A 288,358-nucleotide genomic window follows, 5' to 3' on the forward strand; every position below is an offset into this window, starting at 1 on the left:
CCCCACAGTGCCCCATATATGACTGGCACATATGGCCCCTATGTCCGCATGGTCCTTCTCTGACAAGTATATTTTGTATTTTTTGTTTTTTATTTTCTTGTATACTATCCCGGTATACTTATTTCTGATTAATATGTATATAACAATTTATATTCTTTGTAAAAATTTTGAAATGTATATTCATTATGTATTTATGTATTTTGTTCTTTTTTAATCTTTAAGAGTGTTTTTATTCGCGCCCCAGAAGAAGCGTTCTCCCAATAACGCGAAACATGTCGGGCAAGTTTTGTGGACGCTACATCAGCTCATCACCATAGCATTTATATACACCAATCTATATGTTCTTGGGTGATAAGATCTCCTGTATAGATTTTGAATTATACTATTTGATTTGTGATGTGAATGCTGAGGTAGATCCTTATATGCGTCGATACACTTTCTGTGTCAAAAAATCTTTTAACTATTCTATTATGTATTTCTTTTCTAAACTTGAATAAATTTATACAAAAAATATTAAACTATTACTTCTTAAATTTTTTTAATTTATTTGGTGCCTTTAAAATCCCAAAGTCCCTACCTATCCTTGTTTTAAATTCTATTCATTAACCACTTGCTTACTGGGCACTTAAACACCCTTCCTGACCAGACCAATTTTCAGCTTTTGGTGCTCTCACACTTTGAATGACAATTACTCAGTCATGCAACACTGTACCCAAATGAATTTTGTGTCCTTTTTTTCCCACAAATAGAGCTTTCTTTTGGTGGTATTTGATCACCTCTGGGGTTTTTATTTTTTGCGCCATAAATGAAAAAAGACCGAAAATGTTGAAAAAACGCATATTTCTTTGTTTCTGTGACAAAATTTTGCAAATTATAATTTTTTTTTCATAAATTTTGGCCACAATTTATACTGCTACATATCTTTGGTAAAAATAACCCAAATTAGTGGATATTATTTGGTCTTTGTTAAAGTTAGAGAGTCTACAAGCTGTGGTGCGAATCGCACAAAATTGATCACACCTGATGTACTGGCGGCCTATCTCATTTCTTGCGACCCGAAAAAGTCAGGAAAGTACAAATACCCCCCAAATGACCCCTTTTTTGAAAGTAGACATTCCAAGGTATTTAGTAAGATGCATGGTGAGGTTTTTGATGTTGTAATCTTTTTCCCACAATTCTTTGCAAAATGAAGATTTTTTTTTCTCACAAAATTTTCAATGTAATAGGTTATTTCTCTCACATGGCATGTGTATACCACAAATGACACCCCAAAATACGTTCTGCTACTCCTTCTGACTATTACGATACCAAATGTGTGAGACTTTTACACAGCCTGGCCACATACAGAGGCCCAATATTGAAATAGCACCATCGGGCGTTCTAGGAGCATAAATTACACATTTCATTTCTCAACCACCTATTGCATTTTTGAAGGCCCTGGAGCACCAGAACAATGGAAATGCCCACAAAGTGACCCCATTTTGGAAAGCTAACACCCCAACGTATAATCTATGAGGCATAATGAGTCGTTTGAATGGTTCATTTTTTTTCCAGAAGTTTTGGGAAAATGTGGAAAAAAAATGAAAACGCATTTTTTTTACGCAAAGTTGTCCATTTATAAGATATTTCCAACACATAGCATGTACATAGCAAAAATGACACCCCAAAATACGTTCTACTACTCCTCCTGAGTATAACTATACCAAATGTGTGAGACTTTTACACAGCCTGGCCACATACAGAGGCCCAATATTGAAATAGCACCATCAGGCGTTCTAGGAGCATAAATTACACATCTTATTTCTCAACCACCTATTACAGTTTTGAAGGCCCTGGAGCACCAGGACAATGGAAATGCCCACAAAGTGACCCCACGTGGCACTGACAACACGTGGCACTGACGACACGTGGCACTGACAGATGGCACTGGAGGCAGATGGCACTGGAGGCAGATGGCGCTGACAGATGGGGCTGACAGATGGGGTGACAGATGGGGTTGGCAGATGGGGCTGGCAGATGGGGCTGGCAGATGGGGCTGACAGATGGGGCTGGCAGATGGGGCTGACAGATGGGGCTGGCAGATGGCACTGGCAGATGGTGCTGGCTATTTGCTCTGGCTAATTGCTCTGGCAAATGGGGCTGGCAGGTGGCACTGGTGCTGGCAGGTGGCACTGGCAGGTGGCGCTGGCAGGTGGCACTGACGCTGGCAGGTGGCACTGGCAGGTGGCACTGGGGCTGACGGCACTGGGGCTGACAGATGGCACTGGCGCTGGCAGGTGGCACTGGCGCTGGCAGGTGGCACTGGCAGGTGGCACTGGAGCTGGCACTGGCAGGTGGCACTGGCACGTGGCACTGGCACGTGGCACTGGCGGCACTGGCGCTGGCAGGTGGCACTGGTGCTGGCAGGTGGCACTGGCAGGTGGCACTGGCAGGTGGCACTGGCGGCACTGGCACTGGCGGCACTGGTGGTGGCAGGTGGCACTGGCGGCACTGGCACTGGCGGCACTGGCACTGGCGGCACTGGGGCTGACGGATGGCACTGGCGCTGGCAGGTGGCACTGGCACTGGCAGGTGGCACTGGCGCTCGCAGGTGGCACTGGCACTGGCGGCACTGACGGCACTGGGGCTGACGGCACTGGGGCTGACAGATGGCACTGGGGCTGGCAGGTGGCACTGGGGCTGGCAGGTGGCACTGGCGGCACTGGGGCTGACGGCACTAGCGGCACTGGGGCTGACGGCACTGGCGGCACTGGGGCTGATGGCACTGGGGCAGACGGATGGCACTGGGGCTGACGGATGGCGCTGGCAGGTGGCACTGGCACTGGCGGCACTCACGGCACTGGGGCTGACGGCACTGGGACTGGCAGGTGGCACTGGTGCTGGCAGGGGGCACTGGCGCTGGCAGGTGGCACTGGCGGCACTGGGGCTGACGGCACTGGCGGCACTGGGGCTGACGGCACTGGGACTGGCGGCACTGGGGCTGACGGCACTGGGGGCTGACGGATGGCACTGGCACTGGCAGGTGGCATTGGCGCTGGCGGCACTGGGGCTGACGGCACTGGGGCTGACGGCAGGCACTGGCGCTGGCAGGTGGCACTGGCGGCACTGGCACTGGGCTGACAGATGGCACTGGGCTGACAGATGGCACTGGCACTGGCGCTGGCAGGTGGCACTGGCACTGGCGGCACTGACGGCACTGGGGCTGACGGCACTGGGGCTGACAGATGGCACTGGGGCTGGCAGGTGGCACTGGCACTGGCAGGTGGCACTGGCGCTGGCAGGTGGCACTGGCACTGGCGGCACTGACGGCACTGGGGCTGACGGCACTGGGGCTGACAGATGGCACTGGGGCTGGCAGGTGGCACTGGGGCTGGCAGGTGGCACTGGCGGCACTGGCGGCACTGGGGCTGACGGCACTGGCGGCACTGGGGCTGATGGCACTGGGGCTGACGGATGGCACTGGGGCTGACGGATGGCGCTGGCAGGTGGCACTGGCACTGGCGGCACTGACGGCACTGGGGCTGACGGCACTGGGACTGGCAGGTGGCACTGGGGCTGGCAGGTGGCACTGGTGCTGGCAGGTGGCACTGGTGCTGGCAGGTGGCACTGGCAGCACTGGGGCTGACGGCACTGGTGGCACTGGGGCTGACGGCACTGGGACTGGCGGCACTGGGGCTGACGGCACTGGGGGCTGACGGATGGCACTGGGGCTGACGGATGGCACTGGCGCTGGCAGGTGGCACTGGCAGGTGGCACTGGCGCTGGCGGCACTGGGGCTGACGGCACTGGGGCTGACGGCAGGCACTGGTGCTGGCAGGTGGCACTGGCGGCACTGGCACTGGGCTGACAGATGGCACTGGGCTGACAGATGGCACTGGCACTGGGGCTGACAGATGGCACTGGGGCTGACAGATGGCACTGGGCTGACAGATGGCACTGGCACTGGGGCTGAAAGATGGCACTGGGGCTGACAGATGGCACTGGGGCTGACAGTTGGCACTGGGGCTGACAGTGTAACAATTCATCACTTACAGATCGCTCTCCCTCCTCACGCGCTGTCTCTGTGTGAGGAGGGAGAGACACGGTAATGGGAGATGATCTCATATGTTTACATATGAGATCATCTCCCATTGGCAGCTGCGATCGCGCTGTGAACGGCCGCTTTGATTGGCCGTTCATGGCGATCTGTATTTGCCTGTCTCCGGGAGACACGGCGAATACAAAACTTCCGCGATGCGCGCCCCCGGCGGCGCGCATTGCGGAAGTAAACATGAGGCCGTCCAGGGACGGCCAGGTGAAGGAACCCGCCTGCTCTAAGGCCGTCATTCGGCCATAGGGCGGGCGGGAAGTGGTTAAGGATGATGGCACCTCCTTACAATGATATATTTGAGATATCCACTATTCAGCCACGAAGTGCTTTCTGATATCTCTTTTATCTCCATACTTCTATACCTATGATGACAATTACAGGCCTCTCTCATCTTTTTAAGTGGGAGAACTTGCACAATTGGTGGCTGACTAAATAAAGGTCGGCCTCTCTTGTATCTCCAACCCAGGTCCCCGCTGAGAGTGGAACAGAGGGAACCAAGGGACAAGAGGAACATGAGTGCCTTCAGATGTAGACCCGGAAACTTGTAGCAGAGGATGCGACCTTGGGAAGGCAGGAGAACCATCAGATTAGGAAGCGCAGCCCTGAACCATGGGTCAGCTGAGTTTAAAGAAGCACTCTGCTTGGACTGTGGAACTGGGACATCAGGCGATGTAGAGTTTCTGGCAGGCTTGTAGTAGGAAGTCGCAACTGGTTGCAGGACCATAGTTGCAGGCACTCGGATGGCAGTGTTGAGCCAAGCAGGGAACAGGAGCGAGGTCACTAGAATAGCCGGGTTCAGTAGCAGGCAGGCAGCAAGGTACCAAGGCATCAGGCAGAAGCAAAGTCAAATGGGAAGCCGGGATCAGGAACCAGGAGTATATCAGAGTCCAGAAACAGGGTCAAGGAAAGCCAAGTTCAGCAACAGGTATCAAGCAGGATAACAGCAGGATTCAGGGTATCATGGAACAGCTGAAGACTAGTCAGCATTGATCAAGGGTCAGGGCATCCTTTAAATAGGCCGTCTGGCGCCAATTGGCACTAGGGAGATGCTCCTGCACGTGCATGCAGTCAGCCGCGCAAGCGCATTGGTGCCTATGGGCATTTGCAGTCGCCCATGAGTGTGCGAATGCACACCAGACATTTTATAATGGTTTTCTTACATTGGCACTCCAGATAATTCTCAAGCTTCACCCCACTGGCCTGCTCGGTCCCTGGCTTGACACACAAGGCTGCTCTCCAAGCGTCACCTGCGCTGGCTGGGTCCCTGGCTTGATCACCGCCTGAAGTTTCCTGATTCTCCACCGTGCCTGTTCAGTGAGAATACTGCTCCAGTACTTGCTTCAGTTTACTCACTGTGGTCCCTGTTTTTTTTATAGTGCATTATAGTGCATCATTTTTTATTGTGCATTAAGAAAAGTAAAAAAAAAAAAAATTAGACACGCTATCTGCAAATAGAACCAAAAAATGCATTCTATACATCCAAAAATAGAGAAAATATACCAAATTAAAAAAAAATCATTTTTCAACCAAAAAATATAATAAAAGCCTCATGCATGTGCCCTGCTTCTTAATATAGGGGGTCAACAATGGCAAGAGTTGGTGAAAGCAGGGGTCCGTCACCTGGAGATAATTCCGAACATCATCCGGATTATTTTCCTGGAGCTCCCGCAGCAAAGGCATATGACATAATTGGTCACAATTAATAAAGCAACCAATTTTTGGTCCAAGAATTCTGCTTCCTCCTGTTCCGTACAATAATAAATAATATTTTATCTCCTCAGATTCCGCAACATGTCTGGTTGAGGAACGGCTGTTCAGAAACGAACTGAAAAGCACAAAATGAAAAGCGTGAATCAACACTCACCAAACTTCCACTAACACAAAATTAGCATAAGGAGCCCAAAGGGTGGTGCCTGACAATTGAGCTTCCTTTTTATCGGCTCGTAGTACGTCTAGTACGTCACTATGTTTGTCTTTGTTGGCCAACAATTGTGTACTGTTTGTATGCAAGACAAGTTCCTGGCCAATGCCCTTTGGACAAAAGTCTGACGTTTTTTCTGTGGAAAATCCAATCGTGTGTACGAGGCTTTAGGTTTGACCTCCTATTATATGGTTTTGATAAATCTGAAGACAAAAATCTGCAGAAAATAATAGTGTGTATGAGTCCTAAAGCTTAGTTCCTCTTTCTGTGTTTGTCAAAAGACTGCATATATTGATGTCTCCACCTGAAACAAAGTTTCCTTGACATGTTTGGGTCCTTTCACACGGGGCGAATCAGTGATGATCCGCCCCGTCGACATCCGCTTGCTCAGCGGGGATCGCTCTGTCAATCCCCGCTGAGCAGGAAGATGACAGGTCAGTCTGTGCACACTGCACTGGGATGGACCTGTGAGACCTTAGACCTCTATGGAGCATCCGTTCAGGTCCACCTGGAAAACTGACAGGCGGACCTGAACGGATCGGTAGTGTGAAAGAGGCCTTTCACTACTGCTAGCTTGCTATCCTTGTGAGTAAGCCAGCAGTGATTAAACTCGTTAAGGAAGGTTGGTTTCAGGTGGAGACGTCAATGTATGCATTTTTTTTGTTCCCAAATTAAACACAGAAAGAAGAGCTAAGGTTTGGAACCTGACTTATATTTTTTATACTGCTGTTTATAGTTACATTTAAGCTGGCCATAGATGCATACATTATTATTTTTTTGATCAACCAGAGGGATGATCAAAACATGCAAACCGTGTTCAAACCACACGTGAGACTTTTCCAAAGGCTCTCCAATCCTATGGAATGCCTTACCCCAATCTGTCCGCTTATCTCCTACTTTATTAGCTTTTAGACAATCCCTGAAAACCCTTGTCGTTTGCACAAACTCAAACTGTTGGTGCTATATAAATCCTGTATAATAATAATAAACACTGAGTCTGAAAAATAGGCCCGGTTTCTCAAGTGGTTAAGGTAAAAAACCTTCTGGGTGCTGCTCAATAGTTTTACAGAAAGGTCCTGAGTGCAACATTATCTGCTAAATACTTAAAAGGGAACTGAACTGTGGAAGCTATGTCTAGTCATCAGTATTGCCTGTGGTCTCCCTGCAGCAATTTTTCCCCGCCATTGACTTACCATGACTTGTTCTACAATGTCTCTATGTCTGTAGAGGTAATCATTTTGGCAAAGGTATGGTCTTGTACAGGCTATGTGAGGCCTTAGGCAAATCTTAGACATGAGGCCCAACTCACACCCAAAATGGGAAAAATAATTCAAGCGATAAAAACATAACTGTTTAAATTGCATATATTAAGAGCCTTAAATCCTATGAACTGTGAATTCACAGTTTCTAGAATTTTGTCTAACCAATTATGCTTACAATTACCGGTGCAGGGGGATGAAGCTAACAGGGGGTGGGGTGGTGGGAAGCTGGCAGATGGGTGCAGGGGGATGAAGATGACAGGGGGTGGGGTGGTGGGAGGCTGCCAGACGGGTGCAGGGGGATGAAGGTGACAGGGGGTGGGGTGGTGGGAGGCTGGCAGATGGGTGCAGGGGGATGAAGCTCACAGGGGGTGGGGTGGTGGGAGGCTGTCAGATGGGTGCAGGGAGATGAAGATGACAGGGGGTGGAGTGGTGGGAGTCTGGCAGACGGGTGCAGGGGGATGAAGATAACAGGGATGGGGTGGTGGGAGGCTGGCAAACGGGTGTAGGGGGATGGGGTGGTGGGAAGCTGGCAGACGGGTGTGGGGGGCTGAAGATGACAGGGGGTGGGGTGGTGGGAGGCTGGCAGGGGGGATGAAGATGACAGGGTGATGGGAGGCTGGCAGATGGGTGCATGGGGATGAAGATGACAGGGGGTGGGGTGGTGGGAGGCTGGCAGATGGGTGCAGGGGGATGAAGATGACAGGAGGTGGGGTGGTGGGAGGCTGGCAGACGGGTGCATGGGGATGAAGATGACAGGGGCTGGGGGTTTGGGAGGCTGGCAGATGGGTCCAGGAGGGTAAATATGATGGATGGGGTGGTGGGAGGCAGGCAGATGGGTGCAGGGGGATAAGGATGACAGAGATGGGGTGGTGGGGGGCTGGCAGGCAGGTACAGGGGGATGGGGTGGTGGGAAGCTGGCAGACGGGCACAGGGGGATGAAGATGATGGGGTGGTGGAAGGCTGGCAGACAGGTGCAGAGGGATGAAGATGACAGGGCTGGGGTGGTGGGAAGCTGGAAGACGAGTGCAGGGGGATGAAGATGACAGGGGGTAGGGTGGTGAGATGTCAGGCACAGGGAGATGATTAGGAGGATAATGGTGGGATGGGGTCAGTAGGTGCCATCATATGCCAGATGGCATACATATCATTAGGGCTGTGTGTGGAGTGGCTGGCAGCAGTGATTATCAGAGTCCCCTCGGTCAGGGGTGACGTCACAGGATGTGTCCATATCGGGCAGGACGATCATCATTCTGTACATGGAAGCTCTGGCAGCGAACAGTCTCCCTGATGGTCTGGCAGTGGCAGGTCCTCCATTACAGACGTCCATCCCAGAGAGTGGAGCAGAGTGAGAGCTGCTCGGCCGCTGCTGGCATTATCCAGGCTTTGCACATGGCAGGAGATCTGCAGAGCCCAGCAGATGGGGAGGAGTCGGGGAGGGGGAGTACATGGAGCCACCCACTGACCCTGGGACGTCACCTCCGGCAGTAGTAGCAGCAGAGAGATGGCCCTGGGGACACTGACTAGGGGACATTCCCTCTAACTCCTACATACTGCCTATATTGCCTAATTAGAGAGCCACATCTGGTCTTGTATAGACATGTGCAGAACGGAAAAATTTGTTTTGTTTCATTTCAGATAGATTCGTTATGTTTAATTTGGTTTCAGAATTTGTTCTGTTTTCTGAAAATTTTGTTTTGTTTTCGTAAAATTCGTTTAATTTCTAAACTTTCGAACAAATTAAAATACAGGTATTTGCTCCCACTTCTGATGAAAGATTGCAGCAGAATCCGTGGCGATCTATGCCATTTCCAGGCCCCTCCTCCCCCCCACTGTCTTCCCGGAGACACACAGGTCCCAGAAGGCAGCAGGGACCAGTCAGATTGCACAACACGACTCGCACATGTGCAGTAGGGAACTAGGCTGTGAAGCCACAAGGCTTCACTTCCTGATTCCCTTACTGAAGATGCCAGCGCCTGCACCTGGAGCCAAGGGACAGGTTCGGCTTCGGGTGCGGAAATAGAGATGGCCCTGGGGACACTGACTAGGGGACATTCCCTCTAACTCCTACATACTGCCTATATTGCCTAATTAGAGAGCCACATCTGGTCTTGTATAGACATGTGCAGAACGGAAAAATTTGTTTTGTTTCATTTCAGATAGATTCGTTATGTTTAATTTGGTTTTAGAATTTGTTCTGTTTTCTGAAAATGTTGTTTTGTTTTCGTAAAATTTGTTTAATTTCTAAACTTTCGAACAAATTAAAATACAGGTATTTGCTCCCACTTCTGATGAAAGATTGCAGCAGAATCCGTGGCGATCTATGCCATGTCCAGGCCCCTCCTCCCCCCCCCACTGTCTTCCCAGAGACACACAGGTCCCAGAAGGCAGCAGGGACCAGTCAGGTTGCACAACACGACTCGCACATGTGCAGTAGGGAACCAGGCTGTGAAGCCACAAGGCTTCACTTCCTGATTCCCTTACTGAAGATGCCAGCGCCTGCACCTGGAGCCAAGGGACAGGTCGGCTTCGGGTGCGGACATCGCAGGCAAGCGTCCTTATTTTAAAAGTCAACAGCTGCAGTATTTGCAGTATTTGTTTGCAGAATTTAGGACTCCGCTTTAACAACCATGAGCCATCATCTGTCAGCAGGCTTCCCCACTGAGAGATGACTGTAGAGATAAAGAATTGAAACCATGAATCAGACTGAGACAGATGTACAGTTAAATCACACTTGTTTAACTGCTTCACGCAGATATACTGCGGCAGAAGGGCATGTACAGGTAGATTAACATACCTGTACGTTGCCCTTTAAGAGGTGGCTTGTGGGCGTGCACGCGCCCGCCGCGAGCTAGGTGACCATGATCACGGATCCTGCTGACTCAATGTCTGTGGGCATACCCACGATTGTCTCACGGTGAGAAAGACGGGGAGATGCTAATGTAAACAAGCATAGTGACACTGTCACTAATCTGCGTTCCCTGTAATCGGGAGCAGTGATCAGTGACGTGTCACACACAGCCACTCCCCCCACAGTTAGAATCACTCCCTAGGACACACTTAACCCCTACAGTGCCACCTAGTGGTTAACCCCTTCACTGCCAGTGATATTTTTACAGTAATCAATGCAATTTTTTAGCATTTGTATTTGCATTAATACCAATGGTCCCAAAAATGTGTCAAAATTGTCCGCTGTGTCCGCCATAATGTTGCAGTCATGATAAAAATCGCTGATCGCCACCAGTACTAAAAAAAATATCAATAAAAATGGCATAAAACTATTCCGTATGTTGTAGACGCTATAACTTTCGCGCAAACCATCAATAAATGCTCATTGCGATTTTTTTTACCAAAAATATGTAGAAGAATACATATCGGCCTAAACTGAGGAAAAAAACATTTTTTTTAAAAAAAAATTTGGGGATATTTATTATAGCAAAAAGTAAAAGAATAATGCGTTTTTTTTCAAAATTGGCATATATAGCACAAAAAATAAAAACTGTAGAGGTTATCAAATACCACCAAAAGAAAGCTCTATTTGTGGGAAAAAAGGACATCAATTTTGTTTGAGAGCCACGTCACACGACCGCGCAATTGTCAGTTAAAGTGACGCAGTGTCGAATTGCAAAAAGTGCTCTGGTCAGGAAGGGGATAAATTCTTCCGGGGCTAAAGTGCTTAATAATAATAATAAAAGGTAAGTAGAGCAAAGGTAGTCAAAACATAGCCAGAGTTCAGGAACAGGAACGGATGGTCAGACAAGCCAAAACGTCAAGGAGCCAGAGAACAGCGTAGTAGAACAGCAAGCAGGATCTGGAGCCAGAAGGAATGTCAGCCAAGCAAGTCTTTAACAGGAACACAGGAGAGTGTATCTAGAGATGTGACCAAGGCGAAGGCAGAGATCATCTGGACTGGACAGCTTAAAGCGGAGGTCCAACTATTTTTTTTAAAAGTCAGCAGCTACAAACACTGCAGCTTTTAAAATAAGGACACTTACCTGTCCAGGGCGCCCGTGATGTTAGCACCCAGAGCCGATCTATCCCTCAGCTGTCGGGTACTGCCACTGCCATCTTCGGTAAGGGAATCAGGAAGTGAATCTGCTCCCCCCTCCCCCCTGAAAGGTACCAAATGTGACACATGGGGGGGAGGAACCGGAAAAACGGAAGTTCAATTTTTGGGTGGAACTCCGCTTTAAGTAGAGAGGACTGAAAATCAGGATACCATCAACAGGTGAGTCACTGTGGAGAGATAGGAGCTGGCAATTAGCCGGCAGATGAGTAGCCAGCTCAGAGAAGGAAGGGCTTAAATGTTTTCTGCAGAATTAAATTACAAAAATAACTTTATCAGTGCCCCTCAGCACAGCTTCACCAGTGCCCATCAAAACAACGTGACAAGTGCCCATCAATACAGCGTGGCCAGTGCCTGTCAAAACAGTCCCAACTGTGCCTGTCAGTAGACTTGTGCACAATGGAAAATTTCGTTTAGTTTCGGTTCGTTGTCATTCGTAAAATACATAATTTCGTTCTGTTATATTCGTTATGTTACGTTAATACGTTTTCGGATAATTCGTTATTATTCGTAGAGTGTCGAATTCATTCGTTCGTATTCGTTGAAATTCGCTATTTATGTATGTATGGACATTCGTGATAATGATTCATAGTTTGGAAAGTCGTTTGTTTATTGAATCTTTTAACACACACAATGACAACGTCTCTTCTCCTCGGCTCAAATACAATACAACACCCTTCTAACTCAGTTCTCAGGAATGCACTTTGCCAGTAATCCAACCCCCGGCACAAAATTAATTAGCTGATTGGACTATAAGATTTACTTTGAGCTGACCTTTTGTTTCATTAGATCTTTAAAGAATTACTAAATTCATTCGAATTCATTCGTTATATTTCTTTCGTATTCGTTGTTATTCGTTATTTTTTTATTCGGACATTCGGATGCATCGATTCGTAGTTCGGAAAGTCGTTTTTGTTTACTGAATCTTTTAACACACACAATGACAACGTCTCTTCTCCTCGGCTCAAATACAATACAACACCCTTCTAACTCAGTTCTCAGGAATGCACTTTGCCAGTAATCCAACCTCTGACACAAAATTAATTAGCTGATTGGACTATAAGATTTACTTTGAGCTGACCTTTTGTTTCTTTAGATCTTTAAAGAATTACCAAATTCATTTGAATTCATTTGAATTCATTCGAATTCATTCGTTATATTTCTTTCGTATTCGTTGTTGTTCGTTATTTTTTTATTCGGACATTCGGATGCATCCGAATGTCCAAAAGATGCAAAATTCGGCCGAATTTAGATTCGTTACGAAACGAATTGCACAAGCCTACCTGTCAGTACAGTCTCACCCATGCCCATCAATACAGCCTCACCTGTGCCCATCAATAGAGTCTCACCTCTGCCCATCAATACAATCTTACCTGTGCCCGTCAATATAGTCTCACCTGTAATTATAAAAAGAAAAATTTGCGCTAGGTGAAAATATAAATATGATTGAGTTGAAAAATAAACATGTGAGGGAGGAGGCGGAGCCGAGCCGAGAGGTAATGCTGGCTTAGAGCTCCATTCTCAGCAGGACAATGAAGCCATATAAAGGCGGAGGTAACTTGTCCCTCCGCACATATATCATACCAAAGGTAGATAAATATCCCTACCTTACATAGGTGACATTCGGGGGGGGTCAGAGGAGACTCATGAGGCAGAAAATTAACAAGAAAGCGCCGCCTCACACACACAGCAGTATGGCACTGAAACCCTCCCCCTCTGAGGGGAGACACAGTGAGGAGAACAAACAGACAGCCCCTTCTGCTGCTTTACATAAAGATGTTCTCTCATTAAAGGCACATAGTCTCTCTAACCAAATAACTGAGAAAAATATGTCAGTTCTGGAGAATTTAGAACTTTACACACAAAAAGACTTATCCCCTCCTGTAACGCTGAAACAAATAGAAAATCTGCTTCAAAAATCACTCAAATCCACTGCAGATACCATCACCACAAAACTTATTAAAGAAATTAGAGAGCTTGGTCAGCGTACATCAGCACTGGAAATTAGAGCAGACGATCTGGAAAATTATACATCTAACATTGCCTCAGAAATTGATTTTCTTAAAGTGGAGCTCCACCCTCTTTTTCAAGTTCCCTGCATCCCCTTCTTCTCTGGCCCCTTAAACACATTTGGCATATCATTTTTTTTTTTTTTTTAAACTCACATTGTTATCTTTAAAAGTTATCTTGCTTCCTGTTTCCGGCCGCGGCCTGAACTCGTCTTCCCCCGTCCGCTATGCCTCCTGGGAGATGTTTTTTATCAATCCCAGAAGGCACTAGGGGCTGCTGGGCTGTAGTATCGCGTGATTTCCAAACAGGAAATGATGCAATACAAGGCGGCGCCGGCCGGCGCCATTTTAAATAAGGGCAACGTGGCCTTTGTTGCCAGTGTAGTGTCACAGTTTGCTGCCTATCACAGGATGGTGCGGAAGTGACGTTGTTGCGTACTGCGCATGCGCGATGCGTTCCAAACGCTCGCGCCGTGCGTTCCAACATAGTTTCGGCAATACAGTTCAGCGAAACCATCACATAATGTTACGGAAGTGATGTTACACACAACACAAACACGGGCCACGTTGTTGCGTACTGCGCATGCGCGATGCGTTCCAAACACTTGCGCCGTGCGTTCCAACATAGTTTCGGCAATACAGTTCAGCGTAACCATCACATAATGTTACGGAAGTGTTCGTTACAACACTAATACTTCCCTTGTTACCTAGTAGGTTTTGCATTGCTGGGACTTGTAGTGCCTATCCCGAGCTACATGCTTCAATGTTCAGTGTCCTCATCCCTATCCCCATGCTTCAATGTTCAGTGTCCATCCTTATCCCCGTGCTTCAATGTTCAGTGTCCTCATCCTTATCCCAGAGCTTCAATGTTCAGTGTCCATCCTTATCCCCGTGCTTCAATGTTCAGTGTCCTCATCCCTATCCGCGAGCTTCAATGTTCAGTGTCCTCATCCTTATCCCTGTGCTTCAATGTTCAGTGTCCTCATCCCTATCCCCATGCTTCAATGTTCAGTGTCCTCATCCCTATCCGCGAGCTTCAATGTTCAGTGTCCTCATCCTTATCCCTGTGCTTCAATGTTCAGTGTCCTCATCCCTATCCCCATGCTTCAATGTTCAGTGTCCTCATCCCTATCCGCAAGCTTCAATGTTCAGTGTCCTCATCCTTATCCCTGTGCTTCAATGTTCAGTGTCCTCATCCCTATCCGCAAGCTTTAAATGTTCAGTGTCCTCATCCTTATCCCTGTGCTTCAATGTTCAGTGTCCTCATCCTTATCCCTGAGCTTCAATGTTCAGTGTCCTCATCCCTATCCCCCTGCTTCAATGTTCAGTGTCCTCATCCCTATCCGCGAGCTTCAATGTTCAGTGTCCTCATCCTTATCCCCCTGCTTCTCTCTCTCTCTTGCCCCTCTCTCTCTCTCTCTCTCTTGCCCCTCTCTCTCTCTCTCTCTCTCTTGCCCCTCTCTCTCTCTCTCTCTCTTGCCCCTCTCTCTCTCTCTCTCTCTTGCCCCTCTCTCTCTCTTGCCCCTCTCTCTCTCTTGCCCCTCTCTCTCTCTCTCGCCCCTCTCTCTCTCTCTCGCCCCTCTCTCGCTCTCTCGCGCCTCTCTCTCTCTCTCGCCCCTCTCTCTCTCTCTCTCTCGCCCCTCTCTCTCTCGCCCCTCTCTCTCTCTCTCTCGCCCCTCTCTCTCTCTCTCTCGCCCCTCTCTCGCCCCTCTCTCTCTCTCTCTCGCCCCTCTCTCTCTCTCTCGCCTCTCTCTCTCTCTCTCTCGCCCCTCTCTCTCTCTCGCCTCTCTCTCTCTCTCGTGCCCCCCTCGCTCTCTCTCTCTCTCGTGCCCCCCTCGCTCTCTCTCTCTCGTGCCCCCCTCGCTCTCTCTCTCTCTCTCGTGCCCCCCTCGCTCTCTCTCTCTCTCGTGCCCCCCTCGCTCTCTCTCTCTCTCTCGTGCCCCCCTCGCTCCCCCCCCCATTGTAAAAAAAAGCCTTTTTATAAATATTGTTAAATTTATTAAATATGCAAATGTACAGAATAAAATTATACAAATAAAATTCTATAGTCTCATACTTTTGTGTGTGTGGTTTTTTTTATTTGTAAGATATGGTTATAGGTCAGATTATATCTAAGGTCTGTATCTCACACTCATGTTACTATAAGAATATATACATTTATTATTTCTATATCACACGAGAAAGCAAACAAAAATCTCTTGAGAGTGGAGATGATATAGATATAGATGTAGATGTGTAAATTCATTAGTCTTAGTGTGACCAGGTGCACAATTTGTCGCAGAAGTGTGTGGCAACAACTGATGAATAATTAATAGACATGGGTGCCGTTCCGTTACGGTTCGTATTTCGTGTCCGAAATTCCGTTTCGTACGAAATACCAATTGTCGTTAGGTTCGTTAACTTGTACGAACGTTCGTTACGGTGAATTTAAAGGCAAAAATATACCTCAATATGACAGTCGATGCTGATGGAAGTTTGGTTTTTATACAAAATACGATATTCCGTTGAAGAATTTACGATCCGAAATATGAATTTTCATTAGATGAGAAAGCCATGCACCGCTGGTCCAGTTTTCGCCTGCTCCTCCTGGGGATGCTTATGAGGGGCTCCCATCATCCCTGTGCTATGTTGACTTCCTCCTGGGCCTGTACCTCTGCTGTGCATATTATGAGGGGCTCCCACCATCCCTGTGCTGTGCTGACTTCCTCCTGGGGCTGCTTATTATGAGGGGCTCCCACCATCCCTGTGCTATGCTGACTTCCTCCTGGGGCTGCTTATTATGAGGGGCTCACACCATCCCTGTGCTGACTTCCTCCTGGGGCTGTACCTCTGCTGTGCTCATTATGAGGGGTTTCCACCATTCCTGTGCTGTACTGACATACTGAGCACAGCAGGGGTACAGCCCCAGGAGGAAGTCAGCATAGCACAGGGATGGTGGGAGCCCCTCATAATGAAGAAAAAATAATAATGTAGAAGAATACGTATAAGCCTAAACTGAGCGAAAAAAAAAACATTTTTTTCTATATATATTTTGAGGGATATTTATTATAACAAAAAAAAATGCATTTTTAAAAAAAATTGTCGCTCTATTTTTGTTTGACGCAAAAAAAACGCACGGTTGATCAAATACCACCAAAAAGCTCTATTTGTGGGGAAAAAAAAGGATGTCAATTTTGTTTGGGAGCCACGTCGCACGACCGCGCAATTGTCAGTTAAAGCGACGCAGTGCCGAATCGCAAAAAGTCGTCTGGTCTTTGACCAGCAAAATGGTCTGGGGCTGAAGTGAGATATATAGATATAATTTTTTTTTTTTTTTTTTTTTTTTTTTTACACATAAGCTCAATGACCTAATCGAGGGGTGCCCAACTGCTGGCCCTCTGATGTGGCCCGCCATGTCTTGCTCTGAGATGGCGGGTCAGCATGCCCAGATTGTGGGTTCCCGACCCGCCATCTCCGAGCATCAGCGTAAAGAACGGAGCTGTTGCTAGAGGAAGCAGAGCCGATGCTTCCTGTATAGCGCCAGCTCTTTCACAGGCGGAGTGATACCAAATGTACTCCCGCCTGTGACAGGAAGCATCCGCTCTGCTCTACAGCAGCCGCATGCTTCTGTTTTCTGCCACACTAATGCATGGGAACCCGCGATTTGGACGCCAGTACCAGAGCCAACCAGCAGTAACTGCCACCAGTAAGACCCCTTTCACACCGCCCTTTGCGTCGGCGGTAAAACACCGCTATTTTTAGCGCCGTTTTACCGCCAGATTTCGGCCGCTAGCGGGGAGCTTTTACCCCCGCTAGCGGCCGCGAAAGGGTTAAAACAGTCAGCAATACGCCGCAATAGACAAACACACCGCTCCAAAGAAGCTGCTGGCAGGACTTTTTTCTGACGTCCTGCCAGCGCAACGCTGTAGTTTGAAAGCCCTCGGGGCTTTCACACTACACACAATGATGCAGCTTCTTTAGGGCGGATTGCAGGCGCTATTTCTAACGCTATAGCGCCTGCAAAACGCCCTGGTGTGAAAGGGGTGTTACAGCCAGTAGTACAAGTACCAGTCAGTATTATCCGTCGGCAGTACAAGTAAATTAATTTTGTTGCTGAGATTATTATTATTTATTTTTTTTTTTAAATTGAAAAGCTGTACAGAAAAAAGTAGCCGCTGGACACACACACACGATGCATATATAACAAGAGATATATCGAGATATATATATATATATACACACACACACACACAACAAGATACATATATAACAAGCTATATATCTCTTGTGTTCTAGATATATCTGCACAGAAGCAAATGATTTCATTTACAATTAGTATATTTATAAGCCTCCTTCCTTTGGTTCCTTGTTTTTTGTTGTTGTTATAAATGCAGTATATTTCCTGGTTTCTGGGGGGAGGAGGGGAGGAGAGGTTTGCATAGCTAAGGGGCGGCAACTTCCTCTGGCACTGCTGTTGCTATGGAAACCTGACCTGAAACCTATTTCACTGCTTGTGTAGCACTGAGCATGTGCGAGATTTGCAAGGCTGAGATCCAGGAAGAAATACAGTCTGGCTTCAGATGCCCAAACCTAAGATGGCCACGGTCTGCTGCAAGTTTATAAAGTTACAAAATGCTGTAATAACCTAACAAAACGGACCTTTGTTTACAGACTAACTTTACTAGAATGCATTAAGCTTGTGTATGATAGGTTATTTTTATTTAAAAAGTCAAATTTTGGCCGGAACACCACTTTAAAGAGGAAAATGACATATTACAATCCAAATTGGAGGATTTCGAAAATCGTGCAAGACGCTCCAATATACGTATTAGAGGAATACCCGAATCTGTGACTGATTTAAATGGTGCTATTACTGCACTTTTTCAAGAATTACAACCAGCTATCCCACTAGAGCGTCTTGAAATGGACCGGGTTCATAGAGCTCTAGCACCAGAAAATAGATAGTCCTCCCCGTGACATTATCGCAAAATTGCATTTCTACCGCACTAAGGAACTACTGCTAAATACAGCTAGAAATAAAGATCCCCTAATTTTCCAGGGTCATAAATATCAATTATTCACAGACCTCTCACAAATTGCAATCAACAAAAGAAGAACCCTGAAACCACTACTGCAAATATTACAGCGAAATGACATAATCTATCAATGGGGCTTTCCTTTCTCAGTGCATTTTACTTTCCAAAGTCGCAAATATATGTGCCGAACAGCTAAGGACCTGCAAACTACTTTACAGAAACTGGGGATGATAAACACATCAATAGATGCTGCGGACACTCGCCAAAAATCATCCTCATATGCTGATAATCCCTCCTCTGCTTCCAGAAGAGAAGAAGACTACAATCCACAGAAAAGAAGTTGCATACAATCTCCACCTCCGGATTCAGATCTGGCTGACACTATGGACTGATAAACACTTGTACTGAGGCTACTATCTTGCCTTTTCAACAGAATGGCTACTGCCGAGTTTTTTCTCTGACTTCCAATCAATATTTTTATCATAATCTTATTTAAGCAATGTTCCTAATAATTTAGGCACCTTATTATAACTGTTTTTTTCTCTCTCTTCTCTACTTTGTCTCTGAGGTTGCCTTAATCTTACATTTTTATTTTTTGCTTGAAAAATGAGATTATATGATTGGCTCTTGGTGTTCTGCAGGGAAGTTACTTGCACCCTCTCTTGCTACCCTCAGCAGCTCGGTGTACACCGGGCAGTTGACAGTGGCTCATGTACCCTTGGAGGGAGAGTTTTTCTCCTCCCAACGGACACATTAAGAACATAGATATGTTAAGATATATTTCAATATTGTATATTAATTGTATTTTCTTTTTCAGTCATTATCTCCTTTCCCCTCCCTCCCTCCACCCCTATACTCTGGAGACAAATCATTTCTTATATGACACACGTTCTAACATAAACACCAACATATATTTACTTTTCCCAACTCCATGGCCCCATTAAACATCATATCATTAAATACTCAGGGACTAAACGTTCCACACAAACGCACAAAAAGCCTTCAATATTCAAAAATCTTCAGCATTAAACATTTCACTTGTCGAGAAATATATGTAATTTTTGCTCTATGATAAGTCTCATTATTTTGGGCAAATTTAGACCATCATATGCTTATGGACACGTTTGGTTCATCTTTATGATTTTGAATATTTATGGACACATTTGATTCACTTTTATGGTTCTGAATATTTATTTCTATTTTGCAATGGCATCACTTTTGTGTTTGTAAATATCACATTTATATTTATTTTTCCAGCGCTGCAATTTTTTCTTTATATAGTCTCACCTGTGCCCCTCACCTGTGCCCGTCAGTACAGTCTCACCTGTGCAGAGGAAGAGTCGAGCTGGCCAAACACCAGAAAGCGGGGATTGGCCACTGTAACAGCTTTCATTTGAACTGCTGGGTTCCTGTCGTCGCATACAGCCCTGCCTTCTCGCCCGGCGCTGCTCACGTCACACAGTCCAGCCTCTTGGCTCGTTGCTGCTCGTCACACATTCCTACCTCGCCCGACGCATTTGAAAGACAGAACACTAGTCCAATGCCAGGAGGTGCCGAGCGAGGAGGCGGGACTGTGTGAAGTGAGCAGCGGTGGGCGAGGAGGCAAGGCTGTATGTAACAGTGAGTGGTGCCGGGAACCCAGTAATTCAAATGAAAACTGTTACAGCAGGCAATCCCTGCTCTCTGATGATCGGCCAGTTCGACTTTTACTCTTCTCTCTTCCCTTGGCTGGGAGAACGGCTCCCATTCAACCCCGCCTGCCGACGGTGCTCTCCCCCCATCCTCCGAGGCAGCCCACGCTCGCCAGTCGCCATTTTACACTTGCAAAATGGGCTAATGGAAAATTTGAGGGCTGCCTCTATCCATTCACCAAAAAAAGTGTCAAAAAGTAAGAAAAACAGGGGAAAAAAAAGTGTTCCTCAATGCCCATCACAACGCCCGCAAACCCGAAAAATAGAAGAAAGTCAAAAAACGCTTCGCCTCCTCAGAGACCACCTGCCGTCTGGCCTCTCTTCGGCTTTGACAGCTCTTATATAGGCAAGGGGCAGGGCCACTCGGTTATGTTACCTTTTGGCGCTGCCCCTTCTGATGTCAGGTGACATCAGAAGGGGTGGTGCCACCGGGTGATGTAACCAGGAGGCCCTACCCCTTGCCTATATAGGAGCTGTCAAAGGGAAAGAGAGGGAAGACGGTGGGTAGCCTCTTAGGAGGCAAAGTGCTTTTTGACATTTTTCTATTTTTTGGGTTGGCGGGTGCCGTGGTGGACATTAAGGGACACTCTTTTTTGAATCTTTTAAAAAAAAGGATTTTTAAAAAACGATTTCCTGTGTTTCTTGCTTTTTGATGAATGGGTACATTGTACCCGATACCCATTCAGATCTGGGGGCCCCCTTGTTAAAGAGGGTTTCCAGATTCCAATAAGCCCCCCTACTCACAGACCCCGACAATCACAGCCCAGGGTTGTCAGGAAGAGGCCCTTGTCCCCATCAACATGGGGTCAAGGTGCTTTGGGATAGGGGACAATTGCCAGCATTCTTTATCTTTATATTCATCTGTCAGAAGGTAAGCCTTACTTACTACTTCATTCCGGATCTCCAAATAACCAAAAATTTTCCTGAATCTTGTATGCTGATGCCAAAGCTTCCAGCAAAAATAGGATCCATGTTCACCTAACTTATGACCTAAGAACTTCTTTTTTTGGGGCGTTGATGTTAACCAGAATTTATATGTAACACATATCACAGTGTTGGGGACAGAATCCAGGAATGTTGCAATATTGATAAAAGACATTTCAAACACCTAAAGCCCTGTACACATGATTGGAAATCCTGCCAGCAAAAGTCTGATGACAGCTTATGGTTGGAAATTCCGACCGTGTGTATGCTCCATCGAACTTTTGCTGGCATAATTTCCGCCAGCAAAACATTGAGAGCAGGTTCTCTATTTTTCTGATGGAAAAGGTTCCGATCGGAAAGTCCGATCGTCTGTAGAAATTCCGACTCGCACAAAACACAGAAACAATTTGATGCATGCCCGGAAGCATTGAACTTAATTTTCTCAGCTCGTCGTAGTGTTGTACGTCACCGCGTTCTTGATGGTCAAAAGTTCAGAGAACTTTTGTGTGACCTTGTGTATGCAAGCGAAGCTTGAGCGTAATTCCATCAGAAGAACCATCCAAGATTTTTCCAACAAAAACTCTGATTGTGTGTACACTGCATAAGAGATTGAGCAGTGTCACACTGTTGGGGACAGGTTCTAGGGATGTTACATCTGTAGCGCTGATACTCCTAAGGCCTCATGCACACGAGATGCTGTTAAGCCTCATGCACACGAGACGCAGTTAAACGCGCGTTCAGATGCAGTTGGACAGTTTTTTCAACTGCCCCTGAACTCATTCAATGTTATCCTATGTGTCCATGCACACAGTCTCGTTTTTTTCCGTTTTTATGCAGTTGCGTTTAACCTAGTTTTTCCAGAAGCAAAAAAATGCGTTCAGAAGCAAAAATTTCCACGTTTCAGACGCAAAACGCGGCTAAACGCGGCACCCGCGTTTAGCCGTATTTGCGTTTATATGCGTTTTTAAAGGTGACCTTTTTTTTTACATTAAAAATCTCAAAAATGATTGCAAATGATGAAAAAACCATTAGAAAAATATTTTAAAGAATTGCAATTGCAAGTGGACAATCCACAACTTGTGGCAAGTGACATGGCAGGTGGCAAGTGACGTGGCAAGTGGACAATCCACAACTTGTGGCAAGTGACATGGCAGGTGGCAAGTGATGTGGCAAGTGGACAATCCACAACTTGTGACAGGTGACGTGGCAAGTGATGTGGCAGGTGATGTGGCAAGTCACGTGGCAAGTGGAAATCCACAACTTGTGGCAGGTGATGTGGCTAGTGACGTGGCAAGTGGACAATCCACAACTTGTGGCAGGTGGCATGGCAAGTGATGTGGCAGGTGATGTGACAAGTGGACAATCCACATCTTGTGGCAAGTGACGTGGCAGCTGACGTGGCAAGTGACGTGGCAAGTGAACAATCCAAAACTTGTGGCAAGTGACGTGGCAGGTGACGTGGCAAGTGACGTGGCAAGTGGACAATCCACAGCTTGTGGCAAGCGACATGGCAGGTGGCAAGTGATGTGGCAAGTGGACAATCCACAACTTGTGACAGGTGACGTGGCAGGTGATGTGGCTGGTGACGTGGCAAGTGGACAATCCACAACTTGTGGCAGGTGGCATGGCAGGTGACATGGAAAGTGGACAATCCACATCTTGTGGTAAGTGACGTGGCAGGTGATGTGGCAAGTGACGTGGCAAGTGGACAATCCACAACTTGTGGCAGGTGATGTGGCAAGTGACATGGCAGGTGATGTGGACAATCCCCAACTTGTGGCAGGTGACGTGGCAAGTGACGTGGCAAGTGGACAATCCACAACTTGTGGCAGGTGACGTGGCAAGTGGACAATCCACAACTTGTGGCAGGTGACGTGGCAAGTGACGTGGCAGGTGATGTGGCAAGTGACGTGGCAAGTAGACAATCCACAACTTGTGGCAGGTGATGTGGCAAGTGACGTGGCAGGTGATGTGGCAAGTCACGTGGCAAGTGGACAATCCACAACTTGTGGCAGGTGACGTGGCAGGTGATGTGGCAAGTGGACAATCCCAACTTGTGGCAAGTGACGTGACAAGTGACGTGGCAAGTGGACAATCCAAAACTTGTGGCAGGTGACGTGGCAAGTGACGTGGCAGGTAATGTGGCAAGTCATGTGGCAAGTGGACAATCCACAACTTGTGGCAGGTGACGTGGCAGTTGGACAATCCACAACTTGTGGCAGGTGATGTGGCAAGTGACGTGGCAGGTGATGTGGCAAGTCATGTGGCAAGTGGACAATCCACAACTTGTGGCAGGTGATGTGGCTGGTGACGTGGCAAGTGGACAATCCACAACTTGTGGCAGGTGGCATGGCAGGTGACATGGAAAGTGGACAATCCACATCTTGTGGCAAGTGATGTGGCAGGTGATGTGGCAAGTGACGTGGCAAGTGGACAATCCACAACTTGTGGCAGGTGATGTGGCAAGTGACGTGGCAGGTGATGTGGACAATCCCCAACTTGTGGCAGGTGACGGGGCAAGTGACGTGGCAAGTGGACAATCCACAACTTGTGGCAGGTGACGTGGCAGGTGGCAAGTGATGTGGCAAGTGGACAATCCACAACTTGTGACAGGTGACGTGGCAAGTGATGTGGCAGGTGATGTGGCAAGTCACGTGGCAAGTGGAAATCCACAACTTGTGGCAGGTGATGTGGCTGGTGACGTGGCAAGTGGACAATCCACAACTTGTGGCAGGTGGCATGGCAGGTGACATGGAAAGTGGACAATCCACATCTTGTGGTAAGTGATGTGGCAGGTGATGTGGCAAGTGACGTGGCAAGTGGACAATCCACAACTTGTGGCAGGTGATGTGGCAAGTGACGTGGCAGGTGATGTGGACAATCCCCAACTTGTGGCAGGTGACGGGGCAAGTGACGTGGCAAGTGGACAATCCACAACTTGTGGCAGGTGACGTGGCAGGTGGCAAGTGATGTGGCAAGTGGACAATCCACAACTTGTGACAGGTGACGTGGCAAGTGATGTGGCAGGTGATGTGGCAAGTCACGTGGCAAGTGGAAATCCACAACTTGTGGCAGGTGATGTGGCTGGTGACGTGGCAAGTGGACAATCCACAACTTGTGGCAGGTGGCATGGCAGGTGACATGGAAAGTGGACAATCCACATCTTGTGGTAAGTGACCTGGCAGGTGATGTGGCAAGTGACGTGGCAAGTGGACAATCCACAACTTGTGGCAGGTGATGTGGCAAGTGACATGGCAGGTGATGTGGACAATCCCCAACTTGTGGCAGGTGACGTGGCAAGTGACGTGGCAAGTGGACAATCCACAACTTGTGGCAGGTGACGTGGCAAGTGGACAATCCACAACTTGTGGCAGGTGACGTGGCAAGTGGACAATCCACAACTTGTGGCAGGTGACGTGGCAAGTGACGTGGCAGGTGATGTGGCAAGTGACGTGGCAAGTAGACAATCCACAACTTGTGGCAGGTGATGTGGCAAGTGACGTGGCAGGTGATGTGGCAAGTCACGTGGCAAGGGGACAATCCACAACTTGTGGCAGGTGACGTGGCAGGTGATGTGGCAAGTGGACAATCCCCAACTTGTGGCAAGTGACGTGACAAGTGACGTGGCAAGTGGACAATCCAAAACTTGTGGTAGGTGACGTGGCAAGTGACGTGGCAGGTAATGTGGCAAGTCATGTGGCAAGTGGACAATCCACAACTTGTGGCAGGTGACGTGGCAGTTGGACAATCCACAACTTGTGGCAGGGGATGTGGCAAGTGACGTGGCAGGTGATGTGGCAAGTCACGTGGCAAGTGGACAATCCACAACTTGTGGCAGGTGATGTGGCTGGTGACGTGGCAAGTGGACAATCCACAACTTGTGGCAGGTGGCATGGCAGGTGACATGGAAAGTGGACAATCCACATCTTGTGGCAAGTGATGTGGCAGGTGATGTGGCAAGTGACGTGGCAAGTGGACAATCCACAACTTGTGGCAGGTGATGTGGCAAGTGACGTGGCAGGTGATGTGGACAATCCCCAACTTGTGGCAGGTGACGGGGCAAGTGACGTGGCAAGTGGACAATCCACAACTTGTGGCAGGTGACGTGGCAGGTGGCAAGTGATGTGGCAAGTGGACAATCCACAACTTGTGACAGGTGACGTGGCAAGTGATGTGGCAGGTGATGTGGCAAGTCACGTGGCAAGTGGAAATCCACAACTTGTGGCAGGTGATGTGGCTGGTGACGTGGCAAGTGGACAATCCACAACTTGTGGCAGCTGATGTGGCAAGTGACGTGGCAGGTGATGTGGACAATCCCCAAATTGTGGCAGGTGACGTGGCAAGTGATGTGACAAGTGGACAATCCACAACTTGTGGCAGGTGACGTGGCAAGTGACGTAGCAGGTGATGTGGCAAGTCACGTGGCAAGTGGACAATCCACAACTTGTGGCAGGTGACGTGGCAGGTGAACAACCCACAACTTGTGGCAGGTGACGTGGCAAGTGACGTGGCAGGTGATGTGGCAAGTCACGTGGCAAGTGGACAATCTGCAACTTGTGGCAGGTGCCGTGGCAAGTGACACGCTAAATACAAGTACACTGCAGCTCTCACAGCTGCTGCTACTCACTCTGGTCTCACCAAATTGCTGAAATAGTTAATAATACTGTTTTTTGAGCTGGGGAGGGTCTATGATGTTAGCTTAACTAAACGCTTCTAGACGCAAACGCGGTAAAACACGGTAAAACGGCGCTAAATCGCGGTAAAAATCGCGGCAAAACACGCGTTTCTAAACGCCGGTTTCCGCTTTTAAAAACATGTGTCCAGCAGAGTTTGCATCTGCGTCTCGTGTGCATGAAGCCTTACGAGTACGCGCTATATGTTTAAATTTAGTTTTTGCCTAAAACTGTAAAGAGTTTTGGGACTAATTGTGCTAAATTGTACTTTGGCATCAGTTTGGCTGGGCTGTATAGAAGTTCTGCCTGGTCATAGGTGGGGTTGTACACCTGTGGGAGACTATAGAACACAGTCTGGTTGGACGAATTGGGTACCAACCTCTGTCTCGGAATCAATCAGTGGGTGCGTTTGTCTCACTGCGTAATCCGGGAAAGGGTACTTAAGGTGCCGAAGTCACGTGCTTCGGGGTTCCGGTACAGAAGTTGTTGCTGACTCCGTGGTTCTGGTCCTCCTGACCAGCCCCCAGGGGCTCTCATGGCCTGGGGTGCGAATCCATCCGTTTCCTAGCCTCAGAACTGGCTAGTTTGAGGCACAGTAACTGGAAGGAGGATTCTAAGGTGTTCCGTGCCGTTTTGGGTTTTGGAGAGGCCCAGCAACTCTGCACGTGACCAGGGGACCAGTTGTAACTAAGTTCCAAGTTTCCAACCAAGTCTGCGTGAGAGACTTTGAAAAGCTAGAATTACCTGTTGGCTGCTAAACCCAAAACTTAAGGATTTATCCAACAGTTAAAGAGTCCAGTTGCGAGCGGCTGTTCCCTGGATTGTGAACATAGAGAGAGACTTTTATTGAAGTCAGCAGTTCCAAGCACCTGAGCTAAACTCTACCCTGATACCCTCTATTCCCAACTTAGAGACTGAGTTTGTTCAACTATTTTATGCAAAATAAAAATCCTGACAAGGAATTCAAGTGTCGGTCTCTACAGTTACTGGGTTATCAACCCTGGGAACCCCTAGACAAGGACAACGAGTACGAGCTGGAGGAGGTACCGTATATACTCGAGTATAAGCCGAGATTTTCAGCCTCTTTTTTGAGGCTGAAAGTGCCCCCCTCGGCTTATACTCGAGTCATCGCCGTCTGCCTGCCCGATCAGCGCGTCGAGCAGACAGACGGCGGCCATTCTACTATTCAAAAGCCGCGCCTCCGTCTGTGATAGGCGGAACACTCTATTTCCCAGCAGTCAGTGGTCCGCCTATCACGGACATCCGCTCATCCTCATACTACGGACGAGGATGAGAGGATGTCCGTGATAGGCGGAACATAGACTGCTGGGAAATTGAGTGTTCCGCCTATCACAGACGGAGGCGCGGCTTTTGAACAGTGGAATGGCCGCCGAGGCGCCGACGAAGAGCGGCGATCCTGGCATGGCAGAAGGACGGAGGCTCGGGATGGGACGGAGGCTCGGGACGGGACGGAGGCTCGGGACACAGGTAGGCTGGACACACAAGGCTGCACGGACACACACACAGGGATGGATGGGCACACACACAGGCATGGATGGACACACACACAGGGATGGATGGACACACACACACAGGGATGGATGGACACACACACACAGGGATGGATGGACACACACACAGAGATGGATGGACACACACACAGGGATGGATGGACACACACACAGGGATGGATGGACACACACACAGGGATGGATGGACACACACACAGGCATGGATGGACACACACACAGGCATGGATGGACACACACACAGGGATGGATGGACACACACACAGGGATGGATGGACGGACACACACAGGGATGGACGGACACACAGGGATGGACGGACACACAGGGATGGACAGGCATGTCTCACCCTTGGCTTATACACGAGTCAATAAGTTTCCCAGTTTTTTGGGGGTAAATTGGGGGCCTCGGCTTATATTCGGGTCGGCCTATACTCGAGTATATACGGTAATCAGTAAGCCCAGAAAAATTCAGAAGCTCCTTCAGGGGTTAGTGCTACACACCTATGAGACAAAAATGACCCGATCGGTACTGTACTGTGAAAAATAAAACATAATAAAGGTTTAAATCCCAGGAAAATAAAAAAATCCACTCTTGCAGTAGGGCCCCCCACAGGGCATGGGTTAAATGCTCATTTAGTCTAGGGGCAGAGGATTAAGGTATAAATACTTAGACCCCTTTCACACTGGGGCGTTTTTCAGGTGCTTTAGCGTTAAAAAAAGAGCCTGTAAGGCGCCTGAAAGAAGCCTCATTCTCAATCCCAATTTTAAAGCCTGAGTGCTTTCACACTGAGGTGCTGCACTGGCAGGGCTGCAAAGAAGCTGCTTGCAGGACTTTTTGACGCCCTGCCAGCGCAGCGTTTCGCAGGGACTTTTTTTTTTACCCTGCACTGGAATCGGATCGCAGGGGTGTTAAAAATGGTGGGCGGCGGAGACACTGTCAAAAAAAACGGAAATTCAATTTCCCGGGGCAAACCGAATTTCCCGGGACATTTTCTGAGATCAAAAATAATTTGGGACAAATGTCCTAATCCCGGGAATGTCCCGGGAAATTCGGGACAGTTGGCAACTATGATAATACAGTTCCCATAATACATAGAGGAGGAAGGGAAGTGGCAGAATAGCTTTTTCCAGACTGCACTGGAAACCTCTTCCTCTTTGCAGTGCTGGAGCTGAGATGTGCACATCAGTCCTGGTGCTCACAGATCATCAACAAGGCAAGAGCCCATAGTCAAAGACTGAGACCTGGGGGGTGGAGATACCCGGGGCAGCGCAGCACAGACCACAGCAATCACATCTGCACTGCTGCTACATGGAGAATAGAGCATCATTTTACCCTCTATTGTACACCACTAATCACTGGAACCATTCTGTGGTGAGTTCACAGATGCACCACAGGGACTGGGGAGAAGGCTCACTGCCCATTGTTCACATTGCTAGTAGGGAGTTAGTTACTGGAGGCAGAACATTTAGTATGCATCTTTACTGCATCTTTATCACACTTATACTGTATGCTGTTTTACTAAAACTGTTGTTAAGTGCACCAACATTTCTTTAAGGGCCCCAACAATGGCCGGCAGAAGAACATAAAGGACTGCCCCTCCTGTAAAATCATCCTGTAAATCCCCTTTTTTCCTTTCTTCCATTTCTATAATTTCTATGGACAGTGACTACCCGGACAGTTTAGGCCTAGCATAGTCACTATTAGTGCACACTGGCAGCATAGTCTCAGCAATTTGTTAGATCAGGATTTACAGTATTGCTGCTCATTGTTGCACTTCAGGTGGTGCTGCTACTGTTTATGCTGACCCGGGCGTTATGTATTTGTTTTTAGTCGGTTATTAACTTTACTGGGTGATAATACATTAACCACGTCAGCTTCAGAAGATTGTATCTACTTTATTGAACAGGCAATTTTTTTGCTTTTCAGCATTGTGCTACTTTAACTGGTGGTTGTGCAGTCATGCAACATTGTACCCAAAGTAATTTTTTTTTTTTTTTTTTTACACAAATAGAGCTTTCCTTTAATGATATTTGATTGCCACTGGGTTTTTAATTTTTTGCGATATAAATGAAAAAATACTGAAAATATTAAAAAATTATATATTTTTTACATTCTGCTATAAAACATTTCCAATAATAAAAAAAAAAAACATTCTTCATAAATGTTGGCCAATATGTATTTTGCTTCATGTTTTTGATGAAAAAAGTCCCAACAAGTATATACAGTGGAACCTTGGATTACGAGCATAATCCCTTCCAGGCTAATGCTTGTAATCTAAAGCAATCGCATATCAAAGCAAGTTTCCCCATAGAAGTCAATGGAAACAAAGATAATTCATTCCACATTGACTTCTATTGCATGCAATACCGCATGTGGCCAGAGGTGGGGTGCCAGAGAGCCTCAGAAATACTTGGGGACAGCTCGGCTGAACTTGGAAACCCTCGGAAAGGCTAGGAAACACTCTGGAGCGGAGTATTTCCAAGTGTTTATGAGTATTTCCGAACGGCTCCAAACCGTTCCAAGTGTCACCACCGCCCCCACACCTCTGTCCAAAGCGGTACTGCACACCCCATTGGCTTGAATCCTACTTGTTTTGCGAGACAACACTCGCAAACCAAGTCAGGATTTTTTTTAAAAAGTAACCAAGGTTCCACTGTATTGATTGGCTTATAAAGTTATAATGTGTACAAACTATGGTGTATATGTATGTAATGGTGGCAATTAATGACTTATAATGGGTGCAGGCGGGAATCTGATGCCGGGGGGAACTGACCAACTGCCACTGACATCACTAGTGACCTTAATACAGTGATAATGCTATGCACTATCACTGTACGAATGACACTGTCTGTGAAGGGGTTAACATCTAGAGTGATCAAGGGGTTAAATAAGTGCCTATGTGTAATGTGTGTACAGTGTGCTGCTTTTACTAACTGATATCAAGTTTCTCATTCCTACAAAGAAACACAGACATTGTTCCCAGTGTACAGAGCTCTGTGTTGAATGTCAACACAGAGCTGTGGGCTGTAATGTACACAGCTGATCAGCAGGTCCTGGCTTAAGTCATTGACCTGCTGACAGGCTCCCGTAGTAGGTTAAACACATCTGTTAATGAACTATGAATGATCTCAGAAGTTTCTCCGACTGATCTCAATTGCAAGTAGTATACACCAGAAAGCAAGATGCGTTTGTTCATTCAGCTGTAGGACTCATGGGAGTCAGGTGGATGTTGCACCAGAAAAGTGTAGCTAGAAAAAGGCTCATCCCTCCCCAGAAGACAAACTGCTGCACAATCAGTGAGAGTGTGGACAGACAGAGAGACGTGGGTGGATTTACTAAAGACAAATAGAGATTAGTAAAGGAGGGTAGGCTCTGCTGAATGTTTTTTTTTTTTTTTTTTCATTTTTCTTGCATTTAATTGGGTATTCTTTGCGAAGTGAAGCTTCATCTCATTTACTAAGCTCTAGAGCAACTGCACTCGCAGAGTGCACAGTCTGTTTGCCTTTAGTAAATCCACCCCATAGAGTCCTTAAAGCTCTAACTTTGAAGCAAAATGTCGACAAAACAAACAAAGATTTCACCGCTCCAAATCAAAACCACTGACAGGCTACTAGCTCTCCAAATGGGGTTCCAGGTGCAGGCTGATTGCATAAGCCAAATGTGTAGAAACAGAACGAAACTCTGGATAGCCGCACTCCGGATTGTGTAAAAATTAGATGCCTTTATTTCTTCAAAATGCAAGTGCAAAACTTAATTGAACAAAACGTCACAGCAAAAAGCGAACAAAAAAGGATTTTTGAATAAAATAGCTAACGCGTTTCACGCTACAAAAAAGTTTTTTTTAGCGTGAAACGCGTTAGCTATTTTATTCAAAAATCCTTTTTTGTTCCCTTTTTTCTGTGACGTTTTGTTCAATGAAGTTTTGCACTTGCATTTTGAAGAAATAAAGGCATCTAATTTTTACACAATCCGGAGTGCGGCTATCCAGAGTTTCGTTCTGTTTCTACACATTTGAAGCAAAATGCTCACACAGGTTTAAGGGGACTTACCCTTTAATAGCTACATCTAGTTTTTCCATGGTCAAATAAGAAACATGAAACAAATCTGATTATTTGCTATGGGCTACATTTTAATTTCTCATAAACAAAATAAACTTCCAGTGTTATTCTCCTATTTTATAAGGCTACTCAGTCATTAAATAAGTGCATATGTGTAATGTGTGTACAGTGTGCTGCTTTTACTAACTGATATCAAGTTTCTCATTCCTGCAAAGAAACACAGACATTGTTCCCAGTGTACAGAGCTCTGTGTTGAATGTCAACACAGAGCTGTGGGCTGTAATGTACACAGCTGATCAGCAGGTCCTGGCTGTAAGTCATTGACCTGCTGACAGGCTACCGTAGTACATTGTGAGCGGGTGGGCGGTCGTTAAGTGGTTAAGATTACTATTGATAACTGGTTTGGTGCCTACTTTTGATGTAGCACTATTATTGGGTGATAGGAATTATTTGCTGTGCTTTACTGTATTACTTGCTTCTAAGCTCATCCTAGTGTGTCAGAGAAAGCTGAGATCCTTGTGAAGGTCAAGGTAAAAAAAACAGAGGACCCATCTTATTCAGCAGCTTCTTCGGGGTTAATACTATACCAGTAATCTAATCAAAGTAAGTGATAGCAGAAGAACTACTGCAATCAGCATAGGACATAAACTGTAAGCATATAGCTGCATGACAATATATAAACAATACAAGCTTTATATAGGAAGAGATTAATAACATTACAAACATCCAATGTATGTGCAGGTATTATCAGCAAAGGGCCCGATAGGAGTCCTGGTGGAATTTTGCACATATACCCCTGTATATATACTGTAGTTAAAAATAGAGATATCTCCAGATGAATGTTGCAGCAAAGTCTACTTAGAGGGGCCCCTGAGGATGATGCGGCATCTGTCTTTGTGTTGAAGTCCTGAAGACAAGATGAAGATGTGCGGACATGGTGAGATGCTCCAACTGTTGTCCAACCAGCCTGGAATAGAGCTTACCACCAGCAGGAACTGTGGTGTGTCCCTTGAACTATTACACTGAAACTCAGATCATAGGAATACTTCTGTAATAGCCCCTTCTCTCTTAGGGTTTGCCAGCATGAAAGGGACATGTGGCTGAGACCTTCCTCGTCTCTCCACTTCCTTCTTCTAGGGTTTCAAAGCTAGCAACCCGGGGACAGAAAGTACATATTGCACTTAATATGTTTACAGGGATTTACAAATTCAGACAGTAAAAGGCAGCAGATCCCTACAATTGTATGCTTACTATTGGCCCACCATGTATTTTTTGGTGTTCCACAGGGGACAGTTCTCTCTCCCTTTCTCTTCACTGTCTATACAACTGACTTCGGGGTCTTGACATCTTCCAAAGTTTTCTGATAACTCTGCAGAAGTGGGATGTACTATATCAGAGATTGGGAAGAGACTAAATATAGGACTGTGGTGGAGAAATGTGTCATATGGTGTAAGGATAATCATCTGTACCTAATTGTGACTAAGACAGCTGGGTATGAACTTGAGAAGGAGGAAGACATCAGTGACTCCTGTCTCCGTCCCAGGAGTGGGTGTATTTGTAGGTTTATTGGTATCTGGGGATACAAATAGATAATAAACTGGACTGGAGTAAGAACACTGAGATGCTTTGTAGGAATTGCCAGAGCCACCTCTATTCTTTTAGGAGACATTGTGGATGATTTACTAAAGTTGGAGCGTGCAAAATCTAAAGTTAGAAGCTGATTGGTTTCTATGCAGAAGTGGGCCTGATTTTGCACGCTCCAGTTTTAGTAAATCAACCCTATTGTCATTATGGGGTATTGCTTTTATACATTTGAGGAAAATAATCAATTTAATCCATTTTGGAATAAGGCTGTAACATAATAAAATGTGGAAAAATGTCCAGATGCACTATATTTAGGGGAAGTGGTGCAATATTTACACTTTTGTAATTCGTTTTTTTTCTGCTGTTTGTTCAATGGTGCAATTTATACAATATTGTGTTTTAATATGATGGCATGTTTATTACAGCACAGTATTTAATTTGTTTTATTTCAATTTATGTTATTGCATATATTATATTTATTGCAGAGTATTGGCAGAGTATTGGTGAGTATTGGCGAGTAGTGGCAGAGTATTTCAGAGTATTGCAGTGTTGCAGAGTATTGGCAGAGTATTACACAGTGTTGCAGAGTATTGGCAGAGTATTGCACAGTGTTGCAGAGTATTGGCAGAGTAGTGCACAGTATGGGCAGAGTACTGCAGAGTATTGTCACAGAGCAGCGCTGTGGGCTCTACACATCCAGCCCACAGTGCTGCTGCAATCTCTCTCCCCGCACTGTACAGAGAGGGGACGGAGGAACCGGCGCCATGACATGATGCTGGTTTGTTTACAAGTGATCGCTCCGTCATTAGATGGAGCGTTCACGTGGTAAACTGCCGCTAACAGTAGCCGTTTACTGTGATCCGTGATGTGCCAGGTCTTCCGGCCCCTGCGGTCATGGATGTTTGCGGAAGCGTGCTACAGGGGGTGCATAAGAGCAAGATTCTGGGAGGACGTCCATAGACACCCTCCCAGAAAAACCTGACCGCACTGTAGCCGTCTTTTGGCTATGGCCCGGTCAGCAAGTGGTTAATTTGATGTTAGTGGTGACTTATATTTTGTTTTTTATTGTATTTTGTAGTTTTGTTTATTCTTGTGCTTTTGTTTTGTTCTTCGTTGAGTATGATTGTATCTTAATAATTTTTTGGGGGATTAAAAAAGTATTCTAAATCTGAATCTGATTCCTAGATCCAATATGAAATTACATTTTGTTAAATCTTGTACAGGGGAAGGTATACTCACTTTTCACTGATGCTGAAAGGGTCAGTTTTAGTGTATCAGCAGGTTTTTATTCATGTTAGAAGAAGGTCAACTGCAGATTGCAGGTTAAACACATCTGCTAATGAACTATGAATGATCTCAGAAGTTTCTCCAACTGATCTCAATTGTAAGTGGAATACACCAGAAAGCAAGATGCATTTGTTCATTCAGCTGTAGGACTCATGGGAGTCAGGTGGATGTTGCCCCAGAAAAGTGTAGCTAGAAAAAGGCTCATCCCTCCCCAGAAGACAAACTGCTGCACAATCAGTGAGAGTGTGGACAGATAGAGAGACATGGGTGGATTTACTAAAGACAAATAGAGATTAGTAAAGGAGGGTAGGCTCTGCTGAATGTTTTTTTATTTTTTTTCATTTTTCTTGCATTTAATTGGGTATTCTTTGCAAAGTGAAACCTCATCTCATTTACTAAGCTCTAGAGCAACTGCACTCGCAGAGTGCACAGTCTATTTGCCTTTAGTAAATCCACTGCTCACACAGGTTTAAGGGGACTTAATAGCTTTTAATAGCTACATCTAGTTTTTCCATGGTCAAGTAAGAAACATGAAACAAATCTGATTATTTGCTATGGGCTACATTTTAATTTCTCATAAACAAAATAAACTTCCAGTGTTATTCTCCTATTTTATAAGGCTACCCAGTCATATTTCAATATAATATTATATGAAAATTATGATTCTGGGCAGCTTTAAAATGTAAAGTGGAAATTAAGTCATAATCTAACTATGGCTAAACCTACTCCCACCCTCATTTGCGTCCCAACTCCAGCTTCAGTGTAGAGGAGGTGTAGCTTATAAATGATGTCACTGAACAGGTATTTGCAGCCACTGCTGGCGATTTCTTTACTGAAGCCAACGCTGGAGACATCATGCGACTGGACCGGAACGGCTTCAGAATACGTAAGTATAAGCATCTTTTCTTTCACAGGGTAGATAGAAAAGTCTTAGAATTGGGTGCTAGTAAGTTTAGGGCCATACTAAACCCAAAAACATAATTTCGGAATGTTGCAGCTTAGTTCTCTTTTTTTAGACTTTTGGTCAGGAGCTAATGAAAACTAAAGATTTTGGGAAGATTATATGTTCCTACACTCAGCTGATTCCTTGCCACTGAAAAACTTAGATGTCTTAAAAGTTGTGGCCATGTGGGCTTACTCTTACACAAATTTTTAGTTTGCTGCCCAGTGCCTAAAACTCCTGGGATAGCCTTGCTGAATAGCAAGCCGGTCAGATGCTCTAAGTGCCTTCAGAAACTCATTCCTTTTATACTGCTGTGCACTAAGATGATCTTAGCCCAAGCATGCAACTGATGGTGTCATATGCTGCAGCACAATGAAAAATTTTTTGGATAATGGACCAGGAGAAGATGGCCAGCAGCCTTATGGCCACCTCTAATACATTTGAGGCAGTTTGAGAACCGTGGAGTGTTTACATACTGTACATCAGCCCATGTGAACCATAGTGTTGATTCATACTCTCCAATGAACTCTGGTGCTTGATTCCTCCCTAAGCTGTGCGCTTCTTTTCTTTTGCTTCTTTTAGGTCTCACATTACCTTCTCTTCCTTTCTACTTTCTCAATATGTGGATATTTGATCTATGATAATTTTACATTGGGACATGCTTATTGGAATTTCTAGCAGGTTACTTCCAGTTTGTGATGGTTCCCCAGGGGATTGTAGTAGTGACTCCCCTGGGGGGGAGGGGGGGTATTCTAAGGCCCCAATAAAATTACCATTAGCTTCCTAATTTATTTGTGTTGTTATGTTCAATTAACGCCTAGGTTGGCAATTATGTAGGAGGATTTCTCCTATACTAGTAAGGTTCATCTACCTGTTAAACCTCTATTTTGGTTTATTTTGTTTCTGATGCCAATGGTGTTGTTTATGATTGAATGTCACTTTTTTTTGTAATTATATCTGGTTACCTCAATAAAAAATATTGAAACTAAAAACACAGATGTCAATCTGTTCTTAGTTTGAAAGATGAAATAGGCTACTTACAACTAGACAAAAAGGGGTTGACTTACTAATAGCAAATAGGCTGTTTAATTTGCAATTGAAATTGTACTTTGCAAGGGGATTTTCCCTAGAGCTTAGTATATATGGTGAAATTTCATTTAGCAAAGAATACCCAGTCTCTTTGCCTTTAGGAAATCAACCCCAGAATGTCAATTTAACATAAAATCCATCACATTTGGTAAAATAGTGGAGAATTTGCAATATACATTTCTGCGTGTGTAATTTGAAATTTTTATGAGATAAAAGTAAAAGTGTCAGGAGAAATGTCTGTGCTGCCCGTAACAACTCATTATATAAAAAGCGATAATTTTTTTTCTATTGAACGTTAGAAATAAATGCTAAAGCTGGTTTGTTGCCAGAAGTGACCATTTCATTTTTCCCTTTTCCTGTGACTTTTAAAACTCTTGGCATAGTCCCCTCCACAATTGTAAAAAAAATGTTTTAATTTCTAGTAATATTGTCACTACCAGTGCTGGCTTTTCCATATGCAGTATGTATATTCTATCAGGCTGCAGATGCAAGGAGGCACTTTCCACGTGTGACATAAGAACAAGCATTTCAATTTTCAGCATATGTTCCTGTTGTTAGAGACACTGATTAAACAATGCAGGGATGCAAAATCTGTATCCACGCACTTTTTAATTACTGTCTAGCTGTCAGGAAAGGCTGAGACTTTTAGCAGACAGGGTTTGAAATTTGGGGACTATGTTTAATGGCAGAATTACAGACTGGGGCAACTGTCTAATGCCATTAGGGGTACAGTGAGTAGGAACAGCTCTGGATAGGTTAAACATATTACACAGAATAAAGGTGAGTTAGCCCTTGTACACACGGTCGGAGAATCTGTCGGAATGAGTCTTATCGGACCGTGTCGTCGGATAATCCGACTGTGTGTGGTATGCATCGGACTGATTCCGTCCGAATCTCCGTCCAACCCAATTTTCCAACATATTGGAAATATTTCCCGACCAACTGGGCCGGACGGACCTAATCCGATCATGTGTAGAGCATTTTCATCGGACCAAGTGCCACGCATGCTCAGATCAAATTCCTACATCAAAGCTATTGGCTACTAGCCTGAATCTAGTCCCATCGTAACTAAATTACGTCATCACGTTCTGAAAGATCGGATTTTTCGCCAACTTGGCCCGACTGTGTGTATGCGACAGTTTCGGACACAATCAGTCGGACTAAATCCGACGGGCAAAATCCGACGGATTTGGTTGGCAAAATCTCCGACCGCGTGTATGTGGGCTTAGACATTAGGTCTGCAGTAGGATACATGTTTGAATATCAATGAGAGCATATTTTCTCCTTGATCCCAAATTGTTTGCACTAAGAAACATTTCAACAAAAGTGTTTTTATGGAGCCCCATCAGAAACCCTCAGCAAAACCATATTACTTTCACACAAAGCATCACTCGGACATGGAATTACCCTCATTTTACTTAGCAAGAAAAGTCATGCAAAACATACTGTAGTCAAAATAGCAGAAACTGAATGGTCAACCTTGGTGAACCTACATCTTTTTACAACCTAATAACTAAATGCCTGTATAAATATAGGTTGCCAGAAAGTTTAGACATAAAGACAGGACATATTTCTGAGACCCAGCATTTAATTCAGCAGTGAACAGGTTAAATATCATATTCACCCCACTCCTCCCCCTTCCCCCTGTGAACTAAACAAATCCAACGCTGACCATATTAAATACGAAATAAATAATAATACCATAAATAATTGTTTAAAAAAATAAAAATTAAAATGAAAACATTGCACACAATATATTTATATTTATATATACTCTTTGAGAATAGGCTAATTTATACCGTTAATAAGAGGATCAGTGTTCCCCCCACACACACACATACGTAAAGAAGAGCAGTACAATTTCATCTCCTGCTGTATTGCAATGGAAAGCTGCAGTCTAAAAAAGCAGCATATTCTTCTTTATTCTTTGTAGAAGTGTTTTGGAGTTATTTTAGGTATCACTTGGAACCAAACTGGATTCTAATGAAAATGTCTATCAAGACAATCAAGTTGTTTCATGATTTTAGTTGTTTTAATTTTCCCAGAGTCCTTTGATGAAATTTAAATCCTGAAATAAGTTGTCTTCAAGAATTGCTTGATTGTGTCATCTACGTAAAATAATTTTTTTGGTCTTGCCCTCATTACGAGCATTTTCTGTTTTCTGATACCGTGTGAAGGACTTTTTAAATGACAGTAAGAACAATTCTGAGTGTACTGCAGTTCTGCATAGTGAGCAAGTAAGACCTCTTTTTATAGAACCATATCCCGTAATGTTTTGGAAAGGTCTGAAAGACAAGTTTTTTGGCTTTTGGATCCTCTTCAACAAAATCAGAGTATGTCCCATTTCCCTCTTCTGTGATTAAACATTTGTTTCTGCTAACTACCTTTCAAAAACCCAGTTCTAGAGTACAACAGACTTATGATAAACTGGAATTTTATCTACAAATATAGGAAGCACGCAGCTGCTAATTGGATGACTAAAAGGCATATCTTCAGCTTCACGGCTTAGTTCTTTGTTTCTTCAGACAGTTGCAATTCTTCATTATGTCTTTCGTTTTCTATCAACATCTAAATCTACCAAATTTTAATACAGGTCCTGCTGACTAAGGTACTTTCTATATATTGCTAGGAAACTAGAATCCGCTGCTCTCTCAAAATAGTAATAAGTAAAAACATTTGGTGTTTGTGAGAGCATTATCTAGAACATCAGACTTTAACAACGATCCAGCTGTTAACTGCCTTACGGTATCTTTCATTTCAGTTTGTAGTCCAAAGGTATTCCATTGATGGTTTCTTGCAGAAAAATTGTTTGCAGTCGCTGAGTAATGCAAACATTTGCCAGATGCAAACTGGGAGCAGAACTGACTAAACACAATCATTTGCCTTGAAATAAACATAGATTTCCTGTTGAATTATTTCACAATGTGCCTTTAAAATGTAATTATCAGCCAATAATTATATTTAATTAACTACCATGGCACTTTCAAATAGACAATGAAATATATTTTATCTGAACTGCAATTAACTGTTGGGTAAAATTATTTATCACCGCTTATATCTAAGAACCCCTAAGAAGTTAATTTTTCCTAATTTTCTGAAAGTACACTTTAGCTTCTCTTCAATCGCGGTCAACAAACCCATTTACCAACCTGAAGCATTCGTAGGATGAACATCAGTGGGCAGTGGAGGACAGGTTAGGCTACCTAGAAGTCTTTGCTCCCATGAATCCAGCATGGTGTTTTTCTGCATGTCCATTGTTCTTAAATCTTTTGCTTGTAAGAAAGTTGATAGTTTCCTACAACCAGGAGGGATGTGTGTGGATGGGGGGCAGAGGTGGTTTCGGTTACAGAAGTGGTTCAGAACTGGCTTCCCAGAAGCCCAGACTCTTATTGACGGAATAAAGGTAACTGGTGGAGAGACTTTCCCAGAAGTCTCTGCTCTCACAGACAGAAATTGACAGACAGGAGACATAGGCCTTTCCAGAAGCCTCTGTTTTTACAAACAGAAAGTGACCATTGCTGAATATTAAGAAGGCTTTCCCAGAAGCCTTTACTTTCATGGTCAAAATACGACTGAAGTGGATTCGTGACAGGCTTGCCCGGAAGCCTTAACTTTCACAAAGGGTTACAGATGCAGGGATCTTCCCAGAAGCCCCTACTTCCACTGGACAGAAAGTGACAGAACTTTTCTTTTTTTTCCCAGGAAGCCTTTGATGTTGTAGTAACCAGTCTTGATAACCTTTTTCATAGTAATCCATAATATGAATAGATAGAAAGTGGCATAGACACATAATGGCTTTTACTAGAAGTCTTTGCTGTTACTAAGTGGGAATGGCATAAGGTGGTTTGCCGACAAGGCTTCAATATGTGTTGCTCTCCCAGGAAAAGAAAATATACTGCTAAAACATGAAAAGGAGACATCCCTGGAATGTTTTAATCCCATATGTTATAAATGGTACTGGCATCACGGTGTGAGCTAGGGCTTTCCCCCACTGAAGGAGGTACTTATGAATTATAAGCAAAGGAACAAAGGGTGCAATGTGGGGAGGAGGGGGTGTGGACTGGCTGCAGTGGTCTTCTGTTAAATAGTGGAAGGTGATCGGGGGGTCTCCTAACTTTTACTCGCTCGGCTGTGCTGTAAATTAAGCTGGTTCATCTGAGCTTCTTCTAGACCATTGAGCTTTTTAAGACGCAGCTCATCTAGTTTTTTCCAAAGCTCCTGGCGATCTTTTTCTCGCTTCATCTCCCTAATAGGAAAGAATTAACATACATAAATCAAGGGGAATACTCAGCTTAAATAAAACACAACCTAAAGTATTTAAATTGCTATCTATGATGCATTTGCAAGAATCTCAACTTCCTCTACAGTTTTTTTTCTTCAAAAGCCAAAGGCAAAGATGGTTGTAATGTCTTGTTTAAAGTTTAGTATTCTAAATGCTGTCTATCTAATGTATAATTCAAGCATAATTTAAACAATGAGAATCCAGTTTGATCAGAAAACTAACTATGAATACTTCCTGCATGTACAAACATTAAGAATGCTTAGATCTATAGTAATCTGTGTAATTGGCACATAAGATGTGGGCAGTGGGAGTTGTCACCAGGCCCCCTTAACTCAGTACTACATAAAATGTATGGAGTTAAAATTTGTTCACCCGTAGTACTGTATGTGGTTAAAAAATTAGAAATTAGACTTCTTCATCCTGAAATGTGATATTACTTTTGTAGGGTGTGCCAACATTAATCAAACATTAACTAAGGGTTAGGAACCACTGCACTATACTAATGCAAAAATGAAAAACAAAATGCGTGCATGAAGGCTATTCTCAGTATATTGATTTTAATGCGTTATTTTAAATTTTAAACAAAGTGTACCTTTTAGGTTCATACATGGCCTGTATTCTACCTTTGCTTTTTGAAGCTGAATATCAATCTGCTTTCTCTAATCCCTACAGGTCTTTAACTTTTATCACACTTTCTCCATCCTTGATTGGGTTGGAGCACCTTTGATCCACTCAGCTCCTTTCCATGAAAGCTATTACATGGCATAATATTTAAAGATTATACATGCTGCCATATTTATGGTCATGCATTCACACGTAGATAGGTAATGGTTACCTCGCATACAATATTCAATGTGGGATAAAAGCCCAACTATAACTGTTCCTAAAAATGTCCACTCCCCTTCTCCTCCTTATCCTGCCTAACCTGTAAAAATAAGGTCTGTATACCTAACTATATTTAATCTGGTCTCGTCACATGATCCCGCAGCTCTGGCTCCCTTGTGTCGGTGAGTGGCTGCTGCAGGGGAGAGGAGGAGACAGCGACACCACACCTGAGCCATTGGAGCCAATGGGTGACATCACGGCTTCCAGAATTTGGAGTGGTTGTTGAGCATTTCCATATACCAAGCTGCAGTATGATGTGACCAAACTGTGAGGTAAGTATACAGATTCTATTTTATATGGGTTGGGCAGGATAGGTAGGACGAGGTTGGGGGGAAGAAATGGTTTAAGAATAGATATAGTTAGACTTTTCTTCCACTTTAAAGCTGAACTCAGGCTTTTTCCTGGGTTTGAGAACTTCCTGTCTTATACCTTCCTGTCTTATACTCAGAACACAATAGAGTCTATATGATCGGTGCTCAGCCATTAAGAGAAAGCAATGTGTTCTAGCAATAAATAAAAAGCTTCCTCTGATTGGCTGAATCAGGGAGGCTAGCTGATGCTCTGACTCAGCAGATGTGTTCTGAGTATGAGACAGGAAGTCTCGGCTTGAACCCAGGACATTGCGGTATGCTGTATATAGTCTCAGCTACATACTGTAAAGTTTATACAGCACATCCAGTGGCCTCACATCATAGTGAGGGACATAGTTTGTTTGGGCCAACTTAGTTCAGCTTTAAGCTCAGTAAAATATCTGGTGATATCCAGTGGTCACATCAGTCAAGATACTAAATTACTTGTAAGCTAGTATGTAATATTGAATATTCCAAAATCTAGCATTTCACCTTGCTTAAAGCGGAGTTCTGTTAAAAAAAAAAAAATTAAAAATCAGCAGCTACAAATACTGCAGCTGCTGACTTTTAATAATCGGACACTTACCTGTCCTAGAGTCCTGCGATGTGGGCGCACAAAGCCCCACTCTTCTCCCCCTCCTCTCTACGGCACCGGCATTGTAACTGTGGGCGCCCAGCTGTGGTTCATGCGCGAGCTGTGCCATTCGCCGTGACTGTCCACGCAATCATCTGGGACCTGTGACGTTTCCCAGATGATTACTGAGAGGGAGGGGGGAGAGGTGATCTCCCTTCTGCTGCCGTGGTGCACCGGGAGGAAGTGGGAGCTGGGACCCTCTGAAAAGAGGGTACCGGCTCCCCCCCAAAAAAAATTACCTGCCAAATGGGGCATGTCAGGGGGTCACCTCCCTTAAAGCGGAAGTTCCATTATTGTGTGGAACGCCGCTTTAAGCATAAAGTTTTTGTAGCACGACTTACTGTTGCCTGTCAAGTTTATAGGATGCGGTGAGTTCATCAAAGAGTTTCCCATTCATTTCCATAAATGTCTTCAGGACATTATAAATCAAGGAGACGATTGTCCTAAAAAAGAAATAGAAGGACTCATCAGCAGTTGAAAAGAATTTGCAAAGTACAAAGGATATAAAGGCATGAGGCTATGGTATCTCAAACATCAGGTGCAAGAATATATTGTTGGATGATAAGTAGAGATTGCTTAAAGTATAGCTATAGGCAAAACTTTTTTCTGTTTCAGATAGAGTGATGTGGGATTAGAACACCTGTCAAGTTTTTATTTCCATCTGTGTCCCTGTTAGAAAAATTCCCTCTTTCAATGTGTCCTATTTACTGTTCTCACTGAGAATAAAAGTGCAAGAAAACCCCAAGTTTTTGGTTGTGATCAGAGCAGGATTAGAGGGGAAATCTTCCACTGGGGTGAACCTGGTGACAAAAATTAATTTTCTCACTTTGGAGGAATTTGCTCTCACTTTATGTTTTGGCTATGGGACAGGAAGCAAAGTAAAATCTACCCAATGGGACACAGATGGCTAAACAAATAAACTGACAGGAGTTATAACCCTCCCTTATTCTAGCCAATATGAAAAAATAGGATTTTTATATACAGCTTACCTGTAAAATCATTTTCTTGAGAAGTACATCATGGGACACAGCAGCTTCATTACATAGTGGGTTATATAGGCACCTCTGGTGATTGGACACTGGTTTACCCTCAATTAAGGAGAGTTCCTCCCCTATATAACCCCTCCCATATGGGAGGCACCTCAGTTTTGTAGAAAAGCAATAAGAAACCATGTAAAACCCAAGAGGGGCGGGAGCCCTGTGTCCCGTGATGTACTTCTCAAGAAAAGGATTTTACATTTAAGCTGTATATAAAAATCCTATTTTCTTGATCATACATCACGAGACACAGGAGCTTCATTACATAGTGGGATGTCCCAAAGCAATGCTCAGTTTGAAGGGAGGGAGATACAGATCAGAAATATAGACAGCCAAGGACCGGAGGATCTAAACTGCAGCCTGCAGTACACTGCGCCCAAAGGCGATATCCTCTTGCCCTCTGACATCCACCTGATAGAATCTGGTGAATGTGTGGACTGATGACCAAGTTGCAGCCTTACAGATCTGAGCCAGGGAGGCCTGGTGATGCACTGCCCAAGAAGCACCTACAGCCCTGGTTGAGTGCGCTTTCACTTGAAAAGGAGGAATCTTCCCCTTTACACTATAGGCCTGAGAAACAACCTGTCTAATCCACCTTGAGAGAGTGGATTTTGATGCCGCTTGGCCCTTCCTAGGGCCTTCCGGCAAAATAAATAAGCAATCAGTCTTTCTTATCTGAGCAGTTGCCTGAAGATAGGTACTGATTGCCCTTACCACATCTAAAGTGTGCACAGATTCTTCTTCTGCGGACTGTGGATCCAGAAAAAAGGATGGTAGGATTACATCTTGATTCAAATGGAATCCCGAAACCACCTTACGCAGAAAGGACCTGTTGGGACGCATTACGACCCGGTCCTTATGAATGATTAAATATGGTTCCTTGCTGGAGAGAGCTGCTAGCTCTGACACTCTCCTAGCCGAGGACATGGCTACCAAGAAAACCAATTTTTTAGTCAAAAGAACTAATGAAGCCAGATGCAAAGGTTCAAATGGTTGCCCCTGCAAAGCTGAGAGAACCAAATTCAGATCCCATGGGCATACCGGAGGTTCGACTGGCGGTCTTATCCGCATGGCCCCCTGGATGAAAGCCTGCACCAGGGAATGTGATGCAAGTGGCTTCTGAAAAAACACTGACAAGGCCGAAATCTGCACCTTGATAGTGCTTTCGGCCAAATTCATTTCTAGACCTGACTGGAGAAAGGCCAAGATCCTGCTAATGACATACTTTCTAGCATGCCATTCCCTGAGTTCACACCAGGAAACATATGCCTTCCAGATTTTGTAGTAAATAAGCCTGGAGGCCGGCTTTCTGGCATTGACCAGAGTAGAAAGGACTGGCCCCCGAAAGCCCACGATCCCTCAGAATGTGGGTCTCAGCAGCCAAACCGTCAAATTCAGACTGTAAAGCAGGATGGTAAATTGGACCTTGTGAGAGCAGATCTGGCCGGAGAGGAAGGATCCATGGCCTGCCTACTGCATGATCTCTGCGTACCAAGGTCGCCTGGGCCAAGCCGGGGCTACCAAAAGCACCGACTTTGTTTCCCTCTTGATTCTTCCCAGGAACCGTGACAGAAGCGGGCACGGGGGGAAGGCATACATTAGATTGTACTGATCCCAGAGCATCCGACCCTTGAGCAAGAACATCTCTTGTCCTTGACACAAATTTGTCCAGCTTTCTGTTGAATCTGGACGCAAACAGATCTACGTCTGGAGTACCCCACCTGCGACATATGTTCTGAAACACGTCGGGGTGCAGAGCCCATTCTCCTGGGCACAAATGCTGGCGGCTCAGAAAATCCACCTGCCAATTTTCCACTCCTGGAATGAAGACTGCAGAAAGGGATGGAACATGCCTTTCTGCCCAGGCAAGTATGCGATTCACCTCTTTTTGTGCAACCAGACTCCTGGTACCACCCTGGTGATTGATATAGGCCACTGCTGTGGCATTGTCGGACTGAACCCGAACAGGGAGACCCCGTAGTCTGTAAGACCACTTTATGAGAGCCATATAAACTGCCCGGATCTCCAAGACATTTATGGGCAATAGCTTCTCGATCACAGACCATTTCCCCTGCGAGCACGTCTCCTCCAACACTGCTCCCCAGCCTGTCAGGCTGGCATCTGTCGTAGTAATCTTCCATAGAAGAGGAAGAAAAGTTTTGCCTTTCAGCAAATTCTCGGTTTGTAACCACCGAACGAGACTCTTGCGTGTCCCTGGGGACAGACACATAGGAAGATCCAAGGCCTGGGGCTTCCTGTTCCACGCCGCAAGGATGCATCTTTGCAGAGGCCTTGAGTGGAACTGGGCGAATGGAACTGCCTCGAAGGAGGCGACCATTTTCCCTAACAGTCTCATGCACAACCGAATGGGGGAAGATCTTCTGCCCAGAATTAGGTGCACCAGACCCCCAATGGCCAAGGCTTTTGGCCTTGGTAGAAACACCCCGCCTTGAGCGGTGTCGATGACCATACCCAGGTACTCCAACCTGGTAGCAGGCTGTAGGGACGATTTTTCTAGGTTTATAATCCAACCTAGGCGTTCCAGGTGGTCTAGTGTTCTGGTAACACTGTGGTTCAGGAGCGCTACTGTTTTCTCTATGAGAAGCAAATCGTCTAGATAAGCCATGATGGCTATACCCTGAGCTCTTAGGTTTGCCAAGAGAGGGTCCAGAATCTTTGTGAAGACTCGAGGAGCCGTAGCGAGCCCGAACGGCAAAGCCACAAATTGAAAATGGCGCCGCTCTACCGCGAACCTTAGATACTTTTGGTGTGCGGAAAACATTGGCACATGAAGATATGCATCCTTGATATCTATTGATGCCATAAACTCTCCCCCTTGCAGGGAGGAGACCACAGCACGTATTAACTGCATTCGGAAGGACCGGATGCGTAAAAAACCGGGTCAGATCCTTCAGATCCAGGATAGGTCTGACACCTCCATTTGGCTTTGGAACGGTGAAGAGATTCGAGTAAAACCCTGAACCCTGTTCTTTTGGGTCCACTTCCACTATCACCCCCTGGGATAGTAAGTGATCTAAGGCCAGGAATAGCGGTCTTTGCATTACTGGATCCCTGAAGACTTGACCTTAGAAAGCGAGAAGGTGGAATCTCCTAAAACTCTAGCTTGTAGCCCAGAGATACCAAGGAGACTACCCACCTGTCCTGGATCTCTTCCCGCCAGGCTTCTGCAAACTGCAGGAGCCTTCCCCCCACTCGGCCGAGCGGGGGCGCCCCTTCACAAGGAAGCTTTTGGGCTCTGCTTGGCAGGCTTTCGCCCCCAAGTCTTTTTCTGCCCCTGGGCCCGGCCTTGAGCCTTTCCTGTAGAGGGAGGTTGGGAAGGCCGTCGCCACTGCTTAGAGCTTGATGCTCTGGGAGAGAGAGAACGCCTAAATGATGGACGTTTGCTCCTTTTGATTGGAAGGAGAGTAGATTTACCCCCTGAAATTCTTTGGGCGAACTTGTCTAATTCTTCTCCAAATAAACGTTCCCCCTTAAACGGGAACCCAATCAAATGCTTCTTGCATGATAGCTCAGCTGCCCAATTTTTTAGCCATAGGGCCCCTCGCATGTGTACCAAAAGGAGAGACAAACAAGATGCTTGTTAGACAGAATCCAAAATCGCATCAATCATAAAACACAGAATTTGAGGTATTTCTGCATAGTTCTCCACCTCCTCACTGGGAAGGAGGCCAAGCATCTGCTTAACTTGTTCCTTGAGGAACTGACACAACCCCACGGCTGCGACTGTAGGTTGCACTACTGCACCAGTCATGGAAAGGAGGCTTTCAATAAGGTTTCCAGCTTCTTATCAGTTGGATCCTTAAATACCTGAGCATTATCCAAAGGACAGGTCAGGTTTCTATTCACGCAAGAAACAGCCGCATCGACAGATGGGACCCCCCATTTCTTGGCAAAACTTTCCTCCAGAGGATAAAGCATAGAAAACCTTTTAGGAGGAGCAAACAGTTTATCGGGATGTCCCCAATCCTCATACAACAATTTATCCATTAAGGGATGAATTGGAAAGGGAAAGGCAGTCTGTGGGATTTTCCTGACTCCCAGGGAAGAAACAGAGGAAGTAGCGACTTCAGCAGCAGGCATTTTGAATGTGGTACGCACCAACTCAGTATAATATTGCACCTGTTTTCTGAGTGCCTGGGAGGAGGGACTCTCTCCTCTTCCTCTGATTCATCCGACTGCTCATGATCCCTGTCCCAAGATAGGGATCTCTCCTCATTGTCAGAAGTGTCATCTGAAAGAGGAATCTCAGCAGAGGGAGGGGATCTACCCCTTTTCCTGCTATCTTTAAGGGAAGCTGAAATAAAATTCATGATTCTCCCTTCAAAACCCTCCAATGTAGCCCTAAGGGAGTCCTCAGTGATATATACCGGGGCTGAAATATTAGGAGAGGCTGCAAAGCCTGACAGGGGCACTGACCCATCCTGTGAGGCTGGCTCCAGTCTTGCAGGGGGGGATGGTAACCTACAGGCATTTGGAACCCCTAGACCTAGGCGGTGATTTACCAGTGCCTTTGTTACCTCCCCCTGAGATCCTCTTACGGGGAGACATAGTCCTAAGCTGCAAAGCAGAGGTACTAGTACAAAGTGCAATCACTGTTGTGCTCAAAGTCTCACAATAAATATATATGCTTAAACTGCACAACCTGATGCTGAGTAGGTGTCTTAGGTTTGCCTGGATCCAATCCCTTAGGATGCTTACTGCCCACAGCTCCTGTGTCTCCACTTACAGCCCCCTGGCGCTCTGGGCTTTTTAAAATCGCCGCCTGGCGCCTACGCAGTACAGCGCCGTGCACGTCCCCCCTCCATTAGCACGGGAGTGCGCTTAGCGCGCGTGCACGCGGACCACCGGACTTCCAGGGCCTAAGGGGACCACCATCAGAGCTGCGCGGGACCCCCAGACTACGTGGGACCCCTGTATTACCTTTATTGTGACAGAGAGTGCAGTGGAAACGTGAGTCATCTGGAGGAACCAGGCTTCACTGAGCGTGTGTATCTGAAAGGCATGTAAATATGCATCAGGCTGCTCTTACTCCCTCTAGTGGTGGAAACCAGGTAAGACATACAACTACTCAATGAAGAAATCCATAATATACATTTATATAGGATTAACTTCCCTTACCTGTCCTCGTTGCAGGAATTGCTGAAAACAGACAGATTCCAGCCTTCACCCATCATGGCGAGCAGAGTTGTGCCAACCTTCAGGATTTTTTGGGGTTCCTTCTCAGAGGAACCTCCTTCCTGGACCTTGTAAAAGACTCTCCCAGAAACTTTCGTGCCACTATGTAAATAGTACACCAAGTCTGGTTTTCCCAGAGCCCAGTCTTCCAATAGGAGAGGACTTACAGGCAAAACCTCGTTTCTTCGGATGACGAGGCCCAGGTACCATACCATCTTGGGAGTCAAAATATCGGCCCGAGATATGGATCCGGTTTGTTGTAGACCTTAGGCCCCCGCAGGGACCTGCACAGAGCTTTCTTCGTAGCACATGTTTTATGTGACCAACCACCATAGACACCGGCGAAAAAACTGAGGTGCCTCCCATATGGGAGGGGTTATATAGGGGAGGAATTCTCCTTAATTGAGGGTTAACCAGTGTCCAATCATCAGAGGTGTCTATATAACCCACTATGTAATGAAGCTCCTGTGTCCCGTGATGTATGATCAAGAAAATACCTTTAGTTTAGCTATAGGTGTATCAGTGTTCTGTAGCCTCAATGAGTTTGGAAGGGGACTGCCAGGCTTGCATTGTGGGCATCTTTTTTTCAATTGAATTTAGATAAGTGACAGATGATTGGTGCATCCAGCATTACATTATAGGAGGAAAGGAACAGGTAACAAAAGGTTCCAACATTTGGTTCACACTGATGCGATTTCAGATGCGATTTCATATGCTTTCCAGAACTCTTTTATTAGCATGACAAGTGAAATACCATGTGTTTGACATCTATGCAGTCCATGCGCAATGCGATTTTTAAAAGGGTCCTGTGTGTGTCTGGTGGGATGAAGTGCAATTGTTAGCCCATATTGTATATTTGAATAGAAACTGATTGAAAAATGCATAGGTGTTAAAATTCAATGCGATTTCAGTAAATTTTCTAGAACTCTGTGCTGTGTTTCTCAGGGGAGAGAGAGAGAGACCAGGCCATAAATTAAAATCGCAGCTGTATCAAAATCGCAATGCAAACACAGTGGAATCACAGATAAATGTGCGTGAAGTCACACTGGCTTTAGTCCTTCAAATCTCACTATCAAACTCATTCAAATTGCACCGTATCAGTGTGATCCTAGCCCTAATTTGGTTGGTGCTAGGATTATAAAAGACTAAGGCCACCTTTAGTGAAATCCAGTAGGCACGCTTAGAAAATTGTGCCAGTGGTCACATATCATTAGCAGTGGGAGGGCTTAAAGAAGTGTGGTTAAACAAAAGCTTTCTTGTACCTATAAAATATGCTTAGATTGCTGTGTCAGTAGGTTGAGCAAGAAAAACCCAGCAGATTCCTCTATCCACACAAATTTGGTGAATGGAGGAATCCCTCCCATCGGACATTGCCTGTCCCAAGTACAATCCTTTTAGTATTTAGTATTTTCTCCAGTAAAATTCTGTCCTCTGTTATCCCAGATAGCAAGTGATTGAGCGGCAAGTTTGAAAATGACTTGCTAAGCTATTGCTAGACTTGCCAGGCTTTACACATCTGTTGCACAATTTGCATTGCTTGACTCCAGATCAACTTTCTTTGCAAACATTCTGCAAGTCTGTTGCAAGTTCTGTATCAGTTATGTTGTTCAATAGTCATTCCTCCACAGGGGTCACTGTGACTTGCAGAGCTCTTGCTGTAGACTCACCACTGCAACTTTGCTCTTGCTAGAGACTTGCCACACAAATTTGCTACAAATTGGAAAAATTTCAACTAGTGCTTTAAGTGTTCTGCAAGTGTACAACTTGCCAGTAAAAATGTGCAGCAAGTTAACAAGACTTACAATTCAACACTGTCACAAATTTGTGGCAAGTTATCCTTGCTATTTGGGATTCTGTCCCCTGGTGTAACCCCTTAGATTGGTCTGTGCCCAGGACAATTCCCCCCCAGATTTTTCTGGACTCCAGTCTAATCCCCCCCTGCAGTCTGTGCCCACTACAACCCTACAAGCCCCCACTTTCTCAAGCTAGTCTGAGTTGGGGGGGGGGGGGGGGGGTAGAACAAGGCACATACAAACCTTGGGTGTGGTTGTACTGGGGTACAGACTCAATCTGTCACGGTTACATCTGCACAATCCGCCCCCCCCCCAAAAAAAAAAAATGATCACAGATCTAAGGTCAGAGAGAGACCAGCATGGGCTCCAGATGACATCAGTGACCCACCCCCATCAGAGATACTGATCCCACTAATCCAGCAATAGGATCTGTGTGTGGCTGCAAATGGAGTCACACAGGATCATCTGTGACAGGAGCCGCACAGCTGGCAGTGACAGGAGGCGGAGCCACACAGCCAACAGTGACAGAAGCAGTGTTGCCAACCTACCAGATTGAAATTTACTGACACGACACCCAAAATTTCCTGGCACAACCAAGTTTTTACTGGCATTTCCAGAAGTTACAAAATTACAGTTTTAAGTGCAAATTTTAGTATTTAGGCTACAAATAGGTACAATATGCAATTAGCAATGTGATTTAAGGTAGATATTAGGGCAAAAAATATATTTCTTATATTTTTTTTTATATATAGTAAGAAAGTAGCTGAGGGACAGGACAGGAGGTCAAGAAATTAGAATAGGAAGGCACACAAACATGAAGTTGACTCTTGGTCACTTCAGTCTACTTCAGTCTAAACAGCACTGACAGTTCCGCTCCCAACCTGCCCTGCTCCTGTCCTACAGACCCAAAAACGAGGCTCTGGCCACTCTGATTGGCTCCCTTGCACCATGACATCACACGATATGCTCGGGCACTGCTTCCCCTAGTGCCGTGTGATCACACTATAGCAGGAACTCAGATGGTCTCGGCCACCTCTGGACCGACCCTAACATCACAGACATATTTTTTACTGGCAACTTTTTCCCTTTACTGGCATTTACTGGCAGGTGAAAATTGCCTGTTTTTTACTGGCTGCCAGTAAAAATACTGACGGTTGGCAACACTGGACGGAAGGCAGAGCCACATAGCCAACAGTGACAGGAGCCAACATAGTGGGCAGTGACAGAAGGCAGAGCCAAATAGCCAACAGTGACAGGAGCCAACATAGTGAGCATTGACAGAAGGCAGAGCCACACAGCCAACAGTGACAGGAGCCAACATAGGTGGCAGTGACAGAAGGCAGAGCCACATAGCCAACAGTGGCAGGAGCCACATAGTGGGCAGTGACAGAAGGCAGAGCCACATAGCCAACAGTGACAGGAGCCAACATAGTGGGCAGTGACAGAAGACAGAGCCACATAGCCAACAGTGACAGGAGCCAACATAGTGGGCAGTGACAGAAGGAGGCAGCGGCACACAATGGGCAGTGTTAGAAGCCACATAGGAGACAGCGACAGAAGGTAGAGGCACACAATGGGCAGTGTTAGGAGCCACAAAGCAGGCAGTGACAGGAAGTGGAGCCACACAGTGTCCAACGACAGGAGCCAACATAGCAGCGGGAAGTGACAGGTACTGCACAGAGGGGAATGACAGGTGCTGTTGCAACACATCAAACTTGTCCTATCCATGGGTGCAGTGTGGGTCAGAACACAGTGGGCCCCATTCCCATGATGCACTACTGTTTGACTGTATACATTTGTATTTGGTGTTATGCATGCTTTCACACACAGAACCAGCAATATAATTGGCTTTTCAGCAGCCCATATCAAGTGAAATGCTAAAGTGATCACTTTAGCTTTTCATTTGAGACAAGCTCAGTTTCAGCTTTCCATCTTGTGTGAATGAGGTGTTAAAATCACAACAGAAAATATGTTCCCTTCTTTAATGAGCCCAAAAATTTGATGATATTGAGCAATGTGCCACTTATAGCATGTGATAAGTGATTCTGCAGCTTGATGAGTCAGTCTGTGTTTGTGTTTCCTTGTAGAATTAAAACCAATGACCGAAGGCAATATCCTTAGTCATGAGAGTCACCTCATACAATAGATCTATTACAGGCCTCCCATTATTGACATATTACAGCATGCTTCCTTCCTGGGACAGCACTTACTGGTTCCAGTGCTCCTTGGAGACTTGGTAGAGTGTGCCGAATATAAGGGGGAGGATGGTGTGACAGTTTTCCTCTATCAGACTTAGGATGTACTCATTGTTCCAGAAATAAAGTGCTCGCTCTGCAACCTGAAACAAGATATAAAGACAAATTATGTAATTAAAATGGTATTAAACCCCAAACCAGAAATGTAAAACATTGCAGCTTACCAATCCTTGGATGTGGTGGCCACATTAGTTTTTTTTTTTTTTTTTTTTTTTTAGGCTTTTTCCCCTCTGTTTTCACCTGATGATCTTGCCTGTAGCACACCTCCTGTATTATGGCTCATGCACACCACAGCCCAAAGAAGCTCAAAGAAGCTGCTCGTTTGGGTTTTTATTTCTGCCTGTAAGCTCATATGCCTGTAAACTCCTGAAAATGCCTATAATGTGCATGGCCACATTGCCTAACATGGAGGGGAGTTTCCAGGCAGAAGAAAAAAAAAAAACCTCAAACGCTTGTAGGAACAGCTTCTTTGAGACGCAGTGTGCATTAGCCCTTATGCCACGTACGCACGGTCAGATTTTCCAATGGGAAATGTTGGATGTGAGCTTGTTGCCGGAAAGTCCGATCATGTATATGCTCCATCAAACATTTGCTGTCGGAATTTCCGCCCACAAATGTTTGATAGCAGGTTCTCAAATTTTCTGCCAACAAAACTTGTTGTCGGAAAGTCGGATCGTGTGTACACAAGTCTGTTGCACAAAAGTTCATGCATGCTCTGAATCAAGCAGAAGGGGGCGCACTGACTATTGCACTTCCTTTTTCTCGGCTTGTGGTACGTCTTGTACTTCACCGCGTTCTTGACGTTTGGAATTTTGGGCCAACATCTGTGTGACCACGTGTATGCAAGACAAGTTTGAGCCAACATCCTTTTGAAAAAATTCACGGTTTTGTTGTCAGAAAATCCGATCGTGTGTACAGGGCATTAGAGTGTCCCCTCTCTAGATAAAGGAGCACAGGGGCACCTTTGGACAGCAGCATTTTCAGTCTGGGGGAAGGGGAGTGTTAGGTGTACTAGCAGATTTAGATACACTAACAAATTGAAGCCAAACTCCAGCTCACGCTGCAGTTACAGCAGCAGTTTTTTTGGGGAGGTAAAGGTTTTACATGACTAAATACAAGCTGATCATTGCAAGCACTCTGTCGATACTAAATGGTTTGTCTCAACACCCTTAGCTGATACATTTGCAGGACAGCTTGTTCTGACTTACTGGTCAGATCACCAAGTAGAAATAAAGGAAAGCTTAAAAATAAGATATAAATGCAGCCATCACATCTAAGAATTGGTAAGCTGCAATATAATGCATTTCTGCTTATGGGTTTAATACTGCTTTAAGGCTGAAAACAAAAGCTGGTGAATTTAAAGTATCAAGTAACAGATATACACATGTGCAATATTTTTTTTTGTAACAATATGACATTTATATACCTGAAAGTGAGGACTGGAAATACAGCGAGCGATCTGTTTAAATAGAGGCTCTTGAATCTTCACAAACTGGGAGGGTTCAATGACATCTAGAATTTCCTCTAACTCTCCAAGGAACATTACCTGCCAGAAGACACACACATTTACCTACATGACAGGAGTATTACTCGGGGGTTTTAAGGTTATTAAAGTGTATAAGTGCAGCATTATCTACTTTTTTCATGTACTATCATCTTCTATATTCACTTCTTTGCCAACAAACATGCTCATAATGCTATATAATTCTCTTTGTGCTGTCTCCCAAGAGATCTGCTCTGAGCACAGAGCGCAGACTGTCACCACCGCTCTGTGCTCTGCCCCTCCAGCACTCACTGGAGGACTGGGCTGTGGAGAAGATAGGAGCAGCTGGCTCAGGCTCTTAGTAGTGCATGGATAGGCTGAGTCAGCTGCCAGTCAAGCATCTGGGTGGATCCCAACATGATTGTTGGGATTCCCACAGAGCCTGGACCGGCTCTGTGACATTAGCTGACAATGGGCTTTATCCTTTATCTGGGTCAGAGGAGTGCTGAACTAAGTGCACTCCCGTGACCCGCAGGAAAAGTATGGTCATAATAGCTTTGGCCGCACTTCTCCTTTTATTTGTTTGTATGTTTTTTGGATACAGGTGTAATATGAAGAATGATGTAACCATACTGCAAAATAGATCAAATAGATATTAAAGAGGAAGCAAAGCTTGCTGTATTCTTTGTACCTATAGGTAAGCCTAGAATAAGGCTTACCTATAGTTACTGTAAATATCTGCTAAACGTGTGCCGTTCAGGAGATATTTGCTGTATACTGCACCAATTATGTAACCGGCGCATGCGTTCTGAAGGAGCAGCCGCCCATGCTGTTTCTTCAGAAGCCAGTGCCGTGACTGGCAGCTCCCCTGCGCATGAGTGGAAATTACATCCCGCGGCCCTGGCCAGTCACACAGCCGGAGTCCGCAGGCCCAGAAGAAAGACGGGTGAAGATAGATGTGGCCTCGAGCAGTGATGACGAGGGCTTCGTTTGCAGGTAAGTGTCACATAATGTGCTAGTATGCCATGCATACTAGCACATTATGCCTTTACTTTGCAGGTAACAAAAAAGAAGAAAAAAACTCCAGGTTTACTTTCTCTTTAAAATCGCAACTTTGTTGGAAGCATTCACAAGTATAAATAATGTATTTACATAAAAATCTGTTTACAAAGGCTAATATTCTTGCAGATGCTACGAGGGTGCACTTGGCAAGGGTTTTCAGGGCCTGCCAAATTTACCCTGAATGCTGGCTAGAAAAGGGTCAATTCTGAGCCACTGACACTGGCATCCTCCATATTCCTGTCATGACAGGTTTACTTTAAGAGGTGGCTTTATTAGTGGTGATTGGTAGACTTGTGCACAACAGAACATTTTGTTTAGTTTCTTTTCATTTTCATTCATAATATACATACCTTCATTCTGTTATATTCGTTATGTTAATTTGTTTTCGGATAATTTGTTATTTCTACAGAGTGTCAATATTCATTATACTGAATCTCGAATCATGTTGAATTCATTCGTTATATTCACTGTAATCTCTTTCGTATTCGTTGAAATTTGAATATTAACCACTTTGCGCCGGAGGACCATCCTGGGACATCTTTGACTTTCCGGGGTTATATCTGAATGATGCCTGCAGCTACAGACATCATTCAGACATCGGCTTTTTCAGCCAGCGATTCCCTATACCATAAGAATGATCATAGCGACTGTTACACCGCTTCATCGATCTTACGGGCGGCGGAAGGGGAGACCCCCCATCCCGCCGCCCTCTGCTGTTTCTACCGACTCACCGCTTCCATCGGTGAGTCGGACAGAGGATCTGCCAGCCCCAGATGGTGATCATAGAGATTTCCGGTGGACCAGATGGTTGCCAGAGTCTCTATGGTCCTTCCAAGGGCGGGCGCTATGTAATGACGTCACGCCCGGCCTCTGCATTCAAAAAAACGGCGCCGCCTCGGCTGGGAAGCCGTGATCTTTTTTTTGAAGAAGTCACGTTGTATGACGTATCGCGTAGGGAGTGGCCGTAGGACGTACCAGAAGTAGAGTAAGACTGGCGGAAGACGCCACGCCACCATCTTTATTCATCTTGCTGTGCTGTTTTATCTTAGTTTTAGTTTTAATGTGAGAGTCTCTTGTTTATATTAATAAATTGATCCTTTAACGTTTTATACTACACCATTGGAGCCTCCTCTCTCTCTCCCTTCCCCTCTCCCCTCTTGTTTTGAGCCATATACTACGGAATACATCCTTGGATTAACAGTATAAGCATCCATGCTAATAATGGCCCTCTAGTGGCCGAATGAGGTATTTACATCTTTTATCTGGATTTCCCTGATGGCTGTTTATGAGGAATGAAATTGGAGACCCCCTGTGTTTTTTGATGAGCCTGTTTTCTCTGTCTTAAGGTGAGAGTTCTGGGAGCCCTGACTGTCCACTTCATTATTTTTTCATCATCATTTTTCAACATTTCTTGGTGCTTATTATTATATGGACTATTTATTTATTTTTTATTTGATCTTTTCACATGATGTTTTTGCACTTAGCTAATTTTGATTTATTTATTTATATATATATATATATAGTATTGGCATCATTTGCGCAGGACTCTTTTCTTCGTTATCACTTTTTTGATAGTTTTGTGTTCACTATTCCGTCTTGCTGCATTTTTTGCACTATATATTTGCACGTGCACTTTGTGATTTTATATATTTTTATATATACATTTTATATACTTTCATCATCAGCTGTTTAGATTTATATTCACTTCAGTTGCACTTTTTCCATAGTAGCGTGAAGGCTCACTTTTTCATTGTATGCTATATACCTTCTTTTTGTCAAAAAATATAACAGCAACTTTATAAACTTGAGTCCAAGTACATGTAACATATTTCCCATGTTTGTGAATCAACAGACAGTGCTTCCAGCGTATATTGTAAAGATACCTCAATTTTACCAATTCATTTATATATAATATTTAGATGATTCTGTGTTCATTATAACTGTGGTTTACCTCCTTTTGAGTGCAGGTTTTGGGCCAGTACTTTAACAAACCTCGAATTACCTGTAAAGATAAACATTGTTACTTATTTCAAATACTTTTGACAATGTCACAAGAATTATAAAGTGCATTTATTGTAACTGCAATTGATGGCAGTTTTCTAGTAAAGTCATTATACTAATATTCCCAGCAGGACACATTTGGCCAATTTCTAAAAAACAAAACAGATGTGTGGTGTTATCATTAGTAACCTATCATGTTCCAGCTCTCTTTCTTAAATCGAATAAAAGATTAGGTATCCATCGGGGTTCATTTACTAAAACTGGAGAGTGCAAAATTTGCTACAGCTGTGCACGGTAGCCAATCAGCTTCTAACTGAAGCTTGTTTTACTGCTGCAGTGCGGGCTGGCTGCACAGATTTACGTATACACTATATTACTAAAAGTATTGGTAGGTCTGCCTTTACATGCACATGTACTCTAATGGCATCCCAGTCTTAGTCCGTAGGGTTCAATATTGAGTTGGCCCACCCTATGCTGCTATAACAGCTTCAACTCTTCTGGGAAGGCTGTCCACAGGGTTTAGGGGTGTGTCTATGGGAATGTTTGCCCATTCTTCCAGAAGCGCATTTGTGAGCTTAGGCACTGATGTGGATGAGAAGGTCTGGCTTGCAGTCTCCACTCTAATTTACTCAAAAGGTGTTCTATTGGTGTTCTATGGTCAGTTAGGGGTCAGACATTAACCACTTGCTTACTGGGCACTTAAACCCCCCTCCTATCCAGACCAATTTTCAGCTTTCAGCGCTGATGCACTTTGAATGACAATTGCGCGGTCATACAACACTGTACCCAAATCAAATTTTTATCATTTTCCCCCCCAAATAGAGCTTTCTTTTGGTGGTATTTGATCACCTGTGTAATTTTTATTTTTTGTTAAAAAAATTTAAAATGACCGAATTTTTTTTTAACCTTTTGTTTTATTTTTTTATTTTGTTATCAAATTTTAAAACGGGTAATTTTTGTCTGTCATTGATGTACGCTGATGAGGCGGCACTGATGGGCACCGATAGGTGGCAGTGATGGGCACTGATGGGTTACACTGATAGGCAGCACTTCTAGGTGGCACTGATTGGCACCACTGGTGGGCATTGATAGGTGGCACTTGTGGGCATTGATATGTGGCACTTGTGGGCACTTTCAGATGGTATAAATGAGGCATAATTGCCTCTTCTGTTTTGGGACCGATGTCCCTTTAAGATGAGCCGGTGATCGGCTTTTTTTTCTCCTCTGCTGTCTGCGTGAGGAGAAAAAAACGACCGCAGAGCTTTTGTTTTGATCATTGGTTACTCGGATCAGTGATCACCCGAGTCTTAGTGACTTGGTGATCTCCGCATGCGCCCTGTAGGGCACGCACAGGGAGCGTGCCCAGGGGATGCCGTCATATGATGGCCTCCCGGGAATTCATATCCGCCCTGTGGCCGTCATTCGGCTATAAAACGGATGTCAAGTGGTTAATGGAGGGTGGAATGGGGATAGATGGGGGAGGATTATGGCAGGTGACAAGAAAAGTTCCCATGTTGCAAACAACCATTAGAAATGATAGTGCCATTTGTACTACTAAAAAAGATATGCAAAACACAAGAGCAAAATGTAATAATGCATTAAAGTGTTTGTTCACCAATGCCAGAAGTCTGCCAAGCAAAATAGGTGAGTTGGACGCTCTTGTGCACGAGAAGAGCTATGATGTAATCGGTATTGCTGAAACTTGCCACAATTCCCACATGACTGGGCTATTAATATTCCTGGCAATGCACTCTTTCGGAGAGAAAGGAAAAAAAGAAAAGGTGGCGGGGTCTGTCTCTATGTGAGAAGGGATCTTAAAGCGAGTGTGAATGAGGACCTAATTGATGGAGAATGTGATGTGGCTGAAGCATTATGGGTGGAACTGCACATAGACGTGCATAGTTTAAAGTTAATCATTGGAGTTTGTTATAGACCACCCAATGTTAGTGAGGTGGAGACTCAGTTCCTTGCATAGATGGAAAGGGCTGCAAGGGCTGGGAAGGTGATAATAATGGGGGATTTTAACTACCCGAACTGGAGTAATGACACTGCTAGGACAGTTAAAGCGGAGGTCCACCCTAAAGTGGACCTTCCGCTCATTGGAATCCTCCCCCCCTCCGGCGCCACAATTGGCACCTTTCAGGGGGGTGCAGGTACCTGTACAGTACAGGTATCTGCACCCACTTCCGGGATAGCTCTCTGCGGAAAGGGGCGTAGATTCTGCAGAATCTACGCCTCTTTCCGAAAGTCCCCCGCTGCCTGCTGGGAAACACACAGATCCCAGAGGCAGCGGGTCCATCCTTATTGCGCAGTAGGGAACCGGGAAATGAAGCCGAAAGGCTCCACTTCCTGATTCCCATACCCAAGATGGCGGCGGCAGCACCCGAGAGATCGGCTTCGAGTGCCGACATCGCGGGCGCGCTGGGCGGGTAAGTGTCCTTATTTTAAAAGTCAGCAGCTGCAGTATTTGTAGCTGCTGTCTTTTAAAAAAAAAAAACGGCGGAACTCCCGGCGGACTCCCGCTTTAAAGGGCAAAAAATTATAAAGCTATTACAGGACAATTTTATGGTCCAGTTTACTGAGGCCCGAACTAGTAATGATGCTCTGTTGGACCTGGTAATCTCAAACCATGCAGAGCTTATTACAAATGTTCATATAAAGGAACATCTTGGTAGTAGTGACCAGAACATGATTTCATTTGATGTTAGCTGTGAGCAAAAAACACATACAGGAAAGATAAAAACACTTAACTTTAAGAGAGCAAATTTCCAAGGATAAGGGGTGCTCTCCAGAACTTAGACTGGGAGGGAATATTGGCATCAATGGACACAGAACAGAAATGGGAATTCTTCAAAAAGACTGTTTGGGACCTCACTGCAAAGTATATTCCCATGGGCAATAAGTTTAATAGACTAAAAATAAAACCTATGTGGCTCACGTCCAAAGTTAAAAAAGCTATAAACAATAAGAAAAGAGCTTTTAAAAAATATAAAAATGAAGGAACACTATTGTCATTTAAATGTTTCAAATAATATAACAGAATATGTAAAAAGGAAATCAAGGATTCAAAAATTCTAAACAAACGACAAATTGCAAAAAATAGTAGGACAAACTCCAAAAAGTTCTTCAGATATATTAATAGTAAAAAGGTCAGGCCTGAGCATGTAGGCCCTTTACAAAATAATCTAGTGGGTGACTGGGGACAAAGAGAATGCAAAATTATTAAATACATTCTTCAGTTCTGTGTATAAAAAGGAGCATGGGGGAGCTCATGTCCAGAATGGGGGTGGTAGTGATACAGCCCCAAATGATCTACAATGGCTCAAAAGTGATATGGTCCAAAAATATTTAGACAGAATAAAGGTGGATAAAGCACCTGGACCATATGGCATCCACCCATGGATCCTAAAATAATTGATCTCTGTCATTTCAAAGCCATTGTATCTCATTTTTAGGGACTCATTAATGACAGGAAAAGTACCACTGGATTAGCGTAGAGCCAATGTGGTGCATATATTTAAAAAGGGAACAAAGTCTTCATCAAGTAACTATAGACCTGTTAGTTTAACTTCTATAGTCAGGAAGATATTGGAGAGTTTAATAAAAGACCACATAGATGAGTTCTTGCTGGAAAAAAAAAAATAGTTTTAAGCAACAGACAGCATGGCCAGATGCAGCCCTTTGCTTGATTTTATCTGGCCCTTGGGACAATGTTTCGTCTTCTGACACCAAAAATGGGGCATAGTTCCCCCCCAAGGACACCAACAAAAGGGGCACAATTTCTCCTAATGACACCAACAATTGGGGGACAGTTCCTCCCTATGACACCAAAGGTGGGGCACAAATCCTCAAATACTATATGTATATCCTTGTATGTTGCGGTCATTCAGGTGGTTATCTAATAGTTGCTTGAAACTATCAATGCCCCCTGCTGAGACCACTGCCTGTGGAAGGGAATTCCACATCCTTCCCGCTCTTACAGTAAAGAACCCTCTATGTAGTTTAAGGTTAAACCTCTTTTCTTCAAATTTTAATGAGTGGCCACGAGTCTTGTTAAACTCCTTTTTGCGAAAAAGTTTTATCCCTATTGTGGGGTCACCAGTATGATATTTGTATATTGAAATCATATCCCCTCTTAAGCGTCTCTTCTCCAGAGAGAATAAGTTCAGTGCTTGCAACCTTTCTTCATAACTAATATCCTCCAGACCCTTTATTAGCTCTCTCTCTCACTGATGCCAGGACATTTTTCTACTTCCAGTGGCCACAGTCCGGCCCCCGTAAAAGTCTGAAGGACAGACAAATGGCCCTTCGTTTGGAAAGTTTGGAGACCCCTGGTCTAAGGTTATCAGTGGTGTACCCCAAGTTTCAGTGCTGGGACCCTTACTTTTTAATATCTTTATAAATGATATAGGGTCTGGGATTAAATGTATAATTTCAGTCTTTGCACATGAGAAGAGAAACAGTAAACATTTTAATGAAATATGCAGATGAAACTAAGCTATGCAGTGGAATATTGTCCTTACAGGATGTCTCCAATTTACATGCCAACCTCAATGCACTGTCTAATTGGGCAACTATGTGGCAGATGAGGTTTAATGTTGATAAATGTAAAGTTGGGGGCTAAGAATATGCATGCATCATACATGCTAGGGGGAGTAGAACTGGGGGAATCCATAGTGGAGAAGGATCAAAGTCCTTTCTTGTATTAAGAGAGGTAAGGACTCCAGAGAGAGAGATATCATTTTGCCCCTGTACAAATCAATAGTAAGACCTCATCTGGAATATGCAGTTCAGTTTTTGGCACCAGTTCTCAAAAAGGATATAGGAGAACTGGAGAAAGTGTAGAAAAGGGCAATCAAACTAAAAAGAGGCATGGAGGAGCTCAGCTATGAGGAAAGATTAGAGGAACTGAATTTATTCACTCTTGAGAAGAGGAGATTAAGGAGGATATGCTGAACATGTTCAAACATATAAGGGGTCCATATAGTGAACTTTAATGTTGAGTTATTCACTTTACGGTCAACACAGAGGACAAGGGGTCAGGCTTTACACCTATAGGAAAAGAGATTTCATCTCCAAATACGGAAAGGTTTCTTCACAGTAAGAGCTGTGAAAATGTGGCATGGGCTCCCTCCAGAGGTGGTTCTGGTCAGCTCAGTAGATTGCTGTAAGAAAGGCCTGGATTCTTTCCTAAATGTACATAATATAACTGGGTACTAACATTTATAGGTAAGGTTGATTGCCTCTCTGGGATCAGGACATTTTTTTTCCCTGCTGTAGCAAATTGGATCATGCTTTGCTGGGGTTTTTCACCTTCTTCTGGATCAACTGTGGGATTGTGTATATGGGATTGTATGATATTATTATTTATTTATTTGAACTAGATGGACTTGTGTCTTTTTTTCAACCTGATTAACTATGTAACTATATATTGGGTTGAGGTCAGGACTTTGCAGGCCAGTCAAGTTCCTCCACCCCAAACTTGCTCATCAATGTCTCTATGGACCTTGCTTTGTACACTGGTGCGCAGTCATATTGGAACACTAAGGGGCCATCCCCAAACTGTTCCCACAAAGTTGGGAGCATGAAATTGTCCGAAATGTCTTGGTATGCTGACGCTTTAAGAGTTCCCTTCACTGGAATTAAGGTGTCAAGCCCAACCCCTGAAAAACAACCCCACATCATAATCCCCCCTCCACCAAATGATTTGGAATGTTAAGCGTTGACCATAAAACCTAGAAACTGGTTTCTATGTAGAGCTGCACCACATTTTGCACTCTCTAGTAATTGACCCCACTAGTAATTAATGGATAAATCTTAATTTTTATGCATGTTGTAAAAATCAAACCATAGTATTGGTGGAGCTGAGTAGGAAAATTAATTTAAACAGTGGGAATTAGAAGCAATAGGATGATGGCTATTGCATACGTAACCACGTCATAAGTGTAAAGGCAATGCTGGGGCTAGAAATTAGGTTGAATACACTTCTTTCATCTAAATTATGGTAATATTAATGTAGTATTAGTTTTAATCTGCCAGAGGCTATCTCAGTGGTGACATAAGAGATGTGTTAAAATATATATTTTCTCCAGTACAATGCAAACAATAAAAAACTTCCTTGTACATTTGATATTGACCATTTAAAGAGGAAGTAAACCCTGATGGGTTTACTTCCTCTTTGATTCCCTGCAAAGGTAAAGCATAATGGACTACTATGCATCGCATAGTAGTCCATTATTTGTCACTTACCTGACACAGGAGCCAGCGAAGTCACCGCTGTCCCCTGTAGTTCTGAGCATCCATCTTCTTGGTGGGTCTCCGTGGGTCTCGCTGCTCCGGCCATCACTACCGCGCACTTCCGGGAGCCGACACTCGCGGCATATCGCCACGATCTGCGGCTTACCCAGTACGCCTGCGTGCCGCTGTCTACGGCGCATGCACCGTAGACAGCGATGGCTCTCTTCAGGTAACGATCTCCTAAACTGTATAGGTTTAGGAGATATTTCTTGGACCCACAGGTAAGCCTTAATCTAGGTGGGTTTACAACCACTTTAACTGATAGCCAATGTATGGAGAGCTATTATTAATAAATATGAAGCGCAGAGCTCCACCTATTGAGCAGTATACATTTAGCACTGCATCTTTTTTTATAAGCGTTCACCACTTATGATATTATGTATTAAGAATATGAGCTTATTTGGTAAGACAAAGTGCAATGAGCTGCAATTCATTGAAAGCAATCAACAATCATCTTTCATTGATCTGAGTCTAGGGAAAGTAGATTGCTTTGAGTCACAGCATGTAGCACCTCATTACTGTTCTTTGTATTCCCTTTTTAGGAAACTTGTTCACAAAGATGTGCAAACCCAAGTTTGACTTACAGGAACCCATTGATATTTGCATATACATTCAGCGGTCTATATCTAGGATCTACAGATTATTTGGACATTACAGAGAGTGTGTTGTAATTAAAAAAAATTATTTCTACTACTTGCACTCTCCAGCCTATTCTTTTACTCATTACCCATATCGTATGACCATAAATTAGGAAGGGGCTATATACTGATCAATATTGTGAGTCTTGGTTAGAAAACACACCCATGTTTCTCAGCATAGCCTTGTACAGAATCTGTAAAAATGCAACCTGGACCCAATACATTTCTTTTACTTCTCAATCATGCATTCTTTCTTGCCTCTTCTCAGTGATAGAATTTTGAGAACTAATTTACAGAATGCAATTTTTCTCCATAAGACTGAAGGGAACACTCCAGTGCTTTTTAAAGTGGAAGTAAACCCTCCTATCAGGTTCAGCCAAGGAAGCTGCCATCTTTGCCTCTGTTTAATCTGCAACTGCCATGATGCTGCACATGTGATCAGTTATGACACCAGCCATCGGATGGTGTGAAAGTTTGGTTGAGAGCACAACCAATGTGACAGCTAGCATTCGGGCAAGCCGGGAATGTTAACTGTTTTTTAAACTATCAAATCAATGGGTTTACTTCCGCTTTAAAGCCTGCTGTAACCTTGCCCTTTGGGGCTGTTAGTCTACATACTTCTACAGCATACTTAGCTGATGCTTATAATTGACTTTCAGCAGAGAGAAAGAGAGTCAGTCAACAGTAGGTGGATTCAAACATGCTTGGGACAAACCTAGAGCTATACTTTTATACATTTTTAACTGATCAGTAGTGACATGTATTTCTTAACTTGTTGAAGCTAAAAGACATCACCTGCAAATAATATAATTTATTATCCATGCACGAAAATCATAAACAAGTGTTAATTCAGGCTAATAAAATTATTACCCAAAGTAGTAAGAATGTACACAGAACAGCAAGGTTGTGTTCACAGCAGTGATGAGTAATGCCCCATACACACGGTTGTACATTCCGACCACAAAATCCATTGGATTTTGGCCGAAACTTGTGTTGCATACACACGGTCGCACAAAGTTATCGGAAAATCCGATCGTTCGGAACGAGGTCATGTACAAAACGTACAACGGGACTACGTAGAGGCCAGTAGCCAATAGCTTTTGTCTCCAAATTTTTTCTGAGCTTGCGTGGCCCTTTGTGTGTCGGAATTCTCTACACATGATTGGAAAAAGTCTGATCGGATTTTGTTGTCATAAAATTTTAGATCCAGCTCTCAAACTTTTTCCCCTCGGAAATTCTGATGGAAAAAGTCCGATAGAGCCCACACACTATCAGATTTTACGACAACATAATCTGATCTGACTTTTTCCGTTGGAATTTCCAACCATGTGTATGGGACATAAGAGTAAGGACAAGACAATATGTGTGTTCTACAGTCGTACTTCTGGGGGAAGCCACCTTATAAGCAGCAGAAACAACTGACAGCCCTGCTATATGTGATCCACATAGATGATATCATGACCACAAACTCTACACCAATTGTATCACCTTGAACTGAGGAAGTGGCAATTTAAAGCCATGAAACACATTTTATTCTGTGAAATATTCTGTGAAATAAAGTAATTGGATGTTTTATTAAGGCAAAGCACTCATACCCATCCTTTGAATAACCACTTTGGGTGCCTCTGGCAATCAAACCACTGATGGGTGTTATTTTTTGCACTGACTTCTCTTACCAATTCGTCATCCATCTGAGAACCCCACAGAGCACTCAGGATGGGAAATGGGAATACTGGGAGCATAGAGAGCGATCATATTGACCCCGTGTGGAGACAAGTCTCCTCCACCCACACACAAGGTAAAAAAGTTTCCCCCCTTTGCTGGATGACCGCAGTCTCAACAATTGTAAATCTATTTTGACCTTTTTCCTTCTATTGTGGAAGCATCTTATCCTTATGTCTGAATGAACCTAATAAACTATTAGGGCATTCCCACCTCCCTATCTTTTCTTTTTCGGTGGACACTATGAACTTTACCAGAGAACCCTGGTCAGCTCCTCAGGATCCCCAGTCTAAAAAGGCAAAAAATGGGGTGCTGCTCTCTAAGCGGCATGCACTCCCTCACTATTATCTTCCTGTTCTCATCCTCTCTGCTTTGTAAAAAACATATACTGTATTACCACTATATGAACTTACTTAACAGTAAATTGACTTCTCTTACTGCAGTGCAGAATGAAACATTTCTTGCAACATCTGATGTGCACTGTACAATGACAAATCCAGAAATGTCATTGCTTGAATTTAATGAGAAGCTAAAAGTGAACAGTACGCATTTCAATTTGTGACAGATGCTTCACCATGTAGGAAGGCGAAGAAATTTTGACAGAGACTCACCATTGCTTTAGAGTCTTCCTTGAAAGTGATTTAACTTTTAAAATTCACAGAAGATCATGGAGGAATTCAGGCAGCAAGTACATCAATGAGAATAATAGTGATGTACTGCAAGTACTGATACAATAGCTTTCAATACTGAGAGACTGGTGTTAGTACTATCAGAAGAGAGGCCCCATCACATTATCCCTTCCTATAACATTAACACTTGCACAAACCCTCTCTGTCACCCTAATGCCCTGTACACACAATAGGATTTTCAGACAACAAATGTTGGATATGAGCTTGTTGTCGGAAAGTCTGACCGTATGTATGCTCCATAGAAATTCCGTCAACAAATGTTTGAGAGCAGGTTCTCAAATTCCGAGCGTGTGTACATAAGTCGTACACGCATACTCGGAATAATCATGCAGAAGAGCTGCACTATTGAACTTCATTTTTCTCGGCTCATTGTTGTATGTCACCGCGTTCTTGACGTTCGGAATTTCCGACATTTGTGTGACCGTGTGTATGCAAGACTAGTTTGAGCCAACATCCACGGTTTTGTTGTTGTAAAATCCTATCGTGTGTGCAGGGCAAAACACTAACTTTTCCTGTGACCCAAACTTAACCCTCATTGTAACTCTAAATCTAGCCCTCCCCTTAAATTCTACACTAACCTTCCCTGTAACGATAGGCACGCGCAGCCCTTTGCATTAGGGTGTGCACCCCAAAGCTCAAACACACATGCCTGTATATATTACACTATATTACAAAAAGTATTGGGGCGCCTGCCTTTATACGCACATGACCATCCTTTCAGAAGCGCATTTGTGAGGTCAGACAATAATGGATGAGAAGGCCTGGCTCGCATTCTCCACTCTAATGTGAAGGCCAGTCAAGTTCCTCCACCCCAAACTCGCTCATCCATGTCTTTACGGACCTTACTTTGTACATGGGTCCAAATCATTTAGTAGAGAGGGGATTATGGCGTGGGTTTGTTTTTCAGGGGTGGGCTCTTAGTTCAGTGAAGGGGACTCTATGCCGCATACACACGTTCGGACTATCCCGCCTTTTCGAACAAGCGGACCTGCCTGCACACAACCAGACTTTTCCAGTGGACAATCCACCAGACTATGGCGGGAGTCCGCCGGACTTTTGAAATGAATGGACTTGCCCACACAAGGAGTAAAGTCCGTTCATTTTGAAGGTAGCCGGGACTAGTGAAGGAAGTGAATGTTGCCGCCTCCATCGGCGAGATTGATACCTCGCTAGCCCCAAAATGAACAGAATTTTCTCCGTGTTTGGGCAAGTCCGTTCATTTCAAAAGTCCGGCAGACTAGCACACAGACAATCGATTGTCGGCAGTCCGGCGGACAATTTTGAGTCAAAACTTCTTTCTAAGTCTGCCGGACTTTTGGAAAGAAAAAGCCCACCAGAGCCCACACGCGGGCGGATTGTCCGGCGGACTCTGGTCTGCCGGACCAAATCCGGCGGATAGCCTGTGTACGCGGCATTAAGGTGTCAACATACCAAGACATTTTGGAGAATTTCATGCTGCCAACTTTGTGGGAACAGTTTGGGGATGACCCCTTCCTGTTCCAATATGACTGCGCACCAATGCACTAAGCAAGGTCCATAAAGACATGGACTTAGCAAGGGTGGTGGAAAATTTACTTCAAGTGCAAAAATTCACATTATAATAATTACTAAAACATACAGAATTAAGTGTAACAATCTAAAAAAATTTAAATTCCAAGGTGCTACAAGGGTGCGAACCTCCCAACTAAAAAGTTGTTGCACTTGAAGTTAATTTGTATTGCAATTAGTTTCAGTTTGATGTGTATTATATGCAAAGTTACATATCACCGGTATTGTGGTAATAGTAAAGTTTATTGAGATTTCCATACATCTAGTAGTGTGGTGATTACCTTTTAAACTAAAGATTGGCATGTGGCATTAATAAACATCAACAAATTTCAGTTGTGCCCCACCAGTACGGTCCCCCATGGAAAATGTGCCTGTATGCTGAGTTCATCTCCCCATCCCTGCAGTTTACTGATGGGCACTGATTGGCAGCACTGATAGGCAGCACTGATGGGCACTAATAGGCACTGATAGGTGACACTGATTGGCAGCACTGATGGGCACTGATAGGTACCAATTGCCAATGATTGGCAGCACTGATGGCCACTGATTGGCAGCACTGATGGCCCATGATAGCCTGTACTGGTTGACAGCACCGTTTGGCACTGGTTGGTAGCACTGATGGGCAACACTGATTGGCAGCACTAAGGTAGCACTGATTGACACTAATTGGAAGCACTGATTGGAAGCACTGATGGGCAGCACTGATAATCAGCACTGAATGGCACTGAAAGGCAACACTGATTGGCAGCACCGATGAGCACTGATTGGCAGCACTGATGGGCGGCACTGATAGGCAGCATTTAGTGCCACTGATTGGAAGCACTGATAATCAGCACTGAATGGCACTGATAGGCAACACTGATTGGCAGCACTGATGAGCACTGATTGGCACTGATAGGCAACACTGATTGGCAGCACTGATGGGCACTGATAGGTGGCACTGATAGGCAACACTGATGGGCATTGATAGGCAGCACTGATGGGCACTGAGTGGAAGCACTGATTGGCACTGATAGGCAGCACTGATACGTGGCAATGGCTGGCACTGATAGGCAGCACTGATGGGCACTGATAGGTGGTATTGATTGGAAGCACTGACTGGCACTGAGAGGTAGCATTGGTTGGCACTGATTGGCACTGACAGGTGGTATTAGTTGGCACTGACAGGTGGCACTGATTGGCACTGACAGGTGGCATTGGTTGGCACCGACAGATGGCACTGATTAGCACTGATAGTTGGCATTGCTTGGCACTGATTGGCACTGACAGGTGGAGCTGATAGGTGGCATTGGTTGACACAGATTGGCACTGATAGATGACATTGGTTGGCACTGATTTGCACTGACAAGTGGCATTAATTGGTACTAATAGAGGAGAGGGGGAGTTTCAGATTGAGCAGATCACCAGGCTTGTAAGAGCCACTCAGTGCCTTAAACTGTCATGTAATGTCCCTGCTTGCAGAGACTGTCAAAACTCAGTGGTGATGTCAAGGGTGGGCGTGGCCAAACAGCTATCATGCACCAGCCAATGGGATAGGGGCTGGACGGGCCACTCTGTGTATGTGGCTCCACCCCTTTCTATCAGCTATCATACACCAGCCAATGATTGAACTGCTTAAAAAGGGGCAGAGTCACATGCACGGAGCGCCCTGCCCACCCCTGACATCACTGCCAATTTTTAACAGATGGTCTCTGTAAATAGGGACATTACATGAAAGTTGAATGCATTGAGTAGCTGTTACTAGCTTGGTGATCTGCTCAATGTGAAAGCGCTATACACTCTTGCAGAATTTCACTGGGGAACTTGGGAGACAGCCAGCATGCAGCTACACTAACAGGGGGTGCTTAGGGTGTGCCCAGGCACACCCGGCACACCCTGTGTGCATGCCTATGCCTGTAACCCTAACAATAATACTTGTACTATGCCACTTTGTAACTCTGATACTAACCTTCTTACCACCCCTAACAGATACCCCCTCTAATAGTAACTTTAACACTTATACTCCACCTAATGCAATCCTCAAATTAAGTCTCCTTAATGTAAACTTAAAGCTAAAGCTTAGGTATGGCAATATTTACAAAGCCTCTCCAATCCTATGGAATGCCCTACCCCAATCTGTCCGCCTATCTCCTACTTTATTAGCTTTTAGACGATCCCTGAAAACACTTCTCTTCAGAGAAGCCTACCCCACCCACACCTAACTGTATTTTCATTTTCTCCTTCAGCTCATCCCCCACAGTTAATACCTTTTGTTTCAACTTGACCCTCCCTTCTAGATTGTAAGCTCTAACGAGCAGAGCCCTCTGATCCCTCCTGTATTGATTTGTATTGTAAGTGTACTGTCTGCCCTCATATTGTAAAGCGCTGCGCAAACTGTTGGCGCTATATAAATCCTGAATAATAATAATAGTTACATTGGTCTAGCTTGGGCCAATATAAGTATCTTGTGCCATACCTGTGGAAATCTAGTAGGCACCGCTACAACAATAATCTCCACTAGCTTCCAGGTCCTGTAATGAGCAGCTGCTCTGCTGTGTGCTGAACACTGCAGGCTCAACGCAGGTACCAATCTGGGAACACTTTGCATTTTTCTCAGAGAATACAAAACAAATCTCTAATTGGGCAAGGTGGAGAAGCAGGGAATTTATGTCACAATCTCTACAATGCCCGATGTTAGAATATTATTCCAAATTCATAATTCATAATTCGGGACTTATAGGTGTTATATTATATTTATGGCAAGCTTACAAAACATATTTGGTTTTATGATTAGTCATAATAAATATATGTGTGAATGATCTTGATCAAATGTTCAGTAAAATAGATCTTCATCTAAAGCTGTGTATTGCTAGAAGTTTCTCGTGTATGAGAATGACATATAAGGTATCTTGATGTAGAATGTCATGAGAAGACAAAAATGGACACGTATTTATGTAGAGGAATAATACATATTTGTTTATATCCTGTTAAGTTAGATTAGTGTAGTCTCAGTCATATAATAATATTAGTATATAGTTACTTAATGTAGTTAAAGTTGGTAATATGTAACACCTCCAACGCCCAAAAGACGAGGGAGGGCTTGCCCCTCCCAAACCCCTGGCTGTACTATATTGCTGCACAGTTACAGCAACTGATAGGCACATTTCACACAAGTATAGACAAAGAGGGGGGGACCTATGACTCCTCCGAACTAGTGAAGTTACACACAGTAAAAAGGGACTCTGTACAGACAGCTCTGGAGTCACTGGCATTCGGGAAACCTAATAAACTTTACCCGGCCTATAACCTCATCCAAAAAATTTGGAATAAAACTAGATATCTACAAGGCGTGATGGGATACACAGACTATAGTCCTATCTGGACTAATGAGGCATACCCAGAACTGGCCAAACTACAACACGGTACACTATGTAAAAGATATGGGGTGGTCTACCTTAGTCAGATATTTCACAATGGGAAACTGCACACATTCCAAACCCTGCAGGGTCTTTTTGGTTTACCACAATCCATGAGATATTACTATGTACAATTAAAGCATGCTATAACGGTCCAAGGTAGGTCAGAGGAGTGGATTTCATGCCCAACTCCATTGTTCAATCTGATTGCAAGAGCTACTAACACTAAAGGGTTTATATCAACATGCTATAACATGCTACTACGGAATATTTTGAATAAACACCCTCTTCGGATGCTGGCCAAGTGGGAGGGGGAGGTGGGCATGCTTGATGGGGATCACTGGGAAGAAGCCCTGTGGGCGGTACCCTCATGCTCCCTAAATATATCACATAGAGTGTCACAACTACTGTATATCTATTGTTAAGAGTCTACTATACCCCCCACAGACTGTTTGTCATGGGTCTGCGACCTACCCCACTGTGTACTAGGTGTAAGAGGGACCATGGGGACTTGATCCACCTTCTGTGGAGGTGCCCAAAACTCCACCCCTACTGGACGGCATAAACAGGATATTTTAAGTCTCGCTACCCGCAGACCCAAAACACTGCCTACTCAACGTGCTAGAGGAATTGGAATGGGAAGAATGCACATGGGCGGCTGTTATTAGATCTCTATTTTTAGCACGTAAGCTAATAATGACCCACTGGATATCGGAAGATCCCCCTAATCTTAAAGAGTGGATCAACACAATGGGAGATATGCTCCTGAAGGAAAAGACAATTTTACAACATAGGGGCTGCGAGCAGAAATTCAAGAAGCTATGGGGACCGTGGATGGATGTACCGGGGCTTGCCCCCCAGTGGATCTAGTCATGGGCAGACTATTTACCTGAACAGGAGGTTTGGGAGGCCATTTGCTCCGTGACTTGGGCAGGGATAACTCTGGCTGAGGCAAGACTTGGGGTAAGATCAAGCAGTCAAGGAATGTCTAACTCGATCTGTGGACCATGTATACTAACTGTTAATGATGGCTGTAAAAGTGTAGAAATGCATATGTAACCTTGGTGTACGTTTACCATGTGCTCTTCAATAAACTTTTTTTTGTGGATAAAAAAAAAAAGTTGGTAATATGTGTTCATATTAGTACATGTTTGGTTATATGACATTACATAATCAGCACATTACTACAAGTGTTACATATGTGATTGTCAATCAAACTCTATATATGACTCTCTGAGTTAGTATCTCCTTTTGTATAGCATATTTCTAACGTTAGCAGAAATAAATGTGTGCCATACAAGGTTCTACGTTTTTGTGAGGTTATGACATTCACATGTAACATATAAAACCAATGCTTCCATATTGAAGGTCAGACAGACACATCCACCCACTAGGAGAGATGACACAGACATATTCACACGAAGACACTTTGACAAGTTGGAACAGCAGAATTCTCCCAGAAGTCTAAGAACGCCATTTCCTGCTTCTTTTTGGTTACACAAGACAGCATGGAGACAGAAGGCAGCAGTCATGAAGCACACATGCTTTTATAAGCTTATTACAGCTTTATAACTATTTATTCTATTTCATATATTTTTACCTACACTGAACTGAACTATTATACCTTTTACATTGTATTTATGATGCCAACTGTGTGACAATAAACTCACACTTTGTTTTAAGTCAGTCTGACTATCAATGCTATTCATCCAGAAATGCCCTTGAGATACAAGTATATTAGATATTATTTCTATTCTTCATCCGATCAGAAAACTCTTTATATTCATTGAGAAAATGCAAAGTGTTTCCTGAATGGCTCCTGTGCAGAATGGTAGACCTTCTGTGTTCACTAAGCAGCAGGGAAGCTGCTCAGCATGGGACCTGAAAGTTAGACCATTGACTGTAGAAGTGGAGTCTACTACCGTACAATGATTTCCTGCTTCCATAGGGGATCCCAAAGAAACATGCACAGTTACATTGGTCCAAGCTGGAACACTGGAACTATGTAAAAATTTCCATACCTACACTTCAGTTTTAATCACTGATTTGCCTATTTACCTCTTCTGCACCAGAATCCTCTGCTCCAAAAAATATCCCCTTTGCATCAGACTCTAGATATCAGAACCAGATAATTTAATTGGATATTTTTTCTTCGCTTATTTTCTTTATTTTGTAGAGCTTTCCTTCAATTGTCGGTCTGTCTTATTCCCCTGAGGAAGCCAATGGTTTGGCGAAACATGTAGGGAAGACCTGACCTGTATACTATACCATAGGCCGTGTACCAACTAGGCTCTTTATTGTCTGTATATCGCTCCCTGAAACTTTATGGTTTTTAGTATCCTTATGTTGTAATTATTTTTGTTGTAATAAATAAATTATATTTTTTTAATATGGTGCATATGTAATCTTCTTGGCACCATAATCATCCCTTCCTCTATTACCACTTTTTGTTCTGATATTTTGGGATGAGGTGGCTTATCCAAAAAGGACCCTACTGCCACTTTTTCTCCAGAACAAGAATCTACAGTTTAAATAAAATATACATACTCTATATAATTATTTTAAACAAATAGTTAAATAACACAATTGTGCAAATAGTAAAAACTAGAAATGACATAACACTATCTGAATATTCGTTTTTTTTTTTTTTTTATTAAATCTAAAGACAAAATAAATATATCTTTTGTAAAATAATACTTGTCCTGCAGAGAGAAAACACTGTATACCTCATACAAACAATGCTATACTTACATGCTCTGTTAGTGAGGAGTCTTTTTCCAGGAACTGAACTGCACAATAAGCCAGCTGCAGGGGACAAAATTACCATTTTAAGCACTTGCTGAGAGCATACGGGTTGGTAATTTACTCTATTGAAAGACCAATTAACATTAAGACACATTTTATTATGCAGTGTGGAAAAAAATAAGTATGAGTTAAGCTATTTACTTTGCTGACAAAAACATAATATATATTTTACTTCTTTCACATATATACTTTTGTAATCAGAGCAAGAGAATCTGGGAATGACAGGGGTGTCTCCCGACAACAAAACAAGATACAAAGATGGGCATCTTTACAGGATAATTATACATTATAAGTGAGAATACAGTTTAAATTATTAGTGTGAAATTTAAAGTATGTACTTTATGTTACTTTTACATTTACTTGCTTACTAGGCTCATAGCTCTAAACAACAAGGTTCGTTTTTGCCATAATGGCCTTTATTCTCAACATGTAATGAGAGTAGAAAATAAGTTGCTTTGGTGAAAATAGCAATTGTTATAGCAAACTAAGCCTATTATAACTGAAGTCGCGTACACACGATTGGACTTTCCGACGGGAATTGTGTGATGGCAGGCTGTTGGAGGAAAATCTGACCGTTTGTATGCTCCATCGGACAGTTGTTGTCGGATTTTCCGCGGACAAATGTTGGATGGCAGGTTTAAGAAGTTTCTGTGGCCAAATGTCTGTTGTCGGATTTTCCAAGCGTGTGTACGCAAGTCCGTCGCACAAAAGTCTGAAGTACAAACACGCATGCTCGGAAGCAAGGATGAGCCAGAAGCGGTCGATGTTGTAAACTAGCATTCGTAATGGAGAATTAACATTCGTGATGTGGAAAATTATGAAATCTCGAAATGCAGTGCACATTCTCTTTTTGTTTAATGGGATAATAATGAAGCTGCTTTGCTGGTGATACTGATGGGAGTTATTGCAAATGAATTTTAAAAGGCTTTTTTTTTCTAGTGATATCAAGAATAATATCATTATGCTTTTTTTTTTTTTTTGGGCAAGTTACCACAACACCATTTTTCCGTAGTTTTTAAGATCAAAGATACAACTAAGTTGGTGTTCCTTGTAAATTTTACATTGTATTTTTTTAAATGTAACTGCCTACTCCCAAACTGTCATTTGAAGTAAAACACATAGCCAAGTATTAGTCGCCACAATTTTTTTTATTGTGCATTAAAAAAAGAAAACAAATAAAATTAGACATGCTATCTGCCAATAGAACTTAGAAAATATAACAAATCAAATCATTATTATTCCACCAAAAAATAAAATAAAAGCCTCATGTATGTGTCCTGCTTCTTAAACCCCCTGGCGGTATTCCCGAGTCTGGCTCAGGATGAAAATTCAGAACCATTTGCGGTAACCCCGAGCCAGGGATCGCATCGCAGGATCCAGGATGAGTTTACTTACCTTGTCCCCTGGATCCAGCAATGTCCCCCCGCTGTGCGAGTGGCTCGTCCTCTGCTCGATCTATCACAGAGCAGATCTCCGTTCCCTGCGAGCGTTGCGATGCACGGGGAAGGAGAACGGCGCCAAATTCAAAAAGTAAAACACACACATTACATACAATATAATGTAATCTTACAGATTACATTGCTGTATGTAATTATTTCACATCCCCTTTTTCCCTAGTGTTCTGTCCAGTGCCCTGCATGCAGTTTTATATTATATATACTGTTCTTTCTGCCTGGAAACTGGAGATTGTCCATAGCAACCAAAACTGTCCCTTTACGTCAAAAGCAGTTTTAGACCAGCTAGAAAACAGCGATAATAAATTAGAATCACTCGCAGAATTGAGTGATATCGATTTGTGAGGAGATCCGTCATCAAATACTGAAAAGTAATGACAGTGACAATTCTGCAACTGAGCAAATTTCTGTGTTTTTGATTTGATTACATTATTGAATAATGTTTATTATTATTATATTATTATTTGGTATAATTATTTATAGTTATTTATTATATTATAATTTATGATTTCATTTTTCAAACTTTATCATACCTGGGATGTCTACTACACTCTGGTTTGAACAGATTTAAGTGAGTTATTCCTAAGAATTACAGGCCTACAATATAAAACGCCAAATTTCCGTGCAAAATAATTGTACCACTTTCAGCACCTAAAATCTGAAATAATCATACCGCCAGGAAGTTAATATAGGGGGTCAACAATGTCAAGAGTTGGTGAAAGCAGGGATCCGTCATCCAGAGAAAATTCCGAAAAATATTTGGATTATTCTCCTGGTGCTCCCGCAGCAAAGGCATCTGACATAATTTTTTACGATTAATAAAGCAACCCATTTTTGGTCCAAGAACTCCTCCTCCTCCTGTTCCTGGACTGGACTTGGGTCAAAGCAATAACTCCGAGGCCAATAATAAATAACACTTTATCTCCTCCGATTCCAAAACATGTCTGGTTGGCGAACAGCTTTTCAGAAACAAACTGAAAAGCTCTAAATGAAAAGTGCGAATCAACACTCACCGAACTTCTACTAACACGAAATTAGCAGAAGGAGCCCAAAGGGTGGCGCTAAAGAGCTGAAAAAACACATAGTACATCAATATGTTCGTGTTTGTTGGCCGACAATTCCTTGCCATTTGTATGCAAGACAAAATCCAGGTGCACGCCTTGTCCGAGGTTTTGTCTGCGGAAAATCCGATCATGTGTACAAGACTTTAGTCAGTTGAGCCTATTATGATACCTTTTCCTGATCATTTTTCAAATATAAATACACTATATTAGCAAAAGTATTGGGGCACCTGCCATTACACGCTCATGAATTGTAATGGAGTGTGTCTATGGGAATGTTTGATCATTCTTCCAGAAGTGAATTGTGAAGTTAGGCACTGATGTGGATGAGAATGCCTGGCTCACAGTCTCTGCTCTAATTCATCCCATAGGTGTTCTATCGGGTTGAGGTCAGGACTCTGTCCTGGCCAGTCAAATTCCTCCACCCCAAACTCTCTCATCCATGTCTTTATGGACCTTGATTTGTGCACTGGTCCAAATCATTTGGTGGAGAGGAATTATGGTGGGGGGGGGGGGGGGGTTTCTTCAGAGGTTGGGCTTCGCCCCTTATTTCCATTGAAGGGAACTCTTAAGCGATCAGCATACCAAAACATTTTGAACACTTTCATGCTCCCAATTTTGTAGGAACAGTTTGGGGATGGCCCCTTCCTGCTTCAACATGACTGTTCACCGATGCACATAGCAATGTCCATAAAGACATGGATAAGCAAGTTTAGGGTGGAGGAACTTGACTGGCCTGCACAGAGTCCTGACTGCAACCCGTAGAACACCTTTGGGATAACTCAGAGCAGAGACCTAACCTCACATTTTGCTTCTAGAAGAATGGTCAAACGTTCCCATAGACACACTGCTAAACTTTGTGGACATCCTTCCCAGAAGAGCTGCAGCTGTTATAGCTGCAAAGGGTGGGCAACTCAATAATTGAACCCTACAGACTAAGACTGGGATGCCATTAAAGTTCATGTGCATGTAATGGGTGTCCCAATACTTGTGGTAATATATTGTATGTAGATGCAAGGAAAAGTAAAAAATTCACTCAATTGCTGTTCCCCTGTGCCCCACCCAAAGCTGCGCTCAACTTCTCTTCCCTGTTCAGAGCTCCATTTGTCCTCAGGAGCAATTCATATAAGCTCAAAGCCACTCCGGTTGGAGTTTTTAATAAGGATAATGTCTAATAGTAACCAATATTATCTTCACAGCAGGCAACAATTCAGCTTTATACTTCCCCTTTCTGCCTTCTGCATTCTCACTGGCCAGTGAATCAATGTTATCACCCCTATATCCGGTGAGCAAGAAGCTGACCTAAATGGCATTAATAAACCAGCAGAGCAGTATTTGTCACAAGATTGGCTGGCTGAAGTTGCAAATCATTTGGTATATGATATAATAACAGGCACCACCAAGTGTCCAAATAAAGCCTACATTATTGTCTTTTAAAAACCAAGCTCTGGGCTAAAACTGTTTTTCATATGTGCAGCTAATCTTTTACCACTCAATCTTTGTCATTGAATTACAAATGTTCTGCTTCTTTCTGCTGTAATCTTGAAGCCGCGTACACACGTAGCCGTCTGTCCGACGTACTTAGTCTGGCGGACTTCCCGCCAGACTGTCCGTCGGACTTTCCGAACGGGCTACTTGCCCACACACGGCACTTTTTCAGCGGACTAATACGGCGCACTAAGTCCGCCGTACTATCCGCCCTACTTTTGAAATGAACGGACTCACCCACACACGTGGAGGAAAGTCCGCTCATTTCGAGCGCGTCTCCAGGTAGGCGGGGCTCACGAAGGATACGTCGCTGGCCCCGCCGCCTGGTATGGACTTAAAGGGGAACCCCAACACCGAAAAAAATCGGCGTGGGGGTCCCCCCAGGTCCACATCAGACCCTTGTCCGAGCACGCTACCCGGCCGGCCACGAGCCGTACCAGGCCGCGTGCCCTCAACATGGGGGGTGCCTTGGGGAAGGGGGGGCCGCGCGGCCCCCCCACCCCAAAGCACCTTGTCCTCATGTTGATGAGGACAAGGGCCTCTTCCCGACAACCCTGGCCGTTGGTTGTCGGGGTCTGCGGGCGGGGGGCTTATCGGAATCCGGGAGCCCCCTTTAATAAGGGGGCCCCCGGATACTGGCCCCCACCCTATGTGAATGAGTATGGGGTACAATGTACCCCTACCCATTCACCTGTAAAATAAAGTACAAAAAAAAAAACACAACACACAAGGGTTAAAATCGTTTATTGCACAGCTCCTCCGCTATCTTCTTGTAGCTCTTTTACTAGCGGATGAGCCCGGCTTTCTTCCTCGCCGCCGCCCTTCTTCCGACTTCGGGGGTCTTGTCCTCCTCTTCGGTTCTTCTGCCGGGCCACTGCGTCTTCTTCTAGCTCTTTTACAGGCGGTGGCCCGGTCTTCTGCCGCCGCCGCCGCCTTCCGTTCTTCTGTCCTCTTCTTCTTCTTCTTCTTCTTCTTCAGATGTTGCCTCGCCGAGTCCTCCGCTCACAATGACGGGGACCGGGCACGCGGCGACTTATATAGGGACAAGGGACGGGGTCTTCGGTTGATGTCACATGGGTTGATGTCACATGGTGACCCCACCCCCTTACGATGTCACAGTCCCGGAGGATGCTGGGACTGTCGCCATGTGACATCAACCCATGTGATATCAACCGAAGACCCCGCCCCTTGTCCCTATATAAGTCGCCGCGTGCCCGGTCCCCGTCATTGTGAGCGGAGGACTCGGCGAGGCAACATCTGAAGAAGAAGAAGAAGAAGAGAAGGACAGAAGAACGGAAGGCGGCGGCGGCAGAAGACCGGGCCACCGCCTGTAAAAGAGCTAGAAGAAGGCGCGATGGCCCAGCAGAAGAACCGAAGAGGGGGACAAGACCCCCGAAGTCGGAAGAAGGGCAGCGGCGAGGAAGAAAGCCGGGCTCCTCCGCTAGTAAAAGAGCTACAAGAAGATAGCGGAGGAGTCCGGCGAGAAGACCCCCGAAGACGGAAGACCCCCGGAGCTGTGCAATAAACTATTTTAACCCTTGTGTGTTGTGTTTTTTTTGTACTTTATTTTACAGGTGAATGGGTAGGGGTACATTGTACCCCATACTCATTCACATAGGGTGGGGGGCCGGTATCCCGGATTCCGATAAGCCCCCCTGCCCACAGACCCCGACAACCAACCGCCAGGGTTGTCGGGAAGAGGCCCTTGTCCTCATCAACATGGGGACAAGGTGCTTTGCGGTGGGGGGGCCCCGCGCGGCCCCCCCTTCCCCAAGGCACCCCCCATGTTGAGGGCACGCGGCCTGGTATGGCTCAGGAGGGGGGGCGCTCGCTCGCCCCCCCTTTCCTGGCCGGCCAGGTAACGTGCTCGGACAAGGGTCTGATGTGGACCTGGGGGGATTTTTTTCGGCGTTGGGGTTCCTCTTTAAGTCCATACCAGGCGGCGGGGGCCAGCGACGTATCCTTCGCGGGCCCCGCCTACCTGGAGACCCGCTCGAAATGAGCTGACTTTTCTCCGGGCGGGAAAAGTCCGTTCATTTCAAAAGTACGGCGGACTGGCATACACACGGCCGGATTGTCCGCCGAAATGCGAGTCCGGCGGTAAGATTGGAGTGTAAAACTACTTTCTAAGTCCGCCGTACTTTTGGGTCAAAAAAGTATGCCGGAGGCTACACACGGGGGGATTGTCCGGCGGACTTGAGTTTGCCGGACTTTTCCACCCGCTTGTTTGATCGTGTGCACGCGGCATTACACAAACTCAGATTTCAGAGACTGTCAGACCAGCATTTCTGGTTCTGGAGACCAGACATTTCTGGCTGCAATTACATAGCTCCCAACTGTCCCAGATTTTGAGGAACTGTCCCTGATTTGGAGAATTGACCCCCTGTCCCTTATTCCTCCTCATTTGTCCCTCATTTTGATCTAGATGTATACAGTAGGGTGACCAGATGTCCCCAGTTTCAGGGGACGGTCCTCAGATTGAGGACACTTTCGCCGGACCAAGTCTGTCCCCGGTTTTGTCCCTGGATTTGACTTCAACAGGAGCTGGGGCAATTTTCAAAGACAGTTAGTGCAGAATAAAAAAAAAATCTGATTTACACCCCCCCATTCCTACTAGCTTAGGGGGGTGTATTTGTTCCATTCTCTGTGTCCCTTTTTGATTATATGTGCTGATCAGAGCGGATGGACTATTTCCTCCATTTCCGGCACATGCCCATTCAGCTCCGCTCACGTGTTCTTCTGCCTTGGCTCAAATCCCAGCCAGCCACCTGCCTGCGCTACCCACCCAGTAGTAGCCGTGGCCTGGAAAGTGAGACCTGAGAGGCTGTGAGGTAGGCAGAGGCAGCAACGGGCAAAGAGAGGCAGCTGAGCTCAGCTGATGATGTCCAGCAGCAGGAATAGAGGGGAAGCAGATCCAATCGTGGGGCTGCCAGTGCCTTCAAGGCTTCAACACAGGCGTGCTTTGGGGTTGTCTGTGAATAGACTACATTTCACTGTGTCTGTCTCTCTGGCATAATGGATGGTATCAGAACTCACAGGCAGCGGGCACTTATTGGTCATAAGTTAACAAAATCAGCACCCAGCAGTCATGTTATGTGACACACTGTGAAAGAGCCAGCCAGAGCCATGATAGAGTGCCTGCTGCCTGTGAGTTATCATAATGCTGATGATCTTAACCAGTTTCTGATCGCCTGATAGCAGATTTACTGCTACAGTGCGGTCGCGCTGCGCAGGATCACTTATATATGTGATCCTGCATTTCTGGGTATCGGAACCAATCATCGGATCCGGCGGACTTGCCTAGTGGTCTGCCTATGTAAACAAGGCAGTTTGCCATTCTGTCAGTATGGAAGACATTGATCCTTTGTTCCTGCAGAGCAAGTACAGGGATCTATATCTTCCCTTAGTGAAATCACCTCCCCCCACAGTGATAAAACACTTGTTAGGCACACATTTAACCCATTGATGGTCCTAGATGTTATCCTTTTCCCAGCCAGTGTCATTAGTACAGTTACAGTACATATTTTTAGCACTGATCATTGTATTAGTGTCACTGGTTCCCACAAAGTGTCAAAAGTGTCACTAATACCGCGTACACACGAGTGGAATGTCCGACAGAAAAAGTCAGACGGAATCTTTTCATCGGATATTTCGATCGTGTGTGGGCCTCATCAGCCTTTTTTATTTGAAAATTCTGACTGACCTAGAAATAGAACATGTTTTATATATTTCCGACGGAATCAATTCCTATTGGAAAAAACGCTCGTCTGTATGCTGTTCCGACGGATCAAAAATTACGCATGCTCTGAAGCAAGTACGAGACGGCAGCTATTGGCTACTGGCTATTGAACTTCCCTTTTCTAGTCCCGTCATACGCGTTGTACGTGACCGCGTTACAGACGGTCAGACTTTGGTTCGTATGTAGGCAAGACCGTTTCAGCGGGACTCCGTCGGGACTCCGTCTGAAAAACCTTAGGAGTTTATTCCAATGGGAAAACCAGTCGTGTGTACGCAGCATTAGTGTCCGATTTGTCCACCGCAATATCACAGTCCCGCTATGAGTCGCTGATTGCTGCCATTCCTAGTAAAAATATATATATATATGTCCCCGGATTTAATTAAAAAAATCTGGTCACCTTAGTATACAGGGCTTTTGTTTCTCAGAGAATAGGTGCAGGAACTCAACCACGCCTGCCACACTCACATACCTGACAAATGGCATCAAATAGTAGCTCTTCCCTCTGCATACAACCCCCTCCCTCTACTGCCCCCATCTTCTCCCCCCTCCTTAAAAGCTCCACCATCTGTCATATGTCTTACCTTTGTTGCAATATTAAGCTGAAACACCTATATGGTTGTAGTACCTCCCAGCATACTATACTATACTACACTCACTTGCAAAGGAGATTATGCAGTAGGAGCATCAACAACTGGTCACCAGGGAAAAAATGGAGACCACAGAGGGTGCAACCTACCACGCACCCTCTCCTGCCCAGGACTGTACTGAAACATGTGCACCTGTTCTGTATCTCCCTTGTGCCTGTCCAGCACTCAGTGGGATCTGACCTGTGGGAGCTACTGGGAGATAAGCTATCACTTGTAAACTCAGAAGCTGGACTTCAGTGTTACCAAGTGATAATGGTGAGCAGGGAGCAGAAGACCTGAGCCAGAGGTGGTGGAACTGAGTTCCCCCTGGAAAAAAGCCCTGGATGTATATAAAATGCACTTTTTATCTATCAAAAAGTGTTTTTCAGCACTAAACCTTTCATCTGATTTCTAAACTGCTGCATTTGTAAATTCCAAATGCCAATATAAAGGAACAGTAGTGGTAAAAAAAAAAAAAAAAGCACTTGTGGGTTTAACCAATCTTGTTTTTTTTGTACAATTCTCCTTTAAGGGGGCATGGCCAGAGGTGTGTCTTGCCTGCATACTTTTGCTCATAGGTGTCCCTCATTGCCTTCTCAAAAAGTTGGTAGGTATGCAATTATGTGCAGCAGTGTGACTGGTCAGCACTCTACTCTGGCCAGCTTCAACTCTCCCCACTCAAGCCTGGGATGTTTGCTGATACATTGTGAGAGAGGCAGTGCTGTGGGTAGTGACATAGGAGATCACCTTGTTCTTGCTGAAATGTACTATTCCACAGTGTCACTGTATGCAGCTGTTCGACTTGCCTGTGTACACAACTGTGTTGCGGATTAGTAAGCATCAGCAAGGACTTGAGAGTTCTGCCCTCCCCTATCACTACCTCTCTCTTTCTGTTTAAGCCCACTTCTGTTCTGCTTTAAATCAACACTTTTACTGCGTAGTTCAGTGTTTCTCAATTCCAGTCCTCATGGCCCAGTAACAGGTCATGTTTTCAGGATTTCCCTCAGATGAAACAGCTGGGGTAATTACTAAGGCAGTGAAACTGATCAAATCACCTGTGTAAAATAATGGAAAGCCTGAAAACATGACCTGTTAGTGGGCCATGAGGACTGGAATTGAGAAACACTGGCGTAGTTGGTCTGCATTCCACACAGACACTTACACTGCACTTAAGCTGGCCAAAGCATTCAATAAGCCAGATTACCGTATATACTCGAGTATAAGCCGAGATTTTCAGCCTCTTTTTTGAGGCTGAAAGTGCCCCCCTCGGCTTATACTCGAGTCATCGCTGTCTGCCCGCTCGATCAGCGTGTCGAGCAGACAGACAGCGGCCATTCTAGAATTCAAAAGCCGCGCCTCCGGCTCCGCCTGTGATAGGCGGAACACTGAATTTCCCAGCAGCCTGTGTTCCGCCTATCACGGGCATCGTCTCATCCTCGTACTACGGACGAGGATGAGACGATGCCCGTGATAGGCGGAACACAGGCTGCTGGGAAATTGAGTGTTCCGCCTATCACGGACATCCGATAGGCGGAACAGCAGTCAGTGGGAAATTGAGTGTTCCGCCTATCACCGACGGAGGCGCGGCTTTTGAATCCTAGAATGGCCGCCGACGAAGACGGAGAAGGCTGAAGGACGGAGGCTCGGCTCGGGACGGGACGGGCCGGGCCGGGCCGGGACGGGACGCAGGCTGGACGGGACGCAGGCTGGACGGGACGCACTCTGGACGGGACGCAGGCTGGACGGGACGCAGGCTGGACGGGACGCAGGCTGGACGGACACAGGTAGGCTGCACGGACACACACACACACACACACACACACACACGGATGCATGGACACACACACACACACACACACACACACACACGGATGCATGGACACACACACACACACACACGGATGCATGGACACACACACATGGATGGATGGACCCACAGGGATGGACGGACACACAGGGATGGACAGGCATGTCTCACCCTCGGCTTATACACGAGTCAATAATTTTTTCCAGTTTTTTGGGGGTAAATTGGGGGCCTCGGCTTATATTCGGTTCGGCCTATACTCGAGTATATACGGTATTTGACTTTAGAAACATGATTTGGCGCATGTAGATTCTCAAAATGCTAAGTTTTATGCCAAAAAAAAAAAGACCCATCATGTTACAATTTTGTTGTGTAGTTGAACAATTTTCTAAACATTAGTAGGGAAATCAATTGTAAATAGTTTAAAAAAAATGTACAACCCATGTGCATTGATCGACAAACAGTTTACCATTTATGTTGTTTATGATTAATAATATGTGGAAGACAATTTAATACAATGATGCCATTAACACACAGTCCTGCAACTGATCTTTATCAAAAAAACTAAAGTTTTTTTTGAACGATTTTCTATCCATGTATGGCCAGCTTTACATTAAATGGATCCACAAAGCAGGTAAATAAGTTGTACTAGAGGGTTGTGAAAATATATATTTTATTTTGTTTATTCTTATCAGTTTACAAAATGCAAAGTGAGTGAAACAGAAGAAAAATCTAAAACAAATCAATATTTGGTGTGACTACCCTTTGGCTTCAAACCAACATCAATTCTTACACTTGCACTAAATCAGGAATTTCTAGGATTACAGTCAGGTGTATGATTAACCAATTAGACCAAGCAGGTGCTAATGATTACAAATTTCATATGTAGGTTGAAACACAGTCATTAACTGAAACAAAAACAGCTGTGTAGGAGGCTTAAAAAAGAAGGAAAGGCCTGGTGGAACAGCCAAACTCTGCTACTAAGGTGAGATTGTAAAAGACGGTTTCATGTAGTTAGTTATATTGCATCAACAATGTCTCTCCCAGACAAAGATTTCAAAACAGACTTGGGGACATGCTGTTCAAGCTCTTTTGAAGAAGCACAAAGAAATGGGCAATGTTGAGGATTGTAGACTCAGTGGTCAGCCAAGGACACTTAAAGGGGTTGTAAACCCTCGCCGTTTTTCACCTTAATGTATTCTATGTATTAAGATGAAAAACATTTTTTAATGCAGCAGCATCCCCCAGACCCCCTTATACCTACCTGAGCCCCGAAATTTGCACGAAGGGAACGAGAACACCAGCTCCGGCCAGTGTCTCGTGTCCTGATTGGATAGATTGATAGCAGTGCAGCCATTGGCTCCTGCTGCTGTCAATCTAATCCAATGATGTAGGTGCCGGGGAGCGGGGCCAAGTCATACATTTGGTGGCTATGGACGCCCTGTAATGATATGGAGACAGGCAGGGGCCATCTTCCCATCACTCATCTCCATATCAAGCCAGGAGGAGGATCCGATTGCCTCCGGCGCTACTGACGGCTCTGGTAATCGCGGAGGGCACCAAAGCAAGGGGGGGGGTGACCATCTCCCTCCGCCGATAAAAGTGATCTTGCGGCGAATCTGCTGCAGAGACCACTTTTATCTGAAAGCGGACCACCCACTGAAGGAGAGGATACTGAGGTTATGGCAGCTAGCTGCTGCCATACCAATGATATTCCTCTTCAAATTACCGACTTAAAACTGCGGTGGGCGGTCCGTAAGTGGTTAATATCCCTCTGATATTGTCTACCAGGCTGCGGCTTCTTTAGCTTCAGGTATGATGTTTAAGCTTTTGTGGTGAGACCTGTTTTCTTAGTCCTCCATTTTGAACATGAGGGATCTAAGAATGGTGATAGCATGTTGGTTTTTGTTACTACTGGATTGCCTGAAAATCTTTTGAACATTTTAAAACCGTATACCACAAGCAGTCTTTATATAAATCTTATTTTAAACTTTCTTGCACTTTCTTAAACTAGGCCAGAGAGTAGACAGTGTATTTTTTGATGGTTTTAATTTGAATTGTACCTTGGTGTCCTGTACATTTCCACCACAGCCTTGTTTCGTGCCGATCCTTGCACGTAACTTGACCACAGTTTCATGGATCAGCAGTCAGGATTACCATGGTCAGCACACACAGGGGTACACAGGAACAGGCAGGATCAACCAGGTATTTTAGATCAAAGAAAAGGAAATATTACACCGCAACAGCACTAAGCTACTAATCACCTTTTTTTAGCGTTACAACCACTTTAAAGCAGCAGATGAAAGGCACATCATGCCTACTTCTTTTCACCATCAGAAGATGTCCAGTAGTGCCATCAACACAAAGCTGTCAGAAACCAGGAACCAGGTACAACCATCTACTGTCCGAAGAGGTCTGGCCAGAGGTCGTCTTTCTGGACAAATTGCAGCCAAAAAACCATACCTCCAATGTGGAAACGAGGTTAAGCAACTCAACTATGCAGAAAAAAGGCAGCAGGTGATTTGGACCTATGAATCAAAATTTGAAATATGTGGCTATAGCAGGAGGCAGTTTGTTCACTGAAGGCCTGGAGGGTGGTACAAGAATGAGTGTCTGCAGGCAACAGTGAAGCATGGTGGAGGTTCCTTGCAAGTTTGGGGCTGTATTTCTGGAAATGCAGTTAGAGATTTGGTCAAAATCAATGGTGCCCTCAACATGGGCGTAGCATGAAGGGTTGCAGGGTCACAATTGCAACCCCACCCCTATCTCCAGGGGGGCCCTGCAGCCTCCCTGTCATATATCCTCCACAAAGTCCAGCTCTAATCTGCCCTAGGGCCCCACAGCCATGCTCCAATACTGGGCTTCCACTTTGCCTTCCACAGTTCACACCCCTCTGGTGAGGTAAGACACCGCTCAGTGTCTCTTAGTCACTATCTGGGATTCTTGTACCCCCCCACCCAGAGATGTCCGCTTACCCCTCTTCCCTGACAACTGGGAAAAAGACACACACTCTGGGAGGTGACCTTTCCCCAATACCTGTTAACACTGACAAAGAAACCTTCAGAAATTGCTAAACCAAATCCCTTAACACCTGCAGGCTCCAGATTTTGTGTCACAAGGCTTTGCCCCCCCCCCCCCCCCCCCCAGATGTAAGTTTGACCCCCCCCTAGCCCTGTGTAGTGTGTGTGTGTGTGTGTGTGTGTGGGGGGGGGGGGGGTTATACAGTGCTGGGATGGAAAAGGAGCTCTGCCAAGTGACCTGCTAGGGGTCCCTATCCTCTAATTCCCCAGCTGTGATCCCTGTCCTGTGATGTAAGGAGGAACTCTGGGAACGCAAAACTCTCAAGTCACTTTGAGTATCTTGGCATGCGGTGGATGTATCTGCAAGCACGCTGGAAGTGGAGGAAGAAATAGAGGCAGATACTTATCCATCATGCCATACCACCAGGGAAGCATAAGGCTGGCCTCAAATGTATTCTGCAGCAGGACAACGATCCCAAACATACAGCCAAAGTCATTAAGAGCTATCTTTAGAATAAAGAAGAACAAGGAGTCCTGGATGTGATGGTTTGACCCCCAAAAGTCTGTCTGGGATTACATGAAGAAAGATGTTTGGAACAACCTACCTGCCAAGTTCCTTTAAAAACTGTGAGCTAGTGTACCTAGAATAATTGATGTTGTTTTAAAGGCAAAGGTTGATCACGCCAAATATTGATTTGAATTGGATTTCACTTCTGTTCAGTTACTTTCCATTTTGTTAATAAATAAACTATTAACACTTCTATTTATGAAGGCATTCCTAATTTACAGCATTTTTTCCACACCTGCCTAAAACTTTTGCACAGTAATGTATATTTACACACACACACACACTATGTGAAAAAAGCTTACAAAGACTACAGATAATATGTATTAACAAAAATATGTATTGAGGTACAAGAGAAGATAGCAAAGTGGGATGGTCATATTCTCGCATGGTTATGGGTAGTTACAGCTTTTTAGGCTGCTTGACTATTCAAACTTATCATCACATACACTATACTGTACATTCTAACTAGAAGCCTCTCTGTCTGGGCACTAGAGATGTTATGGAACAGAGAAGAAACACTTAATACATAGTTAGGCCCCTTTCACATGGGGCACTTGCTCAGCAAGGATTGCTGCGATGAGCAGGTGGATGACAGGTCCGTTGCTGTTCACTGTGCAGACATGGACCTGTCAGAGTCCTACTCTCCTCTATGGGGAGATCGGAAGAAAATGGACAGCCTGTTCACTTTCATCAGATCCCATCTGATTCGGCATACTGGACGGACAGCCGATCACCATCCGTCTGTTTTTAGCAGTTTGTTGGATCGGATGCCAGGCGGGTGTCAGTGAACACATGTCAGCAGGACATCCTCCTCCCCACAGAGGACCTTGGGTGGCCCAATCAGGTTCATCTGAAAAACGGACAGGCGGACCCGATCGGTCCAATCGGTCCGATTACGTGAAAGGGGCCTTAAGACTCAATTTATTATGCAAACATTTCTGTATATTCTACAGCCAAGATCTAACTGACTAATTGCAACAGTTCCACCCAGACATAATTGTATACGCTAGAATTTTGTTCAGATGGGCAACTTGAAACCACCTAGGAAAAAATCTGTTCTCTATTTCCACTACCACCATCTTAACATTTTTGTATCCCATCCCCACTTATGGCAGTGTGGTCAATTTACATCGCTTACCTGGGCGTGGAATATAGAAAGTGATTTTGCAGAGTGCAGTGGTATCAGTACACGGACAAGAAACTGTTTGTGTTCTGATTTCAGTGGTAAAGCAAAGCCATTGATGATACTGCAGAAAAAAAAGCAACACAACTTCAGACTGTGTAAGCACATGATAAACTTAAAGGCTAAGTTCACCTTTTTTTCTAAATTCCAGCTCCCTATATGTACCAATATAGCATTGATGTACTTTTTTGCAGAAATAAAATAGCTTTCCATTTATTCTTCACATGCTTACCTCACTCTCTTCATGGCTGTTTGAGAGCAGTGCTCCATTACTTCTGCCTTACTTCCTGGACAGACTTTAGGTCATGATACAGGAAGCAGTTGACTTGTGTCTTTTTTCAACCTGACTAACCTTGTGACTATAGAGTCACCCATTTTATATATACTTGGTTGATCCTGTTGCTCTCTATCTCCACCGTCTGTTCCTGTCCCCAATTCAGCTAGTGATTTTGCAGCTGTAATGGCACTTCTGCACATGCTCATTTTCAGGGAGTTTATATGCTAAACATTTCCTCCCTATCATATCTGAGCAGCTCATGTGTCTATTAATCCAGGGAATATCAGATTGCCTCTCAGGGGATCAGGAGGGAGTTTTTACCCCAGCTGTAGCAAATTGGATCATGTTTTGCTGGGGTTTTTCATCTTCCTCTGGATGAACTGTGGGTATAGGATTGCGTATATGGGATTGCATGATTTTTTTTTTATTGGTTGAACTAGATGGATTTACGTCTTTTTTTTTCAACCTGGCTAACCATATAACTATGTAACTATAGTCACCCATGTGGGTGTATACAGAGTGGTAAATGACAGCCCACTCCCTCCCTCCTCCTTGATGCCCACTAACCAGCTAAACACAATAGGGGTGGGATATAATTAATATAGATTAATGGAGCAATCACCTCTCTCTAATTCTAAGAAATAGGCTGGAGGGGCATGACACAGTCTGACTGGCAGAAATCCACCCCCACACCATGCTACTTCCACAAAATAATAAATATTTGATTTCAAATATATATTTGTATGCCAATTTAAAACAGTTTAATGATATGATTTATTTTTACTCTGTATTCCAAAGGCTGTGTTTAAACTTCCAATATGCGTCCCAATTGGCTCACACAGCGGTATGACTGACAGCTCCTCTTACTACTCCAGCTGGACACAACATCTTTGGGCGGACATCTGATTTTTGGATATAAAATCAAGGCCACACAGGGCAGCCTGATGCCGGTCTCCCTGCACAGACTCCGGCTCCCCACCACAGCCGGCTTTCTTCTCCACCAAGGACTACCACACAGCTCCCAGCTCATTACAATCCACTGCGGACTGTCATCCTCTCTCACCCCCTCACCTGCTTGTGAGTTCTATTTTTTTACATGATATTTTACTTAAAAAATTGTGATACACTATGCCGGTTTGGCGCTTTCTTCCCTTCCTATTTTACAGATTGTGGATTTCCAGCCTACAAATGAAAGTAGCCTTGTCAGCACCACAGAGTCAGCCATTTTCTATTGACATTTAGATTCCTATACTAATAAGTGTCTGAGAATAAGTATCTTTTAATACCTCTTTTTTACCTGGTATACGACATTTTGTCCATATAGGATGGGCACAGTGTCAGTGCTGTAGTCTTTTTTGATTATGTCTCAGGATAGCATGTGAGTATATCCAAAGGTCACAATCAGGAATGGAGCCAATTACCAAAACCAGAGCAAACAATCAGGACACACTGCAGGAGTTAAGGTGGGTGGAGTCCAAGTAAGGAAAGGACAAGAGAGGGCAGAAATGAATTTCAATATGAAACATGGGAAGAAGTATAACCAAGAGTTAACAAACTCTTAAATAATTAAAAAGGGGGATGAACACATCAAGCTGAGAACCAGAAACACGTGTGCATATTTTGTCATGCTCTTGCACATGAACAGGAAAGCTGGTTATTGCATGTAGACACTAAAAATGTATCTAGAGTGTGATGCATTAGGATGACTTATCAGTGGTAATCGGAGAGCAGGATGACAATTACAGTGCAACAGAGATAAAAAAAAAAAAATAGGGAGCGAAAGGAAAGTGTTAACAAGATGAGCCAGCAAGGATCGTTGCCAGTCAAATGCTTTCCCAATAGTGAGCAACCATTTGGATGAACTAATGCAGACCTGGTAATTTTACTGGCAGTTCTCCATTCATGTTTTTCAAGGTAAAAGGAAAAATAAACCAGCTGACCCTATGCATAACAGACAGATCCACCAAAGGAAGATAGAACTTACTGTTAAAACCAAAATGGTAGCAACTTGGACAACTGTAAATCTGCTGCCAAACTATGACGAATGAAAAGATGCCTAAAAGGGAGATATGGCACCAATGATGGGCATCTGTTGATGTGTAAGATGTTGGCAGTAGATGAGTGATTTTAAAAGGGATCTTACTGGAACAGCTTCAGAATATCTGTTTATCACACACTCATGAAGTTATTCTCTTCCAAAAGAGAATTTAATGACAGTGTTGCAAAAGGCAGTTTTGTCTCATTTTTGAGGCTTCAAAACATTATAGTGGATTAAGTATTGAGTATATAAAAGCAGTCTGCCTGAGAATAAATTGCACAGTATAATTCCTACTTAGTTCCATTGGCATGGTAATAAAATCTGCAATCATGAGTTTAAAGAACCAATTGCCTCATGACAGAAAAAATAGCTACTTTACCACTGTAGTACCTTCCAAGGTAGAATGCGAGGATGATAGGTAAATTTAGTTATTTGGGGCTCGTCTGTAATCATTGGAGCAGCTGTTGAATTATTTGGGCTAGTCTGGATCTCACAGCCTGCAGATTTGATTGCTCCCTCCTGCCTTCTAAAGGCTTCTAGAACATAGGGGGCTGAGAGAGTCAAATGGGCAGCTTGAATACTTATTGTGCTGCAGCCAATCACTGAAGAGGTGTGTCCAGTAGATGGCCGGGGAGAACATACATTGTATGATGTCTGAAACAGCCATGTTCTTCTGCTGCTGGAGAAGTTCCCAGCCTCAGGGGAGGGGGCCTTGGCAGTTCTGTTGAAGTCTGCAGATGTCCATTGAGGTCCCAGCTATAGCAGAGCTGGGGGCTTTTCACAATATTCCTAGAGCAAAAGATCTGGTTTGGAGGGCCCACTGAACAGTGCCTGATGGGAGCTGGGATGTGTGCAGCTACTATGAGAAATTGTGAGTACTGTTCCAAGCTCATTGAGTGTGTGCTGTGCTATGTGACCAGTGGCAACTCTTTCTCTGAAACTACTTCTACAAGGTCTCAGTTCTGACCTTTCCCTGGGTTATTGGTTTAAAGACTGCTCAAGGAAGTTGCAACTAGTGAAGTGTGTCCTCCTGTTACAAGTCAACATTTCTTGAGTATCCCATACCACCCCAACCCTTATCCTGTTACAAGTTCTACAAGCAAAAATCTTAAAAAGCCATCCCCTAGACTGTTTAATGGAGCCAAAGCAAATGGACTGTTGCCTGTGTGATTGGTAGCCTCCACACCGTTTGTTAAGAATCAGTTAAAATCATCTTCTCATATGAGTGTAGCGCTACATCACCTTTAGATGCAATTGCTGTATTTAAATATTTCTCTTAACTGTTGAGTTTCACTTTGATGTTTAGGAATTCTGGACCAACATAATTAAACAAAGTTTCAAAACTACAATTACAAGGTGATAAACCCACTTTAATAAAGTTGCATATATATATACGGAAAAGCAGTGCTTCAGAGGCCAGTGGTACCTTTCCCAATGAAGAGCTCATGATGCCATCTTGTTGGGGGGAACAATGGTTAGCAAACAAGCCTAAATTGTTATTGTCTTATCCTGTGAGACAGTACAGAGCTCTGTCATGGTATGAAAAAAGTTTTGTCACCCAATTAGGTTGAGGAGTTCTGAGGTGCTTCTAGGGGAAACTAGATTTTCAGTTTCTTTAGAAACTGATAAAACCTGGTATGTGTCCTGTAGTCTTGAGGCTTGGTAGAGACTTGGGAGGAATGAAGTCTCCAATTCTGGGCCCATGTTTTGCTAACTGTGCAAAGGGTATTAGGATAAGTTTTGGCAAATGTTCATAGCTCCACCTGGGGAAGAGAGGAGGCCTCGCTCTGTCCAAAAGTTAGAGTGTGGGCCAGTGCAGCATGGAAATTTGAGGTATACTGAGTGTGTATGTGAGCACAGAGCTTGTGTGGAAAGACAGTCTGGAGGATAAAGACAAGGGCCTGATGATTGAGGCCAAAGCAGCGGCACCATAAATGAAAGCTGGAATGCTGATGAATGTTTTGTGGCATTGGAAGTGGAGTGCTGAATAACTTCTGTGAGGGTAACCCATGTGTTTTGGAACTTTGTTTTAATAAAAGTGTGCAAGACAGGCCCTTAAAAGATATTTAGCAAGTGGACTGCATCCTTGGAAGTGAAACCCTAGAGTACATTTCCACACCTGATATAAGTGATGTCTTAAGCTCTGTAAGCATTTTTTTTCTACTTCCCTTAAAATATACATTAATATTTCTAATTACTAACTCACTATCTGATCATGCAGGCTGAGCTTCTGACTGGTCTGTGAGCATCCTAAGACATGCCATTGTGTCTGTCAGTTACCTGCCAAGGATCTCCAGAAGCTCTGCTACACCATTAAACCGCTCTGTCTCATAGATAAATCTGCAAGAAGAAATAAAAGCAATAAGTCGAAGTTGAAGTTTTTCAACGTGTGGAGGTCCTTCTTATAGATTCAGGTTCCTATTCAAAACAACCTGTATTAGATATTTTTGGTTGGTTGAAATGAACCGTTAATCCAAAAGTTATATTTCAATTAATCACCCACTAGCTTCTTATATCTCTTGGGCACTGCAGTGGTGTGATCTTCACATCATAGGTCCTATCTCTATTTTCTTCTACTTGTTTCAGATGTTCCTGACCACCTTTAGCTGTCCCCACACCTCATATTACATTCTCTTTATTATATTCCAACATGGACAGTGGGAACCTTTTATAATGCCCAGTTGAACAGACCAAGGAACTTTTCAGGTTTTAGACTAAAAGATTTTGACAGAAAAAGCTGGTTATTTTCAAACTTTGTACAACTGGGTTCTACCAACACAACACATACAGTAGTAAACTTACGAAATTCAGGGGACCTCAGGGGTGGCCTAACGTCCCCACACAACGTTTCAGTACATCTTATGGTAAAGAAGACTGTCAGAGATAGTCAGAGATGGTGGACCTGCTTGAAAAGATGGTCAGAACATGTAGACATACTACAGAAGACATTCAGAGACTGGGGGCATGGTATGTAAGACTGTTAGCAATCATTGTGAACTGGCTGCTACTGTGAATACAAAATGAAAAATCCTTAGGATTCCAAAGTCTTTATTGTTCAGCTGGTTACAACAAGCAGGGCAAAAGACATCCCACCCGTTTCGGGTGCCACACAATCCCCCTTCATCAGTGCTGAGTGAAATGACAGAATATTAACACTACTAGAGTGAACATCAGCAAGATTGTTGTTTAAAACAACCTTTTAGGAATACTTTTGAGTCCATTTAAAATTATTCCCTTTCACCCAGCCATGATCAATGGGGATTGTGTGGCACCAAAAGACATTGGCTGTCTTTTGCCCTGCTAGTTGTAATCAGTTAAACAATAAAGAATTTGAACTCCTAAGAATTTTGCTTTTGGCACTCTTTTGACCTGAGAATGTCCTCTCCTTGGGCTCAAGTAATGACTTTGTCTACATTTTGATAACCTGTAAAAATCTATGTCCAGCTCCCCTCTTGCATTACCTCTAGAACTGACTGTTAGTGACTGCTAGGGTTAAGTACCCAAGGACCACATGCGTCCCTGGCAGAGCAGCCTGTACACTAGGTCTTTACAGTGTTCAAATTGTATTATTAAGTACTATAGTTCCATCCGCCTACACTGCTAGCATCCAGATAAAGTGTTGTCTTCTTCAATATATCAAAAATAACATGTATGCCTTTATCTTCCTGTAGCACTGGTAGGTAACAATGGAGTTAACAAATGTGCCTACAACACAGTTCTTTACAGAATTCTTGAGCCTTCCAGTGAGCCATCTATAATAAATCCCATATTTTGGGAAAATCTGGCATAAGGGATTGCTTAAAAAGCACTACCATGTATTTAGAGGGCATGGGTAAAACAATGGACACACTTTAGGGTAGATAAACTGATATGCAAATATTGTTAAAAGCTGAAATAAAATTGCTAATGACAAGTATAAAACTCAATTATATACATGAAATCAGCATAATATAAAATAATTCTCAAATATCAAATGAATAACAAACATACAATTCATAAAAATCAAAACCATACAAAAGATAAACAAATGTAAAAAAAACTAATAATAAAGACTGTCCACTTTCATGTGCAAGTTGTGACAAGCGTTTAAGGCTAGGTTAACAACTGTGAGTTTTAAATCGGAGTTCCACTCAGAAGTGGAACATCCGCTTATATGCTTCCTTCCCCCCTCCAGTGCCACATTTGGCACCATTCAGGGGGGAGGGGGGAACGGGTTCCTGTTTTTGATAGGTAGCCTTTTCCACTTCCGGGAGACTGCGCTGCGGCACTGTCCCTCAGAATTTCGGTCCCCATCCTCATTCCTCTGCCGCCGGGCCAGTAAGAAAGCGCAGCGTGCTTCACACATACGCAGTAGGGAACCGGCTGTGAAGACAAAAGGCTTCACTGCTGGTTTCTAATGCGATAAAGGGTAACATAGTAACATCAAGCTGGCAAACTCGGAGTCCATAAAATCCAAATCTTCAGTGGCTACAAACTAAAACACAGTAGTAACAAGCTAACGAGCTTCAGCTGTGACCATCACAGCCGAAACACATTAGCTTGTTACCAGTGTGTTTTATTATGTAGCCAATAAAGATTCAGATTTTATGGACTACACCGAGTTGCCGGCTTGATGTTACTATGTATTTTTTGATTTAAGTGGTTATAAAGCCTAAGCTTTTTTTATCAGTCCTTGCATTAAGGTAAGAAATGTTTAGGCAGCGGTTTTGGCCTCTCACCCCCCCCCCCCCTTTACTTACCTGAGCCCTCATTCGATCCAGCGCTGTGCACGAATGCAACATGTTTCTTCTCTCACTTCTAAGCAATTGTTTCTCTGTGCTGTCAATCAAAACCAGTGATGAGGGGGCGGAGCCAAGTCCCGCTGTCTGTGACAGGTAAGTGCACCATCATGCAGGGAATGGAAAAGTTTTAACTTTAGATCCACTTTAGCCAGTTCAATTTCATTACAGCTATGGGCCTAATGATTTGGCAAGCACTATGACAAACGTCAATCTTTTTTACCATCACTAACACAAACACTAAAAAAACACAGACCATTAAAAAACACCCATTCTTGTAAATTGTACCTGAGGAAAATATTGTTGCACTGTTTTCTGATATATGCTCTAAGTCCCAGAAATTTTCCATATACACGGTGCAGAATGGTCTTCAAATATTCCCTCTCACGAGGATCTTCACTATCAAACAGTTCCAGGAGCTAAATAGGCAGAGAAAGTGTTACCAAGTTGAATTTCAAGTTTTCCCACATTCATGAAATACAAATAATATAGATTGGTAAACAGAAATAATTGGAGGGTGACAGGTGCTCTTTTTATGTATGTGTGATCTTTGGGCTATAGAGGGCTTCAATATTCTTCAAAAATCCAAGGCCACAGAAAGCATAAGGCTCACTAAGATTTGACACAGAGTACAGCCAGATAAGGGGCAGCACAGTGGTTTAGTGGTCTCTGCCTTTTAGCACTGGGTTTCCCAGTTCAAATCGGATTCAGGACACTATCTGTATAGAGTTAGATGTTTTTCCCATGCATGTGTGTGTTTCTTCCTAAACTCTAAAGACACAGGCCAGTAGGCTAGGTCTGCGACACCAGCAGTAGTGCAAAAGACCTTTATGCATGATGTATATCTTTCCATGGGCAGTGTGCCTCACAGTCAGTATCTCAACACTCTAAGCCCTTGTACACACGGGCGGAAATTCCGATGGAAAATGTCCTATCGGACCGTGTTGTCGGATATTCCGACTGTGTGTGGGCTCCATCGGACTTTTTTCGTGGGAATGTCCGACCAACAAAGTTTGAGAGCTGGATATAAAATTTTCCGACAACATGATCCGATGTTTGTAGAGAATTCCGATCGGACAAAGTGCCACGCATGCTCAGATCAAATTACGAGACCAAAGCTATTGGCTACTAGCCTGAACGTAGTCCCGTTGTAACGAAGGAACGTCATCACGTTCTGAACAATTGGATTTTCCGTCAACTTTGTCCTACAAAATCCGTCGGAAGAAATCCGACGGCTTTTGTTGTCGGAATGTCCGAACGTGCGTACAAGGGCTAACATGCAGACATGGGCCTTCATAACAGCATAGACACTATGTGATGTATGATGAAAATGATCCCCATTCTACGATTAACCATCGCCTATTGGACCTATGATGATTGCACTGATTGCACTGATCTACCTGAAACAATAGTGTAGGTTGAGACTTCTCTCCCGGGTACTCCCTCCCCATCTCCCTCCTTGCCTCATTGCTTCATATCATCTCTTTTACCTACTTTTCCAGCCCTACTACTTCTTATTTATCTTTGCACACTATTTCAGTGGCATTTTGGTGTGTGCGACTAATGTGTGCATCACTGCCAGCTGTTTGTGATAGGCTTATGCCTCTCTGTGAAAATATAAACAAAGAAAGAATTTCTCCTGCGCCCATGAAGGCATTGTTAGTATAGAGTGGTAGTACTTTTAAAGGAAGGAAAATAGAAGATGATCATGTGTGTCCAGCTGCCTAAACTGACCAGGAGTGGTCTGAAGAAGGCCAAGTGGAAAAAAAGAGGTGCAAGGCGCATTATCTGACACTTGAATCAAGATTAAACAGTTTATTCATATACAAAATAGATAAATGGATATAAAAAATGTCTATGTATTCATGAAAACAGGGTTACAAAATATAGACATTAAAATTAAAAAATGCAGGGGCAAGTGCTCAAAGGTGGGTTGACGCGTTTCAAGGGGTTCCCTCTTCATCAGAGCCTTGAAGAACAAAAGAAGTCTGTACAATATGGTAGACCAACATAACAGGAGTGGTTAGTTGGGAGGTGTATTACATGGTAAGTGATGGATTCTCCTTAGCTCTAGAGCTGTCCATATCCCAGCGCTCTATATAGAGTAGAGAGATGTGTTTTGTATGTTTTTTATGGGGATTCCATATGTGTCTGTCAATTGTACCTGCATCAGAGATTATAAAGAAGTTGCAGCCTGCATTCATCAGTTTAAGAACAGGAGGCGGTTACTTCTGTGGGGGTTCTATGTGCCTCTTATCAGAGTGTTGCCTTCTGCTGTAAAGAAGTTTGTAGCTGTCTCCGTCTGTGTGAGACATCAGTGTTGATGATAATGTTCGAAAATATATAAATGTTGAAAAAATACAAATTTCACCACATGCATCAATGGATGAGTCCAGTAGTGACGAACTCTGGTCCTCTCACACAATTTTGTACTTCGGCGGAGACTCAGCAACATCAGGAGCATTTCATCACACATGCTCATGATAAGAACCATAGTGAAAACACAAAAACTGAGACAGCTATCTACAAGCATACGGCTCTCTGCTCTCACAGCTAAACTCACATAAACGTTGTATGTAAAAGCTGTAAAATTTATGTTTTTCACTGTCGGTTTTCAGCTGTCAGTTTCAAGCGTTCAGAAAAGGTTTTCAACTGCCCTGTGAACATGAGCCCTGTTATTCCAACTGTCATCTATATAGCACATGCATGGGCACTATGGGGTTCATTTACTAAAATCAAGTTGACTGTGCACTTTGCAAAGTGCAGTTTCACTCAAAGTGCAATTGCTCCAGAACTTAGTAAGGACTCATGTACACGACAGCTTCTAAACTTGAGTTTAGGAGCTTTTGCCATTATTTGGCCAAAGCTCCTCAACTCCATAAAAGCCTATGAGGTTAATTTACTAAAGCTAGAGAATGCAAAATCTGGTGCAGCTCTGCATAGAAACCAATCAGCTTCCAGGTTTTATTGTCAAAGCTTAATTGAACAAGCTTAAGTTGGAAGATGATTGGCTGCCATGCAAAGCTGCACCAGGTTGGGGTTGATTTACTAAAACTGGAGAGTACAAAATCTGGTGCAACTGTGCATGGTAGGCAATCAGCTTCAAACTTTAGCTTGTAAAATTAAGCTTTGTCACCAAAATCTGTAAACTGATTGGTTACAATACAGAGCTGCACAAGATTTAGCTCTCTCCAGTTTTAGTAAATCAACACCATAGGCTTTTACAAGAGTTTAGAATCAATACCCTGCTAACCATCTTTTCACATCAACATATAAACTACTGAACCCTGAGTGGGTGCCAGTGACAGACCTTCTCCAATACTCTTTTCCTCTCCCCACTTTTCCCTTACACCCGCTATAATCCCTGTGAGTTCCTTCTTCTACTTTGTTACTTGTCTATTGACTTGCTCGATGTTGCCTCGGATATTCTTAATTTCCTCTGCTCTAAACAGTACTGTGGACAGGAATAACAATGATAGAAAACCCATAGCTGCTATATTAAAACACTAGCAACCTCAATATAGAGTACTCTCCTACATCTGCTAACAAATCCACACAGGGCTCCAAACACCCATCAACCCTATGATCACTTAAGTCAGATGTCTCAAGACCATTGAGATATACAGTTGTGCTCATACGTTTACATACCCTGGCAGAATTTATGATTTCTTGGTCATTTTCAGAGAATATGAATGATAACACAAAAGCTTTTCTTTTAGACCCCTTTCACACTGGGGCGTTTTTCAGGCGTTTTTCAAGCGCTTTAGTTTTAAAAAAAATGCCTGTAAAGCGCTTGAAAGAAGCCTCATCTGCAGTCCCAATGTGAAATGTCAGCGCCCGAAAAACGCTCGTAAAGCGCCGCTTAAACTAGCAGCACTTTACCAGCGTTTTTCGAGCGTTAATGGGGCGCTTTTAACCCCTGCTAGTGGCCAAATAAAGGGTTAAACGCGCCCACAAAACGCTGCTGCCAATAGTGTTTTTCAGGCGTTTTTCGGGCGTTTTACAAGCGCTTCCCATTGATTTCAATGGGAAGGGGCGTTTTAGGAGCGTTGTATTCACCGCTCCAAAAGCGCTGTAAAGAAGCTGCTTGCAGGACTTTTTTTGACGCTCTTCCAGCGCAGCGCCTCAGTGTGAAAGCACTCGGGCTTTTACATTGGGATTGCAGTTGCAGCTTCTTTCAGGCGCTTTTTTTAACGCTAAAGCGCCTGAAAAACGCCCCAATGTGAAAGGGATCTTGGTGTGAAAGCACTCGGGCTTTTACATTGGGATTGCAGTTGCAGCTTCTTTCAGGTGCTTTTTTTAACGCTAAAGCGCATGAAAAACGCCTGAAAAACGCCCCAGTGTGAAAGGGGTCTTACTGATGGTTAGTGTTTAGCTGAAGCCATTTATTATCAGTCAACTGTATTTACTCTTTTTAAATCATAATCACAACAGGAACTACCCAAATGACCCTGATCAAAAGTTTACACACCCCAGTTCTTAATACCGTGTATTGCTCCCTTTAACATCAATGGCAGCTCGAAGTCTTTTGAGGTATTTGTGCATGAGGCTCTTTATCTTCTCAGATGGTAAAGCTACCCATTCTCCTTGGTAAAAAGCCTCCAGTTCCTGTAAATTCTTGGGCATTCTTGCATGAACTGCACATTTGAGATCTCCCCAGAGTGGCTCAATGATATTGAGGTCAGGAGACTGAGATGGCCACTCCATAACTTTCACTTTATTCTGCTGTAGCCAATGACAAGTCAACTTGGCCTTGTGTTTTGGATCATTGTCATGTTGGAATATGCAAGTACATTCCATGTGCAACTTCCTGGCTGATGAATGCAAATGTTTCTCCAGTATTTTTTGATACCATACTGCATTCATCGTGCCATCAATTTTGATCAAATTTCCTGCACTTTTGTAGCTCACACATCCCCAAAACATCAGCGATCCACCTCCATGTTTTATAGTAGGAATGGTGCACCTTTCATCATAGGCCTTGTTGACTCCTCTCCAAATGAAGCATTCATGGTTGTGGCCAAAAAGCTCAATTGTGGTCTCATTACTCCAAATTACTTTGTACCAGAAGTTTTGAGGCTTGCCTCTTTGATGTTTGGTGTATTGTAAATGGGATACTTTGTGGCATTTGCATAGTAATGGTTTTCTTCTAGTGACTCGACCATGCAGCACATCAAGTGCCTCCTTATTGTGCATCTTGAAACAGCCACACCACATGTTTCAGAGAGTCCTGTATTTCACCTAAAGTTATTTGTTGATTTTTCTTTGCATCCCGAACAATTTTCCTGGCAGTTGTGGCTGAAACGTTAGTTGGTCTACCTGACCGTGGTTTGGTTTCAAGAGAACTTCTCATTTTCCGCTTCTTGATTAGAGTTTGAACACTGCTGATTGGCATTCTCAATTCCTTGGATATCTTTTTATATCCCTTTCCTGTTTTATATAGTTCAACTACCCTTTCCCGCAGATCTTTTGACAATTCTTTTGCTTTCCCCATGACTTAGAATCCAGAAATATATAAGGGTCTATCAGGAGTCCAGAAACTCATTGACCTTTTATACACACACACTAATTACAAGCAAACAAATCACAGGAGAGGATGGTTACCTTTAATAGCCTTTCAAACCACTTTGCGTCAACTTGTGTGAATGTTATCAGGCCAAAATTTCTGTTTCTGTTGTCATTATGATTTAAAAAAAGTAAGCACAGTTGATGGATAATAAATGGCTTCAGCCAAACACTAACCATGAGTTAAAGAAAGGTTTTTATGTTATCATTCATATTCTCTGAAAAATAGCCAAGAAATCATAAATTCTCCCTGGGTATGTAAACTTATGAGCACAACTGTAACTATGGTCGTTCTGTAAAGAACCTTATGCACCAATACTGCAAAAAAGATTTGAGACATATTGCAGAAAGTGGCACCACATCCAATGATATTTGAGCAAAAACAGGAAAAAGAAAAGAGGAAAAAGGACTTCAAAGGTTGTCACTGTGATCCCAAATAGGAAAGAAAAATGGTCTCATATTATAGTAAAGATATATAAATTATTTAAATCACATTAAAAAACACATGATAAGGGGAAACAACATGAACATGTCTGAAAGGTACACTGTCTCATACAAGAGAACAGATCAAGAACCTGAAACAAGAAGATCGCATGAATGGCCAAGAGAATGGTTACAAGGTAGTCCTAGAACATCTCTTCTGGCTAGTGGCCAAGCATACGAAATTGCAATGTTCGTGCCAACGGATCGCTTATGCACCAATACAATAGTCATGTTTATGCTGTAAATCTACAAAACTGTTTGTCTCTGTTTATTTTATGTTTATTACTGTACAAAACCAATAACGTGACTAAAACAGAAATCCATAATAATTATAATAATAATGAACAATACATGATAATTAATATATAATAATTATAATAAACAATATATAAAATACTCTCACCATGAGTACAAACTTCTGGTCCACATATCGCTTGGCCAGCGAAGGCTGGAAATCCTGGCTTTCTAGAAAGCGGAGGAAGAATTCATACACCAGCTATGGAAAAAAGACATGCAGAAAATGACTGAAGATAACAGATACAAGGATGGAATAAACTATAATTATACAGGATTTATATAGCGCCAACAATTTGTGCAGCATTTTACAACATGAAGGCAAGCAGTACAGGTACAATAAAATTCAATACAGGAGGAATCAGAGGGCCCTGCTCGTTAGAGCTTACAATTTAAGAACTAGCCATAACATTGTGACTTTAAAATGATTACTGACAAACGTATTAATTTTACAAATTGTACTCAAATTTTTTTCTGTTTTTTTTTTCTTTTTAGAGGATGTGCTTTTTGGCCAGGAGAGGTATATTTAGGGTAGTTTGTTAATTTCATTTAGTGTTCTGTGTTATTTTTTTCCCTTTTTATTGTTAACTCTTTACTGTCGATTCCCGTCTGGGATTTTTAAAGTGGAACTAAACCCTCCTATTTTTGCAGCCAAGGGAGCTGCTAACTTGGCCTCTGTTAGATCTGCAGTTGTCATGATGCTGCACATGTGATCGGTTATGACATCGGCAATTTATAGCTTGGCAGTTGACATGCCTTGAATGTAACTGTTTTGGGAAACAAGTACTGTAGATCAATGGGTTTAGATCTGCTTTAACGCTAGAGGCAGTGGCAGTTTTCCCGATCAGTGATCATGTGATTGGAAGTCAGTTGTACTGGCTTCAGATTGTAAACACTGACCGGGAGCTGTGAGAGCCATCACAGTGCTGGGAGTGGTGAGTAATCATGCCTACAGCACAAAACAGTGGCACCAGCTGTACACATATATGTGCCGGCATGGCATTAAAGCTTACTGACAAGCTGCCACAAATATGCATATGGCCAGTGATAATGGGTAAATACAACACACACACACCTTTGTTTGGTTTGTTGCAATGCCACCAAAATCCTCAGCACCAGGCCCATGATGTTCTTAATCTGGCCCTAGACTACAACGCAGGAAAAGTTTTTGCTGTATTTGTACCAACATACAAATACAGAAAAAACGTTTCCTGCGTTGTAGTCAGGGCCAGATTAAGAACATCATGGGCCTGGTGCTGAGGATTTTGGTGGGGCCTTTTATAAACAATAAATAAATAAAAATGCTAACAATTTTTTGTTATAACAAATTAAATTAAAGACAGAGAGGGAGGATGAGAGAGAAAGAAAGAAAGAGAAAGGGGATGAAAGAGGTGTGAGGGGTAAGGGAGAGAGGATGAGAGAGAAAGGGGGGGGTGAGAGAAAGATGATGCACATGAGCATGTGTGGGAATGACATCAACGCAGCCTGGCCAAGGCAAGTGACCGAAGGCACAGAACCCAGAAGGAAGACCGGATGAAGATGGAAGTGCCCGAGCCCCGCCGGATTGATCACAGCACAGCACTGGAGGACTCAGTCTGACAATTTAAGTGTGCCCTAATGTGCTAATATGCTGGGCATACTTGTACATTATGGTATAACCTACCCCAGGGCCTCTAAAAAGTAGTAATGTTAGAAAAATTTACTACCGCTTTAATATCACAGGAGCCTCTCATGGGGCCCCCTAATGACCCTGTGGCCCTTGGGCAGTGCCTAAGTGCATAGTTGTCAACATTTCAAAAATATTTTCAGGGACGCTTTTTTTACAAGTGCTATATTTAGAGTAGCTGACATCCCCTATGTTCCTCTATACATCACAATAGTAATTACAAAATGAAATAAGTACTAATAATGGGGCAGAACAAATATGAGGACTGAGATTTCCTTTAGTTGAACTGACAAAAGTGTGCCCATTCTAGAGCTGATAACATTGAGGATATTCAGTATAATTTTAAAGAACAGTTTTTGTGGGTAAGAGGCATAGGGGAGGAGTATGGATGGTATAAAAGTGTGAAGTATGTGCAGGTGAGGGAGAGGAATGTGGAGGGTCTAACAGTGGGAACTCTATACATGAGAGGAGTGCAGAGGGTATGGCAGAAGGCACTATGTACAGAAGAGGAGTGTGAAGGGTATGACAGTGGGCAGTATGCACAGCAGAGGAGTATAGAGGGTATGACATTGGGCACTATGTATAAGAGAAGAGTGTGGAGGGTATGACAGTGAGCAATATGTACAGGGGTGTGGAGGGTATGACAGTGGGCACTATGTACAGGAGAGAAGTGTGGAGAATAGGACAGTAAGCAGTAATTACAGGAGAGGAGTGTGGAGGGAGGGTATGACGATGGGCACTATGTATAGGAGAGGAGTATGGAGGGTATGACAGTGAGTAGTATGTACAAGAGAGGAGTGTGGAGAGTAGGACAGTAAGCAGTAATTACAGGAGAGGAGTGTGGAGGGAGGGTATGACGGTGGGCACTATGTATAGGAGAGGAGTATGGAGGGTATGACAGTGAGTAGTATGTACAAGAGAGGAGTGTGGAGAGTATGACAGTGGGCACTATGTATAGGAGAGAAGCGTTGGAGGTATGACAGTGGGCACTATGTATAGGAGAGAAGTGTGGAGGGTATGACAGTGGGCACTATGTATAGGAGAGGAGTATGAAGGGTATGAGAGTGAGTAGTATGTACAGGAGAGGAGTGTGGAGAGTATGACAGTGGGCACTATGTATAGGAGAGGAGTATGGATGGTATGACAGTGAGTAGTATGTACAGGAGAAGAGTGTGGAGGGTATGACAGTGGGCACTATGTATAGGAGAGAAGTGTTGGAGGTATGGCAGTGGGCACTATGTATAGGAGAGGAGTATGGAGGGTATGACAGTGAGTAGTATGTACAGGAGAGGAGTGTGGAGGGCATGACGGTGGGCACTATGTATAGGAGAGAAGTGTTGGAGGTATGGCAGTGGGCACTATGTATAGGAGAGGAGTGTGGAGGGTATGACAGTGAGTAGTATGTACAGGAGAGGAGTGTGGAGGGTATGACGGTGGGCACTATGTACAGGAGAGAAGTGTATGACAGCGGGCACTATGTACAAGAGAGGAGTGTGTAGGATATGACAGTGGGCGTTATGTATAGGAGAGAAGTGTGGAGGGTATGGCAGTGAGCAGTATGTACAGGAGAGAAGTATGGAGGGTATGACAGTAGGCACTATGTATAGGAGAGGAGGATGAAGTAATCTGGGAAGGAAAAATTTAAGGGTTTGTGGAAGGATGTTTAGGGACTGCGTAGTGGTTAAGCGGGCCATACATGGATTGAAATTACACCAATTAGGCAGAGACCAGCCATAGTCGATCTATGTATGGGCTAGCTGGTTTTACACAAGTCAACCTATTAACCGACTTGAGTACAACCAGCCTGTCAGGTTTTCTCCAAAACAATCAGTGCTGCCAGCTATAGTTAGCAACACTAATCATTGTATTCACTGGCAGAACACAATAACACTGCGGGAGTGATTGCCCCATTCACAGGTCAGCAGGTGAGAGGGTGTGTGGGGACAGGCTGGGGAGAGATACTAGTCATTCCCTGGGTAGGCACTGGTTAGTATCAGAGCCAGATACACACAGGTTACATACTCCATGATCGGTAGAGCGAGAGCAATAATTCTAGCACTAGACCTCCTCTGTAACTCTAAACGTGTAACCTGTAAAAAAATTTAAAGCATCGCTTAGTACACAACAAAAAATTGTCCTAACTTTAGTGTTTTTTTTTATGAATGAAACATTTTCTTTCCAAAAAAAGAGTTTGAAAAATTGCTGCGCAAATATCGTGTAACATAAAAAGTTGCAAAGACCACCATTTTATTCCATAGGGTGTCTGCTAAAACAATATATAATGCTTGAGGGTTATGAGTAATTTTCTAGCATAAAAAAAATGATGATTTTTCCATGTAGGAGAGAAGTCTCAGAATGGGCCTGGATGGCAAGGGGTTAATTATCATAAGTAATATACAAATAATTATTATAAGCACTGTCATCCTCTCAGTCTGCTGCAGAGTGTTCCAGCTTGTATTTAAACTGGCCGCTCTGTATGTAGCTTCTGACAGGCTGCGCCCCGTATCTCTGGAACCATAGATGATAACAGCCCCATATTTTAACCAGTGCTGGAGTGGGTCTTTATCTACCGACCCCCCAAATGTGGGGTCTCTGTGACTCCTGATTGCCGAGCTACAATCCTCGAAGTCGATCTTTTTTTTTTTTTTTGGGCAAATGGGCCTATCTTGAGAAAGGGGCCTGGAGCTGCAGCTCCAATAGCCCCTATGTTAATCCGGCCCTGGTTGTAGTGTGTTGCATGACACAGCAAACTTGCCTTAACGCACCATTTTAACACTGAAATAGGTAGAGAGTCCTTTAAATAAACTTGCCATGAAACAAACATGTAGGCTTCCAATGCTGACCTCTGCTTTTGAAAAAAATGCTAGTTCACTGGCTGTTATGTTAATCCACCTGTACTTTAGGTCACTAACATAGAACAATCATACAGATAAGGCCTGGCCTTTCTCAAAGGTTCCTAATTGGTCAGCATAACATTCAGGCAACTAGAATTTTAAGAAGAAAGCCATGAATAGCCGCAGGATGTGGAAACCTTGCAAAAAGATCTGAATAAATTAATGGGTTGGGCAACTACGTGGCAAATAAGGTGCAATGTAAAAAAAATTAAAATAATGCATTTGGGTGGAAAAAATATGAATGCAATCTATACACTGGGGGGATAACCTCTGGGGGAATCTAGGATGGAAAAGGACCTGGGGGTCCTAGTAGATGATAGGCTCAGCAATGGCATGCAATGCCAAGCTGCTGAAAACAGAGCAAACAGAATAATGGCATGCATTAAAAAGGGGGTTAACTCCAGAGATAAAATTATAATTCTCCAGCTCTACAAGACTCTGGCCCAGAGTATGCTGTCCAGTTCTGGGCACCAATCCTCAGGAACGATGTACTGAAAATGGAGCGAGTACAAAAAGGGCAACAAAGCTAATAAAGGGTCTGGAGGATATTAGTTATGAGGAAAGGATGCAAGCACTGAACTTATTCTCTATGGAGAAGAGACACTTGGTGACCCCACAATAGGGATAAAACTTTTTTGTGGAAGGGAGTTTAACAAAACTCGTGGCCACTCATTAAAATAGATAGGTTTAACCTTAAACTACGTAGAGGGTTCTTTACTGTAGGAGCAGAAAGAATGTGGAATTCCCTTCCACAGGCGGTGGTCTCAGCGGGGAGCATTGATAGTTTCAAGAAACTATTAGATAAGCACCTGAACGATCGCAACATACAGGGATATACAATGTAATACTGACATATAATCACACACATAGGTTGGACTTGATGGACTTGTGTCTTTTTTTGACCTCACCTACTATATAACTATGTAACTATGTAATACCTCCTCCTTTGTCTCTCATGACAGGTTTACTTAATATAAAAAAAAAAACCTGATACAGCTACCTGACAGATATAAATATAGTTACCTAAAATAGATAAACATGTATGTTATCTGCATTGTCTCAAATACATTTACACTGTGACTTGCTGCTAGGGACCAGTGACAGGCCCTGGAAGCAAACAGACCCTGTGTCCAGGGTTGACTTTGTGTCCCTAACCACATGTAACCATTGGATGTGTGGATACATCAGTGGACACCCATGGTCTCTTTCAGTCTGTCCTTGCTTTCCAACTGCCGGCAGCCACCTGTGATTCCAGCCACGTAAATCTGTTGATGGCTGTAATTGCAAGTGAGAATGGAGCCCAAGTGATAGGGAACCATAGGGGGCCATACAGTCATAAATTGTGTTCCCACACCAGTAGGACAGCTTATAACAAGAATACATATGCAAACCCTCCAAGTAATACAGTAATCCAGTAAAGAAGAAATCGAAGGGATCGGTTTAATATGCCTTCTGTTCACTGTTATACTCCACTATATTACTCGATACCATAAACTGCATTTTGCAGCCTATTCATAAAATGCAGGCCATGTTATCCAGCCTGCGATACATCAAAGAGTCCACCCTGCTTAATGTAGCAGAGAACTCCATAAGTTAAGGTGAATGGGTCAGATGGCATTGACAAGTCTTGTGAGTGGGCTCCCCCCCCCAGCTTTTTAATTATTTTTTTTTGCACTGGTAAGCTATACTAATTCTTTTGAGAAGACTGAATGGAAGTCTAAATTTTTAATTATACTAGTAATGCTGTTTACCGAAAAATCTTAGGAAGGATTTTACTCATCCATGTGATACAGCTATTATTAAGGACAAATGCAAGAAGTAACCATGGTAACTTCCGCCTGCACGTGTTCCAAATTTCATTAGACTTTGGCATATAATATCACAAAGAAAAAAAGCACACACAGCATCCGACTGGAAATTATTTGACACCCTAAGTCACACTGCAAGAACAAGACCACTGCACTAAGGAAACATGCAAATATATAAGTAGTTACATCATTCCAGATGCATGATATAATAAAGTTAAAGGAGCACTTGCAAAAAATATTATCTTCTAATAACCATATGTGATTAAAGCTTCAATATTTCACTTTTTTTAATATCAGGTCTTCAATAATGTTTATCTTCAGATTTACAATAAAGCTAAACAGCCAACAAAATGGTAGGGGATGAAACAAACCATAACAATGACAGGGGTGCTTGAGCAGTTTTAGCAACATTTGTTTTTAAGAAGAGGACCAGGAGATCCAAAAGAACCCTTGATAGTGCCATGACATGTCCCAACACCTCTCTTTGTCACTTTTGCTGGAGAACTTGAAAGGCATTTAAATGGTTTTGGGTGAATGTCAAACATGGGACCACTAATACTTTCCACTTGCCCTTGTCTTTTGCCAGGTTAATGTTCTCCTCTTTGTCATAATTGCTTATCATTTCCTGGATGTCATCCATCCACAATATTCTCCTTCCTTTTCATTATTTACCTTGCTCTCTTCCACAATCTTGCATAGTCCTCTCCAGCCAAATTTCCTTTTATTTGACCAACAATTTAGGTTTCACCTCAATAGTTCTTCTTTAAAGGAAGGAACATTGATATAGAAGATAAATATAAAGGAAGACATATTCCAATATTCCTTTCTTCAATATTCCTTTCTTATGTTCTGGCATAAACATTCCACTATTAGTATTACAACCAAAAACAGTTTCTGGCAAAAAGCAGAACCAAACTTCTTGATTTTACATGGTTGACACTCAGAGATCCCACCATGTAGTATCTGACTAATACAAGCCGTAAGTGTATGATCCTTGTGCTCTGGTGCTTTTAATCTGATTGCCTGGAATATCTTGTTAGATTTTAAGGAAACATGTAGCTTGGTATGTTTTCTGTAACTTTATATACTTTTGTAAAAGCCAATAAACAATTATTATATAAAAAAAAGTGCAGAACCAAACTGAAAATTAAAGTTTTGGCATACAAAGTTTATTTCCTATAAACAACAGGCTCCTAGTAACTTTAACCCAGATGTAAACATATAAAGATGTGTTTAGTCCTGGTTCCTATTCCCAAAATGAAGCAGGGCTATTAACTGGATCAATTTCATATGTGGTGAGCAGTTACAGCTGCCAAGAAACCTCAGTTGGGCCAAAACACCAAATCATGTAAAAAGAATGAAGCACTAGAGCTGTGGTTTTCCTGGATGGTACAAATGCATCAAAAACATCTTTGTATATATGTAAAATCAATGTATAGATTTGTAGATTGTATGACCTACATATAATGGTTTTCATATACACCGAGTTTAGAATTTCAGATACGTTATAGATTTAATACATCTACTAAAAATGACGATGATGAAATCCAAAGTTTGTGCTCTTATTTGAAATTCTTTTAGAGAACCAAATAAATAATAAGATTCAAAATGAGAAAATAGGAGGATGGAATATCTTTCTTCTGTATTTCTATAATGATATCTGATGACTATAGAAAAGCTGCATGTGTACTGTATATTATTATTTGAATCTAATAATTATGTATATATATATATATATATATATATATATATATATACACACACACACACACACACAGTATATAGGATCTGGAACTAAGGCTGCTTTCACACTGGGGCGGGAGCAGCGTCGGCGTCGTCGTTTTAGCGGCGGTGTGCGGGCGCTAGCTGGGTGGTTTTAACCCCCGCTAGCGGCCGAAAAGGGTTAAACCCGCCCGCAAAGCGCCGCTGCAGCGGCGCTTTGCCGGCGGTATTGCTGCGGTGTCCCATTGATTTCAATGGGTAGTAGCGGTATAGGAGCGGTGAATACACCGCTCCTTCACCGCTGCAAAGATGCGGCTAGCAGGACTTTTTTCACCGTCCTGCCAGCGCATCGCTCCAGTGTGAAAGCCCTCCGGCTTTCACACTGGAGTTAAAGGGGCCGGTTTTTTCAGGCGTTACACAGGCGCTATTTTTAGCGCTGTAACGCCTGAATACCGCCCCAGTGTGAAAGCAGCCTAAGTGTTTACATTTTGAATTGGAGTAGTGTGCAGTGTTTGTATTCTTATTCTTATGCTTCTTTCCTCTATATACAAGTTATTGGGCTTGAATTGTGAATGAATAGTATCCAAAACTCATCTCAAATCCAAACCATTTTTTTGGGGGGGGCAAACAAAGCTGGTAGGCGGTGATCCATGGCCTTTCCTTATCCTTAGCTGTCAATCTTTTTTTTTTTTTCCACAAATAATTTTTTTATTTCTTTTATATACAAACAACGATAACAACATACAACCCAGCACACAGAGAAGGAATAACAAAACAAGAAAATAAATAAAATACAAAAAAGATAAAAATTAGCTGTCAATCTTGATGAGCCAGTGTTTGGGGGAGACCACAAAGCCCCCGGGTTAATGCTGTTGCTTGGCTCTGGGCGACCCCCTCTCACTGTTGCTGCAGTAGAGGTGTGGGGAGGACGACGATGATGAGGTGGTGGTATTGGTGCTGGATCTGGGGTAGGGCTCCTGTCAGAGTCAATTGGCCAGGAGTCCTAAGGCTCCCTGGCCAATCGGGTCTAAGGACCCACTTCCTGGTTGGCTGGGTGGAGAAGCATAAAGACATTAGTGAATATTAATTCGTTAATGTCACACAACTGGATGGAGCCCAATCTTTTTGAAAATAATTAGAGCCTCAGGCTCTAATTGTGTGCTTCAAAAAAAAAAAACCCATTGAAATTCATGCGTCCAGCAGCCTGCATGGAGATTAGGGGTCAGGCGCATGGGTTGGGGGGGGCGGCCCCCTTATGAGCTTGCCACAACTGCTTGAGTGCATTGTAACCATCAGATTTTGGGTTACAAGAAGTGGAGCAGAGCCCAACAAATCTTAAGATAGATAGATAGATAGATAGATAGATAGATAGATAGATAGATAGATCTGTGAGCAGTATAACTTATTCACAGATAGCTGAACATACAACCATTCAATAGACACAATACCACATACTGCACATCAAAAGCCTCAAAGCACTGTCTAGCGCCTTCACAGTAACTCATTATGGAGCTACTTTCGGACCCGACATTCTTTAAAACTGAAGTGTTCTACTGATTCTTCCTGCTCTTGAATTAATGGGATAGACTCCAAGGGGTGTAACTGCTTAGTGCTATGATTGGTAGCGTCTGTAGTCAGACCTTTCTGAAGAAATATGGTTCTAAAGGCTCAAGGTTTTTTACCTTCATGCAATCTATTCTATGCATTCTGGCTCTGTATGTGAATGGACACGCAGAGCTGCAGCTTGGGAGCAAGCAAGCCTGCTCTGGTGTCCCCATTGCAAGCTGCTGCTTGGCAGGAGGGAGACGCCAGCGGGGGACCTGAGAAAAGGAGGATCGGGGCTGTGCTCTGCAAAACTGCTGCACAGAGCAGGTAAGTATAACAGGGTTTTGTTTTTTTTGTTGTTGTTTAAATTCCCTTTAACCACTTCAGCCCCGGAAGATTATGGCTGCTGAATGACCAGGCCATTTTTTTTTGCGATTCGGCACTGCATCGCTTTAACTGACAATTGCCCGGTTGTGCGGTGCTGCACCCAAACAAAATAGACGTCCTTTTTTTCCCACAAATAGAGCTTTCTTTTAGTGGTATTTGATCATCTCTGTGGTTTTTATTTTTTGTGCTATAAACAAAAAAAAAGAGTGGCAATTTTGAAAAAAAACACAATATTTTGTACTTTTTGCTATAATGAATATCCCCAATAAAAAAAAAAAAAACAATTATTTTCTCAGTTTAGGCCGATATGTATTCTTCTACATATTTTTGGTAATCTAAATCTCAATAAGAGTTTATTGATTGGTTTGCGCAAAAGTTATAGTGTCTACAAAATAGGGGATAGATTTAAAGCATTTTCTATTATTTATTTATTTTTTACTAGAAATGGCGGTGATCTGCGATTTTTATTGGGACTGCGACATTGTGGAGGACACATCAGACACGTTTGACACATTTTTGGGACCATTGGCATTTATATAGTGATCAGTGCTATAAAAATGCACTGATTACTGTAAAACTGTCACTGGCAGGGAAGGGGTTAACACTAGGGGGCAATCAAGGGGTTAATTGTGGTCCCTGTGTGTGTTCTAACTGTAGGGGGAGGGGACTGACCTAGAGGTAATGACAGATCGTGGATCCTAACTATTAGGAACTCACGATCTGTCTCTCCTCACAGAACAGAACAGAACAGGGATTTGTGTGTCTACACACACACGTCCCTGTTTTGCCTTCTGTGATCGCTCATGGCTGGCCGTCATCGTGACCTTGGCCACGAGCATTGGCACCCCCGCAGTGCAGCATGCCCGTGCCTGCTATCCCGCTTAAAGGAGCCAATGTATAGCTACGGCAGCTCGCGGGGTCGTGCTGACCTGCCACAGTATAATGACGGCGGCTGGTCGGCAAGCAGTTAAAGAGGCATTCCAATCACCTATGGAAAAAAAAAAGTTTAAAATAAACTTTTATAAAACAGCCACTCATCTGTCCCGGGATCCATTAGTGTGCTCACCCCAGTTGGTCTCACCCGTTGTCTTCAGACCCCGATGCCAGCATCTTCACTATGGGCACCTGGCTGTACCAGCTTGTGGCTTCACAGCCAGGTGTCCACTGCGCATGTGCAAATCACGCTGCGCATTGTGAATGGTGGATGCAGTCTTTTTGGATCTGTCAGTGTCCCAGCCATAGGTGTGCGCAGCCCATTGCATTAGGGTGTGCACCCCAAAGCTCAAACACACTTGCCTTTCTCTGCAGCCTCAGCTGCATTAAACAGTGAATGAATGGGAAGTGCTCTGTGCTGAGCAGTTTCCTGTTCTCTTACAAACTGAAGCATAGTAAACACTTGGAATTATTCACTTTAAATGTGGACTTTCTTTTAAATAACTTATTTGGTCACATATATGCACTTTTATGCGATTAGCGCAATTTTATTTTTCTTATAGTAAACACTTATGCCCCGTACACAGGACTGTTTTTTCCCTCAGAATAAACTCTGACGGTCTTTCCGACGAGGGTTCCGGTGAAACGGACTTGCCTATACACGATCACACTAAAGTCCGTTCATTTAGAACGTGATGACGTAGGATGAGACTAGAAAAAGGAAGTTCAATAGCCAGTAGCCAATAGCTGCCCTTGCGTAGTTTTTGGTCCGTCGGAATAACATACAGACATACGGTTTTCCTGATGTGAATCGATTCCGTCGGAAAGATTTAAAACATGTTCTATTTCTAGGTCCGTCAGAATTTTTGAAAAAAAAAGTTTGATGAAGCCCACACACGATCGGAATATCCGATGAAGTGATTCCGTCTGACTTTTCCTGCTGGTAAGTCTGACCATGTGTACACTTAGTGTGCATCACTTAGTACAACACTTTACTATGCTTCAGCTATGAACAAACAGTGAGAGAGTGTGTTCACTATATTCATAAAGAAAAGGAAGGGGCAGGTAAATTACATATTGAGTAGCCCCTTCCCCTGATCTCCATCCTGAAAAATCCCCTGAAACAAACAGCCTTGGGGAGAGGAGCGATGGGAAGCCAGCAGCACAACACAGGGGGAAGTCCAGGCAGTAGGTGAAATCAGCAATGCACAGAGTGATTAGGGTGTGGTGATTATTAGGCACACCTGGCACACTCCCTGCACATGACTATGGTCCCAGCAGACTGCAGGGGGAAGGAGAAGAACTTCTGTCAAAATCAAAAAACCTGCTCCCCCCTCCCCACTCCTCCAAAGGGCCAACGGTTCAAGAGGAACAACAAGGCCTTAAAGCGGAACTTCCCCGCTTTAATATTAATTTAAAGTATATCTTAACCCCATTCAGTTTAAAATAGAAATCAATGGCAAAACACGTGTGTGTATATGTATATATATTAAAAAAAACACATAAAAAAATACCCTTTTTCCTTTTATCCTTATTTATAAGTGATCACATGCCCTTCATTCTCAACTGCACATTGAGCTTAAAGAGCTGGGGGTTGGAGAAACAGCACAAAACTGATCTTCCCAGTGAATGGCTGTGCGGGGGGGGCAGCACAAGTCTTATCATTTGAGGAGACCAGGTTGAGTTCCCAGCACAGCTAGAAAACTGGCCATACGGTGTGGTCAGTCTTTAATAGGAAAGCAGAGGGATTGGCAGGAAAGCAGAGGGATTGGCAGTGACACAGGGTATTTCACACAAAGGAAGCAATACAAAGATAAACAGATACTTTTTAATAAGGACATGGTGCAGCAAGCACATATCAGGAATATGAAATGTTTGTTTACATGTTCTTTAAAAGCAGAGCAGGATAGATGAATGGAACATTCATTGCTGCAGTATCAGAAGCTGCCCATGCAGTACATCAAAGAGTCCACCCTGCTCAATGCAACTGAAGGTGAATGAGCCTTTGACAGGTGGCTGACAGGTCACGTGACTGCGTCTCCTCACAGCTTTTTAAAGTGTTTTTTTTTGTTTGTTTTACAATTCTTAATTTTAATTTTTTTATTTTTTGCACTGTGCTAGTTTTGGGCTCTCAAAGCCAGGGAGGCACAATGTAAAGCACATTGTTTTATGTTAATCTGCAGTGTACAACCCTAAAAGAATCTAAACAACATATCAATATAGCTCATTATGGAGCCACTTTTGGACCCAACATTCTTTAAACTTAGAGTGTTGTAGCCTCCCTGGCGGTATGATTATAACAGATTTTTGCGTCTCAAAGCGGTACAATTATTTTGCATAGAAATTTGGCGTTTTATATTGTAGGCCGGTAATTCTTAGCAATAACGCACTTAGATCTGTACACCAAGAGTCTAGTAGATATTACGGGTATGATGAACTTTGAAACACAAAATCATAAATTATAATATAATAGATAAATAAATATAAAAAATACCACTTTTGACGTAAAGGGACACTTTTTTGTTGCTATGGACAATCTCAAGTTTCCAGGCAGAAAGAACAGTATTTATAATCTAAAACTGCATGCAGGGCACTGGACAAAGCACTGGGGACAAAAGGGATGTGAAATAATTTCATACAGTAATGTAATCTGTAAGATTACAGTGTACTGTATGTATTATGATTTTTCACTTTTTGAATTTGCCGCCAGGCTCTGCCCGCGTGCGTCGCGACAATCGCAGAAAACGGAGCCCAGCACAGAGAGGCTTCGGGCGGAGGACAGAGCCAGCAGGCACAGCGGGGGGACATTGTAGGATCCTGGGGAGAAGGTAAGTACATTGCACCAGGATCCTGCAATGCAATCCCGAATGTGGCTCGGGGCTACCGCTAATGGTGCTGAAATTTAACCCCCGAGCCACACTCGGGAATACCACCAGGGAGGTTAATGGCCCCTCCTGCTCTTGAATTTAATAAATAGTCTCCAAGGGGTGTAACTGTTTAGCGCTTTTGATTGGTTGCGTGTGTAGTCAGACCTTCTGGGAAGAAGAACAAGATCGATAACTAGAACATTCACAGCTGCAGCAACAGCATCATCTCATAAGTTAAAAGTTTATCTAGGTTAAGATGAAGAGGGAAAGGATTGCAGAGCCAGGGCAATGTTTATATTTTTGAGTCAGAAGCCAATCATCAGGCTGACACTTATCAGCACGACATGTACAAGTTTCTACTCGAGGCTGGCAAATAGCTGCTCAGCCAGGTGGACAAGCTTGTAATACTGAGAGCTGGACAACACAAGTTGGGGCGATGCCTTATAGCAGATCATGTATTAGTATATATATATATATATATATATATATATATATATATATATATATATATATATATATATATATATATATATATTGCAGAGTGGAAATATGACTCCAAAGACTTTTAATTCACTGTCAAGACCTCATTTAAGAGCAGCTGATGGATCTCAGCTTGGGAGCCAACATAAAAGAGCTTTATATAGCGACTTCGGTCACACTCAGAGTCGATTCTGTGCAAAAAAAAGTGCATTATTTATGACTCCGAGCTACTCCACTTATTGTACAAGCACTCAACAGCATGGACACTGAGCAATCTCCCCACAAAGGACTATGTTGATGGATATGCTAATAATGAGCTTTTCAAACTCTTTACAATCACAATAACTTCTTTCATATAAAAATAAATATATTAAAATAATTAGGTGCATTAGAAGTATTAAAATGTAAGTTCATATAAATGTACATTAAGATTTGGAATGTTACATTGACTAGCATAAAATAATCAACATATTATACCTGCAGATGTGGCCAAGAGGGCTCAAAATTTGGCTCATCCTCCTCAGGGTCAAACTCTGGATTATCACTGGGCGGTAGTGTGCGGAATATATTCACTGAGATCTTAAGACATGAAAAACAGAAAACTTGGATCAAGCACAAAATTTAAAACATTTTACTACATAAAAACAACACATACAGACCGCACTTAAAAATGACGGCACCTATTTGCCCACTGGCATAGATTTTGTATTGAAATATTAAAGCAAGCAACGAGATTATGAAAATGTTAGACCCTTGGCTGTCTCTACTGTCAAAACATTCTGGATTACTGTTTCATAAACTCACAACTCGTGACCTACTACATTTTCCAGTTTATGGATTCAAGAAATATTGAATCCAATAGATCAGTGTCTCCTTTGCCCAAGGAGAGGCTAGCAGTGGCAGTCGACTAACTGTACCTCCCCAAGTATATACTGCAATTCTCATAAATAGCAAAAACAAAGAGGGAAGAAATTAATAAGTAAAGCTCCAATCACACTTGGCATTTCTGGAGTGCGCAACAAAGTGCACAGAAAACATAAGTTTTGTTGTGCATTACGGAAATGTGCTACAAACATGCGCAGTGCTTGCATGGCCGTTAATTGCTAATGGCATCCCAAGTGTGGTTAGCAGACATGTGTTTGGACATACTGTTGTACAGCACCAAACGCAACGCACCAAAACAGTGAAAAAAACTGTGAAAAAACTCTTCACACCCCACAACAAAAAGGTTCTGGAGTTTCTTCGTACATTTGTCAAGCATAGGGCTTCCCATTCAAGTGAAATGGCTACCCTATCTATGTGCGATGTGTGGAAATGAGTGAAAAATGCTCAAAACAAAATGAGAGTTCCTGCTACACAAGGATGTAAATGCAACCTAAGCCCTGATGAATAATTAAATATATAATTTTAATTTATTAATATACAAATGTAATTGCAGTGGAATACAATGCCATATTTACTTGAACACTACGTACAGTAGAATGATGTTTTTTCCCCTTCTTGCCTAAAAGGTCCCCTAATGCCGCGTACACACGATCAAACAAGCGGGTGGAAAAGTTCGGCAAACTCAAGTCCGCCAAACAATCCCCCCCTGTGTGTAGCCTCTGGCATACTTTTTTGACCCGAAAGTACGGCGGACTTAGAATGCCGTGTTGCACTCCAATCTTCCCGGCGGACTGGCATACACACGGCCGGATTGTCCGCCGAAATGCGAGTCCGCCGGGAAGATTGGAGTGCAACACGGCATTCTAAGTCCGCCGTACTTTCGGGTCATGAGCTGACTTTTCCCGCCCGGAGAAAAGTCCGCTCATTTCGAGCGGGTCTCCAGGTAGGCGAGGCCCGCGAAGGAGACTTCGCTGGCCCCGCCGCCTGGTATGGACTTAAAGGGGACAACAGACCCCCAAGTCCACAACAGACCCTTGTCCGAGCACGCTACCCGGCCGGCCAGGAAAGGGGGGGCGAGCGAGCGCCCCCCCTCCTGAGCCGTACCAGGCCGCGTGCCCGCAACATGGGGGGTGCCTTGGGGAAGGGGGCCGCGCGCCCCCCCACCCCAAAGCACCTTGTCCCCATGTTGATGAGGACAAGAGCCTCTTCCCGACAACCCTGGCCGTTGGTTGTCGGGGTCTGCGGGCGGGGGGCTTATCGGAATCCGGGAGCCCCCTTTTAATAAGGGGGCCCCCGGATACCGGCCCCCCACCCTATGTGAATGAGTATGGGGTACAATGTACCCCTACCCATTCACCTGTAAAATACAGTACAAAAAAAACACAACACACAAGATAAAATCATTTATTGCACAGCTCCGGGGGTCTTCCGTCTTCGGGGGTCTTCTCGCCGGACTCCTCCGCTATCTTCTTGTAGCTCTTTTACTAGCGGAGGAGCCCGGCATTCTTCTTCGTCGCCGCGGCCTCTTCTTTTCCGACTTCGGGGGTCTTGTCCCCCTCTTCGGTTCTTCTGCCGGGCTACCGCGCCTTCTTATAGCTCTTTTACAGGCGGTGGCCCGGTCTTCTGTCGCCGCCGCCGCCTTCCGTTCTTCTTCTTCTTCTTCTCCAGGAGATGTTGACTCAACGATCTTTCCGGCCGCAATGCCAGGGACGCGCTGCGCTGCCACTTATATAGGGACAAGGGGCGGTGTCACATGGGTTGATATCACATGGGTTGGTCACATGGGTTGATGTCACATGGCGACAGTCCCAGCATCCTCCGGGACTGTGACATCGTAAGGGGGCGGGGTCACCATGTGACACCAACCCATGTGACATAAACCCATGTGACACCGCCCCTTGTCCCTATATAAGTGGCAGCGCAGCGCGTCCCTGGCATTGCGGCCGGAGAGATCGTCGAGTCAACATCTCCTGGAGAAGAAGAAGAAGAAGAAGAAGAAGAACGGAAGCCGGCGGCGGCGACAGAAGACCGGGCCACCGCCTGTAAAAGAGCTATAAGAAGGCGCGGTGGCCCGGCAGAAGAACCGAAGAGGGGGACAAGACCCCCGAAGTCGGAAGAAGAGGCCGCGGCGACGAAGAAGAAGGCCGGGCTCCTCCGCTAGTAAAAGAGCTACAAGAAGACAGCGGAGGAGTCCGGCGAGAAGACCCCCGAAGACGGAAGACCCCCGGAGCTGTGCAATAAATTATTTTATCTTGTGTGTTGTGTTTTTTTTGTACTGTATTTTACAGGTGAATGGGTAGGGGTACATTGGCCGGCCGGGTAGTGTGCTCGGACAAGGGTTTGTTGTGGACTTGGTGGGGACCCCCACGCCGATTTTTTTCGGCGTTGGGGTTTCCCTTTAAGTCCATACCAGGCGGCGGGGCCAGCGAAGTCTCCTTCGCGGGCCCCGCCTACCTGGAGACGCGCTTGAAATGAGCGGACTGTCCTCCGCATGTGTGGGCGAGTCCGTTCATTTCAAAAGTAGGGCGGATAGTATGGCGGACTTAGTACGCCGTATTAGTCCGGTCAAAAAGTGCCGTGTGTGGGCAAGTAGCCCGTTCGGAAAGTCCGACGGACAGTCTGGCGGGAAGTCCGCCAGACTAAGTACGTCGGACAAACGGCTACGTGTGTACGCGGCTTTAGATAACAGTGGTATACATAGTCTGGTCATAGAAGGTCAGTTGGACCATATGCCCAGTTGGTAGTCAAACCGAGGCCAATCTAGCCAGTCATATTTATTATGAACAAGGTCAACATAAAACAAAACAAGTAGATTTAGAAGAAGATTAGAAATCTCTAGCACTTCCTTGACAAACTCAGAAGCTATTTTACATTCTCAGTTTATAGATACGCACATCATTTTTTTACCCACCACCACGAATTAAGGTTCTAATCACACATGCTAGATGCAGAAGCACAAGCAGTGCCTGAGGCTTGTACCCTGCTTTCTCCAAAGCACCGGGCTGCCATCCAGATCATTTCAACTGCTCTCTGACTCTGAGCAACTGAAATTAGCTTGAGTTCAGTGTCAAATGTCTCCAGATGCAGCAGTCTGCATTTATTTTGTATTCAGTGAACCATTCGGGGGGTATGTGTAGTGTCAATCAACATGATGTGGCGCTCAATCCTCAATTCAGCAAAATTAGCGCAGGTACTCCAAAGTGAAAAAAATACATATACACATACACACATATATATATATATATATATATATATATATATATATATATATAAATATAATATATATATGTGTATATGTATATGTATATGTATATCAAGTTAACATCATGGTCAGGGCACTCACAGGTATTTGAAAGAGCATAAATAATCCAAGGCTTTATTTACTGTGACAAGCCAAAATGTTGGTGAATAAAGCCTTGGGTTATTATGCTCTTTCAAATACCTGTGAGTGCCTTGATCCCAATCTTAACCTGAAATTTATACAGTATATATAAATATATACATAGTGGGACGAACAAGGTGAGCCGCACTTCTCACAGGTGCAATGCATTTACCGGTAGGCCATTCTTAAGGCCATATATAGAATAATTAAAGCCTAGTATTTCTACATTTCCAATATATTATAAAAAAAAAAAACATACAAAGATGTTCCATTCCAGCAACAGTTTCCAGAAAAGGCAGAGAGCGCCCTTCATCAGGCAGGAACAGACTGTCCACTATGTTTAATCCTTATGTTAGAAAAATAGTTCTGCTGATTGTCTGGATATGGTGCTATTTGAATTCTCCCATTTGAAATTCTGCACCCATCAAGATTCCTCAGCCATTTTTACTCACCATTTTGATAACCTCTGGGTAAACAGGCTCTATCAGGACTCCCCTGTTGGTGGCAATACATTCTACCAGTTCATTCAGTGCAGCCCTCTTGATCTCTTTTCCCTTCAGGTCGGCCACACAGTCCATAAAATGGAAGAGAACTGAGCATTGCTGCAACTTCTTACAGAATAGGTCATGGAGTTCAGAAACAGGAGCATCTATTAACAAAAAAAGAAGCAAAGAAATGAATCATTTTGTAATTAAACACCATGTTGCTTTGCATTAGTTACTGACACTAGATGACAGTAGATGACAGTGGTGTAGTGGTTAGCACTCTCATCTAGCAGTAAAAAGGGTCGCTGGTTCGAATCCCAACCACAACACTACCTGCCTGGAGTTTGTATGTTCTCCCTGTGCGGGTTTCCTCTGGGTACACTGGTTTCCTCCCACACTCCAAAGACATGCAGGTAGGTTAATTGGCTTCTGTCCAAAATCAGCCCTAGTATATGATTGTGGGCTCCTTGAGGGTAGGGACTGATGTGAGTGTGTAATGTACAGGGATAGAGACAATTGTAGACACTCACTCAGGTTGGACTGGTGTCTTTATGTAACCTTACTAACTATGTAACTATGTAGCAGAAGCTAATTGTTTGTAGCTTTAGAGAAGGAAGAAATAAAACTTCTGTCAGCTCTTATATATTTGTCTGGGACCACATTTAGGTGATTTTTTTCTCAATTCCTGTCTGTGTGACAAGAATAAGCGGTGTGGTAGTCACAGGAACAGGCAACCACAGACAGCATTAAGAACATTCTCAAACGTTAGAACCCTTTTTTCAGTGTATTAACCACTTCAGTTCCGGACCAATAAACACCTTAAGGACCAGAGGTCTTTTTGCAATTTCGCACTGCGCTGCTTTAACTGGTAATTGCGCGGTCATGCAATATTGCACCCAAACGAAATTTGCGTCCTTTTCTTCCCACAAATAGAGCTTTCTTTTGATGGTATTTGATTGCCTCTGCGATTTTTTTTTTTTGCGATATAAATGAAAAAAGAGCGAAAATTTTGAAAAAAAAAGATATTTTCTTCTTTTTGTTATAAGAAAAATCGAATAAACTAAATTTTAGTCATACATTGAGGGCAAAATTTATTCAGCCACATGTCTTTAGTAAAAAAAATGTCAATAAGCGTATATTTTTTGGTTTGCGCAAAAGTTATAGCGTCTACAAACTAGAGTACATTTTCTGAAATTTACACAGCTTTTAATTTATGACTGCCGATCTCATTTCTTGAGGTGCTAAAATGGCAGGGCAGTACAAATCCCCCCCAAATGACCCCATTTTGGAAAGTAGACACCCCAAGGAAATTGCTGATGGGTATGTTGAGCCCATTGAATATTTATTTTTTTTGTCCTAAGGGATTGAATAATGACAAAAAAAAAAATTTTTTTTTACAAAAAGTTGTCACTAAATGATATATTGCTCACACATGCCATGGTTATATGTGAAATGACACCCCAAAATACATTCTGCTGCTTCTCCCGAGTACGGGGATACCACATGTGTGGGACTTTTTGGGAGTCTAGTCGCGCACGGCACCCCGAAAACCAATCACCACCTTCAGGATTTCTAAGGGTGCAAATTTTTGATTTAACTCCTCACTACCTATCACAGTTTCGAAGGCCATAAAATGCCAAAATAGCACAAAACCCCCCCAAATGACCCCATTTTGGAAAGTAGACACCCCAAGCTATTTACTGAGAGGCATGTTGAGTCCATGGAATATTTTATATTTTGCCAAAAGTTGCGGGAATATTACAAACTTTTTTTTTTTTGCACAAAGTTGTCACTAAATGATATATTGCTCACACATGCTATGGGCAGAAGTCAAATTACACCCCAAAATAAATTCTGCTGCTTCTCCCGAGTACGGGGATACCACATGTGGGGGACTTTTTGGGAGCCTAGTTAACTAGCTACCTAGCGACACTAGCGACACTGATGCAGCGTTCAGAAAAATTATCGCTTAGTGACACTGGCAAAAGGGGGTGAAAGGGTTAACTAGCGGAAATCAGGGGGTTAAAACCATTATTGGGTAGTATATCGGGGTACCTAGCGCTATAAAAACCTGGCGGTGAACCTAAAAAAATAACTAGCTACCTAGCGACTGTAGCGACACTAATGCAGCGATCAGAAAAACGATCGCTTAGTGACACTGGCAAAAGGGGGTGAAAGGGTTAACTAGCGGCAATCAGGGGGTTAAAAACATTATTGGGTAGTATATCGGGGTACCTAGCGATATAAAAACCTGGCGGTGAACCTAAAAAAATAACTAGCTACCTAGCGACACATGCAGCGATCAGAAAAATGATCGCTTAGTGACACTGGCAAAAGGGGGTGAAAGGGTTAACTAGCGGCAATCAGGGGGTTAAAAACATTATTGGGTAGTATATCGGGGTACCTAGCGCTATAAAAACCTGGCGGTGAACCTAAAAAAATAACTAGCTACCTAGCGACTGTAGCGACACTAATGCAGCGATCAGAAAATCGATCGCTTAGTGACACTGGCAAAAGGGGGTGAAAGGGTTAACTAGCGGCAATCAGGGGGTTAAAAACATTATTGGGTAGTATATCGGGGTACCTAGCGATATAAAAACCTGGCGGTGAACCTAAAAAAATAACTAGCTACCTAGCGACACTAGCGACACATGCAGCGATCAGAAAAATGATCGCTTAGTGACACTGGCAAAAGGGGGTGAAAGGGTTAACTCTAGGGGCAATCAGGGGGTTAAATCTTTATTGGGGGGTGATAGGGGGCTACCCTGGACCTAACACTAACTGTCCTGACAGTTTTTACTGTCACAACTGACACTGAATGCATTGATCAGTAAAGAAATGATCAATGCAATCAGTGACACTGTGACTGGGGGGGGAGGGGGGGCGGGGGGGGGATCGGGGGGCGATCGGGGGGGGGATCGGGGGGGGTTTGTGTGCCTGTGTGTACCTACATGTCAGTGTAGTGTTCGTGCAGACTTACTTTTACTCTTCTCCTCGTAGTCCGGTCAAAAAGACCGCCCCGAGGAGAATGACATCACTTCCTCCTTCCTGTGTAAACAATACACAGGGGAGGAAGCTTCTCATTGGCCAGGAGCGATCCAGAGGGGGTGGCCGAAAACGAACGGCCATCCCCTCATCACGGAGCGCTCCTGGACCGAATCGGACCGCCGTATCCAGCGGGAGGGGGTCCGATGGGACCCCCCACCCGCTGGAAGGCAATCACGTAGATGTACGTGATTCTGCCTGCCTGTGCCATTGTGCTGACGTACAATGGCAATACGGCGGTCCTGAAGTGGTTAAAATATATTATTTCATTCCCCTTTGGAGAACTATCCCATCACTTCCCTTCCAGGAAAAAAGTGAGAGGAAATCTCCCCAACAGTTACATAGATGGCAAAGTACTAGACAAATGTACTTACCTTTCCCTACTCTGCTGAAAATAAACATTTCTGGCTGGGGTTCTGCACATGTCCCGATAAAGGCTGAGAATTTCAGTTTTATCACTCATCAGTGGCAGAAGTAATGTTTTCTGCCTTTCCTATTTGCTCATTAAAGAAATATACTTACAAGAATAGCTGCTCATACCATTGCTACAGGGCAGAACATCTTGATGTATTGGCACTTAAAGTGTACCTGAACTCAAAAATGAATATTAAGGCTCCTTCCACATATCCTTGTTGCCTATGTTTAGCAGGGGATCCATGAACAGGACGGATGTCAACCTACCTCCGATCTTGTTAGGTCTGAAAAACAGAAAAGGACGCAGTCCTTTTCCATTTTTTTTCCAGACCTTGACAGATCTGGAAGTAGGTGAACTTAAACAATCTCATGTCTATATACATCCCCCTACCCATAGACTTGCATGGAGCTTCCGATAAGGTGTGTCTGTCAGTTTTTCAGGCGGTCCTGATAAGAAGCTCAATGCAAGTCTAAAGGCAGGTGGATGTAAAGCCTATGTAGTATTTAGAAATGTTCATTGGATTTGTGAAGCAACTTAAAAAATTTACCTTTTGAATTCCTCCTAAAAAATAGCAGTGCACTCCCTGGTACAGTGTAATGTGGCCAAGCACTGTGCCTACAGCAGTGTTTCTCAAACGTTTTTTGTCTTGCGGCGCAACAAAAAGATCTAAAAATTTTCACAGCACACCTGAAAATATTCAGTCATTTTTGTGGTGAAGAACGTATTTATCTTTACATAAATATTTCATTTTAAATTTAATGTGAAGGATGTGCCTGCTTTCCAGAGCAAATCAGATTGAAGCGAGGCTCCAAAGTCGACAAACGGAACAAATGGAACGGTCTCTATTATAATATAATTAGAGCAAACAAGTTCTCCTGAGATCTTGAACAAGTCTCACGTTACAAAAAGAACCAATGAATGAGAGACTGACAGAGATTGCGTTTTTAAATGTTACCTTTTTTTAACTTTTACGACATTGATTTACCATTTAATTTTTCGATATGTTCAAGGTTTTAAAGCACGCGCAATTTTCAAATATTTTTCAAAACTCCCACGGCACACCTGCAAATCTCAGGCGGCACACTTGTGTTCTGCAGCACACAGTTTGAGTATCACTGGCCTACAGCCTCAAAGCTGTATATATAAAGTGTGAAATCTAATGAACTGCTGTCTCTTACTGGTCTTTTCAGGAGATCTGGAGTGAGACTGGGTGAGGTCACTGCTGTGCTGCTCACCATCCTACTTTTTGAAGGTTCTATCAAGAAGCAAAAACCTGCCTTTACTAAGAAGTCCGTGAGTAATGGGGAAATATTAACTTCAGGAAGACCACAGGCAATACCAGTTGTAAGCAGGGGCAGTTAACCAGTCTCCCACTAGGTGGCTGTGTCCCAGAATATTGTGGAAATAGGGAATTATTAAGTGGGTGTTATGTCCCTTTTAGACTGCACCTTCCTGTAGTGGTGTAATGGGTGGAGTTAGTGCCAATGTATATACTAGGTTGGGAGGAAACTGGGATAGTCGGGTTTGAAAGCCAAAATACCCCCCCAGCCTACACTCAGAAAAGCTAGCTGTAGTTGTCCTGGTCTAAGTGGATTGGGAACGTGGTCTAACTGAACTGAGAATGCCATACAAAAGGCCAGGTGAAGTGTTCTCTGTGTGAGTGCTAATCTACCTGGAGATCCTGGGAGAAATGTACAGACACTAGAGGAGTCACTGCAACAGTCCTGTCTCTGGAACCACATAAAGGGAGTCGTAAACTGGATGTAATAAGTCCACTGGGCAAGTCGGAGCCCTCTGAGTGAGTACTAATGAGCCTGGGTTAGAGAGAGTTCCTAAGGTGAGGGATTGGGGCTCCTGCTGCTGTCAATCAAATAATGTGATGAGGAAGCGGGGGCAGGGCAGAACCCCACCCTCTGTGTCTACGACATATGCAGTGTGACCCAGGATCGAGCCCCCGGGTGTGCCACAATAGGAAGCGGTTTCCTCTGGTGGCACACCAAGAAGAGAAGGAGCCAGGCGCACCGGCAGTAGACCCGAGAAGATTAGAATTGGGGCTGCTCTGTGCAAAAGCACTACACAGGACAGGTACCCTTTTCCATCACTTTAAAGCATTTAAAGACAAAACTTTCTTTTAGCTTTGGCTTCCTATAAAGATTATTGTTGTCCAACCTAGAGAGGCAGTAGTGGAGTAGTGATAAGGCTGTATCCTAGTAAGGTCCTGACATTAAATTAACAAAGCTCTAAATCTTGTTTTTGTTGGTCCTCAGGAAATACTTGTCGATTGCTGTCGGAATGAGAGGAACTAGTAGAGTGGTCAGAAAGCTGTAGTTTAGTGAGGTCTTGTCCATTGAGAGAAGAAGCATTCTGTGGTACACTGAGTGAAGAGTGGGGCCTTGAAACATGTGGTACCCATCTGTTGCTGTTATAGGAGACTCTTTTTTTGGCGCGGGGTTCCCCTTAATATCCATACCAGACCTGAAGGGCCTGGTATGCTCTTGGATGGGAACCCATGCCATTTTTTTTTTATTAAAGTCGCCTGGCCTGGGAGGGGACTTAAAGTTGTGTTGTAAGTCACCCCAAGTCATGCTGTGATGGGGGGGGGACTTAAAGTCGTGTTGTAAGTCACCCCAAGTCATGCTGTGATTCACACTCAAGTCGTGTCCAAGTTGCCTCCCAAAGTCGCACTGGATTCATCTTAGTAAATCAGCCCCACTGTGTCTCTGATCCAAGATGGAGAGCTGTGCTGTCAAGGCAAGCATGGAATACAGGCAACCAAAAGTGATGTCAGAGTGGGCGGGACATGTTTCAGGGCATGCCCAGTCATTCCTTCTTCAAACCAAATGAAAGTCCTGTTTTGGTCTCCGGCCAGCTGGCGGGCGTAACGGCTGGTCACTCAGGTATCCCAGTGGGACAGGTCTCCAGGCAGAGTGGCTGAATGCGGCGAGAGAGGGGGACATCCACTCCCCCTGTTTGTGATAATGGCCAAGCGGCTCATTAGCCGCATCGGTTGTTATAACTTGAAAGCCGATGGCCAGCTCTAAAAAATGGTACCAGGGTGATGTCTCTGGCTGCAGGCATCACCTCGGTATAACCACTTCAACAAAATGACAGAGGTACGTGATTTTGCATGAAGTGGTTAAAGTGTTCACTGCATTTAGAAGCACCTTCTTCTCTGCTTTGTTTTTCCTATTGAGTGTGCGTCCCTCTTCTGAAGTACTGCTATGGTGCATTAATCACATTTCAAGAGCCAGTTATGTACTGTTTCTCATTGTTATCCAGAGCTCCCTATTCTCCACACTCCATGAGTTACGTTTTTTTCACTAGACTGATTTTAGACATTATTCTGAATATTCATTATCCATCAAGTTTGCCTTTAGGGACTGAGGCTCTATTCACACTAATGTGTTTTTTAACATGGGTTCCTATGGAACAGGTTCACATCAATGCATTTTTGTGCCTCTGCGTTTTTGGAAAGGGTCGGAGACTTCTTTACCCGCAAAATGCAGTGTTTTGCATGTAATAGACTTCAATGGACCCACATCCAAAACGCAAGTACCGTGTTTTTACTGCGATTTTGCCACGAATTGCGTTTTGTGATTTGTGTTTTTTTTTTTGAGCTGAACATTCACTTTATAGAACTGGTTACTAAGGAAGTCATCAACTGTCAGTGGGCTTCCCCGCTGAATGTAAAAAAAAAAAAAAGAATTTCCAGCACTTCTTGATGGGGACAAGGGCCTCTTCCTGACAACCCTTGCACGGTGGTTGTCAAGGTCTGCGAGTGGGGGGCTTATCCAAGACATGCTTGACATCGGCACGGACAGATCAGCGGGAAGAGGTGGGTCGTCTGCGGGAGAGGGACACAGCATCGGAGGGGAGTCGTAGGCGGAAGCAGGACTCAGCAGGGTAGGGGGCAGCAGAGGAAGGAGAACGCCATACAAAGAAGACATGAGAAAGAAGAAGAGCGGAAAAAGAAGCAGCGGGAGAAGGAGAAGCCCAGAGGAAGAAGATTTGGGAGAAAATGGAGGAAGACCGGAGGAAAAAGCGGGGGAAGAAGAAGATATTTTTAATAAAGACTTTTAAAAATCTGTCTACTGTATTTTTTCACACCACACTACTTTTTTTGGTGAATGGGTAGAGGTACAATGTACCCCATACTCATTCACATAGGGGAGGAGGGTGGGATCTGGGGGCCCCCTTGTTAAAGGAGGGCTTCTACACTCCAATAAGCCACCCCACCCACAGACCCCAACAACCACCAGGCAAGGGTTGTCGGGAAGAGGCCCTTGTCCCCATCAACATAGGGGAAAGGTGCCCCCCGCCTCAAAGCACCCACCCCCCCATGTCGAATAAGGGTCTGGTATGGATTTTGGGGGGGATCCCACGCCATTTTTTTTTTTAAATGTTGACATGGGGGAGTCCCCTCCGGATCCATACTAGACCCAAGGGCCTGGTAAGGACCTGGTGGGGGGGGGGGGGGGGCACACTATTTTTTTTCACAATTTTTCTTTTAGACAGCAATTCTTTTTTTTCTACATTTAGCGGGGAAACCAGCTGACAGCTGATGTTTCATCGGTTGTGAAGGACGTGGCGGCTGGCTTCCCGGCCCTCTCCTTAGCAACCAGCTATATAAAGTGTAAAAAACAAACGCACAGATGTGAATCAAGCCTAATGCTGCCTACACATGACCAGACTTTCCATCGGAATGAACTCTGACGGACCTTGATGGACTTTTCAACGGAGTTCCGATGAAGTTCCGCTGAAACGGACTTGCCTACACACGAACACACCAAAGTCCAATCGTTTAACGTGATGCCGTACAACGGGACTAGAAAAAGGAAGTTCAATAGCCGGTAGCCTATAGCTGCCCTTGCGGCAATGAAGCTCACACATAATCGAATTGTCCGACGGATTCATTCCGTCTGAACTTTGCTGTAAAAAAGTCTGGTTGTGTGTACACGGCATAAGAGATACAACAACACATACAAGTTACAGAAAACCCTCATTAAAGTCAAAGACCTCTCGTGTGTGTGAAAAACACTAAAGACATATGATTCTTCAGCATTGTTTTCTAACTTTCATGTTTACTCTACTGAAAAACTCAGAAACATGAGATTAATGGCTGCCAAGAGAGGCAACTGCTAAAATTACAACCTGGCAATTTGGGGATAAAAGTAGACTATGATTGTTAAGAGAAATTACAGGAGCACCTAATGCTGATCTCTTTCAGAAAATGCTAGTTGCCTGCCTTTTATGCCTTTATGCCTTTTATGCTGACCAAATTATAGGAGGGACCTCCCTTTAATGTGTTGTCACTTCCCCTCATGCTGGGTAGTACTCAGACGTCTTGCTTTTTTCCTTCTTAAACTGTGAGGAGAAGCAATTCAGGATCCAGGTCTGTGTGTAAAGCTACGAAGACAGCCAAGTAGGTGAGCACCTCAGCAACCCCTCTCAAATAGTTTAATGGAACTCTTAAGATTCACTACAGCCAGGCTATAGAAGTTTATACCAAGTGCCTTGGATTCTGAGCTGCCATTTTTGGAACTTTTGTCGGACTGTAATGTCAACTGCATGGTACTATTAGAAGACACAATCTAATTGTATGTCTGTAAACTATTTTAGTAAAACTGCATAAAGCCAATACAAAGCCTACTTATCAACTGTATATTAAAGTGAAGTTAAGTAATGTGTGCAGGAAACTCCGCTATGCATTGCTAAGACAAGTATAAGACAAGTATACCAACCAGCGTGCAAACTTGGTGGGCCTGGGAGCTCATGGTGGTTAGTATGTATGTCACATGCCAGGTGGCTTGGTCCCCTACATGTCAAGGGCCACGGGTGTGAGCCCTAATCTATAACCTCATTAAGTCACAAGATATACTGTATAAGATTCAGCTCTAAGCATGCGGGGAGTGGATATGGTTTAAGGGATGGAGAAAAGATGGTCTACGACTCCCCAAAAACTCTTAGCCCTTGTACACACGGTCAGACATTCCGACAACCAAATCCATTGGATTTTGTCCGACGGATTTTGTCTGAAACTGTTGCATACACAAAGTTGTCAGAAAATCCGATCGTACTTAACGTGATGACGTTATTTTCGTTAGGACGGGACTACGTTCAGGCTAGTAGCCAATAGCTTTGGTCTAGGAATTTGATCTGAGCATGCTTGGCACTTTTTCCGATCAGAATTCTCTACACATGATCGGACAAAGTCCAATCGGATCATGTTGTCGGAAAATTTTATAGCCCAGCTGGAAAACTTGGTCTGTCAGATACTCCAACGGAAACAGTCCGATGGAGCCCACACACTTTCGGATTATCCGACAACACGGTCCTATCGGACATTGTCCATCGGAATGTCTGACCATGTGTACAAGGGCTTAGAGACTGCAGTAAGCACCAGGAACAAAACAGATTCTTCATTTTCTTTTCGGTGCTTCATTTTACTGTATGGCCCCAGCTGCATAGTTCAGAGTGGCAACTAGAACACACATACATGATAGCTTTAGTCAGTGATGCAGAACAAGTATAGTTTTTTCCCTAGGGCTGTATTATCCATAACCCCATCAGATACAGCGTTTTAGGAACTTTATGTGAAATAAATATATAAATATATGTAAGAACAGATATATGGGCATGTGCTAGAAGTATGTATGTGTGGTTGTGTTGAGAAATTGAATTTTTAAATTGCTGTTGTAAAGACTATCTTGATCAATTTTGTGTATGTATACAATGACAATAAATTATCTATCTATCTATCTATCTATCTATCTCTATCCAATAAGGCCATCTGAGTTAACTCTAATTTTTCTTTTCAATGGATGGAGGTAATCATGAAAACTTAAAATAGAGGTGCAAAAATTGTGGAGGTTTGTAGCTGCTCCAGGAAACTGGAGTTCTCTCCTAAGAGGAGAAGGCACACATAATTCAGTTTGGGGAGGCGTAGTATCCATATAGCTTTTAATCACGCCAGTTCTGCTTTCATCCCTATAGATAATCCTACTGTTAACTGATAGTCATTCTAAAAACAGGTAGGTACCAAATGCTTTTTTTCATACTGGCAAAAAAATACCTGTGCATGGCAACCTGGTTCAGTTCGGTTATAAATCTACTGGATTCTGTCTAGTAATAACATGCTCATTATGACAAGAGCAGCCATGTCTACAGGCAGATACACATAATAACACAATCCATCTCCATCATGTAAGCCATTACCCTTGGTGAAGGGTAATGCCATATAATTATATGAAAGGTTTTAGGTATATATAAATCAAGGGCACAAATAGAGCTGTATATATTCTGTACCGGTATATACAGAAAAAATCAAGATGTATCTATTGTACTTATGGATGAGAATTGTCTTTTTTACCTTACTCCTCATCAATCTGTAAGTGAAGACCTCTGATCAGCTTTCTGTTCCCTAGGCAATAATATACAGTAGATTCTCCATAGTGGAGTGGGTCTGTCAGGGCCTAGAACCTATGCTGTTGCAGTGTACAGACAACATGAGCCAAGCCATCAAATCTATTGGAAAAACAGGCACTTTTTATCACCAGTATTTATTGGCTTATGCACATGTACAGTTTTATATAGATCTGAACAAAGCAGTATTGCATGCTATGTGTCCATTCACACAGCTGATTTTTGGCCTATATGTTTATAGCTGTGAAAGCTAAAACAAGACAAAATTGTGTATGCAATCTTATTTCGACCATATTTTTGGTACAAGAGTTTACATGTAATTACATGTGTAATGAGTAAATAAACATGGCCATATGCTTCACCTCTGCTGCCTAGTGAATTTAGGGCTGGGGGAGATGGAAACTTCAAAAATTTGTAGACAGTGGTGGTGGCACAGACAATAAATTACTTTGGCCTTCAATCATTCTGTATGACCAAAGGCTGGGGGTCATTGTGCGCTGCCTAGACATGGTTGAGGTTTACATCTCCCCCTGGCCCTGAATAAGTCATTCACTAGCTAGGTCCTGTGTAAATTTATATACCTCTGTACATGGAGCCTTAGTTCAAGACACACTCTCACCATATCTTCAGTCACATCTCCCATTACTAGGCAGACCATAAATACTTTATGCAAGCACAATGTATTTTCATGCATGGCCAACAAAAGCAAAAACATATACTTAAGACAACCCTACACCCATCATTTATGCAAAGTATTTTAAATAAGTAGGCTAAAAAATCAGGTCTGACAAATACCTGAAAATGTAAGTTTATTGAGTGGTCACGAAACCACAATGACTCCTTTTACAGAATCTTCCTGCAGAGTGGGGTCCAAGAGGAATGCTATCTGTCAATTTAATTATTTTAGTTAACATAAACTTTAATGATTGCTGCCATTTTAAATCTGCTGCAGGTAGGACTTATACCTGTCAACATTGCAATGGACACATAGCTGAGCCCTTCTTGTTTGATTGGAAACTGGAATACAGAGACAGTAAATTACATAATAACCATGTAGTTCTACTAGGAAGAAGAATACATTAGTAATAACACTACCACTTACTGGAACAACTACCAAACGCAATATAATAAATGAAAATGGTTGTTGCACCTACAGTATGTCTGCATAAACAAAATGCTAATGCCCCCACTCAACAACTACGTATAATATAAGTCCAAATTTCTTTTGGAGTCCTGAATCACCATTTGCATATAATCTCCAGTGTATGCTATATTTTAGATACTTTATGACCCTTATTTCCATTCCAGTTGCTTTGCTGGTGTTTACTTACACATCTACAGAGAAGTGACATTGCAGCTCCTATATCTACAGTGTAGTGGTTCCAGTGTATAAAAGTGCCTCCACTGCTTGTCTGTACTGTCCATTGTTAGGTAGAAATTTTTCTCCTTTCAACTTTAGGCACATTTTTTCCATTGGTGTGCTTACACCTTTGCATTTTAGATTGAAATTGGTTGAAAGATGTTATCTCTTCAGCTGAAGCTTTATTTCCCTCTTGCTTCTCAACAAGTAACTTTTGCATTTCTTCATATAGCAATGGCTCATGTTGTTGGAGCACCAAAAATATATGTAACCGTTGACTGTATGATTGATATCCTTGATCCCTCATTTGTATAGATATACATTTTGTTTTTCTTTCTTTCCCTTTTGGAAATTTGAAATGGTTGTTATTATGTTTGATAGGATGTCAATGAGGTCTTAAATGTGTAGTTTTAAGGAGGAAACATTTTCCCTTTTTTTGTGTAAAAAGGAAATTGAACTTTTCCCTGTTCTTTTTAAATTGTCTTTTTTTTTTTAAATAAATAGAAATAATTCTTTTTGAATATACCGGTTGTGTTTACAACTTTCTTTATGCCTAAAAAGTCCAATTGAACCCACATTTTTTTTGAGGTCTTTTTATGTGAAGGTTCTTTTATTTCCTTTTTTTATTTTTCTCCCTCATTTCCCCTTTTCCCTGTCAATATTTATATTCACAAAGTGATAATTAGGACGCGGCATTTTTTCTATCAGTGTATCCACAGACACCACCCTGTGATAGATACACACTTGTTCAATTTTTTAAAAAAAATCATTAATACTAGTTACTCATTTGCTGTTAACTTATTGGTGTCTTGAGGAAGAATTCTGTAAGGCAACAGAAACTACCCAAATGACCCTGATCTAAAGTTTACATACCCCAGTTCTTAATACCGTGTATTACCCACCTTAACATCAATGACAGCTTGAAGTCTTTTGTGGGATGAGGCTTTTTATCTTCTCAGATGGTAAAGCTGCCCCTTCCTCATGGCAAAAAGCCTCCAGTTCCTGGAAATTCTTGGGCTATCTTGCATGAACTGCATGTTTGAGATCTCCCCAGAATGGCTCAATGATATTGAGGTCAGGAGACTGAGATAGCAACTCCAGAACCTTCACTTTATTTTGCTGTAGCCAATGATAGGTTGATTTGGCCTTGAGTACGTCCCAAGTGTGGCTTCCTGGCTGATGAATGCAAATGTTCCTCTAGTATTTTTTGATAACATACTGCCTTCATCTTGCCATCAATTTTGAAAAAATTTCCTGTGCCTTTGTAGCTCGCACATCAGCGATTCACCTCTGTGTACCTTTCATCATAGGCCTTGTTGACTCCTCTCCAATTGAAACGTTTATGGTGGTGACAAAAAAGCAAAATTTTGGTCTCATCACTCCAAATTACTTTGTGCCAGAAGGTTTGAGGCTTGTCTCTGGGCTGTTTGGCGTATTGTAAGTGGGATACTTTGTGGCATTTACGTAGTAATGTCTTTTTTCTGGTGACTCGAGCATGCAGCCCATCTTTCTTCAGTGCCTCCTTATTGTGCATCTTGAAACAGCCACATCACATGTTTTCAGAGAGTCCTGTATTCTACCTAAAGTTATTTGTGGGTTTTTCTTTGCATCCCAAACAATTTTCCTGGCAGTTGTGGCTGAAATGTTAGATTGTCTACCCGACCATGGTTTGGTTTCAACAGAAACCCTAATTTTCCACTTGTTGATTAGAGTTTGAACACTACTGATTGGCATTCTCAATTCCTTGGATATCTTTTTATATCCCTTTCCTGTTTTATACAGTTCAACTACCCTTTCCCGCAGATCCTTTGACAATTCTTTTGCTTTCCCCATGATTCAGAATATAGAAATGTCAGTGCAGCACTGGATGAAAGATGCAAAGGTCTGTCAGGAGTCCAGAAATTGACCGTACACTAATTACAAGCGCACAGATCACAGGCGAGGATGGTTAAGTTTAATAGCCACTCAAACCACTTTGTGTCAACTTGTGTGCATGTTATCAGGCCAAAATCACCAGGGTATGTAAACTTTTGATCAGGGTCATTTGGGTAGTTTCTGTTGCCATTATGATTTAAAAAGAGAAAACACAATTGATTGAGAATAAATGACTTCAGCCAAACACTAACCTTGAGTGAAAGAAAAGTTTCTGTGTTATCATTCATATTCTCTGAAAAATAGCCAAGAAATCATAAATTCTGCCAGGGTATGTAAACTTATGATCATATTTTGCATTTTGCCAAATGTGTTGCTTGCTTGGGCAAGATATTATTCAAGTTTATTTGCAACATCATCTTTGCACAGTACAAGGTAGAGCACAATATGCGTTCAGTAGTTATCAGTGGATATAAGAAAATACCTTTTCTTTTGCGGAGACTGAGCTTTCGTAGGATCTCAAAGGTAAGGGTAAATTAAGTCCAGGAGCTTTCAGACCTACCATTGCAACCTTAGGAAGAGATTTCCTGCTCATTGTTCCCTTTATGCAACTGGTACGTTTCGTTATCTGACTGCATTAATCAGTTTTTATGCCACTGGAAGGATGATCTTCAGCTAGTTTTTTATTATTTTTTATATAGTTTCAGGATTCCAAAATAACATTGTTAGGTGTGATTACATTACATTTTTTTTTTTTACATTGTTTAACACTTCACTACTCTTTAGCTTATATAGTTCATCTGTGATTTTTTCCTTTAGTTAGTATGTGGTTTCCTTTTGTGACAATGCAACTATCACCTCTGAATGTCACTACATATCATTGCTTATGCAGGCCATACACGAGCAAATTTCTTTCCTGCAACCACAGACAACGTTGATAGGGGAATTCCTACCGCTCAGCCATTATGTTCTCCTGGTGGGGGGAAAACATCCTTGCCAGGAGAAGCTATGCCAGCTGCTAGTGATAATTGCAAATAAAATCTGGCAGGCTGGTTGTACCCAAGTTTGAACGATTAATCAACTTGGTACATTCAGCCTACTAATGCATGGTTCTAATCTCAGCTGGTTCCTGCTGAACCAGCCAAGATTCCAACTGTCCATGGTTGACCTTAGTGAGCTTCTTCACTGGCAATTGGTAATTGTAATGCCGCGTACACATGAGAGGACTTATGTCCGGCAGACTTCCAAAGGAGTTCCGCCGGAGTTCCGCCGGAGTTCCGCCGGAGTTCCGCCGGAGTTCCGACGGAGTTCTGGCAGACTTTTCGACCGAACGGACTTGGACACACACCATCACACCAAACTCCGACGGAGTCGAACGTGATGACGTACGACTGGATTCGAATAAGGAAGTTCATAGCCAGTAGCCAATAGCTGCCCTAGCGTCGGTTTTAGTCAGTCGGAGTAGCATACACACGAGCGGATTTTTCGAAGGGGACCGGGTCCGGCGGAGTTCCGTCGGGAAAATTTGAAGCATGTTCCATATTCTAAAGTCCGTCAGACTTTGGTGAATCAAAAGTCCGTTGCAGCCCACACACGATCGGATAGTCTGACGGACTCGGTCTGACGGACTTTGGATGTTGAAAAGTCCGCTCGTGTGTACGGGGCTTTAGAGTAGGAACATATAATACATCTTTGATAGAGGGCAGTGTAAACATCCTTCTCCTTCCTTCTGAGATCATATAGTATCCATTAGCTGTTGTAATTCTTTCTGTCTTTCTTTAATCAAGCTGAGTAAAGACATTTTTATTTTTATTTTTTATTATTGGTCATATGACTTGTAGTTCAATGCACCAGGTAAAAAAATATGAGGGGTCCTCTTTGGAGTAAAAGGCACATGCAGTATCTGAAGCATCTTTTATTTCTTCCCTGAGATTTTTGGTATGTTGTTGTGTAACTAGCTTTTTGCTGATTCATTCTTGATTTCCAAATTCTGAAGTTTGCTCTACAGGAACCTGTCTTTTTGCAACACAAAACGTTATGTGTTTCACACTGCATATTACTGTTATTGTGGTCAATAGAGTAGAGTGCATATTTTTGCTGAAAGGGTAATATCGGGGACAATATAGCTTGCAGGGGGAATTTACAGTCTGCTGATGCCTACACTGTACTTTAAACACCCTTGCACTATCTTTAATTTGTTCTCATGACCCTACTGTGCGTTACACACTCCTGCCCCTATGCATTCTGTGCATTTCATATTACATATTACTGACTTCAGCACTGTGTGCATTACACACCCTGGACCCCTGCACTCTACATTATGTATTCCTAATCCCAATGCAAAATGCACCTTGGTCCAGGGCCAGATTAACATAGGGGCTATTGGAGCTGCAGCTCCAGGCTCCTACCTTAATATAGGCCCAGCAGGGACGGACTGACCATTTGGATACTGCACTGCTTGAGATGCTCCTTGTACCTCCTGCAGCAAGGGGAATCACAAGCACCATCACCACTCCCCCCATGAAGCAGCTGAAAGCCACTCGACCTCCTCTAGAGGGACATTGGTGCTTGTAATTGCGCCTCCCCGTACTGATCACCCAAGACTGTCCATTAGATTCCCCCCTGCTCTGGGTCCCCCTGTGTATGCAGTACTGACACCTTCCACTGCTCCATCCTCCCCAAAAATTATTGTGAAAAAAATGTAAAAAATATAAAAAACTCCAACAAATAATAATAAATGAAGAAAATAATTCAAAAATCTAATAAATAATTAAAAGAATTAAGTGCTCATTCACATGGGTTCTCTTGCGCATACAGTGTGAATTTTTCATTTTATTTATTTCCATAAAAAGGCCCATCAAAATCCTCAGCACCAGGCCCATGATACTCTTAATCTGGCCCTGCCTTGGTCTGTGCAGATGAAAATCCTTGCACTGGCCCTGTTTTTTTGGAAAATTACGCCAACTTGTATTTAATAAAGTTCCAAATAATATAAAAAGCCAAATGAGGGTTATAACCATTCCACACGAAAATAAATAAATGTCTGGAAATGCAGTTTAGGACATTTCTCAAACCGGTTTCAATGGAACTCTAGGGTTCCTCCTAAAGTTGCTATGGGTTCCCTAAGCAGTGAGCAATGGCAAATCTGCTGCCTACAATGACCACCAGTGCAAGGGTGCACTTCTTCTCTGACCTTTGATGTTAAGGGACACCACAACACAATTTATACAATCTGTGTTTTTTTCTTTTATCATTATTATTCATTGAAATTTCAAGATTACTACTAAAAATGTATTTGTATGATTCTTATATTTAAAACATTCTACAATTAAGACTTTGTGTACATTTTTACAACCTCTCCTGAACGATTTAGCTTGACAGATAGTAACCCACGTTTAAAACGTCCATTTTGCAGCGTTTACATGCGGAAGATTTGGCTACTCAATGACCAGGCCATTTTTTGCGATACAGCACTGCGTCACTTTGACAATTGCGCAATTGTGCAACGTTGTACCCAAATTGATGTCCTTATTTTCCCACAAATAGAGCTTTCTTTTGGTGGTATTTGATCATCTCTGCAGTTTTTATTTTTTGCGCTATAAACAAAAGAATAGCGTAAATTTTGAAAAAAAACACAATATCTTTTACTTTTTGCTATAATTAATATCCCAAATTAAAAAAAACAAAAACAATTTTTTTCCTCAGTTTAGGCCGATATGTATTCTACATATTTTTGGTAAAAGAAAAAATTGCAATAAGCGTATATTGATTGGTTTGTGCAAAAGTTATAGCGTCTACAAAGTAGATGATAGATTTTTGGCATTTTTATAATTTTTTTTTGTGACTAGTAATGGCGGTGATCTGTGATTTTTATTGGGACTGCAATATTGCGGCTGACAAATTGGACACTTTTGACACATTTTTGAGACCATTGACAATTACACAGCGATTTAAAAAGTAAGGCCCGGAGCATTACCTACAAGGTAAATTTTAGTGCAGCGCCGGCATGACAGGGGTTAATGGGGCTTGATGGTGAGGTAAGGGGGTGGTGTTGTTGCTGGGGATGAAAGTGCAGAGTGGAGGGGGGAGGAGCCGGCATTGAATCAGATAGAACGGAAGGGGAGGCACCATTAACACAAGGAGTGAGGGGAAGGAAGTTCCCTCTCATACGCCCTACAATTTAGCGGATATGGTGGGGGTGTGCAGCAACACAGGTGGTGGGTTACGGCAATTTGTGGGGTACAAGGTCCTTTTTTGGGTCAGATGGGCACAGCAAAAGGCATGGTGTAGGGACCCTTCTGAGGGACGGCTCCCAGTTGGTATATGGGTACCTGCTAGTTGTCTCCGAGTTGAGGATTCCACGACTGGAGGCCAAAAAGTGACTAGCAGGTACAGTTATGGTTATGCCTATGGGGGACCTTGCACTTCATTTTGTGTAAAACTGGATATATATTAAAAAGGTTTATTATGTTAATTATTATGTTAATTATTTTATATTTGGTTAATAAAACGGGTGCTATGGTCCCAATTTATGCCATTTCAGTGTCGTGTGGTCATTAGTGAGGAGTGGGGGGGGGGGGGGGTAATGGGATAGCAGGCACAAGCCATAGTTAATGCCATAGTCAAGGCAAAAATTATTTTATTTATTTTATTTTTAAAATTGCAAAATGGTTCACCCCCCCTTGACATTTTTTGTGTTTTGTTGCCTCACAAACTGGAATTAGCATGGATTGTTTGAGGATTTGCATAATTACATTTACAGAACATGCCAATACTTTGAAGATGTTTTTTTTTTATTATTATTATTGTGAAGCAAACAACAAAATAACAGAAAAAGTCAATGTGCATAACTATTCACCCTAACAGAAAAAGTCAATGTGCATAACTATTCACCCCCCTGAAGTCAATACTTTGTAGAGCTGCCTTTTGCAGCTATCACAGCTCCAAGTTGCTTTGGATAAGTCTCTATGAGCTTGCCACATCTTATCAGTGGGATTTTTGCCCATTCCTCCTTGCAAAACTGCTCCAGCACCTTCAAGTTGGATGGTTTGTGCTTGTAAACAGCAATCTTTAAGTCTGACCACAGATTTTCTGTTGGATTGAGGTCTGGGCTTTGACACATTTACATGTTTCCCCTTAAACCACTCAAGTGTTGCTTTAGCAGTGTGTTTGGGGTCATTGTCCTGCTGGAAGGTGAACCTCCATCCTAGCCTCAAATCACACATAGAGTGGTACAGGTTTTGCTCAAGAATATCCCTGTATGTATCACCATCTATCTTTCCCTCAACTCTGACCAGTTTCCCAATCCTGACTGCTGAATAACATCCCCACAGCATGATGCTGCCACCACCATTTTCACTGTGGGGATGGTGTTCTTTGGGTGATGTGAAATGTTGGGTTTGCGCCAGACATAGCATTTTCTTTGATGGCCAAAAAGTTCAATTTGAGTTGAGTTTTGGTGTGTGGCCGTCTCTTGGCAGGTTTGCTGTTGTGCCATATTCTTTCCTTTTGGTAATGATAGATTTGATGATGCTCCTAGGGATCAGCAAAGATGTGGATATTTTTTTATAACCTAACCCTGACTTGTACCTAACCCTGACTTGTACTTCTCCATAACATTGTCCCTTACTTGCTTGAAGAGTTCCTTGGTCTTCATGGCAGTGTGTGGTGCCTCTTGCTTAGATGTTGCAGCCTCTGGGACCTTTCAAAAAGGTGTGTATATGTAATGACAGATCATGTAACACTTAGATTGCACACAGGTGGACATCATTTCACTAATTATGTGACTTGAAGGTAATTGGTTGCACCAGAGCTTTTTATGGGCTTTATAACAAAGGGGTGAATACATAAACACATGCCAATTATCAGTTTTTTATGTCTGAAAAATAGTTTTATGTATATATTTTTCGAACTTTACTTGACCAACTTAGACTATTGTGTTCTGATCCATCACATATAATTCAGATTAAAAACATTGAACCGCTGTAATGTAACAAAATAGGTAAAAAGCCAAGGGAGTGAATACTTTTGCAAGGCACTGTAAATGTCACTGGCAGGGAATGGTATAACACTAGGGGCGATCAAGGGGTTAACTGTGTTCCCTATGTGTGTTCTAACTGTAGGGGGGATGGGACTCACTAGGGGAGGAGAGAGATCGGTGTTCATACTCAGTATGAATACACGATCTGTCTCCTCTCCTCTGAGAGAACTGAGATTTGTGTGTTTACATACAGAGATCCCAGTTCTTGCTCTGTCACGAGCAATCATCGTGCCTGGGTACACGCTGCGGGCGGGCGTGCGCACGTGTGCATACCTCCTACATCATCTGAAAGAGCCGATGTAGAGTTACGGCAACTTGCCTGGGGGAGCCAATCTGCCGCAGTACAACTGTTTTTCAAAATAGCCAAAAATGAAAAACGCCTGTAAACAAAATGCGGGCTAAATGCGAGTTACCATGTTTAGCCTCATTTAGCTGCGTTTAGAAGCATTTGGTGCTTGAAATGCCTCTAAACTCAGCTGCTGAACCCATTTTTTGTGTTCCAAAAAAACCTCTAAACTCAACTGCCTAGAAACGACTGTAAACGACCCTGTGTACATGTACTCATAAGATAACAGAGGAGAGCTCAGGAGCAGTTGAAAAAAAATGCCCAACTGCTCCTAAACATCCGTTTACCAGCAACAGTGTACATGAGGCCTTAAGATCCCTTTCACACTGGGGTGTTTTTCAGGCGTTTTTCATGCGCTTTAGCGTTAAAAAAAGCGCCTGAAAGAAGCCGCAACTGCAATCCCAATGTAAGAGCCAGAGTGCTTTCACACCGAGATCCCTTTCACACTGGGGCATTTTTCAGGCGCTTTAGCGTTAAAAAAAGCGCCTGAAAGAAGCTGCAACTGCAATCTCAATGTAAAAGCCAGAGTGCTTTCACACTGAGGCGCTGCGCTGGCAGAGCGTCAAAAAAAGTCCCGCAAGCAGCTTCTTTGCAGCGCTTTTGGAGCGGTGAATACAACGCTCCTAAAGCGCCCCTTCCCATTGAAATCAATGAGAAAAGCGCCTATAAAATGCCTGAAAAACGCCTAAAAAACGCTATTGGCAGCAGCGTTTTGTGGGCACCTTTAACCCTTTATTTGGCCACTAACAGGGGTTAAAAGCGCCCCAATAATGCTCAGAAAACGCTGGTTAAGCGCTACTAGTTTAAGCGGCGCTTTACGAGCGTTTTTCGGGCGCTGACATTGTGAAAGGGCTCTTAAAGCACTTGGGCATTCACATTGGGACTGCAGATGAGGCTTCTTTCAAGCGCTTTACAGGCGCTTTTTTTAACGCTAAAGCACTTGAAAAACGCCTGAAAAACGCCCCAGTGTGAAAGGGGTCTGATGATCCTGCTATTGTACTGTGAACTGTAGGTAAAATTATTTTTAGCAGACCAGAAAAATATTTCAAGGGTTCCTCTGGGGTAGAAAGGCTGAGAAAGTTTAATCCCCCCAAAACTGATTTCTTAGTATTTCACAAATGTATTTCTCCTGCTGATTTCTTGGGGACTCTATTGGGGAGCCTTTTTGCATTTTTAGGATCTGAACATCATGGGCAGGGGTTTGGGTTTAAAAAAGGACAGCTATACATTCTTTGGAGCGGAGGTGTCCAACCTTTTGACCTTCCTGGGCCACAACGGAAGAAGAGGAATGGTCTGGGGCAACACATAAAATACATTAACTATAAGGATAGCTGATGAGTAGAAAAAATATCAGAAGTTAATGATCACTGAAATAGATAATGAACCTATCTGATAATAGTTTTCATTATAGAAATAAAAGAGGACAACATAACTAGTGCGATGGTTATTTTTGAAAAAACGAATGCCTCAATATCTGGTTCGATGGATGTAGTAGGACTTCTCAAGGTGCTCATCATAGTTACATAGTTAGTCAGGTTGAAAAAAGACACAAGTCCATCCAGTTCAACCAAAAAAAAAAAAAAAAAAGTTTGCTTCTAATTTTGCCCTTTGTGTGTTTCATCCTTGAAAATATTTGCTCACAAATATAGGTGCTGCTGAAAACTGATGGCATGAATAAGGTGTGGAGAATGGGATACTGTATTTTTCTTTGGGAAGATAAAACTTATAAAAATCCTCTTTCATTCTTTGAGTGTAAATGCATTTTTACAAAAATATTTTTTTTTTACAAATCAAAATTTTTAAGTTCATGATTTTGTGTTGGGCTGCAGTTTGGACACCCCTACTTTAAAGGTTTTTAACAAACTGACAGCAAATAGACTCCTGAAAAAAGGTTGAATGAATGTCTCTGATAAACACCGTAGAGAGTTAACCTTTGTAACAAATAATCAGCTTTGTTGGCATTTAGTATGACATACTACTGTCTTCATAAGTAAAACTATCAGTTTTTTTTTTCTAGTAATATCTGTAGCACTGACAATATCCAACAGATCTGATGCTGGTACATGGTTGTCAATACACGGATACATTGATGCTCTGAACTAGCTGTTTGTCCATCTATCTATCCTTTTACACACGAACAAACTCATCTATCTTAAGAAAATCTAATAACGCATAGACTGTATGACGCGGTTTGTGTTTTATTTCATTTCCTGAGTGGCTGGATAATGATTTGCTGACAGTAGAAATGAGAGTGAGATGAGTATAGAAAATACTCGAGGGAGACGATGAATGCAGAAGGGGAGGGGGACTTGGAGCTAGAAAAATATTACAGAGGGCAGATGAGAGAAAAGGTATTACACAGCAGAGATGATGCTTTTCCAAGAGAAAAAGGCCAGCTAGTAAATGGACACCGCACGTTTCCGGGTAGGGACGGTGAAAGATATGGAGATGCAAGGATGATAACTGAGAGACATACGACAGAAGCAGATACACATGGGAGAATGTCTTCAGAGACCGTAACCAAGGACACCCACAGATCTCCTCTGCCACCATATGCCTCAATCAAAAAATTCATCTATATCACCGTGCCAAGTACATGCTAAAAAAAATACCACAATGCAGTCAGCAATGACTATGTGCCCTGCCAGCAATGTGACGTATAATGATGATGAGTATTTAGGCACTGACAAAATGTTAAATGGTAGAGAAGTAAAATATTGTATGATATGCTCTAAGGCCGGATTCACACCTATGCAGTTTTAGTGCTTTTTGCATTTTGCAGATTTGCACTACAGTCCATTTAAAATGGTTTCCTATGCAACATGATCTGTAGGGCAAATCTGCAAAATGAAAAAAAAACACCAAAATGCATAGATGTGAATCCAGCCTAATAGAGAGTATGATGAGCTGATTTACAGTGCAAAGAAAAGTGTAACTATAAGCCCTTGTACACACGGTCGGACATTTCAGCGGAAAATGTCCGATCGGACCGTGTTGTCGGATAATCAGAACGCGTGTGGGCTACATCTGACTTTTTCCGACGGAAGGTCCGACCAACAAAGTTTGAGAGCTGGATATAAAATTTTCCGACAACATGATCTGATTGGACTTTGTCCGATGGTTTGTAGAGAATTCCGATTGGACAAAGTGCCACGCATGCTCAGATCAAATTACGAGACCAAAGCTATTGGCTACTAGCCGCAACGTAGTCCCGTCACAACGAACGAACGTCATCACGTTATGAACGATCGGATTTTCCGACAACTTTGTCCGACCGTGTGTATGCAACACCAGTTTCGGACAAAATCTGTCGGAAAAAATCAGACGGGTTTTGTTGTCAAAATGTCCGACCGTGTGTACAAGGGCTTACAGCTACACAATAACGTCTGTTTTTTCACAATGCAGGTAGAAAATAGGAGGGTAAAATGCTCTTTTTCTCCTGCTTTCATTTTACTGGTCAGCCTAGAAATATTAATAAAAACTGGAACAAAGCAAATGACAAAGCAACTACTCAGGTTCGCTCTTTCAAACTACACAATTGGACGCTACTAGCACCAGCTCTGCCATGCTTTCCTTGTGCTTTTTGCCAGCTTTTTAGAAACAGCCTCAAAGCCCACAGCTAATGATAAAGAACACTGTAAACACAAAAAAAAAAAAAAAAAAAAAAAAAAAAAATTATATATATATATATATATATATATATATATATATATATATATATATATATATATATATATTTTATTTTTTATTTTTTTTAGATTGTAGGCTTGCAGGAGCAGGGCCCTCCTAACCCTCTTGTATTGAATTGTATTGTTGCTGTATTGTCTCCCTTTATATTGTAAAGGGCTGTGCAAACTGTTAGCGCTATATAAATCCTGAATAATAATAATAATAATAATATGAGAGATTATATATATATATATATATATATATATATATATATATATATATACACACATACACACACTATATTGCCAAAAGTGATGGGATACCTACTTTTACACACATATGAACTTTAGTGACATCCTAGTCTTAGACCATAGGGTTCAATATTGAGTTGGCCCACCCTTTGCAGCTATAACAGCTTCAACTCTTCTGGGAAGGCTGTCCACAAGGTTTAAGAGTGTGTCTATGGGAATGTTTGGCCAATTGTTTTCCAGAAGTGCATTGACCACTCTAATTTATTCCAAAGGTGTTCTATAGGGTTGAGGTCAGAACTCTGTGCAGGCCAGTCAACTACCTCCACCCCAAACTTGCTCATCCATGTCTTTATGGACCTTGCTTTGTGTGCTGGTGCGCGGTCCATAAAAACCAGAATGAGTGAATTTGGGGTGGAGGAACTTGAATTGCCTGACCTCAACCCAATAGAACACCTCTGGGATGAAGTAGAGTGGAGACTGTGAGCCAGGCCTTCTTGTCCAACATCATTGCCTGACCTCACAAATGGGCTTCTGGAAGAATGATTAAACATTCACCTAGACACACTCCTAAACCCTGTGGACAGCCTTCCCAGAAGAGTTGAAGCAGTTATAGCTGCAAAGGGTGGGTCAACTCAATATTGAACCCTACGGACTAAGACTGGGGTGTCATTAAAGTTCATGTGCATATATATATTATATATATATATATATATATATATATATATATATATATATATATATATATGCACACATACACACACACACACACACACACACTATATCTATCTATTTATCTATATAGATAGATAGATAGACAGATAGATATAGTGTGTGTGTGTATATGTGTGCATATATATATATATATATATATATATATATATATATATATATATATATATATATATATATATATATATATATATATATATATATATATATATATATATAATTTTTTTTTTTTTTTTTACACAACACACGCACACACTGTATGTTGGGGTTAATTTGGCGCCAACCAAACATTGTTTAATTCTGTAAAGACTTGCCAATTCTAAAATGCACTACTTGTACTGGTCTGACCACAGTACAGTGAATACTAGCTGGAAGCTATCAGTTACTGCACTGAGGTATTAGGCATTAAGAAATATCTAAATCTCTATCAAATAGGACTTTTGACTGGAAAGATACATGATTTCCACGAACATAATCCAAAGGTTAAAAATCCTGATAAGATCCATAATAGTGGTTTAACAATGTAATACAACCAAATGGTATGCAAGATGTGTATGTCCAGATGCTATATAGACATTACATTAATATTGCAGGTTAGATGATTTGTATCTATAGAGGGGGAGAGAGAGAGAGACAGAGAGAGAGAGAGAGAGAGAGAGAGAGAGAGAGAGAGAGAGAGAGAGAGAGAGAGAGAGATGTGCTGCATAGTGCTGCTGCTGAATACATATGCATCTTTATTGTACATCCTCTGAGCTATAGAAGATATAGTGCCAGCTGTACATGCATAGAGTACATTAATATTGTAGATGTGGCTCAGTATAAAAGCGCCATTGTAGAGTACCTCTGCACTAGCACTGGATGATCCGCACCACATATAGGACATTTCACATGCTGCAGAGAAGCCTGTTTCTGACACATAATTGGAATGGTGATCTGTGGTTACACATACAGGCTTAGGCTGATACTGTACCTGCAAGATGAATGGCAACGATGGGAAAATGACGTAGGGGGTCTAGAGGTAAAATGGCCCTGCCTACAGAATGGTAGTGTAAAGAATGATAATGTTAGCTGAACACAGAGAGTTATTGATCTGAGGATCAGCACCAGACAGTGGGGGGAGGGGTAGAGAGGATGGAAATTCTGGAAATGGGGAGAGATGCAGCACGCACATGGGGGGAGCCAATAGAATAAATGTAAAGATGAATGACAGGAACAAAGCTACTGTATAAAGACATCATTTGCAAAGATTTGTTGCAGTAAAAAAAATGATATATATCTATATAATATATATCTATATATATATATCTCTCGATATGAAAACAACAAGATCGTTTTGGCTAATCTTTGTAAACTGCTCTAGTGATCATGAATGACAATCCATAGACGCAACCCCCATTTCTAAAGGTTCCCCATAATGTAACAAATCTTCACTTTTGGAGTTCAGGTCCACTTTCAGGAGCAAACCCAAGCACAAGTGAAAATGAACAATGAGCTTGTCCATCAATACAAAAAGATAAAAATCCCCAAGAAGATCTCACTAATGTACCTGCAAAAAGGTGAAAGAAAATATACAGTCACACTATGCCATGTATACCGACTCACCTGCAAAGTAAAATTCCAGGTGTGATCAAAGTGACTCGGGCATAAAACAAAAGAAAAAGGACTGAAGGTCCAAAAGGATAGTCACCAACAGGGTCAATCGGCATTTGTATTTATAAACACAACTTCATTGAACAGTAATTAAGTACAAAATAGAATTAAAAAAACCTCCACCAAACCAATGATAAAAAATGACAACATTGTCACTTGCAAGCCTACCATTTCCCCCCCCAAAAAAAAGCCTTACCCTAAAAATAAGACCTAGCGTGAGTTTCTGAGATGGCTGCAATATAACCCCTACCCCAAAAATAAGATACAACACAAAAAGGCACCACTCTAATCAATGAGGCGAAGATCCTATTCAGTAAAGGTCGGCTGTTCTTTCCCAGGTGCTCAGGCTCAGATGTCTTCCTGCACAATCATATAGCATAACTCAAACAAGCAAACAAATGGAAAGCCGGCCACTCTGGAATACCTTCTGGAGTTTAATGAAATATGGCTCAGTAAAAGCAAACCCCCTACATGTTTTGGCAACTCTAGCCTTGATCACAGCAAGGTTGTTTTTACGGAACCATATTTAAATAAACTCCAGAAGGTATTCCAGAGTGGTTGGCTACCCCGGAAATAAGCCTTAGTTAAAGTCTTTGTAAAATCATGTAATCTGCTTCGTAAAAAGATTATATAATGTGCAGTGTGTCTCCTTCTGCAACTTTATTGTGGAAATACCACATTTACAGTGCTGCTGGGCACTTAGATGACCCGCCAGAGCTCTTCTCCTCTCCTCCCAGCTGACGTCAGCATCCCCTCCCTATGCAGTGCTTGGAATGGGCTGGTATCAGTGGGGATCTTGGCCCCTTCTTCTGCAGTATTCAAAGCGGGGGAGAAGAGCTCCGGCGGGTCATGTGAGTGCCCAGTGGTGCTGTAAATAAGGTATTTTCCACAAAGTTACACAAGGAGACACACTGCACGTTATATAATCTTTTTACAGAATGGATTACATGATTTTACAAGGACTTTAACAAAGGTTTTTTTGGGGGGGATTACAGAATTCCATAATGCTGACTCCTGAGCTGACAGGGGGAGAGGGGGAGAGGGGAGAGAAAACAGAGGACACATGAACCTTTTTGAATATACCGTAAATAAAAAAAAGACATCCCCTGTAAAGGGAAAATAATACTGGGAGTATGCTATAGGCCCTCTAACCTGAGGAAGGAGGGACAGACGGATCTCCTATCACAATTTGGATTAGCAGCAAGGACAGGGCCATTTTTAAGGTAGGGCAAAAGGGGCAGCTGCCCTGGGTTCTGTCATTGTTGTGGGACCCAAAGCAGCTGCCTCATACTTGCCAACCATCCTGGTTTAAATTCCCTTATCTCTTGAGGTTTTAGTCCTGTGCTGTGTCCTGATATCTCAGTGTGAAGTGCTGCTACTAATGCTGCCCAGCTCTGCCCTATTGTTGTGTACAGATGACTCACCTGCAGACCCTGTGTTTACATGTAAATTACTGGCATTCGTATGTAAATAGTGGTGGCATTCATATGTTCAATAGCGGCGGCCGGAGGACTTGATATGTATATCATGCCCCTGCGGTCATATCCACAGTAATCTCTAGAAACCAATCAACAAGCAGAAATCATGTGCTGTAACCTCTAGTAACTAATCAGTGAGCCCTAATGTGTGCTGTACTTTTGGAAACCAGTCAGTGAGCGGTAATGATACACAGTAACCTCTGGCAACCAATCACAATAGCTGCCTGATCTGATTCAGTAAACTTATTTTGAGTTGAGCTGCTATTTATTGTATGTCTCAGAGCAGGTGGAGAGCAAAACTACATGGGGGGGTGGGGGCCCAAGAAAAGTTTTGCCCAGGGCCCAATCAATATTAAAGACGGCCCGGAGCAAGGATGGGAAGTGTTATCTTAATGGGGAATTTTAATTATCCAGACATAGACTGGGTGGAGGGAACCACGCATTCGTCCAAGGCTCACCAGTTCCTAAATATCTTGCAGGACAATTTAATGGGTCAGATGGTAGACGCACCAACTAAAAAAAGTTGTTACTAGATCTACTGATTACCAACAATACAGACCTGATCACAGATGTGGAAATATGGGAAACAGCGATCACAGGTCAATTGATATAAATCACACAAATAGGAACACAAGGGGAACACAAAGACACTGAATTTCAAAAGAGTCAACTTCCCTAAACTACAAACCTTGCTAGAAGCTATAAATTGGGATAAAATCTTAGAAATAAAGAACACAGAGGAGAGATGGGTTTGCTTTAAGAGCATATTAAATAAGGGCATCAACCAGTGCATGCCATTGGGAAATAAATTTAAAAGAGCAAACAAAAGTCCCGGATGGCTTACTCGAATATAAAAATGCATATAAATACAAAGGAGAAGGCCTTCAAAAAAAGGCTGAGGACTCAACATCAGCATTCAGATTTTACAAAGAATGCAAGAAGATATGTAAGGGTGCAATTAGGGTGGCTAAGATAGAACATGAAAGACACATAGCAGGAGGAGAGCAAAGAGGAGAACAAGAGGAGAGCAAAAAAAAAATCCCAAGAAATTCTTTAAGTATATAAACAGTAAAAAAAATGAGGATAGACCATATTGGCCCCATAAATAATGAGGAAGGACATCTGGTTATAAAGGATGGGGAGATGGTGAAGGTATTGAATTTATTCTTTTCCTCAGTCTTCACAAGAGAATCGGGGGGGGGGGGGCTTCAGTAACCAAAACTGCAGTGTTTGTCCTCATGACACATCACAAGAAGCACCCTCGTGGCTAACAGAGGACAGAATTAGAAATAAACTTGGAAAATGTAACATTAATAAATCACTGGGACCAGATGGCTTGAACCCGAGGGTACTTAGGGAACTCAGTCGAGTATTGCCAGACCATTGTTCCTAATTTTTACTGACAGTCTACTGACTGGAATGGTACCAGCTGATTGGAGAAAAGCCAATGTAGAACCAATATTTAAAAAATGGCCAAAATAAATCCCTGGGAATTACAGACCAGTTAGCCTAACATCAATAGCATGCAAGCTTATGGAGGGCATGATAAGGGAATATATACAAGAATTTAGTAACAAAAACGGTATCATTAGCTTTAATCAGCATTGCTTCATGAAGAATCATTCTTGCCAAACCAATCTGATAACCTTCTATGAGGAGGTGAGCTGCCATCTAGATAAAGGAAGGCCCGTAGATGTGGTGTATCTGGATTTTGCAAAAGCATTGGGCACAGTTCCCCATAAACGTTTACTGTACAAAGTAAGGTCTGTTGTCATGGACCATAGTGTTAGTACATGGATTTAAAACTGGCTACAAGGGCGAATTCAGAGGGTAGTGATAAGTGGGGAATATTTGGAATGGTCAGGGGTGGGAAGTGGGATCCCCCAGGGTTCTGTGTTGGGACCAATCCTGTTTAATTCATTTATGAACGACCCTGAGGATGGGGTAAACAGCTCAATCTCTGTATTTGTGGATGAAACTGAGCTAAGCAGGGCAATAACTTCTCCGCAGGATGTGGAAACCTTGCAAAAAGATCTGAACAAATGAATGGGGTGGGTAACTACATGGCAAATGAGGTGTAATGTAGAAAAATGTAAAATACCGTATATACTCGAGTATAGGCCGACCCGAATATAAGCCGAGGCCCCCAATTTACCCCAAAAAAACTGGGAAACTTATTGACTCGTGTATAAGCCGAGGGTGAGACATGCCTGTCCATCCCTGTGTGTCCGTCCATCCCTGTGTGTGTGTCCATCCATCCCTGTGTGTCCGTCCATCCCTGTGTGTGTGTCCGTCCATCCCTGTGTGTGTGTCCATCCATCCCTGTGTGTGTGTCCATCCATCCCTGTGTGTGTGTCCATCCATCCCTGTGTGTGTGTCCATCCATCCCTGTGTGTGTGTCCATCCATCCCTGTGTGTGTGTCCATCCATGCCTGTGTGTGTGTCCATCCATGCCTGTGTGTGTGTCCATCCATGCCTGTGTGTGTGTCCATCCATGCCTGTGTGTGTGTCCATCCATGCCTGTGTGTGTGTCCATCCATGCCTGTGTGTGTGTCCATCCATGCCTGTGTGTGTGTCCATCCATGCCTGTGTGTGTGTCCATCCATCCCTGTGTGTGTGTCCATCCATCCCTGTGTGTGTGTCCATCCATGCCTGTGTGTGTGTCCATCCATGCCTGTGTGTGTGTCCGTGCAGCCTTGTGTGTCCAGCCTACCTGTGTCCCGAGCCTCCGTCCCGTCCCGTCCCGTCCCGAGCCTCCGTCCCGTCCCGAGCCGAGCCTCCGTCCCGTCCCGAGCCGAGCCTCCGTCCCGTCCCGAGCCGAGCCTCCGTCCCGTCCCGAGCCTCCGTCCCGTCCCGAGCCTCCGTCCCGTCCCGAGCCTCCGTCCCGTCCCGAGCCTCCGTCCCGTCCCGAGCCTCCGTCCTTCTGCCACTGTTCAAAAGCCGCGCCTCCGTCTGTGATAGGCGGAACACTCAATTTCCCAGCAGTCTGTGTTCCGCCTATCACGGACATCCTCTCATCCTCGTCCGTAGTATGAGGATGAGCGGATGTCCGTGATAGGCGGACCACTGACTGCTGGGAAATTGAGTGTTCCGCCTATCACAGACGGAGGCGCGGCTTTTGAATAGTAGAATGGCCGCCGTCTGTCTGCTCGACACGCTGATCGGGCAGGCAGACGGCGATGACTCGAGTATAAGCCGAGGGGGGCACTTTCATCCTCAAAAAAGAGGCTGAAAATCTCGGCTTATACTCGAGTATATACGGTAATGCATTTGGGTGGCAAAAATATGAATGCAATCTACTCACTAGGGGGTGAACCTCTGGGGGAATCTAGGATGGAAAAGGACCTGGGGGTCCTAGTAGGCTCAGCAATGGCATGCAATGCCAAGCTGCTGCTAACAAAGCAAACAGAATATTGGCATGCATTAAAAAGGGAATTTACTTCAGAGATAAAGCGATAATTCTCCCACTCTACAATACTTTGATCCAGCTTCACCTGGAGTATGCTGTCCAATTCTGGGCACCAGTCCTCAGGAAGGATGTACTGGAAAGGAGCGAGTACAAAGAAGGGCAACAAAGCTAATAAAGGGCCTGGAGGATATTAGTATGAAGAAAGGTTGCAAGCACTGAACTTATTTTCACTGGAGAAGAGATGCTTGAGAGGGGATATGATTTCCATTTACAAATACCATACTGGTGACCCCACAATAGGTATAATTCTTTTTTGTGGAAGGGAGTTTAACAAGACACGTGGCCACTCACTAAAATTAAAAGAAAATAGGTTTAACCTTAAACTATGTAGAAGGTTCTTTACTATAAGAGCAGCAAGGATGTGTAATTCACTTCCACAGGCGGTGGTTTCAGCGGGTGGGGCATTGATAGTTTCAAAAAACTATTAGAAAAGCACCCGAATGACAGCAACATAGGGATATACAATGAAATACTGACATATAATCACGCACATAGGTTGGACTTGATGGACTTGTGTCTTTTTTCAATCTCACCTACTATGTAATATAGCAACTATGTAAGCCCTGGTGTGTTTTTTGAAGCCAGAATTAATAGAAGACCTGGTCTTATTTTGGGTGAAACACACATTCTAACTCACACCGCGCATACTAACAAGTATACTCCCAGCAAATACAGATCTCATTACAGTAAAGGTAAGAACTAAACTGCAGGGATTGTTGGGGAATGCCCCAAATACACAGTGCCTTGAAAAAGTATTCATACCCCTTGAAATTTTCCACATTTTGTCATCTTACAACCAGAAACATAAATGTATTTTATTGGGATTTTATGTGATAGACCAACACAAAGTGGCATATAATTGTGAAGTGGAAGAAAAATGATAACTGGTTTTCAATTTTTTTTACAAATAAATATCTGAAAAATGTGGCGTGCATTTGTATTCCGCCCCCTTTTTCCCCCAACTAAAATCTAGTGGAACCAATTGCCTTCATAGGTCATCTAATTAGTAAATAGGGTCTACCTGTGTGTAATTTATGCTCAGTATAAATACAGCTGTTCTGTGAAGCCCTCAGAGGTTTGTTAGAGAATCTTAGTGAACAAACAGCATCATGAAGTCCAAGGAACACACCAGACAGGTCAGGGATAAAGCTGTGAAGAAGTTTAAAGCAGGGTTAGGTTATAAAAAAATATCCCAAGCTTTGAATATCTACCAGAGCACTGTTCAATCAATGATCCGAAAATTGAAAGAGTATGGCACAACTGCAAACCTACCAGAACATGGCTGTCCACCTAAACTGACAGGCCGGGCAAGGAGAAAATTAATCACAGAAGCAGCCAAATAGCCCATGGTAACTCTGGAGGAGCTGCAGAGATCCACAGCTCAAGTGGGAGAATCTGTCCACAGGACAACTATTAGTCGTGCTCTCCACAAATCTGGCCTTTATGTGTCAAGAAGAAAGCCATTGTTGAAAGAAAGCCATAAGAAGTAATGTTTGCAATTAGCGAGAAGCCATGTGAGGGACACAGCAAACGTGGAAGAAGGCGCCCTGGTCAGATGAGACCAAAATTGCACTTTTCAGCCTAAAAGTAACACGTTATGTGTGGCAGAAAACTAACACTGCACATGACCCTGAACACACCATCTCCATCATGAAACATGGTGGTGGCAGCATCATATTGTGGGGATGCTTTTCTTCAGCAGGGACCGGCAAGCTGGTTAGAGTTGATGGGAAGATGGATGGAGCCAAATACAGGACAATCTTAGAAGAAAAACTGTAATGCCCCGTACACACGAGCGGACTTAAGTCCGACAGACTTCCAAAGGAGTTCCGTCGGAGTTCTGCTGGAATTCCGACGGAGTTCTGACAGACTTTTCGGCCGAACGGACTTGGCCACACACAATCACACTAAACTCCGACGGATTCGAACGTGATGACGTACGACCCGACTCGAATAAGGAAGTTCATAGCCAGTAGCCAATAGCTGCCCTAGCGTCGGTTTTAGTCCGTCGGAGTAGCATACACACGAGCGGAGTTTTCGAAGGGGACCGGGTCCGGCGGAGTTCCTTCGGGAAAATTTGAAGCATGTTCCATATTCTAAAGTCCGTCAGACTTTGGTGAATCAAAAGTCCGTTGCAGCCCACACACGATCGGATAGTCTGACGGACTCGGTCCTTCGGACTTTGGATGTTGAAAAGTCCGCTCGTGTGTACGCGGCATTAGAGTCTGCAAAAGACTTGAGACTGACGCGGAGGTTCACCTTCAAGCAGGACAATGACTGTAAACATACAGCCAGAGCTACAATGGAATTGTTTAGATCAAAACATATTCATGTGTTAAAATGGGCCAGTCAAAGTCCAGACCTAAATCCAATTGAGATTCTGTGGCAAGACTTGGAAATTGCTGTTCACAGACGCTCTTCATTCAATCTGACAAAGCCTGAGCTATTTTGCAAAGAAGAATGGGCAAAAATGTCACTCTAGATGTGCAAAGCTGGTGGAGACATACCCAAAATGACTTGCAGCTGTAATTGCAGTGAAAGGTGATTCTACAAAGTATTGACTCAGGGGCACTGAATACAAATGCACGCCACACTTTTCACATATTTATTTGTAAAAAAAAAAATTGAACTATTTATAATTTTCCTTCCATTTCACAATTGTGTGCCATTTTGTGTTGGTCTGTCATATAAAATCCCAATAAAATACATTTACGTTTTTTGGTTTTAACATGACAAATTGTGGAAAATGTCAAGGGGTATGAATAATTTTTCAAGGCACTGTATTAAGGCAGTAAAAATGATGTTTATCTTATAAACAGTAGATCATTTTCTCAGTTTGGCCCAAACCTCAATAGAGGGCATTGGCAGATGGAAATTTCCCTATGAGAATCGATCACTATTGTGTTATGTGACAAGAGTTCATGAACTTGATAGACACTCTCATAGACAGCGGTAGATTAGATCATAATATTATAATGCAAGTAACAACACTCTATCAAGGAGCTAGGCAAGGGATACAGCATGATGTATTTAGGCACACACAGGCCGGTATAGATACATGGGGCTTAAGTGCCATTGATGGAAAATAAACGCTGCACAAAGTCTACTTATGAAATATTTCCAAGTATCCTCAGTAGTGCTATCAGTAATTAAAGCATATAGCTCACCACTCCACGGCATCCCATGGTAAGCATCATGCACAGTTCTTGTACCCGGCAACACTGATCCATCAGCATATGCTGTACAAATGCCCATACCTGCCATTAGCCTCCAGCCTCAGATGCGCACGCTTGCAGCAGCCAGCGTGTGTGATGACGTCACTTTTTTATTCTTTTTTGTACTTAATTAGTGTTCAGTAAAGCTGTTTTTATACATACTGGACATATACTGCTTGAACTTTTGGCGACTGTTTTTTTGGACCTTCAGTCTTTTTTCTTTTGAATGAGCTTGTCCAGCAAACACTTTAAATAAGCTAAAGTCAGAATATTTACTTATTTAAACTAAAACAGAGTTTTGTGTGATTGTCTACACCAATAAAGTAGCATAGTTGGGAATGTATTTTCTGAAGCCTGTACTTAAGGACTTGGATCTCAAGTTTCTGGTACCCAGATCAGTGATGGGTTGCTGGCAGAAGTATCTTTGTATAGAAAGTTTTTTTTAACATCAGGCTTATTGTATGGAAGAGGGAGCAAGGAGCCCACAGGAGTTGTATTGGGGATAGCTCCTCTGCATTATAGGTCAGGCTAGGCTTACTGCCTGCATTTCCAGGCTTAAAGTGGAACTAAACCCTCCTATCCTTTACAGCCAAAGAAGCTGCCATCTTAGCCGCTCTTCATTCTGCAGTTGCCAAGTTTCTGAACATGCGATCAAATATGACACCAGCCATTTGATGACTTGACAGTTCTATTGAGAGAACGAGCACCTATGACAGACATAATTCATGGCATGCCTTAAATGTAACTGTTTTGGGAAACAGTTAAATTGATGGGTTTAGTTCTGCTTTAAAGTTTACCTGTATTACTTTGTATTCTTGTGATGCCCATACAAGAAGTGATATGGGGAGTATGGGGTATGAGCCTCTCTGGGCCAGAAAAGCACAGACAGCAATAAACACTTTCAGCAGCACTCTAAAGCTGGCCATAGATGGATTGAAATTCATCTGGTTCAGCAGGGATCGGCCGAATTTCGATCTGTGTGTGGCCGCTCCTGTTCAACAGAAGTGAATGGTTAGATCGGACAGACTGAAATCTTTTGTTGACCATTTTCAGCAGCATGCCGCACATGTTTCTATGTAATTGGAAGTATCAGTTGTGTTTCTTTGAACCTAATGGACAAAAGGAATGCAAGGAGACCCATGCTTTACCCTGCATGGGCTCCTTTTAATATGAATTTTGGTTAAAGTTATTGTAAAAGCAGAAGGTTTTTTTGTTTATCTTAATGCATTCTATGCATTAAGATAAAAAGCCTTTTGTGTGCAGTAGGCCCACTAATACTTACCTGAGGTCCCTCTAGATCCAGCGATGTTGCAAGAGTGCGCCATTGGCTCCCGCTGCTGTCAAAGTCAGTCAGGCAATGAGGAGAGTAAGGGGGCAGGGCCAGGCCGTGGCTCCGTGTCTGAATAGACACAGGGAGCATTGGCTCAGTTTGGGTGTCCAATAGCAAGCTGCTTGCTGTGGGGCCACTCAACAGGAGGGAGGGGCCAGGATCACCGAAGAGGGACCCGAGATAAGGAGGATCCGGGCTGCTCTGCAAAACCACTACACAGGGCAGGTTAGTATAACATGTTTGTTATTTTTAACAAAAAAAAAAAACAAAAAAAAAAAAACTTTACAATCATTTGAAGTTTACCTTTAATGTGCTATACTTTTCTGGGTCCTTTTGTTCCGCATCTCCCATCCCTCTCTGCTTAGGTATTGTATGTTTACCATAGATTTCCATGGGTCACATACCTAAACTGATTGACTATACACTAATTCTCAGTACATTCAATGACTTTTGTTTGAAAGTACTTCAAAATGTAGTTTTCCATTATTTGATTTTGAAATGAATGTAATTTCCCGAAGGAAAAACGCACTCACTGTTGGAAGTTCTTCAGTTCAAGAAAAAAAATTCTCCGTCAAAGTTTCTAATCACCATGGGCAAAGAAGATTGTCGAATTGACCCCAGTAACAATTAGCTAATGGAACAAAATCTTAACATTTCAAAAAATAATAATTATCAGTGTATAGCCAGTTTTATGGCAGCCAAACAAACTAGGTATGATACTCGGCCAGGGGCTTTATCAGCAAGATCTACAAAACAGTGACATGGTGAGAGATATTTACATAGGTTATCAAACCAATACAACTCTCCACTAGAAGGGCAGCTGACAATCTAAAAGTAACACTCTGCTATGAGCTAAAAAAAAATTCTCCAAAAGTATTGATTCACCACACGGCATTATTCAATTTTCATTAATAAATTATTAGCTTTAAGTATTACTAGGCTAACTCACATTATGGTCATATAGCAGCATTCAATAAGTGCAGGTAAGTGGTCCTATGCATTTGCATTATAGGCAAAGCAGAAAGACAACAGCCCATTGCTGCTTTTTACATTCAAACACATGCATTTGAGCACTGCTTCATATGCAAAAGCAAACATTTAACAGCGACGTCCATCTACACAAGCCCTTCATTTACAGTCTGCAAACAACAAAGTGCACACTTCCTGGTGATTGCAGAGCTCAGCAGGAGGTAAGACCCCTGCAGGGAGACCACTGCTTCTACACAGAGAGCAAGGATGCTGGCAGAGGACAGACATTTCTACTCAGACTGTGGCTGCTATCTAAAGAACCAAGCTAAATCAGTTATGGTGCCTGTATAGTTATAACTGTGTTAGAAAGTGTTTATACCTTTGTATCTTCACAACTACTTTAATATGTCAAAGCTTATATGAGTTTAGTTATGTGGTTTACATATACTTTAGACTTAAAAAACAATTTATGTACAGTGGAAAACACACTCCATTCACATAAATAGGTGTTTTAGACTCATACAGGTTCTCTTTCTTCATTTCACCTTACCCTAGAATTCAGTAACACAGGCCCCAAGTGTGAGATAGCTAAAACTATACCGAAATGAGTTTTTAGTTAGATGGAAAATAGAGAAGAGACCTGGTGGAAGTGTAAATGAGAGAGATTCACACATGCTGAGATAGACACCAAACAAGAAAGGACCTCTACTAGTAAAAGATTTCTCCTGCGAAACAATCTTCCAAGTACATTTCAAGACTCTTTTCATCTGAAACATACCTTTGAATAGATGTTTTGTACATCATAATAGGCCACTGTCAATAAAATAATCTTGTAGATTTTTACTTAATTTACAGGTTTTCCTTCTCAAACCTTAATTATACGATGTCTCAAATGCTTCATTTTAATCTTGGAAACCTGAACATTGCTTGGTTTGGTAATTATGCAAATTAGTGTGAGCTACCGTATCTTTCATACCTGGGACATTCATTGCTAATGTATTTTATACTGTAGATGAAATATCTTTCACGCTGGCATGGTGCTTTATATACAAGTCCTACCACTCATTATTATGAGGATCCACACCCCAGTAACAGTCTTCTTTCGACTAGTGTATTGCAAGCTTCTTTAGTTGTTTAAGGGGTAAAATAAAACACAGCCTACTGTTGTATATTGGAGACTGCTCCTAGGCTTCACTTACCTGCCAATTGGGGTCCACTTGTCAAATAAAATTTCAGTGGACTGTTTGTGCTGGGTCCACCTCTGCATGTCAACTCTGGACTAGGGAAGGAGTGACACAAAGACTGATGAGCCCTAGAACGACTGGCAAGAAGATGACATGATGATAACCCAGGAGCATAGCAAATTTCCTGTAAGGGCTGGCCTTATCTTTATATAGTGCCCTTTTGGTGACTAAACTGGCACCTTATGGACAACAAAAATATTTAATATGTATGTATGTATGTATGTATGTATGTATGTATGTATGCATGTATGTATGTATGTATATATAGGTAATCAAAATAATGCTAAGTCAACAGACCCTCTCTTCAGTAGTGCTATTGCTTAGGCCTCAACCTTGGCTGTTGGCTGGTTCCTCTAACCATCTTACACAGTACCCCTGTTTTCATTTAGCTTTCCCAACTCTCTCAGTCTCCCAATGGACAATAAATGTATACCCCAACATGAATTGTGTGGAGCACACCTGTCTCCTAATAGGAGCTCTGAGCTATGGCCAAGTACTTCATTGTAAGGGGTGTGCACACCTGCATTAACAACCTCCCGGTCTCTTGCAAGACTTGCACACTGAGGGGAAGACTTCGTTTCTCCTAAAACTTGTTAAAGTCTCTAAACTTTAGAACCCAATCAAGGAATGCAAAAACTTGGAGAAAGCTGTAAAAACATTTTTCTCTGTGCATAAGCCATATTCTGGAGCCCCACACTCTGAATATATGATCTCTGTGTCATATCTACTTCCATTTTCACACTGCGCTTTGCACAGTCACACATATTGTGTATTGCCTACAGTATTTAAGCAGCCCACTCACCTGTGTTCCTTGTCAGTACCAGTGCGTGATACCCTCCCTCCCATCCCCTCTACAGGGCACTTTCTTTACATCCCTCTTCTACAATCAACAATTACTTATCTTGGTATGCCCCCTTTTTGGCGTACCGACCAGCTGACCAGGGCACACCTCAGGTCATATGTTGTTAGTCTTGTGCCATCTTTATGTGGTTTCACGTCTATCTCGGTTGGAGGGCTCCACCCATAAATATAGTATATACAGTATTTCACAAAAGTGAGCACATCCCGCACATTTTTGTAAATATTTTATTATATCTTTTCATGTGACAACACTGAAGAAATTACACTTTGCTACAATGTAAAGTAGTGAGTGTACAGCTTGTATAACAGTGTAAATTTGCTGTCCCCTCAAAATAACTCAACACACAGCCATTAATGTCTAAACTGCTAGCAACAAAAGTGAGTACACCCCTAAGTGAAAATGTCCAAATTGGGCCCAATTAGCCACCCCCCGGTGTCATGTGACTCGTTAGTGTTACAAGGTCTCAGGTGTGAATGGGGAGCAGGTGTGGTAAATTTGGTGTTATTGCTCTCACTTTTTCATACTGGCCACTGGAAGTTCAACATGGCATCTCATCGCAAAGAACTTTCTGAGGATCTGAAAAAAAGAATTGTTGCTCTACATAAAGATGGCCTAGGCTATAAGAAGATTGCCATGACTAGTGATGGACGAACTTCCGACGGGACGTTTCGCGAACGCGAAACGCGAACGGACACAAACGTTCGCGAAAACGACCGTTCGCCGCGGGCTCCATTGACTTCAATGGGAGGCGAATTTCGCAAACCTTTAGGTCGAATTTGCGGCCACGGGGTAATTATTAGGGGGTAGCACGTAGTCCCACCACCTGGACAATAGCATAATACATGTATGAGGTGAATTTGGGATCGATAACTACAAGCATTTTTTTTTTATTTGGGAAATTGTTCTGACAATTCAGGACTATGGAGCTAATGAAGGCAATGGAGGAGAGGGAAGGTCAGGGACCAGGGTAGGCAAACAAGAGGGTGCAGGAGATACAGAGCACTGACAGCAGCACCGTAATACAGAGCACTGACATCAGCACCGTGACATACAGCGCTGACAGCAGCTCCGTGACATACAGCGCTGACAGCAGCTCCGTGACATACAGCGCTGACAGCAGCTCCGTGACATACAGCGCTGACAGCAGCTCCGTGACATACAGCGCTGACAGCAGCACCGTGACATACAGCGCTGACAGCAGCTCCGTGACATACAGCGCTGACAGCAGCTCCGTGACATACAGCGCTGACAGCAGCTCCGTGACATACAGCACTGACAGCAGCTCCGTGACATACAGCGCTGACAGCAGCTCCGTGACATACAGCGCTGACAGCAGCACCGTGACATACAGCGCTGACAGCAGCTCCGTGACATACAGCGCTGACAGCAGCTCCGTGACATACAGCGCTGACAGCAGCTCCGTGACATACAGCGCTGACAGCAGCTCCGTGACATACAGCGCTGACAGCAGCTCCGTGACATACAGCGCTGACAGCAGCACCGTGACATACAGCGCTGACAGCAGCTCCGTGACATACAGCGCTGACAGCAGCTCCGTGACATACAGCGCTGACAGCAGCTCCGTGACATACAGCACTGACAGCAGCTCCGTGACATACAGCGCTGACAGCAGCTCCGTGACATACAGCGCTGACAGCAGCACCGTGACATACAGCGCTGACAGCAGCTCCGTGACATACAGCGCTGACAGCAGCTCCGTGACATACAGCGCTGACAGCAGCTCCGTGACATACAGCGCTGACAGCAGCTCCGTGACATACAGCGCTGACAGCAGCTCCGTGACATACAGCGCTGACAGCAGCTCCGTGACATACAGCGCTGACAGCAGCTCCGTGACATACAGCGCTGACAGCAGCACCGTGACATACAGCGCTGACAGCAGCTCCGTGACATACAGCGCTGACAGCAGCTCCGTGACATACAGCGCTGACAGCAGCTCCGTGACATACAGCGCTGACAGCAGCTCCGTGACATACAGCGCTGACAGCAGCTCCGTGACATACAGCGCTGACAGCAGCTCCGTGACATACAGCGCTGACAGCAGCTCCGTGACATACAGCGCTGACAGCAGCTCCGTGACATACAGCGCTGACAGCAGCTCCGTGACATACAGCGCTGACAGCAGCTCCGTGACATACAGCGCTGACAGCAGCTCCGTGACATACAGCGCTGACAGCAGCTCCGTGACATACAGCGCTGACAGCAGCTCCGTGACATACAGCGCTGACAGCAGCACCGTAAGCAGCCCCAGGAGGAAGTCAGCACAGCACAGGGATGGTGTGATCCCCTCATAATAAGAACCCCCAGGAGGAAGTCAGCACAGCACAGGGATGGTGGGAGCCCCTCATAATAAGAACACCCAGGAGGAAGTCAGCACAGCACAGGGATGGTGGGAACCCCTCATAATAAGCAGCCCCAGTAGAAATATGACACCGCTCAACCTCTTCAAAGAGGAGGGTAGGGGCATATAGTACGGTGTGCTTTTTTGGGTCAGGGAAGTGAGCCAAATGAATTAAGAAGGTCTGTGTGCTTGATTCCAAAAATTGTTTATAGACATATACATGGTCTACTGATCACATGTGTTGAATTCCTCCGAGATCCATGCCTCATTCATTTTTAGAAATGTGAGGTAGTTAACACTGTGGTGAGCTAGGCGAGTACGCTTATCGGTCACAATCCCCCCTGCTGCGCTGAACGTCCTTTCGGACAGGACACTGGATGAGGGGCAAGCCAACAGTTCGATTGCAAATTGGGCAAGCTCTGGCCAGAGGTCAAGCCTGCCCACCCAGTAGTCTAGGGGTTCATCACTCCTCAGAGCGTCCACATCGGCCGTTAACCCAATGTAGTCGGACACCTGACGGTCTAGGCGTTCCCTGATGCTGGATCCGGATGACACCTGTCGATGGGTCGGCTGAAAGAATGACCTCATATCCGAAGTCACCAACACATCTTCAAACCGGCCTCTTCTTGCAGGCGCTGTTGGATTGGTACCCGCAAATCCTTCTCTGGGAGTGGGAATTGCTCCTCTGCCAGCGCACGCAAAAGCAGAATGCAGCATTTCTCGAAGCAAGGCCTGGAAGTGCTGCATTCTGACAGCCCTCTGCGACGGCGGTAACATTTCCGCCATTTTGTGTTTGTACCGGGGGTCTAAGTACGTTGCCACCCAGTACTGGTCCTTGACCCTCATGCTTTTTATACGGGGGTCCCTATTAAAACACTGGAGCATGAAGGCCCCCATTTGCACTAAAGTGGAAGCGGTGTGGTGGCCTGGCTCCTGCTCATCATCCAGGATAATGTCGTCCTCTTCATTCTCCTCTCCCCATCCTCGCACAACAGGGATCCCAGAAAGGTTTAAAGCATGCTCTTCTTGCTCCTGCTCATCCGCCCCGGCACCATCCTCCTCTGACTCCTCATCAGACTCCTGTTGTTGACTTGTCTCAGATAGAGTAGCCCCCCCTGGGAATTCATCCAGCATTGCGACTTCCTCATCTTCCCGCTCCTGCTCCTCCACAGCCTGATCAATGACACGACGCAATGCACGCTCCAGAAAGAAGGCATAAGGTACCATGTCACTGATGGCGCCATGGCTGCGACTGACCAGTTTGGTGATCTCCTCAAATGGCCGCAGAAGTCTGCATGTGTCGCGCATGAGCAGCCACTGGCGCGGTGAAAAAAAACCCAGCTCCCCAGAACCGTTTCTTTCGCAGAGTTCATACAGGTAGACGTTAACTGCACGTTTCTGCTGGAGCAGCCTATCAAGCATATAGAAGGTTGAGTTCCATCGCGTCGGGCAATCGCAAATAAGACGTCTGACCGGCAGATGGTGTCGCCGCTGAATGTCAGCAAGGCGAGCCATGGCCGTGTAAGATCTTCTGAAATGGGCCGAGATTTTCCTTGCCTGCCGCAAGATGTCCTGGACCCCAGGGTATTTGACAAGGAATCGCTGCACGACCAAGTTTAAGACGTGTGCCATGCACGGCACGTGCGTGATTTTGCCCTGTTTCAATGCGCTAAGCAGATTGGCACCGTTGTCACACACCACTTTACCAACTGTCAAATTGAGCGGTGTTAGCCACTCATCTGCCTGTGAACGCAAAGCTGAAAGGAGTGCCGGGCCAGTGTGGCTCTTTGCTTCCAGGCACAACAGACGCAGCACGGCATGGCAACGTCTCACCTGGCATGTGGAATAGGTTCTGGGGAGCTTGGGCGGTGCAGTGGAAGAGACGCTAGCAGCGGAAAAGGAGGAGGCAGCTGAGGAGGAGAGGGAGGAGGATGGAGTAGGAGGAGGAGAAGAAGAGTCAGGCCTGCATGCAATCCGTGGCGGTAAAACCAAATCTACACGGGTGCCACGGGTTACATGCTTGACGGCCGTCAGAAGGTTCACCCAGTGGGCAGTAAAACTGATATACCTTCCCTGCCCGTGTTTGCTAGACCACGTGTCTGTGGTCAGATGTATCTTGGCACCGACACTGTGTGCCAGAGATACATTCACTTGCCGCTGAACATGGCCATATAGCTCTGGGATGCCCTTCTCTGAGAAATACTTCCTTCCTGGGACCTTCCATTGTGGTGTTCCAATGGCCACAAATTTGCGAAAGGCCTCCGAGTCCACCAGTTTATATGGCAGTAGTTGGCGGGCTATGAGTTCTGACAAGCCAGCCGCCAACCGTTGGGCAAGAGGGTTATCCGGCGTCATCATTTTTTTACGCTCAAACATTAGGCCCACGGAAGCCTGCCTTTTTGCAGAAAAATGTGAGCTTGGCGTGATGGAAGGTGGAGTGGAGGACAATTGTGAGGAGAGAGGAGAAGGAGAAGTAGAAGACGAGGCTGGACGGTGAGAGCCTGCAGTGTGGCTTTGTGTGTTCCGTTGCTCCCACTGGGCTCGGTGATGGCTGCTCATGTGCCTTCTTAAGGCGGTCGTCCCTAGGTGAGTATTGGGCTTACCGCGACTAACGCGTTGACTGCAAAGATTGCAGATGGCAACGCTATTGTCAGCAGCGGACACGTTAAAAAAAGCCCACACTGCGGAGCCATGTGCCGGTGTCCTGGGAGCGCCAGATGTGACCGTACATGGTCGATGACTCGCTCCTGATACATTTGCAGTCTGCTTTGTCCCTGCTGTGCAATGTAAGTCATTGCTGCTTCTCCTCCCTATCTGCTGGTCCATATCTCCCTCTGAACTCCCCTCCTCTTCCTCTCTTGTGGGCACCCACGTGACATCACTAGACACGTCATCATCAACGTCACCTTCCCCACCGCTATAAGTAGAGTAGGCAGCAACACCGGGGACCAACCTCCTCCTTGGGCTGATCTGGGTACTGGCGTCAGACTGCTGAGTAGCGCTTGTTGCTACCTCCTCTTCCTGATCCAATACCAAGAGTGGCTGCGCATCAGAAATGTCCTCTTGATATGGATCGGAAAATAATTCCAGTGACTCAAGCGGAAGGTATGTGGTGGTGGTGGTGGTGGTCGTGTTGTTGGTGGTAGTGTCTTTGGGGGTGCACATAGCAGAGAGTGAAGAAGAGGGTGCAGATCGAGAGGATGAGGAGGGTGCAGAAGAGTAAGGCTGAGCGAGCCACTCAACCAAGTCTGGTGCATCCTTTAAAGTAATTGAACGCACCTTCTGCAACTTCCCACTTTGGCTCAAGCCTGTTGCTCCTGCCCTACCCCTACCACCCCTGCGGAAGGGCCTGCCTCTTCCTCTGCATGTCATTTTTTAAATGACCCTGTGACAAAACTCTTAGTCCCTATACCGCTGAAGGACTGCTGCAGTATAGGTGAGCGGTCAGCAGTGGTGCACGTCAACCCTATCTATTGTGGACCTATAGCGGTCCTTACAGAACAGCAGACTGTACCGCACTCAAGCCTATGTACCGTAGCACCCTATACCAAGTTACCAGTCCTTATAAGAACTTTTGTGGACCAAGCAGGTTGTGTATTAGTGTTTAGCAGACTGTACGTCAGTCCCTATACCGCTGAAGGACTGCTGCAGTATAGGGCAGCGGTCAGCAGTGGTGCACGTCAACCCTATCTATTGTGGACCGATAGCGGTCCTTACAGAACAGCAGACTGTACCGCACTCAAGCCTATGTACCGTAGCACCCTATACCAAGTTACCAGTCCTTATAAGAACTTTTGTGGACCAAGCAGGTTGTGTATTAGTGTTTAGCAGACTGTACGTCAGTCCCTATACCGCTGAAGGACTGCTGCAGTATAGGGCAGCGGTCAGCAGTGGTGCACGTCAACCCTATCTATTGTGGACCGATAGCGGTCCTTACAGAACAGCAGACTGTACCGCACTCAAGCCTATGTACCGTAGCACCCTATACCAAGTTACCAGTCCTTATAAGAACTTTTGTGGAACAAGCAGGTTGTGTGTTAGTGATTAGCAGACTGTACGTCAGTCCCTATACCAATGAAGGACTGCTGCAGTATAGGGCAGCGGTCAGCAGTAGTGCACGGCAACCCTATGTATTGTGGACCGATAGCGGTCCTTACAGAACAGCAGACTGTACCGCACTCAAGCCTATGTACCGTAGCACCCTATACCAAGTTACCAGTCCTTATAAGAACTTTTGTGGACCAAGCAGGTTGTGTATTAGTGTTTAGCAGACTGTACGTCAGTCCCTATACCGCTGAAGGACTGCTGCAGTATAGGGCAGCGGTCAGCAGTGGTGCACGTCAACCCTATGTATTGTGGACCGATAGCGGTCCTTACAGAACAGCAGACTGTAACGCACTCAGGCCTATGTACCGTAGCACCCTATACCAAGTTACCAGTCCTTATAAGAACTTTTGTGGACCAAGCAGGTTGTGTGTTAGTGATTAGCAGACTGTACGTCAGTCCCTATACCAATGAAGGACTGCTGCAGTATAGGGCAGCGGTCAGCAGTAGTGCACGGCAACCCTATGTATTGTGGACCGATAGCGGTCCTTACAGAACAGCAGACTGTAACGCACTCAGGCCTATGTACCGTAGCACCCTATACCAAGTTACCAGTCCTTATAAAAACTTTTGTGGACCAAGCAGGTTGTGTGTTAGTGTTTAGCAGACTGTGCGTCAGTCCCTATACCGCTGAAGGACTGCTGCAGTATAGGGCAGCGGTCAGCAGTGGTGCACGTCAACCCTATCTATTGTGGACCGATAGCGGTCCTTACAGAACAGCAGACTGTACCGCACTCAAGCCTATGTACCGTAGCACCCTATACCAAGTTACCAGTCCTTATAAGAACTTTTGTGGACCAAGCAGGTTGTGTATTAGTGTTTAGCAGACTGTACGTCAGTCCCTATACCGCTGAAGGACTGCTGCAGTATAGGGCAGCGGTCAGCAGTGGTGCACGTCAACCCTATGTATTGTGGACCGATAGCGGTCCTTACAGAACAGCAGACTGTAACGCACTCAGGCCTATGTACCGTAGCACCCTATACCAAGTTACCAGTCCTTATAAGAACTTTTGTGGACCAAGCAGGTTGTGTGTTAGTGATTAGCAGACTGTACGTCAGTCCCTATACCAATGAAGGACTGCTGCAGTATAGGGCAGCGGTCAGCAGTAGTGCACGGCAACCCTATGTATTGTGGACCGATAGCGGTCCTTACAGAACAGCAGACTGTACTGCACTCAGGCCTATGTACCGTAGCACCCTATACCAAGTTACCAGTCCTTATAAAAACTTTTGTGGACCAAGCAGGTTGTGTGTTAGTGTTTAGCAGACTGTGCGTCAGTCCCTATACCGCTGAAGGACTGCTGCAGTATAGGGCAGCGGTCAGCAGTAGTGCACGGCAACCCTATGTATTGTGGACCGATAGCGGTCCTTACAGAACAGCAGACTGTAACGCACTCAGGCCTATGTACCGTAGCACCCTATACCAAGTTACCAGTCCTTATAAGAACTTTTGTGGACCAAGCAGGTTGTGTGTTAGTGATTAGCAGACTGTACGTCAGTCCCTATACCAATGAAGGACTGCTGCAGTATAGGGCAGCGGTCAGCAGTAGTGCACGGCAACCCTATGTATTGTGGACCGATAGCGGTCCTTACAGAACAGCAGACTGTACCGCACCCAAGCCTATGTACCGTAGCACCCTAGACAGACCAAGTTACCAGTCCTGATAAAGAGCTTTGTGGAACAAGTGAGTTGTGAATGATTAGCAGACTGCAGCAGAAGGGCAGCAGTCAAGTATAATATTCTTTCTATATTTGGAAGAAAGAATATTATACGTGTACAAGCCTATTACCGTACCACTGATACCAGTCCTGAAAAGAACCTTTGTGGAACTAATAGTAACAGCAAGTCTTTAAAATTATCCTCACTGCCTGACACACTGCTTCCTGCCTGTCCCTATACAAATTGGCAAAAAAGAGTAGGCTGGAACGATTAGCTGGAACAGCTCTTTTGTGGACCTGATAGTAACAGCTAATGATGATGATGATGATGATGATGAAGAAAGACTAATCTGGCTGAGCTGTCCCTAAAATAGCAGCATACAGCGCTCTGTCCCTTTATCTAAACTGACAAAAGAAACTCAGGCTGCTGACCTAACACCTATACCAGTCCTGAAAAGAACTTTTGTGTACCAAATAGCTAGCGTTTTCTCTGTCCCTACTCCACACAGGATCCTTTCCCTACAGTGACAGAAGAAAGAATGTAAAATGGCCACCGGATCGGGTGTATTTATAGGTTAGGGGGAATGTCCAAGTGTCCATGAGCTGTCATGTCTCAATTGGTTGTCCTGTAACACATGATAAACGTGTCACGAAAGGTTAAAGTTCTTGTATACATTAAACACGTAAGTCCGCCGGGGCGAACGACGGAAAAAGGCGTTCGAACCCGCGGACGGCGAAAGTCGGAAATTCGCCGCGAAACGACCGCCGGGCGAACCGTTCGGCCATCACTAGCCATGACCCTGGAACTGAGGTGCAACCCAGTGGCCAAGCCCATACAGTGGTTTAACTGGACAGGTTACACTCAGAACAGTCACATTAAATTAGTGGTGTAAAGGCACATCAGAGATGTAATGTTTCATCAGTATGTCCATGGGGGCGACTCGCAGGGCTGTAAGGCAGGGTTTCCGGCATCTGACTTTTTGACCGATGGTTGGTGTTTTGGTCTATTCCATGTATTTTCTCGGAATGGTCAGAATAATCGGGGTAGTGCTGGTAGCTGTGGTGCCCTTGGTCTGATGCTCAAGGAGTCGGTGTCCTCAGGAGACGGGCTGGACAAAGCGGCGCTTCCGAGCATGCATGCTCCTTCATCACCTAAAGCCTGATGAAGGAGCATGCATGCTCCGAAGCACCGCTTTGTCCAGCCCGTCTCCTGAGGACACCGACTCCTTGAACATCGGGCCAAGGGCACCACAGCTACCAGCACTACCCGATTACTCTGACCATTCCGAGAAAATACATGGAATAGACCAAAACACCAACCATCAGTCAAAAAGTTAGATGCCGGAAACCCTGCCTTACAGCCCTGCGAGTCGCCCCCATGGACATACTGATGAAACATTACATCTCTGATGTGCCTTTACACCACTAATTTAATGTGAGTGTTTTTTAACCATTTTTAATAAATTTGAGTAACTTCACTGCAGCACTTAGAGGGTGCCGTCTCTTTCTCTATTCCATTGTTTCCTAGAGCTACTTCTTGCTTTAAGATTGGCAGCCCTTATACTTAAATGGGAACTGGAGACGGGAGAGGTAGCCTCCTCGGAGGAGTGGTCTCGCAGAATTTCTAATATGCATAAGTGCACCAGGTCCGAGGCGGTGAAGGAAACGGTGTTGAAGCTCCATACCAGGTGGTATTACACCCCTGCGAAGCTGCATACCTTCTTCCCCACCGTTTCTGGATCTTGTTTTCGGGGTTGCCCTGATTCAGGCACTCATCTCCATATCTTTTGGAGCTGCCCAGCTCTCAGAACCCTCTGGCAGAAAGTGCAGGACAGAGTGTCAGGTATCATTGGCACCCCTGTCACGCTTACCTTCCAAATGTGCCTCTTTTTTGCTGATATCCCTGGTTCTACCCCCCCGGAGCAAAAGCTCTCCCATACTCTCTTTAGTGCAGTACATTGGTCGATTGCCTTATTCTGGCGTTCGCCTACGGTTGCATGGGAACGGGTGATCAAGAGGATGGCTGCAATACAGTTAATGGAGAGGATTTCCCCATACAATTTTGGACACCATGCCGGTATACGACCTTAAATGGAAGTCTTGGTCCCCCTGAGACCCTATGCCTTCGGGCTGGGACTGTCTGAGAGTCTGCTCGCCCCCAAACGGGGTTCTGACCTAGTTCGAGGATCTTGTAGTCCCGTACCCTTTTTGAGCATTTATTTCATTATATCAGTTTTAGTTACTGTTTTGTGCTATGTTTCCTGTTTTTCTTTGGTTTTCATTGGCATATCCATACTTGTTTTTATTAGATGTTACAGTCACTACTCCAGGGCTTGGTATAGTGGGGGATACTTTATCTCTGTTTGATTCCTTGCTCTCTGTACCCCCACGAACAATGACTAATGTGTTGGGTGGCAGGTACTTATCAACCATTTTTCTGTTTTGTACTTGAATGCCTGCTAATCCATTACCACAAGCAATGTATTGTTGTTACTCTGTGTACTGTGCTTTGATGCTAGTATTCTGGAGCACTCAGTCGCTTAATGTATGTGCCTATTTTTTCTCTTTCTGTTTCAATAAAAGTTCGTATTAAAAAAAGATTGGCAGCCCTTTAGGGTACAGCCTGTACTGCTGATCCCCCTCACGGACCACTTTGACAAAATACATAGACCCTGAACTTCTCATCATGGATACTGGTGTGTGGATATACCCAAAACCCACACAAAAAATCGATATACTTTGGCTATATAAAAATACGATAAAAAATTTTATACTAACATTCTGTGATCATATTACAATATTTTTGGGATCCCCAGCGAGCGCCATATTACCCTCCTCTGCTGTGCTACACTCAGAACAGGCCTCACCATGGTCGACCAAAAAAGTTGAGTGAGCGTGCTCAGCATCATATCTAAAGATTCTCTTTGGGAAATAGACGTATAAGTGCTGCCAGCATTGCTGCGGAGGTTGAAGGGGTGGGGGGTCAGCCTGTCAAGTGCTCAGATCATACACAGCACTAGAGGTCGACCGATATGGGTTTTTCTCTGGCTGATGCCGATATTTAGAAATCATGGTGGCCGAAGGCCGATATATGATGCCGATTTTTTTGGGCCGATGTGTTAGGCCAATTTTTTTTATTTTTTTTTATTTATTTATTTTATCCCCCTTCATCTCATAAAACAGACACCTTTCCCACTGGGGCGTTTTTTTAGGTGCTTTTGGGCTAAAAATAGCGCCTGTAAAGTGCCTGCAAAACGGCTCCCCTGCAGTCTGTGTGAAAGACAGAGTGCTTTCACACTGAGGCGATGCGCTGGCAGGATGTTAAAAAAAAGTCCTGCAAGCAGCACGTTTGGAGTGGTGTATACCGCTCCTCCACCACTCCTGCCCATTGATATTAATGGGCACCACTGCCGAAGCACATACAATGCAATTTGGCAGCGGTGCTTCACGGGCGCATTTAACCTCTTCTTCGGCTGCTAGCTGGGTTATATGCTCCCCACTAACAGCCGAATAGCACCGCTAAAATGATGGTAAAGCGCTGCTAAAACTAGCAGCATTTTACCATCAACGCCTGCACGCTCCAGTGTGAAAGCAGCCTATAAAATAAAAACAGTTAGTCAAAACTTTTGGACGAAAAAAAAAAAAAAAAGGGGCTAACTTTACTGTTTTATTTTTTTTTTTTTATCATTTAGTGTATTTTTTTTCCCCAAAAAATTGCATTTGAAAGACCACTGCGCAAATGCCGTGTGACATAAAATATTGCAACAACCGCTATTTTATTCCCTAGGACAGTGATGGCGAACCTTGGCACCCCAGATGTTTTGGAACTACATTTCCCATGATGCTCATGCAATCTGAAGTGTAGTTGAGCATCATGGGAAATGTAGTTCCAAAACATCTGGAGTGCCAAGGTTTGCCATCACTGCCCTAGGATCTCTGCTAAAAAAATATATATAATTTTTTGGGGGTCTAAGTGATTTTCTGGCAGAAAATACAGGACTTTTACTTGTAAGCAACAAGTGTCAGAAAAGATTAAGGCCGCGTACACACGGGCGGACTGTTCGCCCAACCTTGTCCGCTGAACAGTGTTTGGGCGGACAGTCCGCTCGTGTGTGGGCTTTCAGCGGACAGTTTCAGCGGACAGTTGGACGGACAAAGTCTTTCGGAAATTCCGAAAAACTGTCCGCTGAAACTGTGTTTGAGCGAACAGTCCGCCCGTGTGTGGGCTTGTCCGCTGTACTTTCGAAATGAGCGGACTGTTCCCGCTCGGAAAGTCCGCCCATTTCGAGCGCGTGTACAGGTAGGCGGGGCTCGCGAAGGAGACGTCGCGGGCTCCGCCGCCTGGAATGGGCTTAAAGGGGAACCCCAACGCCGAAAAAAATCGGCGTGGGGGTTCCCCCAAAGTCCACACCAGACCCTTGTCCGAGCACGCTACCCGGCCGGCCAGGAAAGGGGGGCGAGCGAGCGCGCCCCCCCTCCTGAGCCGTACCAGGCCGCGTGCCCTCAACATGGGGGGTGCCTTGGGGAAGGGGGGGGCCGCGCGGCCCCCCCACCCCAAAGCACCTTGTCCCCATGTTGATGAGGACAAGGGCCTCTTCCCGACAACCCTGGCCGTTGGTTGTCGGGGTCTGCGGGCGGGGGGCTTATCGGAATCCGGGAGCCCCCTTTAAGAAGGGGGCCCCCGGATACCGGCCCCCCACCCTATGTGAATGAGTATGGGGTACAATGTACCCCTACCCATTCACCTGTGAAATAAAGTACAAATAAAAACACACCACAGGGGGAAAAAATATTTTATTGCACAGCCGGGGGTCTTCCGTCTTCGGGGGTCTTCTCGCCGGACTCCTCCGCTATGTGTGTGTAGCTCTTTTGCCAGCGGAGGAGTCCGGCTTTCTTCCTCCCCGCCGCCGGCCTCTTCTCCCGACTTCGGGGGTCTTGTCCCCCTCTTCGGTTCTTCTGCCGGGCCACCGCGCCTGGTCCGGTGGCCCGGTCTTCTGTCGCCGTCTTCCGTTCTTCTGTCGCCGCCTTCGGTTCTTCTGCCGGGCCACCGCGCCTTCTTGTAGCTCTTTTACAGGCGGTGGCCCGGTCTTCTGTCGCCGTCGCCGCCTTCCGTTCTTGTTCTTCTTCTTGTTCTTCTTGTTCTTCTCCAGGCGATGTTGACTCGACGAGCTCTCCGGCCGGAATGCCGGGGACGCGCTGTGCGGTCACTTATATAGTGACAATGGGGCGGGGTCACATGGTATATGTCACATGGGTTGGTCACATGGGTTGATGTCACATGGGGACTATGACATCGTAAGGGGGCGGGGTCACCATGTGACATCAACCCATGTGACATATACCATGTGACCCCGCCCCATTGTCACTATATAAGTCACAGCGCAGGGCGGCTCTGGCATTCCGGCCGGAGGGAGCGACGTGTCAACATCGCCTGGAGAAGAACAAGAAGAACAAGAAGAAGAACACGAACGGAAGGCGGCGACGGCGACAGAAGACCGGGCCACCGCCTGTAAAAGAGCTACAAGAAGGCGCGGTGGCCCGGCAGAAGAACCGAAGGCGGCGACAGAAGAACGGAAGACGGCGACAGAAGACCGGGCCACCGGACCAGGCGCGGTGGCCCGGCAGAAGAACCGAAGAGGGGGACAAGACCCCCGAAGTCGGGAGAAGAGGCCGGCGGCGGGGAGGAAGAAAGCCGGACTCCTCCGCTGGCAAAAGAGCTACACACACATAGCGGAGGAGTCCGGCGAGAAGACCCCCGAAGACGGAAGACCCCCGGCTGTGCAATAAAATATTTTTTCCCCCTGTGTTGTGTTTTTATTTGTACTTTATTTCACAGGTGAATGGGTAGGGGTACATTGTACCCCATACTCATTCACATAGGGTGGGGGGCCGGTATCCGGGGGCCCCCTTCTTAAAGGGGGCTCCCGGATTCCGATAAGCCCCCCGCCCGCAGACCCCGACAACCAACGGCCAGGGTTGTCGGGAAGAGGCCCTTGTCCTCATCAACATGGGGACAAGGTGCTTTGGGGTGGGGGGGCCGCGCGGCCCCCCCCTTCCCCAAGGCACCCCCCCATGTTGAGGGCACGCGGCCTGGTACGGCTCAGGAGGGGGGGGCGCGCTCGCTCGCCCCCCTTTCCTGGCCGGCCGGGTAGCGTGCTCGGACAAGGGTCTGGTGTGGACTTGGGGGGAACCCCCACGCCGATTTTTTTCGGCGTTGGGGTTCCCCTTTAAGCCCATTCCAGGCGGCGGAGCCCGCGACGTCTCCTTCGCGGGCCCCGCCTACCTGTACACGCGCTCGAAATGGGCGGATTTGCCTCCTCCTTACGTGGGCGAGTCCGTTCATTTCAAAAGTTGAGCGAACTGTTTGCCCAACCTTGTTCGTCAAACAGTCCGCTCGTGTGTGGGCAAGTCCGCTCATGCAAATTTTGAGCGGACTGTTTGACAAACTGTTTGCCGAACAAGGTTGGGCGAACAGTCCGCGCGTGTGTACGCGGCCTTAGTCTCTAAATGGTTAAACTGAGAACTTCTACACACAGAGTTGAGTTCATTCATTCAAGTGTAAACATTGTATCTTTTTGCTCTCTTCTTGGCAGACTGCCCAGAGAGGGTGCTTCTATGAAGACTCAGGCAACTTGCATTGACTTCTATTACAGAAGTCATTTCCAAGTCGCGCTATAGTTCTAAATCGGCCTTTTTATCAGCTCAATCGGCCGATGACGATTAATTAAAAAACGTCAAATATCAGCCGATATATTGGTCGACCTCTACACAGCACACTGCATCAAATTGGTTTGCATGGCTGTAATCCCAGAAGGAAGCCTCTTCTAAAAGGTGATGCGCAAGAAAGCCCGCAAACAGTTTGCTGAAGACAAGCAGACTAAGGACATGGATTACTGAAACCATGTGCAGTACACAGCGGACACTATCCGATGGAGGACACTGTGTGACAGTACACCGGCACCAGGGAGCTACAGTTCATTGAGGAAACCATGAATGCCAACATATACTGTGACATACTGAAGCAGAGCATGATCCCCCTCCCTTTTGGAGACTGGGCTGCAGGGCAGTATTCCAACATGTTAACGACCCCAAGCACACCCCAAGACAACCACTGCCTTGCTAAAGGAACTGAGGGTAAAGGTGATGGACTAGCCAACCATGTCTCCAGACCTAAACCCTATTGAGCATCTGTGGGGCATCCTGAAATGGAAGGTGGAGGAGCGCAAGGTCTCTAACATCCACCAGCTTTGTGTTGTCATCATGGAGGAGTGGAAGAGGACTCCAGTGGCAGTCTGTGAATCTCTGGTGAACTCCATGCCCAAGAGGGCTAAGGCAGTGCTGGAAGATAATGGTGGCCACACAAAATATTGACACTTTGGGCCCAATTTTGACATTCCCACTTAGGTATGTACTCACGTATGTTGCCAGTGGTTTAGACATTAATGGCTGTGTGTTGAGTTATTTTGAGGGGACAGCAAATTTATACTGTTATACAAGTTGTACAGTCACTACTTTACATTGTAGCAAAGTGTAATTTCTTCAGTGTTGTCACATGAAAGATATATCAAAAATATTTACATATTGAGGGGTGTACTCACTTTTGTGAAATACTGTATATTAATCATGTACAATAATAATTCAAGGCAAACTTTTTCAAACAAAAGAAATTAAAATCCTTTAAGACCTCAGTTTCATTAGTTTACAAACCATCACATTACAGCGATGAGGATTTGCATCCTCAGCTCCGTGTGGAGGGGCTGACCATGCTAGGAGGGTTCTGAATCTGTGGCTAGCATGGTCAGAAGCAGTGATGGCTGGTGTTCAATATTTGGGAGGGGGGGCAGCAAACTATGCCCCCCCGCAAGAGATGGACAGGAAGGCGGAGATACCCTGCACCCCAAGCCCAGCCTTCTTTGAAGCCAATTAGAGCCTCAGGCTCTAATCACATGCTTCAAAAAAAAAAAAAAAAAAAAACTGTTGAAATCCATGCGTCCGGCAGCCTGCATGTAGATTAGGGGTCGAGCGCATGGATTAGGGGGGTGGCACCCCTGCGCCCCCTATACACGGGCCGCCACTGGTCAGAAGGTAACAGAGGGAAGGGAACTGGCAGGATCATCAGCTTTTTAAAGTGAAATAAAAAAAGACTCACTAAGAGAATAGTTGCAAAAAAGGAAATTAATTCCCAACTATGTAATTTAAATTCACATTCATTTTAGGGTGTTGTAGATACAGGAATAAAATATTGAAAAGTGATGTCTGACAAGCTGGTATACAATTTAAACCAGGAGTATTCAAGCTAAGCAGTTTTTAAGAACAATTTAGCTACCTGCAGTATAGTCACGTTTTGGTGAATCAATAATTGCACATTATATTCTTCCCCTTTCTTAAGTGCTTTTGAAACACAGTCCTTCACCTATTGAAGAATATTATAGCTAGAGAGAATAAATGACTAAAAATGCATTAAATAATAAATGTATTGATAACCTATAGGTAGTATAACCTTTTATACAAAATTCACTTTTGCAGTAACCAACTTTGGAAATTTAGAGCAAAAGCAAGTACTTTGAAAATGTTAAAACATTCTTAAGAATGCTAGAGGGATTAGCAAATGAATCTAACCAATAATTACATTTACAGTATTTGCTAATTCTTGCTAGCATTTGCTAGAACTGTTGTAATGTATCTCTTGTTACAAAGACCTATGTGTTTCCTATGATCCTCAGCTCCGTTTAGTGACCATAATGCTGTATTTTATTACTTCCCATAATAAAGCAACATTCATTCAATAGAGAAAACAGCCTAAAGAACATTTGTTTTTGCCCAAATCACACAGAACTAATGTACATGCAGATTTGCTAGACAAATGCCTATGCAATTTTTTTAAAAACAGATCTTGAAATGTTGCAGTTCATGTTCAGGTAACATCGACAGTCTCTCCAAATTTTATGTATTTGATTCATGAAAGCTTAAAGCGGAGGCCCGCCCATCGCTGCAAAAATGAAAAGCCAGCAGCTGCACATACTGAAGCTGCTGACACTTATCTGTCCTGGAGTCCAGAGATGTCGGCACTGCAGCTGATGTTTCCATCAGCTGTCAGGTGCATGCCGCCTCCATTGCGAATAAGGGAACCTGACAGTGAAGCCTTACCGCTTCACTCTGGGAACCCTACTGAGCATGCGCTTCGCTCCGCTCCTCTCTCCTACTGGCCCGGCAGCCGGGGAAGGAGGGAGGAGGAGGTAGGTGACATCAATTCCCGGGGCTGTCGCTCCAGGAAGTGGGAACAGGATACCTGTGACAGACAGATATCCTGCCCCCCCTCCCCCCGAAAGGTGCCAAATGTGGCACCAGAGGGAGGGGGAGGAGTACAATGAGTGGAAGTTCCACTTTGGCTTTAAAGGATAGGTTCACCATTATTAGGGTGGAACATGTTCCAGCATCTGCACCTTCTGCCCCCTCATCCCTCCTTGTGACGCTGGGATCCTCTCCATGCACCCACTGTCACAATTGGGAAACAGAGTAGCCATGCAGGGCTCTGACCACAGTTTCCTGTGAATAAAAGACTACAAGTACTGTCAGCCATGATGCCTGAAGGTTTGAAGGCTGGTAGTTCTACAAGGGTGCCGGTGAGCATCCACCCGCAAATAGTCACTGCAGCTGCGCTTTGCCGGCGGTATGGCGGCGCTGCTCCATTGTATTAAATGGGCAGGAGCGGTGGAGGAACGGTTTATTCACCACTCCTCCACCGCTGCAAAGAAGCTGCTAGCAGGACTTTTTGTGACGCTCTGACAGCACAGCGCCCCAGTGTGAAAGCACTCAAGCTCTCACACTGGGTTTGCAGCTGAGGCTTTTTTCAGGCGCTATGCAGGCGTTATTTTTAGCGCTGTAGCGCCTGAAAAACGCCTCCCGTGCGAAAGGGGTCTTATTGCTGGTCAAACCAGAAATGTTTTATATTTCTTTAACTTACAACATTTTTACAAGACAAAAACATTCTTTCATCCAGTGCCAGTATGACATTTGTTTCTCTTATTTCTGATAACAAAAAAAAAAATTGTTATTAATCTAAATTACAATTTTTTTTTTAAGGCAAATAGTGATAGCAGGTAGTAGATGACAAGGTGGTTGAGGCAACATGGGTTTAAGACATGGACTAGTAGAGCGATGTGAAATATCGCAATAAATAAATAATAATAAAATTAAAAAGATTATAACAGTATTTTAAATGATTACAAAAATATTGTAAAAAGATTATAAACACAACAGTGTTTTAAGACTTTCTTATGAAAAATGTGCCTTTAGGAACACCCAAAGGAAAAGGCAGTGCTATTAGTTTTTTTGGGGGGGAGGCAGGGGAGATTGGCTCCTGAAGCAGTTGTAGCAAAACAAAGCTCTAATAGGGCTACATAGCTTGCAAGGGACAAGGTATGCCTGCAGTTTTTTAAATGTGGTATGGCATCCCTTTCAACTGCAGTCTACTGAAGATTTAGTAGAGTGGATGAACTAGCATTGATCACTTTAAACCACCTCCACCTCTTCACTCCCGTGAACAAAAAAAAAAAAAAAAAATATGATAAAACACTCCAAGGGCCTTCTCCCTATGCACTGAGACTTACAATTTTCTTACCTCCGATTACACTGCAACTTTTTCACTTTCTTCAAAAAATGACAATATTAAAAGAATAAACAATTACATTAAATATTCAAATATTAAAATTACAATCTATAACAAAATGGTGCCTCGCTGCCCATTGTTAATGTACACTACAGTTACAACTGTGTCAAAATGGCTTCAGCCTGATCTCCAACCATCATAGAATACCTTTCTAACACGTTTCACCTGAATTAGGGCTTAATCATACAATTAAGCCCTAAATTGGGTGAAACACAATAGAGGAGTGTTCTCCCTGGGTGGATATCAGGCTGAAGCCATTTTGACACAGTTGTGACTATGGTGTGCATTGTATGCGGGGAGATGCCATTTTGTTGTAGACTCAGGATTGAGCTTGACAAGCCCTACTGAGCCAAACCAGCACCTTGCAGCAGGTACCGAGCCAGCCGGAGCTAGATACTGGGACATTTGTTTTGTTTTCTAAGGATAACATAAAAATGACAATATTTTAAAAGTAGGGGGAGGTGACACCAGCATGGGTCACTCAGCGCTACCTCCTCCTCCTCTTCTTTTTTGAGGTCTTTTTCAAGAACACCCTCTCTACCTGATTTTCAAAGCTACCTGGACCTCCAAATAAACAGCAGGCAGGTATAGCCCGAGATAGCACTCACCCCTGGTGGGTGCTACCAATTACGATAATAAATAGATAGATACAATTAAACATAAATACATATGTATGTAAACTTGTAAAAAATACAATTTAAAAACTTTACAATTAAAATTTTCAAACTTATTTTTTTTAATTATTATTTATTTTTTTAGTTATTTTGAGACAACTTGAAGGGTTCTCTGCTTCATTTTTGAGGAATACCCCTCCACGGGCCTTCTGCCACCCTCTTGGATCCAAGCTACAAGACTAAAATGGCCAACTGCATACCACCACGTGAGAGGGAAGACAAAGTGTGTCACTACGTGGAGGTGCTTCTAAGGTGCTTGTACAGAGCGTTTCCTGTTGGCAGCGGGGATGCCCCTGCTACCCAATACAGCTCTACTACCCATGGTGAATAAGAAATAATAATTACCATAAATTCTGATTTATAAATGAATGGTGCTGGCCACATATCCCAGTGTCAACCTAGTCAATTCCCCCAACAAAAACAAACCCAGAGGACTGAAGCTCTAATTTTGGCTGATGTTGTGTAATAACAAAAGGTATTAAAAATTTTTTTATGTATAGAGCAAAGTATACACTGGCAACATGACAGTCAGTGTTGGGAGTACCAGAAATCACTTCTAGTGATTTCTTAATAGTGTACACCATTAAGGGAATCCACAAAGCTGTAATTTGAAGGGTTAGTGTCTTCGCATTCTGCCCTTGAAGCAATAAAAAAATGCCCCCAACCACTGTATATATTTCTACCCCTTTTTTAAATAGCAACCTATTCTTCAGATGCAGCGGGCTTCTTGTGCCATTTTACGGCATTTGGCTGCTATAGTTTTCCTCCAGAGGCCCAACAAAAGACATTAGACTTCCCCTGATGACCTTGGTGGGTTTCAAATTCGATTTCTTATTGAATTCCATAGATGTCTGAATTTTCTTAGTCATATATTTTGGCCTGTTTGGAAATCGAGCACAGGCATATTTAAGCCTAATAGTGTGGTGTAGCTTGGCATTGGTAATGAACAGAGATATTTCCAGGAACAAATATGAAAATATCTGGCATACTTTGGAAATAAGGAACTCTTTTCAAATATGCACTAGTACAAAAAAAAGCATATAAAACTGACCCAAAAATACAAAATCTGAGAATCTCATAATATTATAGAAAATCAGTGTGACCTGTTTGCTTTTGGCGCCACTCAAAGTAGAGGTAAAAGCATATCCCTGTATACCAGAACATGGGGTGCAGGCTTGTCCTAATACCAATCCAGGGGGTTAGTAAACATAGAGAGGAAAATATTGCCACTACTCCTGACCAGCCCAGGTGAAAAAACAATAAAGAACGGCCTCAGCCTACATGTCTCCACCAAACCACGCACCCTGATGCATTTTGCCCCATCTCCTCAGGGCTTATTCATAGGGTCATAAGGCCCCAGCATTTGTTTGGTGGTCCCTAAGCCTAGATTCACACCTAAGCTTGAGCTTCTGCTTCTTCATGCATTGCAGCACATTTTTGATGCATTGCAATACGTTTTTTAATGAGATTTTATGCTTCATATTTTTTTGGTCTTGGTCAACGGCAAGCTATAAAAAAAAATGTTTTTTTTTTGTTTGTTTTTTGCATAGGTAATGACAATAAAGTCTGTAGGCAGAAGTGTCATTTTAAAGAGCATACACGCAGGTTACGTCCAGATAAAGATATGTTTTTTTTTCTGTGTGATCAAGTAACTTTCTGAATCCTCGTACAACTCATGGGCAATGTCCTACCATTCCACTAACTCTAGGTGCAATCTTTGTAGGTACAGTGATCATAGAGGAAACATCTTGCCCTCACCAGGTAGATTAGCTCTTCTGTGTCAACCATGCAGCGATCTTCTCACTTCCTGGAAAATGGTCGCTTTGGCAGGAACCAGAAGACTTTCGGCCTTTGTGTACAGTTCCCTGTCCAACAGAAGCCAATCTAAAGAACAAGCATGCTGGAAAACCAGCATCCGATCAGCACTCACAGCCAATGGCTGAGAGCACTGACCAGTGTGTATATGTAGGGGGCAGTCCCCTTGTCAGAATACAATAGCTCAGTGGAGGAGATTGCTGCACTAACATCACTTGTGTTAGTATGGTGATCTGTAAGTTATACTTCATTCAGTCCGCTGGGTTGAATGAAAAAAAAAAAAACTTAAAGTGTGTGCACCACAATGTTTGACCTCAGCAGATGCACGAGACAAGGCTGCCCTCTTTCACCACTATTATACGCCCTGGCCTGCGGAACCCTTGGCCATGTCCATCCGAGCTAACCCAGAGATCAGGGGACTGAGCGATGGTGCCCTAACCGAAAAGATCAGCATGTATGCTGACGACACACTGGTATACCTGGTGGACTCGGGCCCCTCTCTGTAGGCAGCTCTTCAGACAGTCGAGAGATTTGGGACCTTTTCTGGGTTAAAAATCAATTGGGGGAAGTCCCAAATTCTTCCACTTGACAGCTTCCCACCGACTGAATTTCAGGACAGTCTGCCATTACAACGAGTCAGTGTCATTAAGTATCTGGGGGTGTGTGTCTCCAGATCACCGGCGGACTATACACATTTAAATTTAAGCCCTCTAATTTCCCACGTTCAATCCAAACTACGGGCCTGGGCCCGTCTGCCGCTGGGGATTTGGGGTCGGATAAATCTTATTAAAATGGTCCTTTTACCCAAGATACACTATATCCTCTGGCACTCCCCGGTGTACTTGCCCCTGAAGCACTTTAAATCCCTTGAGGCCCTGCTCAAACCCTTTGTGTGGGGACCCAACAGACACAAATTAGCTTGGCAGGCGCTTAAAAGCCCCACGGACCTAGGGGGCACTGCCCTTCCCGATTTTAATCTCTATTATATTGCGTCACAATTATCCCAACTGTATCATATTGACAAGACGGACAGAGAGCGGTTTCCCCAACTGCTCTGCCCGAGATGGGCCCGACGCACTGGAGACTCAATTTATGCGCTGGCGATGGGCTCTAGCGGTGCGGGTCAGGGGGACAACAGACAGACCTTGCTATACCATTACAGACGCATTTGGGACTTAGCTTCCGCCAAGCTAGGGATACCACTCTATAATGATTATACTCCATTGTGGTACAATAAAACTTTGTCGGAATTTCTAAGACTTCCCGATACAGACCTTTGGTTTACTTATGGTATTCTCTATATGCACCAATTGTTTGTCGACGGAATCTTTAAAACCTTTGCCACACTTAGCAAAGAATTTCCACTTCCCAGATCCATGCTCTTTCGATTTCTACAGATGAGACATGCGGCTCAGGCTCAGTTTTCGGAATCCGCACCACAGTCTACCCCTAATGCACTTATGGCCATAATCAAGAGCTCTGATCCCCGTAAATTAACCTCGTCCTTCTACGACATGCTTACTACCCCAGTTTCCACCAAATTGGCATACAAACTCAAACCTTGTTGGGAAAGGGTGATAGGCCCTCTGGAGGATGTGGAATGGGAGGAGTCTTTGGAATCCTGTAAGGCTGTCTCACCCAAACTCACTGACAGACTGACTCAAATTTATATTATCCACCAGGCATATCTCACCCCCCTGCGGGTTGCCAGATATAGAAGCTCTCAATCTACCCTCTGTCAGATGTGTGGGAAGGAGGTGGGTACATTCTTTCATTTAATATGGTCGTGTTTCAAAATACAAGGCCTCTGGGCGCAAGTTGTCACCTTTCTACATGATCACATGGGCTCTCCGGTCACATTGGACCCAAAACAATGCTTACTTGGGGTGCTTCCAGATACCACAGACAAATACACAAAGACATTCCTGCATGAGACATTGTTCTCAGTGCGGAAAGTTATTTCCTGGAATTGGATGCGTCCCATACCCCCTAGGCTGGTGGAGTGGAAGGTGGAGGTCAATAATAATTTACCATATAAAAAGGTTATGTATATTAACAGAGAATGCCTGACCAAGTATGACAAAATATGGGATCGTTGGTTACGAGACCCCGACACCTGCATGCAGAGGTGGCTCTCCAATTAGGCAAATTAGGCGATTGCCTTAGGCCTCGCGATCACAGGGGCCCCGCGATCGCCGAATTTGCCTGATATGTGTAAGCGGGTGCTGCGGATCCCCATTCCGCTTGCTCTACCCTCCGGCAAATGACAAGAGCGGGTCCGAGAAGGAGACCCGCTTCATCCACCCCTGCTCAAGCCACCGCTAAAAGACTGATTGTCTCTCTCTCTCTATGCTCCCTGCCCATTCCCCTCCTTCCTCCTGTCAGAGAGAGCAGAGCAGTAGAAGATCGGAGTGACCTTGTCTGTGTGGAGAGAGAGAGAGAGAGAGAGAGAGAGAGAGAGAGAGAGAGAGCTGCTGCGGGCTCTTCCCCCCCCCCTCCTCCTCCTCTCATCACTGTACTCCTTTTTCTTCCTCCCTCCTTCTTATTGGACAGGGGAAAAAAATACTAAACTGAAGCAGAGAGGAGGATTGTGGGAAATGTAGTCCCGAGGGCTGGACATGCAATACTAAGGGGATAAACTGCAGCCCCCAGCATGCCCCGCTGAAGAGGAGGGAGAGAGATCCAGGAGCCCAGGAGAGCTTTTGGGGAAGTGCACCCAGGACTCCATCAGAGAGAGAGAATCCCACTGCACTGCACCACCAGAGAGAAAGCCACACAGCCAGCACCATCCCTTCTGAAGAAAGCCATGAATTTATTTCCAGAATACAGATCTGGGCACTATCCAGTGGAGTCGCCACAGGCAACCCAGAATGAGCTCATTTCTGATCGGAGGAACCATTGTTGCTGTATCCCCGGGTCTGGTAAGAGGGCCGGTCGGCCATAATCTACTGCCATCCATAGAAACTGCCCACCCTGTTATTTTTTGGCCCTAATACTGCCCTCAGGCCCTGTTTACAGCTGCAATGTGCACCAGCAATTAGAGATGAAGATTTAGGACTTAGTGCTGGTTCACAGTGCAGCAATTTTCAACATCAGATGTGATTTGTACCACACTGCAGTTAAACTCACATGCAATCTCTGTGCGATGCGATTTCAGCCATACAGATAGTATGGCTGAATTCGCATTGCATTCGGACCAAAGTCGCACAGGACCATTTTTTGGTCTGCAGCAGAATAGGAACGCGTGGGTGTTCACACCCACGCGATCCGATTCCTGTCCAAATTTGCAGTTTGCACTGTGATATGCAAACTGATTTGGGGGTGTCATTAACTTTTAACTGACACTCCCAGCAGTTTGCATAGGGCAGTGTAAACTGCCACCGGGAGACATGCGATGCGGGAACCCGCAGTGGATTCGCTGGGTTCCCACATCACTGCAGTGTGAACCAGCACTTAGGCTTGGTTCACATTGGTGCGATGCGAGAACCCTGCAAATCCACTGCGGGTTCCCACATCGCACCTGACTCGCAGGAGGTTCACACTGCCTTCTATGAAAAGCTGGGAGTGTCAATACAAAGTTAATGACACCCCCAGGTCTGTTCACATATTGCTGTGCAAGCTGTCAATTCAGACATGAATCACACCCATGCGATCCGATTCTGGTGCGGACCAAAAAAGGGTCCTGCATGACCTGGGTCCAAATGCGATGCAAATTCAGCCATACTATCTGTATGGCAGAAATCGCATAGCACAGACTTCACATGTGATTTGCACTGCAGTGTGGTGTGAATCACATGTGAGGTTGCACAGCACACTGGTGTGAACCAAGCCTAAAGACTGCCCTATAACTGTAATGGCCCCAGGGCTATGGCCGGCACTACCATATGGCAGCTTAAGCAGCCACCTCAGGGTGCCAGGATAGGGAGGCAGTAAAATCCTAATCCCCATATCCTACAGTAAGGTGAAAGGTACTATATGCCATGTGTCTTTGTAGTGATTCAATCAACCAGGTGTGTCAGAGGGGCTGAGGGTGTTCTTGGAGTTGAGGCGCAGAACAGGGAACCCAAAATTACCAAGCTGCTCCTTCAGTGGTAGTGCGACACACATTACCCTAGTTTTGATTGACAGGGGACCTTAACACTGCTGTGCTCAGAGCCCTGTCTCACTTAGGCCCCTTTCACACGGGACGGATCAGTAATGATCCGCCCCGTGATGATCCGCTCGCTCAGCGGGGATCACTCCGCTGTCCCCGCTGAGCCGGCGGCGGACAGGGCGGTCTCCGCACACTGTGCAGGGACCGCCCTGTCAGCTCTCCGCTGTCCTCTACGGGGGATCAGATGAGCATGGACCGTCTGTCCGTGTTCATCCGATCCGCTCTGCAGACGGATAGAAAAATAGGATTTTCCTCTGTCTGCAGAATCAGACCATAGCGGAGACGGACAATAGCGGGTGTCTGCGGATGTTCATCCGCAGACACCCGCTATCCCATAGGGATGCATGTATGTCCGTATTTCATCCGCAAACGGATGGATGAAATACGGACATACTGTCCGCATGTGTGAAAGGGGCCTTAAGTGCGCCGAACATCTGATCTGCAGCACTTTATTTTAGAGGTGACAGGACATATTAATGCCACTGTGTGAAGGCAACGTTAAGAGCCCTGTTACACTCACCTCTCTTGTAACCTAAGACTCCTGATTTTCTGCCTGCCAGCCAATGAGGAGTGATGTTGCATCCACGCACGTCACTTTTCCTATCCACCACACAAGCATCTCAATCTGGGAAGGCCTGCAGCATAGTTAAAGGGCATCAGTGGGGCCTCATGTCTATGTTTTGCCTAAGGCCGCGTACACACGGGCGGACTGTCTGACGGACTTGGTCCGCTGAAACGTGATTCAGCGGACAATCCGCTCGTGTGTGGGCTTCAGCGGACTTTTTCAGCGGACAGTCTGGCGGACTAAGTCTTTCGGAATTTCCGTAATATTGTCCGTCCAACTTTGGTTTCAGCGGACAGTCCGCTCGTGTGTAGGCAAGTTGGACGGACTAAGTATGGTGCATGCTCAGAAAGGATTTACACGGCCGAAGGTTGCATTGCAGTGTATTGGACGTCGTATTTCTAGTCCCGTCGTACGTGCTGTACACGTCATCGCGCAAGCTTTCAGCGGACTGTCTGTTCATCGTACGTGGTCAAGTCCGTTCATTCAAAAGTAGGACGGACTGTCTGTCGGATTGTCTGACGGACTTAGTTGGACGGACAGTCCGCCCGTGTGTACGCGGCCTAAGGCCTCACAAAGCCTAGAGCCGCCTCTGCCTGCACGTAAGGAACCTTGAATCTATGTTGCCAGATGAGTAGTTTTTTTTTTACTTAATTTTTTTATTCATTTATATAATAATTTAATACCAAGAACATAGCAATAACAGAAATTACAGTATAAAAAAATAGCAATTATAAAAAATACTTTCTTCACAAAATAAATGTTACAATATTCTAAATTATATCAGATAACAATACTATTTCCTCAGCTACCCCCCCCATCCCTGCACCATATAAGTGTACTTATATCCACTAATTATACGAAAAAAGAAAAAAAAAAAAAAAAGAAGAAGAAAAGAAAAAAGAAAGAAAAACAGGGAAAAATATAAATATGTCCCAATCCCCCCTAAAGGGGGATACCCCCTCTCATCTAGCCAGGACTTCCACATTCTAATAAATTTCCCATAATTACCCTGTCGAGTATACATCACTCTCTCATTTCCCACTACTAAATTGACTGTATCAACCCAACTCTGCAGCAGCGGGGGGGTATGTGCCTGCCATTTCTGTGCAATCATTTTTCTTGCCTGGAAAAGGCATCTCAAAACTGGCTCCAGAGTTTCTATTGGGGCTCTGCCCCTCTCCACACTTCCCAGTAAGCAGATCTTAGCCATTGGTTCCAGGGTAGTGTTAAAGATTTTATTTATACTGTCTACTACTTCAATCCAATACTTAAATAGCTATGGGCATCTCCAAAGCATGTGGATAAAATCCCCTGATGCTCCGCATCTAGGGCAATGATCATCTTGTTTCCATCCAAAACTAAACATTTTTGCTGGAGTGTAGTATACCCTATGGAGCAGAAATAGGTGCGACACCTTCTGTGAGGGAGAGATTGAGACCAACCTTCCTCTTTGCAGGATTTCTCCCCAATCCTCTGTTGTTATTGCCCCTATGTCTCTTTCCCATTTAGCTCTACTCTTAGAAAGTCCTATTCTGCTTATTGTTCTAGCTTCCAAACTAGTATATATTTTAGAGATTAGGCCTTTAGATACATCTGCATTAATTATACTGGTCAAAATCGAAAGCTGAGTCCATTCGATTATTTGTGACCTGAACTGGGTTTGGATCGCGTGCCTAAGTTGTAAGTACTTATAAAAGGTACTATTTGATATGTTGAATTCTTGTTTTAAATCTGAAAAAGCTTTCAAGGTACTGCTGTCGTATAGCTGTCGTAAGCGTCTAATGCCCTGTAGTTCCCATTCTACTGATTTCTCTATATTACTTAGTTCTGGCAGTTTATTATTGTTCCATAAAGGAACATATTCTGATATCCCCTTATACCCCAGCAAAAGCTTCGCTGTCTGCCAGACTTTTTTATTCAATTTAAAGTCGGGCACTTATGGAAGAATGACTCTGCCTCCAGAACCTCAAGTAGAGAGTTATGCGTTGACCTCATCAACATTAAACTCCTATTGGGATTCCCACCCTCATAATCTCCACAACCCCCCAAAATATGTCCTAGGATGTGGAACCGCCACTTCCCCCTCTTTTAATGGTAACTGCATGGTGTGTAAACTGATCCTAGGCTGACCCTTCTTCCATATCAGGTCTCTAAACAAAGATTCTATTCGTTTAAACCATTTATGGTCTATCCAAACTGGGGAGTTGTGGAAGAAATATAAAATCTGAGGTAACCAAATCATCTTTATTAGGTTACAGCGCCCAGCTACTGACAGAGGGAGGTGGCTCCAAGTATCTCCTTTTTGCTTCCATTTAAGCAACAATGGACTTATGTTATCCCTGAGGTATTGGTTTAGGTCTCTGTCAATCCAGACTCCCAGATACTTACATTTTCCCACTATTTTTAATTTGGGGATGTCTACACAGGTCTGGTTGCCAAGAGGATCAACTGGCAATAAGGCAGATTTTTCTCAGTTGACAACCAGACCAGAAGCCCGTTCAAACTCTCCGACCATTTGTATTACAGTTTTCAGTGAGGACTGGATATCACCTAAAAAAAAAAGGACGTCATCTGCAAACGATATTTTATCCTCTTGCAACTGTCTCCGAAATCCTTGTATCTCGGTCATCGATCTAGTCTTTATTGCCAGGGGTTCAATTGCAAGGGCAAATAATAAAGGAGACAGGGGGCATCCCTGCCTTGTTCCTCTCTCAAGCCGAAAAAGACTTGAGTATTCATTATTGATCTTTACCTTTGCGCGTGGTTCAGTATAAAGTATTTTCACCCACCTAATAAATGAAGAGCCAAAGCCAAAACTCTCAAGTACTCTCCATAAATAATTCCATTCTAGGGTGTCGAAGGCCTTGGCTGTGTCCAAGGCTAACACAGCCCGTGAACCCTCCTCATCTGTTGGAATCTGCATATTTAAGAAAACTCACCTAATATTAACGATTGGGGATAAACCCTGACTGATCCGAATGTATCAGATTTTGTATGTGTCTGTTTAGACGAGTTGCTAGAATTCTAGCTAAAATTTTCACGTCCGTACAGAGAAGAGAGATAGGTTGATAAGATGAAGGTTCTAACGGATCTTTCCCCTCCTTATGAATTACAATGATGTTAGCTTCCGACATTGATGTGGGCAGACCCCCACTGGATAGTGCCCACTCGAAAGTTTTTAGTAATTCCGGGAGCAGAACCTCCCCATATTTTTTATAAATTTCTATGGAGAGCCCATCTGGACCTGGGGATTTCCGATTGGACATCCCAGCTACAGCACAATGGATTTCCTGCAGCGAGATTGGGGCTTCTAACTCTCTTTTAGCCTCTGTTGATAAGGTCGGGGTTGATATTTCCTGAAGAAAATCATACATTTTCTCCCTCTCTTGCTCTCTTTTGGATGTATAGAGAGATTTATAATAATTACTAAATACTTGGATTATCTCTCCTACATCTGTCGTAATCCCTCCTCCTGGGGCTCTGACCGCAGAAACAACCGGAGAGGAGGTGTTAGCTCTAATCAAAAAGGACAGCATACGACCGACTCTCTCTCCTCCAAATTGACATTGTTGCTGAAATATTCGTTTATTCTCTGCCTTCCTCATGATGGTCATTTTAGCCACTCTTTCTGGGTATCAAAGGTTGGATTCATCACATAGGACCTTTCTGCAAGCAGCATTTCTTTTCTAACAGCAATCTCCCGCCTTTTAGAAATCCCCTTCACTCTTGCTTCCTGTTGAATTAAAAGGCCCCTGAGGTAGGCTTTCAGGGAGTCCTAGACCACCCCCCATGACACTATACCAATATTCATTTGGACAAATTCTTGCAGTTTTTCTACTATTTCTCCAGAGCTGCCCATCAGTTCTAGCCAAGTTGGATTTATTCTCCACTCGATGCGTTGGGCTTTACCCCCAGCGTTTACAACCAACGACAGTGGGGAGTGATCAGAGACCCCTCTTGGGCCATATTCTACACTCCTTATCAATGGAAATGCTTCACTATTAGCTAAGGCCATATCAATTCTAGATAAGGTAAGGTGAGTACCTGAGAAACAAGAATATTGGCGCTCTTGCGGATATCGGGTTCGCCATATATCAAATAGTCCCGTTTCAGATAAAAAGCAGGATAAGCAGCCCTCAGCCACTGTGTTAGGACTGTTCCCAGGTGGGAACCTATCTAAACCTCTGTCTAAAACATTGAAGTCCCCCACCACAATAATGGGGATACCCACTTTGTTTAATGTAAATGCCACCAGTTCTTGTAATACCTCAAAATTAAATGGGGGGGGAGTATATAGATATTCGCTAAAACATATAATTTATTCTCAATTGATTGCCAGATGAGTAGTTTGCCCCTCACTGGGAGTATAGCCAGAGGTCTGGAAGACCCATATGGTTGGCACCGGTTATCACCCTATACCTGTTCTTGTCCTCTTCTACATACGCTGTTACTCGAGACTCCGGTTTTGAAATGTCTGTACTTTACTCACTGTACACCCTTCTGATATCAGTGATACGTTGCATATATGTAATAATATGTATACGCTTCTTGACTGTTTTTACCCAATTTTTTTTTTTTCTCTTTCCCCTTACCTTTTTAAATATTTATGTATATATATATATATATATATATATATATATATATATATATATGAGTTGGTTAGAGGAAGGAGGGGGAGGGGGAGGAGGAAGTAAGGGGAGAAAGAAAATAAATAATTATAAAGTAAATATAAAGATACTTGAGAGATGGACTTATAAGCTGTTGTACCTTACCTCACAATTGTACTTATTGTACTCTTGGTGCCTGTACATCTTGAAATTTTTGTTTGTTTGTTTGTTATACTTCAATAAAAACTTTTGTAAAGGGAAAAGTGTGTGCACCACATTCGTTTCTGTAAAATTCAATGCAATATGGCAACCTGGAGGCGTTCTGCACACCATTAGTGTATGGATCACCCCCAGAAATGTAATTTCCTGCTTGTGTGATTGGCTCACTGATTATGATATACAGTGACTGCACTAAGATACAAGTAAGATTTGAGGCATCCCCTGCAAGAAAAAAAAACATTTTTGCTGAGATATGCCTAATCAGGTCTAAAGGGATGCTGACAGTGCAACTTTCCTTATTAGAACCCTGCAAGTGCACCAGCTAATTAATAATAAAAAGACATGATCACTAGACTATTGTACCTGGCTAGGAAACGTATTTCTAGATACTGGATGGCGGCTACAGTACCTTCAGGGAAGCAAAGGATATCATATGTTACCTCCCACCTCTTCAGGGCACAACTGGCCTACCGACACAGAAATGCAGCCTTAAAGCTTGACTATATCTGGCAGCCTTGGCTAGATAATCCTAGTCTAGCCCCACCACAGTTGGTGATGGATAGCTTATTCAGATTTTGAAACACCAAGAGTCCAGTGTAGGGAAGAGATGAAAGAGAACGAATGCTATTACCTGTTTGTTCTTTTGTATTTAAAAGGTACTCGGACTACCCAAATCTGAAAGCTAAAACAGAATGTTTCCTACTATTTTTTTAGTTATAGTACCACTACCGACTGCTAGTTTGCAAGTTTTTTGGATAATGTTGACTTTTTTACATGAGTTGTGATATGCTGATGCTGGATGTATATTTTGTACGGCTATAAAGTCAATTCATGCATTTTCTCAATAAAAAATGTTTTGGTTAAAAAAAATTATAATAAAAAAGACACTGCTATCAAAACTTATTTCGCACATTGGCATAGCCAAACAAACAGCATTTTCTTCAGAACAAAAAGGTGACAAGAATATCTGCATCAAAGTTTGTAAAATTCTTGCAATGTATCCAGGTGGGATCTTTTTTTTGTTTTCCTCAACAAAAGTTAAAGGGCTAAGATTAAGTGTCCAGCCAATGCAAATATCCTTACTATCACCCATCTTTGAATTCTCCTATACATGCAGGATGGAGAACTGCCACGTACACACGATCGGAAATTTGGCGCGCAAAAGCCCGATGAGAGCTTTTTGGTCAGAAAATGTGATTGTGTGTATGCTCCATTGAACTTTTGCTGGCCGAATTTCGGCTAGCAAAAGATTGAGAGCATGTTCTCAATTTTTCGGTCGGAAAAAGTTCCTATCCAAAAATGTGTTCATGTGTATGCAATTCTGACGTGCAAAAACTCATGCATGCTCAGATTCAACTACGAGACGGAAGCTATTGGCTACTTGCTATTGAACTTTTTTTTTATAGTCCTGTCGTACGTGTTGTACGTCACCGCGCTCTTAACGGTCGGAATTTGGTGTGACAGTGTGTATGCAAGACAGCTTGAGCGAAATCCTTTTGGAATTCCGTCGGGAAAACCATCAGAGCCTTTTCGGACCAAAATTCCGATCGTGTGTGTACACGGCATTACATCAAAGGAGGCATCTCCTGATACCTTTTTCTGTAAGAGGGTTAATTCTTGCAGGGAATGCCTTCTTTCACTAGATACTGAAATTGTTTTGTTTTCTTCATTAATATGCTGATTGACACACTCTGGTCCTGTATAGACAGGGTATACCCTACAGACATTATTATTCTACGGCTCCAGGCACTGAAGGCTTTGAGGTAGGCTCTAGGTATGTGAAAAAGCATGGCATATCAATTTTATTACAAATGTTCAGTTAACCTTTACACCTCATAGTGTATATTTATGTTATGTCATTTACCCTTAATATAAAAACATGCTTAAAGCACATCTAAAGTCAAACACTGACATGAGTCACATTGCTCCAAGCTGCAGCTCCCTTACAAAAAGCCATTTAGAATGCTGAAATACTTACCCATCGGCTAACGCTGGCTCCCTCAGGTTTCCACGAATTGGTATCTTATGGCTCCATTTAAGGAAAGAGCATGGATTGGCAACCAATGCCTGAGCATCCAATCAATGTCTTTGCCCCACACAGTACTACAGTAAATGAGTGGAAGTAAGCGTACCAGCCAATGGCACACAGAAAGGGCCCACACCAACTAATGGAGCAAGGTACTCAGAACCGTATTTATAAAAAAATTGCAGAGCTATTTGCACTGCGAGACTGTGTGTACATTCAGAGGAAATGTCAAAATTAAATTTACTAAACTAGTTCAAAAGTCCGTTCATTTTGAACATGATGATGTAAGACGGGACTAAAAAAGGAAGTTCAATAGCCAGTAGCCAATAGCTTCCCTTCGTCGGACCAGCATACAGACGAAAGGTTTTCCCGATAGGAATTGAGTCCGTGGGACAGATTTGAAACATGTTCTATTTCTAGGTCCGTTGGATTCGGATTAGCCCACACATGATCGGATTGTCCGATGGACTGATTCCGTCGGACCTAGTCTGCTGGAAAGTCCAGTTGTGTGTACGCGGCATTAGAGTTAACATTTGACTTTATGTCCTTCAGGTGAACCTTTTAACTTTTTTAGCTTTAGATGAAGGAGTATTGGAATCTCAGTCATTTTTTATTGTTGTCTGTGACACCATTGTGAATACTTCTACTCACTTCCTTACTCTGTGACCCCAGCGCTAAAACAGTAAGATAACATTATCACTAAGGTTTGTAATTAGAAATTAAATTTTTATGAACCTAGTCAGTAGAGAAAGTAAAAGGTGACAACATAGCAACCAATAAAAATTCACTTTTTACTAATCTGCCTACAGTAACCCCTTTATGAAAGCAATATGTCTTAATGCTCATGAACCGCATATATATGTTGTTGTACTGTTCTCCACTGATGCTCCAGAACTGTGCCGAGTTGTTACGGATAGCTCATGTTCAACTATCAATGATAAGAAGCTGGTAGGGCAAGAGTTGCCACCTCATTCTTTTAAACCCGAACATATATCAATTACACTGGTGGTAAATAAACTCACTTAGTGCCTTATCTTCATTAAATTAGCAGAGCCTGTGTAATTAATATGTGTTCAGGTTTAAAAGGATGAGGTGGCAACCCTATGTAGGACAGATTGTCGACAATCACAGTGCCGTATGACCAGGACTCCCTTCTACCAACCTTGGGCATCATGACCAATTTTAGAGCCCCCTCACACCGAGGTGCTTTTCAAGCGCTAAAAAAAGCACCTAAAAATCTCACAAAAACCTATTTCCATTAAAATCAATGAATGCTTTCACACTGGGCCGGTGTACTGACAGCAAGGTGAAAAAAATCCTGCAAGCAGCATCATTGGAGCGCTAAAAAGGCACCTTAAAGTGTAGTGTAAAGTGAAATTTGATTTGTTGCTATGGTTTACTACACATCATTGCTCATTGCACATATAAAACTGCATCTCAAACAGGAAAAAGAAATAGGTAAACCTGGAAGACATTTATATGGCATGCCTACCTTTCAGAGGAGGTAATTGTGTAAGCTCCTGCTGCTTGCTCTGGTAGCGAAATTGTGAAGAGCTATGTGATCTGCGCTGGCGGGAGCGGCGGAGAGAACGTCTGGAAAATCCATCCACCTTATCGGCTGCCAGAACAGGGGACAAGCCTGGAGAGGATGGACTGGTAGGAGTGACGGGAAGTTTGGTCTCCATTAGTGTGTACAAGACAGCCACAAAAAAGGCCCAGGTGGTTGTTAGTGCAGCGGAGGATGAAGAACACACCCTTGGGAATAACTAATAGTCTAGACCCAGGTGGGTCTTAATAGAAACAGGGTTGGCCATGTGGAGCAGATGGAAAGGCTGAAACAAAGAGAGATTTTGATGGTTATTTACATTTTACCGGTAGCATAAAAAAACAGAATATTAATTGCATATCATGTGACCAAATGCACAACATACACTAACCAAAAATCATTGTTAACCACAGCTATATATATATATATATATGTGTGTGTGTTAATGCTAATTAAGCATATATGTCCTTACAAAAAAAAAGCACCTTCTCAATCTGTGCCACTGAATCATTTAGATGTGTTTGGGCTTGCAGGAATCACTTTAGGATAAATGCAGGTTGTAACTCATACAGACCACATGTAATACTGTAACTACACATTAAGAATATAACTATAGCACATCTCGGTATATACAAGCTGCGTCCTTGTGAGCTATCAGATCCACTGTCTCTGTCCTCTCTGTGTATTACAGCCAGTTTAATACAGTAGTAAAGGCAAGCTGTACTGTACTCATTACCAAGCTTTCCTATAAAAGCGTCAGAATCTTTGGATAGTATAATGTATATCAGTCTGTATTGTTTAATTCTGGATGGATTCAGGGTTGGAGTCATATCTAATATGTGCTAATTAATTTTATATAGAAAAATTGAAATATACACCCCCAATCTAAGTCACAATGATTGGGAGAAGGCAATAGTAAATTGCGTTGTCCTGTTATTCTTTCAGAGGGCTAAATGGTTTTGTATAGTGTATAATACTCCAAACTCAAATTCAATTCAAGGCACTAACAATAACTTACACAGCCATCTACAACTTGGCCCCCAATTACATCACTAACCTAGTCTCAAAATACTAACCAAATTGTTCTCTTTGTTGCTCCCAAGACCTTCTGCTCTCTAGCTTCCTCGTCACCTCCTCCCATGCTCGCCTCCAATTTGTCTCCGGAGCCTCTCCCATCCTCTGGAATTCCCTACCCCAATCTGTCCAACTATCTCCTACTTTATCCACTTTTAGGCGATCTCTGAAAACTTTTCTCTGCATAGAAGCCTATCCTCCTCCTCCACCTGCCAACTGTAAATTTATTTTCTCCATAAGCCCATCCCCCACAGCTATTGCCTTTTGTATCACTTGACCCTCCCTTTTGGATTGTAAGCTCTAAAGAGCAGGGCCCTCTGATTCCTCCTGTATTAAATTGTATTGTAACTGTATATAACTGTATTGTAACTGTTACTATAATAATAATAATAATAACTAATTAGAAAAATATAAGTACTACTGACACCTTCTATATGTGTAACACCAAACAGGCTTCTGTTTTTGGTCATTCTGACCAGTTCAAACATACTGGATGGCCATCTTTGAGTTAGTCAAATTAGAATTGAGTTTCCCTGCATTGCCACTCAAGATATGTGTTGCTAACATCACTGATAAGGGAATTCCAATCAATTATGAACTGGATTTCTCTCCTCCTTCAAAGTGGAACTAAACTCTTTCAATCAACAACTGTTTTAATCCTTCTCCTGCTAGCATTTAATAGGTAGAAAAGTATTATTATTATTATTTTCTTGTTTTTTTTTTTTTTTTACATTTCTTCAGTTGCGTCCTAGTTTCTGGCCTAGGTCAAAATACATAGTTAGTAAGGTTGAATAAAGACACCAGTCCATCCAGTTCAACCTGAGTGAGTGTCTACAATTGTCCCTAACCTTGTACATTTCACACTCACATTGGTCCTTACCCTCAAGGCACCCACAATCCAAGGTCCCCATTCATATACTAGGGCCAATTTTGGACGGAAGCCAATTAACCTACCTGCATGTCTTTGAGTGTGGGAGGAAACTGGAGTACCCGGAGGAAACCCACACAGGCAAAGGGAGAACATGCAAACTCCAGGCAGGTAGTGGCGTGGTTGGGATATGAACCAGCGACCCTTTTTACTGCTAGGCGAGAGTGCTAACCACTACACCACCACACCAAGTCTTCGTGGGCATTTTTTTTCTTTCATATGGAGGAAGGGTTTCTCAGTTAAGTACACCCCCCTGCTTTCACACCTGAGCCAAGGGAAAATAAATTCCAATAAGTAAATGCTACCCAAAACATATGCCCTTACTCAAGATGGCCCCAGCTAAAAATGCTGGTTTGATACAAAGTGTTTTCTTCACAAAATAAAGCTTGGAGACATGGATTGATGGGTGAGTTTGCTGTGAAAATTGAAATTAATAAAATAGCATCTTCATTTTGTTGTTCTAATATACAAATTGGTTCCCTTTTAATTTAGAGATTAAAAGAACCATCATATCCTACAATTTCACATAAAGCTCACTTATAAAAGCAGAGGATGCCTTAAGAAAATTATTAGTTCTTTGTTACCATAAATGCAGCCATCAGATACATCAGCACGCTGTGCTAAGGAGCTTGGCTTGTTATGGCTGATGAGGAGTGGTGATGTTGGATTTTTAGGGAAAGCTATTCCTGCAGGAGTTCTCTTACTAAATTGATGATGGTGATTGTACCCAGCTGATGTTCGCAATAATTAGCTTTGTGGCATGCTGCATAAATTCCTTTTGACTGGCAGTGCACCATACTGCATAAAAAAAATGGACATCATTTTTTTTGCAAAATGCATGGTGTGCTGCAGTGTGGGTGCATTGCTCTCTACTGTAATAATGTACTGGGGTTAGGGTTGCCACCTCATCTCTTTAAAACCAAACACATATTGATTACACGGGCTCTGTGGCTGATTAAGGTGGTAATTATACACACTTGGTGCCTTATCTGAATTAAATTAGCCTCAGAACCTGTGTAATTCATATGTGTTCGGGTTTAAAGGGATGAGGTGGTAACCCTAATTGGGGTACCATGCAAAATCACTTGAGCTGCACTGTGGTAAATGCGCTGGGCATACATGCTATAAAATGCACATTTTACCCCACAATACCAAAATGCAAAGCTGTGAATGGGCCTAGAGCTACACTGACGATTAAATCTCTCGGCTACTGAATTATTTAAATGCTTATTGACAGTTACCTTATTAGCATCTCATTGATTTCAGCGTGCTGCAAATGAGATGACAGCCAACAAGTAGTTAAATCTCTCAGTATAACAAAGAGATTTATTTGCCAGTGTAGTCCTACGCTAACAGAATTTAGGGTAGAAGATAAAAAAACAAAGACATTGCAAACTAGTTTGCAACTCCTTGCTTCACCAGTTGTCTGACAGCACTCTCAGCTTGCTTTCTCATGCATGTATCAACCAATGATCTACAGGCTGTCAAAATACAAATACAAGGAATTGGATTTTAAAAGTTGAGAAGAAAATCATGAATTTTTGAAAAAAACGCAGGAAATAAAAGCCATGAACTAGAATAAAACTTATACCGCGATAGATCGAGAGATCTGTATTACAGTTATGTACTCTGCGTATTTTAATCCTGCAAAGCTTTTTTGGCTGCAGATGAGTTTTGAATTGACCAGATTTGTGACAGCAGGGCATTTGGTATTCAGTCTGGACAAAATTTAAAAATATGAAAGATTAAAAGCATGATATACGGTACTATAGATTTCTTCCCATAATATCAATACTGTTTTCTCGAAAAAGTGCTGGCATAAACAGAAATAACACAGAACAGAAATAAGTTAGAAAGCTGCTGCTTTTTATGGAAAATACAGTTGTTATCATCACATCATAATTTATACTAGTTCTGAATGTGACGTACCTACACAGTTTTTATTGTACTGTGGAAACCTGAGGAAGTCGTGCGATTAGTGACGCAACGCATTATGTCCAAGACCGGAAGTCCCATTATTTGCTTCTGTGGAGGAGTTTGTTATGCTGATTGAAGTACATTTTTTTATGTGTGTTACTACTTTTTAAATAGAAGTACTTCACTAAGGTGATTTTTACTTTTGCATATTGCACCTGCGGGAGAGAAGGAGTCTCTGTCTAAAGTAATACATTGTGGAGGAAACCTGAGGATACCCTATATATCAAGTGCTGTTTGACTTGTATGAAAAATATAGGTCTTTACTTCAGGTGAACTGCTAGGTTGCACGGTGTTGGAGCACAGATTTTAATTGGATTTGGATTACATCACGCAAGAAGCAGTTTTTTCAGCGTTTACCATTTAATCAACACAGGACATTTTTTTTACGTCAGTAAATTAGACAGTTTTTCTTAATTGCAGCACTTGTTAATTAGCTACACTATTTGGGAGGATTATTCTCCAGTAGGGTACAACATCATTATTTTATTTGTATATTGTTTTGCATCCAGAGTTGGCAGTACTGCAGTTTCTTGGACAAACGTTCATGTGTCCATCTTTTTAAAGTGGAAGTAAACCCACTTTTTTAACTTTTACCTACAGGAAAGCCTATAATAAGGCTTACCTGTAGGTAAAAAAAATATCTCCTAAACCTGTACGGTTTAGGAGATATTCCCCTCGGTATGCGCCGCTGACTGCAGCGGCGCATGCGCACAAGGGGGTTCTCTCCGCGAAAATCCGGCAGCGCTCGTCCGGCCGGATTTAAATCTCCCGCGCGCATGCGCGGGAGTGACGATATCGCGGCTCCGGCCACTCACAGCGCCGGAGCCGCGATACCCGGAAGAGACGCCGAGGGAGCATGTCGGCTTCCTCGGCGTGGATCGGGCGAGATGTCGGGGCCTCGTTCTAAGGTAAGTATTTCATAATGAGCTAGTATGCGGTGCATACTAGCTCATTAGGCCTTTTGCTTTGCAGGTTTTAAAAAAAAAAAAAAAAAAATGCGGGTTTACTACCGCTTTAATACTGTGTTATGTGAATATGTCTGTACCAGTGTTAATTTTGGCAGAAAATTTAGATTTAGTTTTAGTCTTAGGACTAAAATGGCATTTTGGTTTTAGTTCCATATTAGTCTTCTGTATGTCTTTTAGTTTTAGTTGTATTTAATCAACTAAATCTCCAGTACATTTTAGTCAACTAAAATCAAATGGGTTTAGATACATTGTAATGCATTTAAGCATTTCTCTACAATTTCCAAACTTATTACCGACATATAGTCCTGGAGTGAAAAATAAAATAGGTTATTATTTATGGTATTAAGGTTTGAGCATGCACTAAAGACACAGATTTATTTATTAGATAAGGTATTTAAGGTAAACCAACCGTCGTTACAAAAATATTGCTTTTTTGGCAGAAGTGTAACATTAAAATCTCTTTGCGTGATGATGCCACCATGCAATGCATATTTACATGAACTTGTCTGCTTTAAGAAAATATATGTTTGGGGGAGGGGGGGCATTTATGTAATCTTCAGGCCTAAATATATTTTTTAGGCATAGGTTCAAAACAGTTCTGGTAGCAAAAGGGTTCATCTCCCGGAGATCAGACAGTGTGCTACTCTCCCGTAGTGGACAAGCTGTGAAGCCTATTGACAAGGAGCAGGTGTCCTTCAGGGGCCTCTATATATCAGTATGAAGTGTGAGTGTGTGAGAGGGTTAACTACACAGCCAAGCCCCCACCATCCTAATAGAATATCCCCCTTCAGGCTGCAGATAACAGCCATTGATTATAGTCTAACCTTCCTCCAACAGCCTCCTATCTACAAACAGTAGGCTCCTTTCAGAGGAAGAAGGCGGAGCTCCATGGAAACTGAAAGTTCTGAGGGTAAACGTTCCTGCCTCACATTTCAATTTAGCTTTCGTTCGTGAACGAAAACTTAATTGATTTACGTCATCGTTTAGTGGACGAAAATATGGTGTACTTTTCGTTTAGTTTTTGTCACTGTAAAAATGCTGCAGCCGAAAATCATACTGAAAACGTGTTAGTCGACTAAATTAACACTGGTCTGTACTGCGACCAATCTGTTTTTAATTGATTTTGTTGTGTATTTGAGGTAGCACCACACTTTTTATTGCTAATTGTCATTGCTTGTGGGGACACATTTTAGTGTTGGCAGCTTATTTGGTTAGCGCATAAGTTGTTCTTTTTTATTATACCAACAGTCAATAGAAAAACTGCTGGAAAAATAACTGGCAAATGACAAGTAGCACAAAAGCCACAAACCATCCTAAACTCTATTCCAGCTTTGGATGGACAGGGAATGAGTTGCAACATCTGTGAGATTTTAACTGCATCACCATCAGGGAGATTTTCTGCACTTCCTGGTATACTGTTATTGGGACTGGGGAGATTTCCCATTCCTTCCTGTACCAGTGACACCCTTTTTATACTCTTGTATACAGGGTGTCACCAGGACAGGAAATGAGAGGAAATCTTTGCAACAAAGACATAAATAATGCTAATAAAGTAAGGACATGTGCACATAGGCATCTTTTACCATATTTCTAAAAGTATACGGGCAAGCATTAGGCATTTTTCGAAAGACCAGTTTAAAATAAAAGACATAAAAAGCAATTAATTAGTAGACGTACTTAGGAAGATTAAGGACTGATTAGCCCTTTAGACTTTGAAACTAAAAAGCAAAATATATGTCTATGAAGAGATAATAAATAATACAAATATCTCTTCATGGACTTGCAAAATTTCAGAAAATTAAGGTATGAAAAATTGCATATCAGTGTACACTAAAACCTTTTGCTATTTGAAAGTAAGCCTATGGGAATTCTGACCTCACTGACTACTAAATTACTACCCTGGAACTAGCATGCAGTCAGTGATGTCTGAAAAGTCTGGACTACTGTAGTGTCATCCTTGTTCAAGGTCAGTAATGCGCTAAGCAGTTAAAATAGAATTTGGATAAAAGCCCCAAAGCTTGCACCTTCAAAGTGACTGTTAACTACAACTGCCTAAAGATAATTTTGTATCCAACACTTCAGGGAATGGGACTGCCTGGTCCCCTATTTGGTGCTCTGGTCCCTTCAGCCAGTCCCTACATCGCTACAAGTTAAATTAAAGACGTAGGGGTTTATAGATGAGACACCGGCGCAGGATCAGGAGCCTAAGCAGAAGTTTCAAATGCAGTAGAATCTTTAGGCCAAGGGGGCTAAACCTTTTGAAAAGTGAGAACCACTTACGTAGGCCACAAAGAAATGAAATGGTTCAGAACTTCAAATTTCTTATTTTGAATAGCATAATGAATATTTTCCTCCTGCAGCCACTAAATGCCAGCAGGAGGGAAAGGAGAAGAAGCCGGCTTTCATCGGTTGCAAGAGGAAAATTAAAAGGATCAGTTCCTGCATATGCTGCCCGCTTCACCTCTCCTGTCAAGTGTAAAACAGAAAGGGAGGATAGACGGGCCCTCTGGAGCATGGGGTGGAGTTGCCATTACGACTCCTGAAGCTACAGGAGGGAGTTGTTAAAAACGTCTTCAGTATTAGGTTTTACCTCCCCAAAACTGCAAATGTAAATAAGCCCTTGCTGTCCTGTGCCCCCTATAAGACTGCTTTCACCCGCACCATGGGTACAGCGCAGTGCACCTGCAGCTTTCCTGTGGGTTAGCTGCACTTTGCAATATAACTTCTATTATATCTTGCAGATGTGCACTTTCTGAAAGTGCAGTAAACCCTCAGGATATAATAGAAGTCTATGGCTCAGTGAAGATAACTCGCAGGTACACTTTGCTGCACCCACAGATCAGTGTGAAGGTACTACTATGCCCATTGCAAGAGGGCAGTGTATGTGTTTAATACACTGAGCTTTTTATCCTCTTCCATCTTCTGCTGGCATTGCTCTCCAGGCTGCACTGCAAGTGCACTTGTTATCACTCTGCCTGGGACAGAAGCTGGTGCTACAGAGAAAGCCTCAGCTTATGCAGCTCCTATTCTCTCTCTGTGGTCGCCTGCTTTCTCTGCTCCCTGCGCTAGTTTCATTCACCCTGATGCTCTGGTTGGCAAGCCTAGATATTGATCAACGGGTTGCCAACCCTGGGCATGCGCTTCTCTGGTTTGAGGTTGAGGGACACATCAGAGGGCCCCTAGGGACACGTGTGGCTAGAGGACCAAAGGTTGAGCACCCCTTCTTTGGGCAGTGGTAGCTCCTAAAAATGCAAAGCTTGCCAGCATGAACAATTACATTGCCTTCTTTTACAGGTTTGTCTAAACTTATTTTGTTAAACCTGCACGTTCAATTCAGCAATTGCCGCTTCCATTTTCCTATCCTCACTGCTTACCCTTAATTTTTTTGCATTGCAGGTTTACCCCTAAATTTCTATCAGGTAAGGGAAAACAACAAGTGTAGATTATTGGGGACACTATGTAGGCCTATGACTCTCTAGTATGTATTTATTAAGTTCATGTGCGTGTCATCTGATTTTTTATTTTACTGCATTTTTTTAACATTAACTTAACTTAACTAATGCTGTTACAAAGGGACACACATGTCCATTATTTTGCAGTTTACACATGTGGGCTTCATACAGGATTATCATTCTCTGAGGGACCAAATGAATAATGAGATGGGTTTGAGTTCACAGTATACCAGTGTTCCAGCAGGGAAGATGGTAAGAGCCAGTTTCTCTTTTGCCACATACACACGATCAAATTGTCTGGCGTACTTAGTCCGCCGAAGCGCATTTCACCGGACAATTCGATCGTGTGTGGGCTTCAGCTGACTTTTCCAGCGTAAAGTCCGACGGACTTAGAAAGTATTTATGCAGTCCAATCTTTCTGCCGGACTTGGGTTTCAGCGGACAATACGTTCGTCAGTATGCTAGTCCAGCGGACTAAGAATGACGCATGCTCAGAAGCAAGTACGAAAAGGAAGCTATTGGCTACCGGCTATTGAACTTTCTTTTTCTAGTCCCGTCGTACGTGCTGTATGTCATCACACTAGCAAACGCCGGACTTTCTATGTGTCCGTGTGTGGCCAAGTCCATTCGGTAGAAAGTCCGCCGGACTATCCGCCGGATTGTTTGCTGGACTAAGTACGCCGGACAATTCACTCGTGTGTACGCGGCATTTGTGGAAGTTATTGGCAATTCTGATCTCAGGTTGCTCAGGTTTGTTTGAAAGGAGCATGAGCTGATATGACCATAAGAGTACACTCTTATTTTAACAACCAATATAGCGTTTCCCATTAAATATCAACCAATAAATTATTAGCACTGGCAGGCAAAGACCTGACAATAAGTGTAGGTTTATGAGATATTTCTAGCACCTACAGGTAAGCCTAAATATAGGCCTTTTATCACTCCTGTACATCAATGCATTATATCTCCTTTTTGATACTATAGCCATAATAAACTTTTTAAAAAAGTATTGTTGTTTGCCTAAATATCTCCTTGCTGCTAAAAACCCCCCCGAGGGAACTTCTATTCAATTCAATGAATTGGGGTGCGCAGCTTCAATAACTCACATCTACAGTATGTGTTAACTATTCTATGCCTTATGCCGGCCATACACGGTTCGAATTTCGAAAGAATTTTCTTTCGAAAATCGTATCTAAGAATTTTCGTATGAATTTCGCACCATTAGTGGGCTGCAGCAACAGCCGATTTTCGTGCAGAAATAAAATTTGAGGAATCGGACATGTTGGAAATTTTTAGAAAAACGAACGATTTTCTAATCAATGATGGGAGAATCGTGCGAGAAACGTAAGAAAATGTACGGAGATAAAAGAAAATGTACGGAGATAAAAGAAAATGTACGGAGAGAAAAGAAGATTCCCAGCCAAGAAAATTCTTTTCTGTAGCAACATGAGGTGAAATTGAAGGCTTGGTCGGCCGAATTTCGAAAATCAATGGTGGCATCATCGGATCACAAAAAAAACGAATTTTCTGATTTTGAAAAGAAAATTCGTTCGAAATTCGACCGTGTATGGCCTGCATTAATATAGGCTTACCTGTAGATAAAAGTGGTTGTACAGGGTGTACAACCAATTTAAGCTGCAATAGCATAACCTGATTGTTTTCATTATTTCTCCTGTAAAGGAAAAAGGACTCTCTATGCACAGAATGTTGCATGAATAGCTGCAAAAGTTCAAGGCCAGTTTTTATGGTTTTAACCTGCATTGGTATCCCAAATGATTACCTTCTAATATCCAAGCCTAGGAGTGAGGTTTTGAAGCTGTGCTTGCAGTGTAATTGGAATCCTGAATACATAAAGAACACACAGCATGGGGCATCAGTACCCCACCCCCCTCCATGCTTTGAAATAATTTATGACAGCTTCTGGGCTAAGTGTGCGTGTGTATCTAGCTGAACAATATTAAGCCTTATGGGCTCTGGAGCAGCTGTCCTCTATGGCCTGTGGTAGTTATGCAATGGGTTGAGCTACTTTAAAGAACATATCCACCAAAACCCAAAGCAAACCTATAATACAAGTTCACTTTATTGCCAAACATTCCCCCACCACTGTCCCTGCAGTACATATATTTTGTTTGCTCCCCTGCTGCCGGAGTAAAGAAAAAAATCCAGAATTTTTAAGTATGAAGAAAAATGTGACCCACTCCCTGTGCTATTATGAGAGTTGCTGACTGGTTCAGAGCTATCACATGGGGGGGGGGGTGAGGGAGTTCTCAACCCTGCGTGAAGCAACTTTACCATTTGAAAAATTTCTCATAAAAGCTCTGCAAAAAAAGTTTAATCCCTCTCTAGCACCTGTCATGTCTTTACTTTTCAAGAGCAACAGCCTCCTGCCAAGTCTTGATGTGAATCCTATTTCCAGATGTGTTGGATGCATGGTCCCCCGTTGCGCTCTGTAGGCCTTTACCTCAAAACTATGTCCTGTAGTGACGTATGGGCCAGTTGATAAAACCAGAGCATGCACAGTACAACACAGGCTTCCAACGCACCTGAAAGTGTAAGATACTGAAGTTTCAGCTGAAGGCCATAGCTCTTGAAGCAACCAAAGTAGGAATCTGCTGCCTGTTGTAGAGCTAGGTATTATGCAGGTAACTTCTTTTTAAGAAGGCTTTGTTCCAGCTAGAGTAACTCATATGTTACACATGGCCATTTCCCCCTCTCTTGGTGGCTGAATGGAGTCAGTAAATACAGCTGGGTAGGGGGCACTAAAGCAAACAAGATGCTTTGTCCTTTTTGAGAAAAACACATATTTTCCCTATTTTGTCTTGTGTGGAGGATAATTAGGGAAATGGATCATAAAGTGATACCTACCTAGGCAGGTCTGCTATTTAAATCAAAAAATGTGAAGTTCCTCGGGTGCATTTTTAGCCTTGCCACCCACGCCAACGCCAATATCAGTTTTAAGCCCAACTCCTCCCAGATTTCTTTTCTTTTTAACCATGGGATAGAGTGAGGAATGTTAAAAGAGGGATAAAGAAAATGAGCTTGATGTCATGGGCTGCCCCTCCCTTGCGAGGTTTCAACTAAATTTCAATAGGTTTTTGAATCCCCTCAGGCGATTAGAATTTAGGGACGCTGGCCCTTTACATTTTCAGATATGAGTTTGGGTGAGAAGAGAGTGTACCATGTGACCTAGTAGAATCTTCTGTAAGGATTGGGGCTTATTATATAAAAGGGATCAGCTGAATTGTTTGTGTCAGTGAGCCAGCGTCAGTACAGCGAGCTCCCCCCCCGCCCTTTGACGCAAGGCACTTTATGTGCTGTTGTCACCCTTTCAAAAAAAGGGGAGACTTGTGGTTATGTCTAAGTCATTTAGCTCGAGTCCTTAATGACTGAGCGATTTATTATGGAGAGATAGGTTGTTTTTAAGTTATTTATGAATTAAATAAATGTATTATATTATTAATTATTAATAAATGATTTATACCAATAAATGTGCTGCAGCCAACATTTTTGACAAAAATAGTGTCTCGTTATTTATTATATAGATATGATGTATTCAGGCGGGAGGGGAAAAGGGTGCGGCCTGCATTCCCACAGTTAGAAGCTAGTAAATCTCTTATTACTGCCTATGTCTCCATCTTAGATGGGGGTGCCAGACAGAAAGGTCAAGAAATAACCCACAACTGTTTTCTTAATAGAGTGGGTAAGTTTTGTTTCTCTGTCAAGCTTTTATTACTGGAGGTTCAGGAAAAACAGGAGTACCAGACCAAATGTTGAGCGACCATGTAATGTTTATTTTATCATGAAATGTCATAAAGGACAAGACAGGGTGTTTCAGAGATTCAAAAGGCCCCTTCATTAGAGCTTAAAATTATTGGAAAAAATGTGGATGGTCTCAAGTTTGAATAGGTTAAAAATGACAAACATTATTACAATATTATGATGAAATAAAATCTTCATGGCCTCTCAATATTTAGTCTGGCACTCCTGTTTTTCCTTGTATCTCCTGAGATTCACCCTCTAGAGGCCTCTTCGAGTCTGAGAGTTGCCAACCAGAGCCCTTGTACACTTTAATATGTTATTTATTGACTGTGAGATTCATCTATATTTGGATCCATCACCTCCTACAGCGCCTCCTACCCCCCACCCCTCACTGTTATTTATTTTTTTGTCTGTGTCCAAACCAGGCAGATCTTCTCTCACTTCCTATTTACTTGACTTTTATCAAATGCAAAAGGAAGTGAAGGGAAATCTATTTAACTGACAGCATTAAACCCTGACAGAGGTTACAATCCTTACCCATTGAACCCAAAACTAAACAAAAAAAAGATTTGGTTGACATAATCAGAAGGCCCACAAAGCAAATGTGCCAGCTCATAAGTTGGCCATACATGGATTCCTGCTGAATCCACTGAAATGCCTGCTGTGGGTGGCCCCACCTGACTCAACAATCAACATTTGTCAAACAAGTTGGGTGAAATCTCTGCAGAACAGCTTCTGCATCCATTCAGATGCAGGTACTGTTTGTGTTTTCTGACAGCCATGGGTGCCCACTGTCAGAATAGCCAGCACTGCAGATTCGTCCAACCAGGCTGTTTAGCATGGATATAGGAATCAAGTGACCAAACTGAATGTGGGACTGAATGGGAAAAATTTTAACATGTATGGATTGCTTTAATCAACTACAACACAAATGATTAATACTTCAAGCAAGGTCTGTTTTAAAGCATTTGTAAACCCAACACTTCATATTCCTGATATGTACTGTACCATGTACTTGTATAAAATAGAATAAAAAACGATCCTGTTCTCTTTGTATTGCTTCCTTTGTGTGAAATTCTGGTGTTCCTGCCAGTACCTTTTCCTTTCCTATTTAAAAACTGACCATAGAGCATGAGAGCATTGTGGTCAGTTCTCTAGCTATGATGGGAGCTCAGCCTGCTCTCCTCCAATGATTGGATTTGTCTTGACATGCCCTCACTGCATAGCCTCTCACTGGAAAGTTCAGTGTGCTGCAGCTCCTCCTCCCCCAGCTCTAATGCAGCTGAGAACAGAGAGAATGTGATCACTTATAAAAAAGGGGAAAAATGTATTTACAATGTTTTTCCTATATTTATTCACAAATGTTTTGCCTTTCATTTCTATTTTAAACCGAATGGGTTGTTTTACAAGGTGATCATTTACAATCACTTTAACCCCCCTGGCGGTATTCCCGAGTCTGGCTTGGGGTGAAAATTTTGTACCATTAGCAGTAACCCCGAGCCAAACTCGGGACCGCATCGCTGAATCCAGGGAGAGCTTATTTACCTTGTCCCCTGGATCCAGCGATGTCCCCCCGCTGTGTGAGTGGCTCATCCTCCGCTCGATCTATCACGGAGCCATGCTCCGTTCCCTGTGAGCGCTGCGACGCACAGGGGCGGAGAACAGCGCCAAATTCAAAAAGTGAAACGCCCACATTAAATACAGTATAATGTAATCTTATAGATTACATTGCTGTATGTAATTATTTCACATCCCTTTTGTCCCTAGTGGTCTGCCCAGTGCTCTGCATGCAGTTTTATAATATAAAAACTGTTCTTTATGCCTGGAAGCTGGAGATTGTCCATAGCAACCAAAATTGATCCTTTACATCAATAATGGTTTTAGAAAACAGCGATAATAAATTAGAATCATTCACAGAATTGAGCGATAGCGATCTGTGGGGAGATCCGTCATCAAATACTGAAAAGTAATGACAGTGACAATTCTGCAACTGAGCAAATTTCTGTGTTTTTGATTTGATTACATTATTGAATATTTTGTATTATTGTTATATTATTATTTGGTATAATTATTTATAGTTATTTATTATATTATAATTTATGATTTCATTTTTCATACTTTATCATACCGTCTACTAGACTCTGGTTTGGACAGATTTAAGTGAGTTATTCCTAAGAATTACAGGCCTACAATATAAAACGCCAAATGTCCATGCAAAATAATTGTACCGCTTTGAGCACCTAAAATCTGAAATAATCATACCGCCAGGGAGGTTAAGTCTTTGGGCTGAGTAGTTATATTGTATGTCATTCGGTAGTGGCATTACCTTTGCACACGTGATGCATAGGACTGAACTCACAAATATTATGGGCCACTCCCAACACCACAGGTAGAACTTACAGCTTCAACTTTGCGTTCTAGCTCCTTCTGCAAGAATTCTCTTTCCCGGGATGCAGTCGGTATCCAATCTCTAAACTAATCCCTGCAGAATTAGGCCACGATCCTTCTAAATCAAGCAGCCAGATAGCAGAAATTCACAAAGCTGCACACATATCCGGATAACTTTGAACTCCTTCAAAACAGAGGCGGGGAATTTACACCTCTCAGTGGGATTCTTAGAAGTTAGTCTTCCTTAAGCTTCTAGAATGAAACAAGCAGGAGATCGAATCACAAAGCACCAACATGCAGCTTTTAAAAACGATGGCTTCTGTTTAGGATGGATGGGTTATACAATGAAATACAGCGTTCCTGAAAAAAAAAAAAAATCACCTCTGTAGACTATGGCGTGAATAATACATGCACAAGCTTTACACGGCATCCGATATTCCCAGAAGCTGAATTCTCTCTAGAACATGCGCTTGCAGTAGGTGGAACATATGAGGTCTGTACAATCCAGCAGAATAATGTATTCAGGAAATTAAAATTGACAGCCGGTATAGCGTGCTGAAGAAGTGCATGCCTAATTTTTAATAGGATGGGAGGCCTGGCAAGGCTCCGAATTAACCCTTTGTGTGCCTTTCTCGTCCAGAGGCAATGGTCCAAAACTCCCTTGCAAAAAAAATAAATAAAAAAAAATGGTTTAAGCACTGTTATATAGAATTTGGCAACACTGACTCCTTTAGTGATACAATCACCTTTTCCCTTTTCGGCTTCCCCATAGGATCAGGTGGCAGCAGCTTGAAACAATTGTGGCATTGCATTAAAGGGAAAGCGTAGACCCTCTGATGGGACCTGTAATTCTAAGAAATTCTGCAGGATGGTAATGAAACAAAAAGCCGGCTCAGCAGGGACCGTCCGTAGTGAATAGGATCCTGGTTTTAGGATTCCCTCTGATTAAGGATTTTGCTTAGGCCCCTGTGACCCTCCTTTCTGTCATCCCGTCCTTGATCCATAGAAAATGTCTTTCTCTGATTTCAAAGATCCGCAGCGCCTCTTTTCCCAGGTAGAAGATAGATGCAATGCTTGTATGGGATTAGTAGGATTTCCTTGTGTTTTTTTTCTTCCCCAATAACGGCAGTCTTGCTTTATCTGTAGCTGCAGGATCAGTACAATGACAAAACCCAAACCTATTCCTCCCCCCCTGCACTTCTCCCAAATGTCATGTGACCATAAATGAGCAGGTTTATTGGCCTTTTAATAATAGGGTCTGCGTCACTGCTGGTGGGTGATGTCACTTCTCTATAAAACCATTGGCTGCAGGCATGCTGGATTTAAAGGGACAGTCGTCAGAGCTTCAGTGTGGCTGTGTGAAGAGGGAAGGATGAGTGTGTAAATATATATATATATATATGCATTTACATAGCGGATAAGTATGTGTGTCTAATTCATTTGTGAGCTGTGAATGTATACTGCTCCTTTGTGCTGACGGGGTGCATTGTTGTATTTGTACAAGTCATGGCATGCAGGATTCTGCAGCTAGAATAGAAATCTGCATTCACTTTCAGATTGGTAATTATTCACATTCAAATTAGAGATTTCTTTTTTTCTCTTTTTTTTTTACTTAAATATAGGATTATGTACACATGCATAGACATATTAATCACACATCTATTGTACCGTTACTTCTAAATTGATAAGAAGATTGTAATAGCAGAAGGATTACATTGCATTATATTAGCACACTGTTGGGGACTTTTTACGTCACATATCATTTAACTAGAAGTGCCCAGCCTCGTTTTCTAAACTTGAATGCTCCCCTACAGGCAATAATGTTACACACGATCTGAATTTTCGTCAGAAAAAAAATTGGATGGTTTTTCCGACAGAATTCCGCTCAAGCTTGGCTTGCACACACACGGTCACACAAAAGTTCTCTGAACTTTTTCGACCGTCAAGAACGCGGTGATGTACAACACTACGACAAGCTGAGAAAATGAGGTTCAGTGCTTCCGAGCATGTGCTGAATTGTTTCCGAGCATGCGTAGGAATTTTGCGCATCGGAATTGCTGCAGACGATCAGAATTTTTGATCAGAACTTTTTCTGATCGGAAAAATAGAGAACCTGCTCTCAATCTTTGATCCCGGCAGCAAAAGTCCAATGGAGCATACACATTTCCAACCAAAAGCTCTTATCGGACTTTTGCTGGCAGGATTTCCGATCGTGTGTATGGCTTTAGGGTCATGGCTGTAATATGATGCATGCTTGTGTATAATTCTGTCCACATCAGCAAGAATAATTGTCTTCGAATTTTATATTTATCGGTGACTAATTAGATTATACCTAATGCTATTCTTATATTTTGGATAGAGTAGAGAAGGGTTAGAATCCCTGCAAATTTTTATTGCTATGTCCCTGCTGGTAAGATACGTCCTCAGTATTTGTCTTGGCCACTACTGTTGTCACTGGAACAGGAATAAAGGGGAATCTTCCCTTACTTTGAAGATATCTACTCTCACTTCCTGCTGTGTATACAGGAGAGAAAGTGTTGGTAACCCTCCCTAGGACACAAACTTCATAAAAGAAAAAAAACTTTCCAGGGTTTTAACCACTTTCTACTCTATCCAAAAATTAAAAAAAATTCTTTAGCTTACCCCTTGGGTGGATATAAAGCCGCTTGATTGCGTTTACAGTAGAGGTGCTGCCTATGATCGCCACCATATCCCTTTAAACCTGAACACATATCAATTACTCATGTTCTGAGGCTAATTTAATGCAAATGAGGCACCAAGTGAGTTTAATTGCCACCTTAACCACTTCAGCCCCAAAAGCATTTACCCCCTTTCTGAGCAGAGCATTTTTTGCGATTTGGCACTGCGTCATTTTAACTGACAATTGCCCGGTTGTGCGACGTTACACCCAAACAAAATTGACATCCTTTTTTTCCCCACAAATAGAGCTTTCTTTTGGTGGTATTTGATCATCGCTGCGGTTTTTATTTTTTGTGCTATAAACAAAAAAAGAGCAACAATTTTGAAAAAAAGACAATATTTTTTAGTTTTTGCTGTAATAAATATATCCAAAAAATATATGAAAAAAAACAAATTTCTTCCACATTTTAGGCCGATATGTATTCCTCTACATATCTTTGGTAAAAAAAAAAATCTCAATAAGTGTATATTGATTGGTTTGCACAAAAGTTATAGCGTCTACAAAATAGGGGATAGATTTATGGCATTTTTATTTTTTTTTAATTTTTTTTACTAATAATAAGGGTGGCGCTCTGCAATTTTTATCAGGACTGCAACATTATAGTGGGCACATCGGACACTTTTGACACTATTTTGGGACCATTGTCATTTATACAGCGATCAGTGCTACAAATAGCCACTGATTACTGTATAGATGACACTGGCAGGGAAGGGGTTAAACACCAGGGGGCGATCAAGGGGTTAAGTGTGTCCTAGGGAATGATTCTAACTGTTGGGGGGGTGGGCTCACTAGAACATGACAGAGATCACTGCTCCTGATGACAGGGAGCAGTAGATCCCTGTCATGTTGCTAGGCAGAACAGGGAAATGCCTTGTTTACATAGGCATCTCCCCATTCTGCCTCTCCTCGCCACATTCGCAAGCTACCGGCGAACATCAAGTTTGCGGGACCCGTGGCACGCGCCAGATAGACTGCAAATTCAAAGGAACTTACAGGTACGCCCATTTGCCTGCCTGTGCCACTTTGCCGACGTAGATGTGTGTGTGTGTGTAGCGGTCATCTGGTTAAGTGGTTAATCAGCCACAGAACCTGTAATTATTATGTGTTTGGTTTTAAAGTGATGAGGTGGCAACCCTATTGCTGCCCCCCTTTCCTCCATTGCTGGTCAGTCTCTTCCATTCATCCAGGGGTCCTGGGACTGTAAGACCCCTTTCACACTGGGGCGCTTTGCAGGTGCTATAGCACTAAAAATAGTGCCTGCAAAGCACAAGCACCCTGAAAGAGCTGCTGCTGTCTCTTCAATGTGAAAGCCCCAAGGGCTTTCACACTGGAGCGGTGTGCTGGCAGGACGCTAAAAAAAGTCCTGCAAGCAGCATCTTTGGAGCAGTGAAGGAGCGGTCAATTAGTGTATAAAGTACCTCTGCGCCAACCACCTTGACAAGGGGAATAGAGGGATGCTGCAAACACTGAAGGGAGCTTCACCTGCTCTCTGGGCAATATCGATCAAGTGGTTTTAGTGTTGCGCAAATGGGGGAATACAAGCAAGGAGGGGAGAGGGAGGGGGGGGGAAAGGGGGAGAAAGAGAGGGAAGGAGAAAAGGGGAAGGGGAAGAAAGGGCAGGGAGGGGTAAGGGGAACAGATGAGTATGCAGGTAAAGGATAAAAGGGTAAAGGTCAAAAAGTGCTAGTGTAAAATTATATGTGTCTGGGTGTGCACAAATCCTTGTTCGGTACGTGCTAAACTAAACTATCAGAATCTATATTTGATTGCCACTCTCTAACATATATTTTAGTTTAGCACGTACCGAACAAGGATTTGTGCACACCCAGACACATATAATTTTACACTAGCACTTTTTGACCTTTACCCTTTTATCCTTTACCTGCATACTCATCTGTTCCCCTTACCCCTCCCTGCCCTTTCTTCCCCTTCCCCTTTTTCTTTTCTCCTTCCCTCTCTTTCTCCCCCTTTCCCTCCCCTCCCTCTCCCCTCCTTGCTTGTATTCCCCCATTTGCGCAACACTAAAACCACTTAATCGAAGTGAAGGAGCGGTGTTTACTGCTCCTGCCCATTGAAATCAATGGGGCAGCGTGGCTATACCGTCGGCATAGTGCTGCTGCAGCAGCGCTTTGCAGTGGTTTTAACCCTTTCTCGGCCACTAGCAGGGGGGTAAAAGCGCCCCGCTAGCGGTCGAATAGCGAATAGCACCACCGACGCACCCACCGCCCCAGTGTGAAAGGGGCCTAAGAAAAACAGACATGGAAGGCGTGCACAGCTAATGCATTACCAGAGATAATTTAATAATAAGAAACTCATGTATAAAAGTGGGTACTCACAAAATGCAACTGACAAAAGGCCATAAACACAGTGCATGGACATGCACAGAACACGGGGTACGTGTTTCAGGGGCTCATCCCCTTCCTCAGAGCTAGGCTAATCTCGTACATCATGGGCAAGAGCTTTTATAGGAAATGGTAAAAAGTTTAAATTATGTGTCAATAAGAGCCATGCCCTCAAAGGGGCGGGAAAGTCCCCCCAAAAAAATGTATTTTCTTGATCATACATCACGGGACACAGGAGCTTCATTACATAATGGGTTATATAGGCACCTCTGGTGATTGGACACTGGTTAACCCCAATTAAGAAGAATTCCTCCCCTATATAACCCCTCCCATATGGGAGGCACCTCAGTTTTTTCACCAGTGTCTATGGTGGTTGGTCACGTAAAACTTTAGCTCTGTGCAGGTCCCTGCGGGGGCCTAAGGCTGCTTTCACACTGGGGCGGGAGCGGCGTCGGCGGTAAAGTGCCGCTATTTTTAGCGGCGGTCCGCGGGCGCTAGCGGGGTGGTTTTAACCCCCGCTAGCGGTCGAAAAAGGGTTAAACCCGCCCGCAAAGCGCCGCTGCAGCGGCGCTTTGCCGGCGGTATTGCCGCGGTGTCCCATTGATTTCAATGGGTAGGAGCGGTGAATACACCGCTCCTTCACCACTCCAAAGATGCGGCTAGCAGGACTTTTTTCACCGTCCTGCCAGCGTATCGCTCCAGTGTGAAAGCCCTCCGGCTTTCACACTGGAGTGAAAGGGGCCGTTTTTTTTCAGGCGCTATTTTTAGCGCTGTAACGCCTGAATACCGCCCCAGTGTGAAAGCAGCCTAAGGGCTACAACAAACCGGATCCATACCTCGGGCCGATATTTGACTCCCAAGATGGTATGGTGCCCGGGCCTCGTCAGCCGAAGAAACGAGGTTTGGCCTGTAAGTCCTCTCCTATTGGAAGACTGGGCTCTGGGAAAACCAGACTTGGTGTACTGTTTATACAGAGCGCACAAAAGTTTCTGGCAGAATCTTTTACATGGTCCAGGTAGGAGGCTCTTCTGAGAAAGAGCCCCAGATAAACCTGAAGGTTGGCTAACACTGCCCGCCGTGATAGGTGAAGGCTGGAATTTGTCTGTTTCAGCAATTCCTGCGGCGAGGACAGGTAAGGGAAGTTAATCCTATATATATAATTATATGATGGATTTCTTCATTTTGAGTAGTTGTATATCTTACCTGGTTTCCACCACTAGAGGGAGTAAGAGCAGCCTGATGCATACTTACATGCCTTTCAGTACACACGCTCAGTGAAGTCTGGTTCCCCAGCTGTCTCATGTCTCTACTGCAGTCCTTGCCACAACAAGGTAACACAGGGGTCCCACGTAGTCTGGGGGTCCCACGCAGCTCCGGTGGAGTTCTCCTTTCCCCCCCTGGATGCCGCGGTCCTCGTGCACGTGCGTGCACGTGCACGCGCGTCGGGCGCGTTCCCGGCCTAACGGAGGAGGGGGGAGTGTGGTTGTGAGCCGTGCACGGCAATGTGCACGGCGCTGTACTGCGCAGGCACCAGGCGGCAGATTTAAAAAGCCCAGAGCATCAGGGGGCTGTAAGTGGAGACACAGGAGCTGTGGGCAGTAAGCATCCGTGGGGATTGGATCCAGGCAAACCTTAGACACCTACTCAGCATCAGGTTGTGCAGTTTAAGCATATATATTTATTGTGAGACTTTAAGCACAACAGTGATTGCACTTGTACTAGTACCTCTGCTTTGTAGCTTAGAACTATGTCTCCTCGTAAGAGGGTCTCAGGGGGAGGTAACAAGGGCACTGGTAAATCACTGCCTAGGTCCAGGGGTTCTAAAAGTGCCTGTAAGTTACTATCCCACCCTGCAAGACTGGAGCCAGCCTCTCAGGGCGAGTCAGTGCCCCTGTCAGGTTTTGCAGCCTCTCCTAATGTCCCAGCCCCGGTTTATGTCACTGAGGACTCCCTTAGGGCTACATTGGAGGGTTTTGAAGGGAGAATAATGAATTTAATTTCTGCTTCCCTGAAAGATAGAAGGAAAAGGGGTAGATCCCCTCCCTCTGCTGAAATTACTCTCTGATGATTCTTCTGACAATGAGGAGAGATCCCTGTCTTGGGACAAGGATCATGAGCAGTCGGATGAATCAGAGGAAGAGGAGAGAGTCCCCTCCTCCCAGGCGATCAGAAAACAGGTGCAGTATTATACTGAATTGGTGCGTACCACATTCAGAATGCCTGCTGCTGAAGTCGCTACGTCCTCTGTTTCTTCCCTGGGAGTCAGGAAAGCCCCACAGACTGCCTATTCCTTCCCAATTCATCCCTTAATGGATGAATTGTTGTATGAGGATTGGGGACATCCCGATAAACTGTTTGCTCCTCCTAAAAGGTTTTCTATGCATTATCATCTGGAGGAGAGTTTCACCAAGAAGTGGGTGGTCCCATCGGTTGATGCGGCTGTTTCTTGCGTGAATAAAAACCTGACTTGTCCCTTGGATAATGCGCAGGTATTTAAAGATCCAACTGATAAGAAGCTGGAAACCTTATTAAAAGCCTCCTTTTCCATGACTAGCGCTGTAGTGCAACCTACAGTCGCAGCCGTGGGGTTGTGCCAGTTCCTCAAGGAACAGGTTAAGCAGATGCTTGGGCTCCTTCCCAGCGAGGAAGTAGAGAAGTATGCAGAATTGCCTCATATTCTGTGTTTCATGATTGATGCGATTTTGGATTCTGTCCAACAAGCATCACGTTTGTCCCTCATGTTGGTACACATGCGAAGGGCCCTATGGCTAAAGAATTGGGCAGCTGAGCTGTCATGCAAGAAGCATTTGGTTGGGTTCCCGTTTAAAGGGGAATGTTTGTTTGGAGAAGAATTAGACAAATTCATCCAAAAAACTTCAGGAGGTAAATCTACTCTCCTTCCAGTCAAAAGGAGCAAGCGTCCTTCATTCAGGCATGCTCTCTCTCCCGGAGCATCAAGCTCTAAATAGTGGCGACGGCCTTCTCAACCCTTCTCTACAGGAAAGGCTCAGGGCCGAGCCCAAGGGCAGAAAAAGACTTGGGGGCGAAAGCCTGCCAAGCAAAGCCCAAAAGCTTCCTTGTGAAGGGGCGCCCCCGCTCGGCAGAGTGGGGGGAAGGCTCCTGCAGTTTGCAGGAGCCTGGCGGGAAGAGATCCGGGGCAAGTGGGTGATCTCTTCGGTATCTCTGGGCTACAGGCTAGAGTTTCAGGAGATTCCACCTTCTAGCTTTCTAAGGTCAAGGATCCCCAGGGATCCAGTAAAGCAAAAAACGCTATTTCTGGCCTTAGATCACTTACTATCCCAGGGGGTGATAGTAGAAGTGGACCCAAAAGAACAGGGTTCAGGGTTTTACTCAAATCTCTTCACCGTTCCGAAGCCAAGTGTCAGACCTATCCTAGATCTGAAGGATCTGAACCGGTTTTTACGCATCCGGTCCTTCCGAATGCAGTCAATCCGCACTGTGGTCTCCTCCCTGCAAGGGGGAGAGTTTATGGCATCAATAGACATCAAGGATGCATATCTCCATGTGCGAATTTTTCCCGCACACCAAAAATTTCTAAAGTTCGCGGTAGAGCGGCGCCATTTTCAATTTGTGGCCTTGCCGTTCGGGCTTGTTACGGCCCGAGTCTTCACAAAGATTCTGGACCCTCTCTTGGCAAACCTAAGAGCTCAGGGTATAGCCGTCCTGGCTTATCTAGATGATATGCTTCTCATGGAGAAAACAGTAGCGTTCCTGAACCACAGCGTCACCAGAACGCTAAAACACCTGGAACGCCTAGGTTGGATTATAAACCTAGAAAAGTCGTCCCTACAGCCTGCCACCAGGTTGGAATACCTGGGTATGATCATCGACACCGCTCAGGGCAAGGTGTTTCTTCCAAGGCCAAAGGCCTTGGCCATTGGGGATCTGGTGCGCCTAATTCTGGGCAGGAGATCTTCCCCCATTCGATTGTGCATGAGACTGTTAGGGAAATGGTCTGCGATCGAGAAGCTATTGCCCATAAATGTCTTGGAGATCCGAGCAGTTTATATGGCTCTTACAGACTACAAGGTCTCCCTGTTCGGGTTCAGTCCGACAATGCCACAGCAGTGGCTTATATCAATCACCAGGGCGGTACCAGGAGTCTGGTGGCCCAAAAAGAGGTGAATCGCATACATGTCTGGGCAGAAAAGCATGTTCTGTGTCTTTCTGCAGTCTTCATTCCAGGAGTGGAAAATTGGCAGGCGGATTTTCTGAGCCGCCAGCAGTTGTGCCCAGGAGAATGGGCTCTGCACCCCGACGTGTTTCGGAACATATATCACAGGTGGGGTACTCCAGACGTAGATCTGTTTGCATCCAGGTTCAACAGAAAACTGGACAATTTTGTGTCAAGGACAAGAGATACACTTGCTCAGGGGTCAGATGCTCTGACAGTTCCCTGGGATCAGTACAATCTGATCTATGCCTTCCCCCCCAAGCCCGCTTCTGTCGCGGTTCCTGGGAAGAGTCAAGAGGGAGACAAAATCGGTCCTTTTGGTGGCCCCAGCTTGGCCCAGGTGACAGTGGTACGCAGAGATCATAAAGTTGGCAATAGGCAGGCCATGGATCCTCCCTCTCCGGCCAGATCTGCTCTCACAGGGTCCAATTTACCACCCTGCTTTACACAGTCTGAATTTGACGGTTTGGCTGCTGAGACCCACATTCTGAGAGACCGTGGCCTTTCGGGGCCAGTCCTTTCTACTCTGGTCAATGCCAGAAAGCCGGCCTCCAGGCTTATTTATTACAAAATCTGGAGGGCGTATGTTTCCTGGTGTGAACTCAGGAAATGGCATCCTAGAAAGTATGTCATTAGCAGGATCTTGGCCTTTCTCCAGTCAGGCCTAGAAATGAATTTGGCCATAAGCACTATCAAGGTGCAGATTTCGGCCCTGTCAGTGTTTTTTCAGAAGCCACTTGCATCGCATTCCCTGGTGTGGGCTTTCATCCAGGGGGCCATGCGGATAAGACCGCCAGTCAAACCTCCGGTATGCCCATGGGATCTGAATTTGGTTCTCTCGGCTTTGCAGGGGCAACCATTTGAACCTTTGCATCTGGTTTCATTAGTTCTCCTGACTAAAAAATTGGTCTTCTTGGTAGCCAAATCCACTGCTAGAAGCGTATCAGAGCTAGCAGCTCTTTCCAGCAAGGAGCCGTATCTAATTATTCATAAGGACCGGGTGGTCATGCGTCCAAACAGGTCCTTTCTACCTAAGGTGGTTTTGGGATTCCATTTGAATCAAGACATAATCCTACCATCCTTTTTGCTGGACCCACAGTCCGCAGAAGAAGAATCTTTGCACACTTTGGATGTGGTTAGAGCAATCAGTATATATCTTCAAGCAACTGCTCAGATAAGGAAAACTGATTGCTTGTTTATTTTGCCGGAAGGCCCTAGGAAGGGCCAGGCGGCATCAAAATCCACTCTCTCAAGTTGGATTAGACAGGTTATTTCTCAGGCCTATAGTGTAAAGGGGAAGATTCCTCCTTTTCAAGTGAAAGCGCACTCAACGAGGGCTGTAAGTGCTTCTTGGGCAGGGCATCACCAGGCCTCCCTGGCTCAGATCTGTAAGGCTGCAACTTGGTCATCAGTCCACACATTCACCAGATTCTATCAGGTGGATGTCAGAGGGCAAGAGGATATCGCCTTCGGGCACAGTGTACTGCAGGCTGCAGTTTAGGTCCTCTGGTCCTCCGGTCCCTGGCGGTCTATAATTCTGATCTGTGTCTCCCTCCCCTCAATCTGAGCATTGCTTTGGGACATCCCACTATGTAATGAAGCTCCTGTGTCCCGTGATGTATGATCAAGAAAAAGGGATTTTTATATACAGCTTACCTGTAAAATCCTTTTCTTGAGAGTACATCACGGGACACAGGGCTCCCGCCCCTCTTGGGTTTTACGTGGTTTCTTATTGCTTTGCTACAAAACTGAGGTGCCTCCCATATGGGAGGGGTTATATAGGGGAGGAATTCTCCTTAATTGGGGTTAACTAGTGTCCAATCACCAGAGGTGCCTATATAACCCATAATGTAATGAAGCTCCTGTGTCCCGTGATGTACTCTCAAGAAAAGGATTTTACAGGTAAGCTGTATATAAAAATCCAATTTTTTGGATCACTTTGAAAAATTCAATAAACTCTTTATGCAAAAAAAAATATATAAAAAAAAATTTGATTGATAAGAAATTATTAATAAGAAATTGAATAATATATATATATATATATATATATATATATATATATATATATATTATACATAGTCGCACTAATGTAAAAACAACAAAATCCATGTCAAAAACCTATATCCAAAACAAAAAACTCCATCATAAGTACACAAATAAATAAATTATGATGATTTATTCAAATCATTCATATAGTTCATATAATGAATCATCATTTATTTATTTGTGTACTTATGATGGAGTTTTTTGTTTTGGATGTAGGTTTTTGAAATGGATTTTGTCATTTTTACATTAGTGCGACTGTATATATATTATTCAATTTCTTATTAATAATTTCTTATCAACAAAATTAAATTTTTATATTTTTTTTTTGCATAAACAGTTTATTGAATTTTTTAGTGATACAATTTATTTAATTTTTTTTGGTTTTTGACACACAATTTTAGATTTTTACCATTTCCTATAAAAGCGTTTGCCCATGATGTACGAGATTAGTCTAGCTCTGAGGAAGGGGGTGCGCCGCCGAAACGCGTTAGCTGTACCCCGTGCTCTGTGCATGTCCATGCACTATGTTTATGGCCTTTTGTCAGTTGCATTGTGTGAGTGCCCACTTTTATTCAAAAGTTTCTTATTATTAAATTATCTCTGGTAATGCACTAGGTGAGCGTGCCTTCCATATCTGTTTTTCTTGTAGTTCTTTTCGGATTACCCCATCTGAGAAAGGCAGCATCCACCTAGTTATGGGATACCATATATACCTTTCACACTACCATTTTATCTGACATCTGTTACTCCACATCTTGGAAGACCTATTAGCACTGGAAGTGACTGTGTTTTTTGATTTGGGACTGTGGTAAAATACCTGATCACAATGTAGAGGAAGTGATCAAGGATCATCCATGATTCAATCTCCTCTGCAATGAAAGAACCCGAAAGAACCCTTCCAGGTTCAGGACTGTAATTTCCTGGTTACTGTTGCCAGGGAAGCAGCTAATCAAGCATCATCTGAGTTTGATTAGCTGTGGTGGAGAGCAGGGGAGACATTAAGGGTCTAAGCCCTTGTACACACGGTCGGACATTCCGATGGACAATGTCCGATAGGACCGTGTTGTCGGATAATCCGACTGTGTGTGGGCTTCATCGGACTGTTTCCCTCGGAGTCTATAAAATTTTCCGACAACATGCTCCGATCGGACATAGTCTGATCATGTGTAGCCTACTCCGACAGACAAGGTGCCACGCATGCTCACAATCAAATTCGGACACGGAAGCGCGCGCTCAGGTAAAACTACCGCTCGTAATCGATATAGCATGCAGCGTATTCTCTTGTTCTTTACAATGCTGCAAGAATGAACTTGTTTTGATGCTCATATTCACACACACTTCTCCCAAACGTATTTCTTTATTCTTTTTACTAATTTCAGCAATACAATATTTTAAATCATCACATCTACCCAATCTTTTTTTTTTTTTTCTTTTTCTTTTTTAATTTTGCGGTTGGTTTTTTTAATCAACATTTTTTTTGACAGTTTGCTCATCTTTGCATTTTTTTGTGTGTGTTTTGTGTGTCAACTTACCACAACACCATTATTCTCTTTTTAATTTTGTTTTTCTTTTTTAATCTACAGAAGGTTGTTTAGTGTTGGTGCCCCTTGTTATTCATTTCACTTTGTATTTTTGAAATGTACCTGCCTACTCACAAATAAACTGTCCTTTTTGAAGTAAAACACATAGGTAAGTATTTCTTCAACCAAAAAAAACCTTTATTTAGGTGTCAAACAAATAAAGAGGGAGGCAGCGCTGGAGAAACTGGTCAATTTGGCGAAGCCTTTGACCCCCAGGGCAGACATGAACTAATTTGAAAATGCAAAATTGATGGCCTGAGGAGTACGTATCTCAGGGAGAGCAGTCTGGTCCAGAAGTCCTAGAGATCAGGAAGAGCAGATGCCATCTATGTCCCCAGGCTGTGGTTCTACAAGAGGCTGCATCTTCTGTCAGACCAGACTGAACCCAGGCCATCACTCTCTAGTCTTCCTTAGGCACTTCCCGCCAGGCTTCCTTCCAGGCTGTGGCTCGGCTCCTGTAGTTGTGGCAGGAGGAGGAGGAGGCAGATGGTCGACCTCCCGGCTGCCACTTGCCACAGCCTCCCCCCGGCTGAGGTCTTCCTGTGTATGAAAATGGGACATAGTTTTAGTTTTGTTCTCATCAATCACACAATCTTGTGCTCATGACTGTTGCAAATTGAATGTTACCAAATAGAACAGACTATCATTCTGAGCCCAGCATTTTTCATTCTTGCCCCAATCATTTTTGGTCACTACTGTCTATTGCTATGTAAACCACTTTGTTAAATCACAACTTACTGATCAATAATAACATCTAGTTAACATCATTAAATGTACGACAAGAAATATGTTCAACAATGCTATACCTGTCTCAAGCTAGGCCCCTCCACATGTTGTTGCCTGGAAGGCCCAGGTTGGACATCTGAAGCCCCAGCTGGGGGTGAAGGAAGCCTTGAAGGAAGACTGGAGAGTGGTGGCGTGGGTTCCCCCTGGTCTGCCATAAAATGCAGCCTCTCGTAGTACAACATCCTGGGGTAATAAATGGCATTTGGATCTCCTGATCTCAGGGAATTCTGGTGCATCTTTCGCTCCCTGAGATATATACACCTCAGGGCACCAACTTTGCCCTTCACATAGGTCATGTCTGCCGTGGGGACCATGATCTTCACCAAAGCAAGAAGTTTCTCCAGCGCTGCCTTTCTCTTTCTTCAGTCATTATAAAAGGGGTTGTTCTTCTGCCACAGGCAGGGCAGCTCCCTGAGCAGATCAATGAATAGCCCCATAAAATTTGAATTTTTGAAGGGATCCATCTTGTCTGCAAGACACAACACAAGACAAACCCTAATAATAATAATGCCATGCTAAACCCTCCTAATCTTGTCCCAACATAGGCCTATATAGAAGCAGTATAGGCTAGTGATGTACCAAGTTAAAAATTGTACCTTCGTTTGCACGATCAGCGCGTCAGCTCCTCACTCACAGATCGTACGTACGACACACGGGTGTTGCGTTTTATATACAGTGCGCATGCGTGAAACTCCGCCCGCCCCTGGCGTTCTTTCTAGACTATTCCCTGCCCCTTCTCTTTCAGCGCAGTGGGGAGAGCACATGGCGGAGACAACGCAGGTGCGCAATCAGAGTTCCACTAACGAGGAGCAGGGCGAGGAAAGCCCGGAGCCTGAAATGTCCCGATCCTGGAGGAGAAGATTTAAGGCCTCAAATATGACTTTTGGAGAGATGTTGGAGATGGTGGACATATTGAAGAGGACCGGCTATGATGGGAAGTATGGACCTTACCCAAACCCAAATATCAGAAAGGCCAAGATCATGACTAAAGTTGTGAAGAGTCTTCAGAAGAATTTTGGGGTACGACGATCCAAGGATCAACTGAGAAAACGCTGGTCAGACCTGAAACTGAGGGAGCACGATCAGTACAGAAGGATCAAGTGTGTTCTTCAAAAAAGTAAGTAGTTGTGTGTTCATATGATTATTATTGCTTGCATACTGCTGCATGTGCTTTGATTTAATGTTGTACGGTTTAAAATGGCCACTTTCAAGTTCATGGGTTCCATCGTTCGTAATACACATCATTCGTTAGCCCACTCCCAACACGACGTTTTCCCAAATTATACTTCACTACATTTGCAGGTAAGTATTCCAGCTTTAGAAAGTGTCCAAAATAATGTTCTCACCTTTGAACTCAGCCAAAAAACTAAATTGTATGACGCTTCCAAGCAATGTTTCATATTCCTAGTTCTGCCCTCTGTGTGCTAAGTATTACTTTTTTGCATTCTCATAGGGGAGAGAAGACTCGGGAAGTCTGAGGACACTAGGGACCCCACACCTCCCAAAGAAGGCGAAATTCCAACACCAGAAGCAGAGGAGCAGGAGGAGGAAGGAGAGATTGTTGAAGTTGAACAAATTGTCACCACAACAGGTGAGTGTCGGAGACCACAGCTTATGGTAAGCTAATTAATGTATGTCGGCATATTTATAATACATGGTGTGTTTATTTTTGTTTTTTTAGGTGATGTGGAAGAAGAATCACATTTTACCAGTGAAAGTGCCCAGATCCTGATTGGGGAGATAATGGGGTGCAATCGCAATTTCGAAATTATACAGAAAAACATCAATGATGTTCAACATAAAATGAAAAACATTATTGATGTTTTGGGGAGAGTTTGAAACACCCCAAACTAGCTCGGGTTTTTTGTTTTTCAAACAAATAACTTTTGTATTTTACTAAAAGCCAAATTTGGAAGATGCACACAGTGTGTCAACATGTGCTATCTCCCATCATGGGGGATCAATGTATGTGTTTTGTGGAAAGTGGCTGAGATGAAGGGGTTGCACCCCCAAAACATGTACATTGATCCCCCATGATGGGAGATAGCACATGTTGACACACTGTGTGCATCTTCCAAATTTGTCTTTTCCAGGGGTGACACCCCATGTGATGAAGAAAAACGTTTTCGATACACCCAATATGTTGGTTTGTTGTAAAACCCTTTTCTAAACGCACATGTGAATGTTGATAATTTCACTTTTTAATCAAAGCACAATGTGTGGCTTCCTTTTTCAATGCGCAAAAGCTGTATTTGTAGTAAAGTTGTTGTTTTCTGTGACAATGGGTGTTATTTACTAAAGGCAAATCCACTTTGCACTCCAAGTGCAGTTTCAGGTGCACTTTTGCAGTGCACATGTAGTGCATAGTGGATGTGCCTTTAGTAAATAACACCCACAGTGATGTGTAAATTTCCCCAATCACGCCATTTTCATGCCCCACATATTTCTGCCATGGTGCTGAAAATCAGCAAGATTTTTGTCAGTAATGCACTACATACATTAACAACAAAAACAAGGTGTGTGTGTAGCAGACCCACAACATAATAAGATTATCTGAAGAAGAGACTGTCACCTCATCTCACTCAGAACTTGGGTTTGCACTGTTGTAGAAAAAGGCCCAACAAAAAAAAGCAAAAATACCTAGGAGACACCTAAAACCAAGCCAAGCAGTAAATGAAAACAAAGATTATTGTAGTTTCAAAGAAAGATTTATTTAAAAAATGCCTCTCAGACATTGTCTGGCATATCAATGGACCCCCTACCCACAAAGTACTCCATGTATTGGGTTCTGACCTCGCGGGTGCTTTGGGGGGGAAAGCCAGGACGAGCAGCTTCAAGGGCCATGAGATTGTCATTTTCAGGCAAGTCTGCATCTGGGCCAACTGAGACCACATAGTTAGCTGAATGTCTTTTCAAGAAATTGTGCAGAACACAGCAGGCAAGCACTATGTGATTGAGTTTATATTCCGCCATGTGGATTGGCGTTAAAAATAGGTGGAACCGGCTGGCCAGTATTCCAAAAGTGTTCTCCACGACTCTTCTGGCTCTGGCCAGCCGGAAATTAAAGATCCTCTGATCCGGGGTGAGGGTCCTCATCGGGAAAGGCCGCATCAGGTGGTTTGCCAGGGCAAACGCCTCATCCGCGATGAATACAAACGGGAGTTCTTCGACATTCTCCTCTGGGGGTGGCAAGCCCAGACTGCCACTCTGGAGATGCCAGTAGACCATCCGACATCCGGTCATTTTGGCCCACGTCCACATAAAGGAAGTCATAGGTCACTGACACCACCGCCAACATCACGATACTATTAAACCCCTTGTAATTATAATAGTACGACGATGCGGACGTGTTTCCCATCAATTGCACCTCCACAATTGGGAAAGTCTCAACGGCTGGCAAAGTGGGAGGCCACAGTCTGCCATTCCTGTGGCGTTGAAGGAAACTGTGGAGTGAAACAAGACAAAAAATTTGTAATTTGGCACATCAACATTGCAAGCAGATTAGACACAAACATTTTTGGCCAAGATCAGTATAACATTTTGGGAAATCAGTATTTAAAGCCTAAAATATAAGGTCCCCCTATCAGAGTCACCCCATCCCCCCATCTGATGGGCCCTTGCAAAAAATGAGGGGGGGGGGGGGAGGTTTTGGACAGGTAACCCTCTCCACTTGATTGAGAGCTGAATGCATAAATAATGTGTGATACTTTGGACACCCCCTCCTTACTTACACTATTGGCAGCCCACCAGGTAAGAAGTGTCATAATACCAAAAAATAAAATGGAAGCACATTTTGACATTCTGCTATTACCTATCAAGATAATAATAGGAGAAAAAAAAATAAACTGTAGCATTTGAAAGTATTGAGGCAGGCCCTTGTACTACATGCTTTGGTGAATTCGTCCATAAATCTGACCAGAAAAAAGGTAGGTAGAGTGTGTATTGGGTTTGGCAAAGTCAGCAGATAGAGGATTGCTATCAGCTGACCTAGCAGTTGGGGGGAGAGGGGTTCCTAATGAGTTTGGCCCAACCAAAAAAAATAAATCTGGCACTCTGCATGAATTTAAGCACACACATACCATTTGTAGACATTTTAGGGGGTGTTTAGGGGAAAGCAATACTATGGAGCTGACAAAAGACATTGCTAAGTGACTAGACTATAGGTTTATGGGCCCAGAAGAGCATGTGGGGAAGTTAGTGAAGGCAAATATGCATGAAGGACAAAAAAGGAACTTGAAAAGCTTACAGCAGGCATGAGGAGAAAGGGGCACAGCATATCAATTAGAGCATATTGCAATCATGGTAATTAGGGAATGAGGAAAGAAATCCAAGACATTAGCAATCATTAAATACATAGAATGTGATGTTAAAGGATAAAACTTACCTTCATATAGTCCTTCTGCAGGACAGAACAGGTCTCTGAAATAATGATTCCCAGAGCCTGGGGGGGAGATGCCTGTGGAGAACTTCAGGTCCTGAAGGCTTCTCCCTGTCCCCAAGTAGCGCAACGTGGCGATGAGCCTCTGCTCCGGAGTGATGGCTTGCCGCATGCAGGTATCCTGCCTGCTGATATAAGGAGACAGCAAAGCCAGCAGACGGTGAAAAACGGGGTCCGTCATCCGAAGATAATTCCTGAAATCCATCAGGATTATTCTCCCGGATCTCATGGAGCAAAGGCATGTGCGAGAACTGGTCACGCTGGCGCAACCAATTCTTGGTCCACAAACGCCTCTTCACCCTGTTCATGGACCCGGCTTGTATGAAAGCTAAAATCCCAACACCAAACCCCTGCACAGCACAAACTCTACTATGAGTACGTACGCGAAACATGGTTTAAAACGGTCGGCTAGTCAGAACGGACAACAGAAAGCACCGATAAACAGCAATGCCTGAAAGAACGACCTGAAAAGCAGAAACAAGCAGACAATAAGCAATGCAAATCAAAGCGTACTATACCAAGATATAGTCCACAATGAGAAACAAATGCTTACTGACTACACGCACTGATAATCAGATATGCACGACAAGCACAAACTGAAGAGCAGTAACGAACTGAAGCACAAATCTGAAAAGCACGAATCGTCTCTCACCAAACTTTTACTAACACGCGATAAACACGAGATCAGCAGAAGGAGCCCAAAGGGTGCCGGACGTGGTGCTGAACTTCCCCTTTCTAGGCCCATCATACGCGGCTTACGTCACCGCGTTCTTGGCAACCGGGACTTCCGACAACTTAGTCCGACCGTGTGTATGCAACACCACTTCCGGACCTCTTCCAGACTAAATCCGTCGGAATTTATCCGACGGATTTGGTTGCTGGAATGTCCGACCGTGTGTACAAGGGCTAAGAGGACCTGCCACCTGCCCATGCTGTCACATGAATGAATATAAAATAAAAAGGTGTAAAAAAAAATTTAAGTGTTATAAATAAATAAAAATGTAAAAAGGATTTAAAGGATAAGTTCACCTTTTAGAAAAAAAATAATAGATGCACATTTTTTTACAGGGAAAAAAAATTGCATTTATAATTTTTTTTCTTTTGGAGCCTGTGAAGCATTGCACCAGAGATCAAAAGATCTCTGGTGCCATGCAGGTCTCCTTCAGATCTGTCAGTATATCTGTGTGCCATACATCCCGTATGGGCAGGCAGACACACTGATAGGAAGAACTCAATGAACTATCACGGCGCTCCACAGCGCGTGGTAGTTCATTGAGAACTTCAAGCCGACAACTGCTAGGGATGTCAGGGCTTGTAGTTCATTCACACACAGAGCTATGTGTATGAATGGCGCGGGCGTGTGGGTGGAGCCCTGCATGGCCGTGCTGATTTTAAAAAGTGACAGCTACTCCCCATACTGTTGCCACAGGAAGGGGGTGGAGGTTAGTGGCCGCAGCATTGCGAACATCTAACATGTTCCCAAAAGTGAACTTATCCTTTAAAAGCACCCGTCGCCTGAACATACATGCAAATGAAAATATATGCATGTGGCATGCACGTGTATGAAATCTGCAATTGCACCACACATGTGAGGTATCGCATGTGTTTGTGTGTATATACACACTTTATTAGGTACACCTGTTCAATTGCTTGGTACAGTAACACAAATTGCTCAGTCAATCACATGGCAGCAACTCAATGCATTTAGGCATCTAGACATGGTGAAGACAACTTACTGAAGTTTAAACCGAGCATCCAAATGGGGAAGAAAGGGGATTTAAGTGACTTTAAATGTGGCATGGTTGTTCATGCCAGACGGGTTGGTCTGAGTATTTCAAAAACTGCTGATCTACTGGGATTTTCACACACAACCATCTCTAGGGTTTACAGAGAATGGTCCGAAAAAGAGAAAATATCCAGTGAGCGGCAAATACAGTGAGAGAAAAAAGTATTTGATCCCCTGCTGATTTTGTACGTTTGCCCACTTACAAAGAAATGATCATTCTATAATTTCAATGGTAGGTTTATTTTGACTTGAAGAAATAGAATAACAACAAAAAAATTCAAAAAAAAACATTTTAGCACAAGTTATAAATTGATTTGCATTTTCATGAGTGAAATACATATTTGACCCCTTTGCAAAACATGACTTAGTACTTGGTGGCAAAACCCTTGTTGGCAATCACAGAGGTCAGACGTTTCTTGTACCACCAGGTTTGCACACATCTCAGGAGGGATTTTTTCCCACTCCTCTTTGCAGATCCTCTCCAAGTCATTAAGGTTTTGAGGCTGATGTTTGTTAACTCAAACTTTCAGCTCGCTCCACGTATTTTCTATGGGATTAAGGTCTGGACACTGGCTAGGCCACTCCAGGACCTTAATGTGCTTCATCTTGAGCCACTCTTTTGTTCCCTTGACCGTGTGTTCCCCACCCTGGCTTTGGCCAATTACAGCTCACTAGACAGACGGCGCTGTGATTGGCCAAGCATGCGGGTCATAGTGCATGCTTGGCCAATCATCAGCGAGCAAGGCACTGCAATGCCGCAGTGAATTATGGGCCGTGACGCGCCACTCGAATTTGGCGGGAATGGCCCATAATGTTCGGAATTCGCCGAACGGACAAACAGATGATGTTCCAGTCGAACATGGGTTCGACTCGAACAAGAAGCTCATCCCTACCCAGAATATCTGTTTGCAAGGTTTCATGGGATGACGAGGAAATAATCCAAGTAGCCGCCCTCGCTATAGTCAACCCTACACACCTGCCCACAGCACCGCCACCACCACCCTTGCCTCAACAACAGGTAGTTATACAAGCACAGACAAGTGGTGGCTCAGGCTTTCGGAAACTCTGATGTAGAAAGCAAGGCAGGCTCAGAAATAATTGTTAAAGTAAGTTAAGAAAATGTTAGGAACCCTTATGCAAAAAGTAGAAAATATCTCAGATCAAATTACTGAATTACAATAGAAACAGAGTGGCCCAGGGAGTAGTCTAGCCCCAGAGAGAAAGGGAGAACTTGGACAGAAAGTCACAAAGATTACAGCAAAACAAAAACGAACTAAAAGGAAACAGCGACCCCCCCCCCAGCACTCAAATAGGCCAAGAGGAAGCCACCTCTGCAGCAGACAGGATCATTGATAGTGAGGAACATGAGGAAGAGGGCGGGTTGGAAGCATCTGGTAAAGATGAGTCTTCACCAGCTAAAAGAAGTCTTGCCATGCCATATCTTATCATGGGAGACCAAACGATTCTAAAGCCATTAGATTTTGAGAAACTTACCAAACCCAAATCAACCCAATGGCTTGCATCGCTTTCTTAAAGAGGGCATGCTAGGGTAAGAATTACACGCAAGAAGATATAATAGATGGTATCATGGGATATGATCAAGAAAGCAATTAGGATTGGAACATGTCGCCAATATACACACTATACAACCTACCGGCATGGCAGCTAGCAATTACAACCTTAACTCAGAGGCAGGTTGTACTACTATGTGGACCCAATTAGAGGCAGAAATAAAGAAGGTTTTGAAAAAAATGATTCTCCCTCCTTGCTGCCATAGCCTGTAAGCAGAAACCCAAGGAAGAAATAAAATACTTTCTTAAAAGGTTTATGAAAGTGTGGAAGGGAGAAGCCGGTTTAGGAACAGAGGATACAATGGGATCCCTGTCCATCCAGACCTTCATTTCTAGTTTGAGGAATGATGTAGGTCTGGTAGTGAAACAATTAATCTCAGAGTGGCCTGGAATGGCGGTGAAACAGTTCACCATGAAAATAATGGAGAAAGACGCAGCAGGTTTAAAGGGGTCACCACAATGACAAGAAATAATACCCAGGTGGGGTTGTCCTTTGCAAATAAATTCAGATAACGGCCCATCCTTTGTTTCCAAGGTATGTCAGGAACTAGTAAAGACTTTGCAAATAGAGTGGAAATTCCACATTGCATATAACCCACAGAGTTCAGGTATAGTGGAAAGAATGAACCGAACAATTAAAGATAAAATAAGGAAGGCTATAGGTGGCACATTTGCCAAATGGAAAACTGTGCTGCCTGCGGTTTTAACAGCAATAAGAATGACCCCTTCCAAGACCAATCACTTGTTCCCTTTTGAGATCCTGATGGGTCGACCTTTTCCCATGCCCTGGATTAAGAAACCCTTGGTAATAGAGCAGGGAGATCTGCATTTGATACAGGAAGAATATTATAGAAACTTGATTATGAAACTGAATGCCATCTACGGTAAAGTATTCTCTTCTTTTCCATTACCCTCACAGGAATTGAAACACGAGTTAGAACCCAGAGATGTGGTCATAATTCCCCAACTAAACTGGACCAAGAAGCAAGCTTACCCTTTTAGCCTGCCCACTAGTATAGCCACAGTGACCAAAACTGCTTTCCTCACAGAACAATCTGGAGCCTGGATCCATGCCTAGGGTATAAAGAAAGTACCACAAAGGACCCTGAAGCAAGACACAGATAAAGGAGGTCAAACAGGTGATGCAAATCCTCCAAAAACAAGTGAAACAGGTGATAAAGACTCTGAAAAAGATGACCTCACTTCTCTCACCACAGACTTCTGAGAAAGCCTTGTGCCCACTCTGTATGCTGGCACTGATGGTATTTCTGTCCACATGGATCATCACTAACTGTATCTATCATCCTGAGGACTTGGGTGCCCTAAAGGCCATATGCAGCCCCCCTTCTAATGGAACAGTAACTAGACAAAGGAGGGAATCCAACGTGGAGGGCCCAAATGACTCATACCCCCCTACTGATAAAATGTTGTTACTTCAGTATAAGTATTCTTATGCTCAGAAGTCAGGTTATGACAAATGTTGGGTATGTAGAAAGTTGCACCCGGCCACACTTCAAATTCCTCTCTTAGCCATCCCTGTGAACATAACTGTGTATTTGAATGGTACTCTTCTTGTAACCATAACCAATATATCAGCCATATATGCAAATAACACAATTTCCTTCCCGATAATTGGTAGAAGCCACTCTCTAGATTGGTGTTTTAACTTAAGAAATTCCTTAATTAAAAGGTCAAAATATATGCCAAAGCTCACAGTTTAGTATCTCTTTAAACAGAGATTTGTCCTACACGTTTCACACCAATAACCCAGTACTTAATACAAATTTAAATACTGTCTTGAATCAGGGAGCTGGTACTAACAATCCTGTGAGTTTTGTTTTGAATCAGTTGACCATGGCTGCCATTTCTGAAAGTTTTTAGGATACTATAAGCCAACAATTTTCCCTAGGGGATAGTGTATATGTATATTGGTGCAAGGAATGCTATCCATGGATACCGGTTTGTACCCGTGGGTGGTGTTATTTGGCCTCATTGATTCCAGTGATGGGAATCATAGGGATTGAAAATAGGAAAGCACCAACATCTTTTTAAAGCTAGAGCATACCCCAGGTACCCCTTAAACACATAGAGAAAAGAGAGTTGTTTTCTGATAGAGACCAAGCCTCGGCATGGTTTCCCTCATGGACCGGATGGGGAATAGAAATAATGAATAGATTAAATAATTGTTTTAAAATTATGGATGAAATTATGTAAAATAATTCTGTAGACATCAAACTGTTAAGTATCAGACTGTCAGGGCTGGGTTTAGCCCTTCCTTCTCTGAGCTGGCCGCTCATCTGTTGGCTAATTGCCAACTCCCATCTCTCTCCACAGTTACCCAGCTGTTGTTGATTCTACTCATAAGTCCTGCCTACTTAAAGCTGTCCAGCTCACTTGATCTCTGCCTTTGCCTTGGTCACATCACAAGAAACCATCTCCTGTGTTCCTGTTTAAAGACTGGCTTTGCTGACTTCCATTCTGGCTCCTTATCCTGCTTGCTGTTCCTCTAATTGGATCCCTGACTTCTGGCCTCTCTGATTACCTGATCTGGTTACTGAACTCTGGCTTGGCTGACTACCCAATCCAGTTACTGGACTCTGGCTATGCTTCGACTACACTTACTCTATTTAACTTTTTATTTTTATTAATAAACAAGTGTGATTTTACTGTACTTCTGTCTCGGTCTGGTTCATGGTTTCTGACAGTAGGCGAAGGCCATGGATTCTGAAGATACAGTCAATCGACTTGTTGGTAATATTTTTTCCAGATTGGATGAGCAAGATCACCGCATGGATCAGTTTGCAATAGCATTACAAACGCTCCTCAGTCACACAGCTCACCTGGAAACTCCCACTGTGGCTGCTCAGGTACAACCTGAGTTGCAGGCCGTCCCTTCTGCTGCGCCAGTCTCTGTGCAGGCACCTGCCTTGAGTATTACCTCTATAAGAGGTATACCTGGTTCCGCTCCGCTTCCCCAGCGATTTGGAGGCAATCCAGTTCAATGCAGAGGGTTTCTGAACCAGGTTGAGATTTACTTTGAGATGCTGCCCCAGGCATTTCCCACGGACAGAAGCAAAGTAGGTTTTGTGATATCTTTGCTTTCTGAGAGAGCCTTGGCCTGGGCAAACCCTTTATGGGAGATGCAAAAACCTTTTGTCTTGAGTTACCCTGACTTTGTGGCCTCCTTTAAAAGGGTATTTGACATTCCCGCATACTCCGCTTCTGCTGCCAAGTGTTTCATGTCCATCAAACAGAGTACAAGAATTGTTGCCGACTACACCATTGAATTCCGTACTCTGGCAGCAGAGGTTGCTTGGAACAATGAGGTCCTCGTGGCTGCTTTTTCTCATGGTCTCTCAGATTCCATCAAGGATGAGATAGCAGCCCGAGATATACCCACTGAGCTGGAGAGGTTGATCACGTTTACCATCCTCATTGACTCCAGACTCAGAGAAAGACTCTGTTTTAAGGAGCGCTTGCGGAAGCCTCCTGTACGTTTGCCTCCGAGCTTTGCAGTCCCACCCAAACCTCCCTCACCTCCCATGCCTCCTGGTACCGAGTCGGTCAGTGACGATGAACCCATGCACTTGGGCTTCATGCGTCTCTCTGCGGATGAGAGAGCCTTTAGGAGGAGGGAGAGATTGTGCCTTTATTGTGGCCAGGCAGGACACTTTTTGAAGGCTTGTCCTACCCGTCCAGGGAACGGCCGAACTTTGAGGTCCTATCATGGACAGACCTTAGGTGGCGTTGTTTCGTCCCCAGTAATCCAGAAGGATAAGTTCCTGGTTTCTTCACCCTTTCTTGGGCTGAGTCGTCTATCGAGATACAGGCTCTAATCGACTCTGGCGCTGCAGGCCTGTTCATTGATGCTGCCTTTGTATCGCAGCGCTCGATTCCGTTGCAGCTGCATGACACTCCACTTGCCATTGAGGCTCTTGATGGGAGACCTCTACAGCCTGCCCATGTGACTCATGAGACGGTTACGTTGTCCATGGCCGTAAGGGCTCTTCACCATGATATAATCCAATTCCAATTATTTCCTCACCTAGGTTTCTGCTGGTTATTGGTTATCCTTGGTTACAGAGGCCCTACCCCTCTTTTTATTGGCTCCATGCTGAGGTACTCTCCTGGTCAATGCAGTGAGACATGCTTCCAGAAGGTAGCCAAGGTCCTGTGCACCTCTTCACTCTCTTCCCTGCTGGAGGAGTACCGTAATATTAGCGATGTCTTTGACAAAGGTCAAGTCAGTAGTTTGCCTCCACACCGGCCTTATGTTTGCGCAATTGACCTTCAATCTGGTGTCATACACCCTCCTGGTCGGATTTACCCTTTGTTGGTCTTGGAGGATAAGGCCATGGAGGAGTATGTTGCAGATGCACTTTCTCGAGGTTTCATCTGCAAATCCTTGTCTCCTGCTGGTGCTGGTTTCTTCTTTGTGAAGAAGAAGAGCGGTGAACTGAGACCTTGTATTGATTATAGGGGTCTCAATCGTTTCACGATTAAGAATGCCTACCTGTTTCCATTGATTTCAGAGTTATATGACAGCCTCAAGGGAGCAAAAGTTTTCACTAAGATTGATCTGAGAGGGGCATACAATCTTGTGTGGATTAAGGAGGGCGACAAGTGGAAAACCGCGTTTAATACCAGAACAGGCCATTATAAATACCTTGTAATGTCTTTTGGCCTTTGTAACGCCCCGGCAGTTTTCCAGGTATTTATTAACAATGTCCTCCGAGAGTTATGCATGGTGGTTTATCTCGATGATATCCTCATATTTTCCAAGTCCCTGGAGAGCCACCACACAGACGTCTGGCATATGCTTCAGAAACTAAGAGAGAGCAATCTCTATTGTAAACTGGAGAAGTGCGAGTTTCATCATGAATAGGTTAAATTCCTAGGATATATCATTTCCACTGCTGGTTTTTCGATGGACCCAGAGAAACTTTCGTCAGTCCTACAGTGGCCCCGATCCATGGGTTTACATCCTCTATGACCAAAAAGGACAGTAACCCACAGATTTGGTCTCCAGAGTCCATTAAGGCCTTTGAGAGTCTCAATGCTGCCTTTGTTTCTGCTCCAGTGTTGGCACATCCTGATCCTACGTTGCCTTTTATCCTAGAAGTTGATGCTTCCAAGACTGGAGTTGGCGCCCTTCTGTCTCAACGTCCTAGCTCTGAGAGCGCTATGCATCCGTGTGTCTACTTTTCCAAGAAATTGTCACCTGCAGAGTGCAATTATGAGATTGGTGACAGAGAGCTGTTGGCGAAAGAATGGAGACATCTCCTTGAAGGTACCACTGTGCCAGTTATCATTCTTACTGACCATAAGAATCTCACATACTTGTCTGAGACTTAGCGCCTCTCTCCCAGTATGGCGCAATGGGCTCTTTTCTTGTCAAGTTTTAATTACAGTGTCTCATTCTTACCCGGTACTAAGAATGTAAGGGCTGAAGCCTTGTCATGAGAATTTTCCCCACTTCCAAGTTGGAGTCGGTTCCGGTTCCTGTGATTCCCCCTGATCATATTCTGGCTACTGTTCGCACCAGTCTTACATCTCCTTTGGGTGACAAAATTCTTGCTGCTCAGGTCCATGCTCCTCCTGAGAAACCTTGTGACCGCTGCTTTGTCCCAGAGAGTCTCCGTACTGCCGTGCTTCAGACTTACCATTCTCCAAAGGCAGATGGCCACCCTGGGAAGAATCAACTTGTTTGGGCCATTTTCCAACAATTCTGGTGGCCTAGTCTATGGGCTGATATAACTGCCTTCGCAGCTGCCTGTTCCGTGTGTGCTCTGAGTAAGACTCCTCAAAACCTTCCAGTGGGCCTCCTACAACCCATACTCAGTGGAGAGAGGCCCTGGACCCACCTGTCTATGGATTTCATTGTGCAGCTACCCAACTCCAAAGGCACCACTGTTATCCTTATGGTGGTTGACTGGTTCTCTAAGATGTGTCATTGTATTCCACTTAACAAGTTGCCCACTTCTAAGGAAATGGCTTCCATTTTTGCTCAGGAGATCTTTCGCTTACATGGGCTACCCAAGGTGATTCTCTCAGAGAGGGGTAGTCAGTTTGTCTCCTGGTTCTGGCAAGCCTTTTGTGCACAGTTGGGAATTCAGCTTGCTTTGTTCTCTACGTATTACCCGTAGTCTAAGGGAGCCGCAGAACGAGCCAATCAATCCTTGGAGCAATTCCTATGTTGCTACATTTCTGACCATCATACCAACTGGTTAGACCTATTACCGTGGGCAGAGTTTGCTCACAAGAGTGCCTTGAATTCTGCTTCCCAATTGTCTCCATTTATGGCGAATTATGGTTTCCAACCTTCCATGTTGCCTGAGGCCGCGTACACACGCGCGGACTGTTCGCCCAACTTTGTCCGTCCAACAGTTTCGGCAAACAGTCCGCTCAAAATTAGCATGGACGGACATGCCCACACACGACGAACGAACAGTTTGCTGAAACCGTGCGCGATGACGTGAACGGCACGTACGACGGGACGAAAAATACGACGTCCTATACACTGCATTATAGCTTTCGGCGTGAAAATCCTTTCTGAGCATGCGCGCAACTTTGTTTGACGAACAAGCCTACACACGGGCGGACTGTTCGCTCAAACAAGGTTTCAGCGGACAGTTTTTCGGAATTTCCGAAAAACCTTGTCCGTCCAACTGTCCGCTGAAACTGTCCGCTGAAAGCCCACACACGAGCGGACTGTCCGCCCAAACACTGTTCAGTGGACAAAGTTGGGCGAACAGTCCGCGCGTGTGTATGCGGCCTGACTCGTTTGTTCCACAGAGTATTCCTGCATTAGAGGAGAATCTTTGTGGTCTTCGTTACACTTGGGCACAAGTTCAGGAGGCTTTGCAACATGCTAATGATAGGTACAGACTCCATGCTGACCGCAGACACCTGCCTGCGCCTTCCTACCAGGTTGGGGACAAAGTCTGGCTGTCTTCTCCCAAACCTCCGACTTCATGTTCCTTCTTTGAAATTCGCACCTTGGTTTATCCGTATCCTTTTCAGGATTAACCCAGTGGCTTACGCCTTGGACCTTCCTCCTAGTATGCGCATCTTAAATGTGTTTCATGTCTCCTTATTGAAATCTTTGGTCTGCAACCGCTTTACCACCTTGGTGCCACGTCCTCACCCTATACAGGTTGAGAACCATGAGGTGTATGAAGTACAATCCATTGTTGACTCCCGTAGGTTCCGTGGGCGTATACAGTACCTGGTGCATTGGAAGGGGTATGTCACTGTAAACACCAACTTTTACTCCAAAAACAGCTTTTGATCATTGAAAGAAGAAGCCACACATTGTTGAGTAGAGCTTTTTTTACTCAAAGCACATTCACATGTGCATTTAGAAAAGGGTTTTTGAACAAACCAACATCTTTGGTGTATAACATTATTTTTTGTTACATTAATTAGAAATAGCCTTTTTTGGTTAAACAGGCATGTTTTAAAACATAACATACAGAACTCAGGAACTTACAAAGTTCAACTTCGAAGGCAATATCAGACATTATTATGTCAAAACTATGCCTTCATCAGATGGGGTGATGTCACCCCTGTAAAAGCCAAATTTTGAAGATGCACACAAATTGGGATTCAAACCGGGGATTTCCCTCCTCATCCCATGCCTAATGTCAACATGTGCTACAGTATCTCCCATTATCCCATCATGGGGGACCAATGGACATGTTTTGGGGGCACAACCCCCTCCTCTCAACTACTTTAGTAGTGAGGAAAGGGTTGCACCCACAAAACGTGTACATTGATATCCCCTGATGGCAGATAGCACACGTTGACACACTGGGGGTTATTTACTAAAGGAAAATCCACTTTGCACTGCAAGTGCACTTGAAGTAAAGTCGCTGTAGATCCGAGGGGGACATGCAAGGAAAATAAAAAAACAGCATTTTAGCTTGCACATGATTGGATGATAAAATCAGCAGAGCTTCCACTCATTTCAGATCTAGATTTAGAGTGACTGCACTTCCAAGTGCACTTTCAATGTACTTTCAAGTGCACTTGCAGTGCAAAGTGGATTTGCCTTTTTGTAAATAACCCCCACTGTGTGCATCTTCAAAATGTGTCTTTTAAAATACTTTAAAACTTTTTTTTAAAAGCAAAAATACACAAAAAAAAAGGGTTACATTTTTGTGTGTTTTAGATTCTCCCTAAAACATAAATGATGTTCTTCATTTTTTGTTGAACATCATTAATGTTTTGCTTTAGATTTTCAAAATCGTGATTGCACCCCATTCTCTCCCCGATGAGGATCTGGGCACTTTCACTGGTGAAATGAGATTCTTCTTCCACAACATTCACATCACCTAAAAAACAAACAAAAAAAACTGTGGTCTCAGACACTCAGCTGTTGTGGTGACAATTTCGCACACTTCCAAAACAACTCCCTCCTCACCCTCTGCTTGTGTTTTGGTGACTTCTCCTTCTTTCAGAGGTAAGGGGTCCCTGGTGTCTTCAGATGTCCCAATTTTTGTCTCCTCTATGTGAATAAAAAAAGGTATAATTAGCACACAGATATTGGAGGGCAGAACTAGGAATATGAAACATTGCTTGGAAGTGTTCTACAATTGTCTGTTTTAGCAGAGTTCCAAGCTGAAGAACATTTTATTTCCTTTCTTTTTTTTTCATATAATCTTTATTTTATTTTCCAATACAACAAACAATAAAGAAAAGAACACAGATATCAAAAGCCAAATCTTACAGGAGCAAAGAAGGGTATATAAAGGGTTGAGGTCAATCACCTGAGCGTGGGTGCAGAGGGACCTAGAATACCTTCAGAAACAAGCATCTTATGACATCATCAATTTATGCCCAACAGTAAGGAGGGGGGCGGGTATGCATTTGAAACATGGTATCAAGTCCTGATTGTGTCACTACATAGCAGAGACAGTTTGATTCATATCTCCTACAACCCTGAGTGAAATGGGAAGGGGAAAAGTATAAGAGGAAAGGAAAAGGATAGAGGGAAGGGGGAATGAGAGAGAAAACACATTTGGGTGCATTTAACAAATGAGCAATCAGCATAACTGTATATAGGGATTAGTATAAGCTATAAGGGGCTTGGGGGTCTCCAGCTTACTGGTCTCACCCTCGAAGATGGTGCACTAATATGCAAGCCCGGGGAGGGGAGGAGAGTACCTGGCGGCCCTGCCGCTGTAGAAGTGTAATTTATCCAAGTGGCCCATGTACTATAGAATTTGTCATATTTATCTTTGCATATTGCCATCCACTTCTTCGCCTCCATAATAGTATTAACCAATCGAAACCAATCAGGAAGTCCCAGAACGTGGGTAGACTTCCAATGGATGGGAATCAAGTGCAGAGCGTGGTTCAGAATGTGTGGTAGGATCGATTTGCGTTAAAGGCTAAGAGGAGTGGACGGCACATGAAGCAAGAACTCCATAGGGGAATCCCGCATATCAATATCTAAAATAACTTTTATCTGGGTCCTGACATCCCGCTAGAAGGGTCGGATCCCCAGGCACTCCCACCAAACATGGAGGAATGTGCCCCCGAAGCCCGCAACCCCTCCAGCAGGCGGTAGAGGCCATAGGGTACATTTTGGCCAATGTGGCTGGAACCCTATACCATTGAGTCAGCAATTTAAAGCTATTTTCCTGCATCCTAGTATCCACTGAACTCTTGTGGGTAAGATGGCGGCCATCTTCTACAAACAAAAAACAATATGAGAGGGGTGAATGGGCCGATTAGTCTGCCTCTTTGATTCCCCCTTTACTTTCCTCCTTTACCCAGTGGGAATTTGATCCGTTTTTTGCAACTTGAGCTCAGGAGATACTAAAGAGTATCCATCACGGATTTATCTGTGTTCACTTACGCCTCAAGAATTTTTACTAAACACATTGAAGATCTAATCTTTATGAGTTTTGTGTAATCAATCGTACCAATTTCCTCCTTTGGAAACGGTGATCTCCCTATTTAGGACACCCTTTTACGAAGGAATAATTCAGAACATTATTATCAGCTCCTGAAGAAGTGTCATTGTAGACACGAAACATGTAGAGCACCAAAAATATATGTAACCGTTGACTGTATGATTGATATCCTTGACCCCTCATTTGTATAGATATATACTTTGTTTTTTTTTCTTTTCCTTTTTGGAAATTTGAAAAGGTTGTTATTATGTTTGATAGGATGTCAATTAGGTCTTAATTGTGCAATTTTAAGGAGGAAACTTTTTCCCTTTTTTTGTGTAAAAGGGAAATTGAACTTTTTCCTGTTCTTTTTAAATTGTCTTTTTTATTTTAAATAAATAGAAATAATTATTTTTCATACCGGTTGCGTTTACAACTTTCTTTATGCCTAAAAAGTCCAACTGAACCCACATTTTTTTGAGGTCTTTTTGTGTGAAGGTTCTTTCATTTCTTTTTTTATTTATTTTTTTTCCCTCATTTCCCCTTTTCCCTGTCAATATTTATATTCACTTGTGGGTAAGATGATATAGGTGACTCAACTGGGTCTCTGTGAACGTGTGCTGTAGGTCTCTTTCCCACTCTCAGATATAAACCTGCTTACTCTGGGACTCCGCAGACTGCAGCAGCCCGTATAGTACTGAAATAGAGTGAGGAAAGGAGTCAGCGGACTTACATAGCTTCTCAAACGGGGCTAGTGAGGATGGGGGTCGTACTGGGTGTGGTAGACCTTGGATGAAGTGATGCAGCTGTCTGTAGCGCCACTCATCCATTGGAAAGTGATCAAACTGAGTGCGGAGACAGTCTAACGAGACCAAGCCCCCCTCATGTACAAACCTTCCACATCTCTTCTCCCTGTCCCCTGCCCACGTGTGGAAGTAAGTTAGGTGCTCCCCCGTGCCAAACCAAGGGAATCCCCCTAAGGGTGAAAGCGGAGATACAGGCTGTGATAGCAGACCCTGTGCACTGAGTGTATCCCATAGCTACGTGGACAGAGACCGCGACACAAAGTCCGAGAGGCCCCGGCACTCCCGGGGAAGCCATGGAGAATGAGACAAATTACGTCCTGCTAGAAATTTCTCAAGAGGGACCCAGGATTTAGTGGCGGTATGATGGTGCCAGTCTAATATCCTCTGCAAAGCAGTGGCCTCATAGTACCTTTTTACAGAGGGGACCCCTAGCCCCCCAAACTCTTAGGGCGCTGTAGTGTGCGGAGGGCCAAGCGTCCCCTCCAGATAAACTTTAAGAACAAACTGTTGACGGCTGAGAAAAAGGACCTGGGAAGAGATATAGGTACCATCTGTAGGTAGAAGAGGATTCTGGGCAGTACGTTCATTTTCAGGATACTGACCCGGCCCATCCATGAGAAAGTGTTGTGGTCCCTGTGCAGATCAGCTTTAATCGTGTTAAGTAAGGGGGCATAGTTACATGTATATAGTTGTGTAATGGTAGCAGGGAGGTAGATGCCCAGATACTTTAAGGAGGAACTACACCATGTGAAGGAGAATAAGGCTTCTAGTTGGGATCGCATCGCAGGGGGGATAGCAAGGGGGAGGATCTCTGACTTACTATAGTTGATCTTAAACTTAGATAGGGAATTAAACTTCTGTAACTCCACCATGATGTTGGAGAGGAAGATCAGCGGGTTTTTGACATAGAATAGTACGTCGACGGCATAAGCTGATAATTTATGTTCTGTCGTCCCCACCGTGAACCCCGAAATGTTAAGATTTAGCCGTATCATATTGAGTAGTGGTTTTAGGGTGAGAGCAAATATTAATGGGGACAGGGGGCATCCCTGTCGTGTCCTGGTCCTGTATGGGAAACGAATGAGAGAGCATCCCATTGACCTTAAGCTGCGCCTCTGGGGAGCTATATAATGAGCCTATCCACCTGAGCATATTCTGGCCCAAGCCTAATCTAGACAACACTGCCTGCAGGTAGGTCCAGTCCACCCAGTCGAATGCCTTTTCGGCATCCGTGGACAGCAAAAGATAGGGAGGACTGGACCGCTGCAAATTTGCCCAATGAATTAGTTGTATCGCATGGTTGGAGTTATCCCTAGCCTCCCTCCCTGTTATGAAACCTGTTTGATCCGTGTGAATAACCATCAGTAGGATGGGTTTTAGGCGGTTCGCCAAATTTTTTGCCAGGATATTAATATCAGTGTTTAATAACGATATTGGTCTATAACTGCTGGGGAGGGAGGGGTCTTTTCCCTCCTTTGGGAGGACCGTGATGTGCGCCAGCAGTGCCTCCTTCGGGAGGGAAGTGCCCGAGGCAAGAGCAAGAGTAAGTGCACATGCGGTCAAACAGGAGTGAGGAGAATTTGCGGTAGTACGCATTAAACCCCATACACACTATCAGATTGTCTGCTGATTTTTTCCATCAGGTTTACCAAAACCATATAATATGAGGTCAAACCTTAGGGGTTTCAATGTGTATGCAATCAGGCAGGCCCTTGTACTACATGGTTTTGGTAAACCTGAAGGAAAAAATCAGCAGACAATCTGATAGTGTGTATGGGGCTTTAGTGAACCCATCAGGGCCAGGACTCTTCCCTTGTGGGAGGCCTTTGATCACCGACTCAACCTCCGGTACAGTGACAGCACGGTCCAGTTGTTCACTAAGTCACGCCGATAATTGAGGGGCCAGTGCTTCCTCTAAATATCTTGTAATGCCTTCTGATTTCTGTAAGGATGAGTGACCTGCGAGCGTGGGGGTAAGCTGGTAAAGTTTGGCATAGTATTCCCTAAAGGAGTCAGTGATTTTGGAGGACAACACCGTTTGGGATCCTGCGGTAGTTTGTAGCTTGTGGACATGGCCGGATGCGCGTTGACGTTTGAGGGCTTTAGCCAAGAGCCTGCCACATTTATTACCGAACTCATAAAATTTATGAGATACAAATCTCAACCTATCCCGTGCCCAAGATTCCAGAAGATGAGAAAGCTTCTCCCTAATGGACACTAACTCCACATATAGGGGTGGTGTCATTTGATGTTTATGTTTCAGTTCCGCCGCTCTTAGCTGGGCCAAAAGGGACTGGAGTTCCCCTGTGCGTCCCTTTTTTAATCTGGATCCCTGGGCAATAAGTTGTCTGCAGACCACCGCTTTATGGCCCTCCCAAACAGATGCCAGTCCCATCTCTCCTGTCATGTTTTCCCTAAAGTAAAGGGTGATTGTGTCTGAAACCCGCTTCTGAGCTACTGCGTCATCTAGCAGGTTCTCATTTAGGCACCATGTCCACTGACGGGTGTCAGAAGATGGAGGGGCCAGGGAGACGGAGATGGGTGCATGGTCTGAGATCGTGATCGGTCCTATCGATGCACCGGAGAGCGAATCTAAAAAACCCTGATCGACCAATAGCAGGTCTAATCGTGTGTACACATCGTGAGTTGCAGAGTAGTAGCTGAAATCTTTCATAGTAGGGTGAAGCACTCTCCAGCAATCAACCAGATGATGGGTGTGCAGTGATTTGCGAAAGTGCTTAAGAAATGCATATGAGTGCGTGGAGCAACCAGAAGAGGTGTCCATCTGTGGGTCAGGGCAGACATTGAAGTCTCCACCGACCACCAGCTGCCCCTCATGAAACGCGGCCAGGCAATCCAGTAGCCTGTCTAGAAACGTCCGTTGCCTGATATTAGGTGCATATAGCGCCACAAGGGTCAGTCTGCGACCAAACAAAGTGCCTTTCAAAAAGACAAATCTGCCATTGGGATCTGCGTAGTGGTCTAGGGGGATGAATGGGCAGTGTTTATGTATCGCAACCGCCAATCCTCCCCCCCGCCATTTAGGCCGGGGGGGAATTGCTGAGATACGATAGATTGTATAAGTGTGTTGGAAGGCGGGGAACAGAGTCAGTCCCGAAATGAGAACAAAATATGTGCACCAAGTCTCTTTGTCTCAAGCCACAACTTACTGTGTTTAGATGGGGAGCCTAGGCCACGGACGTTGTACGATACTATCTTCATTGCAGCCATAGATGTTCACCGAGTAGCACCGCCCCAAGGACGGGGGGGGGGAGTGGGAAGAGACCCGCAGCACACTGACCCACAAATAATCTAAAGATCTGAAAAAAGAAAACATGTGAGTGCAACCCAAAAAAAAGGAAAAAGAAAAATAAACAAAAAAGAGAAAAAACATATGTATAGCACGAAATCCAAGGAGGGTAACTTCCAAGAGTTCTCCTATGGGGGGGTAGGTGGAGCGGCATCAGGCCAAAAACCATATCAGATGTCCCCGCTCCAGACCATGAGCACTTCCACGGTGTGGATTTGCGTTAGGATGATCAGCAGCAGCAATAACCATCCTAAAAAACAAAGGTGGGTGTTAGCAAAAATAGGAGAAAAAAGGAGAGAGAGGCCAGAGTCCTCAGGCACCGGAACAGTTCTTCAGCGTACTGCAGATAAAGAAGGAGCGGGATCTCTTTGTGGCTTGTTACATCGTCTGTGGCGTGCTTGTTGCCAGGGTTCCGGGTGGTTCAGTGTTGGGAGCTCCGAAGAAGGGCGCCACTCTGGAATGTCCATCTTGGGGAGGCCAAGACGGGAAAGAAAATGGGGTAAGTCCAACTTATTTCTTAAAGTTACCTGCTGACCTCCTTTAGTAACGGAAAGGAACAGGGACAACTTAGCACCGTCAAAGTCCACATGTCAGTGTATTTGTGGAGCTTGCAGATAATATCTTGGGGCTTTTCAGGATCATCAGAGGGCGGCCTGAGGGCCTTGTGGGCTCGATCGATCTCTATGCGATCAGGTGCTTCTTTTCCCAATATTTGTGTGAACACTCCCTGAAGAGTAGGAATTATGTCTCTGGGTCCTGTGGCTTCTGGGAGGCCTCGTATGCAGATATTGACCCTGCGACTTCGGTTTTCTATGTCATCAAGTTGGTCAAGCAGGGAATGGATACGTTGGTCTTGCATTGTGCAGCGTATCTGTAAAGCCTGTATGGTGGGAGTAATATCTTCCACGAGGCTTCTAGGGCCTCTACTCTACCACCAATTTGTGCAGTGTCTGCTTGTAAGTCTTCTGAAGGCCTTTTCCATATGTGTCATAAAACCCTCCATATCAGCCCAGGTGGGGAGGGCTAGGATATGGGATCGTGGGTTTCCTCATCTAGCACCCCAGTCATGGCCCTATGTAGTGATGGCCGAACGGTTTCGCGGTGAATTTCCGCTGTTCGCGGTCTGCCCGTTCGGCGGACTATTGGCGCCGTTCGCCCGGCGGACTTCCGTGTTTACTGTGTAAAAGAACTTTGACCTATGATGACACATCCATCATGGGGTACAGGACAGCCAATTGAGACATTACAGCACATAGACACTTGGACATTCCCCCTAACTTAATAATAAATACACCCGATCCGGCGGCCATTTTACATTCTTTCTTCTGTCACTATAGGGAGAGGTTGCTGTGTGGAGCAGGGAGAGATTACAGTGACCCAAATCGCTAGCTATTGGTACACAAAAGTTTTTTTCAGGACTGGTATAGGTGTTAGGTGTAGTTCAGGATAGGCAGTGCTGTGCTAGTGATTGTTGCAGCAGCCTGAGTGTCTTTTGTCAGTTTAGAGAAAGGGACAGGACGGTGTGGCCTGCAGGGACAGTCAGTTTAGTCATTAGCTGTTACTATCAGGTCCACAAAAGTGCTATTTCAATTATTGTTCCAGTAGCCTCTGTTTTGTCAGTTTATATAGGGACAGGCAGGAAGCAGTGTGTGAGGCAGTGAGGGTCAGTTTAATCAGTAGCTGTTACTATTAGTTCCACAAAGGTTCTTTTCAGGACTGGTATCAGTGGTATGGTAATAGGCTTGTACACGTATAATATTCTTTCTTCCAAATATAGAAAGAATATTATACTTGACTGCTGCCCTTCTGCTGCAGTCTGCTAATCATTCACAACCCACTTGTTCCACAAAGCTCCTTATAAGGACTGGTAACTTGGTCTGTCTAGGGTGCTACAGTACATAGGGTTGAGTGAGGTACAGTCTGCCATTCTATAAGGACTGGTATCGGTCCACAGTACATAGGGTTGAGGTGCACTACTGCTGACCGCTGCCCTATACTGCAGCAGTCCTTCATCGGTATAGGGACTGACGTACAGTCTGCTAATCACTCACACACAACCTACTTGGTCCACAAAAGTCCTTATAAGGACTAGTAAGGTATAGGGTGCTACAGTACATAGGGTTGAGTGAGGTACAGTCTGCTACTCTTTAAGGACTGGTATAGGTCCACAATACATAGGGTTGAGGTGCACTACTGCTGACCGCTGCCCTATACTGCAGCAGTCCTTCATCGGTATAGGGACTGACGTACAGTGTGCTAATCACTCACACACAACCTACTTGGTCCACAAAAGTCCTTATAAGGACTGGAAAGGTATAGGGTACTACAGTACATAGGGTTGAGTGAGGTACAGTCTGCCATTCTATAAGGACTGGTATCGGTCCACAATAAATAGGGTTGAGGTGCACTACTGCTGACCGCTGCCCTATACTGCAGCAGTCCTTCATCGGTATAGGGACTGACGTACAGTCTGCTAATCACTCACACACAACCTACTTGGTCCACAAATGTCCTTATAAGGACTGGTAAGGTATAGGGTACTACAGTATATAGGGTTGAGTGAGGTACAGTCTGCCATTCTATAGGACTGGTATCGGTCCACAATACATAGGGTTGAGGTGCACTACTGCTGACCGCTGCCCTATACTGCAGCAGTCCTTCATCGGTATAGGGACTGAGAGTTTTGTCACAGGGTCATTTAAAAAATGACAGGCAGAGGAAGAGGCAGACCCTTCCGCAGGGGTGGTAGGGGTAGGGCAGGAGCAACAGGCTTGAGCCAAAGTGGGAAGTTGCAGAAGGTGCATTCAAATACTTTAAAGGACGCACCAGACTTGGTTGAGTGGCTCTCTCAGCCTTACTCTTCTGCACCCTCCTCATCCTCTCGATCTGCACCCTCTTCTTCACTCTCTGCTATGTGCACCCCCAAAGACACTACCAACAACAACACCACCACCACAACCACATACCTTCCGCTTGAGTCACAGGAATTATTTTCCGATCCATATCAAGACATTTCTGATGCGCAGCCACTCTTGGTATTGGATAAGGAAGAGGAGGCAGCAACAACCGCTACTCAGCAGTCTGACGACAGTACCCAGATCAGCCCAAGGAGGAGGTTGGTCCCCGGTGTTGCTGCCTACTCCGAGATCTCTACTTATAGTGGTGGGGAAGGTGACGTTGATGATGACGTGTCTAGTGATGTCACGTGGGTGCCCACAAGAGAGGAAGAGGAGGGGAGTTCAGAGGGAGATATGGACCAGCAGATAGGGAGGAGAAGCAGGAATAACTTACATTGCACAGGAGGGAAAAAGCAGACTGCTAATGTATCAGGAGCGAGTCATCGACCATGTACGGTCACATCTGGCGCTCCCAGGACCCCGGCACATGGCTCCGCAGTGTGGGCTTTTTTTTAACGTGTCCGCTGCTGACAAAGCGTTGCCATCTGCAATCTTTGCAGTCAACGCATTCGTCGCGGTAAGCCCAACACTCACCTAGGGACGACCGCCTTAAGAAGGCACATGAGCAGCCATCACCGAGCCGAGTGGGAGCAACGGAACACACAAAGCCACACTGCAGGCTCTCACCGTCCAGCCTCGTCTTCTACTTCTCCTTCTCCTCTCTCCTCACAATTGTCCTCCACTCCACCTTCCATCACGCCAAGCTCACGTTTTTCTGCAAAAAGGCAGGCTTCCGTGGGCCTAATGTTCGAGCGTAAAAAAATGATGACGCCGGATAACCCTCTTGCCCAACGGTTGACGGCTGGCTTGTCAGAAATGATAGCCCGCCAACTACTGCCATATAAACTGGTGGACTCGGAGGCATTTCGCAAATTTGTGGCCATTGGAACACCACAATGGAAGGTCCCAGGAAGGAAGTATTTCTCAGAGAAGGGCATCCCAGAGCTATATGGCCATGTTCAGCGGCAAGTGAATGTATCTCTTGCACACAGTGTCGGTGCCAAGATACATCTGACCACAGACACGTGGTCTAGCAAACACGGGCAGGGAAGGTATATCACTTTTACTGCCCACTGGGTGAACCTTCTGAAGGCCGTCAAGCATGTAACCCGCGGCACCCGTGTAGATTTTGTTTTACCGCCACGGATTGCATGCAGGCCTGACTCTTCTTCTCCTCCTCCTCCTACTCCATCCTCCTCCCTCTCCTCCTCGGCTGACTCCTCCTTTTCCACTGCTAGCGTCTCTTCCGCTGCGCCGCCCAAGCTCCCCAGAACCTATTCGACATGGTGAGACGTTGCCATGCCGTGCTGCGTCTGTTGTGCCTGGAAGCCAAGAGCCACACTGGCCCGACACTCCTTTCAGCTTTGCATTCACAGGCAGATCAGTGGCTAACACCGCTCAATTTGACAGTTGGTAAAGTGGTGTGTGACAACGGTGCCAATCTGCTTAGCGCATTGAAACAGGGCAAAATCACGCACGTGCCATGCATGGCACACGTCTTAAACTTGGTCATGCAGCGATTCGTTGTCAAATACCCTGGGGTCCAGGACATCTTGCGGCAGGCAAGGAAAATCTTGGCCCATTTCAGAAGATCTTACACGGCCACGGCTCGCCTTGTTGACATTCAGCGGCGATACAATCTTCCGGTCAGACGTCTTATTTGCGATTGCCTGACGCGATGGAACTCAACCTTCTATATGCTTGATAGGCTGCTCCAGCAGAAACGTGCAGTTAACGTCTACCTGTATGAACTCTGTGGCAGAACCGGTTCTGGGTTTTTTTTCACCGCGCCAGTGGCTGCTCATGCGCGACGCATGCAGACTTCTGTGCCCATTTGAGGAGATCACCAAACTGGTCAGTCGCAGCCATGGCGCCATCAGTGACATGGTACCTTATGCCTTCTTTATGGAGCGTGCATTGCGTCGTGTCATTGATCAAGCTGTGGAGGAGCAGGAGCGGGAAGATGAGGAAGTCGCAATGCTGGATGAATTCCCTGGGGGGGCTACTCTATCTGAGACAAGTGAACAACAGGAATCTGAAGAGGAGTCAGAGGAGGATGGTGCCGGGGCGGATGAGGAGGAGCAAGAAGAGCATGCTTTAAACCTTTCTGGGATCCCTGTTGTGCGTGGATGGGGAGAGGAGAATGAAGAGGACGACATTATCCTGGATGATGAGCAGGAGCCAGGCCACCACACCGCTTCCAGTTTAGTGCAAATGGGGGCCTTCATGCTCCAGTGTTTTAATAGGGACCCCCGTATAAAAAGCATAAGGGTCAAGGACCAGTACTGGGTGGCAATGTACTTAGACCCCTGGTACAAACACAAAATGGTGGAAATGTTACCGCCGTCACAGAGGGCTGTCAGAATGCAGCACTTCCAGGCCTTGCTTCGAGAAATGCTGCATTCTGCTTTTGCGTGCGCTGGCAGAGGAGCAATTCCCACTCCCAGAGAAGGAGTTGCGGGTACCAATCCAACAGCGCCTGCAAGAAGAGGCCGGTTTGAAGATGTGTTGGTGACTTCGGATATGAGGTCATTCTTTCAGCCGACCCATTGACAGGTGTCATCTGGATCCAGCATCAGGAAACGCCTAGACCGTCAGGTTCTCCGACTACATCGGGTTAACGGCCGATGTGGACGCTCTGAGGAGTGATGAACCCCTGGACTACTGGGTGGGCAGGCTTGACCTCTGGCCAGAGCTTGCCCAATTTGCAATCGAACTGTTGACTTGCCCCTCGTCCAGTGTCCTGTCCGAAAGGACGTTCAGCGCAGCAGGGGGGATCGTGACTGATAAGCGTACTCGCCTAGCTCATGACAGTGTTAACTACCTCACATTTCTAAAAATTAATGAGGCATGGAACTCGGAGGAATTCAACACATGTGACCAGTAGACCATGTATATGTCTATAAACAATTTTTTTAATCGAGCACAGAGACCTTCTTTCTTCATTTGGCTCACTTCCTTGTCCACAAAAAGCACACCGTACTATATGCCCGTACCCTCCTCTTTGAAGAGGTTGAGCGGTGTCATATTTCTACTGGGGCTGCTTATTATGAGGGGCTCCCACCATCCCTGTGCTATGCTGACATCCTCCTGGGGCTGTACCTCTGCTGTGCATATTATGAGGGGCTCCCACCATCCCTGTGCTGTGCTGACTTCCTCCTGGGGCTGTACCTCTGCTGTGCATATTATGAGGGGCTCCCACCATCCCTGTGCTGTGCAGACACCCTCCTGGGGCTGTACCTCTGCTGTGCATATTATGAGGGGCTCCCACCATCCCTGTGCTGTGCTGACTTCCTCCTGGAGCTGTACCTCTGCTGTGCATATTTTTTTTTCAAATATAGATTTTATTTATTTCCGGCAGAAAAGTACCCCATAATACAAGCAGAAATAACAACCAGAACGAATAGAGCCCGGAATACAAAGAACAATGTGATACAAAAAAAATAGTAGCAATCCAAGCAATGTAATGAGCAAGACATGTTAAAACAAAGAGGTACACAGGATATCCTTACTTTCGTCTGAAGTAAAAACCGGGGGTGTGAAGGCTCATTGAGGAGGTACAGAAACGGGGTACAACATCTGAGTCTCGCCCCACTAGTCACGGGGAGAAAACCCAGGGCTGCCGGAGGGGTATAGGGGGAAGAACCTGGGAGGGATGGGGACAGAAGAGGGGGAGAGAAAAAAAAAGAGAGGGGGAGAGGGGAGCAAGAGGAGAAAAGAAGAGGGTGACAGGCTGGAGAAGGAATAATCAATAGACATGGCGGTGGTGCATTCATCGGACCCACAGGGGGGGTCGGGGGAGAATCAAGGTTTAAGCAAGGATTGGCCTTCAGCGGAGAATATGAACAAACACCAGATGTCCCAAGTTTTTTTGTATTGTTCTTGTTTGTGTTGTGAAGTGAGAATTAGGTCTTCCAATTTCCGTATGTCTTCTACTTTCCGCAGCCAGTGTGCCACTGTCGGGGGGGAGCTTTGTTTCCAGTGAAGGGGGATACATGCCTTAGCTGCGTTTAGCAGATGGCACATAAGTGATTTCCGATACTGTTTAAGGGGTGTCACTGAGAGATGGAGCAAAAAGAAGGCGGCGTCCACCGGGATGGGGTAGGCCGCAAACCTCTGAGAGATGCGACGCACCCCCTCCCAGAACGACAGCAGCCTGGGGCAAGACCAGAACATATGCAGCAGTGTACCCTCCCCCTCATTACAGCGCCAGCACCGATCCGAGGACGAAGGGTAGCACCTGCTCAGCCTGGCGGGGGTCAGGTACCAACGGGTAAGGACCTTGAAGTTTGATTCCTGAATTTTGGTACAGAGAGAAGATTTGAGGGCCAGAGTGACTATGTGGTTCTTTTCTGCTGTGCATATTTTGAGGTGCTCCCACCATCCCTGTGCTATGCTCATTGTGAGGGGCTCCCACCATCCCTGTGCTGTGCTGACTTACTCCTGGGGCTGCTTATTATGAGGGGCTCCCACCATCCCTGTGCTATGCTGACATCCTCCTGGGGCTGCTTATTATGAGGGGCTCCCACCATCCCTGTGCTATGCTCATTATGAGGGGCTCCCACCATCCCTGTGCTATGCTGACTTCCTCCTGGGGCTGCTTACGGTGCAGGTGTCAGTGCTGTATATCACGGTGCTGATGTCAGTGCTCTCTGTCACGGTGCTGCTGTCAGTGCTGTATATCACGGTGCTAGTGTTAGTGCTTTATGTCACGCTGCTGATGTCAGTGCTCTCTATCACGGTGCTGCTGTCAGTGCTGTATATCACTCTGCTGGTGTTAGTGCTTTATGCCACGCTGCTGATGTCAGTGCTCTCTATCACGGTGCTGCTGTCAGTGCTGTATATCACGGTGCTGGTGTGAGTGCTTTATGTCACGCTGCTGATGTCAGTGCTCTCTATCACGGTGCTGCTGTCAGTGCTGTATATCACGGTGCTGGTGTTAGTGCTTTATGTCATGCTGCTGATGTCAGTGCTCTCTATCACGGTGCTGTTGTCAGATCATTCAATCATGGTGCAGGTGTCATTGCTGTATGTCACGCTGCTGATGTCAGTGCTCTCTATCACGTTGCTGCTGTCAGTGCTGTATATCACGGTGCTGGTGTGAGTGCTTTATGTCACGCTGCTGTCGGTGCTCTCTATCACGGTGCTGCTGTCAATGCTGTATATCACGGTGCTGGTGTGAGTGCTTTATTTCACGCTGCTGATGTCAGTGCTCTCTATCACGGTGCTGTTGTCAGATCACTCTATCACGGTGCAGGTGTCATTGCTGTATGTCACGCTGCTGATGTCAGTGCTCTCTATCACGGTGCTGCTGTCAGATGACTCTATCACGGTGCAGGTGTCATTGCTGTATGTCACGCTGCTGGTGATTATCTCCTGCACCCTCTTCTTTGCCTACCCTGGTCCCTGACCTTCCCTCTCCTCCATTGCCTTCATGCGCTCCACAGTCCTGAATTGTCACAACAATTTCCCATATAAAAAAAGAATGCTTGTAGTTGTCGATCCCAGATTCACCTCATACATGTGTTTTGTCATTGGCCATGTGGTGGGACTATGTTTGCACAGCTATTAATTTTTTTGTGGCTGCAAATTTGACCTGTAGGTTTGCGAAGCCCGCCGCAAACGTTCCGGTTCGCAAACTATCGGCCGCGGTCCGCATTCGCGAAAAACGTCCCGTCGGAAGTTTGTCCATCACTAGCCCTATGTCTGCTCTCTCCCATGCCACAGCCACGCCCCCTTTATTTCCTTTCTAAAGCTGGAATATTTCGCTTTTTTGTTAAAGTATCACACATTGAGACACCCCTATAGTATCCACTGGAGCACCTGTGTGGGACACCCTAAAAAGTTTGATTCTGGTGTCCCACACTAGTGCTTCTGCATTCAGATGTGTAAACAGCTGCTAAGTGTCCTCTCCTTAGACTGAATCACATTTGCATTTCATTCTATTTCATTCATAGGCTTATTCAGTGGCTTATGCATTAGACCTTCCTTCTAACATGCGTATTTTGAATGTATTCCAAGTTTCCTTATTAAAACCTTTGGTCTGCAACAGCTTCACCACCTCGGTACCACGTCCTTGCCCAGTTCAGGTTGAGAACCATGAAGAGTATGAGATACAGTCGATTATTGACTCCCATAGGTTCCATGGGCACATACAGTATCTTGTTCATTGGAATGCACATGGTCCAGAGGAATGCTCTTCGGTCTCATCCTCAAACATACATGCTTCTGTCCTCCTCCGTACTTTCCATAGACATTTTCCTCTCAAACCTGGTGCCCCTCGGAGGGGGAGGGATCATTGAGGAGGGGGTACTGTCAGGGCTGGGCTCTAAGCAGCTCTCTTTTTAATTTTACCCTTGACTAAAATAAAAAAAAACCTTTTCCCTAGCAGTGCCAGGGTTATTTTCCACCAATATATTTTCAAATCTAAATACTAAAATTAATTTTAAATAATATTTCGTTATTATTATTATTATTATTATTCAGGATTTATATAGCGCCAACAGTTTGCGCAGCGCTTTACAATATGAGGGCAGACAGTACACTTTCAATACAGGAGGGATCAGAGGGCCCTGCTCGTTAGAGCTTACAATCTAGAAGGGAGGGTCAAGTTAAAACAAAAGGTAATAACTGTGGAGGATGAGCTGATGGAGAAAATGAAAATACAGTTAGGTGTGGGTGGGGTAGGCTTCTCTGAAGAGAAGTGTTTTCAGGGATCGTCTAAAAGCTAATAAAGTAGGAGATAAGCGGACAGATTGGGGTAGGGCATTCCATAGGATTGGGGAGGCTTTGGAAAAGTCCTGGAGGCGAGTATGGGAGGAGGTGATGAGGGAGCTAGAGAGCAGGAGGTCTTGAGAGGAACGAAGAGGACGAGTAGGTTGGTATTTAGAGACTAAGCTAGTGATGTAGCTGGGGGCAGAGTTGTGGATGGCTTTGTATGTAATTGTTAGTATTTTGAATTTAATTCTTTGGCTGAGCGGAAGCCAGTGGAGGGATTGACAGAGAGGAGTAGGAGACACCGAGCGATTGGTAAGGTGGATGAGTCTGGCAGCGGCATTCATAATGGATTGAAGAGGTGATAGACTATGTAGAGGTAAGCCAATGAGAAGGGAGTTGCAGTAGTCGAGGCGGGAGATGACCAGCGAGTGAATTAAGAGCTTTGTTGTCTCATTGGTTAGATAGGGGCGTATTTTGGAGATGTTGCGGAGGTTGAGGCGGCAGGATTTGGACAGCGATTGGATGTGTTGCTTGAAGGAGAGTTCAGAGTCCAGGACTACACCTAGAACCTTGGCATGTGGGGATGGGCTTATGGTTGTGCCATCAATTTTGACAGTGAGATCAGGGGAAGGGGCATATGGGGGAGGAAAAATTATAAGTTCGGTTTTGGATAGATTGATTTTGAGGAAGTGGTGTGACATCCAGACTGATATATCTGATAGTAAATTAGTGATACGTGAGGAGACAGAGGGAGTGAGCTGAGGGGTAAGAGAGAGAGAAATAGATCTGGGTGTCATCAGCATAGAGGTGGTATTGGAAGCCGTGGGAGGCTATCAGTTGACCCAGGGAGGAGGTATAGATTGAAAATAGGAGTGGTCCAAGAACAGAACCTTGGGGGACCCCAACAGAGAAAGGAAGAGGAGAGGAGGAAGTAGAGTTGTAAGAAACGCTAAAGGTGCGGTTGGATAAGTAGGAAGAGAACCATCGTAGAGTATGGTCACGGAGACCAAAGGTGTGGAGTTTTTTGAGAAGGAGGGGGTGGTCAACCGTATCAAAGGCAGCAGAGAGGTCCAGGAGGAGGAGTACAGAATAATGTCGTTTGGTTTTGGCCGTTAGTAGATCGTTTGTTAGTTTTAGGAGAGCAGTTTCTGTGGAGTGTTGAGGACGAAATCCAGACTGAAGGGGATCAAGAAGGCTATTATCAGCGAGGTGGTCACTCAGTCGGTTGTACACCAGACGTTCGAGTAGTTTGGATAAAAAGGGGAGCAAGGAGATGGGGCGTAGGTTGTTAGGATTGGATGGGTCCAGTGAGGGTTTTTTAAGTATGGGTTTGACAAGTGGATGTTTTAGAGAGTTGGGGAAGATGCCAGAAGAGAGGGAGAGATTGAAGATGTGAGTTAGAGAGTGTAGCATAGAGTCAGAGGGTGAACGCAGCATTTGTGAGGGAACAGGATCTAGAGGGCAGGTGGTAAGGTGGACATTACCAAGTAGTTTAGCAACTTCGTCTATAGTGGTGGGGTTGAAGGAGGGAAGTAATGATTGTGCCTGTGGGCATGATGTGTAAAGCGTGGAGGGTATCAGAACAGTAGAAATCTCCACGCGAATTGTATCAATCTTCTGTTTGAAGTGATTAGCAATCTCCTGGGCGGTGAGTGAGTTGGTGGGTGGAGGTGGTGGAGGACGAAGTAGAGAGTTGAAAGTAGAGAAGAGTTGACGGGGACGGGATGATAGGTTGCTGATGAGAGTGATAAAATAGTTCTGCTTGGCAGAGAGGAGGCTAGAATTGTAATTTTGGAGGGCAGATTTATATTGGTTGAAATCTCTCTGAGACTTGGTCTTGCGCCACAGGCGCTCATGAGCACGACTAAGTTTTTTCAGACTTCTAGTGGCATCTGTTTGCCAAGGTTGAAGGGGTCGGGGCTTAATTCTGTGTGTAGTAAGGGGGGCCAGTGAGTCCAGAGAGGCCAGAAGTGAAGTGTTGTAGACATAAGTGGCTAGGTTGGTGCAGGATAGGGGTGAGATTTTGTCGTAGAGGTTGTCAATAGCAGAGTAGAGAAGGCTTGAGATGACGTAGGTTTCTGCGGGTAACTTTAATGCGGTTGGCGGGAGAGGAGGTGAAGGAGAGGGAGAGAGTGAAACTAATAAGGTGGTGATCAGAGAGAGGGAATGGATAGTTAGAGAGGTTGCATGGAGTGCAAAGGTGAGAGAAAACGAGGTCAAGGATATTGCCTTCGGAGTGAGTAGGATCATGTATCCACTGTTTCAGGTCAAAGGAGGAGGTTAGGCTGAGAAGTTTGGAAGGAGCAGAGGTGTTAGAATTAATAGGGATGTTGAAGTCCCCGAGAATGATTGTGGGGATTTCAGAAGAAAGAAAGTAGGGTAGCCAGGCAGAGAAGTCATCAAGAAATGTTGATACTGGTCCAGGGGGCCTGTAGATCACGGCTATTCTTAAAGAAATTGGAGTGAAGAGACGAATGCAGTGTGCTTCGAAAGAGGAGAGTGACAGAGAGGGAGGTGGCTGAAGTACCTGGAAGGTGCTATGTGGGGCTAGAAGGATTCCAACACCTCCTCCCTTATGTCCATTGGATCTGGGGGAGTGAGTCCAGAGAAGACCACCATGGGATAGGGCCGCAGGAGATGCAGTTTCTGATTCGTGGAGCCAGGTTTCGGTGATGGCGAGTAGGTTAAATGAGTTGGCGATAAAGATGTCATGTAGAGAGGTGAGTTTGTTGCAGACAGAGCGGGAGTTCCAAAGAGCACAAGAGAAAGGGAGTCTGGTCTGGGGAAGAATAGAAATGGGAACTTCAACATTATTATTTTTGTGGATAAGCAAATTAAAACTCAGGTGCAACTAGCCTAAGCCCACGTACACACGGTCGGAGATTTTGGCAACCAAATCCGTCGGATTTTGCCCGTCGGATTTAGTCCGACGGATTGAGTCCGAAACTGATGCATACACACGGTCGGGCCAAGTTGGCGAAAAATCCGATCTTTCAAAACGTGATGACGTAATTTCGTTACGATGGGACTACATTCAGGCTAGTAGCCAATAGCTTTGATGTAGGAATTTGATCTGAGCATGCGTGGCACTTGGTCCGATGAAAATGCTAATTTAAAGGCTTGTAAAGGGGAGCATGTTTCCCGTGCTTAGAACTGTCCCTGCACAAAGTGTCATTTCTGCAGGAAAAAAAGTCATTTAAAAGCACTTGCGACTATAATGAATTGTCGGCTCCCCGTAATACAGATAACAGTCATTGAAAGTCATTGATAAAAAAAAGCGTGGGGTTCCCTCAAATACAATTACCAGGCCCTTCAGGTCTGGTATGGATATTAAGGGGAACCCCGCCTCAAATAAAAAAAAACGACGTGGGGTTCCCCCGAAATATCCATACCAGACCCTTCAGGTCTGGTATATCCATATCAGACCCTTCAGGTCTGGTATGGATTATAAAGGGAACTCCACGCCAAATTTAAAAAAGGCTGCAGGAAAAGAGCCCCCCCTCCTGAACGGAAGCCTGCGTTACATCAGAGAGGGGTGGGGTCACCCATATATCACTGGGGCAGCCCACTTTCCCCTGGCGTCAGAGGGGGGCAGAGTCAGGTGACGGTGGCCCTGCCCCCCTCGGTTAAGAAGTATCAGGCTGCCGGGATTCCCACAGTGTCTTCGGTGGAGACAGGATGGATGCGCTGCGCTAGAGGGAGAGATCACCCATCGCCGGATCAGATCACCCATCGCTGGACCCCGGAGGGATGATCATCCATCATTGGATAGCAAGAGTGGATTACCACCGCTAGAATATATATATATATTTTTTAATAAAGGACTTTTCCCAACAGTGTGTGTGTGTGTGTGTTTTTTAACATTTTTTTACACTTTATTTGTGAAATGGTAGGGGTACTTTTTTACCCCCTTACCATTTCAAACAGGGGGGCTGGGATCTGGGGGTCCCCTTGTTAAAGGGTGCTTCCAGATTCTGATAAGCCACAGACCCCCAAAGCATCCTCCCAATGTTAAGGGCATGTGGCCTAGTACGGTTCAGGGGGGGGGCGCTCTCTGGTCCCCCCCCTCTTTTCCTGCGGCCTGCCAGGTTGCGTGCTCGGATAAAGGGTCTGGTATTGATTTTTGGGGGAAACTCCACATCATTTTTTTTTAAATTTGGCGTGGAGTTCCCCTTTAAATCCATACCAGACCTGAAGGGCCTGGTAATTGAATTTGGGGGAACCCCACACTTTTTTTTTTTATCAATGACTGTTATCTGTATTACAATGAGCCGACAATTCCTTATAGCCACAAGTGCTTTTAAATGACTTTTTTTCCTGCAGAAATTACACTTTGTGCAGGGACATTTCTAAGCACGGGAAACATGCGCCCTTTACAAGCATACTATACACACCCCCCAGGTATGAAATTTAAAGGAATATTACAATTTTATTGTTTCACTTTAAGCATTATTAAAATCACTGCTCCCAAAAAAACTGCTGTTTTTTAAACTTTTTTTTGCATTGATACATGTCCCCTGGGGCCGGACCCAGGTCCCCAAACACTTTTTAGGACAATAACTTGCATATTAGCCTTTAAAATTAGCATTTTTGATTTTGAACGTTCGAGTCCCATACACTTTAATAGGGTTCTAAAGTTCACACAAAGTTTAGGTCTGTTCACAGGTTCTGGTGCGAACTGAACCGGGGGGTGTTCGGCTCATCCTTAGTTCAGAGTAATGCAATGCAAAGGCAGTGAAATGCTGCCTCAGAACACTGTACCATTGAGGTAAATAGGAATCTTCTGGGAATGATCTTTTACAATTTTGGCAAGACTTAGACGGCTTTCACACCAAGCCACCCATAGTGTTGGCGGTAAAACGCCGCTATTTTTAGCAACGTTTTACCATTGGATTTGCAGCGCATTTTGGCCACTAGCGAGGCGCTTTTACCCCCCCGCTAGCAGCCGAGAAAAGGATAAAACCGCCCGCAATACGCCGCAATAGCTGTGTTTTTCCGGCGGTATTGCAGTGCTGCCCCATTGATTTCAATGGGGAGCAGCGGTGGAGGAGCGGTAAACACACCGCTCCTTCACCCCTCCTTCATCACTCCAAAGAAGCTGCTGGCAGGACTTTTCCTGACGTCCTTCCAGCGCACCACTCCAGTGTGAAAGCCCTCAAGCTTTCACACTGGAGACAATGGAGCAGCAGTTTAAGGGCGGATTGCAGGCGCTATTTCTAACAATATAGCACCTGCAAAACCCCCTCGGTGTGAAAGGGGTCTTAAATTCAGCATTATATTAAGCCTGACCCCCTTACAACGCAGTAAAATGTGTGTTTTACTGTTCACTACAGCAATGCATGGTGTATTTTGACACCTCATTACACAAGCACAGTAGGAATGGTTTTCTTTGCACTGTCATTCATTGGCTTTTTAATCTAAATCTTTGAACTGCCTTAACACAATGCACTTTAACCACTTGCCTACTGGGCATTTTTTTTCCCCATAAAAGGTTTTTATTAGGTTTTGTACAGAACAGCTCATACAGCGAAAACATATAACAGAAGATATTGCCTGCGGGATTCCAGGGCCCATCATAGATCCCGCTCAATGGCTCAAAACCAGCATAATGTAGTAATGTATCCGCATAGGTTAGGCACAAGAGGGGAATTAAGTTATCTTATGGAGAAAGAGGGATAGTAAGAGTAGAGCACAGAAAAGGTGGGAGAGAAAGGTCAGAAGGAGAAAGGAGAGTTGGATAGGAGAGAAAGGGAGGGAGGAGCCGGGAAGGGGGAGAGGGGGGGGGAGAGAAGAAAAAAAAAAGAAGGGAAAACAGAGGGGGGGGGGGGGGGGGGGGGTGGAAGATAGGGGGGGGCGGAGGTAACAGAGTATAGGTGTTATCGGGGCTTCAGGTTTATAGCTCAGTACAGGCCAACCACCTCGGTATATAATTTCTCATTTTCCTCCCCCACCCCTCCCCCCCCCCTCAGTGATCATCAACAGTGGGCCAATTAGCGATCATAGTTTTAAATGCCAGAGGTTTGAAAACGTTGCGTTGATTTGAAGTAGGACAAGCAGGCCCAGGTTGTCGTAAATTTCTGGATTCATTCTTGTGAGATGTGTATTAGTTCTTCCATTTCCTCTATTTTAGAGATTCTCAAGAACCACTCACCAATCGTCGGGTATGTGTAGTTCGCCAGTGTACCGGTATGCAGTGTCTCGCCGCATTCACCATGTGCATGGCCAGGGACTTAAAATATTCTGTTTTGGTCAGGCGTGTATGGTGTAGGAGGTACTGAGCTGGAGAGTAATCTAAGGTATATGTGGTAATGTGAGGGATTAGTTCATGTACCTCTTTCCAGAAGGGCTGAAGGGAGCCATATTCCCACCATATGTTAAGCATGGTCCCTTTCGCCTTCTTACATCTCCAGCATGTATCTGGGATGGATGGTGAGAATTTATGTAGAAGGGACGGGGTTCTGTTCCAGCGTGTTTCAATTTTATAGCAGTTTTCCTGGGTGGCAACGTTAAGAGATCCCCTAAGGACATATTCATTGATGAGGTCCCAATCGTCCTCAGTAAGGGAGATCTGGAGATCAGACTCCCAAGCTAAATGTGCTGAATCTGGGGTACTAGGGGCTTTGTCCATAAGGATGTTGTATATGGCCGAGATCAGGTGTCTTTGTGGGGAGGGACGCATGCACAGGGTTTCAAAGGGCGATAATTGTCTCGTCCATGTCTCTGTTGTCGCCTGAGTAGTTAGAAAATGTCGGATTTGTCTAAAGGACCAAAACGGAAAAGAGTTAGAGGGGGACGAGGCTACTATGTCATCATCTACTGGGCATTTTTACTCCCTTCCTGCTCAGGCAAATTTTCAGCATTCAGTGCTGTCACACTTTGAATAACAGTTGCAGGGTCAGGCAGGACTGTACTCATGTAATTTTGTATTATTTTTTCACACAAATAGAGCTTTCTTTTAGTGGTTTTTAATCACCACTGGGTTTTTTATTTTTTCCTAAACAAATGAAAAAAGACCAAAAATGTTCTTAGTTTCTGTTATTAAATTCTGCAAACAGGCTGCATTGATATGTGGCACTGATAGTGCCTTGATTATCAGTGCAGATGTTCCCTTTCACACTAGCCGGTTCCCGGCTCTCTCCTCTTCTCACACTGTGACAGCAGGAGGGGAGGAATGTGGATAACCGGCAAATGTGATTACATGGTGATGGTGAGTTGTGATTGGATACAGCTCATAATGTGGTAAAGTCACTGTGATTGGCTGTTTACCCCAATCTGTAATCAGCTTTATCCGAAGGACACAGTGATCACAGAGAGTGCTAGGTGTGCGCCACAGTGGGCGAGATCACAGGAGGACGTCATATAGCACCCTCCCAGAACTGGCAGACCATGCTGTAGCTGTCATTTTGCTGTAACGCAGTTGGTAAGTGATTAACGTGGTTGTAAACCTCTGACATGAATTATTAACAAAGCATATCAAGCAAAATGTGTACTTGTCTCAATCTGGAGCAATAAGTGTAATTTCTGTCTGCTGCCTCGTTCCTCTGCTATAAGAATTAGTCATGTTGGGCAATTTTCTTGCCACCAAGAGAAAAATGGTGAAGGGGAGGGAGCTTCAGCTGATTGACAGCCTCATCTCTGTTCCTGTGTGCTGTGTGAAGGTGGAGGGGGGGGGACCGTTCCCTCAAATTAGCTCTCTGAACTCTCCTCACTGATGTACCTTCAGCTCCCTGCCCCCTGCTGTTCAAAGCGGAGAGATCCTGTGTAAATGCTGCACTTTGAATGGATATAGGGGAAAGACAACCTCCAGATTAGAGGTCCAAGATAAACAGGTACAACTTACGTAGGATGATTTGTTTCATCTCTGTTTATCACCTGGGGCCAGTTACTTCACTGGTTATATGTGTTTATAACTACTTAACAACCGGCCCATAGCCGATTAACAGCTACAGGGCGGTTGTCTAATTCTGAGAGGCCGTTAATTAACGGCCTCCCAGAATTCAGCTCCCGTGCGCCCCCTGGGGCGCGCACTCGAGAGCATCCGTGACCGCCGGGTCCATCACGGATCATGGTAAACGAGCGCTCATCTCGGCCGTTTACCACGTGATCGCTCCGTCAAATGACGGAACGATCACTTGTAAACAAACCTCTGCAATACCCTGCCAATACTCTGCCATACCCTGCCAATACTCTGCCATACCCAATACCCTGCCAATACTCTGCAATACCCTGCCAATACTCTGCCATACCCTGCCAATACCCTGCCAATACTCTGCATTACCCAATGCCCTGCCAATACCCTGCCAATACTCTGCAATACCCTGTCAATACCCTGCAATACACACCAATACTCTGCAATACCCTGCCAATACTCTGCATTACCCTATACTCTGCATTACCCAATACTCTTCAATACCCTGCCAATACTCTGCAATACACGCCAATACTCTGCAATACCCTGCCAATACTCTGCAATACCCTGCCAATACTCTGCAATCCCCGCCAATACTTTGCAATACCCACCAATACTCTGCAATACACGCCAATACTCTGCAATACCCAATACTCTGCCAATACTCTGCAATACCCACCAATACTCTGCAATACCCTGCCAATACTCTGCAATACTCTGCCATACCCTGCCAATACCCTGCCAATACTCTGCAATACCCTGCCAATACCCTGCCAATACTCTGCAATACCCTGCCAATACTCGGCCATACCCTGCCAATACTCTGCCATACGCCATACCCTGCTAATACTCTGCAATACCCTGCCAATACTCTGCGATACCCTGCCAATACTCTGCAATACCCAATGCCCTGCCAATACCCTGCCAATACTATGTAATACCCTGCCAATACCCTGCCATTTTTTATTTTTTTTTATTTCAGGCTTCCCAGCCTAGAGGTGAGATGTGGGGTCTTATTGACGCCATATCTCACTGTAAAGAGGACCTGTCATCCCATATTCCTATTACAAGGGATGTTTACATTCCTTGTAATAGGAATAAAAGTGATCAAAAATTTTATTTTTGGGGAAAAAAATGTCAAACTAAAATAAATAAAGTAAAATGAACAATAAAAAATAATTTTTTTTTTAAAGCTCCCCTGTCCCCATGTGCTCACATGCAGAAGTGAACGCATACGTAAGTCCCGCCCACATATGAAAACGATGTTCAAACCACACATGTGAGGTATCACTGCGAACGTTGGAGTGAGAGCGATCATTTTGGCCCTAGACCTCCTCTGTAACTCAAAACATGTAACCAGTAAAAAAATTTTTTAAAGCTTCGCCTATGGGGATTTTTAAGTAGCGACGTTTGGCGCCATTCCACGAGCGTGTGCAATTTTGAAGGGTGACATGTTAGGTATCTATTTACTATTTTACTTAGCATAACTTCATCTTTCACATTATGCAAAAATTGGGCTAACTTTACTGTTTTTTTTTTTAAAAGCACAAAACTGTTTTTTTTTTTTAAAGCGTTAGAAATATTGCTGCTCAAATACCGTGCGTGATAAAACAACCACCATTGTATTCTCTAGGGTCTTTGCTAAAAAAACATATATAATGTTTTGGGGTTCTATGTAATTTTCTAGCAAATAAATGATGATTTGTAGGAGAGAAATGTCAGAATTGGCCTGGGTGCTCCAGAACACCTGATGGTGCTCCCTGCATGTTGGGCCTCTGTATGTGGCTATGCTGTGTAAAAGTCTCACACATGTGGTATCGCCATACTCGGTAGTAATAGCAGAATGTGTTTTGGGGTATAATTTGTGCTATGCATATGCTGTGTGTGAGAAATAAACTAATAATATGACAATTTTGTGAAAAAAAAAAAGGAAAAAAAATCTTGATTTTGCAAAGAATTGTAGGAAAAAATTACAACCTCAAAAACCTCTCCATGCCTCTTACTAAATACCTTGGAATGTCTTCTTTCCAAAAAGGGGTCATTTGGGGGGTATTTGTACTTTTCTGGCATGTTAGGGTCTCAAGACATGAGATGGGCCGTCAGTCCTTCGGGTGTGATAAATTTTCAGATATTGGCACCATAGCTTGTGGACTCTAGTGATGGACGAACTTCCGATGGGACGTTTCGCGAACGCGGACCGCGAACGCGGCCGATAGTTCACGAACCATAACGTTCACGGCGGGCCCCATTGACTTCAATGGGAGGCGAAATTTGCAAACCTACAGGTCAAATTTTCAGCCACAAAATAATTACTAGCTGTGCAAACATAGTCCCACCACATGGCCAATGACATAACACATGTATGAGTTGAATCTGGGATCGACAACTACAAGCATTCTTTTTTTATATGTGAAATTGTGACAATTCAGGACTGTGGAGCGCATGAAGGCAATGGAGGAGAGGGAAGGTCAGGGTAGGCAAAGAAGAGGGTGCAGGAGGTGATCACCAGCAGCGTGACATACAGCAATGACACTTGCACCGTGATAGAGTGATCTGACACCAGCACTGTGATAGAGAGCACTGACATCAGCAGCGTGCCATACAGCAATGACACCTGCACCGTGATAGAGTGATCTGACATCAGCACTGTGATAGAGAGCACTGACATTAGCAGCGTGACATACAGCAATGACACCTGCACCGTGATAGAGTGATCTGACATCAGCACCGTGATAGAGAGCACTGATATCAGCAGCGTGACATAAAGCACTGACACCAGCACCGTGATATACAGCACTGACACCAGCACCGTGATATACAGCACTGACACCTGCAGCGTGACATACAGCAATGACACCTGCACCGTGATAGAGTGATCTGACACCAGCACCGTGATAGAGAGCACTGACATCAGCAGCGTGACATAAAGCACTGACACCAGCACCGTGATATACAGCACTGAGACCAGCACCGTGATAGAGAGCACTGACATCAGCAGCGTGACATACAGCAATGACACCTGCACCGTGATAAAGTGATCTGACACCAGCACCGTGATAGAGAGCACTGACATCAGCAGCGTGACATAAAGCACTGACACCAGCACCGTAATATACAGCACTGACACCAGCACCGTGATAGAGAGCACTGACATCAGCAGCCTGACATACAGCAATGACACCTGCACCGTGATAGAGTGATCTGACACCAGCACCGTGATAGAGAGCACTGACATCACCAGCGTGACATAAAGCACTGACACCAGCACCGTGATATACAGCACTGACACCAGCACCATGATAGAGAGCACTGACATCAGCAGCCTGACATACAGCAATGACACCTGCACCATGATAGAGTGATCTGACACCAGCACCGTGATAGAGAGCACTGACATCACCAGCGTGACATAAAGCACTGACACCAGCACCGTGATATACAGCACTGACACCAGCACTGTGATATACAGCACTGACACCTGCACCGTAAGCAGCCCCAGGAGAAAGTTGGCATAGCACAGGGATGGAGGGAGCCCCTCATAATGAGCATAGCACAGGGATGGTGGGAGCCCCTCATAATATGCACAGCAGAGGTACAGCCCCAGGAGGAAGTCAGCACAGCACAGGGATAGTGGGAGCCCCTCATAATAAGCAGCCCCAGGAGGATGTCAGCATAGCACAGGGATGGTGGGAGCCCCTCATAATAAGCAGCCCCAGGAGGAAGTTAGCACAGCACAGGGATGGTGGGAGCCCCTCATAATGAGCATAGCACAGGGATGGTGGGAGCCCCTCATAATATGCACAGCAGAGGTACAGCCCCAGGAGGAAGTCAGCATAGCACAGGGATGGTGGGAGCCCCTCATAATAAGCAACCCCAGGAGGAAGTCAGCACAGCACAGGGATGGTGGGAGCCCCTCATAATAAGCAGCCCCAGTAGAAATATGACACCGCTCAACCTCTTCAAACAGGAGGGTACGGGCATATAGTACGGTGTGCTTTTTTTGGACAAGGAAGTGAGCCAAATGAAGAAAGAAGGTCTGTATGCTCGATTAAAAAAATCGTTTATAGACATATACATGGTCTACTGGTCACATGTGTTGAATTCCTCCGAGATCCATGCCTCATTCATTTTTAGAAATGTGAGGTAGTTAACACTGTCGTGAGCTAGGCGAGTACGCTTATCGGTCACGATTCCCCCTGCTGCGCTAAACATCCTTTCGGACAGGACACTGGACGAGGGGCAAGCCAACAGTTTGATTGCAAATTGGGCAAGCTCTGGCCAGAGGTCAAGCCTGCCCACCCAGTAGTCCAGGGGTTCATCACTCCTCAGAATGTCCACATCGGCCGTTAACCCGATGTAGTCGGACACCTGACGGTCTAGGCGTTCCCTGATGCTGGATCCGGATGACACCTGTCGATGGGTCGGTTGAAAGAATGACCTCATATCCGAAGTCACCAACACATCTTCAAACCGGCCTCTTCTTGCAGGCGCTGTTGGATTGGTACCCGCAACTCCTTCTCTGGGAGTGGGAATTGCTCCTCTGCCAGCGCACGCAAAAGCGGAATGCAGCATTTCTCGAAGCAAGGCCTGGAAGTGCTCCATTCTGACAGCCCTCTGTGACGGCGGTAACATTTCCACCATTTTGTGTTTGTACCGGGGGTCTAAGTACATTGCCACCCAGTACTGGTCCTTGACCCTTATGCTTTTTATACGGGGGTCCCTATTAAAACACTGGAGCATGAAGGCCCCCATTTGCACAAAACTGGAAGCAGTGTGGTGGCCTGGCTCCTGCTCATCATCCAGGATAATGTCGTCCTCTTCATTCTCCTCTCCCCATCCACACACAACAACAGGGATCCCAGAAAGGTTTAAAGCATGCTCTTCTTGCTCCTCCTCATCCGCCCCGGCACCATCCTCCTCTGACTCCTCTTCAGATTCCTGTTGTTCACTTGTCTCAGATAGAGTAGCCCCCCCTGGGAATTCATCCAGCATTGCGACTTCCTCCATAAAGAAGGCATAAGGTACCATGTCACTGATGGTGCCATGGCTGCGACTGACCAGTTTGGTGATCTCCTCAAATGGCCGCAGAAGTCTGCATGCGTCGCGCATGAGCAGCCACTGGCACGGTGAAAAAAACCCAGCTCCCCAGAACCTGTTCTGCAGCAGAGTTCATACAGGTAGACATTAACTGCACGTTTCTGCTGGAGCAGCCTATCAAGCATATAGAAGGTTGAGTTCCATCGCGTCGGGCAATCGCAAATAAGACGTCTGACCGGCAGATTGTGTCGCCGCTGAATGTCAGCAAGGCGAGCCATGGCCGTGTAAGATCTTCTGAAATGGGCCGAGATTTTCCTTGCCTGCCGCAAGATGTCCTGGACCCCAGGGTATTTGACAACGAATCGCTGCACGACCAAGTTTAAGATGTGTGCCATGCATGGCACGTGCGTAATTTTGCCCTGTTTCAATGCGCTAAGCAAATTGGCACCATTGTCACACACCACTTTACCAACTGTCAAATTGAGTGGTGTTAGCCACTGATCTGCCTGTGAACGCAAAGCTGAAAGGAGTGCCGGGCCAGTGTGGCTCTTGGCTTCCAGGCACAACAGACGCAGCACGGCATGGCAACGTCTCACCTGGCATGTCGAATAGGTTCTGGGGAGCTTGGGCGGCGCAGCGGAAGAGACGCTAGCAGCGGAAAAGGAGGTGTCAGCCGAGGAGGAGAGGGAGGAGGATGGAGTAGGAGGAGGAGGAGAAGAAGAGCCAGGCCTGAAAAGTTATTCCTACTTCTCCTCCCTATCTGCTGGTCCATATCTCCCTCTGAACTCCCCTCCTCTTCCTCTCTTGTGGGCACCCACGTGACATCACTAGACACGTCATCATCGACGTCACCTTCCCCACCACTATAAGTAGAGATCTCGGAGTAGGCAGCAACACCGGGGACCAACCTCCTCCTTGGGCTGATCTGGGTACTGTCGTCAGACTGCTGAGTGGCAGTTGTTGCTACCTCCTCTTCCTGATCCAATGCCAAGAGTGGCTGCGCATCAGAAATGTCTTGATATGGATTGGAAAATAATTCCTGTGACTCAAGCAGAAGGTATGTGGTGGTGGTGGTGGTGGTGTTGTTGGTGGTAGTGTCTTTGGGGGTGCACATAGCAGAGAGTGAAGAAGAGGGTGCAGATCGAGAGGATGAGGAGGGTGCAGAAGAGTAAGGCTGAGTGAACCACTCAACCAAGTCTGGTGCGTCCTTTAAAGTAATTGAAAGCACCTTCTGCAACTTCCCACTTTGGATCAAGCCTGTTGCTCCTGCCCTACCCCTGCCACCCCTGCGGAAGGGCCTGCCTCTTCCTCTGCCTGTCATTTTTTAAATGACCCTGTGACAAAACTCTCAGTCCCTATACTGATAAAGGACTGCTGCAGAATAGGGCAGCAGTCAGCAGTAGTGCACCTCAACCCTATATATTGTGGACCTATACCAGTCCTTAAGGAATAGCAGACTGTACCTCACTCAACCCTATGTACTGTAGTACACTATACCTTACCAGTCCTTATAAGGACCTTTGTGGAACTAATAGGTTGTGATTAGCAGACTCTACCTCAGTCCCTATACTGATAAAGGACTGCTGCAATATAGGGCAGCAGTCAGCAGTAGTGCACCTCAACCCTATATATTGTGGACCTATACCAGTCCTTAAGGAATAGCAGACTGTACCTCACTCAACCCTATGTACTGTAGTACACTATACCTTACCAGTCCTTATAAGGACCTTTGTGGTACTAGTAGGTTGTGATTAGCAGACTGTACCTCAGTCCCTATACTCATAAAGGACTACTGCAGCAGAAGGGCAGCAGTCAAGTATAATATTCTTTCTATATTTGGAAGAAAGAATATTATATGTATACAAGCCTATTACCATACCAGTCCTGAAAATAACCTTTGTGGACCTAATAGTAACAGCTACTGATTAAACTGACTGTCCCTCACTGCCACACACAGCTTCCTGCCTGTCCCTATTTAAACTGACAAAACACAGGCTGCTGCAACAATAACTTGAATAGCACTCAAAACTATATCCTGTACTACTTTACCATACCAGTCCTGAAAAGGACTTTTGTGGACCTAATAGTAACAGCTAATGCTTAAACTGACTGTCCCTGCTGCACACAGCGTCCTGTCCCTCTCTCTACACTGACAAAAGACAGGCTGCTGCAACAATTACTTGAATAGCAGTGCCTCAAACCTATATCCTGAACTACACCTAACACCTATACCATACCAGTCCTTAAAAGAACTTTTGTGGACCTAATAGCTAGCGATTTGGGTCACTGCAGTCTCTCCCTGCTCCACACAGGAACCTCTCCCTATAGTGACATATGAAAGAATGTAAAATGGCCGCTGGATCGGGTCTATTTATAAGTGTCCATGTGCTGTAATGTCTCAATTGGCTGTCCTGTACCACATGATGGATGTGTCATCATAGGTCAAAGTTCTTTTACACAGTAAACACGGAAGTCCGCCGGGCGAACAGCGGCAATAGTCCGCCGATCGGGCGGACCGTGAACAGCTGAAATTCACCGCGAAACGACCGCCGGGCGAATCGTTCGGCCATCCCTAGTGGACTCTATAACTTTCACAAAGACCAAATAATATCCACCAATTTGTACTTATTTTTACCAAAGATATGTAGTAGTATAAATTTTGGCCAAAATGTATGAAGAAAAAATTACTAATCTGCTAAATTTTATAACAGAAACAAAGAAAAAAAATTTTTTTTACATAATTTTCGGTCTTTTTTCTTTTATAGCACAAAAAATAGTGATTAAATACCACCAAAAGAAAGCTCTATTTGTGTGAAAAAAAGGACAACAATTTCATATGGGTACAGTGTTGCATGACTGAGTAATTGTCATTCAAAATGTGAGAGCACCGAAAGCTGAAAATTGGTCTGGTTATTAAGGGTGTTTAAGTTCCCAGTGGTCAAGTGGTTAGCACACAAATTACAGCTCCCTAGCTTGTGTATATCACACCCCACTTGAATGTATGAGTGTGAAGGGGCCTAAGGCACATTGCATGTTGCTGTGACAATAATCACAAGTTTGTTTAACACCAATGACTGTATATTGGTCAGTACAGCTTTTAACCCAGGCATAACAGGGGTTCAAGGATCGAGTGGTATCTGAGAAATCTGAAAGAGGTAGAAATCTAGGTACTTCTGATTAGCATAGACATCTTGGTCTGCCCCCTATTGCTGTCTTTCCAATTTACCACCCAATTTTGTTGCCACCTGCTGCAACACTTACTTTTAATGCAGGGCACACAGAGAACTGCTGGAGCAGGGAACAATATAACCAATTTCAAGTAACACATTGGAAATTGTTCACTGAGTGAGTCACTGACACTGACCTCTGCTATTAAAGTATACATGACTAGTGTAGTCTGAATGTTCCCCTTATACTATTCCTTACCTATTAGAAACGAGACCACACCATAGGTTGGAGTAAACTGGCCACAACAGCCTTTATTAAACATAACTCAAAATGACTCCAATAACTTGTAAATATGAAAATATATAAATATATAAATATATATAAATATATAAATATAAATAACTTTATTAACATTAAACCACATTTTAATTAACATTAACTGCCCATTCTGGTGATCTCTGACGGTGACCACACTTAAGCCAATACCCAATCACTGCGGTACACCTGACCAACTTCCCAAAGGCCTCCACCTGTGACCGGTCGGAGACAACTTCCGCCAGTGAACATAACCGTATTCCCTCCAACGTTCAGGAATACCCAGAGGGGCCGATCGTTAGATGAGCCCCCCACACCCTCAGATCCCTTCTGAGTACCTGTCTACCGTCAGAAACCACCAGAAAACACACCGCCAACACGAAAAACTTTCAGCTGCCGTGACAACCGATGAAACCTGCAAAAGAAGAAAAAGACCAGCAACAAAACACCACAAAACAAACACATAACAATAGGGCGGGAGGGTGGGAAAAACTGCCTCCTCTGTGTCACACTGGGCTCCGAATGATTCCTTAAAGCCACACCTCTCCCTTTTATGTGACCCCTCCCCTACACTGAACTTGTTTCCTGCAAACCTTTTCCTGAACTCCACCCATAAAGCTTAACCCTCTGTGTCCCTCATCCACACTGTCATGTCCAGCACTCCTTATATCATTTCATTCTTAATCCGTGCTTCTCTTGACTAGTGTAGTCTGAATGTTCCCCTTATACTATTCCTTACCTATTAGAAACGAGACCACACCATAGGTTGGAGTAAACTGGCCACAACAGCCTTTATTAAACATAACTCAAAATTACTCCAATAACTTGTAAATATGAAAATATATAAATATATATAAATATATAAATATAAATAACTTTATTAACATTAAACCACATTTTAAGTAACATTAACTGCCCATTCTGGTGATCTCTGACGGTGACCACACTTAAGCCAATACCCAATCACTGCGGTACACCTGACCAACTTCCCAAAGGCCTCCACCTGTGACCGGTCGGAGACAACTTCCGCCAGTGAACATAACCGTATTCCCTCCAACGTTCAGGAATACCCAGAGGGGCCGATCGTTAGATGAGCCCCCCACACCCTCAGATCCCTTCTGAGTACCTGTCTACCGTCAGAAACCACCAGAAAACACACCGCCACAGCCCGAAAGGGTGACCCCCTCAACCTTGAGGGCCGCCCCACACCCGAAGAGCTTTCTGTATGCCCTCCTGTAAGCCAAAGGACCAGAGGTCAATCCCCACATCCGATAGATGAACGCCATCCCGCCTAAGATAAAGCCCTACATTCACCTCCAATTCCCTGTGTCTTACCACAATGCCCCCGTTCTGCACTACAAACCGCCCAACAACCTTATTAACCCTAATCCTGGTTTTCTCAAGGCTGGCTAAAGACCTGGCCCCCCGCCACACCGTTCTGGCCACAATGTCCGACCACACCAAAATGGTGCCCGGGAAAAGGACTCGCATGCGCAACACATCAGCCTTGATATCCGCCAAAATGTCCTTCACTTTCCGAACTCCCAGGTCATTGCCCCCCGCATGAACAACCAGCACATCCGGGGGCCTATCCCTCAAAGCGAAACGCTCCACCTCCCTCATGACACGCTCCCACCTCATGCCCGGGAAACCCAACCACATCACCCTAGCTACCTCCCTGGGGATACCTAATTGCCTGCCTGCTGGTAGAGAATCACCTCTCCTGGCCCCCCAGCAGACGTACGAATGCCCCAGGATCCAAACGAGGCGTTGAGAACCTCCATCTGGAATGAAAACAAGAGAAATAACACAACAACCAAAGGAATGTTACAAGCACAGTCCTCCCCCCCATAAATCCCACAGCAAACAACCCCCAGCCGCACCCTCCTTACCCCAGTAGCAACTGCGGCCGGACATAGGACCGGAACCTCCGGGACTCCCATCTACCAATCCGGCGAACCACCGCCTCCTCCAGCCCACATCGAGCCGCTTCCGTGGCCGCCCCAATCCGAAAAGAGCAGGACGCGTAGTCCCGCTCATCCAAACCCACCGCCCTTAGGCATTGCCGAAAGACCGACACAAACTGAAAACGGGATAGAAAAGAGCCCTCCTCGTGCACCAAAAAGGGGGCCGCCCCCACAGGCCGTACCGCCCGGAAAGCCCGTACCGCCGCCACCGGGCACACTACTGAGCCCGGCAGGGCGAGCAGCGTAATCGCCACTCCCTTGCCCCGTTGATCAGTCTTAGACCTACGCAACCGTATACTCACCCGATCCGCAACCACCTGCACATCCTGATCCAACAGACCCCCAGCCACCCGTTTTGAGCGACACACCAACTCCCCAATCCTAAAAGCCCCATAAAACGCCAACGAAAACGCTGCCGTAAACAGAACGGTCTCGTAAGCAGACGAGCAAACGTCCACCAGCCGAGAACAAATTGCCACCAAATTGTCAAATGACACCGGCCGGCGCGCATCCCTACCCTTCCAATCCCTCCTGTACCCCTTCAACGTTTGCCTCACCCAAAAATCCTTCGTCCCGTCCGGCTCCCCCCACAGTTTGAACAAAAAGGCCAACCCCGCCAGCTTCCGCTCAATAGACGCGGGCAACCCAGTACAATACCACCCAGCGCCGGTCGGAGCCCCGACCAGCCACTCCAACCTCCCGCAGGAACGCCCACCATTCCGCCCACACTCTAGAATAAGCGGACCATGTAGCCTCACTCAACGACCTTTTTAACCAACCTGCGGCGATTCCAAGGGAAGTTCCCACATCCACCCGGGGCATGGCGCCCCCGACTCCTCCGCTCCCGGCGCCAGCTGCCGGAACTTGTCCCACTGAAAACGAGAGAGCGAGTCAGCCAAAGAATTCTCCACCCCAGGTATGTGCACAGCATAAACGTAAACATTGAGCCGCAAACAGCGAAAGACCAGGTGTCGCAGCAGCCGGATGACCGGGGGGGAGGAAGCAGTCATCCGATTGAGGACCTGGACCACCCCCATGTTATCGCAATTGATGCGCAACTTCAAATTACGAAACTCCGCCCCCCACAGCTCCAATGCCACCACTATCGGGAACAATTCTAGCAAAACCAAATTGCCCAACAACCCCGCAACCTCCCATGAGCGTGGCCAAGGTTCCGCACTCCACCGACCCCGGAAAAATGCCCCATAACCCGTTGAGCCAGCCGCGTCAGTAACCAACTCCACATCGAAGTTGCTCACTGGCCCCGACATCCACATAGCCCGCCCATTATACGACTCCAAAAATTCATGCCAAGCCCGCAGGTCCTCCCGGTGTTCCCTTCGCAAACGCACGAAGTGGGTAGGGGCGGTTACCCCGGCAGTGGCCCCCGACAGCCGTCGGCAGAACACACGGCCCATAGGGATGATCCGGCAAGCGAAATTCAGCTTGCCCAACAGGGACTGCAGGGCCCGAAGCTGAACCTTCGGCCGGCCCTGCATGCCTGCCAACTCCGCCTGCAGATCCCGTAATTTACTCTCTGGCAAGCGACACTCCATTGCCATAGAATCAATCACGATTCCCAAAAAACTCAATTCCGTCACCGGGCCTTCCGTCTTATCCCCCGCCAACGGCACCCCGAACCTGCCCGCAATGTGCTGCAACGTGGACAGAAGAATCGCACACACATTGGAGGCAGGCGGGCCCACGCACAGAAAATCATCCAAATAGTGGATGACCGACTCCAGGCCCGAAACATCTCTCACCACCCATTCCAAAAATGAACTAAAAGCTTCAAAATAGGCATGGAAATGGAACAACCCATGGGCAGGCACAAGTCCACATAAAACTTGCCCCGCCAATGGCATCCCAACAGCCGGAAGCTGTCCGGGTGGACCGGCAGAAGGCGAAACGCCGATTCCACATCCGCCTTGGCCATGAGAGCCCCACGACCATACCGCCTGACCCACCGTACCGCCGCGTCAAAAGACGTGTAGGAAACCGTACACGCCTCCGGGTCAATGAAATCATTGACCGACCCCCCTTTCGGAAAAGACAGGTGATGAATCAAGCGAAACTTCCCCGGCTCCTTCTTAGGAACTACACCCAACGGGGAGACCACCAGGTCCCCCCACGGCTGCACTTCGAAAGGACCACCCATCCGGCCCAGCGCCACCTCCTTACCCAATTTGTCATCCACAACCCCCGGGTGATCTAAAGCCGATTCCTGGCCAACGGCGGCACCCCTCCCAAAGAACAGGGAATCCTAAAACCGTCCCGAAAACCCAGAATTAACCCCCGCGCCGCCGCACCATCCGGATACCTATTTAGGAAAGGAAGCATCCTTCCCAGGTTCACCGGCGTCATCCCTTTTGTGACCGGCGGCACCGGCACGCTGACCTTTTTTGAAACAGCGGGACAGGGGGTGGGTGCCGCCGCACCCGGAGCACTCATGCTTGAAGCGGCACGCGCCTCCGAATTTACAAGCCCCTTCATTAAAGGGCCAGCACACCCCCCACTTCTTTCCGGCCGGCAGTCCCGAGGAAGACGCACTCCCGGCCCCCCCCTGAAGAAACGGAGTGGGCGCCCGCGGAGCAGACATAAGCCTCATCCAGAGGCTTATGTCCTTGTGATCCCACCGCAGGTCAGCCCGCACTGCCTTACGCTGACGAAACTGCTCATCATAGCGCAGCCAAGCCAGCCCTCCATACACTCGGTGAGCCTCCCCAATCGCGTCCAGGTAACAAAATAACGCCGAGCAATGCTCGGGGTTCTTTTCCCCTATCACGCTAGCCAAGATAGCGAACGCCTGAAGCCAATTTGCAAATGTGCGCGGGATCAGCCGATACCTACGTTTCTCCTCGTCGTCCTTCTTGGAACTGTCCGGCTTAACCCTGTCCAAATTAAATTTCTCGAGGGGGAGCAAAGAGAAAATCTCCACATACTCACCCTTGCCGATCTTGTCCCGCACCTCCTGCTTCAAATACGCCCCCAATGGGCCTTCGAAACAAACATAGACTTCGCACCGGGCAGCATCCGCGATCCTAACCAGGTCAGACCGCGCCCCCGGGTCCGCGGGCACCGGGGGGACCCCCGAGCCCACAGCCCCCGCATCCATGCTCCCCGACACCGCAGCAGGCGGTGCATCCCGCGCAGGAATGACCTCCGCCCCCCCGGCCCCCCCCACAGTACCCATCCAGGGGGCCACCTGAGGCGACCCGGAGCCCCCAGCAAACTTACCAACCAGGGCCTGCAGCCCCCCCAACAGCTCCTGCAACTGACCTGACGGCCCCCCCGGGGCCACAGGCCCCGCCCCCTGCGCTGAACCTGCCGCAACCCCCCCCAATACGTCCCGGGATCCCGTGGGTACCGCACCCCCCTGCGCCACCCCCATCAGATCCCGCAAGGCATCCGCCAGCAATGTAGACTCCCGCAACTTACCCGGGCCCCCAGGGGCCTCGGCGACCGGTACCGGTCCGGGTGCAGAAAAGGACCCCTCCTCCTCCTGGGACAGCTCGCTCTCCGAACCGACCTCTCCAGCGCGCACCGGGGACGCGGCCATCCCCCTGTGCTCCGCGCGGTCCATCCGGTCCCTGCGATCCGGGACTGCAGGCAATGTCCTCCTCCCCCCGCCGCCCCCGGCATGCCGGCGTCTAAAACCAGCCCTGCCAGGCACCTTGGCAGCCTTCTGCGACCCTCCCTCCCCCCCCTCCAGCATGCGACCCCCCCGGAGCGCCCCCCTCCCCCCCACCGAGCGGATGCTGGCCCCAGACCCAGCATGCCGCAGATCCCCCGGCACGTGCACCCCCCCTTGGCCTGCCGACCCAGAGCCATCCACACTCCCCCCCACCTCCACCGGGCCCCGTGCGGTCCCGGCGCCATTTCCATGCGGCCGCAAAGCCCCGCCCCCTCCGGTCGGCGGCGCAACGACCGCCCGGACCGGGGGGAGCCGATAACCTGCCGTTTTGCCGGGGGGACCGATCGGTCCACCCCCGGGCTCCGGGAGTCACGAGGCGGCCGAGGAGTAGGCCCAGGAGAAAAACGCGCCGGAGGCCGAGACCTCCGCGCGCGCAGTGGAACCTCACCTGTCCCGCCGCCGTCCACATCGCCGTCCGCCAGGTCACCCACACGTTCCCGCAGCCAGTCCGCACCGTGCACCTCCGCCGCCCGTCGCAGCCGCGCGAAGAGTCCCTCGAGGTCCGCCATAGCAGAGGAGCAGCGAAAAAACTGCCTCCTCTGTGTCACACTGGGCTCCGAATGATTCCTTAAAGCCACACCTCTCCCTTTTATGTGACCCCTCCCCTACACTGAACTTGTTTCCTGCAAACCTTTTCCTGAACTCCACCCATAAAGCTTAACCCTCTGTGTCCCTCATCCACACTGTCATGTCCAGCACTCCTTATATCATTTCATTCTTAATCCGTGCTTCTCTTTTCAATAGGTAACAATAAAGGGAGGCCAGACTTCCCATGTGTAGCAGCCCAATTGTAGCTACCATTGTTACTATATCAAATCAATGTCTGTGCTGGAGTTCCAAGAAATATTTTTACTATCTATATTGTCTTTAGCTGAGTGAGATATTTAATCCTGCTTCCTAGTCTGGTATTAACAAACACAGCTTTAGGATGATAAATTATGACGGGCCTAAAAGTAATGAAGCAAAATCTTCATAGTAAAACAAAAAATGTGTGTTTTTTTGTGTATCTTTATTCAGTATATGAAGCCTTGTGTGTGTTAAAAGCCAAACCTATGTAGATGAAAAATGTATAATTCATTTGCTGTGCTTTGTTAAAGGGTTTACTCTTTACATGCTCTTTGACACATATATTGGAAAACCTATAAAGTCAAACTCCCTGTCATTAATTAGGAGCCAAATCCCAAGTCAGTTGTAATGTTCTCCTAGGAGAGATATTGTATGGGAATTCTTGGAGGAGACTGCAGGCTGAATCCATGGTGGTGTTTGGGGAGAAGAGCTTCTATCTGTTACCAGAATTTGCTTGGCATTTATTTATTACATTCGTTTGGGACCCTGGACATTGGAATCTTGCTAAATTCTCTTTGACCGCTTGCCGACCGACTCACGACGATATACGTTGGCAGAAGGGCTCGTACAGGCAAACAAACGTACTTGTACATTGCCCTTTAAGAGGCGGCCTGCACGTGCGTACACACCCGCGGCAAGCTCTGTGAGTCGGGTCGTGGGTCCCGCGGGCTCGATTGCTACGGAGATACCCGCGATCGTCTAATGGAGAGAAAGAACGGGGAGATGCTAATGTAAACAAGCCCCTCCCCTTTCTGCCTAGTGACAGTGTCACCGATATCTGCTCCCTGTGATCAAGAGCAGAGATCAGTGACGTGTGACACATAGCCACGCCCACCCCCCACAGTAAGAAACACTCCCCAGGGCACACTTAACCCCTACCCTGTCCCCTAGTGATTAACCCCTTCACTGCCAGTGTAATTTACACAGGAATCAGTGCATTTGTATAGCACTGATTTCTGTATAAATGACAATGGTCCCAAAAATGTGTCAAAAATGTCCGATGTGTCCGCCATAATGTCGCAGTCACAATAAAAATTGCTAATCACTGCCATTACTAGTGAAAAAAAATTATTCATAAAAATGCCATAAAACTATCCCCTATTTTGTAAACGCCTTAACTTAATGCGCTTATTGTGATTTTTAATTTTTTTTTACCAAAAATTATGTAGAAGAATACGTATCGGCCTAAACTGAGGAAAAAAAAATATTTTTATATATTTTTGGGGGATATTTATTATAGCAAAATGTAAAAAATAATGTGTTTTTTTTTCAAAATGTACGCTTTTTTTTTTGTTTATAGCGCAAAAATAAAAAAAACACAGGGGGATCAAATGCCACCAAAAGAAAGCTCTATTTGTGGGGAAAAAAATACGTCAATTTGTTTGGGAGCCACGTTGCATGACCGCGCAATTGTCAGTTAAAGCGACGCAGTGCTGAATCGCAAAAAGTGCTCTGGTCGGGAGGGGGGTAAATTCTTCCGGGGCTGAAGTGGTTAAGGGCTTCTCCCTTTTATTTGGAAAATTGAAATGCGTCATAACCTTTAGGCTATAGACCATTGAAACTAAGATCTGTATCAGCCTGCAATACCGCCTCCCATTCATTTCTGTGTGGCTTTTCACACTGGGGCGATGCGCTTGCGGGACGTTAGGAAAAGTCCTACAAGCATCTTTGGGGCAGTTTGGGAGCGCTGTATACAGCGCTCCCAAAATGCCCTGCTCATTGAAATGAATGGGCAGCGCTTCCAAAGCACCTGAGAAGCAATTCAGAAGCAACGCAACATGGATGCTTTTAGGCCACTAGGGGGGTTAAAAGCACCCAGCTAGTGGCTGAACAGCGCCACTTAAACAGCAGGAAAGCGCCGCTAAAATGAACGGCGCTTTAAAGCTAATGCTTGGGCGGCCCCAGTATGAAAGAGGTCTTAATCTACAAATTGGCATTCTTTATAGTCTCTCTACCCCCTGAAGAAGAATGCAGTAAAACGCATTTGGGTTTTCTATAAAATAACGGCATATATCTTACAAGATCTGTTAGCATTATGACTTTGATTGAACAGAAAGTGTGTAACTTTATTCTTCTGCATGAGGAATGTGTAATAATTGTCATCCTTGAGTTTATGTGAATTATGAAAAATTGCATAGGATCCAGTATCTTCAGACTGCTTTTTGTTTCTTGGAGTCCCACAAAGCCTCTACCAGTTCCTTTTTGTAGTCAGCCTATGGCTGTGTTCAAGTCTTCCTTCCCCTTCCCCTATTTTCTGTAGCTTCACTTCCTGTCCTGAACTTATGAAGCAGCTCAATGAGTTAATTAGCAGATGAATAGGGGAAGCCTAGCTTTTAAAAACAATACATGTAATTAAAATTCATTATTCTTATAGTTATGCTATAAGAATCACTAAAATATACATAGCAACACAGGTAGACGCTCTGTTAGTACACAGCTGAATTCCAATGTTGAATCTCAGATACCACTTGGAACCCAGCAGAGAGAAAAAAGTCAGTTCCCGCAAGGGCTCTGCGAGTGGGTAAAAGATGAGCTTGCCAGAGGAGAGACTCCTAATGGTACCGAGGCTTTCATCCAATTACATATCCGTATTGATCAGAGACTTACAGAAAAATGTGTTTCTCTGCTAGTCAGTTTGTTCAGAAGGATCCAAAAGTTTCTCCACATTCTAACACTCCCAAACCTATGCAGGTTGATGCTATTAAAAGAGCCATTTCTACTCAGGAGAAAGAAAGAAGCTGTTCAGAGTACTTATGTCTATATTGTGGGGATTATGAGCATACAGAAGGTCTGTTACTGGCCAGATCACCAGGTGAAAACAGAGGGAAGAAAGCCTAAAAAAAAGAAAAATGAATGCAACCACCACATCTAATATTTAATAAGCTGCAATATATTACATTTTTGTGTTCTGGGTTTAATACCGCTTTAAAAAGAACCTTGGTAAAAGTAAAAAAAAAAAAAATCAACAGCTTCCAGTTACAGAGCTTTCAAATTGGAGGGCCACCCTAAAATAAAAAAATGCATTAATATTCTTTAAAAAATGAAAAAAAAAACATTTTTAACTTACCTGAAACAGCTGTTGCTATGCAGTCTTTCTAATCTGCCTCTTCCTACTCCGTGGCGCTTCCTCTTCTTCGGCAAGTAGCCCCGTTGCCTTCTGGGACATGTGTGTGCCATTCACAAAGCGCCGCGTGACTCGCGCATGTGCAGTAGGAAACGGGCAGTGAAGCCGCAAGGCTCCACTGCCTGTTTCCCTTCGTTAAGATGGAGGCGCCGGCAGCTGATCCAATGGACGGATCAGCCTCGGGCTGCCGACATCGCGGGATCGCTGGACAGGCAAGTGTCCTTATTAAAATTCAGCAGCTACAGTGTTTGTAGCTGCTGACTTTTAAAAATAAATAAATCGTGGCCGGAACACCACTTTAAGCTGTTTCAGTTTCTATAGCTAGCCTAGAACATATGATAATATACAAGTTAGATAAACATGTTTTTAAGAACTGTAGCACAAGGCCAAATGTAAGCAAATCAAGCATTACACTGACATTACAGTGGATCAAGAAAAAAATTTCTTTGGTTTTGAGTCAATTACATTCTTTTTTTCAAATATAAATTTTTATTTAGCATCAAACAGGAGGCGGAGTCCCCAACATACAACACGGGTGATTATACAGTCAGAGTTACCATATGATATCTTCAGTACATTGCGTTAAACAGAACACAGTCAGTCCATTAGTGGAAAGTATGCGGTCTAACAAGACCTATATATTGTATGCCTGTTTTCCAAAGAGCCATGTGTACTTAAGAGGTATAGTTGTGGGGCTCTACAGTCCCATTCTCCGCTATTTCCTATTTTCCGGGGGGTAGCGAAAAAGGAAGGGAGAGAAAGAAAAAAAAAAGTGAGGACGGGGAGAAGAAGGAAGAAAGACATGGCGGTAGCTAACAATCAAGGAGTGACACAGATGGGGTCAGGGTTAACTATTGCTCAAGTAGTCGGCGCCCCTCATCAGAGTAGATGAAGACATTCCATACATCCCATGTCTTCTTATGTTGTTCCTGTTTATGCTGTGCGGTAAGGATCAGGTCCTCAATTTTCTTTACCTCCTCTACCTTCCTCAACCAGTGTACAATGATTGGTCCTGTTGCTTCCAGTGGGAGGGAATGCATGCCTTTGCAGCATTAAGTAGATGCCGCAATAGCGACTTCTTGTAGGATTTAACGTTTGGGATAACATATTCTGTTAATTTCTGAGAGATGCTTTGCACCGCCCCCCAGAACCCCCCCAGTCTCGGGCAGGACCAGAAGATGTGGATGAGGGTACCCTCCTCTGTACTGCATCGCCAGCATCTGTCCGAGGCAGAGGGGAAGCATCTCTTTAATCTGGAGGGCGTTAGGTACCATCTCGTGAGTAATTTAAAGTTTGTCTCCTGGGTTTTGGTGCAACGAGACGACTTTAGGGCAAGGGAGATGATGCACCGCATCTGTACTACTGTAAATTCTGTACTATTGTAAATTTGCAGAGTTTTTAGATGTTAGGCAGGTACGATTAGAGGCTATGTGACTGTGTTTTAGTGTAGTACCCAATATTTGGTCCGTTTTCATTCCCGAAGGTAAGTCGCCATAGCACCATAGTGCCCCTTTTAGCGGTATGCGTGTCTGTGATTGTTCAACCTGTATCCACAGCTTGGAAGCCAAATTCCGTCTCCAGTCCAGGACACGTCCCAAGTGGCAGGCTAAGTAGTATTGTCGAATATCTGGTAGTGCCAGCCCTCCGTACTACATGGGCAACGTCAATTGTGAGTGACGTAGTCTAGGTTTTTTATGAGCTCAGACGAATCTGGTGATAGTGGCTTGTACCTGTTTCGACCTCGAAGAGGTATATACATTTAGGAAGTATACTCATTTTGACTAGATTACACCTACCAAACCAGGAGTGAAAACCTGGATGCCATTTGTCTAATAGAGAGCGTGTCTCGGTCAGGAGAGGCGGAAAGTTAAGTGCGAACATGTGGGTGATATCAGGGTAATGCCGTATTGGTCCACTTAAAGCAAAAATTGGCTTGCACATTGTGTTGCTCCTGAGTTTGAAAAGTTTATTTTCAAATTGGAAATATTTCCATATACTTTAAATTCTCTGAGGAGATTTGGTAAGGATACTCTTGCATTTGTCAGGGAGAATAATAGGTCACCTGCGTATGCTGATATTTTGTATTGGGAGTCACCTAATGTGAGGCCTGTAATGTCTGATTTCATCCTGACAGTGCATAGGAATGGTTCTAACGAGATGGCAAAGAGGAGGGGGGAAAGGGGGCGCCCCTGCCTTGTTCCATTCCTGATGGGGAATGAGCTTGAAAGTACCCCATTTGCCTTTACCTGTGCTGATGGACCGTAGTACATGCTACCTATCCAACTCAGCATCCTATCCCCAAGACCGAGGTGGCGCAGGACAGAGAACATGTAATTCCAGTTAACTCTGTCAAATGCCTTCTCGGCGTCAGTACTCACAGATATGCTGGGTGTCTTAGCGGAACATGTAGGAGATTGAGTGCCTTGATGATGTTGTCTCGTGCCTCTCGGCTGGGTATAAACGTGACTTCATCAGGATGATGTGATGTGATGTCACGCGTAGGGACGGGAAGGAAGCTGACTGTGGATGCACTTTCTGCTTTTTTCTATCTATTAATGTGTGAGTACCCTGTGTATGAAATTATTTAATAAATGCTATTTGTGAAATACTACACTATGGTATTCCCTCTCTATTAATCTATTGGGTCCTATGGAGCAATAAGAATACAATTTAAAGGAGAAGGTGACCGAATTTACCATTAGAGAAGACATATAAAGAAATCTATATACCTCTATGCGAATCTCTCCTTGCTATAGGTAAGGGGCCACTGCCCACTAAAGTGTGATCACAACGGGATTAAGCACTGGGAGATCCACACCTCTGTTGAATTTGCACAAGTTTGCACAAAGCACTTGCACTTAAATGAGACTGTTGTTTATTTATGGACTTGAATATTTATATCTTTTTATTTTTTTCTTTTTGATGGATTTCAATATGTATATTTAATCTATAGAGGCCGGATTCATTCTGATATAACGTATGTTACAGCCGGCTCTCTAGTGCGTTTACTACTATATATATTTTTTGTTTAATTCTAAAGTTTATTTCCATGTAATCAGAAGAGGGTACCCTCTTTTTGGTCTAGGTATACTCTCTTATTTTCTTGTATATCATTTGTTTATTATTAGGGTGGTTCACTTATACCACCTCTGGAGAGTGTTTACTTATTTGCACATTTATAAGACCCCCTTTGCACTTTATGATCAATTCACTGTTTTTTGGCTTTGCACTCAATTGAAGCAGTTGTGTTTCCGTGGAGGTTTTCAATTGACTCTGTAGTGCGTTTACTTTTTATTTTATTTTATTTTTTGCATTTTCTCTGCACTTTATCAAAATAGTAATTTTTTTAGTTACTTACCTTTGTTCACTTGATTTTCATTTATTTGGATTCTATCACCTCTGTGGTGTGTTTATTTTATTTTATTTAATGTAGCACTTTGCACTTTTTGATATTATTCAGTAGACATTTATATATATATTTTGATATTACACTATTGATTTATGTAACTAGGCATTATACTTATCACCCTCGGAGGGTTATTTAATATAGGGGCAGCGCAATACCAACATATTTTAAGTTTGATATGGGAGCATGGTCTGACCACGTTATCTGGCCAATAGACGTACTCACCATGTGGAGTTGGTCGTGGAGTATTAGGAAGAGGTCTATTCTTGATTACAGCTTATGTGGTGAGGAATAGAAGGTGTAATCCCTCTCACCTGAGTGTTGGAGGCACCACACATCATGTAATTGGGTTTTGCGAAGTGTCTGTGTAATCTGTTTTCTGCAGGAGGGGGGCACTGAGGAGCTACCCGTTGAGGTGTCTGAAGCAGGTAAGAGTGAGATATTGATATCACCTCCTAATATTAGCTGATCTTCCTTCAATGTCATTAATCTGTCCAATGTTTGTCTGAGGAATCTGTCTTGATGCTCGTTGGGCGCGTTTAGTGTTGCTAAGGGGAGTTGTGTTCAACCCAACTTTCCTTTTGCAAATAGGTAGTGCCCCTCGGGGTCAGTCTCTCTCTCTAGGTATTGCCAGGGCAGCCTGCTTGAAATAAGTATTGATACTCCCTTTGACTTGGAAGGGGGGTTAGTGGAGTGGTATGCCTGTGAGTAGGATTTGTTTTGCAGTATTGGAAGTTTGTCGTTTTTGAAGTGTGTCTCCTGTATGAAGGCTACGTCAGAATGTAATTTTTTTAAGGTCATATAGAAGCATGCGCCTTTTCTCGGGAGTACTCAGCCCCTTAGCATTCAAAGAAGCCACATGAATAGAGTCTACCGCCATGTCTTAGAGAAGGGGAGTGATTAAGGATAGGGAACGCAGGGGGGGGGAGTATAGAGTTAGCCAGAGGTATGTTAGGGAGGCGTCAGGGAGAGGTAAAAGACAGAGGTAAGGGAAGGGGGAAGAAAAAATAGAGGGCGAGGGAAATGCTGTCGAGTGGGAACAGAAGACGGGGAGCCCCGCAGTCTGTCACCGCCCAATCCGCTAGATGATTAAGATACTACGTATGGTTTGTATACAATCCAAACCACTGGTACACACAACGGCCTAAGTGGAGCGTGGGTGAACAGTGACCGGGATCCAAAAGCCTGGGCCTCCCACCCACCCCAGCAGTTCCTAAACTAAGCCTTTCAGGCGGTCAATAAAACAAAACAATAAATAAGCAATAGAACAGAAACATATACAGATAACAGTTGGATAAATGTATTCCTGGTAAGTACTCATGTTAAACTTACACGTAAGCATTTTGCCATCACACCACAAGCACCGACTTGTAGCTCAGACAGGCACCTCGAGGTCAAAAGGACCAGCATGAGGTTCCTGTGTGGGACCCAGCGGTCTCAAACTTTCCATTACATGGTGTAACCTCATCCTCGCCTTACATTAAATGCTAGTTGGTGGCTGCAGCCAGGAGCAGTCCAGGGTGCCACGTTTTAGAGCTCCCAGGGCCCAGTGAGGGTTTCAAGATCCTGCCATGGCCACAGCCAGGGGCGCAAAAGAAAAGAGGAAAATGGAAAAGAGAGGGGTAGGGGTATCGTATCCTGACCTCATATACAAAACATTAACCATTAGTGCGGTTTCATATTAGTTCCTCAGGGAGGCCCAGAGTCAAAGACACCAGATATCCCTGAATCACCATCTCCCCCTCACCTCACAAATAGTATGGTCCTAGATGTACGTGCCCATCCCCATCAACTCCCCCCGACCCCCAAAGTTCACTCAGTGTCCAGAGTGGGGAAAAAAAATCGGGGGGGGGGACTAATCCGCAAGATCAAGGAGGCAGCAATAGTGAATTCTGTTCAAGTTCAACCTGTTCGGGTACAGAGCGCAGTTTGGTCTACTGACAGTTCCGTCTGGCCCCATAGGAGCCCATAATACCAACTGGAGCAACAGTGCTCAACTTAAGGGCTCCCTTAGTTTGCTGTCCCTCCCCCTGCCCTCAACATAAGAAGGTGTGGAGATAGTGGATTCAGCGTTGCCCCAATTGCCCGGCTCTCTTACACTGTCACAGGTGCAAGCCGGAGTTAGGTCCTGGAGAGCATTCTGCTTGGGCACAGCTAGCAATCCAAAGAGCAGGATATCCCCCGCTCTGGTTATAGGATAGAGGGTGGGGGGAGATGGCTGCTATCAATGCGCTCGATCCGACTCTTCTGTCTCAGGAATGTCATCCCTGTCCGACATATGGTCAGATGATGATGGTAAGCAAGTAACCGCGGTTAAGGTGGACAGTCTGGTGCTAGTATGTCAGCCGAAAAGCCGGCTTGAGTCAGAGGGCTCCTCTCACTCCTCCGGGTAAGTAAAGTCTCCAGAGAGATCTGCAAACAATGCGTCTTTAATGCATGTTTTGTGAGGGGTGCCACAGGGCCTCGGATGTCAGCGAAGTGGTGCGCAGGCATAGAACAGTGTACTTACGCCTCCCGGGTCTCCTCGGGGGAGGATGGGGGGGAACGGCGTCCAGCTCTTGGTGGTCTTTGCGGTTGTGGTCTAGTAGGTCTCAATGTGCCCGGGCATCCTTGAGTGTGTGGTAAGTATCCAAGCCAGTTGGGCACAGATATCGGGTCCGCTCCTAGAAAGGCAAAGAGGGCCGGCAGCATCTCAAGTGACCTCAGGAGGAATGATCTCTGGTCTTTAATGAACGTTACTGACAGCGTCACGTTACTTCGTTTGGCCACCTCCAGGAGGGGTCTTAATAATGCCCGATGCTGAAGTGTTGGTCTGGAGATGTCAGGCAGGATCTTCACAGCCGCTCCATCAAATTCTATCTCGTCTGTTTCCCAGGCCTTGTAAGCAATAACCTCCTTATGTGTGTGTAGTGATGGAGATGGCAGAGCACATCTCGTGGCCAGGCTGGATCCTGGGAGTGTGGACTGAGGGCTCTATGCACAAGGTCGATCTCAATTCGCTCCGGGAGCTGTTCCCCCTCGATTCTCTTGAAGATATCGGTAACTGTAGCAAGCAAATCTGAAGGGCCAGTAGCCTCTGGTAGGCCCCAGAGCTTGAGGTTGTTCCTCCGGCTCCCTGGTCCTTATGTTGAGACTCCAGTTGTGAGACTCTCCTTTCTAGGTCTGTGAGGGAGGATTCCCCTGCAGTCAGTCTAGTGTTTAGGGACTGTACGTCCTGTTTAATCACACGTACCTCCTTCTTGTGAGCGGCTTCCACTCTTCCCACAAGGGCTTCAATATCTGCCTTTGTCGGCAGGGATTGTAGTATGGCCTTTAGTTCTGCGTCCGCCCTATAGGTAAGAGGGATCTGCGGTGTGTATCCTGGGTCCATGGAAGTGGCCGCCGGAGAGCTGGGGTACAGGATCTGGCTCTGGAAACCCTCTAGATGTACCAGGCCCATCTCACTGCCCGCCTAACTTCCGGCAGCGGCTCACCACGAGTCGCCGCCATCTTGGGTCCCCAGGAGCCGGTGCAGGGAGAACTTAAGAGTCTCTGTATATCACCCGTGGCAGATGTGTTTGTGGATGGGCTGCTTCTCTGTCTGTTGCACTTGCTATTTCGCCGTTTAGCTGAGTGAATTCTGTAGAATGTAGGCTGGTGATGCCAGGGTAGAAGGCAGATGGCCGGGAGCTCTGCAAAAGCTTGTCTCTACATGGCCATGTCCAGACCACGCCCCCCATCAATTACATTCTTATTTTAAGTTTATTTTCCAAACAAACACTGAATACATACAAAAAGATTCCCAGAGCATTTTGGATTACC

The 288,358-nt window shown here is 44.5% G+C and overlaps 1 protein-coding gene across 4 annotated transcripts; it reads right to left on the reverse strand.

Moving 5' to 3' along the window:
- Window positions 1-37,537: 37,537 nt before the first annotated feature.
- On the reverse strand, window positions 37,538-211,163 carry PPP2R5B (protein phosphatase 2 regulatory subunit B'beta). Of its 4 annotated transcripts, none has more exons than XM_077459509.1 (14): window positions 210,336-211,163; window positions 195,355-195,694; window positions 121,611-121,807; window positions 117,369-117,470; window positions 102,699-102,791; window positions 96,536-96,666; window positions 93,750-93,809; window positions 89,110-89,218; window positions 74,158-74,211; window positions 57,068-57,118; window positions 53,998-54,117; window positions 52,527-52,654; window positions 42,632-42,733; window positions 37,538-40,385 (listed from the first exon to the last, which is right to left on the reverse strand). In XM_077459509.1, the coding sequence occupies exons 2-14, from the start codon at window positions 195,545-195,547 to the stop codon at window positions 40,250-40,252; spliced, it is 1,476 nt and encodes a 491-aa protein (XP_077315635.1). In that variant the 5' UTR covers window positions 195,548-195,694; window positions 210,336-211,163; the 3' UTR covers window positions 37,538-40,249. The 4 variants fall into 4 exon arrangements, with proteins under 4 accessions (XP_077315635.1, XP_077315619.1, XP_077315626.1 ...); XM_077459493.1 differs by having other exon boundaries at window positions 209,967-211,163; XM_077459500.1 differs by having other exon boundaries at window positions 209,893-211,163.
- Between the last annotated feature and the right edge of the window lie 77,195 nt (window positions 211,164-288,358).

Source organism: Lithobates pipiens, unplaced genomic scaffold, assembly GCF_037356315.1.
Source record: "Lithobates pipiens isolate NorthernLeopardFrog02 unplaced genomic scaffold, aLitPip1_a1.2 Scaffold_10, whole genome shotgun sequence".
NCBI classification, from domain to species: Eukaryota; Metazoa; Chordata; class Amphibia; order Anura; family Ranidae; genus Lithobates; species Lithobates pipiens.

What these genes read in the sequence shown, in the direction of transcription:
- PPP2R5B (XM_077459509.1), bottom strand. Translation starts at nt 195,547, where the DNA reads ATGGAGACCAAACTTCCCGTCACTCCTACCAGTCCATCCTCTCCAGGC. An exon ending in ACCCAGAGGTTATCAAAATG is followed by an intron (nt 117,471 to 121,610) that starts GTGAGTAAAAAT and finishes TCATGTCTTAAG; the next exon opens with ATCTCAGTGAATATATTCCG. An exon ending in ACTCCTCACTAACAGAGCAT is followed by an intron (nt 57,119 to 74,157) that starts GTAAGTATAGCA and finishes TTATCTTTACAG; the next exon opens with GTAATTCGAGGTTTGTTAAA.